The 254,170-nt window shown below is 37.4% G+C and overlaps 2 protein-coding genes and 1 long non-coding RNA gene across 5 annotated transcripts; 2 read left to right on the top strand and 1 right to left on the bottom strand.

Annotated features, from left to right (window-relative positions):
- Positions 1–41,303: 41,303 nt before the first annotated feature.
- On the top strand, positions 41,304–185,797 carry epha3 (eph receptor A3). Of its 2 annotated transcripts, XM_065293082.2 has the most exons (18): positions 41,305–41,537; positions 49,754–49,818; positions 59,468–60,125; positions 111,401–111,556; positions 125,111–125,446; positions 135,476–135,600; positions 144,349–144,511; positions 145,158–145,260; positions 145,680–145,744; positions 146,967–147,092; positions 149,543–149,728; positions 157,303–157,364; positions 162,636–162,845; positions 165,116–165,265; positions 167,418–167,611; positions 173,507–173,659; positions 177,983–178,074; positions 181,744–185,797. In XM_065293082.2, exons 1-17 carry the CDS (start codon positions 41,453–41,455, stop codon positions 178,056–178,058), a joined length of 2,913 nt encoding a protein of 970 aa, XP_065149154.1. In that variant the 5' UTR covers positions 41,305–41,452; the 3' UTR covers positions 178,059–178,074; positions 181,744–185,797. The 2 variants fall into 2 exon arrangements, with proteins under 2 accessions (XP_065149152.1, XP_065149154.1); XM_065293080.2 differs by lacking the exon at positions 177,983–178,074 and having other exon boundaries at positions 41,304–41,537.
- Positions 185,798–228,480: 42,683 nt separating this feature from the next.
- Positions 228,481–230,094, bottom strand: LOC135782907 (paraneoplastic antigen Ma1 homolog). The gene has a single exon (XM_065293395.1). It carries the CDS (start codon positions 230,092–230,094, stop codon positions 228,481–228,483), a length of 1,614 nt encoding a protein of 537 aa, XP_065149467.1.
- An 18,906-nt stretch (positions 230,095–249,000) lies between these two features.
- Positions 249,001–251,052, top strand: LOC135782654 (uncharacterized). Of its 2 annotated transcripts, XR_010545452.2 has the most exons (4): positions 249,001–249,187; positions 249,972–250,020; positions 250,414–250,457; positions 250,880–251,052. It is a non-coding gene; the product is annotated as an uncharacterized lncRNA (long non-coding RNA). The 2 variants fall into 2 exon arrangements; XR_010545451.2 differs by lacking the exon at positions 250,414–250,457 and having other exon boundaries at positions 249,004–249,187.
- The last annotated feature ends 3,118 nt before the right edge of the window (positions 251,053–254,170 follow it).

Below are 254,170 nucleotides of genomic sequence, written 5' to 3'. Positions count from 1 at the left end.
GTCGTTCAAGACATTGTTCAGAAGAACAGCGTACTTTGATTAAAAAGTTGATTGGAGAGGGGAAAACCTATAAAGAGGTGCAAAAAATGATAGGCTGTTCAGCTAAAAAGATCACCAATGCCTTAAAATGGAGAGCAAAACCAGAGAGACGTGGAAGAAAACGGAAGACAACCATCAAAATGGATAGAAGAATAACCAGAATGGCAAAGGCTCATCAAAGACAAAGACAGTCTGGAGTTACCTGTAAGTACTGTGACAGTTAGAAGACGTCTGTGTGAAGCTAATCTATTTTCAAGAATACCCCGCAAAGTCCCTCTATTAAAAAAAGGCATGTGCAGAAGAGGTTACAATTTGCCAAGAACACATCAACTGGCCTAAAGAGAAATGGAGGAACATTTTGTGGACTGATAAGAGTAAAATGGTTCTTTTTGGGTCCAAGGGCCACAGGCAGTTTGTGAGATGACCCCCAAACTCTGAATTCAAGCCACAGTACACAGTGAAGACAGTGAAGCATGGAGCATGATATGGGCATGTTTCTCCTACTATGGTGTTGGGCCTATTTATCGCATACCAGGGATCATGGATCAGTTTGCATATGTTAAAATACTTGAAGAGGTCATGTTGCCCTATGCTGAAGAGGACATGCCCTTGAAATGGTTGTTTCAACAAGACAATGACCCAAAACACACTAGTAAACGGGCAAAGTCTTGGTTCCAAACCAACAAAATTAATGTTATGGAGTGGCCAGCCCAATCTCCAGACCTTAATCCAATTGAGAACTTGTGGGGTGATATTAAAAATGCTGTTTCTGAAGCAAAACCAAGAAATGTGAATGAATTGTTAAAGAATCATGGAGTGGAATAACAGCTGAGAGGTGCCACAAGTTGGTTGACTCCATGCCACACAGATGTCAAGCAATTTAAAAAAACTGTGGTCATACAACTAAATATTAGTTTAGTGATTCACAGGATTGCTAAATCCCAGAAAAAAAAATGTTTGTACAAAATAGTTTTGAGTTTGTACAGTCAAAGGTAGACACTGCTATTTTTTTGAACACACCCCTTTCAACTAATTGCCCAATTGCACAGCCTTAAGAGCGTGCATATCATGAATGCTGGGTCTTCTTTGTTTTCTGAGAATCTACTGAACCTACTGGTAACTTGTTTGCCACGTAGCAATAAAAAATATACTAAAAACCTTGATTATTCTGGTTAGTCACATTGTACTGCTATTATTTTGAACAAGACTGTACTTATAAATTATTTTTTGGTGATATTGGATAGCCGTACATTTAAAGCAATTAAAAGCCTGCTTTTTTACTTCCATGACTAAAAGAAAACGGGTTTTAAAAGTTTTTAATAAAAAATAACAATTTCAATACAAGTGAAAAACAACACAATTATTTAACATTAATCTTAAACTGGGGATCTTCTTCCTCCGCTTGTTTTTCAGTTTACAAAGTCCGTCATCTAAATAGGGATAAGAGATAGCGCCAGCGCAACTTGCCTTTAAAGGGGATGAGAGCTGAGTCTCTCATTGGTTTACTGCACCTACGTTACGCCCAAAATACTCCCATTACAACAGGACCAACCCTTTTCGACCATGCGCTCGGCGCACAAATCATTTTTCCCGTCGTTAAATTAGCAAAAGTGGATTCGGACACGCCCATTTAGACGTTGCGCTGTGCGCTTTAGACAATGCGTTTAGATCGTTAAAATAGGGCCCTTAGTTATGATCTTTCTTAAAATGAATGTAAAGAAATTTGGAGTCAAGAATTAATGATGGTATTCCAATATCATTGGGTTTCATTAGGTTGAAATGGGTAACATGTGTATAGCTGCTAAATTGTGTGGTTTCCCAGTGCTGTTCTTACAATTATGTATACAATTTCTGACCGCCCAGGGAGCGCAAGTTCATTCCCTAGTTTGCCGACGTGCGTCTGTGGAGGGAAAAACCCGCTGTGTGCCGGTGCAAAATACGAATGATACATGCGTCACTGACAAAGTCAATTGCGCTGGGTGCAAGATAGGGCCCCTCGTGTTCAGACCAGAACGTCCATGGGCGCAAAAGGGGGTGCTAATGCATTTGCTATTTAAACAACGTGGCGCTTAACGTGAAAATGATAATTGCGCCGGGTTGAAACTAGCAAAAGACACTTGCGTCGGGCATTGCGCTGCATTGCACCGGGTGTATGTTAGAGTCCTACATGTTCAAAGTGTGAAATTTTACACCAAAGCCTACCCAAGCCTAAATGTTTTGTGTGCTATATTGTACTGTATAGTGATGCATTTTATGTATCTATAATAAAATGTATCTATATAATTCACCTTAAGAAATGTGTTTATTATCAATCCTGAACCAGAACTATGCATTTTGTAAGTACTCTTTTAAACGATTACATTTTACCAAATAAAACCAAATTGTCATGAGATGTATTGTTTAAAATGGATTATACAAGTACGGCCGGAATTTAAAGCACCATACAGCTGCCATTTCCCTGCAAACCCAACTGTTCACGTCTGGATTGTTTCCAGTGAATGTTTTAATTACAGAGAGTGAATTAAACTGTGCTGTGTGTGCAAGATAAATAACAGGCATCACAGGCAGCATTTGAAACAATTAACCTAATCTATATATTTAATTAAAATAACACATCTGGGAATGATTGTTAGTAACAAGTACCCCACAAATCCAAGTGTCTAACACAATTACTTCAAAAAGCCTGTCTATAAAAGATTCCAATAGACAAATGAGACACTGTCTTGAGCCTGATTTAAACACATTACTTTACAAGGTTAAAGCACTTTTATTTAGAGCCAGCCATTCTCTACGAGAATTTATTGGTTTAGTTGCACACGATCACAAATGCTGGGATTTCACAGTGTTACAGTACTGACAGTGACTTCCCAAAAATATATATAAATACAGAGTTATAGAAAATGTACTTTGTGTTAATGTTGTGCATCTGTAGGGAGACACCAAACATAGACAGATTTCTGCAACAGCAATTCTCATCTCAATTGTTTTATCGTGACTGTCAAAACTCTATACCTTCATGTCATTTCACACCCTTAAAACCTTCATTCATCTTCGGAATACAAATCAGACCCCCTCCCTTTAAAAGCAATGCAACTACCATGTCTAAGGCCCAGAGAGACAGTAAAGGCATTGTTAAAATAGTCCATAGGAAACACAAATTTAATGCATAGACATTCTTATGATAAAATGACACTAACAGCAACGGCAGGCATACAATGGTTCATTTGTCTGCCATAAAGGAAGGACACTTGTGCCGTATTCCTATTACAACATCAATTTCTGCATAGACACCCACAGTTTTGTGCATATATGATTCCAGCAGTCAACCTTTCAAAGACCCAAAGTGAACAGGTCTCCTTACCACTAAGTGTCTGAGGGCAGACAAGGCCCTTAAACTATTATTGTAAAGACCGACTCTGACTGCAGTTTCTCAGGGAGCCGATGTCCACCAAATGAAAGACCATTTTGTGCCATCTGTGTTGACACATGTTTCCCATTCACTCCACCTGTTGAGTCTGTCGGAGACCACATTAACATAAAAGAGAAAGTATAACTGTTCTCAAATTTAGCCTGAAGGTGGACGGGAGAATTCAGGCTCTTTAATTGTCAAATTTATTATTATTCAAATCCTATTTACTTTCCGCTGAGTGCATTAGAATGAGGTAGTCCGCAGCAGCTCCCGGCCGTCTCCTAATCGTACCATGGGTCTCGTTGACCTTACGCCTGGATTTCACTAGAAGATTAGGCAGCCTCTGGTACAGTCTTTATCCTTGTTTTCTTAAACACACTCCCACAGAAACATACCACATTGTGTCGACCTAACGGTTCAGTTCATGACATAGCCATTTAGGTATCGATAAAGCAGGAAGTTCATAAAACGGCTCGTACGCTTTGGGGGCCCTGCAATGTGCCAAATGAAAGCATAGTCACACAAGAACAATCTTTCCTTTTCTCTCTACAGGCCTCCTTTAATTCTTTAGCATATGGTCACTGCACGTCCCTATGAAATGATATTGAAGGCAAAAGCAAATTTGCTTTGGCTGATGCTCAAGTTTTGAAGTAATTGATGTTACAGGAGTTTATTAGTGAACATATAAGAATACATAAAACAACTATTCTTTCTATCATGACAGGATATTGAGAAAACATCTGTTTTATTTACAGCCAGGTAAACTCTTTTCAGAGATTAAATAAATAGTAATCACAAAAAATCTGTCATTATTCATTTCTTTCAAACCACTGTGCTGTATATATATATAATGTTTTACATCCCATAAAATTATAAAATTGAACCTATCATAATATATATATGCATATACATATATAAGGCTCATCGTTCTGAAAGTCTTTGTGTCCCTGATTGGCTAGCTAATCTGTACCTTGTGATTGGCCTGAATACCTCTGACATCACCCGATATGTGACGCTCCTTACCATGTTTAAAAGATTCGCTCACAATGCAATGCCGACAGGAGTTAAAATCCTTCCTGCGGGATTCTGCAAAAGTTGGTCGCACTTATGGAGGACAAAGTTAAAGAAGCAACTGAAATGGGAATCACGGTGATGCAACTCGGCATGCACGATGACATGGATATAATTAGCGGTCGTTGCCAGCTTCTTTTCGGAAGCCCGGAATCGTGACTGCTGAATAAGTGGAGGGACATGCTAGGCTATGATATTTTTCAACCCAACGTAAAGGGTATCGTCATAGATGAAGTTCAACTAATGTACAAATGGTAAGAGATAGTCTGACTGTATGACTTAGTAAATACTTAATGTTGTGATATAAACGAAATGTTGTACACATAATAGGTGTTGATGTAAGTTCGCTAACTCAGACTTAGTATAATCAAAATGTTAGTGTCATTGTAGCGAAATAACTAGCAGTTCGGTCAGGCTGCAAAAGACGGCATTTCAACATACGTCACACACTCCGGTGCTCTGATTGGTCATAGGTCTATCCAATTGAGACACGCCTCATAATCATAGCCCAATGGAGCGGTATCAGACTCAAATTCTTACTAGAATTGAGACAACATCAGGCTATGAAACCCCCCCCCCCAAATCATTATTTGTTTGGCTTTATAGGGTTCTTTTTATTATTATGAGAGATCCGGGATCCCCAGCACCTAGCTTGTTGTTTACTAGTAAACTGCATTTTTGCAGCAGGTCTGAAATATTTGTCTCCAGTCTTTACTTTAGCCAAGTTTTGTCCTTAGCCAACCATATCCACATCCCATTAGTCTTCTTAACCAGATACACACAAACGTTTGTCATACTGTTTAACTTTTACATTTTATATAAATATGCTAAAATCAGCTATTTTTTTATGTCTTATCCCTGACACCTGAGACCTGTTTGGCTTACTGTTTATCCCAGCTCCAATTCAGCCAGACACTTAGCCTTGTGTCACCAACTGATGACAGCAGAAACCTGCGGCAATTAGAAAACGATGGGCAATGGCCATTATGATGGCCGGCACCTGTCTAAAAAGGTTTATAGAAATACATTTTAAATGAAAATGTAAAGAAAATTTAGGTGCTTTCTAGCCTGGCTCCGCCCTCCTACGTGCTTCCGCTTATTTTTCATTTCGCTTCAGCAGTACGTCTGGGATGGCTCTATAGAGTTTCGTTTTCTCCTGCAAAAATCTGCAGGACCAATCAGCGAACAGATGGGGGTGGCTAAGAACGATGACGTTGAGGTCGTGCGTTAGTTTGAGTTGTAGTTCAGTAATGGCAGCGGAGAAAGACGTGAGAAAAGCTATTCGGTCCGTTGTTGCAAAACTGCAGAATATACAGAAGTTAATGCCAGAGCAAGAACCAGGTTTGCTTACTTTTGTTTGTCTGATTATTCTGACTTGTTGTTTCCGGACGGTTTCGGTGCATGATATACGTCACGACCACATGTTAGCGATTGGCTTTGGCAGATGAGTGACTCTGGGCATATCCAATAGTTTTAAACTTCAACAATGGACCCCCCTTAACGGAAGTAACGCTTTGCAATGAAACATTCATTTCATTTGTACAGAGAGTCTGGTTATACCAGGCTAGGTGCTTTACGGGGTCATAGAAGAACCTTTTATGCTTTAATATACGAAGAACCTTCCTGTTTGACAAAAATGTCTTCATAGTGAAAAAGTTTTTCAGATTATAAAAATGTAAGAAAGAAATGGCTATTTAAAGAACCTTTGACTGAAAGTTCTTTGTGGAACCAAAAATTAAACAAAAATGAAGAACCTTTAAAGCACATTTATTCTAACTGAATGAGTGTACCGTATGAGCCTGATAGATGTGGATTTAGAAAAGAGATGCTTATGTGTGAAGAATTTGTTCTCTAAAAACAGCAGAACATGACATGATGGTGAGTAAATACCAACAAAGTTTCATATTTAGATTAACTTTTCCTTTAAGTTAATGAAAAAATTAATTATTTAAAGTCACGTTTATTATTATTATTATTAATATTATGTTTTTTTGCTTGCACAATACAATAAGATTTGACTTGAAAGAGCTCTGACTGAGGTGTGTGCATGGATGCCACTTATGGGGACTCAATGTGCCAGTCATTGTGCCCTCTCCTGGACAACCTTTGGCAGACAGGCAGCAGAACATCAAAACCTGAGCTGTACAAGACTAAACTGAGATCAGCTGATAGGGTGAACACTATCACTGTAGGAAGCAAATCAAGTCATCACCTACATTACTGGTCAAATCTTTTTTTATATAAAGCAACTCAAGGAAGCATTTCATAAAGCATTTATCCTATCCTAAAATACTAAATATATTTTGTTTTAACCACTCAACAGGTTACTATGCATTCACCACTAATCTATATTTTAAAATCCAAACATCTGCAGGTCAACTACAAATGTTTATCTCAAAGACTTATGAGAGAAGAGAACGAGAGGAAAAACAAAGTTTTGACATAATGTCAAAGATAAACAACCTTCACATCTCTGCATACTAAGTTTAGTCAGAATTTCACATTGGAAGTAACACTTAACACTATGCCTGCCAGCTACAAGACAGCACCGATAAATGAGTCTTTTGTCAGAGGGTAATGCATTAAGTCTGATTAAATAATAATGTCTTTTATAATGAATCTTCACCCCGATTCCATTATTCTGTGTGTTATCTGTTCTAAATATAGCTGTGTAATAGATTCAGTTTTCACCTGCTTTACAATGAGGTGAATATTATGCATTTTTCAGGTCTATTAGACCACACTTGAAAACTCATTCAAGTGCAACTAAAAGGTTTTCAGCTATACACTATAAACATAAGCTGCCTTTACATGCTATGGAAATTGCCTGCTTACCACTTCTGAAGTTGTTATTATGAGCTCAGCGTGTTTAAGTGCTTTGTCGTCACAAAGAATTAGAATTCATGGAGGACAAGTCAAGATGTATTCAAGATAAGGTTGCCTTTGGATTCTGACTATAATGTAGTGTCCTGTCTGTTGTCAGCCATACATCATCTGCTGTACTGCAGGCTTTCACCATGCTTTAGGGCAGATTGCTGGAACTCTATTTTTGCTGTGTATTGAACATACAATATGCATCAAAGGTTCATTAGTTGTATGGCTTTATCTACAAGACAAGGCAGAGTAGCTGCTGTGGACAAAAAAAAACCCTAATAAAAATATCAGTCATGTCAGCAAATAGTCTTTCATCTGCCATGTTTATTGTTTATGACCCGGCCATCTCGACCACTTGAGCATCAAATTTAGCTCAGATTTCCCCAGTGGTAAATATGTCTTGAGAGGCCGTTCACGTCAAATTCCCAACTATAAGACTTGTTTTTGAGATAATTTTGATAACGAGAAGGCAGCATTAGTCAGGGATGGGCAATTATTTTTCCCAAGGGGTTGCATGAGAAACTTCCCTGCTGTGAGAGGTCACGCCAATAGGCTGATTTTAATTTTGCTCAAAATATATATTTTATCGATTTTTCAAAATAATCAGAACATGGCACATCAGGGAAATGGGAAACAAGACACAAACATGCCAAGAAATAACATCAAAGAAAACATATAACAGGACCAACAAGAAAAAAAACCTTACATAATCCCCCCATTAAAGGCCTGCTCCAGATGCCCATCAAAACAGAAAGTTCATACAATATCCATAAGTTCATGAAGCAATTTAGGGCCTGAGGCCATAGAGCAGTGGTGGGCCTGCGCCGTGGAAATCTGGAGAACCTGAGCTGTGGAGCACTGGAGTGGACTTAGGCCATGGATAAACAAACTTAGACATGTTAGGGAGCTTATGATTCACAAAAAGGCCTCTGTGGCCATGACATGTGTTTTAGATGGGGCAAAAACTGAAGCAGCCTCAATGCCGTCATTCTCGGTCTCACTGGCAATGTCCTCAGTACTCTCAACCTGGCAGCGTCCCTAAAGGGACTCTTGACCTCGCTGGCGGCATCTTCTGACTCATTCCTTATAACCCTCCCCCAAAAAATATTTAAGGGGGTTGTTATGATGTTAAAGGGCTCTGTTTTAGCGGCAGACATGAAGTGAGAGAGACTGGCACGGTGCGGGTCATCTTGGCTATGGGCTCTTATGGATGAGTTCTGGCATGGTTGGCATGACGTGAACTTGCTCTGGCTAGGCAGACATGTAACGAACTGGCTCTGGCTTGGCAGACACGATGTGAGCAGACTCTGGATTGGCGGGCATGATGTAAACAGGTTCTGGATTGGCGAAAATGATGTGTGAAGGCTCTGCCTTGGCTGTGGGCATGACTTGGGCACTGGGGAGATGGCCGCTCTGGGACTACTTGGCTCCTGGTCCACAGCTCCCACAGTAAAAGAGAAACTACTTAAATACAAAGGCAATGTATTGCTTTAGGATACTCAACTCTCGACCTGCAGGCGTTAGATAGCACAAAGCATCGTTCAAAGTTAACAAAAATCCTCTACATAATCATCAACGGGCCAATTGCCCAGTCGTAAATTTTGCTGCTGGATTCATTGTTAAGTCTAGCTTGCTGTTTTAAAACTCCACTGAGAAGCGAGTTTACAGAACCCAAGTGCAGCATTTATTAAGTAAAATCATAAACATGGACATTAACTAACACTTAACATGGCATGACTTAATAAACTCACCCAACAGCAGAACATCGTAACAACATTATAGTCAGGGTGCATGATTTTTGAAAAACACTTTGGAAAAGGGAGTCGGCCCAACTACCAAAACACACTTGTAGCCAGTCAGCAGTGAGCGGCATGTCTACTAACCAACATCATTTGCCTGGTTTGCGTGTGAGGCAGGTCTATCAAAAGAAGGTCCAGATTCTATTAGGGCGTGTTTGTTTAGGTGATTTCAAATATCAACATTGGCTTTTAGAGATCATGCACCCCACATTTAAAGCTAGATAAAGGACAATGGGAACATGAGGGCTACATATAGAGACAATGGACCAATCGGAACATAACACATAAAACAAGAGAACCAATGAGAACATGACAAATAGGACATAATCAGAACATCAGGGAAATGGGGAACAAGAGACAAACTTGACAACATACAACTTCAAAATAAAAGACATGGCACGACCAACAAGAGAAAAACCCTTACAGCAGTTTATACTTTTGCGTAGGACCTACACCGTAGACTGTTTTTCATTGATACGTTGTTTACGCCAACATGCAATTACACATGCATGTTGTGTAGATCACTAGTCCACGGGCATGTTACTAGTCTAACATTTATGGCGCTTTTCCATTGCATAGTACCCCACGGTTTAGTTTGGGTCGGGTCAGCTCACCCCACTTTGGTGTGGTTAGCTTTTCCATCGAGTTTAGTATCACTTCGGAGTGGAAGGGATTATAGGCGTGTCGTTATATTTACGCTGCATACTGCTGTGACATCATACACGTGAGAGCGTTGTTGTACATTCCCATACATTCATTTATTTCTGCCACAAAATTAAAATTGGCCACCACAAATAGATGTTTGCACATCGCGTTTATAACTACCTCTGTCTCACATGACAGTTTCTGTTCAAACACCCGACCCGTGGCGTCAGTCGACGGCGCTCCGCTGAGCCTCATTCAAGTTGCATTTAAGCATATATAATGCGGACGTGCACGTCGCGAATGTGCCGCCACAAACTGCAAGTCTGGAAAAAACTGTTATGGTGTCCCTGTGGATGTTTTTCATCGCTAAAAGGGTGTTTGGAAACTTATAGCAGAACACAGATACAACATGTTTGCTTACAGCGCAAGCTAGCAGTAAGCTAAAGCTAATATTTACATTATAGCGATGACGCTTCTCTCAGACCAATCAGTGATCTACAGTTTTTTCGCGTCACGTTTGGTATCAGCTCGGGTCGCTTGGAACCCCAACCGAGGTGGTACGAAAAAAAGTATCGGGTACTACGTACTGCACCCAATGGAAAAGCTCCCAAAAGTAAGCTGACCCGACCCAAACTAAACTAAACCGTGGGGTACTATGCAATGGAAAAGCACCAATATAGTATCAAGGCAAAAGGCAAAAAAGCAGCAGTTAGTTGTATACGTTGTTGGAGAAGCATCGGCAGTGATGAAGTTAAAAAGACAGCAACCTGAGTTGTTAAATATCACTCCTAAACTTGGTCCATCTTTGTTTATACCGTCGCAGGCAGAATGTGTATGAGGAAATGTGACACCGATTTTTTTGATCTGACGGGAGAGGATCTAGCAGACCAATCATAGCCCTTGAGGTCCGCATAGTAGGAATGCATTGTTAAATTTTTGGAGAGGTGCACGAAAGGCTTCGCAGAGCTATGCACAGCATGGCATTCACAGAAGGATAAATCACACTTTAAGCTATGAAACTTGCAGGATGTATAAATGATACCAAGGCCCATTGTATGTCAAAAGATTAAAAGAAATGAGATTCCTCATTTCATGACCCCTTTACATTTTTACCAAAAATTGCAGACCCTCCATGTAGTCCAGGGATACTCATTTCAACACTTGCAAATCAGAGCTTTTGAGCTTGGGGCAGCATACTTGTTTGAAAACATCATTACGTCATTATTTTTTTAAATTCTGCTTGGTTCCACTAGGGGTGCAGAATATAAAATGAAACTGGGCAGCTAGACACGGCCCTTCAATTTGTTTCTGTTATCACATGTTAGTCAGCACTACCTCGTCCTATTTCTCCCTCATCTCGCACCTTATGCCTTTCATCTGTTTTTCTCTCACCTCAAAATTACTCACTCTTCCATCTATCACTGCATATTTTTTACTGACTAATTCACTCTACTGTCTGGCAACCTTGAGCTGTGGCTTCTCACCTCACCCTGTCTCTACACCTCCCTCTGTTTATCTCTTTCTCTCTAACACCTCATCAACAACAACAGTGTCTGCTAATTAAGTCCTGAGGGGAGAGGACTTACTGTCAGACACTTGCTACATATGTTTGTCCTAGCAAAATCTATGCCTGCACATCAGGAAAAAACTGAAATTAATAATATATAAAGGTGCAAAAAAACCTCTCAGAAAGTAAAAATATTCTACCTGCGGGAACTTTCTAGAGGACACAAACACAGTTTTGGCCTAAGTCGTTGCCTAATGGTAAAGAGAAGTGATTGCTGGTTTAAATCTCACGACCTACAGGTTGAGCCTAAGGTTCCCTTAAGAAAGGCACGTTTCCTCCCTGGGTGCTGCAGTGATAACTAGACACTGCTCTCTCTCTCTCTCTCTCTCTCTCTCTCTCTCTCTCTCTCTCTCTCTCTCTCTCTCTCTCTCTCTCTCTCTCTCTCTCTCTCTCTCTCTCTCTCTCTCTCTCTCTCTCTCTCTCTCTATCTCTCTCTCTCTCTCTCTCTCTCTCTCTCTCTATCTCTCTCTCTATCTCTCTCTCTGTGTTCACTACTCACTGGTATGGGTTTAATAACAATCAAGGAATATTTAAAATAACCAGAGAATAATTCAGGCACCATTATTATTATTCAGTTTGGCATTTTAAAACCAGTCTTACCATGCCATTAGCCATGTTATTTGACTGTGTAATGTAAAAAACTGTGTAATGTTATTCTGATTTTTTTATGCATTTTGAATAACTCGATCCAGACCAAAATGAAAAATCAATTACATCATTGAACCTAATATATTTGGATTGCTGCCAGAATGTATTATGCAAATCTCATTGTCTAAACCCAAGACAGGGCAAACGCACTTATCCAAAGCAGACTTTTCTTGCTGAAGGCAACAAAGCAAATAGCATATAATGAATCTTCGATGTGACTATGGATGGCCACCTGCACATCGCTGGACAATCTCCATCTCCAGACTTCCTTTGACCCCTGAGGAAGAGAAGAATTGTACTTATCATAGGGCCTGACCCTGGTCTCTGTCACAGTCAGATAGGAGCTCCCCAGAGAAAAGCCTCCATGCTTCTGAGGAAACAAACATACTGCCTATCAGAACAGTTGGGCCAGATGATGGCCCCGGGACCCCCATCTTTTTTGGCCAAAGCCAAACTCTGTCCTATGTTAGGGTAATAACCTCAAGATGACCTTGAATTAGGATAACCCTGAAGGTTTGTGCAACAATCTTCCCCAGCATGCATCCATCTGGTCTTGATCTTGTAAATGTACACTCACCCTCAATATATCAACTTCAATATAAGAAGTACAATTCTTATATTTACTATTAGTTTGATTTATAATCATTTCAAACTTGAATTTAGATTTTTTAGGAATAATATTATTGTTGTTATCATCGTCTACATTGGGTAGACTCCTCCCCTCCAGCAATCCTGAACAGGACAAGCAGGTTTGGATAATGGATAAATTGATGTTAATATTGATGTTGTTTCTCATTATACCTCCATCTCTATTGGGAATCATTCCTGCAAAAAATACAAAAGCACACTCAGGGAAATAAATCTTCCACAGCCTGAGCCCAAATCAAGCTGTTGGTTATTTATATAGACATGGTAATTAACTAATATTTAATGCTTTGGACATCAATGAAAACAACGCTGGCTCGTCTCACGGTTTAATTGTTCTTTTGACATTAGTTTTATGCAGAGGCTGTGTGGCCAAATTTGTTGTTGTTTTTGAGGCTGATACAGATTGGGAGGGCCAGCTATCAAGGGAGACGACCCAGCCACACCAAGTCAGCACCTGCTCTGTTGCTGGGGAAACAGCAGGTGCAGGCTGCTAGGTGGAGGTGTGGGAGCTTGGTTGAAGTTCAGGGTCTCCAGAGAGGCTTTCGGAATGTGGAAGTGAAGGACGCGAGAAAACTACAAACATCCTGGCGGCATCACTGCCAAGTACCTCCACATAAGGCCCAGAGGGCTGTAGCACTAATTTTGAGTTATTAGATCTAAAGTGCTGGACAGGACTTTGTTTTCAAAGTCATTTTTTATTACGTTCTTAAAAAAGGTGCTAAAGGTGCTCAAGACGTTCTTCACAACGATATAGAAGAACCATTTTTGGCTCCTCAAAGAACCTCAAACCTTTTTAACAGAAACAGAAATGTTAAAGGTTCTTTATAGAACCATTTAAACAAAAAGCTTATTAAATAGCATTATAAAGCATCTTTATTTTGTTATGAGTGTACTGATTTCTGCATAAAATCATCCTACATATTGTAAAAAAAAATATTTGTGAAAATAAAGTCATATTGACTAAAGCCCTATTCGCACAGGATTAGTATTAACTGGTGACCTCTAGTGATTTGTAATAATTGGGGATGGTTTCTGTGGTCTTAATCCCGTGTGAACCGGCCATGTCTGTAATTTGTAAAGTAAAAAATCCCTGCAAATGACTTACCATCTTTCAAAGAACACCGAGGTCCTATGATAATATAAATCCTGTGTGAATCTGCAACTCTCTATTTTGACCAGGATTTGGTGGGGTTTTCCAATGCTTTTCTTACCTGTGCACCTTTTTACAGTATCTATCCTTTTGTTTTTCTCTGTTTGTGTGTGGAAAATGTCTTTCAGCTGAAGAGCGCACAAACAAACAAAAACGCATCCCTCCATTTTTTATTTCTTTATTTTGCAACTGGAAGGATTTGTTAAATATTTCAAACTTTAAACATCTAATCACTTTCTCCTTGTGCATGTTTCAGGATTAATATTCATTGGCGCACTTTATGTGGACTTACGGTCTCCGGGCCTTAAATTGGGCGTGCTCACTTAGTCTATGAGTCCGTAGGGTGTCCCATCTGTTATTTTTATGCTCCGAAGTGTGCTCATCAGCGCCCCCATTTGTAGCCTTGCATCAAGGGTCCCTAAGGTCTGCACTACAAGATGTCATCAAAGTGTAGACTCTGAGGAGGTTCACAAGTCTGTATAGGCAGAGCTGTCAGCCATGACATTGCAGAACTGTTTCTAAAATATAATTCGCCAATGATTGACCCAGGATGGTATCTCAATGAGACATTGCGACGCTACTGGTCATGACAAAAACTTAAAGCTCTCGTTCTTTCTATGTTTTTGAAGCTTTGATTGTGTTTACAGTGAGCTTTATTATTTTACAGGTATTATTTAAGCTATTATAGCAACATTACACACTAACTAGGGTTTAAAAAATGGGATCAGGAAGAACGTGACTTTTAATATACAAGTTTATTGATGGTTTCAGCAGCAGAAACATAAACAAATGGCTTTCGTGGCCCAAACTCCTGTAGATTTCCACAAAGAATCAATAGAGTAAATTATTCCTGATAAAAAGCAAAATGATAAAAAACATGATCTTAGTTTAAATTATAGCTATTGTGTATCAACCATCGGTGTCATTTACACTGGGGACGCTGGGGACATGTCCCCGCCACTTTTTGAAATGGCTGATTTTGACCCCACCACTTTTTGAAAGCATTTGGTTAAAATGTTCTGAAAAATTATGCGATACCTGTGCGACTTACACTGCAAAAAATGACTTTCTTACTTAGTATTTTTGTCTTATTTTCAGTATAAATATAAAAGAATTCTTAAATTCAGATGCTTTTTTTGATGAGCAAAATGACCTAAGAAAATAAGTCTAGTTTTTAGACAAAAAATATAAAATTTAGGTAAATTTGTGATTAAAACAAGCAAAAATATCTGCCAATGGGTTGAGAAAAAAAAATTAGATTTCTTTTTTCTTAAACACTTAATCTAAGAAAAATGTTCTCACCCCATTGGCAGATAATTTTGCTTGTTTTGATTGACTCGTTGATTTAAGAATTTTTAGATATTTCTACTGAAAACAAGACAAAATACTAAGTAAGAAAGTCATTTTTTGCAGTGTACGACTGGTTTTGTGGTCCAGGGTCACATAGGTTGCGTTGTATGCTTATGGTGTGTTTTCTTTTCCATATGTAATGAATTTCATTGTAATCATTGACTTAGTATGGTGCTTTGGCACTGTTCGGTTGAGCTGGTGTTGTAGGGACTGTTACATGTGCAGTCGACATTGTTGAGGGTTTTATGCTGAGTATTTTTGTGTTGTTGACTGGCCTTACGCTATGCCCATTTTTGATGCGCCGTTATTCAATATTTTTCCCATCCTGCTGTAATGTTTTATCATCTGAACTTTTGTCCCCATCACTTTTTATCACAAACTGACACCCCTGGTATCAACCATTAGCTACACTGAGCTAACGTTACTGTGTAAAATGAATGTATAAACTGCAGATCGGCTGCCAAACCTTTCTTCGCACAGCGGTGATCAATGCTTAGTTTATCCACTCGCTTGCTCAGTTTGCCCACTAGCCAGACCATTACACAAACACAGACTGGAAGTAAACTTTAGGCCAGGTGTGTGACCGCGACAACACGTGTTTCTATTGAGACCTTCATTATTATGATTGTGTTTTTCCCAGGTCAATATATTTGTTTATTGAGTTTAATTGAGTCTTGTATGGTGTTCTGATAACCATTCATTTTGATTTATTTTCCTTAGCTGGTGTCAAGGCTGAGTATGTGAAGGGGAGCACACTTTTTTGGCAGCACTTCTTCCTAGTGTTTGCTATGCATGTGTGTATGGTTGAGTGCACACCTTTTTACAGCTAGTCAGCCAAACATTTGTGAGATAAACCATTACTGTAAGGTAAAGTTTTTCCTCACAGCATACATTATTTAATTATTCACTGCAAGAGTCTACTAAATACACAAAAAACATTTTTTAACAATGATAAACTCCTTATACCCACAAGCACTTTCAGGCAATGTCTGAATTATTACAATTTTAATCACTCCGCCACATGAACAATGGTAAAATCATTAATAAAAAGGCAGGTTCCCACTGTTCACACTACCCCAAAACACTGGAGCGGCCCGGTAAGAGATTCTTTGAGCATACAATAAGTACAACATATCAAATGTTTTTTATTCTTATCTATGTACATAAAGTGGGCTCGAGAGTGGACCCATGTAAGGTGGCCAGGGGTAACCAAAACATGGATAAACATAATGACTAACCTCATTAGTCTTTTTTAACAAACAGGTAAAACAAAAACAGCAAATAACAGGATGGTTAAGATTTCTACATGCTTTAATTTTGGATCTGCTCGCATAAGTAGATATGAGCTCTGTTGGATAACTTAAAAGTCCTCATGGATTTCATGAAAGTTCACAAGACCATGTAGCATAAGTCAGTCTCCAAAAACAATAGTCCAGACTGCTTATATGGTTCTGTGCATAATGCACGTCTGAACTTAATTCATTGAAATCGTATGTAAATAATGGCATGGTAGTTTAAAGGCACATTTTAACTGCAACCAGAAACAAATGTCCATTTTCTTTTAAAGATATATTTAAATAATCAAGTAGAGTTCCCCTGAGGACAGGGTAAAGTTTCTCCAGTGTCAGGGGCAGCGTGTCCTCTGTTAAAATGTTAAAGTCAATTATCTTCAGTCAAGTTACATGAATAATGGATGACTGATCCCAAATAAGAAAACATCAGAGTGGTGCGGCAAATTCATGCAACATATGGATATCTACATACTGTATGTATATATATATATTTTATTTATATATATATATATATATATATATGAACATTAGATGGCAATTGAGCCAAGTTTGTGCAATTTATTTTTTTAGGCAAACACCTTCTAGTTTCAAATATGGCAGGATGCAAAAAAAAAGAATCTGCATTGATTGTTATATGTCTCTTGACTGTGTGTTTTATCACACTGAACCCTGGTCAATGCCATAAAGCAGGAGTGGGGAACCCTGGTCCTGGAGGGCCACAGTCCTGCAGAGTTTAGTTCCTACCCTAATCAAACACACCTGAATTTCATTTCCAAGTAATCCTGAAGACTTTGGCTGCGTCCGAAACCGCATACTGTATAGTAGGTACTGAATTAGATGAAGTACCTACTTACTTGGCGTTAAAACAGTAGGTACTGTATAGTATGAATCCGGGTAGTATGAATGAGATTCGGACGTACTACATTCCGCCATGTTGCTACATCACGTGACATACGTCGTCATCACGTCATGTCATTTCAGCGCGAAAACAGCCGCGTGCCTCTTCTTCTTCGTTGGATAACTCCTCGTCCGGGGCATCATGGGATAGTGAAGCGTCCATCGTATGCACACTGCAAAATCTAACCGGAAGTAGTAGGTCATCCGGGTACTTTTCGCATACTGTTTTTCGAATACTATGTATTCGAACATACTACTCGCCTCGCCTACTGCTTTTCGCGTACTATATAGTATGTAGTAGGCGGTTTCGGACGCAGCATTTAATTAGATTTTTCAGGTGTGTTTAATTAGGGTTGGAACTAAACTCTGCAGGACTGTGGCCCTCCAGGACCAGGGTTCCCCACCCCTGCCATAAAGTAAGGAAGAACGGGATATTATTAAATATAACTCAGTGTTATGGTGTGTTCAAATGAAGTAAGATATCTGGGATGGCACAATGGTAAATAATATATGATAGAACTTTCCTATTTGTATGATTCTTATATACTATAAGTGAGCTATACAGCAGATTCAAGAGGGAAAACTTTTTTTCTGCCTGAAGCTACTTCATTGCACCTGTGTGGTAATGCTCAATAGTCAAGACCACCTAAACTGAAACCATGTTAAGGCCAAGACCAGAGACTGTAAGGCGAAGGGTGCTTTCATATAAGGCACAGTTGCCTTGAACTGTGCCCCGAGCATGATTGTCCCCCTCCCCACAGGCTTTCACTCACACTGTATTTTGATCTGTGCTCTAGCTTGCTTTTGTCATTAGGATGCAATCAGCAAGAAGAAAATACGAAGTAAAGTGCTCTCTCAACACTGAAGCCCATCGCAGTGTCAAGTTTGTGGCTTCTATTTTTAATCATTTGGGATGAAATGACACACAGCCCTCTCAACATGACTATCATATTGGTTGGTCTATCTTTTGCTTGTGCCACTGACATGTTCACATACCTGTGCTCCACGCATCAGAAGGATTTTACGAAAGCAGATGAAGTTGAATGACTTTAGCGTAACTGACATCTCGCCTTTTGAATCGCGCTCTGGCGTGATTTACAATCATACTGTGCGTTCTGAGCCTAAGCCCAAGTGAATCATGCCTGAGCTCACCTCTGCAACCAGGCCAAGATATAATGAACCAAACCACACTCAGACATAGTACGAAGCGATCACACTACTCAATCAGGCTTTGGGTGTCAAGCACTCCAAGACCAGACCAAGATCAGCAGTAAAAAAAAATTAAGCCAGCCCAACAAAAACTTTGTACAAGTAGGAATTTCCGATATAGCTTTTCTTTGTTTATTTAACTAGTTTACTTGACTTAATTTACTGAGTAAATTTACTTTTTGTATTATTTCAGATATATTATATGCACTGTAATTTGGAGACCAAAACTATGGTCAAATACCTGCTTGATCAGTTTGCAATGAATGCATGTTCGAATGCAAGTCGCACCATAAGGAGACCTCGAAAACTGAACACAGAAACCTCAATCATAGTGTGACATTCAACAAACAACTCTAAATACAACAGATAACTAACAGACAACATCAACAGAATAAGTAAAACCAGTAAAAATTAAGCATTAATTAAAAATAATTAACTATCAAATTAAACATGATGAAATGCATGCGGGGAACTTATAAACCCTTGTTAACTTTAAAAATAAAGCTTGTTCGTATTACTCAATTTGGCAAGTAAACAAAGTTTAACAAATTTTGGACAAACACTGGAGAATTTAAGTATGTTGTTCAAAACCAATGAGTTTCATTTTTCTGCTGAACACAAAAGATGATATTTTGATAAATGATGGTAACCACACAGTTGCAATAGGAAATACAAATACTATGCAAGTCAATGAGTTCCAACAACAGAATAAACAGAATTTTTATTTTTTGGCTAAACTATCCCTTTAACAGCTTCAAGATTTTTCCTACAGGACATCAAAGGCCTATAGAGGTTTGTGATCAAATGCCCCTGGCACCTTCTTGTCTCCTGCCATGAAAAATAGGCTTTTCACTGACATCTCCACAGTCACTTCTCCTCTGTGAAATCTTTAAGCTTAAAGTGCAGTAGAAAGGTTAACTGAAATGCATAACTGAGCATCGCCATTATTTTCACTCTGGCATCTGATAAAACTAGTGAATAAAGGAGAAAAGTATGTCAGGTTCTCATAGTACATAGCCATGATAAAAGGTATAAGGTCTTCAAGACTGGAGTTTAACCCTGGCACAGGAAGAAACAGCCTGGGGTGCGTTTCCCGAACAACAACGCAACTCGCTGCCGAACCAACAAAGTACGATAGTTGGAGAAACGAACTACCTTGTCACGACTGTTTCCCGAAAGCATAGGAACTTTGTCGCACATTCGTCATTTGAACCTTGTTGGTTTAACAACATAGTTGATGATGTCACGTGGGAGGTGAAGTACTAATCTTATGCTGTAAATAACATATATTGGATCATAAATGTTACGTGCTAGATGTATTTGGTATGGGATGTTAGCGCAACATTTAATAGGAGATAATATTCACACAGTGTAACAATAAACAACCAGAGAGACAATGGATCAGTTGTAAGAAAAATCAGGTGTTTATTTTAGCACTCACACACGTGCTAAAGAATAAATGAAACGGGAAAAGGGAAAAAGATGAGTGACGCCAAATAAAAGAAATAATCAAAACAAACCCCAACTAACTAATACCCCCAAACTAAGCTCACTACCCAAAAGAAAATGTAGAAAAGAAACCGAATTCTTCGGCGTATGCGACGCCCAAACTAAAACTCCCTAATTAATAACAAAAATACAAAGAACGGCTGTCACCCCTAACTAAAGTCTAACAGAGGATACTAAAAAAACAACAAAGGCTTACCTACGCCTTTTCCCAAGGTATCTGCAATGATCAACGAACTACATAGCTCGGTTCACATAGGTATGTTTTCTGTCCATGTACGAGTTCGCTCAGCTTCCAGTATAAATTCAAAAGTTGTTTGGTATTTGGAACAATTATGGTTTGACACAAATGTTTACTCGTCCTTTTAACAGGTACACTCATGGGTAAGTTATACAGTGACTACGATTGAACTCGGGAGAGATTCACACAAGTAGACAGTAACACAAATAATCAAATCGAAAGGACAAAGCAAACACAAACAAAACTGGAACACGCTAAACTCAAACGCTTTCGTGCGAGTGGACAAATATCCACATGCGGGCGGGCGGACTGGCTGGCTGCAGGTGCTCTCGTGCGTGCTGATGACAACAGAATCCCGCCTCCTTTTAAAGCGGCAGACGCCATCAGATTGGTCGTAGGTAATGATGATTGACAGAAAGGCATTCCAATGAACAGAACCTATGATGTAGTAGAGTGACAGAAACAGAAAGACAAGGGGCGAAACAAAAACACACACACGGAACGTAACAGTAAGACTGATTTTGTTACCGTGATTTAGTTATCTTTTGTTTATTTTCAAGATATTTAATTAATGTGCAAGTTCCCTCTTAGGTCATTCCTCCCAGGGATTCCCCAGGGTCTTAAAGCTTGGAGACTGCGCACATGCACAGTTTTCAAATGCAGCACTTTAATTTTGTTTACAAACTTAAAGACGTAAAATAAAATTGTAATATATTTAAAATGATGGATATAGAATGTACTACATGTTTTTTGCTTATTTTTTTCAAAGGCATGATCAAAGCAAGTCTACATATTATAATATCAAGGAACGATGCTTCTAATGACAGGTGAAAGGCTGTCGTTCAAACCACACAAGTTTGCGATGCAGCTTGTGAATGTTCGTTTGAACTATGATTTCGGGAAACACCAAATCGTTGAACTTTGTCAGTAACGACGAAACTTACGACAGTAGTTGGCTAACGATGCTTTTGGGAAACGCACCCCTGATTGACAAGTAACCAACCAATCAACAAGTTTGTTTTGTTTGCATTTGCCATTTATGGCCGGGCTTATCTAAAACAGTTTATTTGTCTGACTGTAGTTATTGATTCACAAATGTGTACAGACTTTGTATATCCTGTCTTCGAATATCCTGTCTTTCCAAAAGTTTAATTCTTTTCATAGACATACTTCCTAAAAAAGTTCAAAGTATACATATTAATACACACTATATACTGTAGTAAACATTACTTTTAGGTTTTAATTCACCCTATAAGTTGACACATATCGCTTATTAATTATTAATCTCTACCCTGACTGCTAGAAATTGTGCAAAAGCCAGTTAATCAGATTGCTGAATTTAATTTAGTGTTTTGTGTACTATACCAGTCAACATTTGCAGTGGATCAAAATCTTCCCTAAAAGTTGTTTTAAAATCAATTCCCAAAAACCTGGACAACTTTGATGAACCTTTTTGATCCACTTCAAATGTTGACTAGTATAGATATCAGTGTATAAACTGTGGGCAGCCCGCAACAGAGCCATCTGTGTCAGGTCAATGGGTTAGCGTCATCACTTGTTCTAAGCAACATTCTTCCACACATGCAATGAAATATTAGACTTTAGATTGTTTGATACAGAAAGAGTGAAAATAATCAATCGATCGTCACTATCTCAATCTAAATGTAGCTTTGTATTAAATCATTCTAGTTTAGACTAGATGTTTGGTTTACATTTGTAACTGCACTCAGAGTGAGCACGATTACACAAATCTAAACAAGCTGAAAATATAAATACATATGTTGGACAGTACATTGTTTAACACGTTCCATATGTATACGAGTTATGTTGAGATGTCAATTTTGATGAATGCGCTAGGCCTGTGCTTGTAAACTCAGATTGTACCGTTCTGTGTGTCTTTTTTGGGTCTCCTTGATAAAGGAGTTATGTAGGCTGTTGGATTGTAAGCAGGACTTGACATTCGCCAACCGCCCGTGGATTTAGCAGTGGTGTGTAACACAATCATTTTTACAAGCCATTTTGACGGGTTGAATTTTATATACAGGAATATATGAAAACTTTGGTGCCCAAATGCAATAAATCCATTTTGACTGGGTTAAAATTAGGGATGCACCGATAGGGTTTTTTTGGACCGATACCGATACCGATTTAAACAGACAACTTCTGGCCGATACCGATGCCGATACCGATATTAAACACTTGTATACAATACTATACAGTTGGTCTATTAGCTAGTTTATTTCTGCATCAAATTATTTTTACTGAAAATGGATTTGATCTAATTAACATTCAACTGACCAACATAATAAGAGAGACACAAATTAAGCTAAAACAAATATAATAAGACAGCATGACAACCTTCAAAGGTGGTTTTTGCTATTCAGCATTTATTTTATTAACAACATTAACTCGTTTTTTTACATATAATGGATTTCTTTATGCAGTTAATTAATAGGCCGATACCGATTGTTTTTTTTCTCGTGCTATTGCCGATATGCCGATGGTTTCAAATTCATCAAAAATCGGCCGATAAATATCGGCGGCCGATACATCGGTGCATCACTAGTTAAAATGCATTTTCTACCAAGAAAGTGACAAGATGAAAACCACTATTTTCTGTTGCAAACTTTCACACAGCATCTTTAGGTTATAATAACATAAAACATTCAAAAATGTATTATAAAAATGATCTAGAAAATGCAATAAATCCATGAATAGTTTTGTTTTTCAAAATGCTATAAATCTACTGAATCAATATATAAATGTGCATTCATCTTTGCCATGTTATAGTCATTTAATGGACTAGTGGTGTACACTGATTAAAAAATAAACATTAATGGCATTAATCAAAACACTTACTTTGTCATATTAAGAACACTGTCATTGCTGCTGTCATCCTTGGGATGTTGTCGCTGAACTTTTTCAACAGCGATCAGCTGTAAAATGTTTTGGTCTCGCTCGATTTTCGTTGACTTTGAGTAAAATAATGAAATGTTTTTCATAAGATCTGCTGGGGTCAATGTGCATGACAGAAGCTTGAGAACAAGCAACAGCTGGCATTTTTCCTTCGCACTTTGTTCCTCTCATGTAAACAAGTTTATCAAAAGTCTTATTTTGTTTGTTTGTTGATCACGAAGTACAAAGTAGATGAGGGAAAACTAGGATTCTGTGTGTATTCAAAGCACCGACATTATTGTTTACAATGCATGGAATGGTGCGCTGTGATTTATTGAGCAGATTTATTGCATTCTGCAGAGAAGTAGGACTGGCATTTATCACATTTTGGAAAGAAAGGGAGAAAAGATGACAGAATAACATGGCAGATATTGGATTTTGCGTAAAATTAAGAATTTACTTTTTAATACTGACCAAATACAATACTGATATTGGTGGTAACCATTTATTTTAAATGCTGTTTATCGCGTTTTGTAACCAAACTTTTCAAATACTGTGCATATATACAGTACATCTTCTCAAAAGGTATTTGCATATTGGTCCATTCGTGAAGTCTACATTGTCAGAGAAATGGTAAAAAAATTGACCCAAGCTGTCACGGGGTCAGTATCCTTTATAATAGTCCTAAAATGCAGTCTGTGATACCAATATGTCCCTTTAAAAAACTGATATGAACTCTTTAGGTGAAAAGATATATATTTTGAAAGGGTACCACCCCATAGCACTTTTTAGTCTTGATCTGTGTACAGTGGTCACCTGCATTTAGAAGGGTTGTTAATCTAGATCAAGTTAGCTTTAGCAGACCATAGTCAAAATTTATTATATAAAACCTAAGGAAACCTTATCCGCGCATCGAAAATGCTAATGTTGGAAGGCAATGCAAAGCCCTGGTTGCAAAAGTAAACTACAACAAACTCAACATTATTAAAGGTGGAGTGCACAATGTTTGAAAAACGCTTTGGAGAGGGAAGTCGGGCCGACTACCAAAAAAATTTGTAGCCAATAAGCAATAAGGGGCGTGTCTACTAACCGACATCCTTGCCGGGGTTGTGTAAGTGTGGGGCGGGTCTATCAAAGAAGATCCAGATTCTATTGGGGTAGGGGTGTGTTTGTTTAGGTGATTGAAATATCAACATTGGTTTTCAAACATTGTGCACTCCGCCTTAAAGCTTTGAACTTGCATAGAGTAAGAATTTGACCTTGTGAGGTTCTGTCTGGGCTTTCTTGATGTCTTGTTCATCTTCATAAGTGAGAAGCTGTGTGGAGAGGTGTGGAGTGTCTGGTTCTGGCACAGGACTGATGTGCTTTTCATTAGAGGTGTTAAGAAGCAGTTGATAAATTCTGTCATAGATGGACACCAATGGAAAGGTCATGTGCCTTAATAGCTATTCTCTCAACAGAGTGAATAAATAGAGCTAGAAATAGCCCCTGACCTTATACATGGATATCAGCTGACGTCACTCACTTGTCTTCCGCCATTTTGAGGACTTGAAGTGGTCGCAAAAGAACTAGAAGCTATGCCTTCAATATGCTGTGAGCATAAAAAACGCTATTTTAACAACACTAAGAAGGCTCAACACAACATGATATTTTGCTCAAAGTATCACCTATGTCTCTACACGTGAACTCGAGCATTGAGAACATTGTTTGTGAACAGAGAGTTAACTAAAAAGAAGGTTTTTAACAACTGACTTTGGATGATTTGGCGTCCGCTCGCCGCCATCTTCCCAGTCAAGATGTATCAATCTCCAATTGCGACGTAAGGAGGGAGGATTGTAAAGATTGATATCTCCTAAAGCATAGTTCCATAAAAATGCACGGATAAGCCGTTGTTTTGTCGCAGGTGAAAAACAATATTGACCTTCTAGTTGAAAAAGGAGCCTCATATGTGATTCATTCATTCCCCTTCGGAAATCGATTATTTACGTCTGGCAGAGATGACAAGCGGACACCATAACAGCCAAAGTCAGTTGTACAAAACCTTTCTTTTTAGTAAACTCTGTGTACACAAACAATGTTCTCAATGCTCGCGTTCATGTGGAGCAAAGTTTAATGTTGTGTCGCGCTTTCTTATGTTGTAAAATAGTGGTAGTTCGGTAGCAGCGGATAGCGGCTGGAAGAACGCATCAGGGATCGCGAAGGCATCACACCCTAACCAAGATATATTTTTTTAAAGTAGCGTTTATTTTCATGACAGTCGAGATGCGACATGTTGTCTTTCGTAGCCCTTTACTGTATCCGTAAGAATCATTGGCAGTAAAAGATAAGAAATCCGTAAATCGTAGCAAGGTAGCCAATGCTTGTCAATAGCCTACTGGTACTCGGTAGGTCCTAAAGATGGCGGCATGACGTAAAAGGTCACGTGACTGAAATCCATCTATAGCCAACAACTTTGTGTGTCAGGTTTTTAGAGACAGACCCACCCAGTTCATGTTTTTATGACCTTCCCTCGCTAACTTCCCTCAGTCTCGTTCACTCGGATGCACGTCATTGCTTACGTTGTACGAGTGCCCACTACTGCTGGAACACTTGAAGTGGGTTCAAATGGATCGCCCTAAGCCCTTGATCACATGGAAAGTGCAGACCGCCCCCTCCATCATTTGAACTGTGCAAAGCGCGAGTTGCTGAAGTGAAGTCACAATCATGTTGCATTGTGGGATATTAAGCTGCATGATGAAGCAGACTTGCTCCTTCAGTCAAAATCGAGGGAGCGAGGGTCTGTCCATACAAACTTCCCTCGTTCACTTGATGAAGTGGAACGCACTTCAAAATGGCGACAGGGATTCCCCCGAGGGGAAGTGTTTAGGGAAGTTCGCTAGTGCTTGTCTAAAACTGGAGTGACCCGCAATGAACAACTCAGCTAGCTGGTTCAGGTGACTTTAAATGGGATTGCAGCTGAATTTTACAGTCCAGTAACTCTCCAACAACAAAAGACCCCTGCCATAAAACAAACCAGTACAAGACCGCAAACACAGGGGCATTAAACAGGGCAGCTACTGAAGAGGATAACAAGGGATACAGCTGAGAACAATGAAACAACAATTAGATAATTAATCAGATTATAATGGGGCGGGTCAAGACACAAGACAGGGGAGCACATGGAACACCGAAACAAACAATGGCCATGTGCTTCCAACACAGAAAACAGGACTACTACGACCATGTCACAATATGATAGAAAAACAGCTAAAGAAAGGATTGTGAGACCTGTCATATAGATATTACTTTGAATTCAAAGGCATCAAGACTTATTATAGATTAATAATTGTATTGGTAATTTAAAAGAAAAATGTTAAACAAATACATTTAACACTATGTATAATGTATGCATTTTATCAAAAAAGTGCTCAAAATTGGCTTGTTGTAAAAATTAATAATTTAACATACAGTAAACAGTTTTTTGTTTTATCAAGCTATTTTCATGATACCCAAAACCCGGGATTGGCACAAACCAGGGGCGGATTAGGACTAAAAAGTGGCCTGGACTTTCTCACCCAAAGTGGCCCAACACACCCTGCTGGCCTAACATAAATGCTGCTTATACTTTTAAAGAAATCTAATTTAACTTACAGTTAACTTACAGGCTGTGAGTCAAAGCAGGAGGAATAATGACCGTTGTGTCCAAGTCAACCCAGGAAGTAAACTGTTGTCCTACAATCCGTGTGTTTGTTGTAGTCCAAGAAAAAAGATTAACATTGGAAACGTCGAAGTCTGTTTCCCCCTATGTTTCCCTTTAGTAGTGTTTTTATATAGTGTTTTTATCACATTATACGTTTATTCTTTATATACATTGAAAGTTTTAATGGCTAGTGAGATGTATATGTGTGCATTTATGTAATGTATCTTTATTGTTCTTTATGGTAAGTCAATTATTTCTACAGTATGAATCATATTATATGTATAATATATATTTATTATGTATGCAAACATAACTTTTTAAAACGCAGTATAAAATGTTAAAAGACATACCCTTATATAAAACTGTCAAATGTATGAAATAATTAATAAATTGTATAATAGAATACATGATATTATTGCTTTTAAGTATAACCAATTAAAATCTTTAATCTTTCTAAAGAAATTATAAATGTAACGTGATGAAAACACTATAAACATATGAGGGAACAGACGTCGATAGGGAACAAACTTCGACACAACACCGGCTCCGTCTTTGATTCATTAGTTCTGATACCAAATAAAGTCAACTGCATAAATAGTCCTGTATCCAAGAAAAACATATTTTATTATAAGTCTTAAAATGTCCATAACATGAAATCATTGTCAACATACCATAGTTTGACTTGTACTGCGCTGCGCTGATTTCTAAAGACTGCTGTACAGTGGCGGCGATAGCGTTTTGCGCTCAAACAATGCTAAGAGAGGGCTTACGAATGGTCCAGACCAACGTACCTATAAACGTTTTGGGAATTGTGCCATAGAGTTAAGAAAGAGGTTAAGGAATAGGTTAAGAACTACTTAGCGATAAGAATGTTTTGGGGAACCGGGCCCAGGGCATTCTTTTGATAGCCCCATGCACCCCACAATGTTTTTTCTCTGTTCCACACAGAAGGTGACATACAACACACAGCAAACACTTGGAAAAACAGGAGACATAGAGCGCATGCACATGTTGCAGGCTTAAAGACTTGCAGTAGCGCAAGTAAAGGTAAGGCCCTGTCCACACTTACACTGGGATTTTCAAAACCATACCTTTTTCTATGCAATTTAGCCCTTCGTCCACATACAAACGCAGTATCAGGTGAGTGAAACCGTACTATTATAAAAACTCCTTCCAGGGTGAAGATTTTTAGACACTACTGTTGCAGCGTTGTCGTGTAGTCTGTGAAATCAGAGTTTATGGGCTGTGACGTGCTGAGGGGAAACTCTGCAATGGCTTCTGATTGGCCAACATGGCTTTATAGTTATGGATATATCGGCATCTGTTGGTTTGGCATGCTATTAACAGTGCTTTATATGGGGGTTTTACATGTTCGTGTGTAATTTATTTTTTACGAAGTAGGGAAAAAATACCCGTTTACACCCGTTTATTTATAGCTAAATTATGGGTCCATGACCTCACAAATAAATCACACTAATTCATTGCTGGATGGGTGTCATCCAAGGCATATAAGCCAAATTGTATTGTCACTGCACTGGCTGCCTATTAAATTTTATATACATTTTTAATTTTGCTAATAACTTATCATGCAAGGTAAAGTATTCAGCACCTTCACAAACTAACATTAGAATACAGTACATTGCATACATAGCAGTTATGGCGCAGTATGATCAGAACCAAACACACATCTATATAACTTTTTCTTTTTAGGCTATGTAAATACAGTGTACTGTGCTGTATTAAAAAACACTGGTTTATGAAACTTAAACTTGTAAGTCATGTCTAGAGGGTTATTCAGACAGGGGCAGCTCCACAGTTGGCATGGAGAGTCCCATTAAAGTGCTTTGTCAATGATTTTTGGATCTGGGAAATGGACTGGCACTGTGAGAACGCCCCAACACCCCAACACACAGCTCTAGACCAGCCAAAAAAACAGAGCAAGACAGCTGTAATTATGCTGTATTCAGTTAATTACCCCCTGAAACCCACAGCATAGGTCTCTTTGAATATGCAGATGCATCTCTATTGTAATTAACTGTGCTTTGTACGTTTTCAAGGCCTCATTTTTCCTGGCCTTTGATCGAGCAGGGCATACCCAGCTATATTAAGAGAGAACTCAAAAGCTTTTTCCAGAAAAAAATGTGCTGAGCATTGCTGTCATCATGAGAAGATTAAGGTATCTTCCGGATTTTTTGCGTTTCAGTCCACTGCCACACTCACCCACACGTCTAGTTTGATAAATGTAAATAGCTTCAAGCTGGCAACCCATAATCATGCACCTGACAGCCGCTTATTATTGGTTGATACGATTACTTTCAATTGAGCACAAAAATTATCTTTGCTTGGAAAATCATTTATCGTGTGAGTAGGTGTGAAAGATTACTATTTTTGCAAAAAATGTTTCAAATGTATTAAGTATATTTGCTACAACATTTTCACTATTCATACATGCATTTCAGGAGATTTTTTTACCTATCTCTGCATTGTGTTTATTCAAGGTGATTTAATGTTTAATGTCAGAAGTTGAAGTCAGTCTTTTTTTAGATTTAATTTTATTTTAAATCACCCTACATAATTCAAAGAACATTCTGTGACAATATAACGTCTCGGGTTACGAATGTAACCATTGTTCCCCGAGAAGGGAACGAGACGCTGCGTCGCCGAAGCTACGCTATGGGAACGCCCTCTGCGTGATTGCGTCTGAAGCACGTATGTCAAATCAGTCCAATGGTCAAGTGACACGTCATAGGCGGGTGACGTGGGAACCAGGAAGCTATAAAAAGAGCACCCAGCAAGCCAACTTCAGCTAAATTGTGCCGAAGCAAGGCGAGACAGGGATGCAGGGAGTATGGCAGGGAGACGCAGCGTCTCGTTCCCTTCTCGGGGAACAATGTTACATTCGTAACCCGAGACGTTCCCCTTCGAGGGAACTCGAGCTGCGTCGCCGAAGCTACGCTATGGGAACGATGTACCAAAACACCATACTACCAAATGCCTGTCTGTGTGTAAAAACGCGCACAGCTTAAGACATGAGCACCTGGGCTCCAGGCGTAGCACCAACATCTAACTCGTAAAACCGAACGAATGTGAGCGGAGAGGACCAGCCTGCCGCATCACAGACATCCTGCATTGAAGCCCCTAGCCACAAGGCCTTAGAGGCTGCCATACCCCGGGTAGAATGAGCCCTGACGGCGATAGGTGAAGGCCGTCCAGTGGTCTCATAAGCCAGAGAGATAGTCTCAACTATCCACTTACTGAGTGTCTGCTTGGTCGCCGGCAGGCCTTTCTTGGGCGAGCCAAAGCACACAAACAGTTGCTCAGACCTCCTCCACAAAGAAGATCTGTGAACATAGGCATCCAGTGCTCGCACTGGACACACCAAGTTAAGCTTTTCCTGATTCCTATCCCTAAATGGGGGAGGACAGAGGGCCTGAAGTACGACAGGTCGTGGCACATTAGTCGGTACCTTAGGCACATAGCTGGGCCTTGGGTACAAGAAAGCCTTAACCATCCCCGGTGCGAATTCAAGGCACGTAGGGGAAACCGACAGGGCCTGAAGGTCACCCACTCTCCTCAGAGAAGTGACTGCCAACAGAAGTACTGTCTTAAGTGCCACAAACTTGACTGGAACGGTCTCAATGGGCTCAAACGGAGCCATGGACAGACCTTCCAGCACAACGGCCAGGTCCCAAGCTGGGACCCTGGGTCGGACTACAGGCCTCAGCCTCCGAGTGCCACGAAGGAAGCGAACCACCAGCGGGTCTCTCCCAAGGGATTGCCCGACCAAAGGAACATGGTAAGCCGAGATGGCCGCCACATACACCTTCAGTGTAGAAGGAGATAACCCTGCGGTGAACTTTTCCTGCAGAAACTCCAAGACTGTACCAATTGGGCAGTTCACAGGGTCATGCAGGTGTTTGCTGCACCAGGAAGTAAAGACTCTCCATTTAAAGGCATAAAGCTTCCTCGTGGAGGGAGCTCTGGAGTGAAGAATGGTCTCAGCAGCCTCAGCTGAGAGACCAGATTCTATGAGTCTGGCCCCCTCAGTGGCCAGACCCACAGTTTCCATAACTCTGGGCGGGGGTGAAGAATCGAGCCACCCGCCAGAGAGAGGAGATCCCTCCTGACGGGTATTTCCCAAGGTGAGCCGTCGAGGAGGGACACCAGGTCCGAGAACCATATTCGGTTCGGCCAGAGTGGGGCAACCAACAACAAGCGGACGTTGTTGCGACGAACCCTTTCCAGAACTCCCGGGAGCAGAGCGATCGGGGGAAAAGCGTACAGCCGTAGCCTCGGCCATGGCTGAACCATGGCATCCAGTCCCAGCGGTGCTGGATGTGTGAGAGAAAACCATAGCGGACAGTGTGTCGTCTCTCTGGACGCAAACAGATCCACTTCCGCCTGGTAAAATCTCGTCCAGATGGACTCCACCACCTGAGGGTGGAGCCTCCACTCCCCGGGCCTCAGCCCCTGTCTCGACAGGACGTCTGCTCCCTGATTCAGACACCCGGGAATGTATACTGCTCTGAGGGACAGCAACTTCCCCTGTGTCCACAGAAGGATATGCCGCGCCAATTTGTACAAAGGGCGTGAACGCAAACCCCCCTGGTGGTTGATGTACGCGACTACCGACGTGTTGTCTGTCCGGACTAACACGTGATGGCCCCGCAGGTGAGGGATGAAACATCTCAGGGCGTAAAACACTGCCATCATCTCTAGGCAATTTAAGTGCCAGCTGAGCTGTCTGGCCCCCCATAATCCATGAGCCAGATGGCTCCCCATAGTTGCTCCCCAGCCTGTGAGGGAAGCATCCGTTGTCAGTGTAACTCGACGGTACTGAGCCCCCAACATCAGTCCTTGGGAGAGAAACCATGGTCTCTTCCAAAGATCTAAGGCACGAAGACATCTGCGCGTGACCTTGATCAGACGGAACGGGTTGCCCCTCGGGGAAAACCCTTTGGTTTTGAGCCACCACTGTAGCGGTCTCATGTGAAGCAGCCCAAGGGGTATCACATTGGACGCTGCTGCCATGAGCCCCAACAACCTCTGAAATTGTTTTACAGTGTGTGACTGGCCTAACTTCACTCTGCCTACAGCCAAAAGAATGGATTCCACACGAGCAGGGGACAGATGTGCCTGCATTGTCGTTGAATCCCATATAACGCCAAGAAAAGCTGTCCTCTGTACTGGAGAGAGCATGCTTTTCTTTGCATTTAGCCTTAACCCCAGTTCTCTCATGTGGGTCAGCACAGCATCTCGATGCTGCACTGCCATACTCTCTGATTGGGCTAAAATTAGCCAATCGTCTATGTAGTTTAAGACACGGATGCCCCGGAGTCGTAATGGAGCCAGCGCTGCATCCATGCACTTTGTAAATGTACGGGGTGACAGAGATAGACCGAAAGGGAGAACCCGATATTGGTAAGCCACGCACCCGAAGGCAAACCTCAGGAATCTCCTGTGTTGCGGGAGGATAGATATGTGAAAATACGCGTCTTTTAGATCTATCGTCACAAACCAGTCCTCGGATCTGATTTGTGTGACGATCTGCTTTATAGTTAACATCTTGAACTTTAGTTTTGCAACAGACCGGTTCAGATGACGTAGATCTAAAATCGGACGTAACCCCCCGTCTTTCTTTTGAACTATGAAATAGCGGCTGTAAAACCATGACTCCCTGTTGTGAGGAGGAACACATTCTATGGCTTCCTTGCACAAGAGAGTTTCTACTTCTTGTTCCATTGTTAGAGTCTGCCCAGCACCCACTATGGTAGATAACACGCCGTTGAATTGGGGTGGCTGGTTGCAAAACTGAATTTTGTAGCCCTTTTCTATTATTTGCAGAACCCACTGAGACACGTTTGGCAGGAGTTTCCACGCTGCCAAATTTTCTATAAAGGGGACCAGCCTCTCGAGACTGGCTTTTTGTGTACTGCTTAAACTTTTCCCGGTGCCCTGAACCAAACTGGCAGGGTTCAACCTGGGTGATATTAATGCCTCCCTCCTCGGAGAGAGGTGTTGCGTGCCCCGCGCACGAGGCACACAAGAATATGAAGCCGCTGTGCCCCGAAACACACACTGCGGCGGGGTTAACACACTGGCATCCCGAGGGCATCGAGGAGAGCCGGGCACCGTGTTGTGAGGTGACTGCCGGCTCTCCCCGATTGGGGGCTGCCCTCGGAAATATGACACTACGTCCCTCAGGACTTCTTTTTAGCCGACGCCTTCCTCGCCATAATAACAGCCCTCAGGTCTGTTTTCTGCTTGGATGATGTCTGAGCGCGACCGCCCGAACCCCAGTTTTTTTTTAGGGGGACCACGAGTGGCAACACTATGCTTTTGCGATGCTCTATATGATGTCGATGGCTGCTCCCGCCCAGCAGCCCTATAATCAAGAGCACGGTATCTAAATCTTTAAGCAGTTCTGCTTGGTACGCCTGTAAGACAGCTAGGGTATGCAGTGAAGCCCCAGCCTGCCCTGCAGATTTATAAGCTTTACCCACTAAAGATGAGGTTAACCTAACCGGTTTCGTGGGAAGCGAAGGCGATTTTAATGATGACGCCGCAGCGGGGGAGAGATAGCTCGCAAGCGTCTGCTCCACCCGGGGCATCGTTAAATATCCGTGCTCACCCATCCCCACAATGTTGGAATACATGGTGGCGTGAGGGGTATGAACACGGGCTGAATACGGAGCTTTCCATGATCTCGACAGCTCGTTGTGGAGATCAGGAAAGAAAGGCATGTTGCGCCGCGAAGGTTGAGGTTTCTGTTTTAAAAAGCGCTCATCTAACATACTCTGAGGACGCGCGCTCTGAGTCTCCGCCGGCCAGTCTAATTTTAAGCGAGCCACGGCATTAGTAACAACCTCCATCAAATCATCGAACGCGGGGGACGAATGAGAAGGCTCCTCAGCGTCCACCACGTCGACAGACATAATATCGACTTCCTCGGACGACGATAAATGCAAATCTGGGCTCCCACCCTGGGCGGAAGAAACCGCAGCGCGTGCTTCCGAATCCAGAGACGGGGCACTAGATCCCGCGGGTGAAGGCTGAGAAAGGGGGAGACCCGTCTCAAGCTCGTCCGCGAGATCTAGTTGTGATCCCCACGATCGCAGCTTCCGCTCTGCCTCGGCAGCAGCGGGGCCAGAACCGTGGGGAACACGCGGCTCACCACCCTCCTCGAAGAGTGCGAGCCGCGAGCGCAACGTACGGAGCGGCATCCTATCACAATGTGCACAACCACCCCTCTCAAGAGATGATCGTGCGTGTTGTGCCCCGAGGCACATAACACAGAGATGATGCGAGTCCTCGCTCGTAATGAAACGAGGACACGGGGAAGCACACTCCTTAAAACTTTGTTTGGACTTAGACATGATAATGACACACACTCGCTTGCTGAGGCACAAAGAGCTGAAGTTGGCTTGCTGGGTGCTCTTTTTATAGCTTCCTGGTTCCCACGTCACCCGCCTATGACGTGTCACTTGACCATTGGACTGATTTGACATACGTGCTTCAGACGCAATCACGCAGAGGGCGTTCCCATAGCGTAGCTTCGGCGACGCAGCTCGAGTTCCCTCGAAGGGGAACCTTGGTCTCTTTAATATTGATTCGTTAACATGGTTAATGCATTAGCTTACATGAACTAAATATGAGTAATATATTTTACAGCAGTTAGTCTTTGTTATAATTTGTGTTAGTTAAAGGCGTTCTAAGCAAATCTGCGAGACATTAGTTTTTGTTGACGTTTGAATTGTTTTCAAACAGATGGAGCGTAGTTAACTCCTCCCCCTCCCCCTCCCTTCCATGCTTTCATGAACGCGCCCAACCCCCACCCCAAAATCCTTTTTGTTGTTTATTGGCTGGAACACTTTGTTTTGTTTTGTGGTGCTAGGTTTGGCCACTATGTTGATATTGCCGTTTGTGAAGCCTGGGCTGTCTACAGAGATCGCGTTTTTTACAGTTAGATCAGCGGACAGGCAGCAAGCAGATAGTGATGATATGTTTGCTGTATGTAACAAAAAATGTTTTATGGTCCAAAACGCGTCAATTCGCTTAGAGCGCCTTTAATATAAATACAAATGTGTATTTTTTGTTTAGTCTATTACATAAATATTGATGTATCAAGGTTTTAATTATATAATATTTGTATTAATGCAATTTTAAATAAAAAATGAATGTTAACTTTACTATGAAATGTTTTGGCCTAAGAGTGTTTTTGTGCTATATTTATATTTTTGTAACAAAATGCAACCATAAATCTGAAAATGCAGACCAAACACATTTGGGTGATTGTCACGAAATTATACTTATAAAAAAGTAAATGCTATCAAAATAAGAAGCATACAGTACAGTTACAAACATCTCTTACTATTTTGCCAACACAGTCTCAAGGCAAGTCATGTTATAGTAACGAAAATTGTGATTAATTTATTTGTGTTTGAAGACACAAATTTCCGCTGTTTTTCATGTCTCTGGAGACGAACATCTTTTTCGTTTTTCCCAGCACGTATTTCTATCAATGGCTGTTAGTGTCTGTGGCACGACTTTCTTTATTGTGTCATTTTCTATTTTGTTTTCTCACCGTTTTTTTCTATTTATTTTCCATTGTCGCTTGGGGTTAGGGTTAGATTCCTGGTTTGCGTTAGGATGTTATTTTATGCATTGGTTTCTACTGTACATGTTTTTCGTCCGCTTTTAAAACTATTCTCGCCTGGAGTTGAGATTAGAGTTGGGGTTTGGGTTAGGAAGTTGCAGAAAGTGTTTCTAACCCAAACCCCAAGCGACAATTGTAAAAATATAGAAAACAACGATGAGAAAACACAATATAATATGACACGATAAAGAAAGTCGTGCCACAGACACGAACAGCCATTGATAGAAATTTGTGCTGGGAAGGACGAAAAAGACATTCGTCTCCAGAGACGCGAAAAACAGCGGAAATTCGTGTCATCAAACACGAATAAATTAATCAAAATTTTCGTTACTAAAACACAACTTGCCTTGAGACTGCACATGATTTCAAATGAAATCATACAAACCAGTTTTGTTGTTTTTTCCACATTTAAGTAGAAATTTTTCATTACCGCAACGTGTCGATTACTAGATTTAGGTTATTTGACATGGAAATATTTATAATAAAAAAATTTAAAAAATGTAACGCTTCAGTGCATGTTATACTATAAACATTTACAGTAAAGAAACATGTGGTATTTGGTGATCATTGGAAAATGTAGAGACAATAATAAGGAATATAAATGTGTCCAAAACCAATTTTCTCATCCTCCGCAACAATTTTCAATCTTTGTTTAAACCCTCGAGGAACTAACATTTAAAAAAAAAATAGTTGGAAGAGACATAATTGACTGTGACACTCAAGATGACTGCCAGGTAAGCAGTTCTTATTTTTCTCTCCAAATAAAAGTTAAAATTTAGTTTGTCATAGTACCTAGACAACTTTTTAGTTCTCATTACCGAAATATGCATATATTTATGTAATATCATGTTGCGGTAATGATAATTCTTGATAATGATAATCTAAAAAATGTAAATAATTCTTTAGGAAATATTTTTTAAATCCTCTAAAAATAATGGTTATAGTTAGTTCAGACCATCTTCAAAAAAAAAAAAAAAAAAAAAAAATGACTTCAAGTGCTTTTTAAAAATGTTGATGCTGGACACCTTCTAAATCTGGATTTAATGAGAATCACCCATTTGGGGCCAAAGTATATTGTTTTATTTATCTAAATTGTAACACAATGTATACGCTGTTTAGGTTATTCTTTAATTGTATCTGTGTGTGCATTACTAATCCATTCTTTTTTAAAGAATTAAGATGCTATGCATGGCAAAGTGTCCTCAAATGTGTGAATGTGCAAGCATGTGTGCATTTTTTGCGTCTGCTTCTTCTTTACAGCGTTAAGTGTAGAATGCTGCCAGCTGGTTTATAAATCCTGTAAGTTGCAGTCAGAATCATGCCAGATTACTCCTTGTGTTAGAACTTTAAGCCTAATTAAAGGAGCAATTACACTTGGCTCTAAATGTGAAGTAGACACAACTAATTGCTTCCGAAAGGTCTCTGTTTTCATAATAATTTGCCTCCAAAGTGGTCTGGCATTAGCCCATTTTATTTAAATTAAAATACATATTACAGAGTCAATGAGTCAACTGACTTTTCCTTTGAATTGGCACCCACACAAACTGAACTATACATAGACTGTGGGTCTGGATTGTAGCTAATAAGTGCAGTTGTCAAAAGAGTAATCATAGCAATGCTATAGTGCATAACCAAGACTATCATGTACAGAAGCTGGTTTTTATCCGTTTTGCCATCACTTTAAATGACACTGTAGCTGTATCATTTTTGTGCAATTAAATGCAGTGATTAATGAGCTCATAAAGTCTAATTCTCTGACGTTAAACAGAGGCAGATCATGTGCATCTGATATATGTAATGTTAACCTGACAAATTTGCATTATAGCAGCAATCTTGTACTATATTTTGTTGTTCTGGCCTGTGGTACATAGGACCACATACACAATATTATGTTCTCACTTAACAGTCCAGCAATGTCCCGTTAGAAAAAATGCTCAAATATTTGTGCTAGCACTGTTAAATTTGCATTTCCTAAGACTAACAACATGTATATATACTTATGTTTCTTGAAAGACATTGTGTATTGTTCAGTGGCCACTTTATTACAGATTGAACACGGTCACTAATTGTGGTTAGAGTGTAATAGTAAAGCGATGGATAATTTAGTCTAAAGTGTGCCTAAATTTTAAAGATGAAGGAAATGCATCTTTCATAAGTGATGACCCATTTCGGTGTACTTTTTGAACTATTTGTGCACTCATCTGAAGCAATTCAATGACCTAAATCCAAGCTGTTCACCAATGATGAATAATGTGTACTCAGCTACTTGCAGACTGTAGCTTACTGCATCTTGCCAATAGTATTTGTGGAAAGAATGCAAAACAAAGCATTACTATTCTGGGCATCATATAGCATAAATAATAAATCAATTTCAACACAAGATTTATAGATAGTTCCTATTCGCATAGCACACTTGCCAATATATCAACACAATAAATAAATGTGCACGAAAGACTGAGCCAGTGTCACTCGGGGAAGTTGTCACAATTAAGGGCTATGCCTCACTTTAAAAGCAAAACTTCAATTACACAAATATGTTTGCATCAACTGCATTCATCTTTTGAAGAAACTCCCAATCAAATTGTGTGAATACAATTATGTTGAGTAACCAACCTAACTACTAGTTCTTACCATGCATGTAGCCATAGATGCTGGAATGGTATGATATGGAATAGCAAACTGACTAAATAATAGGGAAATGAAATGAAAGAGGTGTGGCCTGAGGGAAAATTTACAGCAGACCGATTGCACCGCAACTGTTTGTTGGCAATGAATACGGAGGTGTCATTCCAAAGTCTGATTGGCATTATCCAGGACCAGATGGTGGAGGGGAAGCATCCAAAGACTGGCATCCAGAAAACAGCATGGCACTTCTACAAATAAAACAGTAAAATTGCAGAGACAAAAGAGAAAACGCTAAAATAGCAGAGGCTCAAAGTCACACCAGAATGCGTTAATGCTGATAATGAATTGCACTGAAAATGATCACAAAATCTTTCAAATTTTATAATATTAATGAATTTAAGGAATTGTATCATATTACCACAAAAATTATTACATTAACTATATTTGTTTTGGTTTTTATTGACTTATTTTCATATCCAGTGACTACAGTAATATTGTATGCATTGACTGTAGTCACTGCATATAATATTAGTTAAATCTTAAATGTGCTAGTTGGTTTTTCCCATTCTTTTAGCTGAGCTGGAATCAGGAAAAGTTAGACACATTAAATTTTCACATGCCATAGGACCACAGATGGCATCTTCTGGGAGTGTTTGCTTCTGACAACACTTTTATCAAGCATTTTGTTTTTTAAGATATGTTTAATTGTTTTACAAACATACTGTATTGTATAATTTGCATGTGATTTGCTCTGGTAGCACTTTTGGAGATGTAAGACGGATAAATTATTCTTGTTTGGGACCTCTTCTCCTAATGCAGTGTGAGCTTTGGACCATCTCTGATTCTTTGCTCTAACACCACACAAACATGGAAAACCAGAGCATTGCTTTGGCTGCGCAAAAGGTCATGGGTTCGAACCCAGGAAACCCACATATTGATAAAAAAGTACCGGTATGTGTTGTAATGCAATGTGAGTTGCTTTGGATAAAAGCATCTGCCAAATGTGTAAATGTAAATAAATGTAACATTGGAATGATAAATTAGTTCTATCAGTCTGATGCAGTCATTCTTAAAGTGTGGTCCGCGGACCACTAGTGGTCCGCCAAACCCCCCCAGTGGTCCGCCAAAAGATGACCTAAACTAGGCAAGTGTTTATACAATCGTCACTTATTTAAGTAAAATCCACATCCATCTATTAGTTTTGTTGTAATGTACTAGTTTTTGTTTCATGTGTAAAATCCCTGTAATTTCAGTGATTTTGGACATTGAGGGGAACATTTTTTTTTTTTGCATTTTATTGTTACCATAGATACAACCATAAACTTCATATACCCACCACCTCAGTTTTAAATTAATGGCTCTTTGGAATGACATTAAGTGGGACCTTGGCTGTTATGTTTAATTACAGTTTTTTTTTCACATGTGCAGTTTGTTGTTCATATTAAGCTGCAACTCATTTCACATTTACTTTTTCAAATGAAATAAAATTCATATAATAATTTCTGAACATAGCATTGCATTTGTGTTATAAAAATTAGTTTTTGACTTAAAACATTTGCATATTAAACTTAAAATTAGCTTATCCTTCCGATTTTGTTGTTTTTTGGAGGGCGTGGAGTCAAATTTTGCTAGGTGGTCCTCAGAAAAAAATTGGAAGATAAAGTGGTCCTTGGGCTGAAAAAGTTTGAGAAACACTGGTCTGATGTGATGTTTACCAAAAAATGTAATACCAAAAAAGTCTTAAATACGCTCTAAAAAAAGAAAATGCTAAATAGCACTAAAATTGGTTCACTGGCTCATAGTGAAACCATTTTAAGTGCCATATAGCAAAATAGAACCATATTGTGCTATATAGAAGCATATATGGTGCTACAGTGGTGCTATATCACCCCCAGAGGGTTCATAGGTGCTTTATAGGTGCTATATAGCATTAAAAATGGTTCCTCGATGATTACAAGCTTTTATTGCTATTTAGCACTCTTTTTTTTAAATCAAGCAAGGATTTTCTTGTTACTGTATAACAGCGCAAAAAACAACTTATATATTGCTATTTTGCAAATTTGTTAAGTTATAGCTATACTGGTGGCACTTTCCACTTTCTTATGCTAATAAACTTTAAAACAAACACAAAAGTTACTTACAATTCTTTAGATAAACATGTCTAGTTGCTATCCTATCTCAAGGCAAGTCGTGTTATTGTCATGAAAAGTTTGATTAATGTTTTTGTGCTATTTATGCAAGATATAATATATATATATATATATATATATATATATATATATAATTCAGTTGTAATAGTTACTAATAGTAAATAATTGTTATAACAATGTAATCAATGTATTGCTGAGAAACAGTAAACATTAAAAACTGCCAAATATATTTCTAAGAAACACATTTTGCTTTTAATTTTTTTTGCACTTCCAATATTTAGAAAGCATATTGCAACACCCCTGCCCCCCATTTATTGGGACTGTGATCTTAAAATTATATTTTCCTCATTTCTAAGCATCTCTTAAAAGTCATATAGTAATGTTCTCAGACTACCAGACTAGATCAGCCTTTATACTTAACTCTAACCAAACTGCTGCTTTTTTATATAACCTTAAATATTCTTTAACGTTAATGTATATGAGCTCTCTGGTCAAATTTGTATGTAATGCAGTGTTATTTTTTACATATTTTACATATATAGATACAAATATCCACATTAATTACATAATCAACATAACAAATTGTATATTTACCATGCATTCAGCTCTTTAAAATAGTTATAATACACAGCCTATATGCTATTCATTTGTAACACAAACAGTATACTTGGCCAAACAAAGACATGTGTTTATGCTTTGTTAAGCTATGCTCTTGATGTGACAAATTATGAAGAACTTAGTACTGTTTTCTCTTCAGATAAACTGCATATATTCCACAGGGTGACATACAAATTGGAATTTGATCAAATTTTGATGTGCTGTCTCGAGTGTTTTGTCTTCTGTTCAATTTCCAAGAAATGACCTCTATTGAACCTGCGCGGGGCTTTTAAACGGCGCTGTCTGGTCTGTAGGACCCAGCGAAAAAGGGAAGCTCTCGATGAGAACTGAGGATAGAGAGCGAGAGACTCCTCCTCGTCTCCTGTGTCAAACTTGACATCAGCCTGTGAGCCGAGAATGGTAACTTGTGTCGGAACAGAAGCCCTCACATGAGTGGCATGCTTCTTGGAGTTATGTACTTTGCTTTACCCCCTGAAATATTATCATGGATTGCAAACCCTTAATACTTTGCCTTTTTCTCTTCACGTGTATTTCGAGTGCAGAATTCATTATTCATCCGTCCAACGAAGGTAAGAGAACGTTATGGGGTGAGAGACGAGAATATACCGAATCATCCATGGTAGATATATTGTAGCCCAGGGTAGGTTTTGCACGATACTGTGTGTTAAATATTGCGTATTGACAGTTTATAGCTTTGACAGTTGAAATTGACAGATAATCATTACCTGCTTTCCTGTCGAAGCTCCGATCTGACCGCCTTGACGCCGAAGTCGGTTTTAATAATACTGGTTGGTACACTCGTTGATTGTCAGTTCAGATAGGCTACTTCACATAAACATGTTTATTCTACAAACCATATTGTCGTTTTGCGCGTGACACATGGGCATTATGGTTGAGCGAGTACACCATCGGAAATAGCTACATTAGAATTCGCTCCCACTAAAAGTTGTATTGTTTATTTTGTTTGAATGTATGGATAACCTGATCTTTCTTGATTTGATGACACTTAAAGATAAATAGAGATGCACGAATGCGCATCGCTTAAGCGCGCAATTCTGTTCAGCGGTTATAGCCTAGAATGTTTGAATATATATAGCCTATATTTAGAGACGCGTAAATATGTAACACATAATGCATGGTTTTATTTTAGTTTCCTCAGCTTTTTTTATTTTATCAAGGCAATTCTAGACTTCATCGAAGCTAACATCCACCTCTCGGGCACTCGAAGTTGTCCGAGCAGCCACAGCGGCGCACGCAGTTATTACAGTACTTTTTTATTCGACGTGCTTTGCTTTAAATGCACAATTTGAAACAAAGAAAACACAAACAGCTATACAAAATAATCATATAATCTGCTCACAGGCAAGTGGTCTTTAAGATTTCTCAAGTAACTGAGAGCATCCGTTGTGTCTAAAATAATTTGACATTTAACTAATGAAGTTATTAGTTATTAATATTATTAGCTTAAGGAAATGTATCGCTCGTTTTAAAACAAACAGTCGTTTGGGTAGCAAATAAATGCATTACATAACTGATAAATAAAGGGAGGACGAGTGACAAACTCCATCAAAACACTAAAATATGGGCAGTCTAAAATTTAACTTAAGCCCCATAACATTTGCAAATTGTCTACCATCTTTGTCTCATTGTATCGACATATTTTCTAACTATTATTTACTATTTATGAAACAAAATCTCGAAGAATCGGCCGAATAAACGAAAATCAAGCTTGACTGAATAAATGTGTATACAGGCCTAAGTAACTGACTTTTAATGCGCGTGCAACCTCTTTTTGTTTGTAATGCATAACCTTTACTTTTCTAGTAATTAACATTGATTTATTTAGATTAAAGTTGTTTTCTGTCTCTTTAAATATAAGACGCAAGACTTATCGACCCCCTAAGTAGGCTACTAAAGACCACATTTCCCGTTATTGTCACTTAATTGAATATGCATTTGGGTTTTCGAAAGCTTTGGGTATTCTTTGAATTGAAACAAATAAATATTAAACATTTCAAATATTATCAATATTATAGGCTATATAGCCTATATATTATTACCTTTCTAAAATTATAACGAATGATGAGATATCTCGGTGTATGACAATGTCTATGACAAAACAAGTGTTCATGCCTATGGGCTTAGGTTAAATTTATTAATGGCATGTTTTTATATTAGAGTGTGAAAAGTTTTGTTTGTGTCTAAAGATGGTGTTCATATGCTGTTAAGGCTACTGCTTTAACCTGCTCTGTGGTTATGTACAGTACGCTGTAGTTTCCGATGTTTTGTTTAGCGCAAATAAAACTTTTATTTAAAATAAATTGCCTTTTTTATAATGGTTTTTGTGCAAATTGCCTTTTATCCAAAATAGTCTATAATGGGCCGTGCTTTTCGCCAGAGAGTGTCAGTATAGAGCTGCACCCATCATTTTGAGCAAATGAGACTTTTTCAGATTTTAGTCGCATGATTAAAGGGTTTTCATCACAGGATTAGACTCAGGATTTCCATTTAAATAATAATATCCAATGAATTAATTTTTATTACATCACATTGAACCTGTATAGCGTCAAAGGTCAATTCAAAATGACCTATTGGTCACTGTGGGTCACATCTTCTGAATTTCCAGTATGCATATTGATAATACGTTTCTATTTATAGGTACCTAACCGTTGTAAACTATTTAAATGTAATAAAAAACCTCACAAGTTTCAAGTTCATATAGGCCTTAACGAAAACAATATTGTCTTAGCAATATAGTATGCGTAACGAGCATTAAGCGGATCCTTAAAAAAACATTACCGACAGCTTTCATGACAGAATAGATAGGCTATGTTAAATGTTAGATTCCAAAGCTTCACAGGAGAGACGTTAAATCTTAATAGTTTTATTAGTGATTTTATGTAGTGGAATCTAATCTAATTATTTGATTGAGTGCATTTTGTGACATTGCGTCTCTTTGTTAAACGATATAACTTTTAAAGACACGCAGTGCTTATTTATGGTCTTCAAACGTGTTTTGCTGCTTCTAAGGGACCTTTAATGGGCCGATTTATGTGAACAGTAGCCTACACTAACTCATAACAATAGGTCGTCAAATGCAAATAATAAAAACCGTAAAAGCTTTTGTTACATGTGATGAATTTTAATCACCGAAAGCTTACAGACGACGAGACCTTATTGAGACCTTAATCGTGGCACACGTTATTAGCATATTTTACTCAAAAGACTGAAGGCAACACCACTATTTCATTAGCTTTTACTTACTTTAAGAACCCTCAGTTGTCAACATCGACAACTCCAATAATACTTATGATAATAATAATAATTACGACAATAATGACCATAATAATGAAATTATTTTTATTTTAGATATAAAAATATAAATAGGCCTATAAAAAAGTGTAATACTTAAACAGCTATTTTTACTGCATTTGTCAAATGTATGTGTTTATGTGTTGTGAGACACCATGTAAGCTTAAATTAATTGTCCCAAGGGGATCAATAAAGCTCTTAACTAAACTGTTTTTAAACAAAAATGTCTTCTTAAACATTTCTGCATACAGACATGGAGGGTAAAATTTCACATTACTGCATTTGATATTCTTTGCTCAGGGCATATTTATCCATTTTCTCTCTCTGTTTTTGTATTAATCTAAGAAAATATATACATAGCATATTTTATATACACACATTCAGCTTTAAAAGTTTAAAGTTAAAAAACTTTAATTTTCTTAATTAGCAGGAATTGTTGGGTTTTATGCCATATTAAGGTTTTCCTTTTTAATTAACAACATATGGCAGGGAAAACGGGTCAGCTGATATATTTTTCGAGTCTGGGCACACTGCCTATTGAAACATATTCTGTTTTAAGAAGCAAATAAATATTTCTGCCATTTAGCTACGACTAGTTTGTTGTAGGTAAACTTTTGGGATTGGTTTTCTAGTGTAATCCATATTATGTATTCTATTGTCCGTACACTACACAGTGTTCGAGCATGCGGGGCAACCGATCAAAGAAAACATTTCCTGGCAAATCTGCTTCAAAAATACATTGATTCACTAAATAGCCTACATAAATACAGTATCTCTATAGTCAAAATAAGTAAGGGTTTCCATTTTCACATTTTTGGCCAAGATGGCGGCACGAAGCAATAGGCTACAGTACACAACCTGCAGTGCTCGGCTTATTTGGAGTTTGTGATGGCAACACAGCAGAAGCATGATATTATGATGCACTTAATCCTGGCTTGTATGGCGAAAGTTTAGTGTGTGACTGCTTGGAAAAATTTTCTAAAAAAAATAAATATACACCAACAGTAGTACTTTAAAAGCAGTGTACAGCATGGGTAATGTCTGCAGTATGAGGGTAATGTGCATGGTCATATTGATGGGTGGGTTATAGAGGGAGATGGTGGACAGAAGCTGCAAGTATATGTGGAGGGACTGGGTCAGCAGCGGCTGTATCGAACACGCTAAGACTTGCCTGGTTTATTCATCTTTAATCATATCAACACTTATATTAATATAAAGATGAATAAATCAGGCAAGTCTTAGGGTGTTTAATATACTTTATTGCCACTGATGTCAGTGAAACCTATAATCGAGTTGTAAGGACTTTAAGAGAATTGTTGTTCCATGTGGGTGTAGTTTTGGTTTTTCAGATTAATTAAGCATTTAAGCACCAGTACCATTAATTTGAACGAATGCCACATTCAGCGATTGTTCTTCCAAAAATCTGAAATTTGGCAGTTAAAGAAGCCATTAATTATCACAATGAAATCCCTTGTTGATATACCTTGGAAAGTTGTTTGTGGTACGTGTTTGTCGTTTGTTGCGACGGCTAGTGTGTGTGCAAAAGCAGACCAGCTGCAGAGATCTGATGTGGGTGAGAGAGGAGATCATTGCATCAGCAGTGGATATTTTGGACACATATATTGAGGCCTCTCGTGCTCACTTAGAAATCCTTTTGAAAATAATCCCTAAGTCCACCATGTGTCTTATACACTCACAGTCTGATTTTAATAAAGCTAGGCATCAACTCGCCTGCTCTCCGAGGATCCGGCAGTTCCGAAGTGTTCAGACACCAGATTCCCATTTTAATTCAATAACAGATTTAATTAAGTACCTGAAAGGTGAAGAGTACACCGAAGGCAGTGAGCAATTTACGAGCCATATGATTTTTTTACTCATGGAAATCTCATTCATGCTGTAATCGACAACCATGATCACAGCTATGTTTAAGGTTAGTAGCGATTTTCTGTGGGATCTTCAACTGAGAAACACAGTATCATTTGGCAATTTTGTTTTTATATTTTTTTTTATTTTACGCATTTTTAACGTATTTCCTGGGAATTTTTTTATATGACTGCAGTGTATGTTTAATGCTGTGGTCATTTTATGTTTTTAACTTTTTCTGATTTAATTTATGATTTCAATATTTCATTTTAAATAGTAATGAAGTGCAACAGAATAATTTTCAAAAAGGCTAATATTTCATGTCTTTAAATAATGTGAGGAAGCATAATAATTATAAAAGAAAAAGCTAAATATTCCACAAATAGTTTCATGTCACGTTCAGTATAATCTTCCAGATACAGTATTTTCTTAACCTAATGATATCTTTACTTATATTACTATTACTATCGGCACATATATTATGGCAGGTTGATTTGTATCCTTATAAATAAAAAATATTGCAGTTTTAAAAAAAATTCTATGCAAGTTGCTTTTCGTAAAAGCTCTTCAGCTAAATAATTAAACGACAGTAAAGGTACAGTAGCTGTAACATTTCTCATTGAACTCATCCTGGATATTTTGTGAATAAAACATTGACTTTCTTTTTATAACATTTGTTAATGTGTTCAATCAATGCAGCATGTGCTGATGTAAAGAAACGATTGGCTAGTGTGATGCATTCGAGAGACAGATACCCCTTGGCGGCTTGTGGTTGGAATCCTAGATTATTGTCTCTCTCCTGTATTGATTTACCTCTTGTGCCCCGTGTGGTTGGTTGGAAGAGGCATGCATGGGTCATCTGTTCATAATCAGTTCTTTGTTTTTGTACTTATGGGGGCTGCTCAGGGCTCCTTATGAAGATAGTGGGATTAACAATGCGATTCTCTTTCCTTGCTGCTGCAGGATTCGCCCGTGTAGCTATCTAATTTTATGGTCTAAAATTTCCCTGGTCGGCTCAATTTGAGATGCCAGCTTGGCTCATTGAGAAATTTAAATTGAAACCAATGGAGCTGAATGTTAGATGCCATTATCTGACATGAACAGATAGCTTTATTATAGTTAATAGGAATCATCCGTTGTATTGGAAGAGCAGGCAGTTTGGACAGCACTCAGGTGTAGCGAAAATAAAATCCTGCACAAAATCAAGACTTTCCTTTGGCTCCTGTACAGTTCCTGTCAACATTTACAATTCGTTTGATCATAAAAACCTTGTTATGTAAAGGCTTGTGCTTAAAAGTCTAAACTACCTGTAATTTAGCCAACAAATATACATTTTGCTTGTGAAATAGATTTGGATTGGACAGGGTCCAATATTTCTGGAAACTTATTTATATAGGTTTAAGCATCCTACAGAAAATAGTAACAATATAGAATTGTGTGTTTCCAGGTTTCAACGGTTAGTGTATGTAGAAAATTCATGGACTAGACTACAATGCTGCATGGACGGGACTGATTTCTTATATTTGGAATGCATACTGTTTTCAAACAGGACATTTTCTGCCACACTAAGTGATAAAATATAACAATGTTCAATGAAGTATATGTTCTTAAGCACTTTTATAAAACAGATGTTTATTCCATACATAAATGTAATGTTTGTCTGGTATGCTGGATGTTGTTGCAATAGCACTCGAATAGCTGCAGAGCTACAGTGTATTAGTAAGGGTCGTAGATGTCATGCTGAGTGCCCCACGTCAGATAAGATTATGTGTTTACTGTACGTTGATGGAGGCTTTTGTCCGCTCTATAGAAGCTTTTCTCAATCGAACAGTCATTGTTATGAGAGATAGAGACAGATGTCAAGAGTTTGTCAGGACCTTCTCATCTGTAGCACACCATAGTGCTCATTATTAAAACATTCACACAGAGGCAAGCAGCCATTTTTAGGAATACTATCATTGTCTTTCCACGGTTTTTGTCGTCTCGCTAAGAATTCTGTAAAAAAATAAATGTATGTAATGGCAGTAAAATATGTAAATGTAATATGTAAATATAATATAATATAATATAATATAATATAATATAATATAATATAATATAATATAATATAATATAATATAATATAATATAATATAATATATGTAAGAAATAATTGATGATGGGCCTTTGAATTATAAAAAAATAATACACACCCGAGGTGGTAATGCGGCACGAAGCAGAGTGTGCATTATTTTCAAATAATTCAAAAAACCGCAGGCAATTATTCCTCTTATACCACGTTTACCACAAACATTCACTGTAAAAAATAAATCAGTAAAAATTACTGTGTTACTGGCAGGTGGTTGCCGGTAACTTACCGTAGATTTAAATTTTTGTTATTTACCGGCACCATTTTGTTCAAAGTTAAATGAACATTAAACATTTACAAGTCTTTGTCTTTACAGAGTAAAACTAAAATAACAGCCTCGTGCAAAGCATTCTGGGAACCAGAAATCATCATCAACCTTTTTCTGTTTTTTATTTCCCAGAATGCTTTGCTTGATGCTGTTATTTTACTTTTATTCTGTAAAAACAAAGACTTTATGTAAAATGTTTAATGTTCATTTAGCTATGGACAAAATGTTGGCAGTAAATAACATAAATTTAAAATTACGGTAAATTACCGGCAACCAGCAGCAAGTAATACTGTAATTTCTACGGATTTTTTTACACTTTTGCACTGGCATCTATTTGAAGACATTTGACAGTTTAGATGTGCATTTTACAGAAAAATAATGCATAGCCTAACAGTGGAACATTTCTCAACCAATCAGAATAAAGCATTCAACTGTATATGATGGTATATGATATGAACACAATACAATATCATGTAAAATAACATTTTAATAAACATTGTATGAATAAAATAAAATCCACAATTAATTTTATTAATTAAATCTTTTAAACATTTTAAGATTTTTTTATGCAATTTATATGCATTTTTCCCACCACAGTACTTTTTAGTTCAATACAAACAATTCTCATTACTGTAATGTAAAAAACTAATATACAAATTGTAAAATATTGATACATAATGTGTACATTTGTTCAATAGTTTTCATTTATGCTGATTTTATGCTGATCACCCAAAACATTAATAAGGAAGATAAAACATACAGTAGTGGCCAAAAGTGATGTCGAAAGGGCATATTTTAACAATAATGTTTCAAAGCCCCCTTAGGTAGGTTAAACCATCAAAATATCAGGTGTATGATAAAACACTAACACAACACTAACACAACTTTTAAAGTATTAATTTGACAGAATTATATGGGAAAACAAACTACAGTATATTCTTTTCAAATCACTCGCTTACAAGAGAGAACTTTGCTCCGGCCAGCTAAAGCTAAAGAGGAACATGCAGATAAATCCTATTTTAGAGGTTACATGTGTAAACTCTTGCTTGTTTAATTGGATTGTTGAATAAGTGCAATGCAGCTGAGTAAATAAATCTGTTGATTAGGATGTTGTGCCTCCTGCTCCCATAGTCCGAGTGCGGGTGTGGTGGGGGAAGAAAGCGGAGTTAAAAAGGGATAAATTGTAATTTCTCTCTCTTTCTTCTGTTCTGCAGTTAACCTGCTGGACTCCAAAGCAAGCCAAGGGGAGCTGGGTTGGATATCATACCCATCCCATGGGGTGAGTGTCGCAAACCTTATCCAGATTTATTTTAGCAGAAAAGAGATTTCATGTCTGGGAGACAAAATAATTTAGGGAATTTGTTATTGTTATTGATGTAGTATTTATTTATTTATTCATTTAGCTGACGCTTTTATCCAAAGTGACTTACAATTGCTATATATGTTAGAGGTCGCACGCCTCTGGAGCAACTAGGGGTTAAGTGTCTTGCTTTTTGGGATAATGTTGAGCATTATTAAGTGTTTTCATTATAATTTCTATGTACACAAAAATTAAAGATAAAACTAAATGATTTAAACAGATTAAAGAGTATATGATTATACAGTATGAGTACCGTAACCCCAAAGGTTTTTTGGTAACGCTTTCTATGAAGACCATATTTATAATAAAGACATTATAATTTTAAGAGCATTCTTCATTCATTATGAGGCAGGAATAATGCCTTATAAAACTTTATAATATGTTGTATTACCTATTAAATAATAGTAACGACTATCACAATGCATTACAATATAATCCTATTTGTGGTTTTAACTTTATAGAGTATGATGATTTATTGCACATAGTTACTAAAGTTCTAGTGTATTATCAGTTATATTTTATCATTTTCATATCTTGACATTGAAAATCTTACTAAATCTTACGAGTGGTCTTTTGTTGCTGACAGTAAAGTGATAAATGCAGAGTCTTCTTATGAACATCCAAAATGCTTTATAATGTGGCTATATGTTGTTATATGGTTATATATGTGGTTATATGTGTATAACTGCCATAAGATATTATGTAGGAATTAACAGAAATTAAACTTAAGATGAAAGAAAGTTGAGTGAGTGAGTACAGGGGAAACAAAACATTCACGCTGGAAATTAGTTTTATTCAGAAAACTTAAAAAAGTTTTTGACTCGTCTTAAACCTACAGTAGTAATAGAGAAAAAGCTGAAATAGCCTTATATTTACTTAATCAAAACTTCAAAATCGAAATGTAGAGTCTCACACACACTGTACTTCCATCATGAAGTAATCCAACTCTTGTGGGTTAATAAATGAAAAGCAAAAGCATATATTGGCACTAACATGGTGGCAAGATTGTAACTTCAAATCTCATTGGTTCTGGCGTGTCTCATCATTAGTTGTTGTGGTATTTTAACCAGTTCTCATGAGGTGCGTGTAAAAAGCATGCAGTGTGAAAAGTTGTGCAATACATACTCCAATTTTGCATGCATATGATGCAGTACACCAGTCTTTCCCATTCATTTAATATATGTTCTTGTCGTTTTATATATTTTCAATTTTTTCAGTTTTTTAAACCATTGTCGATTGGGGCTAGATTTGGTATTTGCTTTAGGATGTCATTAAATATAGGTTTCTCCATGTTTTTGCCTATTTTTAAACCGTGGTCACTTGGAGTTGGGGTTAGAATTGGGGTCTTGGTTAGGATGTCATTTTACGTAACAAAAAATTGTTCTAACCCCAAACCCCAGCGAAAAAGGTGAAAAAATTAGAAACCAACATAAAACGACCCAAAAAGATGCACAGGAGGGATTGGTATATCATATGTACGCAAAATGGGAATTTGGTGTATGTATGACTTTTCACATGCAAATCAAAAGAATGGGCTGGATATTTCATCATCATGGGACTCACCAAACCAATAAGTGTGTTTGACTTGCACTGTGCAAACTGATCCATGTGTGATACATGGATCTACGAAAGCGAGTCTTGAAGTATTTTACAGACCTATGTCTCACAGACCTATCGTTTTGCATCAGAAGACATTTATTACCTACTGGATTTATTCAGATTACTTTATAATGGATGTGTGTGCTTTTGAACTTCCAGCAACTGTTAAAGAGTGTTTGTTAATATTAGTTAGACATTTTGATGTCTGGTTTCTTTGTTCTTATTACAAACATACTGAGCTGCTTGTTACATCTGCATGCTTTTTTTTTGTACATGGATTTTAGATTTGTTAAACCCTCTTTTTTTTCCCACAAATTAGTATTAATGCTTCCTTGTAAACTTTAATTTTTCCTCAGGTTTAATGTCTTTAATTACTAAATATTATTTTATGGCAGTTTAAAGGGATAGTTCACCCAAAAATGGAAATTCTGTCATCATTTACTCACCCTCATGTTGTGACAAACCTGTATACATTTTTTTTTTATGTTAGGATGAACATGAAGGAAGATATTTTGAGAAATGTTTGTAACCAAACCATCCGTGGACCTCATTCACTTCCATGGTAGAAAAAAGAATACTATGGAAGTAAATGGGGTCCAACAACAGTTTGGGTAAAAACATTTCTCAAAATATCTTCCTTCATGTTTATCAGAACAAAGATATTTATACAGGTTTGTAACAACATGAGAGTGAGTAAATGATGACAGAATTTTCATTTTTGGGTGAACTATCCCTTTAAGAGGAGACATGTTACTTTACTTGAAGCTGACAAATACTACTTGTAACCAGCTTATAAAGCCTTACACCCACATTATAAAGCCATTGTATGTTTAGAAGACTTTGCATTTGTCACCATAAGATAAAACTAATGATACACTATGACTATGGTGAATATATTGAGTTAATTTTCTGTTATAAATCATCATACTCTTTAAAGTTATAACAACAAATAGGAAAATATTATAATGAATTGTAACTCCTGTTATGATTATTTTTAGACAATATAGTATATTATAAGGTTTTCATCCATAATGCATGTGTTAAAATGCCATTAATGCATTACTGTATAAAAATACGTGTTTCATAGTAAGTCTTACCAGTTTTCTTTTCATTGTAGAATAAGTCAGTGCACTTTTTTTGCTGTCAAAACCTCAAGGTCACAACTCCCAATAATACCCATGTTTATTTGTCGAGCTGTACAGGTATTGGTCTCAAGGGCTTCTCGAACTGGAGCATTTTAAAAACTTTATTATGTGTTAAAATGGCTCGCTGGCAGTTGCTAAAGGTAATCCAGTAATCTGTTCCTTATTGCTGTCAAATCCAGTTTCCTCTTGTTCTTTTTACTTTTGGGACACTAAAATGTAGACATTTCTACATAAAAACAGAACAAATAAGAAAACATCAAAGATATGCACTGTATATAAAGTGCTTTTTAAAGAAAAGTGCATTTATAAAAAATTTGTTTTTGCTTAATCAATTTTCATAATTTAAATAGCGAAAGCTTTATTATTGCTAACAATAGTAATAAAGGTCTCTCAAAGATAGTGAATACTTTGTTGGTGTAGCTATTGTCAAAACTATTAGAATATTACAGCAAAGGTCAAGTTCTCAAGGGGAATTAACTTTAATTACTCACGACTTTTGTCTAATTTAAAGTGAGAAGCATTTTGCCCTGAAAGCTTCAGTATGCCTTCAAAAATGATTTCAATAAAATGCTGGCGCAGCGCTGACTTTGACGGATGGATTGCCCGTCTTCTGCCAGTGTAAGCACAAATCAGGCCGGTTAAAGCAAATTAAGAGCTAAGCCCATCGGATGCTCCCGTACTGCAGCCTGCTCAGATAAGGGCAGTAAATATAAATCGGCCCTGTGTAGACAGCTCTTTAAACACACAGCGCTGTTTACTATGACCTTTTCAGATTGCATCAGGTCTCAGTTTGGAATTCATTACATGGCAGTCACATTTTGTTTGCGCTACAACTTATATGAGCCCTTACTATCTTTTATATTGTTTATTACACAAATCTTTCCCGACTAAAAAGGTAAAAACCACGTCTGTTGCTTTCCCTGCAAAGGTGTAGATTAATAGATTGATTAGTAGTTGTAATGTAGTTTTACAAAGCTTATTGAGATGAGGCCCAGAAAAATGCCTTTATTATTTTTCTTGTTTTTTAACAAAAAGAAGAAATGATCAACAACATATTTATATATTTTCTATGCATTATTGAAATGGATATTAAATCATGCTGTAGTTTGCCAAAATAATTTTGTCAAATAATACCTAAACCAAGTTTAGGTTTTCCTTATATTTTGATTGGGGCAACATTGGGGGCTTTAAAACACATATTGTACAGATATGCCATCACTTTTTGCCACTAAGTATGTTAATATTGTAAAGCACTTCTTTCCACTGACAGCTGAAACATATACAGTATACAGTACATTAGTACAAAAACTCATATAAGCAGCCCTATTTACATAAAAAATAATAATAAAGTAGGCAGTAAACACCAACAATGGATTTTTGAAGTCACAATCTGGCAACACCCAGAGGTGAAAGACAATATTTTCAACACGCTAAAACTCATTTACTTCTTCCCCTTGAAAGAAAACCGTGAAAGGTCTCCAGCTGTACAAAGTGCAAAGAAAAGGTGGATTAGCACGTCATGTGGCCACAGAGGAGTGAACACAATGTGTTATAGTACCTCTTTGGTAAAATCTGTGATGAAAAGGTATTGACTGATAAGGTACAGTTGTCGCAATGACCTAGTGCAGGAAATCTTAGATGGTGTAGCACAAAGTAAGGGTTCCTCCAATGATATTCCTACAATATAAATGCTGTATGCTCATATGATTCAAGTAAAAATGTAAATCTTTCTCAAGGTTTTTGTTTGGAGTGACTTGTGTCTTTGTTTTTGCTAGCAATAAAAGAGTTAAAGAAACTTAAACAGTCTTGGGCAAGGTGCTTTAAAACTTTTTAAACTAAGCAACTATAGTAGCAGTGCAACTACTACGCTTTAAAAAAGTAACCCATATCTATAAAAATGTTTATTTTATTTGAGACTCAGCTTGTGGAACGCAGGCTGCAGTTTCATAATATAATTATAAGATTAGTAGTGACATCATCTTACTTAGTCAATGTTAAAGATATCAAGGTTATATTTTAACAGAATGTTGTTTATATTATGTAGGATGATTTTATGTAAATCACAAAAAAATGCTGGGTTACATTTTATGCAATCAGAGCTGTATCTACCAGATACACTAAAAAAAAAACTACTTTTTTTGGTGTAGTAAAATATATTAGTTTAACCCTCATAATTTCTACATGGTAATATTAACATTTATTGAGAAAAAGATTTTCAAGTAAAATTATGATAAATACACAATTAATTCAGGTACAAAATGAACTGTGTGGTAATAGTAAGTGGTATTAAATACTTTCTTGTATTATTTAACTGTAGTCACTTGCACATAGTCCTTAAATAATTAAGTAAATTTTAATCAAAAACTTTTGTGTGCCCAAGTCAAAAATCTGAGGTAATTTAACTTAAGCATATAAAATACATTAAACTAAAACAAGTCAAATTAACTTAATTTTATTTGCACATGTTGTTAGGAATACCCACAATCATTTGCGCGTGAATATTTTGATTGTTTTTAAGCTTTTTCACAGAATAAGAACTGATAAGAACGTTAACTACTTAAATATTTTTTAATAAAATGTCATAAAGGTTAAAGTGCTTATATTATTGATGTTGTTTTGTTGTAAATTATAATTTTGTGAAGTGACCGTTCATGTACAGCTGACTATCACTTAATTATTTAACAAATGTTTTTCATGCATTATTAAATAGATTTTATTTGATTTTAGTAGGTAAGTTGTACTTTTAAAGCAGTTCATTTGACTTAGAAAAAGTTTGTGCAAATTGTTACGAGGATTTTTTAAGTAAAGTTTTTTTTGTGTAGTACCGTATTTTTGCTTAACAGCAAGCAGCATTCTTCACCAGATACTCATTTTCTGTGACAAATCCTGAATAGTACAAGTACATCCTTTCTCTGCCTTCTTTGATATCATAGCAGTCAGAAAGTAATGCAGTTTTCACAGCAGAATCCTCTTTAATGTTGTACTCGCATGCATTATAATAAAAGAGCGCTGCATGTACCTATACAGGAAATGTTCATGCGACACTAGAAGAAACCAGCAGTAAATGTCAGTCTTCTCTAACTAACTAGCATTGTAATTTGAGCAAGAGGAGGATTATAATTTTATTACATATCTGTCTGAAACATAAGCTCTGCTCCAATTTGTCCAGGAGTGCCAGGGAATCTATTAGTTTAAGTAGCAGTTGGCCTACACACACACAGAGGGGAGTTGAGCCGCAGACCTGACAAATGTACCAACTGCTGGATTATTATTTTTTTTCTACTGCTTCCCTTGTTTGAGAGGGATTGCTCTTGTAGAATGACATTCGGACAATTAATAAAGTCTTAGAAACAGAAGTCAAACATCAATTAATACAGATTGGTGTCTAACCATTGCCCAGTGTTGTCTCTTAACGCGTCTGTCTGTTGAAAACATCCAGATGCGGCTTTTAAAAAGTTTGTGTGCAGTTGTGTGAGGAAGATTAGCCTATGGTATCATGGTGTCATTTATTACATGTAATATCCTCACAAACACTTGGACTCTGAGGGCTTTACACACTGCGCTTAACCCTGAGTCATCTTTGCTCGAAACCCCGCTTTTAACCCTAAAGGAATATTTTACACTTCTGATTTAGAAGCAGGATTATCATAGCATTTGGTTACCACAAGAGCGCATGCCTCATATCACAAGTTGGGCGTATAGGGACAGAAACTCTGCACATTGTGCAAAATCTTTCATTGTTTGAGGAAAAAAAATACTGTACTATCAATGGTCACCGAAAAACAACTAATCTGGTGTAAAAAAAAAAACACGTCCCAGAAGGCTTTAAAGGCTAGTTCACCCAAAAATAAACATCATTGTCATCATTTACCCTTATGTTGTTCGAAATCTATATGCATTTCTTTATTCTGTTGAGATATTTTAATAAATAATGATAACCACGCAGTTGACGGTACCCAATGAATTACGCATTATTTTTTATTCCTACGAAAGTCAATGGGTACCGCCAACCATATGCTTACCACCATTGATAGCAGTTTTTATCCAGTGACACTGCAGATATGCAAATAAAATGTTAACACAATGTGTTTAATTAAGGAATTAATCATAACCCTTGGTAAAGTATGAGTGGTTAAAGGAAACGATTTTAAAATAATTCGGTTAACTTTTCTAGTGTGAAAAGCCCTTTGGAGCATCAACTATGATGGTATATGCAGGCAATTTAGTGAACAACCGAATAAATATTTCATTTTGCATAATATTTGTTCACTTGTTACACGTTTGCTCATGAACACATGTTATATGAAGCAGATTCCTTGATTAGATCATGCTTGCCCTATAACCACTGGAAAATCTGTGGACGACTTCTGGATGGATATATATATATATATATATATATATATATTATATTTCTTAAAGAGAACTAAGTTAAAAATCCCATGAAATCATTTAATGAGTGGTGTTATGAATCTGGTGTCAACATATTTCCCATTGAAACTGGCACTTTATGTAGGACACCGATTGGCTAAATTATTTTTGTAGTCAACTTTGGTTAACATCACAGGTGGTATCAGTGGCGAGGCATCGCCCACTCAGATTGACGGCTGGCCCACTCAAAAAAATGATTCATTGGATTAACTCAATAAAATTGTGGGCAGGATTTCCATCCAATATGAATGTGTACCCCTAACTCATAAAAAAACTGCTTTACACAATAAAAATATATTGAGTTGGTCCAACTCACTTTAAAGTAAATTGCAATACTCAAATTAGTTGCCTCAACTCAATTTAGTGTAGTCTGAATAATTCAAATTTAACATAGTTTGAATAACTCAATGTAGTGTAGTCTGAAGAACTCAATTCTGTTATTTTATATAAAACGTTTTTATATCATACTAATTAACATAACCACATGTTAGCATGCTAATAATAATATCATATGATACTTTGGATGAGCACAGGCATTAACACAGTCAGTGCTCTTTGAGAGAAATATGTCACATCCACAACCTAACCACAAGCGCCACTCTTCTGCACGATGGTAACCAAACAATTTGAAAAAATATAACACAAACGCTTCTAAATCAATAAGATAAATGGACATTAAACACTATTAAGTCTTTCTCTTTACCTAAAAATGCATAAAATAACACTTAATTAAAAAAATTACTCTCCAAAAGCAGTTGCATGCAAAGCATGCTGGGATATTCTTTTTCCAGAACTCAAGCTAATTGTGTTAACGCAATTAAAAAGAAATCAATAAATTATAGTACATATTTATTTTGTGTTATACTAATTAAAAATATATATACTTATTGCTCTTAATGAGGTATTTTACATTTATTGAACACAATTTTAACGTGTCATTTCTAAGAAGGGCTTGAATATTTTTTTTGACCCAGTCAGAACATAAAAGCAAAAGAAATCACGGCATAAATGATAATAATTTTTTTATAAAAATCGCTCAAATGCGCATAATTTTAGAAATAAATAACTATTAAAATAGTAAGTTTATTATTTGCATGTGTTTCTAAACCTTACAAATGTTAACATTCAAGCCATTTTAAACAATTTGAGCGCAATATGTTAAAAGTGAGCTGTTTTCTGTTCGCAAAGACGCACACACATACTCAAATGTGCACACACTCATACGCGCATGCACGTAAAGAACTCAAATGTGTGTCAGAAATGTACCCGTGCTTATCTGGTCTTAAAGGAACAGTTACCCTCAAAAAATCTGCTTATGTCATCATGTTCATCAAACAACAGACGACAAAAGGAAAATCACTTCTGTAGCTTTAAAAATATTTATTATATTTATTTATACAATGTAATATTGTAAAATGATGTAGTTTGAGAGTAGACATTGAAGTCCACCCTTTTTCACAGAGGTCCGCTCATTTTAAAATTTCTGGCCTCGCCCCTGGGTGTTGTTACAAGAAAATATATTTATTTGAAACATATTGTATCAGAATCTGAGTCATCAATTTATTTTGGTCCGAATTAATAAAGTTTTAGGAAAGTGTGTTGCTTTATAGATAAAAGACATGGACAAAAAGCCATTAAATTCCAACTTTAATTTCAATCATTATTTAAATTGTCTGGAAGTAAGTTGTATAAAAAATAACAAAGCAAGGCTTGTTTTAATTTAAATAATGTAATGTAAATAGATTCTGGCCCTTGCCATTTTTCACTATGTTGATTGCTGAGTTCAGTCAATTTGTTACACTTCTAAAAGAAATGCTGTGATGGCAAATCGTGGTCCAAACTAATGAATAAAATTCTTCGGGATGAAAAAGAAAAACTCCTTTAGGTGTTTCATTAATAAGAGCCATCACAAGCCGTTCTTCAGTCTGAGGGCACACTTGTTTTGCGGGCTAATGAACAGCTCTTAGCCACTCCAGAGGCCTTGTTTCACTCAGCCAAAGGCTTTTATAAACTTTAGCTTGAAGGAGAGTCATACACTACTCCATTATTGTAAAAGAAAACAGCCTTCCAGATCATCATTTATTCTGCTTTGTGTACATTAAGCATCAATATTTCTGTCAGCGTTGCTAGACACCCCGTGTGACCAAACAAAACGATACATCAGACTAGCTTTACAAGGGAGACTCCTATGAATGCAGGGCCTCATTAATTACGTCCCACATAAATTATCCCAACAGATGATTTATTAATTTAAAGCAATTAATTATTCTGAATGTGTCAGAGGAATAAATAACGTGTTTGGTTAAGCTGAAACATTTGCATGTGAACACCCCGTCTCACTTTTTTATTCACTTGAATGGATATAATTCCCTTCTTCTTCATTTGTTGTTTTGCAGTGGGAGGAAATTAGCGGGGTGGATGAGCACTACACGCCCATCCGGACCTTCCAGGTGTGCAATGTAATGGAGTACGGCCAGAACAACTGGCTGAGAACCAACTGGATTCCGAGGAATTCTGCCCAGAAGATCTATGTGGAGCTCAAGTTTACCCTTAGGGACTGCAACAGTATTCCCATGGTCCTGACCTGCAAAGAGACATTCAACTTGCACTACCTAGAGACAGATGAGGACCAGGGTAGTAATTTCCGCGAGCATCAGTTCTCAAAAATAGACACGATTGCCGCGGACGAGAGCTTTACTCAGATGGACCTGGGTGACCGTATCCTCAAGTTGAACACGGAGGTGCGCGAGGTGGGACCGATGACTAAAAAGGGCTTTTACCTGGCTTTCCAGGATGTAGGAGCCTGCGTAGCACTGGTTTCCGTTCGAGTGTACTTTAAAAAATGTCCTTTGACGGTGAGGAACCTGGCTATGTTTCCTGACACAGTACCCACTGAAACTCAGTCACTGGTGGAGGTTAAAGGCTCCTGCGTCAACAATTCCAAGGAAGAGGAAGCACCTAAAATGTACTGCAGTGCCGAGGGAGAGTGGCTGGTGCCTATCGGAAAATGCCTGTGCAACGTAGGTTACGAAGAGAGAGGAGTCGTCTGCCAAGGTAGGGTTTCTCTCTCACACGCTCCTTTCTTTTCATTTCACGGCCCATTTTCCTCCTTTCATCAGCGTAATGTACTCGCGCCCACTCTGTAGACAACTGCTCTAAATGGGACAAAGGAATCCCATTCATTTGTTTATGCTGTTCATTGTCGGTAATGGCAAAGTGTTTGGCTCACAATGGAAATGTTTCTAAACTCCATGGTAAGTTAAGCATTTGTCCTGTGCTCAGAGCGCAAATGGATATTTCCCAGACACAGACACACCTCTGATCTGTCAGGCGTGCTCTGGAGAGAGGAATATGAGAGTTTTGTCTAACCAAGGACAGGAGAAATCTGTGGTGCAGGCTGCCTCAAAGGACAGATTGAAGCAGTTAGGCCCGTGAAACACTTCTCTGCATCACCTCATCAGAGAATAGATTGTTCGAATGTGTTAGCCATTGAAAATAGCAATGTTTCTGTGATTTAAAGCATGTGCGACTAAGATGCAGATGCTGTAATTGCAGTTTTATTTAAGCATTTTTTTTTTATTGTGCAAATGGTCGTGCAATTATTCATGAAATGATTAGAACATATTGGGATTGACTAGGCAAATGCAAAAATGCAAAGTAAACATCATCTATACATTAGCAAATCTGGAGTTTTGCTAGAGAAATTCTTTACTGCTGCCTACAGATGTATGGGTGTTTGGAAGGATGTTTTCTGTCCAGTTCTTGATGTGAGAGCTTTAGTGATTACTGGTTTGCTTTCAGCAGCTATGAGTGTGTTTGTGTATGTATTTCAGTGTCTGTTATGGAACACTATATGTGGAACAGCCGCAAAATGGGTCATTTGAGTGTTACATCAAGATGCATCTGTCTGAAACTTGCATGGCATAGATAAACAAGACCACACTACACTTTCATTGCCATTCCTGCAAGAGTGTGTTGTTGTTCCATATGTTTTACTACTGCACTCTTCTTCTTTAGTGGTTAAATCATAAAGTTTAGGGATGTCATGTTGTTGTTTTATATTTCATTGCTGATTATCATCACCCTATTCTTGTTATTCTTACAGATTTCAGACATCGACCCAGTAACTTAGTTTTTGTAAACCATTCTCTGCAAGCATGTGAAAAAAATAAGTTATTGGAATTTGGCTCCCCTTGTGATGTCAGAAGGGGATAATACCGCACTATCCAACCACAGCACTGACATTTAGTACAGAGATCAAATCATTTGCATTTAACTCTTTCCCTGCTTCCCTGCTAATGACAAATTTTTCTGGCAATCCGTATTTCCGCTATTATCCCCCAGGTGGCACTCTTTCCCAACTTATAAAACCCGGAAGCAACCTCAAACAGTAAGAACTCTGTGTATGTTTTGATCATCGCTCTGAATCTGATCTCTATTAAAAGTCTTTCACAAAAATGTAATTATTTCAGGTTTTTCTTCAATTTTTTTTTGAAAGACCTACTCATATTTGAGAGGTGATAAAAGAGAACAAATGAAGGTGGGATGAAACCTTTTTGTTATTGTTGTTGTTTGAAAGCAGAGGATCTGTTCTTTCATTTGATATATTGTATGTTTATTTATTCAAAGAAGATAATATATATAAACATTTTCTGGAAGACGTTAAACTTTTGTAAAAATCATAAAAAATCCTAGCGCTGGCAACTTTTTTTTTAAACGCTGGCGGGGAAGGAATTTAAAGGACACACAAAAAAATGCAGCCCAGACTCACAAAATGTAATTATATAGGCACGTAAAAAAAAATCCTGATATTATCACAAATTTTTGTGTTTTTTCATGATCGTATAACTAATTCCTGTTTTCGTGTGATTATCACGTATTGGTTACTCAACTATTCTGTCCTATTTTCTTACCATTTTCACTTCGGTTTAGGGTTAGATTTACATAAAATGACATCCCTACCCAAACCCAACTCTAACCCTAACGCCAGGCGACATATAAAAAAAATCAGAAAAAATTGTTAAAATCAATACATAAAGTGACATTCTAATGCAAGCACCAAATCTAACCCTAAATCAAAGCGACAATGGTTTAAAAATAGGAAAAAGCAGTTGAGTAACCAACACGTGATAATCACATAAAAACAGGAATTCGTTATACGATCATACGATTTTTGCTCACCCCTACAAAGTGGCAATTTTAACATGTTATAATAAATGATCTATATGATATTTTGAGCTAAAACGTCATATGTTCTCTGGGGACACCAAAGATTTATCTTATAAAAGTCTTGTGAAATGTTCCCTTTAAGAAAGTTAAAGGCTCTCTAAGCGAATCTGCGAGACGTTAGTTATTGTTGACGTTTGAAACTGTTTTCAAAGAGACGGAGCGTAGCTAACTCCTCCCCCTCCCCCTCCCTTCCGTGCTTTCATGAACGCGCCCAACCCCCACCCCCAAATCCTTTTTGTCGTTTATTGGCTGGAATACTTTGTTTTGTTTTGTGATGCTAGGTTTGGCCATTTGTTGATATTGCCGTTTGTGAAGCCTGGGCTGTCTACAGAGATCGCGTTTTTTTACAGTTTGATCAGCGGACAGGCAGCAAGCAGATAGTGAGGAGATGTTTCCGGTATGTAACAAAAAAAATTTTATGCTCTAAAACGCTTCAATTCGCTTAGAGCACCTTTAATACTATATGTATTACGTACTATAAATAAATAAATACCTACAGTAAATGGTCGGCTACCTAAATGATGGCTTCGCTTAAAGTACTAACATGCTAATAATTTAAATATTATGTATAACAGTTTAATAGATTTCAGAATTGCAAAGTTCCTCATTAATACGCTTTAGCAGACACTATTCCTCTCCCAATCATCATATGTCATTTATACGAAACACACAGAGCGTTTATGGAATGAATCGTAGAATCAGCCAAAACATGCTGAAACTCAATATAACTGCTGATGTCGGAGGCCTGACCATACATTTCAAATAGTTGTGCGTGGTCATGCATTTTTGCTGGCTAGTTTTCTAGCCTGTGGTTTGGCAGAGCAATGTAGGACTGATACAATACCTCTGGTGACTGCTCTATACCACTTATCAATCCAAACACTCATATGAAATGTGCAGAACCAGACGCCTGTCAAGAGATCAGTATGCCTTTGTGATATAGATGATTATGACAGGCTAATGAGGGTTTTCATAAGTACATAAATAATAAGTGAACGAAATAGTTAGTGAATGAACGAAATGAGCGCGTGAGTAAAAGGAGAATAAGTGGGTGAAGAATTAAGCAAATCAATTAGTATTTAAGTACATGAATGAGAAAGTAAATGAATGAATTAAAGAGCGCATGAATAAACTAATGAGCGATCAAGTAATTCGAAGCTAGTTGTCTCATCAATAGATCTCCACTCTTCCTGCTCCCGATCACACATCACAAAGCTTTACACGAAGGCCGTGATTTGCCAAGTACTTGTACTTTGTGAGGAGTTGTGTGAATGTTTGGATGTATTTGACAATCTCTTATTAGTTTCAGTGCAGCCTAATGGACACTAATAAGGGCTTATATTACCAGAGTGTGACAGCTGCGCCGCCACACACTCATGTGTCTAACTCACAAATCTCTCGGCAGGCCCGCTGTGCTAACGGATTGATTACGCCAGGGAGCCCGAGTGAGCCTCCGACAGCGATATTTTGAGGTGTACAGACCTTCGTTTCAACACTTCAAGTCTGGATGAGTCATACACAGGGTTTTGATGCTTAACCCGCTGAGGAAGCGCCTCTTAAATAATTAATGGCCTTTTGTCTCTGCTCGGTACAATTGCTGCATGCGGTTGCCTGAATAATGCCTGCCTTCGTAAATGTTTGGATTGTAATATCTGATCAGGAGAAAATCAGGATTCATAAGAATGAATAGTATTGGTATTAAAGGTCATGTGGAATGCAACCTTCATCATTTGTGGAAGATTGTGCATAAGAAAGCAGGGCTGGAATTTGAATAGAATATCATTAAATGGCTTTTTTCAGCTTTATCGGTAGTCCTATGAATGCGTGAAGCCCTTAATGTGCATGTGTTATTCATGTTCTAAATGCAAATGAACTATTTCTCTAATGAATGTGCACGTGTGTATGTGTTCCTGTGTGTGAATTTGTGTTTTAATATGTGTGAACTTATGTTTCCCACAGATATAGTGTTATAAGGTGACTATAATTATCATTGTCAGTAGAGATGTAAACCTATAGGGGCTTCTGCTGAAACCTTACATTTTTTATCCGCTATCAAGGATAACTTCACTGTAAATGATACTAAATTATAACCCTTGCATTGTTATTGGCACAGTTTTGCTTTTTTAATTTTTGGCAATTGCATCCCATTATGAGAATGAAATGGAGCGAATGATCTAAAATCTGTGTGAAATTCTTCTAACCATCTAATTCGATCGTGAAACACCAAACAAGATGAGCATTTGAGCCGGATGTCTGTCTGTTTGCGCAGATTCCCATGTTCACAGCTGCTTCGAGTCTGCCTTTGAGAGTGTCAGTGGTTTACATTCCGGCTGGATTTAACAAGATATACAATCCCTGAGCTCACGATCCCTGATTAGTTATCAGATCTTATTAATGCTGTGGCAAAAAGTGCAATGGTTTTTTTTAACAAGCCCTTAAAGCCGGATGAAAACCACGGAGCCAAAAGCTAGATTTAAAAGAACCTTAAGGACTCTATTCTTGGTTTGGTGGCAGATTCGGGGACTGATGTGGTTTAGTGATGCAGTTTTAAAGCGGCTGTACTTTTGCAATGTTGTTGTGCATAGACCTTTTACATTTGCATATTCCTATACAAAAAACATGCTTTTTTACAGTGTTGTTTTCGTCAACGATGACGATAAAGAAATTTTTTTGTTGACGCACCTTTTTTTATGATGATAACGCGACGATGAATAGCTACAAATGGCTAAAACATGACAAGATGCTTTCGAGTGTTCATTGACGAGACGGAACGAAAATGATTATAAGTCTGACGTTCACAATGCATGTCATTTCTGCCAATTTTGCGTGAAATCTGTCTGTTTTTAGCTAAAAAGTATCAGCAATGCTGCCGCTTCCTATCCTTGTTTTGGGTACTCCCACCACCCGGCTGCCGCCATGCCGCGCACCAGATTTCACACAACAACAACACTGTGGAGAGTTCAAAGGACCGTTGGCGGTGACGCCAATAAATGGAAACGACGAGATGATTTATGGACATAGCCTACTTTCAGTATAATCCATCAGAAAGAAAAACGGGATGCATATTGGGGGATGACGCAACACATCCTCACCCCATGTCGTCAATATTTGACGACACTTGACCATTCGTCAATATGTGACGGGGAGGGTATACCTTTCGCGTCATTTTTTGACGAACTGGGGACTTCAATACTATTACGTCCGTTGCATTCTCTTTCCTATTTTATTACCATTTTCGCGTCGGTTTAGGGTTAGATTACGCAAAATTAAACAGTGTACGCGAAATTAAACAGTGTACGCGAAATTAAACAGTTGTCACCTGGCGTTGGGGTTAGAAACAGTTGTCACCTGGCGTTGGGGTTAGAGTTATGTTTGGGTAGGGATGTCATTATGTAAATCTAACCCTAAACCGACGCGAAAATGGTAAGAAAATAGGAAAGAGAATGCAACGGACGTAATAGTATTGAAGTCCCCAGTTCGTCAAAAAATGACGCGAAAGGTATACCCTCCCCGTCACATATTGACGAATGGTCAAGTGTCGTCAAATATTGACGACATGGGGTGAGGATGGGTTGGATGACGGTAAATGTGGCCACAAACTAGGTGGGACTGGGAAGAATACCACCAACCTCAAGCAGCACTTGAAGGCTCATCACGCAAAATTTTTTTTAAAGATAACTACCCAACCACGCTGTTAACATATCATATACATTCATTTTTACTCAACAATTGGCTTGTGACACATTTCATGGTAAGCTTAAGGTTTTACATGTATCTACTTGTCAAACCTAAGCCCATTTCCAATACTTTTAACCTATATTAATTTGTTAAAGAATACTTTTTTTTACTAAAATTGACTTAAACTTGACTAAAACCTTTTTGCATTTTCATCGACTAAAACTTGACTAAAACCTTTTTGTGTTTTCGTTGACTAAAACTTGACTAAAACTATCAAGTTTATAAGTGACTAAAACTAAAAAGCATTTTCGTCCAAAAGACTAAGGGCTTTATCATACACCCGGCACAATGCGTGACACAAGTGTCTTTTGCTAGTTTCAACCCAGCGCAATGACCATTTTCACGTGTAGCGCCACGTTGTTTAACCCTCGTGTGGTGTTTATATTTCTGTTACTTAGACAATGTTTGTGGGTCTAGTGGACCCACTGCATTATTTGTATCTTAAAACAATGCAGTCATACAAATTTATGTATAATTGTTTACAGATGTTTACTAGCCTAATTGCAAGTAAAATAAACAGAATATATGGTTAATATTTGTCATTTACCACTAGTAGAGGACTATTTTTAGATTCAAGTGCTATTCGTTTTTGTGATAATATGAAATAAGAGAAGAAAATTCTATTCTCCCCCAGATATTGGGGAAAAACATGTTTATCTTAAATAAGTATTTATCACTTTTTCATCTCAAATACGTTTTTCATCACTTTGATGTTTAATTCTTTGAACTAAGTTTGAAATTGTACACATTTGTGTCAGTTTATATAGCACAATCCCCATCTGGAAAGATAATGTATCAGAACATATCATCCACATTGAACACATAACCTGTTCATGCCAGCCTACACAACACATAAGAAGCAAATTTTTACCATGTAGCTGTGTTGCATATGCATTTCTTGTTTTTTATAGACATATACTGTGTGTTCCTCTCCATCTTATGTCCACACACACTGCAGTACAATGTGTTGCTATTGGCTACAACCTAAAATGATAAAAATGCTTGGATATAATTTTTACTTTCTCTATTTCTACTTCTCTATTTACTTTCTCTCTCTCCGCACTCATACGCACACACACACGTGCACGCACACACCATAGGTTTTGTGGTAAACCCATGGTTTTACAAATGGTAATCAATACACCAATTTACCATGATTACTACACTTTTACTATAATACAGCCATGGTTATTTTTTGTAAGGGAGATAATGGTAAAATGTAGAATGGTTCCTGTTAGACAGAAGGTAAAGTGTTTGGGACAGTGGGGGCAGAAAAGTGTTCATGCTTGATATATAACATGTTGTATCCTTGCGCTGCTACAGCAAGTGCAGAAGGACAAAACTCTGACATGCATCCATCACATAATGTACAGACATATATAAAAACACACTCATGCACTCACATCAGTCCCAGATAGAAGAAAAACAGAGTGAAGTTACATAGCACATTCAATTTTTACACTCTTATTAACCCCGGGTCCAGTGGACCCGAACACTACATATGTAATATAAATGTGTAGGGGGGGTGTACAGTGTACAGTCATTATAAAGCTGTTTATTTCTATGTTCTTTATAGAAAATGAGCCAAGGCCAATGAATCTGAGGTTGAAACAATAATTGATTGCATAATTTTTCTTTTAGTAAACATTAAAAACGGGTCCCACAGACCAGAACACCATACAAGGGTTAAATAGCAAATGCATTTGCGCCCATTTTTGCACCCATTGGCGTTCTGATCTAAAAAAGAGGTGTGTTCAGGCGCATTGTTGGCGCGTTGCTATTTTGAGGCAACTAAAATAGACTATGCCATGACCAACAAAAACCTGCTCTAAAGTCTATAATTTAATAGTGTTTTTTTGTTATTTAAAGAGCGCATTAGTAATATGCGCCTATAAATGGGACAACAACGCGGGTTTGCTTATCACACATGGATGCGCAGCACAAGAAAGCTTTAAAATATAAAAAATTGAAGCATTCAAATGTAAAAGATTATTATTGAGTCTCTTGGACATAAATGAGGACCGATTATAAGACGTTAGAAGACGTAAAGAGCTGCTTCACCTGCAGCCTGGTAAGTAAATAAATGCTTTGCTTTGAACAAATTCGTCTGTTTTTAAATGTTTTTATAAATGCTTCCCCATGGATTTATTGTATATGATTACTCTGTACCTGTGGATATGGTGAGATGAGAAACATTTTTAAGTAATGCTTTAAAAAAAAAACTCATGGCACTGTCTGGGTGCTGAAACGGATTTCCGCACGTTTCTAAATTCTTTATCTCCTGTTTGTTACAAATAAAGTATTTTTAGAGTACAAACCTTTTCTTACATACTTGTAAATAATTTTTTTATGATATTGAATATACATTTACAGCAATTAAAAGTCTGCTATTTTTACTTCCATGACTAAAATAAAATGGGTTTTAAAGGTTTTAATTCAAAAATAACAATTTCAATACAATTTCAAAAATAAAAAAGTGAAAAACAACACAATTATTTAATCTTAAACTGGGGGTCTTCTTCCTCCGCTTAGTTTTTCAGTTTACAAAGTCTGTCATCTAGGGATTAGACATTAGGCTTTTTAAGGGGATGAAAGCTGAGACTCTCATTGTTTATTGCACGTTATGCCCAAAACACACCCATTACTCATTAGGAAAATGGGAACAACCCTTTTCGATCGTGCGCTTGGCACACAAACCATTTCTCCCGTTATTAAATTAACAAAATATCTTATTTGGTCTTGAGGAAAACCTGTGATAGATTTTTGATTGGTAGGTTGATTATTGATCAGACTTTGATCAGTTGTGTTTATTATGTACTGTTGGCACAGAATGTATTCCAATGCTAAAATATAGCTTGATATTATTCAATTGTGTGGTGCGATCACAAAATAGACTTTTTTGTTACCCTATTTTAAAAAACACTTGTGGCCTGAGACGCTGCTAAACAATGTAATTTGTCCAAAGATTATAGATTGTGACTATACATTTTTCACTTTTAAGACTTTGTTTATAGATAAAGTAGTCAATTGGTGAACAACTACAACCATCCTAACCCATCTCTACTTTTGTGTTCTCCATTTGAAGTAGTGTATCTTGCTGGAGTGTTTTGTGAGTTTTCTTTCTATAGTCTTTCTTTCTATGGTGATAATAATGCTGGGTTTTGCAATACCCAGAGGATCAGATGGGTAATGTGTTTTCTTGCTCTGCTTTGTTTTAAATCATAGCAACAGGGCAGCTCAATAATTTTCATGCACTGATTGCCCACACTGAAAGTCCCAGAGGAGCGCTCACTTGGGATAGTTTGTGCTCACCTCAATGGACACGATGTAAAACACTCAAGAATGAATGAAATACAGTGAGGCCTTTTCAAGTGGCAGTGCCCTGTCAATCAAGCACATTATGTGATTTTGATTTATCTTTATCCGCAGGGTGCGATTTGTGAAAAAAACAGAGGGGGGGATGTTTTCATAGGCGTCGATTTCGGCGACGGTGGGCACCCACCATATTTCGTCATGAGTTATTTTGTACCCACCACTAGTTTTTACTTTTTTGACTGTTTTCAGTGGTTAAGAAGAGCAATATGAGAGAGAAATTTGGTAATCATTGTCTGACCTAACAAAAATCCATTATAATATTATTATTATTTTTTTTATATATTTCTAATTAAAATATTTCTAATATTCAGAAATGCGCTCTCCGCTCACGAGCTCTGATCGGAACAAACCCGAACCTCACTGTCTGCTGAACTTGCGCAGAAACATCAAAATATAACCAGCTTTTTAAAATGGTTTTAAAACTTAACATTTAGACTATTTTAGCGCAAATTATGAGCTTATTGACGATTTTTTATAATTCTTGACATAATGCGTCTCTGTCCACAGCACATTTCAAAACATTTTAATTCATAAAAATAAATAATGAGAACATGAACTCATCACTGCATTTGCAGGAATTGTAAAATATTTTTTCTTATTAACTCATGAAGCAGCCTAACGCAATATTTTTATTCTAATAGCTTATCTTTCCCCACACATATGAACTGTGATCATGCACAACGAAAAACGCGTAAGAATTAAATCTTGAATGGCAAAACTGTATGGCACAATGTAGTGTCAACTTAAATATAAATATGAACAATGTCTTGATTGCAAAGTTAAACCATTACAGTAGAAACAGTTTTACTGCTGCTTTTAAAGTAATAATATTAACTTTACACCGCAATGCGGAGCTACAGTGAAATGATAGAAAAGACAGATGCATTATGTATAGTCACTTAGCCTCATTTGCGCAAACTGGACGCGCCCTCGCCTCGCTAAACGCCTCATCTGCGTGTAACTTCGGCCATTCTCAGTGGTGTGACTGGGACACTAACTCTGCTTGTCATCATAAACAGATAATCAGATTGTGATGTTTATTCCCGCTTTAATAATATGCGGATGAATATGCTGCCTTACACCGTTTCGACACACAGCTCCATAACCATCTCGCATGTGTTGATAGGCTACTCGTGAGGTGTAACCGGGTCTGTAACCAATCAGATAGCGCCGTGGGCGGGACATTGAGCAAGTCTGCATGCAGAGTGGTGAATACAGAGAGGCTGCGCGGCAGCTGTATCAGAGCCAGCCAAAGCAGCGCATTTTAAAACAAAATTGACTTTAATCAAACCACGGATCAGTGATAAGTTTTGTGATCCGTCTCGCCACAAGTGTAGTAGCACTGATCACTTTGAGGGGGGGATAAATTTATCCCCACCGGGGATAAAAATAATTAAGCAGAGGCAGGGATACATTGACCAGAAAGGGGGAAATCCCACGCATCCCCCCCGGCAAATCGCACCCTGTTTATCCGTACACTTCTCATTTTGTTACATAATTAGTACGTATGGAACATTCATTGACTGCTCTCGTATCGCAGCTTTTTATGCCTGGGATCTGACTCAACTGTTCAATGTAAGAGCAATTTTAGTGGTGGACTCAAGTCCCCGAGGACTCCTCAGTCTTAGTAGAGCAACCCCAAGGGTTTGAGTCCTATGAAGCACATGGACCGATTAAAAAATGAACCCCAAATGTGTCCCGTCACACTGTAACTTGCTTTAGATCAAATGTCCGTTAACGGCATGTAAGATAATTGTAATGTAATATAATGTAATGAAAGTGACAGCAATGTAAAATGGAAACTGTATCATTACGCCCACATACGGCTTTTCTCATTATCTTAATTCACTTTAATTTCAAGCTTTGACACGGCCTCACTCAGTCAATATTAAACATATCAAGGTCAAATTTTCACAGAATGTTTTTAAGTAGGATGACTTATGTAAAAATTGTTAATCTTTTAAAAAGACTTTAGCTGAGTTTTCACAGAAAGGATCACATACAGTATATGCCTAGTTATTGTATAATGTTTTTCTTTTATGATGAATTTACCCACAGTATATTTAATTGACCATGTATGTTAGAGGAACAGTAACAAGAAATACAATTTGTTATAAGATGTATATAATGAAATATAATTAATATACTGTATCGTTTATCTAGCCTGCTATGCAATTACATATAGAGCAAGAATATTCATTTTTTTTCTGTCCAACTATCTCACATAACATTAAGGTTTTAGATCACTTACTCACGCATTAATATTTTTCTACATATTACGATAATGCAGTAGTAAATTCATCAATACTTTGAAATAACACCAATGAAGCTGTGGAAATTATGTTGTGACTAAAAGATCCAAATTAAGTCGAAACATGATTTCTGACGGCTGGTAAGATATGGAATAGTGCATACAGTAAATGTATTAAAGGTGGGGTGCATGATCTCTAAAAGCCAATGTTGAAATTTGAAACCACCAAAACAAACACGCTCCTACCCCAATGGAATCTGGACCTTATTTTGATAGACCCGCCCCACACATACGCATCCCAGGCAACGATGTCGGTTAGTAGATTGGCAACAAGTGTGTTTTGGTATTCGACCCGACACCCTTTTCCAAAGTGATTTTCAAAAATCATGCACCACGCCTTTAAGGAATTGGATTTGTTAGTTTAGTGTTTTTTCAGATAATGTAAAGAAAAGATTAGTATTAACTGTAAAAAAGGTATGTTAAATTTGTTTACATTTGGTTAAGTATGAAAAAAATCTAAGTAATGGAAATTAAAATGTATATTTCCAGAAATATTGTGCTTTCTTGTACTTGAATGTTAATATGGTCCTATACTTTATATGCTGCCAATCTCAGCAATGGCCTCAAGCCAAGTTGACTTTGAGACCCCTGCATTACATGTTTATCATTCTGAATGCCCATTTTCATTCAATAGTTATAAGAGGACTGTCACACACCCTGCTGTCCATATCAGTGTTGGAAAACAATAGCAAAGCCCTGACTGGCCCAAGCAGTAATGAGAAGTCCAAACGGGCCTTTAGACAAGGCCTGGATTTGCTCAGGCAGTAGAAAAACCACTACACAGTGTCAGCTTAGTCTCTGGTGCTCTGAAATAATTAAAGTACAGAAATAAATCACATATTAATCAAGTCTCTTGTTCATAGGGATTGGAGAAAGAGGTTAAAGGTTCATAAAAATTTAATATATGAGAACACATGTACAGTAATACACACTGTACACATGAAACAGTTTTAACTTCAGTTTAACTTCAGTGACTTTATAAAGTTATGTGCACAAAGCACATTGGGTCTAGTTAGTTCCCAGAACACTGGTTTACTATTGTAGTAAATCTTGACAGGAAATCCTCATCTGACTGAATGATTACAGAGGACTTGGCTTGGAAAGACTTACCAGAAATTATGTTTCAAGTACAGCTACAAATGTAGATAAAGTTTTAGTTTCTTGAGAATATTTGATTATATTTTAGGTAATTAAATATTTGCTTTGAAATGGAAAACTCAGTGCTTGTGCCCAAACAAGTTGCATCCAAAGTGCTAGTTCATAAATACTTGTGCTGGATTTGAAAAAATAAGAAGAAACATTAAACACAGGCCCCTGACGATGACTCAGGGCCATCATCAGCCCTTTAAATCAGATATGTTTAAAACACCAGTTTTAAGCTTATGAGAAAATAAAAATGCATTAAAAATAAAATTTCCAGCCATATGATGCTTTATGTGACTACAAGATCCTTTTGTCTGGAGCTATTCATTTGATTTTGCCATTGATGTCCCTTTTGGAACAAAAAGGTGGCGTTTCATTTAATAAATTTACAATGACAGAACATGTCAGACTCACTTAACTCATTCCCCGCCAGCCTTTTTTGAAAAGTTGCCCGAAAGCAAGAAAATTTTCTTCTAAAAATATATAAACATACAAATATATCAAAAGAAAGAACAGACCCTCTGCTTTTAAACAAACAAAACAAAGCGGGGGGAAAAACATTTCATCCTATCTATATTTTTCTCTGCTTATAAACTCTTAAATGTGGGTATTTTTCTTTAAAAAAAAAATTGTCAATGGCAGGGAAAGAGTTAAGCCCGATTTATAGTTGTGTGTAAGCTCTACGCCGTAGGTTATCCGTAGCCTGTGCATAGCCTGACGTGCACCGCGGATCGCAAGCACTGTGATTGGTCCGCCAGAACCCCTCCCGTCAGGTAAGAAAACTGCGTCATAGGTATTTCCGTTTGTGACGGTGAAAACAAAGAAGAGCCAAGTTGAGGAGTGATTTAATTTAAACTGCAACAAAAGTCGCTGTTTATTTACTTCCATCATTGCTGGTCTTCTCAAATTATACACAACAAGTTGCTGTTTCTTCTTATTTTGTGGGTTAACTTGCAAGCTTCTTCTTCTTTGATTGTGGCGCTGCTACTGTGGTTAAACGCGTGGATACTGCCTACCAGCAGTCTGCGCGTGCGTTTGTACGTCGACCCGGACAATGACGCAAAAGTATAAATGAAAACCGATGCAGAACCTACACCGTCGCGGCTATGCCGTAGGACCTACGCACAACTATAACGAGCCCTGTCCAGATTGGCCTCTCTATCGCCATCTCTGTTTGAACTATAAAATTGCAGTTATGTGTGCTTCGCCCCGCTACTCTTCGGAGATGAATCTGAAGTCTGTGATCACCACATCAAAGCGGATCTGTTATTATGAATAAACATAACTGTTAGAAGTACAATACATCCGAAAACTTGTATATCAAAAAAAAAAAAAATGGCGTCTGAATAAGTCATATTTCTGCTTTGTTTGTGTCATTTGCAGTCAGAGATAAAAAAGTTAGAGGGCCATTCTGTATATAAAGTTGTATATAAAACATAAATTACCTTCAGAAGCCTTTATTTACCCCCTAGAACTGTGTGGATTACTTTTGTAAAGGATGGATGGAAATATTTTTGGGATTGAAAGTACTGGACCCCATTTCAACTTTAATAAAGCTTGGAAGAGCTTGGACATTTTCAAAAATAATTGAAATTGTTTGTCTGAAAGATGATGGACATGATGTATCCCGGATGGCTTGAGGGTACTCATTTTTGTCTGAACTGTTCCTTTAACCCTGTGGACCTGAGTGGTATTAGCCAGGGTCTGACTCATGTATTTACACTGGTGGGCAGGTAATTTGTGATTTCATCTGGTATGGTAATTGTTTGACACCTTACCAGGACAGACTGCCTACTCACACATCAGGACTGGCGCTTTGTTCTCAAACACTGTCATTTTCAAGTTTGCTTTGGGGCTTTCATGGTGGAATTATCCTTCATAAACGAGGGTCAAGTCCCAGATGGAAACCATTATTGTACCTCTGACTCACTGCATTTGGTTTTTCTATCAATTTAAAGCAAGGGGACACTCACTCCTTGAGAATTTCTCGAGCTGTTTTTCCAACGAATATCTGACCCCAAAGCATTTTCCACCGTAAACTCTGTGTCTTGACATTTTCCATGGGCAAACGATATGAGATTATTTCAGGATGTGCTTGCAAGATAATAACCATGGAAGGTTAGTGGTCCAAATGGTGGAAACGTGAAAAAGAGCAGTGATACTGACAACTTGTCCTTGTTGACAGATGTACAACAGTATGATGCCAATAAAATTTATTCTTAATTGAAATCGATGTGGTTACTAGTGCACAAGAGTACAAATTAATTTCACAAAAGCAAATCAATTAAGTGGTGAGTTGCTTGTTTTGTGTTGACCTCCTTCTGCATTTTCCAAATGTTTCCCCATGAACATCATTATCATTATTTATTTTTTTGCATTTAATTATCCCATCATTCAATGGCAGTGGTTCAGTGGTTCATGTAGGTTGTCTACAACTCGGAAGGTTGGTGGTTCAATCCCCGGCTCCACCGGACCAAGTGTCGAGGTGTCCTTGAGCGAGACACCTAACCCCAGCTGCTCCCGATGAGCTGGATGGCGCCTTGCATGGCTGGGTGAATGTAAAGCTCTTTGGATGGTCATTGGTCTATGAAAGCACTATATAAATGCAGTCCATTTTACCATTTTTTACCACATAACAAAAACTAATTAAATATAAAAAACCCTGTATCAAAAATACTGTTTCAACATCCGCTTCATTGGATTATTGTGGGAAAAGTAGCTGTCTAAATAACCTGCAAGGCTTTATAGAAGCCATTCTGAAGTCCTGACCCAAGAATTAATCAATGTGAATAAAGCCACACATCACATGCCCAACGATCATCACTCTGTTGTCCTAGTGCCGTTTCAGTGCTCCATGTGGAAGTGTTATGACCTAACCTTCACCAGCACTGTAGAGCGAGAAGTACAGGACTAGTCTCAGAAAGAAAGAGGAAGCTCGGAGACGGCTCTTTCTAAAGCATGGAGACCCTGTGCGTTTCACATCAAAGATGGTAACCACAGGCACAGGAATGCAGACCCCAGGTGGCAGATGTGAGCGGTGGATAGGGCTGTTTATGCGGCATGGACCCCCGATGGTGGATGGGGCGCTGGCTGGAAGGGGGTGTCACTGTGATCGATGAGCGTGGTGCTGGCCTGACAGCAGGACAAGGCACTTCTGACAGTCAGTGTTCCGGGCCTGCTTCAGGCTGAGCCGCCCCCTCTCCCACCCTGCGCAGGAAGACGCAGAGCATTCACAAGGACAAAACACAATGGATCTCTCTTTCAAAGCTGTATGTCTGTTTTTCTAAAATCATATTTCAGTTTTGACAGCACTATTATTAATGAACTTTTCAATAGGCCGCTGTGCTTTTCCGTTGCTCTCGCATGTCCTGGTAACTGTAAAAGTGGATTTGACAAAATAACCAGGGAGGTCTATAAAACCTGGAGAAAGCTGTCTCATAGCACTCCAGTTTATCTCAATAGCATTTATAGAGCTGTCATGTGACCCCCTCAGAGATATATGACATAAAATCTACAGTCTCTATCGATGGGAACTCTGGCTGTGTTTGGATTGGTCTACTAACTAAAGGTACATTAACATTTTACGCAACTTTGTCGCTGTGTGTCTCTCGTCTGTGAGGCGTTTCTAAATCTGGTTGTCGTAAACAAATGAGTAACGTCCACTCCAGTAACTGACGAGAGACGGATTACGTGAACTCCTCTGCTTTGTTATCATTGGTTGTCGCTCCCGAAAGTCACTTATAATTTGCATAAAGTTGAACATTTCTCAACATTGTCACTGTCGCTCATGTCGCCGTAAGTCGCCAAGCTTCCATTGAAATCAGTTGCGTCGCTACTTCTAGTCGCTGCTAGTCTGAATGCAGCTTTAGTGCTTAGTGCACTCTACAATTTATACATATTGCAATTGAAATAGGAGACTGTGTTTCAAACCCTGAAGCGGTAATGACTTTCAGTGGCCTATTCGACTCCTTATCCAATCAGATTACAAGAAGTGGCAGTACAGTGAGAAATGCAAATGGGTCATTCTCTGAAATCTTACACTGTCACATTCACTGACATTGAGACACATCCTGTTTTAAAACAATATGAAGCTATGGTGGAGTTTTCAAAGTCAGATCTTGGACAGTAATGTCATCTGAGCTCCCACTCCGTGGCTTTCTGACAAGCGCAGTGGAGTCCTTGACCCATCTATGAAGCCAGATTTATGTTTGTCTAAAATTTTTCATTTTAATCGCAGCTCTAGGCAGTGACCCTAGCATGTCTGCTGGTAATTCATTTGTGTGGCATCTCAACAAGATTGTTTATTCAATCAGATTGTTGTGGTTAAACAGAAAAATGAGGGCAGATGTAATGCATATGGCAGCATAACATTTGTCTCTCATTAGCCCTTAAAATGCACTTTAATTTACACCACAGACATTTATGGTACTATTACGATTTTAATATCCGGACCCCACTTTATAATGAACAGTTTCTGGCAATTATCCTGCACTGTAATAACTTTACATTTGTTTATGCTTAGATGGTAAATTCTATAGCTACATTGTCCTGTACATGTTTTTTTCCTATTGTAAATTAAGTAGGCAGCATGCTGTGTGCAATTGCCTTATCATATTATTTTTTTAAGATGCTTCTCTGCAAGGCTCCTGGCAATGGTACAGAAATATTACAAATCTATTAATTTGAGAGTTTTCTGGTTTTCATAAAAGTTGTCGTCTTTAAAGGTGCCGTTTTTCCTGTTTTCGAAGCTTTAACTGTGTTTTTTGTGTGCAATATAACATGTGTTCATGTTTCCTGTGTATAAAAATTACTTTTAAAAAGTATTTTTCCCTTCATCAGAAATACGTAACAAGTTCTGATTGTGTAGCTGGTCCAGGGTATTGTGATCCGACAGCAGCTTAAGCGCACGTTGTCCGGAAAGGTCACGCCGGATAGCGAAAGCTGTCCTCAGCAAAGGCCAAACAAAGTAATTTGACTCTGGGATTAAACTAACAGCTTCTCGATGGCATAGTGACAAAAACACTCTGCTAACGCAGCTCTTCCCCTTCTACATTGAAGTACAACAAGTTCACGCCCTTTTTTGGCATATTCCTTAGTCAGAAATTCAAAATATTGTCATCATATACCTGGGATGTAGAGGGCTGTGGTCCAAACCAGCCATTCTCTGTAGTCCTTGAAAAGTGAATTCTATTGAAAATATATTGCTTGTCCTCGAACTTAGAGCTTTATCATTTTGCTGGTAATATTTATGCTCTAACAGCAACATTACACACCAACTAAACTAACTAACTAAATGGCACCTTTAAAGTTTTGGTCGATTTCCGTTGCTCTGCGACCCAGCAAAACAAAACTCTTAAAATATATGGATTATCTACAAAAACGTGGGGGATATGTCACCTTCAGTTATAATAGTTGCGGCAATCCAGGTCTTGAGATAGCTCCAGGTGTCCAGGTGATGAAGTAGATATGCTGCGCTCTGCCCTAACAGGAACATCCAACAAACATACTTTTTTCAAAATATTTTCCTCAGCAGTAAAGCTATACTTACAAATTCCCAGAATGCTCTTTCTTTTTTAAAAGAATAAAATTCTGTTTTATTGCTTTCAGGAGAACAGTGACGACGTTATGCGCTATGCGTTTGGGTGGTTGTTAACTAACCGAAGAAAGCCCACACACAATTTTCTATGGTATATGGTGTATGACTTTATTTCACCAATTCTGTCACTTGCCAGGTAAAAATTATTTGAAAATAAATATTTGAATCACGCTTCAGCAAAAGTGAATTTTTTAGGTCAAACATGGAAGAGATGGGGGAAGTACTGTTTTAAAGAATGTAGGAGGAATTAAGATCCAAAGATCACAGAGGACGTTTTTGCTGCATCCCCACTATAGCTGGAGAAGTAGACAGGCAGACACACATACACTTGCTTTACACTAAAGTGTGGATCAGTCCAATGAGTCCATGCATCATTCTAGCGTGACCACCGTTTCTGCACCCCCAGCTTATTAAAGCATTTCAAGGCCCAATGCACTTGTACCGCTCTCCAACCTTTAAGTACGCTCTCCACCTTGAATGCCAAGCATAACAGTGGATATTCCTGAGCAACAGTGCGTGGATGCTACAATAGCTGCCCGGAAAATGCTGAGCTCTCATGCTCGGACTGATGAAAGACAGGCGTCCTGAATCCCAGACCAGATGAGACTCAACAACTTTTTATTTGTTTACACTTGAAATGTTTTACAGAACTGCTATCACTAGATAAAGCTGTAAAGCACTGGCCCAAAGGCGTCATTTTGCAACTTAATCTGTCCTGCACATCTTAACTTGTAATTCATCTGTTGCAAGAAGCCCCAAACAGTGGACAGAGTCTTTGATGTGTCTACCACTTAAAGAGGGGACAAAAGAGAAGACCTTTAAAGGTTGTGGGATGTTTTGAGATGTGCAGTGACCTTTCAGTAAGCCACTGTCTGTGAGATGTGAGTGTCTTTAAACATATGGCCAGGGCAGGGAGTGTGATGAGAGACTCAAAATGCCACAGAGAGCAGTTCAGAAAGATTAATATACCGATTACAGATAATCGACCAGCGTAAATCTTTATACATGCTACCTTTAAATCTTCCAACACTTCTCTGTTAAGAATCCACCACTGAGGAAAATGTTTTAGGGATTAGTTTGGAGTCAGTGTGAAACCCCCGTTTTTATACAGATTGAACATGTTTAGTTGTTATTGGAGTCTGTGGGGTCAGTGTGAAACCCCTGTTGGCAGTTGTTGGATCAAAGTAAATGAGACTTTAGTATGAAGGGGTTTGTTGGAGTTGGTTGTTGCTGGACCAGTGTGAATTGGCCTTTAGAGTAATAATTGATCTGTTTAAGATTGAATTAATGTCAGAGTATTGCTGTAAATAATGAACATATGGCACGTAATGACTACTTATCCTTTTTTGTTCTCCTTTGTTTTGCTTTTTTCACAATGTTTTGTTCAATCGCAGTTCCTTCTTACTGTACATCACTTTGTGTTACCGTCTGCATACTAGAACATGCACACTTAATTCTCTTGACAAATTAAAATACATAAACTTGTATAGTGCTATATTTGGAATGATGTTAAATCTAGTGCACGATGCATGCTTATTTAAGAGCGTAATCTGTGTATGTCTACATGTCATACTAAGCTTCTATGAAACTATGCTTCTTACCACAGCTGTAGTTCCAACCACACAAGTTTGCAATACAGTTTGCGAATGATATTTGATCATATGTTATTTAATCTTTGAACTATGCTGTTGGCTAACAGTGCTTTGGGGGAATTCACCCCTGGTTAAATGCTCAATGGATGAATATCCTGCCACAGTTTTTTGAGATTTGCACCCTGTATGTTTGATTCGTGAGATTTTTAATGAGTGGTGACGTTTAATTCATTCCCCGCCAGCCATTTTTTTGTGATTTTCACGAAAGTTTCACAAAACGCCTTCCAGGAACATTTTCTTCTAAAAATACATAAACATACAAATATATCAAATGAAAAAACAGACCCTCTGCTCTCAAACAAACAAACAAACAAAACAGGAAAAAAACTTTTCATCCTATCTGAATTTTTTCTTTGCTTATTAACTCTTAAATATATATATTTTTCTTTAAAAAAAAAAATTTTAGCAAAAGCTGAAATAATTGCATTTTTGTGAAGGAATTTCATCAGAGATCAGATTCAAAACGACTATCAAAACATACACATTAGTAAAAAAATTTAAATTTAAATTGGGTAAATGCGCTATCGATTGGATATTCGCAGAATTACAGATTAATATAAAACCTCATTAGAAACAAGTTTTTATGCAAATGTTTTCTCTTTATTGACGAGAAAACTTGTCAATGGCTGAAAAAGAGTTAATATACCAAACAACGTCTATAGTCCCGTTAAGAAACTTAACAATTGTCTTTCTTTTAAGACCAACATGATCTCACAAAGTTCTGTGGGATAGTTACGGACTTTTTGCGAATTTTCCGTGGCATTCTCACCGATCTCTGCATTTTTCCATTGATTGTCTTTTTCCGTGGCATTCTCACGGATTGGTTACTCAACTGCTTTTTCCTATTTTCAAACCATTGTCGCTTCGGTTTAGGGTTAGATTTGGTGTTTGCTTTAGTATGTGACTTAAAGTATTGGTTTATACTATTTTTCTGCTTTATTCTTTTATATTTTCTAAACTTTAAACAATTGTCGCCTGGCGTTGGGGTTAGAATTGGGTTTGGGTAAGGATGTAATTTTAAAAAGTTTCAAAAACATTGTGTGTGTATTATCCATAGAATAAAACATGAATATATGCAAAAGAGTTTTTATTCATGAGGACATTTCACAAGATTTTTTAAGATGTCAAATGAATCTTTGGTGTTCCCAGACTACGTATGTGAAGTTTTAGCTTAAAATACCCAGCCCAGTCTCACGAAATTTCGTTATATAGTCACGTATTTTTTTGATTCTTTTTTCGTGCTATTATCACGAAATTTCGTGTTTTTTCGTGATCGTATAACGAATTCCTGTTTTTGTGTGATTATCACGTATTGGTTACTCAACTGTTTTGTCCTATTTTCTTACCATTGTCGCTTCGGTTTAGGGTTAGATTTACATAAAATGACATCCCTAACCAAACCCAACTCTAACCCCAACGCCAGGCGACATATAAAAAAATAAATCAGAAAAAATAGTATAAACCAATATATAAAGTGACATTCTAATGCAAGCACCAAATCTAACCCTAAACCGAAGCGAGAATGGTTTAAAAATAGGAAAAAGCAGTTGAGTAACCAATACGTGATAATCACACGAAAACAGAAATTCGTTATACGATCACGAAAAAACACGAAATTTCGTGATAATAGCACGAAAAAAGAATCAAAAAAATAAGTGACTATATCACGAAACTTTCTGAGACTGGGTAGCAGCAATACCATATAGATTATTTATTATAGCATGTTAAAATTGACACTTTGTAGGAGTGAGCAAAGGTGTGTCCTTTAAAATGCAAATGAGCTGATCTTTGCACTAAATGTGGTTGGATAGTGCAGATTAAGGGGCGGTATTATCCCCTTCTGACATCACAAGGGGAGCCAAATTTCAATGACTTATTTTTTCACATTCTTGCAGAGAAAGGTTTACCAAAACTAAGTTACTCGTTTAATCTTTTTCACATTTTCTAGGTTGATAGAAATCATAGGGACCCAATTATAGCACTTAAACATATAAATTTCAGATTTTCATGATATGTCTCCTTTAAGCACAGACCTTATCTTAGGCATTAACCAAAAACCCTTCCTACTTTCGAACGATGGAACCGGAGCTCAATTCCAGGTTTTGCCTGGAAAATATGTCATCCTGCAGCACTTTATTATACATGCTTGTTGTCTCACGTGTTTCGCAGTGCGGTTGTTGATGCAGCTTGAACCCGACAGTTGTGGTTTCCAACATTTGAAATCCAACAGCCAGTTTATAATGTTTGTGTTTGTCAGATCAATGTGAATTAGTGTAGCCTGAAGAGGGAATGATACCAAATTAATTGAATTGACAGTTTGAATGCAAAACTGGAATATGTCATTATCCCAAAATGTTAACTGTGTAAAATCAGTCAAATAGATAAACAAACAAACAAACAAAAATTCTGCTTTCAATTTTGTAATAAGCAATATGTATCAGATGGTCTGCCAATGGTTTATGGGAACGTTATCTGTATATGAGACTAAAATGAAAGTAACAGAGTAAGCAAGGTTTGCAGTATTCACACCCTACAACTAAAGGCAGCTAAACAAAACCCACCCAAACATTTGCCGATAATATAAGTGGTGTTCTTAAGGTTCAATCTTGGTTTTGATTAACTGGATGGATCTCACAAAAAATTGTTGAATTGATTAAAACAAATATGCAATTTTGATCCATCTACAACTGCTCTTCATTCTCTCTTGCCAATAGAATGTCAGCATCTTTGCCAAAGGCCGTTTACTGAGACAGTTACACACAATTAAAGCATGAAGATTTTCTTCATGTATTGTTCTCCTCTTATATTTTAATGCCAAAGAAAAGACTCACTCCTAGAGGAGAGCAGTAAAACCATGACATCAGATCCTCGTCATTTCCCAGTAAAACGCCTTGTAGCATTTACACAGCTGAAACTGACTCTATGGACTTTATGGAGAGTCATGCCTATTAAACAAGTAATAGTCATGTTTAATTGCACATTATATTGATGTTTCTTTTGACACTCACCATGAAAGACTTTAACAGTGCTCCATATTGTCAGATGAGTGTCTGGAAACCTGGATCTGGAAACATCAAAGCACAAAGGCTTTAATGGAAAATAGATTATTAGTGTATGTCTGGCATAGAGCACTATTCAAATATTTCAGACACTACGGTGCTGTTGCTGTCTTGCATTATCACCGTTTTGAAAGTAATATAAATTCTGTGATGGAAGACGTACCCAGAGAAAAAATTTATTTCTCTTTGAGAGCTCAAGAGACCTACAGTAATTGAGTTCTCAGTTGTGTCATTTACAGTAAATCAACTTTGTCTCAGCTGTCCATTTGGGGGTCCATTGTATTAAAGTCCATTGGGGGTGATTAACAGTTTAAGACGTTGTTCATAGTTGTCAAGTTATTAAGGATAATTTTAAGGGAAAGAAAATACTTTGTACATCAAGGTTCCTTGCATCACTATTTTAAATGTTATGATTTCTTACCATGTTTTTGGATTTTTTATTTTATTTAAAATATCTTAGATTGCATATAGTTCCCTAAGATAGGGAATAAGATGCTGCATCATGTCTGTTGGCACAATAGGAAAATCATACATATACAAGCAAGGTCAAAGTCAGGTGATGTACCAATGAATTCCACAAAGCACCCCCAGTTGTCACGCCAACTTGTTTAACCTTACTTATTATTTTTTTTATATATACCTTGCCAATGAGCGTGGATATTTCTTTACTCTTACAAAAATAAACCATGGTTTTGCTACAGTAAAAAAAACTATAGTTAAACCATGGTTTTGCTAAAGAAACTACCCAACAGGCATATGACCGACCTTCAACGTTGAAATATGGTTGAAATAATGTAGTTCTTTTTTCTATGTTGAAATAATGTTGAAACAACAGTTAATCAACATTGAAATTTGGTTAAAATCTGTGTTGGGGTAACGCATTACAAGTAACGTGCATTACGTAATAATATTACTTTTCTAAAGTAATGAGTAAAGTAACACATTACTTTATAAATGTACACATTAATATTTTAGTTACTTTTTTTACCAAGCGTTACTTTTAAGGTGACATTGGAGTAAAAAAATCAATGTAGTTTCATGTGGTAACGTTAAACTTTCACGTGCCCATGTGAAACTTTCATGTGCTCACGCGAAACCTTCACGTGTAGAATAAAAAAAAAAATTAGTTTTGCGTGCGCGCATGATAGTTTCACGTGTGCATGCGAAACTAGGCGCGATAGTGTCACGTGCGCACGAGAAACTAAAAGCGATTAACAGTTTGAGACAGAAAACGGAGATGGCAGGCCAGAGCTTGACATTTTGTGATGGATATATGCAATTTCTGAATGCAGAATTTCTAAGTCATTAAACTGAAAAAGATCAACCCTAAGACAAGTAAGAAAAAGTAACGCAAAAGTAACTTAAAAGTAACGCATGTATTACTTTCCATGAAACGTAACCAAGTAACGCATTTAGTTACTTTTTTGGGGAGTAACTTAAAGGATAATTCCGGTATTTAACACTTTGAGTCTCATTTCTGGTTTGTTTTGGATGAACTACAGTGATGGACACTGAAATTTTGACAATGGGTCGTGTCTTGACTTTTTGACTCGTTTAGAAGCGTCTCTTGACTGCTTCAGAATGGAAGTCAATGGCCATGCACAAACATGTCATTAAAACAACACTTAACGTTAATTTTCAAAACTGTGCTACTCACCGAGTGGTTTGTGGTGTTCGTTGATGATTAAAAACAAGTAGTGTAGCGAAATACAACGTTTCTGTCGTGTTTTATTTGGCATTTTGTAAAATTCAATTGACTTCTCTTGGAAGATTCATTGCTCGCTGATATATCACTCCGCCGCCGGAAACGGAAAAGTGGTCTGTTTACATGTGGTTGCAGTTTTTTTGCTCGGTTTCTTTCAGAAGAAATATTTCCCATATTTGATAGTTCAGTGACCAGCCTTAGGCCTGAAGTTGAGCTCGATTGTGACTCTCTATACGCTAGTTCCGTTCGGGTCCTTGTACGGCAAAGTGGTTGTCGCCATCAAGTGGTCGGGAGTGTGCTAACGCTTCAGACTCAAATATAGAGCGGAAGTATATACGCGGTTGTGAGGTTTCTGAAAAAATTGTTCCACTATAGCAAATAACACGGATTGAAATCATACATTGCGCCAATATATTTGTTTTTAATCCTCAACGAACACCACGAACCACAGTTTTGAAAATGAACGTTAATAAGTGTTGTTTAAATGACATGTTTGTGCATGGGCCTTGACTTCCATTCTGAAGCAGTCAAGAGACGCTTCTAAACCAGTCAAAAAGTCAAGACACGACCCATTGTCAAAATTTCAGTGTCCATCACTGTATGTCATCCAAAACAAACCAGAAATGAAACTCAAAGTGTTAAATACCGGAATTATCCTTTAATATTGTAATGCATTACTTTTAAAAGTAATTTCTCCAAAACTGGTTGAAATATTTTCAGTTGTTTATTCAACGTTGATTTAATTTTCAAAATCAAAGGTAATGCAACGTTGATTTAACTTTGTTCTTGACGTTGATTCAACGGTGAAATGCCTGCTGGGTATGGATAAACATGGTTACTGTAGTAAAATCATGGTTTTGCCAATGGCAATCAATACACCAGAAATGCATGGATACTAGAAAATACGGGGAAGGGTATGACAATGCAGAGGAAGGGGAGATCACTGGCAAATGCTTCTTCTACCATGGATACTGTGCTTGAGAAACCTAACATGGTGGTGTAATTTAGTTGATACAAGTTGTGTGTGGATTCTTTCATGATTTTGACACCTCAGTGTGGCTAAAATGTCCTGGTTGAACAAAAGATTCAATCTTCTTACCATTATTAAACATGATGCAGCGTTGAGTTCCCTTGAAAGGAACTCACTAGACATCCGTAGAACTCACAGTCCCATGTGGCACCCCTCCCAGGATGATTTAGATCTTTCCTTTTGTGAAACACCTGATTCAGCTCATCAGCTTCCTCCAAGAATGTTGAAGATGTCTCCCTAATTAACACACTAAGAAGTTGATGCGCTAAATCAGGTGTTTTATATAGGGAGATGTCTAAAACATCCTGGCAGGGGTGCCAGGTAGGACTGGATTGGGAAGTGCTGCCATAGACACAAAGAATAAATTCATGTGGCAATGGTTGCTAAGATAGGATTGGTCAGTAGCATTTTTAAGGCGGGCCTTAGCAAAGGAACAGTTGACATATTAATAAGATCTTATTGTGATTTTTCTTTCCTCAGGGTATTAAAGTCAGAGTTAACACCCTGCCATGTTTAATGAGGACAGGCCCATGAATATATTGATTTACATTTAAATAGATGTGACTGCTTGTTAAGCATAATTTGCATTTAGATATTATGCAAATGTGGGTAATCTATGCAAATGGGAAATCTTGTAATGTTATTTGATCATACCGTGATTGGGGAATATTTTGTGTTAATGGCAAGAGTAAAAATGCAGCAGGATATTTCACGCAAATCTTTCCGCAAATCTAGCTTTAGCTAAAACTGTTTTGTCCATAGATCCCCATTCTGGCCTTGTAAATACTCTTCTAAAACACATTGGCTCTGTGCTGCCATCACCAAAGGAACACTAATCTTGTATAATTGTTTGCTCAGTGTAAACTACAGCTGAGATTTGTAGAACAATGCGCATTTGAAAATTGCATGCTTTGGATCAATGGTAATTAATGCACCATAGTGTATGGAGCATCGGAAAATTGTCTCCAGGTGTATGAAGAATTGGCATGGTTATTACTCATCACTTTAATTGGGCTAATTATGATTGCTGCTGTATTTAGGATAAATCAATGCCAGAGGAGGTCTCAAAATGCATTAATGTAACCAAGGGAGGTTCATCCAAAGCCAATATTTTGCCAAGTGTGATGCATGCCAATAAATGGTTGCCATTTATCATCATTGGCCACTCTCACGCCATTTGAAGCATCGGGTCAGTAAATTCACTTCAGGCTTGATTGATTACGCTGTAAATCCCAAATACTGTACACGCATGTGCATTATTCATGTTAAATATAATCATTGGTTGGCAGAAAAGCAGTCCATATTGAGCACACAATGTTTTCCAGTCAAGGGTAGTGTCTGGAGGCCTGCATGGCATAAAGTCTCTCCAGGGAGAGTTATGGGGCCCTGTGCCCCCCGACATGGTTTCACAAACTTACACCATTGAAAATCATCATGGGCATTGCCGGACTCATTGTCTGAGCCACGGGTGTGAGCGAGGAGATGTGCAACAGAGTGAAATACCATGTGTGCACCCAGTAGGGGGACATTCCTGCAACACTCCGATTTCCTCACCACATTTGTCCTTTTTCTGGGGCTTAGCATCCTAGAAAACTCCACTTACCAACAGCATGTCAGCTCCACCACCCATGTCCTGTTTGTGAAATGGTGTTGAAGTGTAACCTTAATCAGTAGTAATTTTATTTAGATACTAAAGACTGTTTATATTGTATGGGCAGTGTTTAGATATTAACGCCCAGTCTTAAACGATATTGGGAAGAAACACACAAGACAGTTTGCAGTTGCTGAGCACGCTGTTTGAACAAGATGCCTAGTTCTTACTAATAACAACTCTTACTGATTCTTACTTTCGGTTTTTGCCATCTAACTATATCTTATCTGTTTGAAAGACATCAACATCTCAGTGGCTTTTCTCATAAGCCACTGGGCTGTTTAAAAAAATAGTTTTGAGAACTTTCCATGACAGAATCAAGGTTGGTTTGAAAAGGGCACAACTTTTTAAGAACTGAACGGTGCTTACTAGGACATTTAAACACTTTAGGGCTACTTACACCAATAACGATAAAAATATCAAATATATAATATTAATTAATTAATATAATAGCAGAGTACACCACAATTATCAGTGATGGATGGTCAGTACAATCTTACAAGTAAAGGTTCTTGAAAGGTTTTTCACAGCGATGCCATAGAACCGTTTTTTGTTCTTTAAAGAACCCTTTTGTCAAAGGTTCTTTAATGAATTGTATGTATTTTATGTATTTTATACATTTTTATAATCTATGGCATTGTGAAGCACCATAATCTGTGGCATCAGGCACGTGCAGAGGGGGGGGCGGCGGGTGCCCAAGCACCTGCCCCTTTACCCCTGGATGACCAAAGTGCCCTTTTTGACAAGGCATTTTTTTGTAATTAAATGCCCTTTTGTGAAGGCCTGCCCAATCTAACTATTAGTAAAATTAATAAAAAATAATTTAGACGCAAATAAAATTAGTCACATGATGACGTATTGACCTTTCATTGGACAATCTCTTTAGGGACGATCATCACTAGCTAGCTCACAGCGCTAGTAGCAGGCAGCGCCCACACGAGCACGACACGGTGCGCAGTACAGGGAGGATCCCCCTCGAGCCGGCATTGAACCGAAGCGATATGCTTGTTATATTATTATTATTTTACAAGAACAACGTGAGGAGAGCATGCACAGCTTTTGTTTATTGCTGTCTGTGTGTATTAACATCTCTACAACGTTAGATGCAAACAAGTCTCACGCTTTCGGCGGGAGACACACGCATTTCAGCCAGTTTACACGCCAGTGACGCCACACCTTGCATTTCTCACGCTGAAAATAAAACATTCTTCCCATATAAAAACAATAGATGAGGCAAAGGCAGGGACGTTCTCTGCCGGGAGTTCATACAGGTAGCTGTCTCGAGTTTTTAGGTGTGCTCAACTTCACGCAGCAATGCAAGAACCGAAACGCATATGACATCAAAGTACCGCGAGAAATATTCGGGAAATCATACGGAGGAGTTTGATTTCAAATCGCTCTCGCGCTGTTCTAATGTCATCCACCTGTCACGCGGAGTTTGTTGGAGGAGCTGGAGCAAGATCCGATGAATACGGTAAAAAAAAAAAAACTCGTTTAATTTTTGTATCATATTGAATTTACGATTCCTGGACTCGCCTTTGATAAAAGACAATGTGAGCTGATGTTGGGTAATATAGCCATACTCGTGCTAAATTATTAACTCAGTTAAAAACTCTCCAGCTTTGCAACCAGTTTTAGTTTACCTGAAAATAAAGAAAGTACTAGAGGCTTCATAAAATGAATGAAAGGAGAGATGAATGTCATTATTTTATTACCGTGTCATCAAGGCATCAAAGTGTGCAAAAACACAACACAAACACGATTCAAAACTATAGGCTACTCTCTTTGTATACAAATTTCGAACAGGATTAGAATAGAATAGAATTATATTTTAAATATGACAACAAAAACACAAGACTGTAAACGTAATAATATCTTAATGTCACAATGCAATAATATCATATAATTTCAAAACTGCATATACTGTTGACACACACAAACACAAAATGAAATGCACTGTAAGTCGTTTTGGATAAAAGTGGCTGCCAAATGCATAAATATATAGATATAAAACTCAGTCTATATAGATTTTTCTCTCTCACTCTATTTGCAAGGAAAATAAAGGAAAACGTTAGACTTAAAATCATCTTTCTATTCTGTATTACTTTATTATTTGTTTCAGTTGTGTGCTTGCGTGTCAGCGAGCAAAGTGCCCTTTTTATTTTTTGAGCACCTGCCTCTCCAATTGTCTCTGCACGGCACTGTGTGGCATCAAGATATTCAGAAAAGGTAAAAACAAGTTAATCATAAGGCAACTGTATATTACAAAATATAGGCTATATACAGGGTGCTGGCCAAATGAGTTTCCATTTCCAGAAACATTTGGAAAGCAGATGACCTGAGGTTGCTCTCTGATTGGCTTGTGTCAGATTATCCAATACAATGTGCAGAGTTTATACTCCTTCATTAATTCCCTGTTTGATATCTTAAAGGGATAGTTCGCCCAAAAATGATATTAAACCCATGATTTACTCACCCCCAAGCTGTCCGAGTTGCATATGTCCATCGTTTTTCAGACAAACACATTTTCGGATATTTTAGAAAATATTTTAGATCTTTCTGTTGATTAAATGTAATGTTACGGGGTCCACCCATAGTCCACGACCTTCAAGTCCAAAAAAAGTGCGTCCATCCTTCACAAATTAAATCCAAACGGCTCCAGGATGATAAACAAAGGTCTTCTGAGGGTAATCCGTGCGGTGTTGTTGTAGAAATATCCATATTTAAAACTTTATTAACGAAAATAAATACTTTCCGATAGCGCCGCCATCTTAGTCGCGTCCGCATTCAGGATGAGAGCTTACGCAGCCTACGGAGGCTACTCTGCTGCTGCTCTGTGCCCCCGCCCTCCGAATTTGTCATACGTCACTAAGAAAAGTGCGTACACTACGCTAATACTCTCTCCTGAATACAGAGGAGTATTGAATACTGAAACTGAACCGAACCTTGACCTAAAAAAACAAGTTACGCACTGAACCTGGAATTTTGTGTATACATTACACCCCTAGTCTAGCATGGCTCCGCCCTCCTACGTGGTTCCGCTTAATTTCATTTCGCTTCAGTACTACGTCTGGGACTGCTGTGTAGAGTTTCGTTTTCTACGGCAAAAATCTGCAGGTCCAATCAGCAAACAGATGGGGGTGGCTAAGAACGATGACATTGAGGTCGTGCGTCAGTTTGAGTTGTAGTTCAGTAATGGCAGCGGAGAAAGACGTGAGAAAAGCTATTCGGTCTGTTGTTGCAAAACTGCCGAATATACAGAAGTTAAAGCCGAAGCAAGAACAATGTTTGCTAAGTTTTGTAGGACTGATCATACGTACTTGTTGTTTCCGTCCGGTTTCGGCGCATGATATACGTCACGACCACACGTTAGCGATTGGCTATGGTAAACGGAAGTAACGCTTTGCAATGTAGTGTGGCCAGACTCTCTGTACAAATGAAATGAATGTTCGAGAGTCTGGTTGGACCAGGCTACCCCTAGTCGCCACTACTGTAACTATAAAACTCTAACAACAGCAATCCAGTTGAATTATATTGTTGGGATCACTTTTAAAATGTTTTATTTTCCAGCTAATGAGCAAAACAAATCAAAATATAGCATGCTGAGAAGTGCATCTCTTAACAGACTGATGTCTTCTTTCTTTTGCTTTCTTCACGAAAAACTTTCTATCTACATCCTTCTTCGTGACTGTGAAACTGCGGTGCACTGGTGTGGATGCTAATTGTAATCGTTACAGTTATCGTTGAATTAGCCTAATAAACCAGTAAAATACCGCCAAATACAAACATTTGTTCTTTTCATTAATTTTTAAAGCTCATAATAATTCCTTAACTGTAAATGTTATTTTATATAAGTGTAAGTTAGCAGAGACCATTTTTCTCATCTGGGCAATTGACCCTATGCACAATAGACTCTTCTGTTATTGCATCTAATTTTGTACTTCCCATAACACATGAGAATGTAAGCATGAGTTTGTGTAAGCGAACATGTGTTGGCATATACGTGTCATGTCATGTGTGACATGCTGTGTGCTCGTCACAGTGGCCGCTTAGCGCTGGAGGACAGACAGCATCTGTGTGAGCAAAGCAGCAAGACTTTAAGAAGATCGATGGGTGGCGTATAGAAAGGGTCACTTTCAGATTGTCTACTGTCTGTTCCCCCTGTGCCGGCCGATCAAACCGGCCCAGTCCTGACAAGCCCTGTTTGAGTGTGCATCGATCAGCCTATTGTAGAGGGGCCCACTGAAGGGCTTGTTTTTCAGAGCCAAGTGTGTTCTAATCTCTACCCTGATGTCTTGAGATTTCTTTTAGTGTAACTAATAGTGAATTGGTAATGACCAAGGACCAAGGCTATCCATCTACTTTATAACATCTCACTTGAATTTGACGTCACAAACCTTGTATTCTTCCATAAGATGATTATATCTGTAAGTTGAATCTGTGTTTTGGAATGTTGAAATGCAGGATGGGCTCTGGCAACAGCAAAATACTTACTGGAAAAATGTTTTCTGTTTTAATGTGAAGGACGCAATTATTTGCCCATTTACCACAAGAGTAATAAACCATCTTCAAGAAAACATTCAAGTGTTTGCTCATCCAAAAATGAAAACTTAACCTTGTGTTGTTCATAGTCCTACTGAATGTTATATTCTCCCATTCCAAATTTTTTTTTTACATTGGCCATGGACATAGTATCAATATAAAGATTTTGAGCTTTTTTGAGAAAAGGTTGGCCACAATTACTGATCTGCAATGAAATAATGGATTGTGTATGATGTCATAATATTTAAGCCACCACACCGCCATATTGTTATGTCCAAACATTTAATTAAATTTAATAGGAACATATTAATAGAGCACAGAAAAGACACTTCGTATTACAAATGTCATGTGTGCTTATTCTGTAATCTAATTATATTTTACAAAATTGTTTTTATTTGTACACTAACTATAAATTAAGAGTTTGGTTCCAAAATGCAATAAAAATGGATGAAAATGTGTTTTCTATACCAAGAAAGTGACAAGATGAAAACACTATTTTCTTTTACGAACTTTCACATAGCATCTTTAGGTTATAAAATAAAAAAATAAAATCCAAAATTTGATTTTCAAAGATTTATTATAAAAACTGATTATATAAAAATGATATGCAATGATATACAAATGATATACAAATTCTTAATCTATTGAACACTTTTTCATATTAGTAACACTGTCATTGCTGCTGTCATCCTTGGGACGTCATCGCTGAACTTTTTTGACAGCGATCAGCTGTAAAATGTTTTGGTCCTGCTCGATTTTTGTTGACTTCGAGTAAAATAATGGAAAGTTTATGATAAGATCGCCTGGGGTCAATGTGTTAGCATGACAGAAGCTTGATGCTCTCGTGTCAGAACAGGCAACAGCCTAAATTTTTCCTTCACCTGAGTGCCTCTTACAAAAATGGTTTACATTTCTTCCCTGCCACAGAAAACCACCACAGTTAGGTTTATCAATGCCATCAAAAGTATTATTTTGTTTGTTTGTTGATAATCACAAAGTAGACGAGGAAACTAGGATTCTGTGTGTATTCAAAGCACCACCCTTATTGTTTACAATGCGTGGAATGGTGCGCTGTGATTGGTTGAGCGGAGGAGGACTTGCGTTTGTCGCCGTTTGGAAAAAATTGAGAAAAGATGACAAAATACCACGGCAGATATTGGATTTTGCGTAAAATTAAGAATTTACTTTTTAATACTGACTGATACAATACTGATTATGGTGGTAACAATTCTTTAAAAATATGGCGTTTATCGCGTTTCGAAACCAAACTTTTCAAATGTTTCAACAAACTTGTTAATGGCATAGATTGTAAAAAATTGTTGTAGTAATGCAGCTGTTTGCCATTAATTTACTGTAGATTAATATAATGTTATTACTGGCAAACAGTTTTTTCAAAGTGTAATGAACATTAAACCTTTATCTTTACAGAATAATACTATAACAGCCTCATGCAAAGCATTCTGGGAAACAAAATCTGAAGGATAAAAGAGAAAATGGTTGATGAGAATTTTTGGTTCCCAGAATGCTTTGCATGAGGATGTTATTTTATAGTTTTATTCTGTAAAGATAAAGATTTGTTAATATTTAATATTTATTTAACTTTAAACAAACTGTTACCAGTAAATAACATAAATGTAAATCTACAGTAAGTTACTGGCAAACAGCTGCAAGTAATACTGTCATTTATACACACTGTAAAAAAATTCCGTAGAAATTTCAATGTTATTGCAGCTGGGTTGCCGGTAATTTACCGTAGATATACATTTATGTTATTTACTGGCAAGAGTTTGTTCAAAGTTAAATAAATTTCAAATATTAACAAGTCTTTATCTTTACAGAATAAAACTATACAATAACAGCCTCATGCAAAGCATTCTGGGAACCAGAAATCATCATCAACCTTTTTCTGTTTTTTGGTCCAGATTTTGTTTCCCAGAATGTTTTGCTTGATGCTGTTTTTTAGTTTTACTCTGTAAAGATAAAGACTTGTAAATGTTTAATTTTCATTTAACTTTGAACAAAATGTTGCCAGTAAAAAACATAAATGTAAATCTACGGTAAATTACCGGCAACCCAGCTGCAATTTCTACGGAATTTTTTTACAGTGCAGACATTTTTTTACAGTGTATATTTTGAAGCAGATAAATTAACAATTTCAATGTTGATCAAATAATGTAATTTAACAATACAAATAACATTTTTATGCAAACTCATTTCATAAAATACTGTGCATGCAGATTGATTTTGGGTGAAGATAAGCCTTCATGTCAGCTGGGCATAACTGCTCCAACATTTATAAAAATATAAATTTTAGTAGGTGTAAACTGAAAAGATAGGATTGCTTTACTCTCCCATGATTTCTATTAACATTACGAAATGTTACCAGGTGAAAGTTAAACTGAACTAAACAATAAAATGTAATGTAAAATATTCTAAGAAATCAAAACACCTAAACTTCTGCCTGGATAGGTTGGAGAACTGAAAAAAAGATCAGTGAGACATAAGAAAGTGAATCCGGTAAAGCCATGTGTTTAAGTTGCAATGATCAGCCTGGCTGAGCCAGAGAAACATAAGAGCAGACCACAGTTTCTGACCTTTTCTCTAAGGTAATTACCCCCCTCCCGACTGGCGCGATACTGTGATAATTGCCCCTCTCTTTGTATAAAAAGGTGGTTTTATGTAAAATGTCAGCCGTCCTGAAGCATTTCTTTTCACACAGTGCTCAAGATATCTAAGGAAGCCCCAAAGGAGCTCACTCATCTCCTAGACATTACCTTGGCATTTACCTCATTTCAGAACCACGGCATTTTTCGCTTTTCTCAAAGCACAGGCATCAAGAACCCCACTGAATTCACATTTATTTTCTGACAAAGCCTGAGGTTGTTTGCAAGAATGTGTGCCTTTCAGAAAAGGTTTATTCTAGTGTTATGAATTCTCCCGCTCCGCTGTATCATCAGAAAATCTCTCCGACTAAGAAACCGAGCCCATTTTATGTAACACACTGTTAACAAACAGATAAGCAAGGTGTAGACTGTCTGCGAGTGCGGGTATTTATGAAGAAAGCGAGGGACGTGCTCAGCAGCTGTCTGTGGGTTAGGTAAGAAGAGACTCTTGATGTTTTGGTGGTTCCCTGCCACAGTGTCTTTGAATCACCTGTAGTGGCGTGTCTGCTTTGGTCTTGACAGTCTTGTGCTGTGGCTCTGTGCAAGCGCCCTCTGATTTATGGTGCCGCTGCTCCCTGTACCCAGCCTGCACGGCGCGGCCCCTGGTGAGACAGCCTTTCCCCCAGAGCGGCCCCCTCGGGGAGACGAATGAGGACTGGCTGGCAGGCAAGCCTTAACAAATGTGCAGACACCCTGCAGAGTGGCTCGACACAGAAGATTGATTTGCAGTGCCCTCTGCCCAGGCTGGAACGGGGCACCTGCTGGAGGAATCTAAATAGCATCCTCGCTCTGCTAGCTGCCCGTAACAGTGTGAGCGTCAGACCCCTTCCTGACCCGGGCAGGAGCTGCTAATAGTTGAAGAACCTGATCTTTGCTACAGTAAGAGCATTTTTATTCAGGCAACCCAAGGCCTCCTAAGGAATCTTCATGTTAACAGCTTGATTATTAGCAAGTGACAAATCTTAAATGTCACATACAGGGTCTGAATTGAATCTGTAATTTAAGTCATCAATATGCATAATGAATTCCAATCAATCTTACATGAAATGCATACTGAATTGTAATTGGTCTTCGTTGTTAGTTGTTGCTCCAGCAAATGAGTAATTGGTTAGGTGATGATTTGAAGGCCTTCATTTTCTACAATTGCAGGTGTGAGGTAACCAAGGGGAGTGGCCAGCATATGGTTGCAATGAAAAGCTGTGGTTTGGCAATGACTTTTCAGAAATCCAACAGATTCTAGAACAGTGGTTTAAATCCTCTTGTGGAGCATTCCTTGATAAAGTTACTGAACATACACTGCCCAGACTTTTCTAAATAAATTCAGAAAAAAATCATGTCACCCTTTATAAGAACGGGTATTAATCAAGACAAGGCCACAATGTATAAAACTGGGATCACACGTAAACCTTGGGTATACATGGGTAACATTATATGCATTTTTTTTCTACAAGAATTGTTCACACAAAAATGAAAGTTCTGTCTTCATTTACTTACCCTAATGTTATTCCAACCCCGTGTTACTTTATCAGGAAAATATTTCAAATAACATCTTGGCTGATCTTTTCCATATTAAAAGTAATGTTGACAGGTGCTGTCAAGTTCCAAAAAACTGTATTATTTATGTGTTTGAGTGTGCGTCCTTTTTGGGTTCCTTATGAAAGCAAGCATTTAAAGATATATTTAGATGATTTGTTTTTGTTTTAACCTGGTAATTATGGGCAAAATACTAATATATTTTGGTCTAAAGGTGGTGAAAGACAAAGTTTGTTAGTTTAAGGGTTTGAGTGACCTATTTGAGCTGTTTTAAAGGAGGACTTGATGGTCATTTGTGCATTTTTCAGAATTATCCTCCTTCATTGCTTAGCACAATTATGGAAACAACAGCATATGTTCCCAGAATGCATTTGCATTGCAGTAAAAAGTAAACCCCAAATGGCTGATTTTGAAACTGCGGATCAAAATATTGATTGTTGAATATCCAGCGTCCCGGTTACGCGTCTGGTTGGAACTTTACTTCAGGTTTCTGTTTGTTTAATGGTCTGGCTAGTGGCTAAAGGACTATGCAACAAATACCTCATCAAAAATAACAAATATTTTGGTTTCCTAAAGGCGAGGGGAGACAGCGATCATGAATCACCGCTATGTGAAGGGAGGGTTGGCAGGCGGTTTGTAGTTAACAGTGTATACATTATATAATACACATTTTACACAGCAACGTTAGCTAAGTAGGGATGCAACGGATCACAAAACTCACGGTTCGGATCACATTACACAAACGGCAAAAAAAGGATGGAAAAAATATAATAACAAATCAAGAAATGAAAAACATTTATAAAAAATAACAAAGTTGCACATTAAGTAAGGTCTAAAATTATCATTAGGTACAGAAATCGAATCTATTAAATAATAACACTGTATTAATTGTATTAATTAAATGTAATTTTTATTTTTTAGAGCTTCAGATGTGATTTTCTCTTTGTCTTGGGTTGTTTGATTAACATTAATGACATAGACTTAAGTAGGTTAATTTAGGTGACTGTCTCTTTAAGACCAAATAACCACAGACTAGTTTCTGCTTCTAATCTATACACACACTTTAGATATAAAAAAGGGTTTTTATTAGAAAAAGAATACCATTGAGATCATTTTGTTTGTATGTACCCTGTCAAGAACAAAAAGATTTTATGTTCGCTTGCTCTATGAAACGCGTCTCTCCGTGTGCGCAGTATTTAGTGCCCTTACGCACGCGCGCACACACACAGACAGAGGGCGAATTACAAACGGCGCAGCATAAACAGTCGTCCCACATAAAAACATTACGTTGTTTTTCATTGCTTTATAAGCCAAATGTATTTTAATACACTACAGTATGAGATACAGTGACGCAACTCTCTAAAGTTTACACATCAAGAGTTCTGAATCTGCTGATCTTTGAAGGATGATCACGTCTGACTGAAGCTGGACCAGACACATTCAACCGGAAGTGCGTTTGTGCGTAAAGTAAACTGCTCACTTTAGCGCATTTTTGCTGTCAAATTGTTTAAAATCACTTGAATGTTAACATTTGCAAACCTTTGAAACACGTGGAAATGATAAACTTTCCCCATTTAAATTTGCGTATTAATCTACAAATCACATGCAAGCCGAACTGTGGGTCGTGATCCATACGGATCAGAGATCAACTGCGATCCGTTGCAGCACTATAGCTCAGTGTCATTTTTTATACACTTTAGCTAAGAAATATTAACTAAGGTTATCTTCTTGTTGTTTATTTAGCTTGTTATCAGAAATAAACTACTCTAAAATGACTTTGTTGTTATTGATACTTTGCGGCGTTTACCGGAAGTTATGTTTGTTCAATGAAAGCCATTTGTTTATGTTGATACTGCTGAAACTGTCTATACATTAGGTACTGTTTATTTTATTAAGCTTGTACAACATTTGGGCATGTTATATGTTAATTGTAGTGTTAATTGTTAGCAACAGGATAACAAGAAATTTTATTTGATTCAGTCTCAAGTGTCTCAAGCCTTGTTTATGATGAGCGCTACATAAGATTAGGACCTCAGCACAGAATATATATAGTGTTTTAAATCATTTACTATTGTGGTGGTTACAGTTTATTTTCATCAATCTAGTGCATATTTACAGTACATGGTACATATTTAAGTTTATTTCAAATTAAATAATTTATTTTGCCCTTTGCACTTTTTATCACATCCAGGAAAGAGCAATCTACACATAAGAGATAGCAATTCTGCCGCCTGAATTTTTATGTCCTGTCAGTGTGGCGCAGGTGGGCATATGAAACACCTTCTTGATGGTGTTGGCAGCTAGTCCTCTCACATGGAGACACAATAGAGGAATAGACAGTAATTCTTTAGCGGAAAGATCCTTTCTCTCTCCGCGGCTGTGTTGGCCACGGTTATCGCACTTGAGCGCGTCCTCGCCACAATAGCCAGGGGGAGGTCATTTGGATTAGAATAGGAGGTTTTATGGCTGGTGTTGGGCAGCGCTCCTCTGTGAAAATAATACCTCTGTTATCAGTCATGCCTGTGGCTGACAGTCAGCGTACATTAAAAGTGGCCGGCACAATCCCTGAACCCTTGGCTGACCTGAAATCTCTTTGTCTGCGCTGAAGATTTATCAGTAGCAGCCGATTCCGTGTGGTCCGGCAGCTCCAGAGGAACGGAGGGGTCCTGAGGGGCCCCCCAAAGAGGCAGCCATAAACCTGCCACAATAGGGGATTAGGTGGTGGCTGATGCCGGGCACCTATTGTGCTGCTTCTGTAGCGGGGCAGTACATTCAGTACAATGGCACAGAGGAAGAGGGATGACTCGGGCAGAAGGAATCACATTATGAGAGGCTTTGAAAATTGTGCTAATAGGCTTAGTTGTTTCAAAGCTACTTTCTCTCTTTTTCTTTCTTCTTTCTTCTTCGTCTGCACTCAATTTGCTATAGGCATCGTGGTGGCTTATTGAGACATGCCAGGGGATTTCAGTGGAATTATGTCCTGAAATTACTGAGTGACCCAGTAGCATCTTGCGTCGTAGCTAGAAGGATGTAGAAAAATTATTACATCCTTTTAGCTCCGCTTCAGATCTCTGGGTGTATTTGTTTTAGCATCCATGCACTATTTTAAGAAAGTCCAATTATTTTACTATTGGTAAAGGGTGTTCTCTAGAATATAAGTCAAAAAAGTAAAACAATGTATTTTTGTATAATAAAAAATATTATTTGTCACAATATTACTGTACATTATTGTAGCCGCTCCCTTCCCAGTCTTTCCAAAGCACATTTTTACAAAGCTCGTCGTTCTAAAAAGTGCAGTGTTCTCTGATTGGCCAGCCGACCTAGTGGGTGTTAACTGGACGATGTGTACTTCAGGCGTGTGGCGGAAATGTTACGTCCCCTACTGTAATCGTGACCTTCTGGACTCTCGCAGCTTCACTAGGCTATATAGAAAGACTCTCTCTCTCTCTCTCTCATTCAAATTAATACACCCTATCGCCAACAGCCTCAGCTTGTTTTAAACTTTGTAAACAACCATGGTATAATTGGGATAATCCCTTATTTTTTTGTCTTTTCGACCCCAATTATAAGGGGAGAACAGAGGATGTGCGGGGTGAGTAAACACTGATGTCCGCTGGTGTGTCTGGGTCTCTGGGCCCGAAGCAAATTTTCAATACCTATAGGCGCTATTTTTACTAATTGACTGCAGATTTGGATATAATACATATACACTCACCTAAAGGATTATTAGGAACACCTGTTCAATTTCTCATTAATGCAATTATCTAATCAACCAATCACATGGCAGTTCCTTCAATGCATTTAGGGGTGTGGTCCTGGTCAAGACAATCTCCTGAACTCCAAACTGAATGTCAGAATTGGAAAGAAAGGTGATTTAAGCAATTTTGAGCGTGGTATGGTTGTTGGTGCCAGACGGGCCGGTCTGAGTATTTTACAATCTGCTCAGTTACTGGGTTTTTTACTCACAACCATTTCTAGGGTTTACAAAGATTGGTGTGAAAAGGGAAAAACATCCAGTATACGGCAGTCCTGTGGGCGAAAATGCCTTGTTGATGCTAGGGATCAGAAGAGAATGGGCCGACTGATTCAAGCTGATAGAAGAGCAACTTTGACTGAAATAACCACTTGTTACAACCGAGCTATGCAGCAAAGCATTTGTGAAGCTACAACACGCACAACCTTGAGCCGGATGGGCTACAACAGCAGAAGACCCCACCGTGTACCACTCATCTCCACTACAAATAGGAAAAAGAGGCTACAATTTGCACGAGCTCACCAAAATTAGACAGTTAAAGACTAGATTTCTGTTGAGACATTCAGATGTAGAGTCAGAATTTGGCATAAATAGAATGAGAACATGGATCCATCATGCCTTATTACCACTGTGCAGGCTGGTGGTGTAATGGTGTAATGGTGGGGGGATGTTTTCATGGCACACTTTAGGCCCCTTAGTGCCAATTGGGCATTGTTTAAATGCCACGGCCTACCTGAGCATTGTTTCTGACCATGTCCATCCCTTTATGACCACCATGTACTCATCCTCTGATGGTTACTTCCAGTAGGATAATGCACCATGGCCAGCATTTCTAAAGAATGCTTTCAGCACCTTGTTGAATCAATGCCACGTAGAATTAAGGCAGTTCTGAAGGCGAAAGGGGGTCCAACACAGTATTAGTATGGTGTTCCTAATAATCCTTTAGGTAAGTGTATATTCTCGACTGAACTACACTTTGTGACAAAGAAACGGTAATATTAAGAAACGACTATTCCGTCTTTTGAGTTATTATGACATTCAAAACAGCCGAAAGTGTTAACGGCCTACTCCTTGACGATATAGATCTATATCACACTACTATTCAAGTGATATTACTTAAGTGTCCTCTTTTGGAATGCCAAATAAAGTACTGTTGGAAAATGAAATAGTATCACATGCCACCTTTAACAGAATCAACAATTCCTCTGCCAGTTAATAGTGTACATTACCTAACTGTGGGTTGTTCACAGTTGCCAAACAGAGATATAGAATTAGGCCTTGGTTAAGAACAGTGCTATCATTCTGTGACAATATAAAATCTCAAGGTTCAAAGTTTACTAAATAACTCCTACGGTATTATTTCAATTGTGTAACAGTTTTGATTCAATGAATCCTCCAAAATAATAATGAATAGACATGTTTTTAATCGACTTGTAATGTAGTAAGAGACTTTCCAGCCCTGTGAGTTGGGCAGCGGTGTTCTGCTGGTTAAAACATTTTACCCATTTAGGGCACAACCAAGTAACCCACTTGCCACATATTCTAATTATCCTTTGATGGCTAGTCTCATTCTCAAAGGTGCCATCAGCCTCACAATGAGGTCTAAGATGAGGCAGCTTAAGAGGTTGCATAAGATGGTCCATTAATGCAGATGAGTATGTGTGTTTGTGGGTTTGTGTGTCTATCCTGCAGCAGGGCCACTGGCTGCCGCAGCGTTGTGTAAATAAGAATTCTTGCCTAACAAAGATGTCAGAGAGAAAAAGACATAATGAGTGCTGTCCTTAGTAACAAGGTTATGTCATTAAACAGCTTTTAATGAGGTGGAGTTGCATCTCTACACCACTAAACAAACAAGATGCTTTGAAATCCTTTTTTTTTTCAGTCTTTAATTATGAAATATGCATCCAAGACCCTCACAATGAGTGATCTAGTTGTATATGCTAGCATCTGATTCATTACTGAATCATAATTAGAATGCTTTTAGCCTAGATACAATATTATGACTCTCTCCGACGGATTAACAAAGAGGAATAGACCTCAGAGGTCTGTAATTCATTTAAAAGGATCTTTAAAGGCAAATACATTACAGAATGCGGTCGTTCACTGTGTAATAATTGTATTTAAATGGCGTCAATGTTCCTCATTCTTAACAGAGTGACAGCGAAATCTAGTCATTAGCTTCGGTGAGCGCGTTTGTAACTTCTCACGGTGCAACAATGCTGTCTGGAACCCAGCACTGGGGATCTTGTAAGCATCCTCAAAATGCAGTATTTATTTATTTATTTGCATTTTATGCAAAACATTTATCACAGCCAGAATGAAACAAACTTGCTATTTGCCAGCACATGCATGAGAACGATGGCGGGCTGAAGCTTTCAGATGCATATCAGCTCTTTCAGGCCTATGTTTGCACTAGTAAGTACTAGGTAATGTTTCTGAAGTGGAGGCTCATTCATTTCAAAAGGCTCCTAAAGAGGCTTCCCGCATTGAGTTTCATTTCTGGAAATTGGTGTTACGCGTTGGTGTGCAGCCTAATTAGACAATCTGATCTTGAGCTGATTTAAATGAGAAAGGCTGCTGATGAGAAGATCACAAAGGTGTCTGCACATTTAGCTTTGCACTGAAAACGGAGATACACATGTTCTGTAAACAGTATCAGAAGTGCAGTACACATTACAATAATAATATCCATCTCCTACCTGTAATGTTTCGAACAAGGCTGCCTCATAAAAATCTAATTTTACTTAAGGCTAGATGGGAGACTGAAAGGAGACATGGAGAAGAGAGGTGGGAGGGATATCAACAAGGTCTCTCTGACCTTGTGGATTGTAAGGGAAGAGCGCTGGTAGAAGCAGGAAATCATTTATTTAGTCAACCCTGTCGACTACTTGCTCTGCTTAAAGGAGGCACTATCGAAGTGGAGAAAAACCTTTTCTGACCTTTCCTTTTAATATTTGGTTCTGGTTATCAGAATGTTAATTGAAGCCAAGATTCGTTCCTATCAGCAATAACGCAAAATGTTAAAGATCACCCATTATCCAATTCACGATTTTACATTTCCTTTGGTGTTTAAGTGTGTGTTAGTACATGTTAATGATATGGACAGGAACAAATTGATGTTAACTCACTGAGGTCTAAGGGGTTTTAGGCCCCTGGAGAAGTTTTGCCCTGCACTGACATTTGTGCTTTTTTCAGTTGCTTAAAACATAATAATGGCAAAAGTCTCATAACACTGTGTTCAGCACAAACTGGGCTACAATATTATATGAGCTACATGTATGTACATGTTTGTATTTTTGAGAGAATAATGTGTATGCATGGTTTTTGAAAAAGCAAACATTTAAAGTCACTAATTTAAGTCCACAAAACTCATTCTTAACAAGTTTTCCCAGTACTCTAGAGTTTTTCTTTAAAATGATGTGAAAATCACTCTGCCTACTCATTCACATAAAACAATATATTGATTTACAGTTTCTAAGACACTTTTTGGTTAGGAAGGCAATATGCGAGGAGGCATGAAAGCTCCTGAATAATCTGTGATTGACACCTGAGGAAACAAAAGACTTGCATAATGAGCCAAATAATGAGGAATGTAACAGGAATGTAACTTTCTCTGTAGTAAAACAATATATATATATGGTTTTACTACAGAGAATATATTATATATATTATATTTAAATATTTTGTTATCATTTCACAAGTCTACCTTTTAAAAACCATTGTTTTACTTCAGAAAAAGTGCAATCGTGTTTTTGGGTACAAATTACTAAATCATTGTAACGTAGACTAACTGTGTTCCATACAGAACGATGTTCCGTACAGACGACCTTTAACTGCCAATAACTCAATAAATAATTTGAGATCACACACAAAATTTATATCTGTGTCATCCTCATTTCCCCATCTTTCATCCACGACCAGGAAAGAGAACCTCATCCAAACTGTTTCAGTGATTATTCAGTAAGTCTGCAGGATGCGCCTCTTGTGTTTGAAAACAGCTGGTGGGCAGGCTTAAGCTAACAGACTGCAGCTTCGGGGGGGGGGAGATAAGTGGGACAGCAAAAATTTGGATTTCGGTTTAATTTATGCTTCGCACTGTATTTACGTCTTTATAAAATGAATGCTATTTATCACAAACTGTTAAATATATTATCTTTTGTTAAAAAAAAAATGAAATTGGAATATTTAATGTTTAAAGTCGGTGCGTCCGATGACTGTATAGAGCCAGTCGGATAGAACGTCTGTCAGCACCATCTTGTATGCAGTGAGTATGTTTAACTTAACTTTCATCATGATTTAACAAATTAAAAAACATCACAATCAAGTAAAATAAAACATTAGTTCATCTTTAATGTCCATTTTCGCAGCTGAAATCAAGTTTTGCGCTCTGTACGGAACATCATTTTCCTTTATCATCTTTAGTACACAGGCGGAGGAGGTACTTTTCCTCACTTTTCTCAAAAACTATTGGTCCAAAAGACATCAATCAAAGTGTGCCTCATACAACAGGCCTTCTCCCAGAGAATGCGCACACAAACATGCTTATTTTGAGCAAGTTGCTTCGAGGAGTAGACGAAAGCTTTCAGAAAAGCCCGAAAGTGTACGGAACACAGTTAGTCTACGTTACATTTACAGTAGTAAGGGATGCAGTGTATTTAGTTTTTATTGAAGTCTGGTAAAAGTACTGTTTGGCTATCGTAAAAATGAACACAGGGTTAGTTTTTGGTTGGCCAGCGAGATTTTTATTTTTGCACAGGAAAAAGCACAAAAAAGAACTGCCCGTCGTTGTGCGTGGTCAACTTATCAATGTTTACAGATGCAATTAATCCATCACGTGTTGATTGTGAAAGCAGCACAATGGAACGTGTGGACATGTGTGTGATCCTGTGTTTAATAAACTTGCTGTGCAGAGACAGACGCATAGACGCGAGTAAACAAGGTTTTAGATGTGCTGTTTGCAATCGCGTCTTTTATAAGAATACCAAAAAGCGCGTCAAATTTCATGACACGTGTGTTTGTGTATGCGTGTGCCCGTCGTGTGTACTGTTTGACAGAAGGACAAAGACATTACTCGCGTCTGGAGATAACTTTTTGACACATACGCGAGTAAATAAAGATTTAGATGTCATGTTTGGTGCACTCGGATGAAACAACTCAGCATATCAAGGAATGTAGAGACTGGATCAGAGAGTGTGTCTATTGACTGCAGAAGGCGAGAGTTATGCATATGAATGTCTCTGCTCGTTCAATTCAATGGCACGGGGGTGTGGCGATCTCAGCTCATTACAGATAATGAGGTAACAGAAGAAAGACGGTACCTCTCCTCCTTCTCATACAGTTTACACCGAATGAGAATATTTTTTTTTATTTCCCTTACATCATTTAAAAGCAGACATTCCAAGCATGTAGACATTTATGTAGAAAACATAATAATGTAGACATTTATCTTTTGTTTCTATGACAAGTATTCGTTAAGTTGAAGTATTTTTCTGACGTACTGAGGGAGAGAGAAGAAAACGCGCATCATGTTTATTTTCTTAATTTTGGAAAAACACAACATTCTGGTTTTACTGGGAGTGGACAGCAAACAACTAGACACTTTAATGTTTTAAATGATGTATAAATCATATCTTTATGTCCAAAATCAGCAGAGCAATCCATGTCTCTTTGTGGAGTGATTGAAAAATACGCGACCCCAGTAAGTTAATCGAAATTCACATTGTACAAAACAATGAGCTTTGTACAAAATCAATGCATGTCAAGGAGGCAGGGCAGAGAGGAGCAACAATAATGTGCGGTATGAAAAATAACGTGTTTTTGAACCATAAACCATGCGAACATTCAATTACACCAAATACACACAATAATGTTGTTTTAGCAACGCATTAGGTGCTCTTTAAATGATAGCTTTTGAGAATACAAAAAAGCACCCAACAAACATACTGTATATTTAATGATGTGAAGTTGATTTCCTAATCCACATTTAGGCTTTGCATTTAAAAAACGGCACATGAAATATGTTAGATTAGTGCCATTTTGTGTTACAGTTTTTTGTGTGTATTGATTCAGAGAGATGGCCTCATTTCCCTCTAACAGCACCATTGTGCAGGCTTCAGGACAAACAGAGCAACAGGGAAGCGCTGATCATATTTCAGGCCTCTCACAGGGTTACAGCTGAGCTCTGCTAAGTGCCCATAGTTACAAATAGACAACCGAGTGAGAATGGTGCTTATGCATAAGCCATTTAGAAACATATGCAAATCTGTGATGTATGGGCACGTATTTAATGTGTGCAGAGGAATTTGTTTGTGTATTTGTCAATATATGATCACATGCCATTTATTACCATGTGGGCGAACAATAAAAAATTTCAGATTGCATTTTATGCATTTTAAATATGCCCAGAGAGGGACTAACAACTCTCTGGCTGTGTCAGAAGACTAACTGATGATCAAAATAATCTGTCAGTTTATCAAAATGATTTCTTGAAGGATTACTTGGTAGTTACACCACTTAAATTTAAGCCATTAAAAATGAACTATTTCTTTTTTTGTCAGTATCTCAGACATCCTTATTTTTATCATTGACACAACAGACATTTTAGGAGTGGTAAATGAGATTCTGATCCTCTCCCCAGAGGAGGAACATCAGCTGTGAGCTTTCTTTTGAGACCTGGCTAGTCAGATACAGTTTCACAGGCAATTAGTTTAAACAGGAGGTGCTGAATGAATGCATTTGTTCTCTGTATCTTCTCCATCACTGCCCGCTACTGTATACAGACACTACCGTAAATGAGTCTAGCCAGCACTTACCGTCATGTCTTCACATTATGCATATATTGATTGATCTGATGCTGTTTCGTCACAGGGAGGTCTCATATTGTATCAGCGTTTACTGAAAACAAGGGTCTTGCTTTGCATCCTGCAGCCCAGAGGAATCAATTCTCGCCTTTTACAGAAACTTAATGGGATTCTTAATTCAGTGCCAACTTTGTTTCTTTTTTAAATATCTTCAAAAAGATCAAAATAGACACAAATGAGACAGTAGTTGACAGAGGTGCTTCAGTTTTTGATGGGCCTCCAATAGGAACCTGTGAGGCCAACAACTCCCTATTACATTCTCATCTCTCCATCTTCTCCTACACCTAAGTGAAAGGCTATGATTGACATTAGCCAAAGCTTTGCCTGTTCTTCCTCCCGAAACACAAATAGCTCAGATGTTCAGGGGAGTGTTGTGTTGTTCTGTCCAAGGCCACAGATGGTTGATGATACGTGTAAGTTTGTGTGTGTAACGGTGGAAGTGCTTTTGTGTGAGGGAGAGTTTGGGGGCTGTTATTGATTACACATGTGCTGTGAAGAGATGTGGGCTAACAAGCACGGGGAAGGAAGTTAAAGCCTACAGATGGGTGCAGAGGTTGGATGATTTCCCATTCAAGCCTCCCAGCACACACTCCATACACGTTCATCCTTAACAGGAATACACATAGGATCGATCCCCTAATCAGGACATTTTTTATAGAAAAAATGGCTATATGTGATATGGCTATATGTTCTTCAAGATTTTCCTCAATGGTTCTGCAATATGTCTTCTAACCACACAGAGGTGTGTTTAACACATTTGGGACTTGCGCACTTCCTGAGAGAGCCTCTAAGGACAACCAGGTTAATGTAAACCTGCATTCCCATGAATCACAGTGACCCTTTATGCAATGTTCTTCATATACTATGGTTAAGAGAAAGTGTCAAAAGAAACAACTGAGCAACTCTATTATAGAGGTCAGAATGCCATGCTGATATAATGTGGATTTAATACACATTGCATAATAGTCTTCCTGTCAGGAGTGCGTGCGGATAACACAGGAGACTCTGAGAGTAACTCAAAATGATGGTTTAAAAAGAACAACAACAAAAGAAACAGCTAACTGGCAGGAAAACACAAATTACATAAGACTAAGAACGGAGAAACGATGAGGGGAACATAAGCATATAAATGGAGATAACGAGGATGATGGCTGGCAGGTGAGGATAATGACACACACGAAACAAGTGAGGGAGCGATTGGAAATGGAGTCCGGAGGGAGATGAATGGAGGGAACAGGAAACAGGCAGGGGTGCGTTTCCCAAAAGCATCGTTAGGTAACTATGGTCGTTGTTACCACTGAACTCTATTGGTAACGACAGAACTTGGACAAAACCATCATGTTTTACTGTTGGTATGATGTTCTTTTTCTGAAATACGGCGTTATACTTACGCCAAAAGTAATGGGACACTCACCTTCCAAAAAGTTTAACTTTTGTCTCGTCAGTCCACAGAGTATTTTCCCAAAAGTCTTGGGGATCATCAAGATGTTTTCTGGCAAAACTGAGACAAGCCTTTATGTTCTTTTAACTAAGGAGCGGTTTTCATCTTTGAACTCTGCCATGCAGGCCATGTTTTGCCTGCATGGCAGACTCTTGACTGTCTCTTTCTTATTGGTGGAGTCATGAAGGGCGCACTCACACTATCCAAACCAAACCGCGCTCGGGCGCGTTTGACCCCCAAAGTCTGGTTTGTTTGACTAGTGTGATCGCTCTGTTCCGTGCCCAGGCGCGGATTGGTTAATCGCGCCGCGGCCGGGTTGCAGAGGTGTGCCGGAGCGCGGTTCAAAAGGTGAAGACGTCAGTTGCGCGACCACTCACTTTCATCTGCCTCCGTAAAAACCTTTTGATGCGAGCAGCGGGGTTACGTGAATGTCCGAGCTGCGCACGTGACAGATCAACTAAGCAATATGATGACATGTGAGAGGGCTGTCTGTAATCGCGCACCAAACGACTCCGAATAAAAAACACAGACTTATCATTACGATGGGTTCCAGTGTTAAGAGAAAGCATTACTTCCTGCTTTTTTCAAAACAATCGCATATTAATGACGAAAGCGCGCCCGGACTCGGATCGATAAAAAGTACAGTGTGAGTGCGTGCATCTGGGGGAGTAGGGAGGGGTGACAATCGCGCTGGGGCATGGTTTGGTTTGAATAATGTGAGTGCGCCCGAACACTGACCTTAACTGAGGCAAGTTAGGCTTGCAGTTCACTGCATTTTGTTGTGGTGTCTTTTGTGACCTCTTGGATAAGTCGTTGCTGTGCTCTTGGGGTAATTTTGATCAGTTGGCCAATCATGGAAAGGTTCCAAAAGTCCCAAAGGTTTAGAAATGGTTTTATAACCTTTTCTAGACAAATAGATCTCAATTACTTTCTTTCTCACTTGTTCCTAAATTTCTGTGGATCTCAACATGATAAGTAGCTTTTAAGGATCTTTTGGTCTACTTCACTTTCTCAGGCAAATCCTATTTAAGTGATATCTTGATTGCAAACACGTGTGGCAGTAATCAGGCCTGGGTGTGGCTAGAAAAACTGAAATGAGGCATAATAAACCACATGGTGGGGGGGGGAAATGAATGAACGAAAAACTGAAAACCTGCATGTTGTGTTTACTTGTGTTATTAATATTTAAATTTGTTTGATGATCTGAAACATTAAAGTGTGACAAACATGCAAAAAAAAAAAAATCAGGAAGGGGGATAACAATTTTCACACAACTGTATGTTTTTGTAAGATTGAACAGTCCTGAAATCCTACTTCTGGCAGACTCGAAACACAAAGTATTTAAATCAGTGAATGATATGTTAGGATGTTTTCACACATACACTGTTAAGGTCGGCCCAAATGATGTGTCGGTCCGAGTACGGTTCGTTTGGGTCAGTGTGAACACAACAGCCGCACTCTGGTGCGCACTAAACGGCTGGCTCCGAGACCGCTCTAAACAGGTGGTCTCGGAGCGGCTGCCGCCGAACTCTGGTGCTATAGTGTGGGTTAACAACAAACAAGGCAATCTTGGTCCGTTGCAGAGATTCACTGTCTCCTGCACATTTGAGCTGATGATTTTATAAATGCACAGCTGTCCTCCACACACAAAAATTAGTGCTGGCTCCATGAGAATGGCTTTTAATAGAACAGTTGCGCAATTTCGCTAAAGCAAAGAAACTTCGCAAAGACGTGCATCGTTTATCTCCATATCTTGCTAGCCTCGCTCTTCCTGTGAGGCTGATTTTCGTGGAAACATGGGGGGTGGTCATGAGATGGTAAGAGCTGTCAGAGCCCAATGACAGCGCTGACAGTTGTCACATGGTGTACAGTGCTGCGTTTTGAGTACAGTAAAAACAACATATGTGAACAAGGACCGCACTAACTGAAAAATGATACAATGTACAGTGCGCACCAACATATGTGAAAACGCCCTCAGTCTAATGCAGTATTCACCGGTTTGCTGAAGTGCCTCTGCTATTGCTCGCCAGTATTTATTTTTTCCTTCACTCTGTCGTGGTAATCCCTCTAAAAAACAGCAGGATTGCTGTTGTTATTTCTTCACAAACCTTTCCTCTGTTACATAATTCCACCTAGCAGCACCAATACCATTGTCTTTCTTTTTTCTTTTTTTTTTTTGCAGTGTTTATAAGCCGTGTATGGGGGAGCTTCAGGGCTTCTATTGCCAGTGTCATGCACAACCCCCCAAAAATGTTACATACTAGCCTTTCTATCATAGCATCATAAAGCATGACAGTCGCAGTGTCGGTTGTCATATCTATGACTTACTGAACACTCAGATTAAAGGTACAAAACCTTTCCAAAAAGTACACTGCAAATGATTTTATAAAGGTCCTAATTTGTACCTCGAAGGTGCTGGTACCTTAGAGGTACAAATTAGGACCTTTTTAAAATGTAACACCCCAGTGACAAAAAAGGACAACTTTTGTAAAAACTTTTCTGAAAGTGTATGAGATAGAGATTACATCTTGCATCCTGGTGCCTATTGTCGTATACAAACCACCACAATGCCCTAGGACCAACAAATTGTAAAAATTGGGCTAAAATCATGTACTCTACAAGGGGCATACGACATCATTCTCTTCTGGAACACTATGAACTCTTGTAAATGGAACAATGTGAGAGTTAAGCAAAAATCATTTAGTTTAAAATATAATGCTACTGCTATGTATGAAAAAAATGTGTTATTATAGATTATTTTCCCTTAATACTTGCTCATGTAACAAGCAAGCGTTCATTCCGTATTCAGCTCACGCGTGCATGTGGCTGACCAAACACATATCTCAGTGTTGTTGGTATAGCTATTAGTCTGCTTAAGTCAGTATAGGTGATTAACTGTCTTTCCATTGTGTCTGCCGATGCATACGGTCACGTGAAATGATTTGGTCCATTTAAAGTGGCAGCATAATAATGGGGTAATGAATTGCTCTGTTGGGTAGAGTCTTCCAGCGTCCTAATTTGTCTTCCTTCTCTTGATGTCTCCACAGCCTGTCGTCCTGGCTTTTATAAGTCCTCCTCTGGGAACGTCAAATGCTCCAAGTGTCCTCCACACAGCTACGCACACCAGGAAGGCTCCGTGCACTGTGGCTGTGAGAAGAACTATTTCCGTGCGGAAGATGACCCCATCTCGATGGCCTGTACCCGTATGTACCTACTTTTCAAATTATATTTACACTTGCATGCTTTTTTATCTTTAATGCAATGTAAGACACTTGAGATTAGATTAGAGTAGTTTTTGCAAAGTGTACATATATTTATGAAATTTATGGAACTTTAGTTGCAATTGCAATCTGTTTGTTTGAGGAACCTGTCACAGTCAGACCAACAACATGGCCATTTAGTTGCATAGAAATGCTTTTCCGGCTAATGGATAATCAGAGGCACTTAGAAATGATCATGATTTCATTGTACCTATAATTATTTAGATTACTTCAAACATAGGGCTCTTGCTCATAGCGCTGCCCTAAGAAGAGCCCGAGGTTTTGAAGAATGATGTTTGTTCAAGGATTGATGAATTTGTGTTGGCCCATTTCGACAAAGCCTCTGATCCTCCCCCAGCTCCCTTTACATCATCCCACTGAGAATCCTATGTTTGCTTATTTTTAACCATTTCAACGAACAGGCCTCCTCGGGTTTGCCTGGCAGTGCATGCTAACCTCTTCACTTTTAGAGAAACTACACAGATGGTAGACAGATGCAAGCACTGCCAAGCATTCCAAAACACATTATTCATAAATCATTGCGTTGCCATCAATGCTGATTCGTATTGCATCAAATCACCATGAGCTTACTGTACTGAATTCTGGGCCAGGTTTAATAGGGATATCTTATGTGATATGCTAGGACGCAAGTGCCAGAACACACATGCTTAAAGTGCAGCTTTGAGAGTGAGGCCGTGTGTCAACCAAAGCGTATAAATGCGCCTTGACAGCACTTTTAGCTGAGCTGCTTTGGCTGCTATGGTACGGATGATGTGGTAATATTAAATTCTGCTTTGTTTATCAGTCGTTGAATGATGCGCCAGTTGATTAGTGTGGTATTTGTCGTGACCCTTCTCCAGTGTGATTGGTGTAAAAGTTACATTGATGAGCGCAGCTGAAGATCTGTTCTGATGAGCACCAAGAAGATATTTTGAGGTATGTTTGTAACCAAACCGATCATGTGTCCCATTCACTAAAGAAGTGAATGGGGCTCATAATTAACAAACATTTCACAAAATATTAGAACAAAGAAATGTATACAGGTTTGTAACAACATTAGAGTGAGAAAATATCTGATGTGTAACATTATATTAGATCCTTGCATTACAGTAGATCTTAAAGCTATCTCTCTGTCTGTCTGTCTGTCTGTCTGTCTCTCTCTAATAATATATCTCTCTAAAATATATATCTATTGTTTTTGACTTTGTGTATGCCATTAGTTTTACCAGTGACTTTTAGGTATGTGTGTGTTGATTTTGTTTTTGAAATCTTTAACTCGAGTTTTCTTTGAAATTGACTTTGCTGACTCTGTCAACTTCAAACAGGTGTAGCTCTGTCATTTTTTGTTAGGTATCAACAAATCATACACTGTTTTAAAGTTATTTTTTAACAGAGAATTTCAAAATGTAAGTAACTATTTTTTTTGTACAGTAATGCGCTCATTCCGACTTAATTTGCCAGCACGGGTCACAAATGATTTGGTGGACATGCCCTCACTGCAAAAAAGTGACTTTCTTACTTAACCCTTTAACTGCCACACCAAGGCATTTGAATTTTTTGTTTGCATTTCTTATCTCCTTATTTCACCAGTTAATACACTCAATGTATTTTTTTCAACACATTTCATCATTTTTTAAATATGGGCCTCTACTAAATGGTTGATATGTCACTTAAAGAAATTCATACACTTACTATGGAAATCAGAAAATATGTTATAGCCAGTGTAGAACTATAATACTATAATAGAACTATAATACTAATTTTTTAGGTTTTTTATATTAAATCTTCTTTATTTATTAAATTTAAAATATTAAAATATTTCAGGTTTACATTTTAACATGTTTTCTTGTTTTTTTAACAATAAAAAATAACTAAAATAAAGATATTACATTCTTTCTGCATTCAAAACCTGAAATTATTATTTTTTCCCTTTTTTTGATAAATGAAAATTTCTTTGTAAACCAGCAATGCTGCGTAGAGTAAGCCAACATTAGAAACAATCCTTCAAACAATTTAAAACATTCATTTAAGAAGTAATTTTTGATTAATTAATCATATGATTTTTGAACATTAATTATATGAATTCATTATATTTATTTAAAAAATATATCCAGAAGTGGCTAAAATACATACTTAAAAGATAATCTCAATATATTAAATAAGAAATAACAATAGCTGTGTCATATTCATAGTTGTGAATGACCAGAAATTTATATTTTTTTTTCAGCAAATAGTACATTCTGACTGCAGAAATGGATGATCTGAAAACATTACCTTTGCTTTTCTACATTTACCTTAAAGTGACAAATCAACCGTTTGGTTGAGCGTGTTTTTGAAAAATTATAAAAAAAATACAAAAAAAATTTTTTTTAATGGTACCAATAACATAATTTTGTAAAGTTAGGGCTCTTACAGTGTAATATGTAAAAAATGCTTTCCTTGCTAAATTTCAACAAGAAAAGAAAAACAATTTCGTTCTCTCTGACATCCGTCTAAGAAGATGTGCTGTGACAAGTGCTGTTGATTGACACCCTGACATCTAGTGGATTTTTTTTTTTTTTTGGCATAACATAGCTCAACCAAATAGTAGAGATGACTCAATCAGCTTGAGTTAAGTTAGGTACTCCTCTCAACAAAATATAGGGACTCAAAATTAAAAAGTTAAAGGGTTAAGTATTTTTGTCTTGTTTTCAGTTAATATCAAAAAATTCTTAAATTAAGATGCATTTTCTTGATAAGCTAAATTACCTAAGAAAATAAGTCTAGTTTTTAGACAAAAAAAATATACAATTTACTGTAAGTACATTTGCGCTTAAAACAACCAAAAAAATCTACCAATGGAGTGAGTAAAAATCTTGAAATATCTTAACTTTAAAAAAAAAAAATCTGAAATTGTTTTTTCACCCCATTGGCAGATATTTTTGCATGTTTTCACCACAATTTCACTTAAATTGTAGATTTGAAAACACCTTAAAGGGTGCAGCTTGGACACATCTTCAGTGAAGGACCCAGGGTCATAGGGTGTTTCGGGTCTTTGATCTTCATACACCCTCACCTGGGCGACCCAACCAGGGTTGATCAGGCCCCGGTTTGTGTCCAAACAGCGTGCTACTCCATACTTCTCCCCTTTTGATCCACAACCACCTTGAGGCTTTTTCGGCAGCCTCACTGATGTTTTTGGTGGCTCTTCTTTCACACAACCCTCTAATGCCAAGGAGCCTGAATGCCCGATGCACAGATTGACAGAAAGCCCCTGCAGCCCACTTCTATTGGCTCACAAGAATTCTTATTTTTTGTTTAAAAACTAGACTTATTTTCTTGTATCATTTTGCTTATCAAGAAAATGCATCTTGATTTAAGAATTCTTAGATCTTTCTACTAAGAACAAGACAAAAATATCAAGTACGAAAGACAATTATCTGCAATATTCATTGTGCCTTCCTCAATGATGTTTTGATAGATGATAGATTTGCATCTTAACTGTTTTGCTTGTAACACAGCTTCCAATTTAAGTGTCATGGCTGCCTTGTATGTTCAGTTGTTTCATGAATTATTGCCTAGGAAAATTTACAGTTTATGTTGCATTCTATATTGTGTCAGTGAAGGTCAGGGTTTTATCACCATTGAGCATTTCAAAGGCATACATATTTATGCCTGTTATAGTGCGTATAAATCGACTTGTTTATTTCTGCCCGTCTTCATTTTATGACCTCATAAAGCCAATATTCCACGGTGTAAATCCTTAACATGAGGGAAATGCCAGCACCAGGCGTGTTATATAAGCGTACCACTTATCAATACCCTAATGCAAACATCTTACATACTGGATATCCCAGATTGAATTTCACGGCTGCAGGGTTTGTCGTGTTGTGATTGTTCAAGCCCGGCAATAATGACTAAAGCTGTAGTCCCACTTGTGTGAGTTGCGTGTCACGCTGTCTGTGTAATGAATGGCTTACTCTGGCATACCTCACATCCTCTCGCTAACAGCTGAGCCAGTCTGTTAACATTACCTGGAGCACTGTGATTTCTATTACATGTCAGGATCAATGAAAGTGCTGCTTTGGAAAAGATGTTACCTAGTGACGTACAACATCTTTTTCCATAATCCTTTTCATAAAGAGAGGGCAGAGATTTGTTCATGCTCACAGTGATACATTTTTATTTTTTTCTGACAATGGAAACATCCTTTTTGATAATGGAAAGATTGAGGATGTGTTGTATAATAGAAAAGCACTTTTCTAGACTTGAACAGTCACATGTACACATAATGATGTCAAAATGTGCATCGTGGCATAAGTATTTATGTAAATAAAGTTATGTCTAAAGTGAAGAAACAGGCACTAGACATACAGTTATTGGATTATTGGAATACAGTCATTACTTTAGGTCTGCTGTAGGTGATAGCGACCTTTAAAAAACATATAGGGCCCTATCTTGCACCCAGCGCAATTGACTTTGTCAGTGACGCATGTATCATTCGTATTTTGCACCGGTGCACAGCGGGTTTTTCCCTCCACAGACGCACGTCGGCAAACTAGGGAATGAACTTGCGCTCCCTGGGCGGTTCAGCGCAAAAAAGGAGGCGTGTTGCGGTGCAAACCATCCCTGATGCTATTTTGCAGTTTCAAAAAACAATTGCGCCACTGAACAATTGCGCCAATTGCGCCACTGACGCAGCGTTGCGCGTTGTTCATTATGCTATTTTAAGGGCGCATGCTTGACCATAATGTATAGCTTGCACAACACGCACACACTTTGCTTATCTAATCTACATAGATGCAACAGTTATTTTTTTCAAATCATAAATTGTTACAATTAAAAGTATTAATACACGAGATAAGGGGAATCATTGTGGTGAGCATTGTGCTGATAGTTTTTTATTTATTGTGTGTGGCTGCGTTAAAAAATTCTCATGCAAATAACGAATAAAATATTTTCATAAGTTTGTTGTGTGGCTGTATTACGTTTATTTTATGTAAATAATAATTAAAATGTTTTCATAAGAAACCTTAATGTATATGAACTTGATTTGTAAGTGTACATTGGGGTTGGACTGCTTGCGTTTCTCGGCTTTCAGCGGTGAGGGTGGACGCAGCGATGGCTATTTCCTCTCACGCCTGTTTAACCTACGCTGATATGGGCGGGTTTCTCCCATCCCCATACAAAACAACTTCTCTGCCTTTGACTGCTCTTACAAGAACGTGGGTCTCCTTGGCTGTGAACCGCTCCTGGCGTGCGCCTGGTAAATCCGTCATAATAATAGCAACCCGCCATGGAACTTGCGCCCTTGCGTTTAAAGGGAATGTTGGATAGCGTTCTGATTGGTTTATTTGACGTTACGCCCAAACCACACCTATGAATAATGAACCTACTTCAGACAAACCCCTTATTGATTTGCGCCTGGCGCAAGAGTTATTTCTCACGCCGGGAAAATAGCAACAGCGCCCAAGATCCGCCCACAAACTCACTTGCGCGTTGCGCTTCGCACTTGCGTTTCAGATCGTTAAAATAGGGCCCATAGTATCCTAACTTAACTTAAAACAATGTTTCTTGATGTTGTATTTATTATTAGTCCTTTGTTCCTATTTGATCACTGACTGTTTACTTAATTATTTAATTACTTAAAAACTATTTTACTTTTAACAAATGATGGAATTCTAATTAGGAAAAAAAGCACTTTTATTCACATACTTCTGGAAATTACCACCACTAAATAAGTCATTTTGATCAGAAAAATCACAAAAAAGTTTGAGAAAATATGTTCTTGTAAGAAAGATTTACAACAATTAGGACTGAAACAAGAAAAACATGACATGGTGGGGGACTAAATAAATAAGCAAATAGAAATGTTTTCAGTAAGATATATGTTAAGTTTTTGTGTAGGTTAATGCATGTGATTATGTGTGTGTGTCTGCGTGCGCACATGCTTGTGTGTAGTTGTTGTCAGTCCATTCAGAAGGTATTGAGGACTCTGATGGCTTGGGGGAAGAAGCTGTCACACAGTCTGACCAAGACTGACCAAATCCTTTTTTACCAGACAGCAGGAGGGTGGAAATTTTATGTAAGTGGTGTTTGGGGTAAGTGGTGTGCTGGCTAATGCAGAGAGATCTTCTCAGCTATCATTCACTGCAGGGTCTTTCAATCCAAGATGGTGCAATTCCAGAATCAGACAGTGACTGCCACAAACGTTCCTGATTTTGTCTATATTCAGTTAGCCGATCAACTCTATCCTCCTCTGCTGATAAGACGCACCTTGGTTGTGTGACTGACTGGTAAATGCAAGTCCCAAATATTCCCCATGCATATTTACTATGATTATATTATGAAAAAATGAAATGAAATGAAAAGATGTTTATGTAGTTCTTACTGTTTCATTAATGGGTAAAAAAACAACACATTGTTTCACATTCCTTTCAGCCTTTTAGCTGTATTATTGTCTAGTCTTGTGACAGGGTCGTGGCAGCCTCATGTCTTGTTTTTTTTAAGCCTGTCTCTTAAGTCTTGCCTTTGATGTGGGGATCTGGATTCATGCTCTGGTTCTTGTCTTCTTTGTAGCCATGTACTCATTGTCTTGTTCTGTTTTATATTGGAAATATAGTCTGGGTTTCACCACTTCTAGTTTGGCATTGTTTGCCATGTGGTTGGAATCCTGACTCCTGTGCTTATGTTATGTTCTTGATTCATCATTTGTCAGATAATGGCTCTTGGATCATGACTTGTTATAATCTTGGTTCTTGTTCATTTTCCCAAGATCTCAATTCATTATATGTGTTTGGAAGCACGTTGCTTGTTTTCTGTGTGCCCTGTGATCTCATGTCTGTTGTCTTGACCCCGCCCCCTTGTTTCCTGATTTATCATTCAATGCCTTGCACCTTATGTCCTGCACTTGTTTCAATTTCTTCTTCATTTCCTTGCCCTTTTTTATGCTGTTGTGTTTGCTGTCATGTGTGGTGATTTTAAGTCTTGGTGCTTTTGTCAGTGTTAAACCCCTGTTTAACCCTTATGTTGGTTATTGTTTGTGCCTTGTTGGTGGTTTATAGACATTTTTGCCCCACCCTTGTTTTTAATGTAAGTTTTCTACACTGCAAAAAATTGTGTAAGGTAGTGTGTATAATTTTGGTAAGGATTTAGACTTCCAGACATAAAACATATGGTTGGAGCATACAGTACCATGTAAAAATCCATCTTATATGGTTGTAAAATACAAACCCATATAAGAATTCATACATATACATAATTTGAATATATGTATTTAAATACATTTTAATATGAGTATTCCATATAGGTTTAAAACATATATCTTCATATATCAAGAGTATCTATATATGTGATATTAATATATGTATTTAAATACATTTTAATATGAGTATTTCTTATATGTTTAGAATATATATATTCAAATATCAAGAGTATATATATATATATATATATATATATATATATATATATATATATATATATATATATATATATATATATATATATATATATATATATATATATATATATATATATATAAAGTTAGAATGAATAGGTGCTTATAACTCTTTTTATTTTACTCTATTATTATTTTTATGCAGCTGTTTTATTCACCTAAATAACTTGGGTGGACTTAATCTTGGGCTTTCTTTTGTGGAGCCTCCTTTTTTTATTTTTTATTCATTTTTTTATTTTTTTTGAATTTCATGTTTTATGTCGTCTATTTGTGTACTGAGGCAATTGAGTATTGAGGTAAAGGTGATGTGTTTAATGTGATAGTTAAAACATGTCAGGGTTATGCTGTGTTATAGGTTCAGGGTGTTGGTGTAGGCTGCCTAGTAATTTATTTGAGCAATTGTGTTTTTGCTGTTGTTGTTGCTGTTGTTGTTGTTGTTTTATGTTATGTGTATTGGACCCTCTTGAAAATGAGATGTTGCATCTCAAGGGGCTATCCATAAATAAATAAATAAATTACAAATAAATTACAAATTACAAATATCAAGAGTAGCAGAATTTTGTACTTGTTTTAAGCATAAGTTCACTGGATTTTCATATTTAATTATTTCATAGATCATTTGGTCATTTTTGTATTCTTAATTTAAAAAATAATGATAATTATTATGATGAAAATCAAGACAGATAAAGTAAAACGGAGTAAAATAATTTTATGCTGTGTAATAGAGACTTATTATTCCACTGCTGTCTGTGTTTGCGTTCTGTCAATGCAAATCCTGATACTGTACATTACAGTAGGTTGATGCTGGTTTTCATGATAGATATTAGTTAAAAATGTTCATGTATACAGTAGCACATGTTAAGACAAATGTTTGGATCAAATGGTCATTCATTCATCAATTCAAACAACTAGCCATGTAGTCTAGCATAGCAAGTCAATACAAAAAAGTTAATGGGCCCCAAAGAACAAGTGCAAGAGCTCGAACACTGATGGATTTGACGAGTCTGAGCGCACACATACTTTGTGCAAGGGAAAAGATTTGCGATTGCATTAGAGACATTTTAAAAGTGTGCATGGTCAGGACTAAATTCTCGCACATTAGACATTGGGCAAAACTGCCTCAGACTAAAAGATATCAGTTGAAACAGACTCAGACAAAAAGGCATCAGGTCTCATTCAATCAGACATCGGGCAAACCGCATCAGACTAAACAGCTTTACACGAAACTACATCAGGTCTCGCACAACAAGGCATCAGACAATACGGACTCAGACAGAAAGGCACCATGATTTTACATGTGGCCCCATCCCAATGCTATTTTATTAATTGCTACAATCTACTACAGTGTAGAACATATTGCTTAAATTATTATCAAGTCGATTATTTAATCATTATATTTGCACAACTATAGGATAAAAGCATTTTATTTCATCTACTTTCATCAACTTCCTAACAGAAAACCATAGTATATACAGTAAGAAAGCATTATATACAAAGGGTATTTATAGTTGTAATAATGTTTTAGCCAGCTTAAAACGTTAATTTTGAGAGAGACAGAGAGAGACAGCCATCATTTACGTATGCATTCAGCGTTATAAATGAATCGTCATGCGACACGTTATAAAGAACTGTAACAATTCATACTTTAAAAAATAAATTATATCAAAGACTTTTTGGTGCTCAAAACGGTTTGTGATAGTGACGTCACACGAATGGGCATGATCAAAGTAAAACCGTCCGATGCCTTTTTGTCTGAGGCCGTTTCACCTGATGTCTTTTAGTCCAAGGCCTTGGAAAGGTGTGTGCTCGCACATTATATTAGCATTATATTAATATTATATTATTGCGCAACAATAATGCCCTCTCGACATTTGTTAGTAAAATAGCATCTTAAAAAAGTCAGTCTTAAATCATTTTGAACAGAAACCATGATCAAGCTTATAAAAAAGCCTACAATCTGCATGAACAAGTTGACAGTAAAATTCATGTGCATATCCTGACTGAGCAGTTTTTATTCAAATGTTATCTATGTGTTTCATGTTGCATGAATTTCCAATACATTTTATTTGTATTTTGTTATTTCCCTGCCTGTCAATCAACTCCTTTGTTCACGCTAGGGCTGGGCGGTATGACTGTATATTCCGTTACCGCAGAATAAAATGTCAGACGTAACAGATTTTTCTATTCCGTCTATTCCGCGGAATGCAAATAAGTGGGCGTGGCTAACTCTACCCTCCAGCATGTTAGACTGAGTGTGATGGAGAAACATGTAAAATAGTTCACTTATAAAAAATGAACGAGTTATTAGTGTAATTTTTATAATAAGAGCCAGTGAATCCACCGCGGGTCACGCAGCGAGACTCTTGTCTTGCTCGCTCTCGCGCGCTCTCTCTCTCCTCATGCAGCAGCCGGCCGGTCGGTCTCCCGGGTGCAGAGGTCTCTCTAGGCAAGCGCAAGGAGCTGCGATGCCAAATAAAGAGTTCTTCTCGCACATATTGCTAATAGTTGTAAAGTTTTCTGAACTTTAAGCAAGCCCAGACAAAACTTGCGTTTATATCAGTGACACGTGCGCTGCTGAAACGATGTAGATTGACGCGCCATTTACTTATACAAACATATTTGATCGAAAAGAAGAGAAAGAGATGCAAATCTTAAGGTTTAATAGAAAGTAAAGGGCGTCAAGACCTTAAAACAAACTTTATGATCATCACATCATAGCACCTGTCACATTTATAATATCTAGAGCTTCTTCTCTCATATACAGGTATTTATCCTGTCTGTAGGTTTTTGCATATATTTATACCTGTTCATTTTACATATTGCATATGTTTAATGTAATGTATGCATAAATACAAAATACAATGAAGTCTTAATATAGCTTCAATAGTCTATAAAATTAATAACTCAATTAAAAACAAGATTCTGTCTAATCAAGACCTATCTGTTGTTATCTTCTGGGCATTTTCACTTTAACATTATTAACTTTAAATTGCTCATATTTTAAAACTGTGGTGAGCATTTAGTTAAAAGTTATTGTGAGTGGTGTATTTCTGTACATTTTTATCATCAAAAAACAATATAAACTGAAAAACATGTATACCGTGAAATATTCCGTTCCGTGAAATAAAATGACTTATTCCGTGAAATAGATTTTTGGTCATTCCGCCCACCCCTAGTTCACGCATGTATATATCAGCACACCAGCTATATGATGTTTAACATGTGTACTTTTCAGAACATGCATGCTTAGTATAAGCTCATAATATTGGCTCGTTTTCAGTCGAAGTGACTGTTGAGCTGTGTGACTATTTTTTTCTTTTTACAGTAAACAAATGATTTCTGCTGGATTTGCTCTATTCATCCTACGTCAATTCAGAGCTCTAAAGCAAACCAGTTGAGCAGCACTGCTCTAAAATAGTCAGGGGTTCTGGCTTTAAATTAATGCTTAAAGTGCTTATGAAAAGTCCAGTGTTGTTAATCCTTTACTTGAACTTGAAGCTAAACTGTCTGATTTATTGTCATGTCAGAATCAAGGGAAAGAAACAGGGAGTGTTCCGGAATGTTCTGAAGTGTATTTGTGTGGGAGGTGCCTTGTAATTCCTGTGTAATTTTATTTTCCATAATGTAATCTCTCCCACGCTTTCGGACAAAATGTCTGTCAAAAGGATTCTTGAATAAAAAAAAGGAAACCCATTTCAGATTTTCAGGTTCCAGTGTATGAATTCATGTCAGACAAAGCCAAACCAACATTGCACCCTTGATTTCACTCAACTCCATCTTTTAAATAGATCTAGAAGCAATATGTGTGTGTGTGCGCTTGCGTGGGTGTGTGTGCGTGTGTATTGTTTTTCATAGATCTGATATTAAATTTCTCAAATATTCTTGAAAATATTTACAAGTAATATGTAAAACTACTTTTCGGGATAACTATTGAACCTGGTGCCATTTTCCTTTTATTGTGTATGGAATACAATGTCACATATTCAAATAACAGTTTGCTATTCTGTGCCTGCTATTTCAATCATCATATAGCTCACTGGCTGCACTTCATACCTCATTTTTATCGAGGCAGTCTTTTAAAGTTAAAAGAAGAATCCAGTGAGAACATTTTCTAACTGGAAATAATACTAGAGGCTTTGTGAACAATTTAACAAGGAAAATGACATGCCTGTCTAAATTCCCTATCCATCTGTATGGGATGACTTTGACAATAAAACTCATACTTTTAAAAGTAGTCATTCTTCCTCAGAGAAACATTTATTGTTCTGTGGTTGCTCTTTCATGGTTCAAAAGATATAATTTCTGCATCAGGATGTAGTGGTATTCAGTGATTTTAAATGGGTTTCCCAAACAGATAGTCCTTCCATAAAGAAACACACCAACTTTTTGGGACTTTAGCTTATTCAAAGTGTCCCCCAGAGTTAGATAAGTTCATACATAGCTTTTTCATCTCTGTGCGTGCTGTAACTCTGCCTGATGCACCCACCGCTAACCCAGCTTAGCCCAAAGACTGGAAGTAAATGGCTCCAGCTAGCATACTTTGCTCAGAGTTGCGCTAATCACTCCGCCCCATGCTTCGACTTTTAAGAATATAGTTCCCAGTATGTATACAGTTAAAAGATGGCTGTGTCTCAGATCAGCTTGTTATTTGTACCATAGACTGTAAAAAAAGATGGACGACGCGACGTCGCCTCCCACCATTGTATTGAATTGAAGCCAAAAATTTCCGACCACGGTTGCCGCCATGTTACGTAAAAACGTCAGTTTGGAGCCAAGGCATGCGCAGAAGGAATCGTCCGTGGAGCCAGAGGCGGAGCCGCGGTATCAAACTTCCGCCTAAACGCCCGCGCGACCAATTCAACCACGCCAATCATAACGTCACGCCCCGTTTCAATTGCATCAAATTACAGGCTAAAATGAAACTTACCACAATAATGAAGACTTGAACATATACCAGCGTGATAAAAACTACTTGAAAGGACCAAAACCATCTATCGGAAACTTTTATTGGAAGTGTAATTTTTTTTTATTTAGAGCAGAGTCCCATTCGTTTGAATGGAGAGGGCGGGGTTTATGACTTGTACTGCAGCCAGCCACCAGGGGGCGATCAAAGAGCCAGAGGCTTCACTTTTCAAGGCTTATGAGGCACACCCGATTTGTACATGCTGTGACTCAACCCTGTATCACGAAATTAAGTACCTACCTGTACTGTATAGTCACTTAAATTTTTTATTCTTTTCCGTGACACTGTCACGTTTTTCCGCGTTTATATGTGACCGTATCATGTATAAACTGAAGCGACAATGATAAGAAATTAGGACAAAACTGTTGAGTAACCAAGGGACACGTAAACAGAAATGTGTGATACGGTCACGTATAAATGCGGTAAAACATGACAGTATCACGAAAAAGAATCAAAAATTTACGTGAATATAGGTACATAATTTCGTGATACTGGGTTGTGTGACTAAACAAATCACAACATATAAATAGGAAAATGTTGGCGTTATTTTGTCACTTATTGGGAGCAGTATGCTAGCTGGAGCCATTTAATTCTAGTCTTTGTGCTAAGCTAGGCTAGTGGTGGGTGCTTCAGACAGAGTTACGGGACGCACAGAGATGAAAAGGGTAGACTTATCTAACTCTGGGGGATACGGTAAATAAGCTAAAGTCCCAAAAAGGTGGCGTGTTCCTTTAAACTAATGCCAATGGTTGAGCCGGTGTTACCATGTCGGATGCAGTACTGTTTGTATAATGTCACAGGACCATACTGGGGCACTTTTTGGTAAATCAGCTTGTAGCATAAACTATTTGTAGTTGTATTTGCATAATAAGCGTGAATAGCTGAAAGTGTTTTAGCATTGAGTAAATTACAAGCTTTTACTTTAATGCAGTCCTTTCTTACTGTACATTTATTTAAGTATCAAATTAGTTTCACATAGTTCTCCTGAAATCCCAGTCTAATAAGAAATTAACAGGATTGCTTTAAATTCAGCTCAAATGTTTATATGCAATTGGTTTTATGTGTAAATATTGTGTCTTATTTGTTCTTTCATCAGGACCTCCTTCTGCCCCAGGCAACGTGATTTCAGTAATCAATGAGACGTCAGTGATTCTAGATTGGAACTGGCCGGCCGACAACGGAGGCAGGAAGGACATGACATTTAACGTGGTGTGTAAGCGATGTTGGCCTGGTCCCAGGCGGTGCGAGCCATGCAGAGGGGCTGTGCGGTTCCTGCCCCGTGCCATTGGCCTCACTAACACAACGGTAACTGTGGCAGACCTCCTGGCACACACCAACTACACATTTGAGATCGAGGCACAAAATGCGGTGTCCTATCAGGCTCCTCTGCTCCGCCAATACGCTGCAGTCACTATTACGACCAACCAAGCAGGTGAGACTCCTCCATCCAAAAACTTATTCTTTTTCTTTTTTTTTTTGACTATCCTAGCTACTTTTCCATACCCAGCTTAGGAAATACACTTTGTTCAAAGACACAAAAAGCTCCCTGCCAATTTGAATGCTGCTCTAATGCTCTCCTAATATTGGTTGACACATTCATAAAGTTCAGTTTCATCTTAGTGATAGGCAACAAAGCTTATTCGGAAGAAGGAAAAGAACAGTTTAATGCCTTTGCAAGCCCATTCCTCATCCCCCACCCATGATCTACTGTGCGCTATCACAGCTGTCTGTGAACATCTAATCCTGCAGGTGCTGGGATCAAGTAAGCCTGACTGAAGGTCACAACTCCTCAGGTTACTAAAGCAGAGAAATACTGAACGTGGAGCCATCTGCCTCTCATTCCAAGTGGGCTTCCTCTGTGCAGACTTGTGTATCTGTACTATAGCCCACTGGGACTCAGACCTCAGCTCTGGGTTGTCTGTGGAGTGATAGGTGCATGACCTGATAAATGATTTAAAGTAGACTTTGGTCCACAGCTTACAGGCTGTGGGCTTCGGTGTCATGAAATAGTAGGGAAACTATCTGGACTACTTAAGGTTCAAAGGGTAAGGATTCATGGTTTTGCACCCTTTTACCACAGGGAGCAGTTGACTTGCTGGAGACCTCATAAAATCCTGGCATTGTAAGGCGACTGCAATTTAACTCTGCGAATGTTTTATCTTCTGTTGGAGAGCAGATGTTGATTTATTTGAGGAGAAATGGTCAAGGCTTCTTCCTTCAGAAAGATTTAACACTACAGGCTTTAATGTACTGAACATCAGTGTTGACATTTCCTGTAAGAGAGTGATGTTGTCATACTGATTTTTATTAAGGGGGGTGGAATATTGTAGTGTGAGATAAACCAACTAAAACCAACTCATTTAGCTAAACCAACTAATCCCACTAATAAGAAAGAATTTATGAAACCCATTGTTAATTTTCATTGATGTTTACACTTTTTTACCAAAACCAATGTTACAAAGTTATTGAAAACATACTATTTACAATATAGTAAATATATTCCACCTATGAGGTCATTAGTTTATTCAATATTTGAAGGCATATGATGGAAAATGAAATGCATAATAGCAAAGACACTGGTCATAACCATCTGCATTTTTGGGGGTTCATGCTTTGTTGATGTTTCCAAGTCAATAAAAGTGGATTATGGACCTAATGCTTCAATAATGACTAAAAAAAATCAAGTTTTATTCTTACTCGTGTTTTTATTGTTTTATAATGATTAAAATGATCAAAACCAAAATGCTTTTCTACATCCCCAAATCAGAAAAAGTTGGGACACTGTAGAAATTGTGAGTAAAAAAGGAATGGAATAATTTACTAATCTCATAAACTTATATTTTATTTACAATAGAATATAAATAACATATCAAATGTTGAAAGTGAGACATTTTGAAATGCCATGCCAAATATTGGCTCATTTTGGATTTCATGAGAGCTACACATTCCAAAAAAAGTTGGGACAGGTAGCAATAAGAGGCCAGAAAATTTAAATGTACATATAAGGAACAGTTGAAGGACTAATTTGCAACTTTTTAGGTCAACTGGCAACATGATTGAGTATAAAAAAGCCTGTCAGAGTGGCAGTGTCTGTCAGAAGTCAAGATGAATCACCAATTCTTCCAATCTGCAGCGAAAAAATAGTTTTCTGAGTTTTTCCGAGAAAAATTGCAAAGAGTTTGAAGTTATCATCATCTACAGTGCATAATATCATTCAAAGATTCAGAGAATCTGGAACAATCTCTGTGCGTAAGGGTCAATGGCGGAAAACCATACCGGATGCCTGTGATCTTCGGGCTCTTAGACGGCACTGCATCACATACAGGAATGCTACTGTAATGGAAATCACAACATGGACTCAGGAATACTTCCAGAAAACATTGTCAGTGAACACAATCCACCGTGTCATTCACCGTTGCCGGCTAAAACTCTATAGGTCAAAAAAGAAGCCATATCTAAACATGATCCAGAAGGACAGGCGTTTTTTCTGGGCCAAGGCTCATTTAAAATGAACTTTGGCAAAGTGGAAAACTGTTCTGTGGTCAGACGAATCAAAATTTGAAGTTCTTTTTGAAAAACTGGGACGCCGTTTCATCCGGACTAAAGAGGCGAGGACATCACAAGTTGTTATTAGCGCTCATTTCAGAAACCTGCATATCTGATGGTTTGGGGTTGCATGAGTGCGTGTGGCATGGGCAGCTTAAACATCTGGAAAGGCACCATCAATGCTGAAAGGTTCATCCAAGTTTTAGAGCAACATATGCTCCCGTTCAGACGTCGTCTCTTTCAGGGAAGACCTTGCATTTTCCAACATGACAATGCCAGACCACATACTGCATCAATTACAACGTCAAGACTGCTAGAAGAAGGATCTGAGAACTGAAATGGCCAGCCTGCAGTCCAGATCTGTCACCCACAGAAAACATTCAGTGCATCATAAAGAGGAAGATGCAACAAAGAAGACCTAAGACAGTTGAACAACCAGAAGCCTGTTTTAGACAAGAATGGGAAAACATTCTCATTTCTAAACATTGGTCCTACTCCAGCTGTTCCTTATATGTACATTTAATTTTTCTGGCCTCTTATTGCTACCTGTCCCAACTTTTTTTGGAATGTGTAGCTCTGATGAAATCCAAAATGAGTCAATATTTGGCATGACATTTCAAAATATATCACTTTTTTTACATTTGATATGTTATTTATATTATATTGTGAATAAAATATAAGTTTATGAGATTTGTAAATTATTCCATTTCTTTTTTACTCACAATTTCTACAGTGTCCCAACTTTTTCTGATTTGGGGTTGTATATCGCTTAATATACAACACCCTAAGACTAAATAAACATTTCTACTCACAGTTCTTATTTAAAGTGCACCTATTTCATTGCTAAAACAATGTTATTTTGTGTATTTGGTATAATACAATGTGTTCGCATGGTTTATTATTTTCCACATACTGTATATTTTTGTAGCTCCAAATTTCACTCTCTTCCTGAAACGCACAGATTTAAAAAGCTCTGTGTCCCTGATTGGCCAGCTAATCTGTACTTTGACATCACCCGGAAATTTGACACTCCTTACCATGTTTGAAAGATTCGGTTGCTAACAGGAGTTAATTTACAGGCTGTGAGTCCAAGCGGGAGGAATTATGATAATGTCGGTCTTGCCTACGACACCAATCCCAGGAAGTAAACTGTTGCCTACAATCCATGTGTTTGTTGTAGTCCAAAGATTTACTGTACATTGGAGACGATAACTTGCGTCATCGTTTACTTTGGGGTTTGTACCGTTTGCATATCGTTAACAAATACTGGAAATTTAAGGAAATTTTAAAACGGGAATCGGACAATAGGAGCTCTTTAATGTTTGAGTAAAGCATGTATGATTATCATATTTTGTCTATCTATATTATGTGCTTCCCAGTATAACAATGGGATTCATTTGAGAGCCTACAACACACCCATTTTGTGTTTTTTTTTAATCTAGAAATTCAGTTCAAGCAATTGCAGAAAACAAAATAGGAAATTTAATATCGTTCTATATATTTCTTTGATCCCTTACTCTCAGATAGAAGAACAAAAAAATGTGTGAACCGCCAATCCAGAAAGTTGGGGCTGCAGCGACCACGCATACACATTTACTTAGAAACTTTCTGGGTGCCTGAACAATCTTAAAATTGTTGCAATTGAGTTTCTCTTCTTTTCGTGCTGGGAAAGGAGGGCAGGGGAAAAGTAAAAGAGAGATTGGTTCAGGCATGGGACCCACATTAATGCTACACTGAAAGCCGCCGTGACCCACATCCTTAAAACCATGCAGTGGATATTTTAAGCCTGTGTTCTGTCGAGTGCCATTATATCCTCTGCACTTCACTAAGATTGTTTACAAATGTTTGTCTGCATCATGCTTTCTTGAGAGTTCTGGAGTATATCGGCAGCCACACCTGCAAATGCTGCTCTCTGAATTCAGTCCACTTTGAAGTTGTGGTAGAACTGTTAGGTTACAATGTACAGTATGTAACCGAAAATGTTCCCACATGATCTTGTGGGTTCTTTTTGCTGTTGATGTTTTTGGAAAGTTTGAGGGTTCTGGTCATCCTAAAAACTTAAATAAACAGAACACAGAACTATTTGTTTTATCTCTGTAGAGATCAGACCTTGGATTGGTTTTAGCTACAGTATTGAACAAGAGTCATCAGTGCGTGTGAGGGAATTATTTCTGTCTGAAATGAGATGGAAATCCACCAATTCCTTCCAGTGATCGGATAGTCAGCGACATGATGATGTTAGCTGGTCGGAGTCCTGGTGTGTTTGGGAAGCGATCTGTTAAACTTGGGCATGTCACACCCATGATCCTAGACTGATCATTCAAAGGATGATACCAATTCTGAGTAGGAAAACATTCCTTTTTTCTACCCATTGCCATATGTGCATTATAACAGTATGGTGGGCTAGCCGATTTGTGCAGTATTAACTAAAAGTGACGTGATGGAAAAGTATGGTAGCCCATACTTAAAATGTGACCTCTGCATTAAAAATGAATATAATGCAAGTTGTGGCTGCATACTATACATCATCATTCGGGAGATTAGAAGAGGGTCATTTTTGTTGATGATACATTTGTGATGCATTAAACAGTTGATTTATGCATAAACATAGAGATGTCGGTGTATCTGTAAGGGGGTTCTGGTCAGAACCATTCCTTTTTTGAAGCTGAGATTTGGTCTCTTACTCTCAGAAAAAAGGTACAGACATTGTCATTGGGATGGTACCTTTTAAAAAGGTCCTAATATGTACCATTTAGATACAGATATGTACCTTTGAAGTACCAGTATGTACCAATATGCACCTTCTAGGTACAAAAGTGTATTTGAAGAGTTTCGTTGCAAAACGAGATAAATCGGTTTTAACATTTTTGTCAAAACATATTTATTATTATGTTATTATGTTGTTTTATGGTGCTACTTAGCTGTATTTTTTAAGTTATGAAGGTTTAAATCAAACCAAACCAACTGCAGTTGAATTGATATTAATTGGAATGCACAACCAAAAACGAGATTTCTGAAAACTTAAAAAAAAAGGAGTTATCTCATTTTGCAATGAAACTCTTCATTTGTTGTAAAAAGGTTCCACCCCAGTGACAACTTTTATACCTTTTATGCACCTTGTTTTCTGGGAGTGTAGTAAAGGTTGGTTTGCGACCTGTGTGGCATGATCTGAAATTTTGTCACACCAAGCACAACAGCCTACAATGCCTTTTAATGCTGCCTATGAAGGCAGGACACAAGGATTTGGAACACAGTAATAATTGCGTGTTTCTTTGTGGCTGTTTGTTTTTCGAGGCTTGTGGGAACTGATGCTTTCCTTCTGGTTTTAAAATGTAGGTAATCTTTTTACACCATGTCAAATTGCCTGCTCTCCAGACATTTTAAATCATACCAACCTAAAAATGTGGCCACCATAAAACTTAAATATTACCTCACTTATCAGCGCGACTTAATGAAAGGAGGGTCGTTGAGGGGTGTGCAAACTCCAACAGCCTGCACCCATCTGGATTCATTAACAAAAGAGAAAATATGGAAGAGAAACGTACAGAGGGATAAGAAGCATTTCAAAACCATATAATCACAATTAAGAAAAGCTTGAACATTTCAAAGAACAACTTGCTTTCTCCTGTGGTCTAATAAAATTAAAATACAGGGAATTCAGATACCTTCGTGGCCTCAAAGCTGCCTTGCAATTAGAGAGCTGTAAAATTGAGTAAAGATCTCAAGAGCGGCAAGAAGGAGGAGAGAGAAAAAGAGACCAGGATCTCCCAGATTAAACCATGTGAAGTGTGAGAGCCGAGGGAGACATGGGGCCCTATTTTAACGATCTAAGCGCATTGTCTAAAGCGCACAGCGCAACGTCTAAATGGGCGTGTCCGAATGCACATTTGCTAATTTAACGACGGGAAAAATGGTTTGTGCGCCGAGCGCATGGTCGAAAAGGGTAGGTCCTATTATAGTGGGAGTATTTTGGGCGTAATGTGCAGTAAACCAATGAGAGACTCAGCTCTCATCCCCTTTAAAAGCAAGTTGCGCTGGCGCTATGTCTAATCCCTATTTAGATGACGGACTTTGTAAACTGAAAAACTAAGCGGAGGAAGAAGATCCCCAGTTTAAGATTAATGTTAAATAATTGTGTTGTTTTTCACTTGTATTGAAATTGTTTTTATTAAAACCTTTAAAACCCGTTTTCTTTTAGTCATGGAAGTAAAAAGCAGGCAATTGCTTTAAATGTATGACTATCCAATATCATCAAAAAATAATTTACAAGTAGGCTATGTAAGATAAGGTTTGTACTCTAAAAATACTTTATTTGTAACAAACAGGAGATAAAGAATTTACAAACGGCTCTCCCTCCCCTCACGTTTCAGCACTCTGGACAGCATTTTTTTAGCAAAGAGTTTTTTTAAGCATTACTTAAAAATGTTTCTCATCTTACCATATCCGCAGGTACAGAGTCATCCATAAATCCGTGAGGAGCATTAAAAAAAAACATTTAAAAACAGATGCATTTGTTTAAAGCAAAACATTTATTTACTTACCAGGCTGCAGGTGAAGCAGCTCTTTGTGCCTTCTAACGTCTCATAATTAGTCCTCATTTATGTCCAAGAGACTCAATAATAATCTTTTACATTCAATCCTTTAATCTTTCACAATTAAAAGCGTTTTTGTGCTGCTGCGCATTCATGTAATTTGTGATAAGCAAACCCGCGTTGTCCTCCCGTTTATAGGCGCATTTTACTAATGCGCTCTTTAAATAACATAAAACACATTGCGCCATTGACTTTAGACTTTAGACCAGGTTTTTGTTGGTCAATGGCGTAGTCTATTTTAGTTTCCTCAAAATAGCAACGCGCCAACAATGCGCCTGAACACACCTCGTTTTCAGACCAGAACGCCCATGGGCGCAAAAGGGGGCGCAAATGCATTTGCTATTTAAACAACGCGGCGCTAAACGTGAAAATTACAATTGCGCAGGGTGGAAACTAGCAAATGACACTTGCGTCGCGCATTGCGCTGCATTGCGCCGGGTGTAAGATAGAGCCCATGATCTTAAAGAAAATAAACCATTTTGGTTCTGATTGTAATTTAATTTATTGATTTCATTACTTTTCTTTTGGATCTTTTGAGGTTGATACATTTTTACTGAGAAATGAAAATCAAATTAATTTTATTTATTTATATTGAGGTAACCTACTGTTAGTTAATTAAAAAAATTACTTGATCTAATTAATTCTAATTCATAAAATTGCACTTTGTTTTACATTTCAGGCTCGGTGTGGCTGTATAGTAGACACAGTCAGTCAGTCAGTTCTTCTTATGGCTATTTGTAACTATATTATTAGGTGGCTAATATGTTCGATCTCATGCTTTTATTTGATCTACTTTCACTCCAGTGTCATTGGGTTGGGGGGTGGATCTTCATTCTTGCTTTTTATTGATTTTCATATAAACAAACCTACATTTTGATTAGTGGTGACAGTCAAATGTCATTTCTTGCCGTCACACAACATAACATTGTTGTTTAATACTGTATGCTCACTAGAGCTTGCTTAAAGGTAGGGTAACGCATTTGATCCTGAAACATTTTTAGTTATGCTGGTTAAAAGTCTCCTCACATCCTGACAGCAATCACTTAAATGTATTTTTAGAAATTTATGTCAACTGTGAAAGGCGTAGGACCAAAAAATGTTCAACCAATAGATTTCGGTCCGAACGGACGTTTCCTTTTTTTGTCCCTCGTACGTAAGCGTAATTTGAATGCCCACATATTTAAGCGAGTCCACACAGACACCATACATCATCGGCAAGTTCACGTGGGCTCACCTCCTGTCTGTAAAATGCTCAATTGACAAACAGGAGCCACAAAACTAAAGACAACAACAGCAAAAACTGCCTGGATCAGCAAATAGCAAAAACCCAAATTAACATCGGTAACTTTACCACGAGATGCAAACAGCTGTAGGAGGCAAAGGGTCTTTCAAGTTTTTTTTGGTAAGGTAGGTACGCGATATGTTTGTATTGAGATGGATTCAGATATTCTACTTTGATGAAACATTGTGTTGCTTAGGAAATTTGTGTTCGTTTACGGATTAGCATAACGATATAGTTACTACGTCTACACAACCGAAAGTGTGCTTTAACTAATTCTGATGTAAACCAGTTGTTTATGTTGGTTATTTTGGAAATGTTATTCACGTTGTACTGCAAAGTTTTCTCACTGGTGAATGAGACATAAGATGTAACCGTCTGATCTGTGCGTGTTCATATGGTTGAAAGAGGCGTGACTTTGGGTGGCGATTTGATTGGAGGGTGGGATCGTGATTTCATTGCTAAGCGGCTACCATTAGCATTTTTCAAAATGTGAAACCCTACCTTTAAATTTAAAATGAAACTATAGGACATAATAATCTATGCTGTTGTTTTTTACAGATAAGGACAGATTTTAGTTTGCCAAAAAATCCAAATGGGATTCATGACTTTCAGGCAACAGACACACTTTGTAACTCATTCCCCGCCAGCATTTAAAAAAAAAATTGCCAGCCAGCACCAGCATTTTTTATTATTTTCACAAAAGTTTTATGCCTTCCAGAAAATCTTCTTCTTTAGATATCTAAACATACAATATATCAAATTAAAGAACAGACCCTCTGCTTAAAAAAAAATCCTCCTACCTTGATTAATTCTCTTCTTATCACCTCTCAAATATTTTTGCTCAAAATTTCAAAATGTCTTCAAAAACACCAAATTTTGAGCAAAAAGCTGCGAACCATTTTTGAAAAGGACCTTTGATAGAGATCAGATTCGGAGCGGTCCTCAAAACATACACGAAGTTCTTACTCTTTCACATGAGGCGTTGCTTCCAGGTTGGATAAGTTGCGGATGATGGTGGATAATAGCGGTATTGCGGATTGCCGGAAATACTCGTCATTGGCAGGGATGTGCTTTCTCTTACTTGACAAGTTCAATGGCGAGGAAAGAGTTAAAGTTTCGAGAGTCACACTCACATTTAAATTCCGGAGTAAATCCTCTAAATGTTTGTACAGGGACAATAGTGATGATTGACACAGAGGTAACCATAGCAATGTTCTACCATCTTGCGTGGTTACCATTCACTGCTTTGACCAAAATAATATTACAGTGTTGTGTTGTTTAATAAACCTTCGTCTTGGCATTGTGGGTTGTCCGCATTTTGTAAGGCTGTTTCACAAAGTGTTCTCTGGCAGTCAATATCCATGTCTTTTTTGGGCTTACATAACGTTGTGGCACTTACTGTATGACTTATGAAATTTTTGGTGTTATTAAAGTGGAAAGGTGCCAGTCCCAATATTTTGGTCTTTGAGGTAAAAGCATTCGGATTTATTTCAGTTTATCATAGAATTTCTTGTTCGCTGTTTTTATGTTCAAGATCTGGCAACACATTTAACCCTCTTGTACCCTTTGTGATTTTATGCACCGTTCATACAGTATAGAAGACATTTTCCCCTTCTAGGATCTGTCATGTCCATGGTGCATGTTTCAATACTACTTGTTGTTCATTTATGTTCTGTACTTGAAAATGTGGTTGTCACTACCTGCATTTTGCTGGAGTTAATTTGGTAGTAGAATGCGGTTGTCTGTGTATGTGTACCAAACAAGATTAAGAATTAAAAAGTGTAGTGACAACCGAATTTAGCTGCAATGGGTATAACTGCCATTTTTCCCATAACTTTCCCAAATTTTGAACAAGTTCCAAGTGGAGAGGAAACTCAACTCTATTAGGTCAACAGGAACCAGTTGACAGTATGCAAATTGTTGAATGAATAAGTCTGCTGAACTTCTTGTAACCTCAAGCTTTATGTGCTTGAAATACCATCACAGTCAAAGTGGAAGCAGGTAATCGGCTTTTTCTGATTTGATGCTTTTCTCTCTCCAGCTCCATCTGCGGTGACTATAATCAGGAAGGACAAAACATCAAGAAACAGCATCTCATTGTCTTGGTTGGAGCCAGAGAGACCCAATGGGATCATATTGGACTATGAAGTCAAGTACTATGAGAAGGTAGGGACAGTTTAACTTTTACTGTCTGTATGCAATCACAGCATTAGCATTTAATTTTATATACTGTACCTGGGGCATTTTAAAGTCAAGCGGTGAAATGTGGAGTCTGTCTACTCTGCTGAAAAACAAACACGCTTGCTTGGAATCACCACTTACCATACAATTTCTGTTCTTACCACAAAATCTACCCTGCAGGGTCATTGGTTACTTGAACAGAATAACCTTACTGTATGTACTGATCTGGGGTATGCTCGCTCTAATATTTTTTGCTAAGAAATTTGGATCACTTCATTTTGTTTTACATTTAATAACATTTTTATGGTTTTATTATATATAGTAACTAAACACAAAATATCTTATAGTGTTAAAATAAGTTTTATGTTCGGACTGCAAGAAAAACAAGCCGTGGTCTTTATATAATACTAATTAACAATAATGTATTCCTTCTGTGGGCTTCCAGATGCTTGAAAGCAGTTCTCTAGTTACCAAATTAATCTGCACCATATATTTCCTTAACATCCTTGTACTGAAAACCAACAGACATGTGGAGAAGTTTGCACGTACCTTTGGGAATATTACTTTCTGACCAGGTCATCACCTTCTTAACAGTCTGTGAAAGTGGCAAATAATCTCGGTCTTGGTTTTGTAATAACAGCGCTTAGTGGATTCACTGATCTACACACCATCTGTCTATTAAGACGCAAAAGCCCTGCCCATTTAAAAAAATCTCCATAATTATTTCTCTTCAGCTACGACCTGTCCATTCTTTCTTGTGCAATGTTCTTAAAACTTTTACAGTAAGGGGGCGTGAACACCAATGCTTTTACGCTGGCGGTCAGCGTATGTTTTTAATTATTTCCAATGGAAGCGGCGCACTTTTCAAAAACGTCGGCACTGGCAGCACTCTGCATTTTTTCCGCGCTCAACCCTGAACGAAGAGAGTTGAAAAATGTTCAATTTTGGTTGAAATGTCATTTCTCACTCGGCCGTCCAATCACAGTGGTGGAGAGGTGGGACAAATATCACAATAACCAACCAGCGCATCTCATCGTTCAATGACTGCTAAAAAATATCAAAAGTATCAGGAACCAAAGCGCTCAGCTGAAAAAAGCTTACAAACGGCTACAGTTGGCGTCCGGCTGGTGTTTTCAGTGGCGTGCACAGCATGGCATTTACGCCGGCGGCTGATGTATGTTTTCAGTTGTTTCCAATGGAAGCACCGTGCTTTTCAAAAACAGCAGCAGCTGGCGGGTTTATCCACGCTGGGTGCTGGCACTCTGTGGTTTTCAGATGAAAAAAGCTGGCATCAGTCAGCGTCCACCTGCCGCTTTCATCCCTGTTTAAATGCTCTGGCATACACGCCCCTTTAAAGGGGACAATTCACAAGACTTTTTTAAGATGCCAAATTAATCTTTGGTGTCCCCAGAGTACATATGTGAAGTTTAAGCTCAAAATACCCCACAAATAATTTATTATAGCATGTTAAAATTGCCACTTTGTAGGTGTGAGCAAAAATTTTGTGGGTGTGTCATTTAAAATGCAAATGATCTGTTCTCTGCACTAAATGGTGGTGCCATGGTTGGATAGTGCAGATTAAGGGTCGGTATTATCCCCTTCTGACATCACAGGGGGAGCCAAATTTCAGTTACATATTTTTTCACATGCTTGCAGAGAATGGTTTACCAAAACTAAATTACTGGGTTGATCTTTGTCACATTTTTTAGGTTGAAAAAAGCACCGGGGACCCAATTATAGCACTTAAACATGAAAAAAGTCAGATTTTCATGATATGTCCCCTTTAATGCCTGTGACTATACATTGTCAGAAATAATGGTCTGTGGTACAATGCCCTTTTAAGAGGTAGGCTACTCCTATAAAATGTACATTTGAAATAAAATATATTTAAAGCTATAACTATTTATAAAATCATTTTTACTTTTACAGATGCAACACAGTAAATGTCTCTTGATGCATAAGGCAAACAACTGTAAGCATTGAAGTATACCCTGCAAAAGGGGTATCCAACCTTAATATCTGACAATTAAGTGGGGAGTGAGCTCTGTTTTGTTTTTGTTTTGTAGAAGAAAGGAATAATATTTAATTGTTTTTATTTTTCTGTATTAAAAATATCTGTCTTTATAGTTGCATAACAAGCAGCGAGCATGAAAAGGTCTTATAAAAATCTAAGGATCCAACAAACAAATTCAAATCATTGCACCATTTACAGTATTAATTATTCAGATAGTTTACTGCATTGTGAATGTTATTATTATTTTTCGCCCAGCCATACTGAACATTTCAAAGCTTTCCATAATTATTTACACTGAGCATTTGCTGTTAAATCATTTTGAAAGGACTCTTAGAATAACTTCTAAAGTGGGTATCGTTTGCTTCAGGATCTTTCCAGATACAAAGATCATACCATGGTTCTGTCGTCACAGGGTTTAGTACCGCAAGTGATTGTTCCTCAGATTTAAATAGCAACAAACATAAAAACTTTCTGAAATTGTTTAGCTGCGGTATGAGCTGAATATTTATTACCAAGTTAGCAGTTAAGACAGTTTTAATCACCCCAAGGAAGCTGGGAGCTTTTCATGTTTTGCTGAATTGTTTTTGCAGACTTTATGAGCTGACCTTCTGAGGAAAAACTTCCCTTCCCTTCCTGAATTTATTTCTTATAATGCAGGCATTGTCGTTGCATAAAAGTTTTGTCGTATAAGATTCAGTGCGGTACTGTGCTTTCCACAGAAGACCTTTGTGATATGATCAGTGAAGCCCAAATCTTATTTGAACCATGACCCTGGGTGCCACAAGGTTCCCCTTTAACAAAAAATCGAGTTCCTCTGTTCAGTGATTTCTGTTTACTAATCAACCATGTCAGTAGGGTGACCATACGTGCCATTCTTCCCGGACGCATCCTGGCAAGGATTTCGATGCGTCTACCGGAAGTCGTAATTGTTGACAGCATACGCCATTCAGTTAAAAACATAAGACATTGTAGTTTCATTCTTACCTTCAAATGTAACAGTTGCTTTTCTGTAATAATAATAATAATCCTCTATGACGTATGTGGTCGACAAATATGACTTCCGGAAGACGCACCCGAAATCCTGGCCAGGATTCTTCTGTGGGAAGAATTGCACGTATGGTCACCCTTTTGTTAGGTATTAATTCATCAAGCATAGCCAGGGTCACCCAAAATCTTATACAACTGGTGAAACAACCTTGGTGGGACAAACAGTGCCCCATTGATCTAATCTGGCAAAGAATAGCAAGTTACCTTCACTATCACAAAACACACTCATAAGCCTTAAGATCCTTACAAGTTTCAATCACACAAATTTCCCTCAGAGCTTCACGGTCATTCACCTCTTTAAGCCAAAAAATGAAATTGGAGTTAGTAAGTTGTTGGGCTGGCACACATTTGTAATTATTTTGTCTGTTTATCATATTGATCTAAGACCGTATTTGAGAATGTTTATTTCCCCGTAAGCTTCAACTGAAAGAATGTTTTGGGAAAGCCATTTCATATTTACAAAATTTCTTCTGTAGCGAAGAGAAGGCGGTAAGCCCAGATTGCAATATTTAGACTGTCAAAGCAGAACATGACAAGCATATTAAGTTCCACCAATAGCGTACTTGTCGAAAAGTAACAATTGCATGCCTTGTCAAACCCCTGAGCCACGAGGTTGCTGATGCTGTTCTGGGACATATGGTAGGAATATTTTTCCCTGGAAAACTTTAGACACACCTGTATGTGATTTCCAGCTGATCGCATGATGTTGTGTGCAGTGAACAGTGACAACTTGCAAAAAGATTTATGACTCAGACATAGACGCCTACAATGCGATGCAAGGTATTAGTTTCATCTTCCCAGACAGACATCAAGAATGAATTTAGACTCGAGGACTCCTTGAAACATAAAACCTGATGCCCTCCATTTGTGGCTTGTGCATTTCAAATCTTAGATTTTAAATGGTTTCGACTCTTTGTTCTGGACAGCAGCAGCAACGATTGTGATAAGACCCAGATAAAATGTGATGTTTGCATTAGTCACCGGGATTCACTTTATCATATGTATGTTTCTTTCCATGAAAGATTGTGTCAGTCAATGTCCAACTGCATTTACAAAACTGTGACAGACAAAATTTGAGTATTTTCCATGTATAGTTTTTTTCAGGCATGCTAGAAATGCATTTGTTGTGGATGAGTGTCTCATTTCTAATAAAAATGGCTAAGTTTTGTAATATTCTGGATTATATTTCCATTATTACGGTCTTACAAACCCTGTTCACATCTCATTTTAACTTCAAAGTGCAAACGAATGGCCCCCTGTGACATCATCAGTCCTCTGACAGGTCCCACCAATACTAATTTGACACTAACCCAACTCTTAAAATCAGTGCTTGAATAAAATCCAAGTAATTCCACATTAAGTTGTAGTCATCTGCACTTATCTCATAAATATAATTATTTTGACATTGCGTGACGGCAACATAATTTGGGAAAGTTTGTTGTTTGCCAAAAAGTCTATTACCGTAAAATATAATTGAACGATGGAATGTGCACTGTAGGGATCTGTATATGTTTTTGTAAAGCTTTGAAAAGAATCAGATGTTATATTTATATTATTAGAATACTGTATATATTATTTCTCTAGTGCACCTTTGTTCTTAAAGCAGCTGTGCCTTCATTGCTGTTTTATTTCAGTTTAATCTGTATATGTAACTGCACACCACCACTACACCTCTCTCATCTAAAAGCGTCTGATGATTATGGTACATTACAAATCCTATTAGTATGTGTAATCTTGACATGAAACCCAATAGAGCTTAATCTGTTACATTTTAGCCCACCCTCAAAAAGATGCTCTCAAATCTCATTTGCCATTAATTACTTGTGAAGTAATTCAATATGTAAAATACAGCGTGGACAAATTAGCTATACTTGGAGGTCAGTCATGGAGCAAAATACAAATTAAGTTTTGAATATACTCCAGAATGCGCAGAACATTGCTGGCAAATGGCTTATTCTGCTGTTTGTGGGAATCGGAGCGAACAACTGAAACCTCAACTTTCCCTCATTTCACTTCTGTCTTTTCTCCAGTCAGAAACACATCTGGAAACAATGCAAGGCAGAGGCTCATAAATCCACTGAGTTTTTTGGTAGAGAGGATCGAGGTACCACAGTAAGCCACAAAATGTGAAAAGAAGGTGGCAGTTTATTAAGATGAGTTGGCAGTGGCCCAGGCTCCCTTAGATGTTTTTAAAAAGTACGTCGTTGTCACACACTTACAGTACAGTAGTTAGTCATAGAGGGAGAGTTAAGTAAGGAATAATTGATGATGGGGCGTTGAATTATTCGAAAATAATTACACCCAAGGTGGTAATGCGGCCATGACGCAAAGCGCGGTTACATTATTTTTGCATTATTCAACAGACCGCACCGCAAAAAATGACTTTCTTACTTAGTATTTTTGTCTTGTTTTCAATAGAAATATCCAAAAATTCTTAAATTAAGATGTTTTTTCTTGATGAGCAAAACAACCTAAGTAAATAAGTCTAGTTTTAAGACAAATAATATACATTTTAAGTGAAATTGTCCTTAAAACAAGCTAAATTATCTGCCAATGGGGTGAGAAAAAAAACTGTGAAATAAGATTTTTTTTTTCTTAAACACTTAATTCAAGTAAAATTTTCTAGCCCCATTGGCAGATATTTTTGCTTGTTTTAAGCACAAATTCACTTAAATTGTATATTTTTGGTCTAAAAACTAGTATTATTTTCTTAGATCATTTTGCTCATCAAGAAAATACATTTTTGGTATATTTCTACAGAAAACAAGACAAAAATACTAAGTAAGAAAGTCATTTTTTGCAGTGCGGAGTCAATTATCCCGCCTATACCACACTATGAGACATTGTTCAGATGATTTTAAGACATTTGATAGGTTTTGTCCTTAAAATGCTAACTATTTTCTTATGCTTCTCATGCTTCTCATCTAAAGCCTTCATTTGTTGAAATTACATACATTTTATTTCAGCTAACTCTTTCCCCATGTTTGACAAGTCAACTCGTCATTTAAAAGAAAACACTTCTCTATCAAAAGTCCTTCACAAAAATTTAATTATCTCAACTTTTTGCCCAAAATTTGGTGTTTTTGAAGAAACCTACCCATATTTGAGAGATGATAAAAAGAGAAATATTTGTTTGTTTGTTTGAAAGCAGAGGGTCTGTTCTTTCATTTGATATATTGTATCAGTGTCGGCGCCACGAGCGGGCCCTAGGGGGCATGGCCCGGCCACTTGAGTCACTGTGCCCCCTTACTTCTCAAAATAATAATGAACTTAATAATTAAAAAAATTGTGCTGCAAATAAATATGGTTATACAATGGATACTGATTAAAATTAGGAGTATAATTAATAAAAAAATAATAATTAAAATACTAACCCACAATGTATATGCTAACATAGTCAGCCAGTTCATACACGCAGCCACTACATTTGAACAACACAAATTCTTAAAGCTATCCCCAGTGTTTGGTCTGCACTGAAAGTTAATGTCACGTTCGGGGTCTCAATCGCCATGCGTGCGAACTCATTCTCTATCTAAATAATGTACACTTGTAGGCTAAGTCTCGGCATTTGAGCAAGACAAAGAAATTTTAAAAGGACCCTCTTAAAAAGTTTTTAAAAGTCCTCATGTCGCCTGCAGCTCTTCTAAAGGTAAAATGCATAGTTCATTCTGGTGTTAGATATGTCAGTGACATTGTTTTCTTTTGCTGTTATTTGGTTATGTACTGGTCTTTATGATTTGCGTGAGTTTTTCAGTCTTGCACTTTAGCGTCATGATAAGTTATGGTTTTACTATAGTGAGGGATTTATTTGCGACAACAAATTGGCCGGCTGTAATAATCCCGCTTATTTCACGGCTAGTTGCTATACGAGTAAATATATAGACATAGCATTTAGATTTTATGTCTTTTATTAGCTTATTTTTAAGAAATACAAACCTTCTGGGACCACGTAATAATGGGTGAAAGCCAGACACGTTAAAACAAGTTAAAAGTCAAAAGATGAACATTCGGTTTAATCAATGTAAATACAATCTCATATACGTTATTAATTATGAATATTTATTCTGTATAATTTGAAGGTGTTAATCTCCCTGTTAACGTGACTAGCACGCAGCACCTGGGTGAGGCTGTGTTTCAGGCGGTTGTTCAAGGAATAAAATAACTTTGAATGTTGCGATCAGTACCAAGCATTTATACCAACATTACTACAGTGCCATGTAGTAATAATAATAATAACAATAATAATATACTACTACTAATAATAAAATAATAAGATGAACGAGGTGCCCCCCAAGTCAAACAGGAGGCCCCCTCATTCTGTATTCTCTGGTGCCGACCCTGTATTGTATGTTTATATATTTAAAGAAGAACATTTTCTGGAAGGCATTAAACTTTTGTGAAAATCATGAAAAATGCTGGCGCTGGCTGGCAAGTTTTTATAAAAACACTTGCGGGGAAAGAGTTAAACTTGGCGTAGTGATATGGAACTGTAAACGTGTGTTCACACCAGCCGCGTTTGAGGCGTCAAATTTGCGTCTACCGCGTCTAGTTTGCCGCTTGACCATTTTGAGTTTCCTCGTTTCATTCGTGCTTGAAATTCTAGTCATCGAGATATTCACGCGGAAATTCGTGTCATGGGAGGGGCTTCTGCGACTCCGCTCGCTTCCTGTAATCACGTCACTACTAGAACAAGTTCCTGATTGGTTAATGTGCCGCGTATTTTTGGCAAATTTCAAATTTTTCAACTTGCGCGTTTGCTGCGGCAACGCTTAATTTGCACCATTCCCGTTAATAGACAGGTGAATGAAGCGGAATCGCGTCTACCGCGCCGCGCTAAACACCTTATTCACGCCGCGAGACCGCCAGATGCGCGTCATTGTGTCTTTACATTGACTTAACATTAAAATCACTCACGCTTGACATCCCTGCCGCGTGTGGTCTGAACGCAGCATAATGCGGTCGTACAGACCTGGAACTACTTCATTGGTGTGCATTGACTGAACATATAGATTTATAGTATTTAAAGGTGACATATCATGAAAATCTGACTTTTTTCATGTTTAAGTGCTATAATTGGGTCCACGGTGCTTCTATCAAGCTATAAAATGTGAAAAAGATCAACCCAGTAACTTAGTTTTGATAAACAATTCTCTGCAAGCATGTGAAAAAATAGGTCATTGAAATTTGTCTCCCCTTGTGATGTCACAAGGGGATAAAATCGCCCCTTAATCTGCACTCTCCATCCGCCGCACTGCCCTTTAGTGAAGCGATCAGCTCATTTGCATTTTAAAGGACACATCCAAAACTGGCACATTTTTGCTCACACCTACAAAGTGGCAGTTGTAACATGTTATAGTAAATTATCTATATAATATTTTGAGCTAAAACTTCACATATGTACTCTGGGGACACCAAAGATTTATTTTACATCTTAAAAAAGTCTTGTGAAATGTCGCCTTTAACAGCCCTGTGGTATGAACAATTTTATTGCTCACCTTCAAGCCAATCAGAATCATGGATATAATTTCCATTACAATCCAAATATTATAAAATGAGGGTTTTTTTTGTATCTAAGGTGTTTTGCATTTTGCTAATATTGCGATTCAAGGTAATAACACAAACGTTACAGATATGCTGAAACTAACATCCATGTATCTTCTTTTATCCTAAAGCAGGAGCAAGAAACCAGCTACACCATTCTGAGGTCAAAGGGAACGAACGTAACACTGAATGGATTAAAACCTGACACCATGTACCTGCTGCAGATCAGAGCTCGCACCGCCGCTGGTTACGGCCATAGCAGTCGCAAATTTGAGTTTGAGACCAGCCCAGACTGTAAGAATACTTCAACATACTTTTCATCTGTCAAACGTATGCCAGCATTCTGCTTTTCATTTAAAATTACATTCTCCTTCACTCACCATACACGGCATTCATTCAGTTTACATCTGTGCTAAACAACGAACAACCTTTGCAGAAACAGTGAATATACTGTAGACACAGACATTTATTCGCACAGTATAAAACACTTGGTTAAAAAGACACAGACTTTATCTTTCATCGCGTGACGCCAGCTGTTGTCTGCAGCGCTGTGCAGAGTGAGCGTTTTATATACCGTAAACTGCAAAGTGTGGAGTGGCACTGCTGAAGGGCTTTTTATCTAATGAAACATTTATAGGAAATCAATGCACAGTCATGTAATGCAATGAAACCTTGAGTGGCTCTCCACAGGTGATCTGAGATCAGCAGTATACAGTCTGTGTCTCGACTGCATAGTTATTGTGAAATGAAAAACAAAGGGTTGTTTCTTCTGAGATGGTGTTTTTTTTATTGTGCACCACCCGCATAATTTATGCAATAAACTGAATGTGAAATTTTTAATCAATGAAAGAAATTAATTAACCCCCCCCTCTCTCTCTCTCTCTCTCTCTCTCTCTCTCTCTCTCTCTCTCTCTCTCTATCTCTCTCTCTCTCTGGCCAGCTTTTTCTATCTCCAGTGAGAACAGTCAGGTTTTGCTGATCGCTGTCTCGTCTGCTGTGGCCATCATCCTTCTCACTGTACTGATCTACATTGTGATAAGCAGGTCTGTCTGTCACTCAAGCAGCTGTAATGCAGTGGTTTAAGTCTGCTCTTCTTAGACCTGTCACTTTCCTGTCTCAAGTCTATTCATAGACTCTTGATCTCCAACCAGATGTATAAGTATGAAGTATGAAAATGTGTCCCCTTATGTCAGTAGTCTTTACACTTGGCAGAATCTGTATTGTATTTCCAGGCCTTATTTGCCGTATGTAACAGAAAATTGTTGTGTCATGCAAACCGGCTGATCTTGGCAGATTGCACGGCTTATATAAAGACCCCAGAATACTGTTATGCTTCACAGCAAAGCAAAACAGTTCTGTTGTTCCTGGCTCTGACTTGAGTCTGTTCAGGTTTTAGCCTCTTTGTACTTAATTTAAAGAAAACTGAGCTATAATTAAAGCTTCTCATTATTTAAATCGACAGGTTCTGTAGGTATAGCAAGTCTAAACATCCGGAAGAAAAGAGACTGCCCTTTGGCAATAGTCACTGTGAGTATTTATCTCAATAATAACTTAGTCTTGCAAGTATTTGTTATGCTAATATCCATCCCATATATAATAAAATCAAAAAGTGTTTCTGTGGTATTTGTTTTGAATCATGTGGAGAATATTTGAAGAGTTTAGTTCCAAAACGCAATAAACACCATTTTAAAAACAAATGAGTTACCACCAAAATCAGTATTGTATGTGGTAAGTATTAAAAAGCAAATTCTTTATTTTACGCAAAATCCGATATCCACCATGTTATTCTGTAATCTTTTCTCTCTTTTCCCCAAAACGCGATAAACGCCAGTCCTCCTTCTCTGCAGAATGCAATAAATCCGCTTAACCAATCACAGCGCACCATTCCAGGCATTGTAAACAACAATGGTGGTGCATTGAATACACAAAGAATCCTAGTTTTCCTCATCTACTTTGTACTCCGTGATCAACAAACAAAAACAAAATAATACTTTTGATGGCATTGATAAACCTGTGGTGGTTTTCTGTGGTGGGGAAGAAACGTAAGCCACTCAGGCGACAGAAAAATGCCGGCTGTTGCTTGTTCTCCCGAGAGCATCAAGCTTCTGTCATGCTAACACATTGACTCCAGGGGATCTTATGAAAAACTTTTCATTATTTTACTCCAAGCCAACGAAAATTGAGCACGACCAAAACATTTTACAGCTGATCGCTGTCAAAAAAGCATATACCACTAGTCAACTAAATAAATATAACATGGCAAAGATGAATGCACATTTATATATTGATTCAATAGAATATAGCATTTTGGAAAAAAAACTCGTCATGTATTTATTGCATTTTGCAGAAAAATAATCAGTTTTTATAATAAATCTTTGAAAATGTAATTATGGATTTGAATTTTTCATGTTTTTATAACCGAAAGATGCTATGTGAAAGTTTGTAACAGAAAATATTGTTTTTTGTCTTGTCACTTTTTTTTGGTCAAAATGGATTTATTGCATTTTGGAACTCTTCATTAACAACATGAATTGTTGTGAATGAACAATGAACATTTTCTTTCCATGTTTGAGCAATATGTCCAAACAGTAAACTACCATGTATCACAACAGGAAGGAATTTTAAAATGGAGTCCCCCACAATTGTACCAATTTAACAAAAACTGTACCACTATTCTTGTGTTCTTTGCGAGCTTTGTAGCCTTATCATTTAGAAAATGCTAATCTCATCTTTTTTTATGTATTGTCAGTAAGATTGCCTGGAATCAAACCCTACGTGGACCCACATACTTACGAAGATCCGTGCCAAGCCGTGCACGAATTCGCCAAAGAGCTGGAAGCATCTTCCATCGCTATCGACAAAGTAGTTGGGGCAGGTATGTGGCATCTTCCTTAGTTTTTGGTGCAATAAAACAAAGTTACCTGCATGGGCCGGAAATACGCTTGTAAGAAACATGGCAGGTGGTGTAAATGAGAATCATTTAGCACCGCAGCTGGAGATGTGGTGTGGCTTTGAGATGGGAAAAGGGTCCCTCCCAGCGCTCATCCTCACTGCCTCACTGCCTTTAATAGACTGCCTGCTGCTAGAGCAGAGAAGCAAGGGTAAGCAGAGTACACCTCTGGCTGGGATATTATATTTCACCACCCGCAGCTCGTTCTTCCCCTGCATCCCTGATGTCTTAACCAGCAGAGCACATATCAAGATAATGCCTTGTGATTCATAGCTCTGCAGACAACAGCAGCATACAGCGGGAAAAGTAACCGTTCAGTTTTGATATACCACCGCGAAGCCGTCATACAAACGTCAGGGCTTATGCACTCTACATAAGCACTGGTTTTTGGCTTAAATGTCACTTCTGTTGTATATCTGCATTTTCACTGCTGTCGGACACTTGGCAGGTATACAAAGAAGTATTTCTTTAAAAATCTATTCATTATAATTGTCTGCAAAGCTTATCAGAGCACTAATCAATGGAGGTTAAACCAGGTTGATATTTAAAATGGTCAACATCATGTGTGTGTGTGATGGCCAAGTCCAGCATGGAGGCTGTTTAGACAGCTTGCAATTATTTCAGCTAACTTTTTCCAGACATCAATCCTGGAATTCATTCAATTTTTTTAACTCGCTTGGGAAACAAAATAATTGCACATCTAATTATGCAAACAAAACACGGTCCTAGCCTGGACATGTACATGGTGACATCATCCTACAGTACATGTCCATCCAGTTTTCTGTCAACATCACACACAGAGGAACTCTGAGCACTTTGATTTTTGGCTGTGTGGCTATCTGCCCTTGAAATCAGTTTGAAACGACAATGTTTACATTTTTTAATGACCGATCTACAATATAATTTGCTGCAATCATAACTGTTTTATCAGATATGGCGTTAAAATTTTTTCTAATGCTCAAATCAAAATAAATGTTATTTCTACAGGACTTTTCACAATTTGTTTTCTACTGTAAATACTGTTGGATGAGGAATAAAGTCTACATTTAAAAATAATTAAATTGTTTAGTAAAGAAATATATTTGGTGGATTGTCTGCAACCAACACTTTTGTTCCTGAGGCCAATGTTTTTATAGTAAATTGTAGTACGGTATATCTGATAAGTCTAATCAAATCACAGTGGAAGAAGTTGCTGGTCTTAAATATGACTATCAATGTATCTATACCCCATGTTGACATTTTTAAATTCAGTAGGGGGGAACCGGGGCAAAAGTAACGCGGGATGAAATTAACAAAGCGATTTTCTCCGAGTCCTGATAACATTTGCATCCCAAACTGTGACAGCATCTTTAACACACAAACCCTTGACAGACCTGACAAATATCGCATTATTTATTCACCGTTTTCCACATGTAGATCCAGAAAGGTGTTTTCAACCATGATAAGTCCATTTTTTTCTTATAACGCTTTGTGTTTCTCGTTTCATGTGTTACAATACTGATCAGTCTACAGGTTATTTAGTGCTCTAACACATCCTGAAGTTTCACTTCTCAGAGTTTTTCAAAATAAAAGTCAATCGGGTTTAAATGTCAGGAGTTCCTGTCGGGACGGAAGTAACACTTGTGACTTTTGTCCCGCTGCTAATATTGTTGTATATGCTGAAAATTTATATTATTCTAATTTGATTTAATTATATTTTCATAGTGTTCAAACTGTTGAAATTTTTTTTATTCTCCACAATTTAAGTTTGTACTGTTGGTTGCTTTTGAAACATTAGATAAAACTGAAATTTTAAATAAAAATGTAATTTCATTATTTTTTACAAAGATAAATGACAAAAAAGTTTGCAGTTACATATTAACAAGGTCATTGTCATGTATATTTAATAAAAACAAGTGTAACACAAAAATCGATGTGTGTTACTTTTGTCCCTGCTGTCATGGTCAAAAGTAACAATTCACTACTCATGTTTAAAGTGAAATTATACAGAAGTTGTTTTAACATTTTTTCAAAATTCTACCTTGTATTGATAGATCACACTTCTGAGTTATTGACCACAGCAAAAATATATCTCTGTCTATAAGATTATCTTTTAAAAATAAGTTTTTCTGAAAAATGGTACTTTCACCCCTGCTGTCCCCTAATTGTTAATAAAACAAATTATCTGCAAAATCAAATAGTGGTAACACATTACACACGTTTTTGTGCCTTAGCACTCAAAGTTTGCTGAAAGCACTATCTTAATTATCATCTTTTCTTCTTAGATGATAAAACTTTAATATAGTTCTTTAATAAGAGAACTGCAATAAGATGAAGTATTTAACATGGTTTTAATATAGTTCAGAAGTCATAGTGCTTGAATTATCTCTTACCAGGGGAGTTTGGAGAGGTGTGCAGTGGCCGATTGAAGCTACCATCTAAGAAGGAGATATGTGTAGCCATCAAGACGCTTAAAGCCGGATACACGGAGAAACAAAGACGGGACTTCCTCAGTGAAGCAAGCATCATGGGACAGTTTGACCACCCCAACATCATCAGATTGGAGGGTGTGGTCACACGCAGTGAGTATTATTTCATTCAGATGTATTACATACACAAAGAGGGAAAAAACATGTGAAAAATAAGGGGAACACATTTTAAACCGTACCTGCTCGAGTTGCCGAATTTAAGTGTTGCTTTAATACACCAATAGCAATTCAAAGAAATTTCTTTCCTATATAAAGTATGAGTTTTGATCAAAAACTATTTTTTGACATTTTCTAATATTATTCCACGTGTTAGATGGTGAAAGATGAATAATTTTTTCTCACTGTGTCTGTATGAATAACATTCAACAACAGTATTAATTCCATGCTGTGCTGTACAGTATGTTTAATCCATGCTAGAGGGCTCATTTATCACATTTACATTTTTCAGCATAAGTTCAGAGCTGTTAGTTTTACGACTGGCCTTTTGGGTATATCTCATATTAAACATTAGCCGTTTCACCACATAGTATATTATGTCATAAGGTTGGCAAACCTCTTACACAGAAAAGCCACTACGTTATTGATCTCCTTCTTGTAATGTTGGGCCAATGTCCAGCACGAGACAATTCACACAGGACTTTAAATCACCCATGGTTGTAAAGCTCACTAAATCAATCTTTATTATATATCATGATCAAAATTATGTGCTTTTCTCGATACCACAATCCTTCTCATGGGGGCTTTTTAATACTGATTCACTATATCATATCAACTGTAACTTTAAATCACATTTTAACTTACCTTACTTAAAAAGGTTTATAGCATCACTCCAGCAGTACTATACTACATCCGAATTGAGCAATTTAGTCATACTTTTTGCGGTGTTATTTCTGCACCACAACTATTACAAACAAATTGCAATATAATGGATTGATTCAAACAGGTTATCAAATAAATGCAGTTTCCCAGATGGGGTTCAAGTCCCAGACTAAAATGCATGTCTTAACCAGAAAATTGAAATATATGTCAATGTTTTGTCTCATGATGCACCCCAGTAATGTTTTTGTAAGGTATGTTTTAAAAAAATATTTAAATGTCCTAATATTTATTTCTCCAAAACATATTTATTTACTAAACAATTCAATTTTATTTACAATTTTATTAAACAACGAGAATTTATTGTACAGTTGGATGAGTAAATAAAATGATAAATAAATAATATTAAATAAATATTAGGAACACATGAGGAATAAATATATGTCCTAATATAACTAATCCTGGCTTAATCTTAAACTGTGTTTTTTTATCATCACATTTAATTGGATAAAAATCAGTCTAAAAAAAATCTTCACATGCCTGGCAAGATTTCACATATTACGTCAGGATATGACAACTCTTAGCTTTAAAAAATAAAAGATGCTGTATTTTGACCATCCTTAGAATAACAAAGATATTTTTATTATAGTATTTGTTTTTCATTGAGGCAAACTATTTCATGCAAACAATTTATAAATGCTCAAATTCTGCTCTAAGTACACTAGTCAACATTTTTAATGGATCAAAACATTTGATAAAAGTTGTTTTAAAACTAATACCAATACCTGTTTTTGTCTAAGGACAACTTTGATAAACATTTTTGATCCGCACTTCAAATGTTGACTAGTATAGTTTGAAAGGATTGTAACAGTTCCCTATTATGTCTATAATTCCTTATAAACTGAACTGGATTGTTAGATGATAAATCACACTGCATTTATTCTTGAATGTAAATCATGTAAAATTTAATTAGAAATGTTTGCAAGTTGGGTCCAAACATGTTGGTGGGATAGAGCGGGGGACTGATTAAGGAGGAAGTGCACTTTGCGTGTGATTAAAAGTAGGTCTGGTGTGCAGAGTTTGGGCAGTAGGGGCCGGGGAAGGTTGGCATGTGCCTTTGACGTGATGTGATTTATTAACTCTGCCCTGTTAATTCTTAATAATCCAGAGACTGTCACACTCCATTTAGTCTGCTGATTTTGGCCCTGTGTAGACATAATATTTGTAGAGCTGCAATTGCTGCTTCACAATTCATGGAAACAAAATGACCACGGACACAAGATTATGAGCAGGATTTCAGGATCATATGTTTACAGGATAAATGTATGGGTTAAAGAAGAGGGATAAACTATAAAGCAACTAAACTGCAATAGAATGTATTTACAGTAATATTATTGTTTATTTTACTACACTGTAAAAATTAGCTGTAATTATGCAACTGGTTGCCAGTAACTTACTGTAGAAAATAAAGACTGAAAATGTTTAATGTTCATTTAACTTTGAACAAACTGCCAATAAATATCATAAATGTAAAATCTACAGTAAGTTACTGGTAACCAGCTGCCAGTAATACCCAGTAATACTGTAATTTCTACAGAATTTTTTACAGTGTATATGCAGTGAAAATAAGCAAAGCAAAGATTTTTTATAATCAAAACGTGTGTTTTCTTCTGCTTTTTTCATGCATCTGAAGACAAACATCTTTTTTATTTAAGAAGCAAAATTAAGACAATATAACTGGACATCAAAATTATATATAATTTGAAATGTTTTGAATGTTTTGTGTCAGATTGGCAAAAAATATATAGTTTTGAAAATGTATCTTATTTTACTGGATAAGATGAAAAACGTTTGTACTTAATATTATATTTATTATGTTTTTATTTATTTTGCAGTGTAGGCAGTATCAGTTTGACAAAAAAAAAACAAAGTGGACTCTTTATCTACTCGTGAGACAGCATTTTTGTTGTTCTCCACTAATTTGCATGTCAGAAATCGCATTAATTCGTACATGACTGGTATACTGTGTAAGCTTTCGGATGCTGAATAAAATGTAAAATCTAAAACATGCACATTAGGACAACATGTGCCTGATCATCAGGCATTTTGGTAAAGTCTAGTGAAGATTTGTTTCTGTACAGGCTTTGGAAAAAGTCAAACATAAAGTGCAGATGATAAAAACTGTGATTTACAAGCAGCAGGCAGAATGAAGCTGTCAGACAAAGACATGTGACCTTATGGTCCATCCAAGTTCAGCTCGAGACTCTTTTCATCTTGCAGGAAACTCTCGTTTACCTACAGTCGTAGTAAGTCATGGTTATGAGCACTGACCTCACTGTGTCGGAGGTGTCATGTGAAGAGTTGGCCCTCTGCACAAAGAGCCCTGCTCTTGCTATGGGTTTTAGACAATGTCTGTGATGTGTTGAAAGCGTGGTGTGTAGCCATCAACCTGATCTGTTGCCCCTTTAAAAACAGACTCTCAACCTGCAGCCTTTTATAGCAGCCATATGTGAACCGTACGAAAGCTATATCAGGACGGTTTAAATTTTATTTAACATAAATTAAAGTAAGCCTGTTTTTAGGACCTGGCCTTATTTTCATGAAAGTTATGCACATTCATCCCAGATTATTCTTAAAGTGCACCTATTTAATTTGGTAAAACACAATGTTATTTTGTGTATTTAGTATAATACAATGTGTTTCCGTGGTTTATGGTAAAAAAAACACATTATTTTCCACATACCGTACATTTTTGTAGCTTCAGATATCCTGCATTTCCCAAACGCGTTGATTTTGTACAAAACTAATCGATCGGAAAAGCGTTGTGTCCCTGATTGGCCAGCTAATCTTTACATTGTGATTGGCCTGAATACCCCTGACGTCAGCCGAAATGTTTGATGACCATGTTTGAAAGATTCGGTCACAATGCGATGCTGACAGGAGTTAACTTACAGGCTGTGAGTCAAAGCAGGAGGAATTATGATAATGACTGTCGTGTTCACGTCAACAGGCCCAGAAGTAAAGTGTTGCCTACAATCCGTGTGTTTGTTGTAGTACAAGAAAAGAGATTTACTTTGGAGACGACTCCGAAATAAGTCGCGTCATTGTTTATCGTTAACATGTACTAATACACACTTACACATCAAAGAAAATTTAAAATTGTGAAACATCGATAGTTGCTCTTTAATAGAGGTTCTCTCTAGATTCTTATAGTAATTAGAAAAAAACATGCATTAAATCTCATAAGCCTAAAGTAAAATAAATAAAAAAACTGCTGAGATTTAAAAATGCTTCAAACTTTATATTAGGGATGCTAAACAATTTATCGCGATTAATCATTAGCAGAATAAAAGTTTTTGTTTACATCACATATATGTGTAAACTGTGTATAATAAATATGTATATATATAAATATGAACACATTCATGTATAATTTTAAGAAAAAAAATGTATATATTTAAGTATTTATATTTATATATAATATAAATGATACATAAATATACAAATGTATATACACATGTAAACATTTCTAAAACATATACATGCATGTGTGTACATTTATTTATACAAAGTTATTATACACAGTTCACACACATATGTAAACAAAAACTTTTATTCTGCTAGCGATTAATCGCGATTAATTTTTTAGCATCCCTACTTTAAATAACATGTCTCTAGTTCAATATATAGTGTATAAGGTACATTATATTGTTACAAATTAGTACATTAGCAGTATCAAAAAGACTGTTATACACTGAAAAAAATGATTCATTCAATTTACTCAAATTTTTAAGGTAAGTGGTTGCAATCAATTTATTCAAGCTACATTAAAAAAAAATTAGAAAGGCCAAACAAAACAAAAAAACTTTTGTTTAAATGTAGCTTAAATAAATTGATTGCAACCACTTACCTTAAAAAAATTGAGTAAATTGAATGAATAATTTTTGTCAGTGTATTCAAAGCACTATCAAACAAACCCATCGACCAAATTTTCCATAAGATGTAAATATCAGCACTACTAACTGTACAAATACTTGTCATTAGATTTGTAAAACGAATGTTATATTAATAGTGCTATTACACAAATATGCATTTCAGATTTTCATGAGGTGCGTATTAGTGATACTAAATGCAAAAATAATTGTCTGTAAGACTGTAATTGGATTGTTGTATTACTGTAGTAGTGCTATCAAATATGCATATCATAAAATGCATATACAAAGATAACTAAATTGATAGCCTATTAAAAACAGGACAACTTGACGTACATTTAGCATTGTGTAAAGTGACAATAAAGTTGCAGCAAGACCTTTTACTGTATTGTGAAAATTGTAAAGATAAATGTTGTTAATTGTCTTTTAGAATAATTTTACAATCCAAAGTTGTTGGCAGGTTTAACAACCCATTCACCCATAAACCTTTTCTTTAAATCAGATGACACAAAATCTGCATTATTATTAAAATAATGCACATTATACCAGCCTGGTCTCACTGTTAATACGTAGTAAAGTAAAGAGAAGTATTAAAGTTATTAATCCAAGAGTTTGATTAGCGTTGATCCGGCTTCCCTCTGTCACGGCGCGCTTTTTTAATTTCAAACGTTCACCAACGGAAATGGAAATGACGCAAATATGTCACGTGGCACTCAAAGACCCAATGAGCTTTTGATATCACTGCCGTAAAGCAATATGTCGTAAAGCTTCTTGAGGCGGGATATTTAAATTCACATTAAGGAACGCGCAATCTGACTTTACGGTTGCTGATGAGAACTCGGATCAAGATCGCTGGATAAAGGGCTGAATTTGGATCTGTTCCTCGCAATCGTATGAATTTTAAAGATGTGGATTACAGCAAATGAATAAAAGTAACATCTTTTGTGAATTTATGTTGTATTTTGTTGTCATTATTGCTTAGTAATAATTAGTGCTGTGTTCAAAATATCGATACGACGATACATCGTCATGGACGCCTGACGATGCGCGCATCGATACAGCACCTTCCGTATCGATTCGGATGTACTTTTGAAAGTAACGTGAAGAATTGCTGTTGATCCGTGATCCATATGGAAAGGACGCATGTGTCCCGCGGAGTACGTAGAGTTAAAGGTGGCGGGGTATTTTTTTACTTTGCGTGTCTGTCTCGCTGGCGCACGTGTCAGCATAGTGAGCCGCGTACTCGCGCTCTCTCTCGCGCGCGCGCGCATTAAAGTCAATGAGTTCAGTATGAAAGCGCAGATATCTTAGCCTATCCTACTGCAAAGGGCTTTATTAGCCATGATCTTATAAAACAGTACTAACGCATTTGAGAAGAAACACGACAAAGATTTGCATGTGAAAAGTGTATGTCTAGAGAAGAGATACAGAGCTACTTAAACTATAGCTGTCACATTAATAATCTGATTTCTATTAAATAGTATTAAGTCTGACTGCATGTTTATAGATATATTCATAGATGTAGAATAATGAGAGACAAGAGTAAGGCACCATCTTTGTTAAACTGCTTTTAAAAAAACAGAAGTTAAGTACTAACTCTGGGATTTAAAATATTTCTAATAGCTAATAAATGAATGGCAAAAACACAACTGTTACAACACTGCTTATTCAATGTACAATAAACAAATAATAATAAAAATAATAATAATAATGTTACTAAATTCTGAACAAAAATGTAATTCAAAATAGTCTCGTATCGTGATGCGCATCGTATCGGGACCCTTGTATCGGGATACGCATCGTATCGGGGAATTGTTGGCGATACACAGCCCTAGTAATAATAGCGTATTGCATAGAAGACAGCAGGAGAAAACGCGTTTTTGTGTGTCATGGCAAACAAACTAAATATAAATACAGAAATGTTATTCATTTTAAAGTTTTAAAATGTTAAATATTGTGAAATTCTCTGAATATCATAATCATTTCATAAGGTAAATGGGTAAACTGTCTTAAATAAATAAGTCAGAAAATCTGACTGAAAACATGTCATTGTTATGAGTAAGAAACGCCAATGCCCATGATTTTAATATTTATGAATAGGAATAACTTACGTACAAATTTGTACGTTTGTAAAGCTGAAAATACATAAAGAATTTACGTAGTAGTCCTGTCAAAACGTCGATATTGTACGTTTCAGTGTGTTTTAAACGTAAGTAAATGTACGTATTGTACAACCACACTGAAACAAAAGAAATACACACATATTCTCATGAGATCACGTTGATTATACAGTACTGTGCAAAAGTCTTAAGCCCACCACCACCAGACTTGTTGTTTTGGAAGTTTTAATGTCCATCCATATTTATTTTTCAATCTAAAGGGACAAATGGAAAATACAGGAAATATGTAAAAAAAAAAAAAATCAGGACTAAATGTCTTCTTTAGTCTGAGCTCTCTTGCCACTAAACACATCTTGAGCGTTTTTGAGCAGAATGAAGTAAAAAGATTTTCAAAATTTGAAATTAGGATTTAATTTAATTTAGGTTTAAGAGATCCAGCAGTTTCCTGCTGTTGTTCAAGTGGAAGGGGAGTTTACCCTAAAAACTTGATACATTAGTTTATATTTTTATACAGTTTTTAATACTATATACACATTTCCTGAATGTCTGGATGTATTCTATTAAAGAGACTGATAAACAATTATACATGATCACTATAACATTGCAAAAACAACAAATCTTATTATGACATGGTGGCCTAAGACATTTGCACAGTACTGTATACTGTATAAATGTATCATGTACATTATTGCATCTAATCTGCCAATAGAAATTGTACAATTTCAAGAAAGCACAGCTCAATTTTAGCAAATCTTTTCTGGATTAGAGTAAGACGTGTGTGAATTTTCTCTCTCCTCAGGTAGACCTGTGATGATAGTGACAGAATACATGGAGAACGGCTCATTGGACGGCTTCTTACGAGTGAGTGTGACACACCGTGTGCATTTAATGAGGCTCCATTATGTATGTTCAAAGTAAAATCACAGAGGGCTCATCTTAAAATCATTTTATAACCCATCTTCCTTTAAGCTTTTCCTGCTCTCACACAGAGTACCTGCTTATCACAGCATGCCTTAAATTCTCCCAAGGTCTGTGAACATTTTAGTCTCATTTAAACAAATAGACATGAATTGCTCTCCCCTGGCTCATCTCTCTATTTGCCGCTAAGAGATTAGATGTTTTTTCGACGCTGCCTTTGTGTTTCTGAAATTGCTTAAATGTATCACATTTATATTCGTAACTAAGGAACTGGCCCCTTTAAATAGATTCTGACATTACTTGTGTTTTGATCACTTTGTAGTGTCACTGTTCCACTTGAGATTATCTGCACAGTGACCTCATTCTCCTACACAGAACAGACCAGGCTTGTGTTCAGAAGAAACGCTGATAGAGACAGCAAATCTAATGGAAGCAGGCTAAAACAGCACTGGTGAGATTGGCACGCTGCCTGCCAGCCTGGCCATGCCAGTTAAACAGACTGGACGTGCTCTGTCCTTCATGTGACTTCCTATCACGCGATTGCAAAATAAACAAGCAAACAACAGCGTGAGGGATGGCCCATCTGAAAAGTGCTGATAAATGCGCTAATGAGCTCATTAAATGGGTCAGCTTAACCTTTGGCTGCGACCGTCCTGTCTTGGCCCTAATATGCCTGACATATGAGTTTTTCAGCTTTGTGTCATTATTCAACAGCTTACCACCAGCAGGACATGCCAGGCAATCTGTTGTATTTCTAGAACGAAATAAACATGCCTACTTGATACATTGGTTGGACCTTGGAGTCACAACAAAAACAATAACTGAAAATCTTTTATTTTTTAGAGGTTATGTTGTCCATCAGTCTTTATAGAGGTGCGCAATAGGGATTCAGTATAGTTTTGATGAAGAGGTTTATTATAAAGACTAAAAAGTCCAAAGACTTTGCTGTATATTACATATTTCTTAATATTTCTCGGGATGGGTAGTTAATTAAATGTTTCCTTGTTCTGATATATTTCAGATTGTGTTGGTTTTATTAAAGAGTCAGATCTTCACTTAATAACTATTTTAAATCCTTGCATAGAAAATAAATGGAGAAACATTTCCGTACGGCTGCTGAAAAATAGATTGTCACATTTGCCTCAACTGAAATAAGCAAAAGCGTATTATTATAACAACCTGAACAAACAGGGCGTGAAGTTAGCAGAACCTATATGAACTGTATTCCACCAGCGTCTGCACAGGATCTCACTTTAAAATAATCTACAGAACAGTTGCAGTGTTCTGCTGCAATTTCCTGCACATATCGGCTTGGCCTGCACTTTATCAGAAAGACAGCCGTCCTCCCTCGAATGCGTTTCCTTGCCACAGCTCATGTCACTATTATTAGCAAGCCTTTGAACCTCTCTAAGCTCCTTTCTCTTCCAGGTGGTCTAGGATTTATTTTCCTCCAAACTTAGATTGGATGCAGTACATAAAAAGTCACGCATAAGAGAGTAAAAAATAGAAGTAAAAGGGGAAGTTTCAGAAAAAAAATTCATAATTAGAAGTAATTACAGATTATATACATTATACAATAGTTATATTAGTATATGAAGAGTTTGGTTTCAAAATGCGATAAACACTATTTAAAAAAAATGAGTTACCGCCAAAATCAGTATTGTTGGTCAGTATTAAAAAGTAAATTCTTCACTTTACGCAAAATTCGATATCCGCCATGTTATTCTGTCCTCTTTTCTCCATTTTTTTTGCCAAAACGCGATAAAGGAGTGTCTTTCTTCTCTGCAGAATGCAATAAATCTGCTTAACCAATCACAGCGCACCATTCCACACATTATAAACAATAATGGTGGCGCTTTGAATACACACAGAATTCTAGTTTTTCTCATCTCCTTTGTACTTCGTGATCAACAAACAAACAAAAACAAAATAATACTTTGATAAACCTGTGGTGGTTTTCTGTGATGGGAAGAAACGTAAGCCATCAAATAATTTAAGTGAGAAGCACTCGGGCAAAGGAAAAATGCTATGCTGTCATGCTAACACTTTGACTCCAGGGGATCCTATGAAAAACTTTCAATTATTTTACTCAAAGTCAACAAAAATGGAGCAGGACCAAAACATTTTACAGCTGATCACTGTCAAAAAAGTTTACAGACGACGTCCAAAGGATAACATTAATATGACAAAGTGTTTTGATTAATGCCATTAATGTTTATTTTTTAATCAGTGTATACCACTAGTCAACTAAATTAATATAACATGACAAAGATGAATGCACATTTATATATTGAATTCATAGATTTAGTGGAAAAAAGTATAATTTTTTTAATTAATCTTTGAAAATCAAATTTTTTTATAACCTATGCAATGTGAAAGTTTGTCACAGAAAATAGTGGTTCACTTTCTTGGTATGAAAACAAATTATTACCCAAATTAGTCAAAATGGAGTTTTGGAACCAAACTCTTCATAGAGAGAACAAACGGATGCGATCAGCGCAAAAAATGAACAGAAAGTATGTATCTGTAAGGTGGCTTCCACACTGACAGTTTAGTTAAAAGCAGGGCACGGTGCAGACCGGGGAGCGCCCCGGTGGTCGAAATTTGTTTACCTTGGGACTGTGGCTCGATTTGTGTAAAAGCAGCTTGTACTTGGGTGCGCCCTCGTGCACGAAGTAAAGTAACGGCGCATTCAATTTAAACTGTCACTTAATTTGGGTAAATATTGGACAGAACACATGCTGGGTTAAAAATTACCCAATGTTGGGTTGTTGTTATGCAACCATGGGTATAATAACCAAGCAGTTGGGTTAAAACAACTCAGCATTGGGTCAATTTTAAACTTGCGGTGTTTGTCCAATATTAACCCATCTGTTAGTGTACTGTAGTTTATTGATATAAAACAGAGCTGCAGAGACAGAAATGTCACTCTTTTAAATAATTCGAACCATTCACAAAAGATCATAAACATTGCAGATAATCCCAAAAGAAATTCATTTCCATACATATATCCTAATATCAAATAATGCGTGACTGATACGCTGCAAGTTGTGTTTTTTGGGTCATGATTTTAACTGGCAAATCGATGTGAATTCCCCTTTATCTCGCGAGAATTTATACCTATTTTGCGAGTTAGCTAATTCGTATGAATTCTTACAAAGTGAATCGTTCAAAACCATACGATTATCATTTAAAAACAATAACGAAACTTTAAGCACTAAAAGATGAAGTAACAACCATATTTAGCAGCAGTGTGTATGGCCAGAATAACCATGACAAAATTTTGTTTCTTGAAAATAAAGAAAAGGCTTTGGAGGATAAGGGGGTGAACAATATCTTTCAGACAGTTTGCCTGTTTGTGTGATAGAAAACCATTTCTCCAGAGCTCCCTGACAAATCAGTGCTATCTCTCTCATCCGGCCGTCTCCCTCGCTCCCACTAAAATGCTTCCTCCCTGTCATTATTTTCCAAGTTCTGAGCATATCATATCATCTTTATATAAAAGGCCTATTCACATGCACTAGTGTAAACACTACAGGGCTGCCATTGGATTCGAGTGAAATGCACTTGCTGATCTGTTCCTGTGTATATCCTACTTATATTTTTTAAGAAGTCGCTGCAAACTGTGAGTTAAAACAAGAAAAACAGTCAGCAAGCCAGACTTCTTTGAAGGAAATTTTCAGATTTTAAGTTAAGCTCTCTGCGAGCAAAGATACATTTGCAGTGCACTGGTACATTTGTTTCCTTAAAAAAAAACAGTGAGCATCGATAGTCCCAATGTTCCCTTACCAGAAATCACGTGACCTTTTCTGAAGCTCTACAACTGAAATTGTGTGAGCCAACTCAAAAAACTTCATGAAAGGCAACAGAACTTTCGAAAAGACAAATGTTTCTTTTAATTTTAATATAAACACACATTGCTACACGAGGGGGCCACAATCTACTTAATTTTAATTTTTTTAATTTTTCTATTATGAAAACCGCTTTTATTATTCTCTAACCTATCTGTGCATACATTTGTAGGAATAATTTTAGATTTAAATATTAAGTCAGAGAGATGTTTGTTTTGGAGTTTTTTAATAAATAACAGCTGTGAATTATCACAACACGCTAAATCAGTTATGTCACAGGAATAAAAGTGAACCCAATGTGAAGTGAGCTAGGGTCTTTACCATTTCCGAACCTTTCTACACGATTGCTGATTTACGACCCCGGGAACTATGGAGTTGTTTGTGACACACCGGCCCTGTCCCAAAAGGCACACTCCTTACTTGTGGACTTCCTCAGAGTCCACACTTTGATGACATCAAGTAGTGCAGAGCCTAGGGACTCTTGAGGCGAGTCCACGAGGGTGCACCAGACTCATATTTTGGGACAGACTCGAGCGTCACGCAGGAAGTTGGACTTCTGGTTTGGTAAAGTGCGTGAACCCTGCAGCAGTGCGGGCTTCGCCGAAGACCGCATCAAGGGTGCAAAAGGGGCACTGGTGTAAAAATGACAGATGGGACACCCTACGGACTTGTAGACTAAGCAAGCATGCCCAATTCAAGGCCACGAGACCGAAAGTTCACATGGAGTGCGAGATTTGGGACAGGGCGACCCTCACTTGCATTATAGGGCAGTGGTTTTCAGTCTTCTTTCTGGTGAACCAATGCTTTGCAAATTTTTTATGGCTCCCTTATCTAACACACCTGACTCTGATCATCTGCTTATTAGGTGAGTGTTTCATGAACCGAGGCAAGGTTGTCAAGTAAGAAAGACAAACTAAATTTGCAAAGCAGTGGTATCTTGAGTAAACTCACAGGAGAACATGCAAACGACACACAGAAATGACTATAGGACTCCAGATATCTTTTTGCTGAGCAACTGTCCTGCCTAAATAAAGCTTCATGTACTTATGAAAACAAAGCATGTAAATAAATGATTCATATTTCTTGCTTGCAGTTCCCGCCATATAATCATCATCCCATAATTCCTGTCGATATAGCTTACCTCATTTTGAACCCAGCACTTTCCATAGCTCAGAAATCTGCTATTCTTAACAGATAATTTTTCTTAGGACCTGATGTGGTGTGAGCTCATGACACGTCTTTTGAAATGTCAGACTGAGTTTCCAGATATTAGTCAGCAATGTTCCATTTTGCATTTATTTCTTCTAGCATGACTTATGTGTTTACAGTACATGATTTGTGTTTTGTGTCCTGTGTCTGTCAGAAACATGATGCCCAGTTCACAGTGATTCAGCTGGTGGGCATGCTGCGTGGCATCGCATCGGGTATGAAGTATCTATCGGATATGGGTTACGTGCACAGAGACCTGGCCGCTCGCAACATTCTGGTCAACAGCAACCTAGTGTGTAAAGTGTCCGACTTCGGCTTGTCCAGAGTGCTGGAGGACGACCCAGAAGCTGCATATACGACACGAGTGAGTCAGAAAATGCTTTCTTTTAGTCATACTGAAGCTAATGTACACACTGACAGAAAAAATGTCAGTGTTTACTGGGGAAGTACACTTTCAAAACGGTACACATTTGCAACTCCCTGCTGGAAAAAACAGCATGGATCAGCATGGGAATTATGCTGGTCTATGCTGGTTTAGCTGGTGGTCACCAGCATACCAGCACCAAAACATAACGTATGCTGGTCTTGCTGGTATGACCAGCATGGGATGCTGTTGCTGTTGCTAATGCTGGTTTGGTGCTGGTTTAGCTGGTGCTTATGCTGGTTTGGTGCTGGTTTAGCTGGTGCTAATGCTGGTGCTGATGCTGGTTTAGATGGAGTTCACTAGCAACAGATGCTGCTTGGTATGCTGGTTTTTCAGCAGGGCTAAAGAATTCCTATTAGTACCTCAGAGGTAGACATTGGTACCAAAAAGTGCTATATTATGACCTCAAAGGTACATATTGGTACAAAATGCATAAATATCTGTAACTAAATGGTACATATTTGGACCTCTTTAAAGGGTACTGCCCCAGTGACAGCTTGGAACCATTTTTTCATTTTTTTTCTGTATGTGTCTGCTTGTCTTTATTTTATGAAGTATTCATTAAAACACACAAATTCATACATACTGTAACAAATTGTAGATAGATTGTTTTTACATTAATTAGACAGGCTATGATTTCATACAAGTACTTATATCGATAACTGTTATAGCCGTTCAAATTAAGGCATGTCTTACCAGTTTCTGTTTTTAATAATATGACATGACAGCCAATTCAATAAATGATAACCACTGTCCTACCTAATGGAGCAAAATTCATGTCAAAGTTTAAACCTGGCATCATACGCCATAATCATATGCCGATCTCATAGACAGCGTTAGCTCGAACTTGAATTTTTCTCCAGATGTTTAGGGCATGTGTCAGGTCAGTTTATTTCTGACAGTCATCTCGGTGCAGGCCAGTTTGCGGTATGATTCACAGTTTCGTCACGTATTGAATGTAGATGCGGTTGTAATTTAGTAAGAAACCTTTTACATACTTTAAAGAACCAATTCATTACGCTAAAAATCTGCAGAGCTTTCCACGTGACCCTGGCCAAGCTTGACCAATGCCATTGTAGCTCACTGTTTTAGCCAGCTTTCCTTATGGGATCTTCATTGTCTAAAATTAATGATAAGAGCAGCATTTTTCCTGCAGGAGAGATAACAAATGCATAAATACACTTAGTGCTTGCCATTAATCCACCGTGTTAGGAAGCTCGGAAAAACACTACTGCTTAAATGACCAATACAAGTGTCACCTTACATAAGTGTTACACTGATATATGGCATATGCTTGCGAGGAAATGTCCAATGTTATTAGGCAGATAAACCCAAATACATTGTCAATAATTTACTTGTGTCCACCCGCCAATATAAATATATGTCTACGCTGTTACAAAGAGACCTCCCACAATACCGCTCGCTAATGGTGCCTCATTGTGCGGCCATGAGTAGCTCAAACCCACAAAAATTCTGGCCACATGTACATACATTTCCCTTTAATTAAACCCAGCAGATACAACATGTCACGTTTTACATTCATTAGCGGTGATCTTTCTTAGACTGTTTGCATGCTCTCGATGTGGAGGCCCATGTATAAGCGGGTTTATTTTTCGAAGGCCCTGTGTTTGGAGAATGTGGGGTTGGAGTTGTGTGACTTGGCCAGGATGCTGGTTGGATTTGGCTCGACCCTGTTCTCTCTCACTTTACCTCCTTCATGAACGTTGAGTGTAGAGTTACTTCAGCAGCCGCGCTGGGTAAATACAGCATTGTTCCTCAGGGAGGACGTCTGTAGAAACAAGCCCGATATGCTTTGGGGGACAAGGATCAGTGCAGCCGTGTAACAGGGTCCCTTCCACAAGTAATGATGTCAAATTTATGTCTAAAACACTGTAGTGAGGCAGATATAACCATAATAAAAGTGACTTATATTGTGGGCTGTTACATATGCCACTGGGTTCAGCTCCTGTAGGGTTTGTGTCTAAATTACACTTGCATTCACTTCTATGTCACACAAGCTCGCCCTAATACCTCTACCGCTGCTAATTTCAAGCCGAAATTTTTATTCATTGGATGCATAACGCTCTAACGCTCTACACATGCAAATTTGGTAAATATGGTAAAAGAAATCTAATTTGAGCTTATTTTACACTGATAGTAAAGATGGCAACTTGTTTTAAAATGAATCCATTTTGTTTGTGATTTTACAGGGTGGCAAGATTCCAATTCGATGGACTGCGCCTGAGGCCATTGCTTATCGCAAGTTTACCTCAGCCAGTGATGTATGGAGCTATGGGATTGTGCTATGGGAAGTCATGTCTTATGGAGAAAGACCTTACTGGGAAATGTCCAATCAGGATGTGAGTAAAGCGAATTTCTGCAGAGCAAACTAAAATCCTTCCCGCTAAAAGGTTAAGCATACAGTATAGTTGGTCATCAGCATTAAAGGATGACTTCACCCCAAAATGAAAATGTGCTGATTGTTTACTAACCCCCATGTCATCCAATATGTTTATGCCTATCTTTCTTTAGCCGAACATAATCAGAGTTGCTTTAAATCAGGCGTCTCCAATGTGGTGCCCAATGTGGTGGCACCAGGTAGCCCGCACAGAGTCTGTGAGGTGCCCACCAAAGCACATTCTATCAATATTCTTAATCGTCATATTTATTTATTACCAGGGTTTCCCGCAGAAAATGTGTTAGTTAAGGTGGTGGGGTTGTGCCGGTGGGCGGGCCGGGGGCGTGGCAATCAAAGGGGCTGGTCGTACGCGTCATGATGAAAATATTTTTATTTAAAACACCCAAATTAAACTCAATTTTGAAGAAACTATGACAGAAAATGAACACATACTAGATTATTAATTAATTAAATGTTTTATCAACAGGCTGGCTAGTTATCCTCCAGACAGTGACGGACCATGTCTTTCTCTCATTGCGGCCATGTGGCGCGTGCCCGCTCGCGGCGTAAAGTGCGTCCACGCTATTCTCCGAGATGCACTTGACAGCCTTTTGTGCAGCGAATTGTTTTTTTTTTTTGGACGACCTAGTTAAGGTGGGAGGGTATCCCAGCTTAGGTGGGCCGCCCGAACTGAAAAGTGCTGTGGGAAACCCTGATTACATATTTTTCTTAAAGCTTGGCCTGGTTTATGTATGTTAACATTTTAAACAATGCAAAAACATATCAACAAGTAAAATAAAATCAAATAAAAAATTTTTTGAGTAGACTATATCAAAAAGCTGCCCTCCAGATTGTTTTATTCATTGTGGTAGCCCTTGCTCACGAAAAGGTTGGAGACTCCTGCTTTAAATAATATCCTGGCCACTATCCATGCTTTTTTAATGAGAGTAACGTTTCAAAGCTTCAAAAACCGTTATCTGTCCAAATTAATCCATATAACTCCAGTGGGTTATTAAATGTCTTCTGAAGCTAAATTTGGAAGCTTTTAGTGATAGTTATAATGTGTATGTAACGATTTTGTTTTTAACAAGTCAGAAGAAGGACAATATTTAATACTGTAATAATTTTTAAGTCCAATTGTGTTCGCTGAAGAAAGGTGATGTGGTTAATAATCAGTAAATGCTTATTTATATTTGAAAAATTCCCTTTGTTTTCACCTTGAATGATTTACCACGGGGTGAGTAAATCATGTTTGCAGATTCATTTTGAGTGAAAAATCCAAGATAGTCTTTGGTCAACCACAGACCGAGACACACTATTGTTCTTTAGGCAGACAGAAACAGACCTAAACCCATATGGATATGCTGTACATGCAGTGGCGGTTTGTTATGAAATGTTTTGGTAACATTACTAATAATGCTTTAGGAATGACAACCGACCCAGAGCAGTGACCTCATTGGTGTAGTAACTTCACCCTGAGCAAATAAAAGCCTGAAAGTTTATTTGAACTGGATTGGATGTTCAAGTGAAAATCCATGAATATAACCGTTTTGTAACTTACAGTATAACATCACATTTACATTAACATAACAGCACTTACAGTATAAGTCAAATGTTTATATGCAGGAAATTTCTCTACAATTGGTATGCATAGAATGACTGTGTCCTGAGGGGTTAAATCCGACTAAATATATTAGAAATAAGAAAATATAGTTTCTGTGAATTACAAAAGATGTTATGCAGGATGTCCATGTTTAATACAAGAAAGGTGGATAATAATTAATACTATTAAGCTTCAAAAAGAAACAAAAACTATATTCCAAATAAGCCATAAAATAACTTTGTGTGAGAAATAGAGCTAAAATTTGCCAGTGAACCAATTCAGTTAAATCATTTTCTGTTTTATATTTTGAACTTGCCGATCATGGTCAGTCACATGACACATGGGAACCAATGGTAATTTTGAATTTAAACCATCTAAAGAAATGTGAGTTTTGATATTTATGGAATAAATGACATAGGAAGAAAAAATGCTAGCAATAATTTTAATTCGGATGAACTGTTCCTTTAGGCCGGCCAGATCCCTGATTGTTAGTCTTTGTTATGTACTTCAGGTTATAAAAGCGGTGGATGAAGGCTATCGTCTCCCACCACCCATGGAGTGTCCAGCCACCCTTTACCAGCTGATGCTGGACTGCTGGCAGAAAGACCGGAACAATCGGCCAAAATTTGAGCATATAGTCAGCATCCTCGACAAGCTCATTCGCAACCCCAGTAGTCTCAAAATCACAGCCAGCACGACTTCCAGGTAAGTGACCATTAATTTGTGTCATGACCTCTTGTCTAGATTCATCACAAAGTCCAGATATTGGACATATAAGCCTATGGGACAGAATAAACCTCTTTATGGTTCTGGTTATTTTAATTACCATATTTTTCGGACTATAAGTCACTTTTTTATATAAGTCCTGCGACTTATAGTCAGGTGCGACTTTTATGTCAAAATTAATTTACAGTATGTGAACCAAGAGAAACTATTACCATCTACAGCCGTGAGAGTCCGCTCTATGCTGCTTCTTTATTTATGTAATTCAATGGATTCAGTGATGTGGAATGACTTCTGGAGCTTGTTGAACTTGATTTGGCTTGTCGTGTTAACTTAGCCTGTCCAGCCTCTCAGGTATGTCTGTATAAGTGGCGGCCGGAGACTTCTTTTTTCAAGGTCGCATGATGCAAAGTTCGTCACAACATGTATGTAGCCCGCCAGGTGCGTAGTTCTTCATTTCAAAATATGTGTTCGGAAAGTATCTTGTACAAATAAGTGCCTGCTGCAGACGCATCTAAAAGGTTTATGATAAAAGAGACGCTCGCGTTTGCCAGATACTCGCATAATCTCATGAGTAATCAGAGTTTACTGTTAAGGGAGTGTCTTGGGTGTATTTTGCAAACGTGAGCGTCTCTATTATCATAAACGGTTTTGACGCGTGTGCGGCAGGCACTTATTTTGACAAAACACGTGATGCAACAAACACATATTTTGAAAACACGAGCAACACACATGATACTCCGTACACATATTTTGAATTGGCACCCCTCGAAAGAGCAGTCACGAGCCGCCACTGTTCTGTATGCTATTGTGTAAGCTGAATAAATGGTAATGTTACGTTAACATGTACAGACACCTATTCAGCCTGCTGTTCTGTGTGCAATTGTTTAGTTGAATGACTTGCCTTTCCAGATTAAATGTTTGTTCTTTGGCTTGGATTTTGTGAATTTTTTTAAAAAATGCGACGTATAGTCCAGTGTGACTTATATATGTTTTTTCCTCTTCGAAATGCATTTTTGACTGATGCGACTTATAGTCCGGAACGACTTGTAGTCCGGACAATACGGTAATGATTTTTATTTTATTTTGAGGAATGCAGACATTAAAGAATTGTTTACAGAACAGCAGAAAAAAACATTTGGTTTTGGGTATTTTATACAGCTGGTTTTTGATTCCCTAACTAGAAAACAGATGACTTCATGCTAATTATTTTTATTAGGACAAAATATGTGCTTTTTTTGGTGATGCAAGTAATTAGTGAAAGTCTCTTAGACAGACATTGTTTGTGATAAACATTTGGTGACATCCAGTTTCTTTAGTATCAAGAAAGCAGGATAGATGGTCATAAAAAACATGTGAATCTACATTCCCAACTTTGATTCTCCACTTTCCTCGATTCCACCCTGCTTTCCTGTCTTTGTTACAGTAAAGCTCAGCCCCGCAGTATAACGTGAGCAGTATAACCGGGAGCTTTTATTATTATGAAGTGCACAACATTGACTAATGATTTTTTAAGAAAGTGAAAATGGGTCCCAGGGAGTTTCCATCTAATTCTGCTGATTGGCTTTTAACATGATCGACCGGGAAACCGGCATAAGACCTGGGTGATTTATGGCTTTTCGGGGCGAGACACGCTCCAAGGTGCCTCTGCCTGTGCCGGACTGCAACCACAGCTGTGTCTGAGCCCTCGCACCTCATTTATCTGCATGCCCTACATGCTAATGGAGCCGCACTCTAGTTGTTCTTATGGATAGACCCGTAGGCCCAAAAATGCTGGACCCCTCTAGGTTGCAGATGTTTAAAAGTAAAAGACATGCACTCCCAGAGCGAGACTAGCAAGAGATACATTCTTGTTCGTGACAAAGCTGCCCAGATGTCTCCCCGTGTGGAAGGTACGCCCTCCTCTCCCATCCCAAGAGAACTTTAAAAACGTGATGCTATGCAGCCTCGATTATTTAGAGGTCATTACACCAAAGGGAAGACAAGAAAGAATAAGACAGCGGAAAGCGTCTTGAGTGTTTAGCTATCTTCTTCCTCTCCATACACTGGAGAGGAATGAATCAGATGTGTGAACCTAGCAGCTGATGCAGTAAAATGCAATGTGTATACACCAAGGTGTAACAAATTATTGTTTACCCTACAACAAAGAATTTTCCTAACGTCACCGCCCTGAGAGTTTTGTTGATAAGTCATTGCAACATAAAGAAAAAATTATTATGTATCAAAACAAGGGCTGGACATTTCGATGAGTACTAGTATGGTGCATCAGAGATTTAAGTGTTTAACTAAATATAATAATCTGACTGGATCATACTGTCAGATTCAGTATACTATCAAACATAGCTTGCACTGCTGCATCATCCTTTAAGAAGAGCTTCTTTACTTCATTGTAACAGATTTACAAATCTAATGTGCCACTCAGCTGTTAATAGAAGCCTGTGAACATGTGGTTCTGAGCGCACTTCCTAGTATTATGATTTGTTTATTTGCATGACTGCAAAATCGCAGCCCCCACACAGATAATGTAATCTGATTTCCGTGGGTTTCTCTGGTTTTGATAAGGTGGTTCTCAGTCTTGAATTGTTTTAGATATTGTCTGAAATCTTATTTAAGATTTTTATCTATCATTACAGTATACACGGTTTCAGCAGTAACAACATAAACAAGTGGCTTTCGTGGTCAACACGTAACTTCCGGTAAACTCCGCTAAGAATAAATCAGAACAAAGTCCTTTTAAAGTAGTTTATTTATATAACAAGCTAAATAAACAACACGTAGGTTACCTAGGAATTATTATTTTCGACGAGGTATTTGTTTAAGAGTTCAGTTTCAGCAACTAGTCAGACCATTAAACAAACAGAAACCGGAAGTGAAGTTCAGACCAGACGGGTAATCGCGTCACCGTATGTGCGTCCGATGAAACGGCCTATACTGTATATCATGCAAACCCATTAAGGTACGTCAATAACAACCTAAAACATACTGTGTTACTTAAAAAGTATGTTTGATTTGCTTGATATATAGTTTTAACAATTACAGATTTGTTGTTAGTGTAATTATTATCATTACATCATTATGAAAATGTGCACAACCTGAATCCACATTGTACAAATTAGTTTTGAGTGGTGTATAAAATAAAATGCTGTCTCTGCACTTCCACCATTCATTTTAATATTGTTTTCAGAATATAGTTTTGCATAAATATTTACTTGCATTAGAGGGAACATTTCACAAGATTTTTTTAATATGTAAAACAAATCTTTGGTGTCCCCAGAGTACAAATGTGAATTTTTAGCTTAAAATATAATATAGATAATTTATTATAAGACGTTAAAATTGCCACTTTACTGTAGGTGTGAGCAAAAATGTGCTGTTTTTAGGTGTGTCCTTTTAAATGCAAATGAGCTGGGCTGCGTTCCCCGAAACCTTCTTAGCTCTACGTCGTTCTTAAGTTGTACCTTAAGCTGTACCTTATCGTTAATACGTGTTTCCCGAAACGTTCTTAGTTACGTATCCCGTCTGTAAGTCATTCGTTCGTAAGGTTGGTCTGGAGCACTCTTAGCTATACCTTATCCCACTTGACTCCACTAGGGGCCATGACTGTGATAAAAGTTTGTGTAGATTGCAGTCTATATAACTAAATATCTGTAAAAAAAGTTGAAGTACACTCCGTGTTAAATTATTTTTAAATTTAAAGAATAAAACATTCACATAATAAGACATCATTAAACTGATGGTTGTTAGATTTTTAATTATTTTTTTCCAACTAAACATCAGCTGCGAACTATTATTACAGGCTTAAGAAACTATATATATAGGCTATATATATAAAAAAAAGATTTTGGGTGGAGGAGTTGGTGAAACTATGGCAGGCAGCAATACAACGAATCTTACCATTTCATTTGTGCATTACATATCCGTTAAATCTTTACTTTACCGGCTATTTTAGCTGCAATAAAACAAATCAAGTAAAAATTGCATGCCACGGGAGCACATTCATCACGAAATCATAATTGTTGATTTTCCATAATATTATCATTGATGTTAAGTCGACTTTGCATCGAAGTTTTTTTTAATGTTTTCTAACTTTGAGGCAACTGCATGCCATATTCTTTATAAGAAACTGCTCCACTTGATTAGCTACTGCTTGTATAAGGTCAACAAATTTTCCACATTAAAACTAATCAAAGCTAAAATCTAAAGCAATCATAATATATATTTATATATCACATAATATATATTTTTATGTTATATTTAAGGTAAACAGACAGGCGCACCTCCAGAAATGCGTCCATTAACCTTTATCCGCATTGTAAACGCGCTGCTTGCGCATCCAGTGTCCAAGCACAATTAATGCGTGATCTAATGAACAACAGTTTGTTTTTAAAATATTTTAAGTGTAATGCACAGCCAACCCAGGTGACTTGCATGACCCACCTTTGCTCTGTGCAACGCATTTATTGGGAACCCCTAATATAAATTATCCTTTATTAAAGGAATAATGGATGCATTGGAGCAGTTTATGCATGATACTTTTGGACATGAAGTTGCGGGTTTTGCACGCGTTTGATATAAAATAAAATATACAAGGTTTATATTTAGTTGTTTGCAGTTTGAAATATTTTTACAAGATATTCCTAATAAATGTAACTATTTCTGAAATGTTTATTTAATAAAGAACAGCGCTATCTCATAACGCAGCGAAGTCTATTACATAAAGTGAATAATTGATTGTCGAGCAATCGATATCAACCTATTCAGCACCATCAACATGGACAGCACCTGGTAACGTTAACGTAAGAAAGAATCCCGCTAAGGTACAGTTCGGGAAACACGCCTAGAAAAGGTATACATGTAGTTAAGGTTTAACTTAAGAGTCTTCGTGGCGCGCTAAGAGACAACGTTATCGGGAAACGCAGCCCTGATCTATGCACTAAATGGCAGTGTCGTGGTTGGATAGTGCAGATTAAGGGGCAGTATTATCCCCTTCTGACATCACAAGGGGAGCCAAATTTCAATGACCTACTTTTTCACATGTTTGCAGAGAATGGTTTACCAAAACTAAGTTACTGGGTTGATCTTTTTCACATTTTCTAGGTTGATACGAGCTCTTGGGGAGCCAATCATAGCACTTAAACATAGAAAACGTCAGATTTTCATGATGCAGTATGTCCTCTTTATAAGATTTACATTTTTTACAATACACAAAGAAATACAAAACACTTTTAAAAAGACAACGATTCTGTTTATTTAATTAAGCAGTTAATTTTGTGTAGTTTTATCAAAGTTTGTATCGATTGTTTTGCCTTTTAACCAATAAACAATAGAAGCAAGCATCGGAACAACGGGAAGTCATCAAAACCGGAGATGTCTGTGTATTACAGTAAACATTCCTAAATGTATTGGTTTCATTCTGGGGAATGCTTACCATAACACAGATGGAGAGAATCAGGCCCACTTCTCTGCGGGTATTTCCTTATGAGGGATCTTGGAGACAGACTTGTGTATCTGATTTGCAAGCCTTTTGTGTTTGCCCTTTTCTGCATGCACCATTCAAAGCTTTTTCATGAGTGACATTTGTCATGTGATGAGAATTGCAGATGAACACATCTTCACATCTCTTCAGTCAACAAGTTCAAAAACAGTCAAGGAGTGCATGTGTGTTCTTGTTAAAAGTTTTTGTGAATCAGACCAACAAATAGTTTGTTTTCATTTTTTTTTTATTTTGTGATTGGATGAGCCATGTGTGTACACGTTAACAAACTAATAATTGCTGTTTCTTTGGCCACCAGTGGTGTTACATTACACAGTTCACTTTTTTAATATTCATAATACAGCCAATGTCACCTCCTCTTTTTATCGTTCATGTCTTCCCAGGCCTGTGAACCTGCTTTTGGACAACAGCACTGAATTCACTTCTTATCATACAATGGGTGATTGGCTGGAGAGTGCGAGAACGTTACCCTGTAAAGAAGCATTTAGTGGGGTCAGCTACAGCTCCTGTGATACACTGGCCAAAACCTCTGCAGAGTAAGATGATTCTCATATTCAAACATTTTAGTGTTGTATATACTGTATATTGGTTTTCAAAAAAGACAGGTGCTCCAAAATTACATAAAAATAACAAAAGTTTTATAAAAGTGGCTTATACTCTATGTGATAGACAAACCAGAATGTTAGTCATTGTTTAGTGAAAGTGTTGTGCTGTGGGTTAAATATGTATACATTTGGTAAGTAATGCATTGTTTATCTAAAGTACTTGCCTTGGACATCGTTCTATTGCAAGTGTTTGGCAGACAGTATTTAGGAGCAATTTTTAGTAGAGACAATACAGAATAGATTAGAGAATACTTAAATTTAGAATCTTAAAGGGACACTCCACTTTTTTTGAAAATATGCTCATTTTCTAGCTCCCCTAAAGTTAAACATTTGATTTTTACCATTTTGAAATCCATTCAGCTGATCTCCGGGTCTGTCAGTACCACTTTCAGCATAGCTTAGCATAATCCATTGAATCTGATTTGACCATTAGCATCGTGCTAAAAAAATTACCAAAGAGTTTCGATATTTAAAACTTGACTCTTCTGTAGTTACATCGTGTACTAAGATCGACAGAAAAATAAAAGTTGTGATTTTCTAGGCAGATATGGCTAAGAATTATACTCACATTCTGGCGTAATAATCAAGGACCTTGCTGGCGTAACATGGCTGCAGGCGGCACAATGATATTTAGGGCCCTATAAAATCCGTTTAATTTTTTCCCAAATTCCGTTTTATTTTTTCCCAAATTCAGTTTTCTCCGTTTTAATTTTTGCAAATTCCGTTTTATCCGTTTTAATTTTTGGCAATTATATTTTTTAACCTTTACTGTTATTTTAGTCATAAAAAGAGTGTGCCTTTAATGTTAATGATTAAAATGTAAATGCTTTTGACACATAAAAGTCATGTGAGACTTTTGCTCGGAACTAAGTGCTTAGCGTCGAATTTCTAAATTTTTTTGCTGACGAAAGCAGAGTCGTGGAGAGCCGCTTCACCATGGTTTCAGTGTTTTGGAGGGGGTCTGAAACGACGGGAGGGGGCGTGTCGCCCAGATTTACTTCCCCCAGTCTGCATTTCCCCAGACATACGTTCGTCTCCCACACAAAAACATAGTTTTATTCAAAATATGTAAAATTCAGCAAAATTCCACGTTAATACTAGATTCCGTGTTAATTTGCCAATTCCGCGATTCCGTCCTCGATTCCGTGATCGCGGAAATTATAGGGCCCTAGATATTACGCAGCAGCCAAAAATAGTCCCCTTGGTACCTTTTAATACCTGGGGACTATTTTTGAGTGCTGTGTAATATCTAGAGCTGGGGCCCGTTCTTCGTACGTCGCTAACTCAGTTAGCTGGATTCGATTGTTGATGATTTGGCATGATCTTGGATTATTTGGTTCTTCGAAGCTCATTCTAAACTTGCTGTCATAGCAACAGGTCCGTTAGCTCAAACCTGCTCGGGAGCAGGCTTATTTCATGTAAACACGATTAGTTTGTACCTTTTTAAGCGGATGTGATACGGAAAGTCTGACGCAGTCGCGTATTCTTTATTATACGAGCGCAATCTGCGTAAGATGCATGATTAATATAAAGAGCTTTTCAAATTCAACACGTAATAAAAAAAGAATATATTAATTAAATCTTTTAGCGATGTTATTTAAAAAATATATAATATAACAAATATATTTTTTCTGTACTTGTGCGACTTGTTTTTGTGTAACAGGTGTTTGATTATTATTCTTAAACGAATGACATGCTGATAACATTCATTTTAAATTTGTTTGAATTTTCCTTAATAAAAACAGCAATCAATCATACCCAGCACTAAAAGATTTTATGTACAATAAAGAATGTTACTCAGTGTGAAATAATTTTCATTTGAATAAACTAATCTCCTATTTTAGTTGTGTCTTTAGATTGTCAAGTAGCTGTCATGCATGAAAGGGTTTTCGTTTAGTAATTTCTATCTGTTCTATCTTTAAAACGTTGTCTACAAATATGTTACCCTGTCCCTGTTCTGTGACAAAAATGACCAAAATAACCAAATAAGTTTTTTGCACATATTTTCACATATCTTTATCTTCTTTACCACACTTTTCTGTGCAGACTCAGCAGATGCAGGACTTTCAGTTAACGTGGAATACTGCTAATATAGTCAGAAATCAGTTAAGAATAATGCAGTTGAAGTAAACTTATTTAACCACTTGCATATAGTTTCTCTAAAGGACTACCATCTGAGAGGATTTCTTTACTGTCATGTGCACATTATAAAATTTTAATGTAGAATAACATTACCATTCCCTTACTGCACATCATACTTTATTTACCACATTATTGGAAACTGCTAAAAGTGTTGGTGTATTATCTACAACTGCACAAAAGAGAGGAAAACACTATCTTATAATACACTACAATTAAAATTTTATTTATCAGGAATTAAATTGTTGCATTGGCTGTCGGTTTAAGAAAGAGCAACTGCTCCAGAGATTATCTGTACAATCAGCCAGTTTAGAGACATCACTCCTGCCAGCACATCACATGAAGATGGAGGGCCACCACCTGTGTTTTTTTATTCTGCTTTTTAAGTTGCTGTTACAAACAGACAAAATAGCATTTAACTGTTTTTAAAAGAGACTTAAAGTACTTTAGGAGCATCAAATTTTAATTACAATCATTAATTTCAATCTTTGACAAGCATAGCAAAGATATCAAGATTATATTTTTACAGAAAATTTTGAATTATTTATGGTGATTTATGTACTAAAGTAGCTTTAACTGGGTTTTTAAATTCAGTCACATAAAACGTTCACAACCTTCCATCAATAGCTCTCAGACTGCAGGGGTTAAAAATGGGCGTGTTCTTGGCCATTGTAACAACTGGCCAATCACAGCGTGGCTGATCAGTGTTTCTACTATCGATATGTATTGACTTTTCTTGCAGTGCACGAACGCGCAGTGATCTCAGATAATTCAATCCTGCCATAATAATCATCAACAGCAGTGGTGTTCAAAGAACCAAATAAGCGAGATTATAATTAGCCAGATCTAAACTTCTCGGATGTCTCATTTGATCTCGGATGTATTAAGCGACGTACGAAGAACGGGCCCCTGGGCATAGATTAATCTAGATTAATCTCATACAAAATAAAAGTAATTTTTTGCATAACATATGAGTTTGTGCTGTGTTTAATTATTATTATGTATATAAATAAATACACACACATTCATGTATGTATTTAAGAAACATTTCTATGTATATATTGTATATTTATATATTTATATTTATTTATTTATTTATATTTTTATATATTCTGAATTATATATAAATTAAAAAAACGACATTTAAATAAAAAATTTCTTAAATGTATATATATATCACAAACTCATAAATTATGCAAAAAAAATTACTTTGATTTTGTATGAAATTAATCTAGATCATTCAATGATTTATGCTAAACTATGCTAAAAGTGGTACCGTCAGACCCGGAGATCGACTGAACAGATTCCAAAACGGTAAAACTCAAATGTTTGACTGGTAAATAAGCCTATTTTCAAAAAAGTGGAGTGTCCCTTTACGTAGCTTTTTTGATACTAACCAAAAACAAGGACAAAGGTTTATATACACTAGGTTTCAGTAAATTAAGCTATGGTAAATCCTGTAAAGTTGTAGCTTTGTTATTAATCCCCAGTGGAGGTTGTCAAGTAATCCTCTGTTGTAGTTTGACAAATGCAAAGAAAAGCTTGGCCAAAAAAATAAACTGTTATGCTCCAGTAATCCTCGAGTTTGATTTGGAATCCGAAGGGTTGAAATGGGTACATTCATCTGGTTCAGCTCAATCAAACAAATTTCTAATAATAAAAACCCTGTTCTGTTTCTTCATGTGGATCTGTGTTTATGGGAAAGGCTTTGTAAATGTTGATAAGAAACCTTCCTCTGCCTGGTTAGCATCTCCCAAGACTCCTTATCCATTCAAATGATGAGGTATTTGACAATGTAAATAATTTGACATTCATAACTTCGGAATGATCAAAGGAACAGACTCGGAACAGTGATGATACTATGCTGTATGGTACCCACAGGACTAAACATCTAAACACTGAACAGTCCGTAATCAAGATTGCTTGTGGATTATGTTCAGATATCTGCATAAATAATTACGTGCACATAGCAGCCCTCACCCATGACCCATATTGAGTTATTTAAAATGCAGAATGTTTCCTCAGCACTTGCCTTTCTGTGGACATCAAAGATGTCCATAACTGATCAGAAACAGTCAGTATTACAGTTCATCTAAAGCTTTATTTTGCCTATAGAATCTGTATGACTGAAATCAGACCAGCAGCCACATGTCCTGAATGGGAGCCGTCCATGGGAATCACAACACTCTAATACTTGTAGATGGATGGTGGGTTTCGATCATAGTTGTTGTTTTTTGTTTTTGTTTTTTGGCTGCTTTCTAAAGCCCCCGCTTAAACTTTAGTGTTAAATTGTTGTTGCATATTACTGAAGTGTGTCTAACACTGCACTTGCCTGAGGTGTGCAGACTCTAACCTAAGTTGTACCATAACCTTGCTTGCACTAATACGCTAGAATGATGTTTTGGCATCCCTGCCGACTTTTTGTATTACCTGATCTGTCAAAATATGCTAAACAAATGTGATTGCCACTGATATGTGTAACCTGTTCTCATGGGAAAAAGGTCACTCTATGAATGTTTCTGGAAAACCCTGGAACTTTGTAAGACAAACCCCATATTTGTGATTGGCTAATGTTGTCTTGAATAGACACACTCTGTCCAGTCTTGTTTTATAGTCTAGTAGAATATTAAACCATAATGCTGCGTTTACACCAACCGCTGTAGAGGCGGCAAGCGCGAGTAATTTCAATGTTAAGTCAATGTGAAGACGCGTTGATGCACGTCTGGAGGTCCCGCGGCACGGATGAGGTGTGTAGTGTGGCGCGGTAGACGCGTTTCCGCCTCATTCGCGCGTCTAATTTGAACTTTGGCGGAATTTCGCACCGCGTTAACCAATCAGGAGCCTGCTTGCTGCTGTAGCCCCGCCCGGAGTCACTCATTCAGCTTGAAGGCTTGATATTGTCCGTGAGCAGTCACCCGAGCTATACGACACAAGTTCTTATTTCTATAGAGACAGGAATAAAAAGGACCTCGCTTGGAAGAGTGTCAGTGAGGACATTGGGTAACCTGGTAAGTTGTAAATACACATTTCACTTTTGAGTCATGTGACGTTTATCGACCCGCGCTGTTTAACGTTTAGAGTAAGATTACCAAATACAAACTGGTAACTCTCTTGATAAATGCACAATCAACATCAGTCATCTTGCAAACAGACAACGCATACCACTCGCCCCTCCCACAAGAAGCAGAGTTTGCCTCTGACGCGCAGTGTTGGTCAAGTTACTTGGAAATAGTAATTAGTTACTGATTACTGATTACTTCCCTAAGAAAGTAATCCCGTTACTTTACTGATTACTTATTTTCAAAAGTAATTAGTTACTTTACTAGTTACTTTACTAATTACTTTTCAAAAACATGATGCACGACCTGAATATGCTACAGTATGCAACAGGGCCCAGTTGCATAAAGCACCTTAAGTGTAATTTTCCCTTAAATTCACCCTTATGTTTCATTTAAACTTAAGGGTGTTGCAAAAAAAAAACCTTAAGCTTTTTCTGTTGCATCTCCATGGCAACAATAGTATTTTATAAATCTGGGTCGCTGTCGTGAAACATTTAACGATTACCCTTACCTAAGAGAACCATTTAAGGGATTATACTGTATGCAACACCCTTAAATTATTCTCTTACTGTAGGTAAGGGGAATTTACCCCTTAAGTGTCATACATAAGGGAAAAACTTAAGGTGCTTATTCTATTCTTTCTGCATATTCCATCATCTGAAATTGAATCAAATGAAACATTATCCGTTTTAACCTCTCGACGCGCACTAATTCGTGGGCTTGATTGCGTCGTTTTTTTCTAAGCCTGCAAACAATATCTATATAGCATACTGTCTACAAAGATTACTAATATTAATATCAACATTACTATACATCGTTTAAAAGGTCTACGGGTTTAGCATCATTGTATGGTGATTGTCTCTGTTTTGAGATACATGCTCTAGCATCAGAAATGTATTTTGTTACAGAAGTCCAGATGACTAGATGCAAAATATAAACGGGACTTCTTACCTTATAACGATCGCGAGTCGAATCCGGTCTGTTTCAGTTGTGTGAATAACCCATGAAATCAGTCTAATAAAATTCATCAAATGGCATTTTTTGTCCACAAATGCGTATAATCCATGAAATATAGTAGTCTGTTGTTTACATCAGATTTCGCGTGAACGTGAGATGGAGCCGCAGCGGTCACGTCAGCTTGTCCAATAATCCATGAAATACAGATATATAGTCTGTTGTTTTACATCAGATTTCGCGTGAACGTGTATGAGATGGAGCCGCAGCGGTCATGTCAGCTGGGGGTTCAGGGATTTTTTCAGTAAGTTTCACATTGCTGTGCCGGCTTGCTAGGTGTTTGCTTAGATCTGAGGTGGAATTTTTCGCTGTGGATAAAAGTTTTATTCCCACGCAGAGTGTACAGCGGACGCTGATGTTTTTGTCACCTTTAACTGGGTTAAACTCAAAGTAATGTCGGTACTTCCAAGCATTAAACGCTGCATAGTCTTGTTCTCTTCCGCGCTCCATGTTGTCTTCTCACCTTCAACAATACACTGACTGACGGCGCGGCGCTCATACGTCATTGTCACTCGACTCGCGTCACGACACGAGAGAGTCTCACGAAACAAAATCAAGATTTAAAAATAACGCAGTAACGCAGTCTGCTAACGGGGAAGTAACAGTAATCTAATTACTCGTTTTGCAATTGTAACTTCTAACGCGTTACTGCCCATCACTGCTGACGCGCGTCAAATGCTTGCTTTTTCTGCGAGTCTACTTCGCTCTTCACGCGCGAATGCATTCAAACGCCCCATTCAGACAGCCAACGACCAGCAGTAGCAGAGCGACGCGATCAAATTCATTTCAATGGAAACAAGGGGACTTTCGGCGACACGAGCGAAAGAGACCGTTGGCAACCGTATGGGCGTGTCCAGCAACCCGAGAAAGTTAAGAAAAGTTTAACTTTATGCAAATGTCGAGCGAATTTCGGGAGCGACTACCAATGAGAACAAAGCAGTGGAGTTCACGTCATCCTTCTCTCGTCGGTTATTGGCGTGGATGGTACTCATTTGTTTATGACAAGCAGATTTAGAAACGCCTCATTGAAAGAGTAACTGGATAACGTCGCTGGCTGTCTAAATGAGGGGAAACTGTTCAAGCGGCAAACTAGGTGCGGTAGACGCGATTTTGACGCCTGAAATGAGGTTGGTGTAAACGCAGCATAAGAGTCAAAGATGTTAGAAGAGCAAAGAATGGCCATCTCCATGTTAATGCTTATGGTTTTGAACTGAGATGTTCATGAAAGATACAATACATGATTTTAGCCCCACTATTGTGGTCATTTTAGTGACTTTCAGAAACTCCAGCAACCCGTGGCACCTGTGGGCATTATGCATCAGCATACTCTATGTAGATACAAGTTTTTCCCATGAGGCCAGGTAGGATATGTGAGCATGGGATGAACTCATCCATATGGAAAGTCTGGAGAGTCTATTCATGATCGTAAATAATGCAAGCTTCTGTCAGCTGTTGCATGGATCTCATTAAATGAAATATGTCATCTTTTTCCCTGCGGTGTGACTCTGACTGTGCTGTTTCCTCCCTATTACAGTAGAAATAACCAACTTAATAGACCTACTCGACTACCTACTTCTATTCCTCATCACAGGAAGCTGTAAATCAGCTTTTTGCGTTATAACACAATGTCTGTCGTGAGCTTCTTGTATGTCTTTGGTCCTCCTGGAATACTCTCTCCTGCATGACTGACACATGAAGACTGAGACAGAAAAGTGCTGTGAGCTTGTCCTTAACATCACCATATGTCAAACTGCGAGTGCTGTGTTACTCATCATGCCTCTCTGTCTCTATTCTGACACTCAGGGACTTCAGGAAAGTTGGTGTGACGATCGTTGGACCTCAAAAGAACATTGTGAGCAGCCTAACAACACTTGAAACCCACAAAAAGAACGCTCCAGTTCCTGTTTAAAGAAATGGGAGAGATACTTATATGAGATTGATGCTGCTTTGGCTTTAATGGACAGGAAATAGATTCAGGAAAAGAGGAAGGGGAATGTTTGAAGATGTGGACAGCAGAACAACCTTCCAGGAGAATGATCATTTCTTCCTCTGCGTACAAGGTGCAAAACGACAAGCATGTCCCCCAGTTAATGACATGTTGCCTTATCCTGAGACATAAAATGGACAGTGGGCCTTGTGTTTAGGAATCTATGATCCTGTCCGATCTCCATGCTCCAGTAGTAGGTGGAAGCCGGTCTGATCCAAATGGATTTAACAAAGAATGCTTCTTAACGTGTCAATGGAGCATCAAAATGCCTTTAGGACAAACTTTGTAAAATAATCAGTCTTCCTTTTGGAAGGTAGCACTTCAGAGGCAATAGCTTGAGCCCTAGAGTATTAGCAGTGTCGGGGCAAATGAAGAAAAGCATATAAATACTAATAAGAGCCTGCAGAATTCTCTAAGGATTTTCAGACTGCACTTGAGTTGGACGTCTCCGGGTGGACGTTTCACACTTCTAATTTAGAAGCGGGGTTAGCACCGCATTTTACCTGGGTTAATAAAACCCTACTCTGAAGCAGGGTTAGCACCGCTTTTGCTGGGGTAACCCCGCAATGCGGTGCCAAACATGTGCAGTATGAAATAAACATTCTAACCAGAATATTACTACCAGATGCTTGCACTAAAGAAAATGCTGGGTTATTTTCAACTCGGCATTGGGTCAAAAGGTTAATTTAACCTATGCTGGGATGTTTTAACCCATTGTTGGGTCAAATATAAAAATTTTCTATACAAGTTAATTTAAAGTGCACCTATTTTATTGCTAAAAAACAACTTATTTTGTGTATTTGGTATAGTACAATGTGTTTGCATGGTTTATGGTTAAAAACACATTATTTTCAACATTCAACATTTTTGTAGCTCCAGATTTCACCCTCTTCCTGAAATGCACGGATTTGAAAAGCACTGTGTCCCTGATTGGCCAGCTAATCTTTACATTGTGATTGGCCTGAATACCTCTGACGTCAGCCGGAAATGTGACGCTTCTTACCATGTTTGAAAGATTCGGACACAATGCAATGCTATGGAGTTAACTCTTTCACCGCCAGCGTTTTAAAAAAAAAGTTGCCAGCCAGCGCCAGCGTTTTTCATGATTTTCACAAAAGTTTAATGTCTTCCAGAAAATGTTCTTCTTCAAATACATAAACATACAATATACCAAATGAAAGAACAGACCCTCTGCTTTCAAACAAAAAAATGTTTCATCCTACCTTCAGTGGTTCTTTTGTAATCAGCTTTTGAATATGGGTAGGTTTCTGCAAAAACACCACATTTTGAGCAAAAAGCAGAGATAATTCCATTTTTGTGACGGATTTTTCATAGAGATCCCATTCAGAGCGATCTTTAAAACAGACACGGACATGCAGCAGCTTGCCATAGGGCAATACTTCCGGGTTTAAAAAGTTGCGGAAGTGGATAAAGTTACCTAGTGGATAATAGCGGTATTGCGGAAAGACGGAAAAACTCGTCATTGGTGGGGAAGTGTTTTCTCTTGATTGACGAGATATCATGTCAATGGCGGGGAAAGAGTTAATTTACAGGCTGTGAGTCTAAAGCGGGAGGAATTATGATAATGTCGGTCTTGTCTATGTCAGCAATGTCAGGAAGTAAACTGTACCTTTTGCATATCGTGAACGTACTAATACACACTTACACACCAAAGGAAATGTAAAATCGTGAATCAGACAATAGGTGCCCTTTAATTTAACCCAAATTTGTCCCTTTTTGACCCAAGCTGGGATAAAAATAACCCAGCATTTTTTTTTAAGTATAGCAACAGATACTAAAAAACTGAACAGTGCATACCTCATATCATGTGTCAGTGTTTGAGGGAATAGCAAAAAAATTATGTGACTGAAACAGTGACAGAAATCAGCTGAATTGTACTATAAAACGGTCTCAGGAGGGATGTCCCGAGTATAACTTCAGTTATATAAAGTGATCACACACTGTATTCATCCAATCATGACTGTTGACACCTAAAATATGCAAATTAGAATGTTGATCAAGGGTATATATAGTTCATATACTGTGTGAAACATCAGATTATGAATACCCCTGGTTATCTCTTAACCCATGGTAAAGAACTGTATGAACAGTGTGAAATATGAATCGGATAATCTGGGCTACTGTGGGGTTTAGAATAACCTAAGGGTCAACTATTTTAAGTGTGAAATGCCCTTCTGAGGAAGAGCAGGAGAATTTATTTTTGTGGACGTACAGCTGATTACTGTTAAAGCAATCTGGCAATGCTTCAATACAGAGAGACATTCTCTAGAATCAGGGACAGGAAGATACTGTAGGTAATCCCTATTTAAAAGTTTTTTTTAAATGCATCCCATAACATATGTTTGTTTGTTTGTACCATTGTGTTTAAATAATATATAAATCCATTATCAAAGAAAACACCAATCATTTGAAAGAATGTTTACTACAATCTGTAGCTCTCAGTATCATAATGTATTGAACATAGTGGTAGCATCACATTATTATAATACACTTCACTTGGATTAGCAGCGGTGTGCTGATCTCTGAAATAAAGTCTCACATACGGCAAATAGCATTGAAGGACATGGACTATGATCTAAAATGAAATACTGCACCAATGAATTATGCAATGATAAACCTTTAAAATGGTGTTCAATTATTGTCACATCTTCTCACTGCGTTTGTCTTGTGCACTGCAGAAACTTTAATTTACGTCTAATTTGATGTTTGTTTGACATTTAGAAAATGGCAAATTTACTTGAGAAGAAAAGTTGTAACTTTTTATTTTTTCTTACCCCATTTGCCCCTTTTCTATACTAAATTTGATAAGGTTTTTGCAATGTGACATCATCATCCAAGTGGCATTGCAGTTACGACCTTGGAAATGATCTTTTTTTGTATTTTTAATCTGTGTGCACAAATAATGAGTCAAAAATCATGGCTAATTATTTCAGACTCATTCTGAAACTCAAATAGAAATAATTAAATTAAGCAGATTGGATACAATATATTATTCAGTGAAACTGCACATGTTAGGAAATGTCATCTGGTGTCCCATGTAGGAAATATGCATACTGCAGAAAGAGTTTAGTATGCTAGTATGCAGTTTCAAACATTGCTATATTCTCTGTCATTTCAGGCGGTCCATTTTAAGATCAAAGCATACTATGTGGTGTGGAGGGTCAGTTGATTTAATATCATGGTAGATATTCAGGGCACACACCCATCATTACTCAAAAAGCTGTAGATCATTTATTTATATAGGACTGATTATTGTTACTCAATTATTACACTACGCAACATTAGCGAATTACTCCATAGTCCACTTCCACTTAACCCGCCTGTAAATGTTGCTTTTCCCCTGCTGTTAACATGTACATACTGTATGTGCACCAAGGTACGGTGAAAGCAATGCTCTTTAAAGGTACTATCATTTACTTGGCCATCCCTTTGTACAAATGTCTGTATGTATGTATAAAAGAATGAACAAAATATTTGTGCAACTTTTATGAACCTCTCCTTTGTATTATATTTTGTTATTTTGTATTATATTTGTTTTACATAAAGCAATTATAATAACTTATTTATTTCCTAACAGACCATACGCAGTGCAGATGTTTTTTTTTTCTAGTGTTTAGTAAGTTATGACATGGTTATGTTCCAACCTTATCAGTGTTTTTTTTTTTTTCTAAATATGGTGTTTTGAAGAGCAATACAGTTTTGCGCCCTGTTTGTCTTGTTTAGACTGATGTGTGTGTATGTGTATGAGTGTGTAGAAGCCTTGTCTACTAATATAAAATGATTTGTAGTGGAAACATTTATATTTTTATAATAAACATTCTCAAAATATTTTCTAAAGAATGAATGCTATAAAAACAATGTCTCACTTTGTTTTTTTGTGTGCACCCACATACATCTTCTCTGATTTAATTATTCTAAGGTAAAAACAAATGCATAACCACACAAACACTGGCCTTAATAAACCCCTTTGTATTCAGTTAAATTTAAATTAATTTATTTTTGCAATTTTGCATTGCTTCAAGCAAAAAAGCTCTATGGAAATGCTTCATAAAACAAACAGGAGTGACAAAAAATAAATTATATATGGAATACAAGGTATTTCCTTATTTTAATACACACTACAATTCAAAGGTTTAGGGTTACTTAACTGAAATGATTGTAAAAAACTTAAAGGCATGTGCCTAAATGTTATAAAAATATAATTCTGTCAACATATTTTCTTCATTACAATTTTTTTTTTCTTTTAAAATTGATTACTCAAATTGTAAAATGAAGATAAAGCAGAAATCAAGAGCTTTGGGAACTCTTTCAATACTATTCAAATGTAAGGTTTTTAATGATTTTTTTATTTTTGGCCTGTTTGTGACATCACAAGGTTTTATGTCAAATGGCATAACCCCAAGTAAACTCCATATGTGACCTGTGCTGGCAAAATGAGTTGGAATGAGCAAATTTTCAAAAATTATTTTGACATTCTCTATTTAAAAAAAAAACAAATCTTAACTATGTATGAAAATCGTTTTTTGAGGGTTCAAAAGCAAAATCACAGCAACCATATCTCAAAATCACTGGTTAAACTAATAGATTTAGCACACAAAGTCAAAACCAATATTTATAGGAAAAATATATGTTCAACTTTTTTCTTCTTTTATTGTGTGATTGACATTGAGACAGACAGCTTTAAGATAAGTTTTACATCAGATATTTTTCCCCAACATTGAACTAAACATTCACTTAAGACATAACAGATTAAAGGTCCTACCTACCTTTTTTTAATGAAAACCTCAATTTCAGCCAAAGTCGACATTTATACTTTCTTTTGCCTCTAGCTCAAAATTAGACGGTGCTCATTCTGACTCATTTTACCAGCATGGGTCACATATTAATTTAAATACATTTTAAATATATAATTCTGACAGAAACGCAGATTACTTTTTTAGAACCTGAAACATGCATTTGATTATTTATTTTTTAATGATTTTATCTTTTCATTATTTTATTATCCCTTTTTATCATTGACTTTAAGATGTCTGTGGTAGGTGGTGCTTCAGCATGTGTTTATTCTCGGGCCATGGACTACAGAGCTGCCCTTAATAAATCTATTAGCCACCCACTGTAGAGTGCATGTGGCCAGACCTTTAAGTGCAGAGCATCATCTTAAGAGAAGCCAATTTTATGTTCCCTAGGCCCACATACTGTATAATAGCGTGTTTCATTCTTATCTAAGCTTAGCAGAATCTGTGACCCAGATCCAACCGCCTGCAAGCTCTATGCTTAACACCTGGCATTCTAACACCTGACTGTTGGGAGATGTATCGCCCAAAACAGGACCCGGTGTTAATGTTCACACTTTTATTATTGCAAGCTCTTTATCAACACCTTAAATGTATTTATGCTTAGCAGCATGGCTAAACATTTAGCTAGAATCAAGTGTACTTCTCTTATACCAGTTGCAAAGTGTTTTTTGTTTTTTAACATAACTCTTATTTTGTTATTTATGCTTAAAAGAAGAAGAGCAGTGGTGGCTGGTGACTTCTTTTTCGGGGGGTGCACAATGCAAAGCTCGTCACAACATCTCGCATCTGAAACTAGCCCGCCTGAACATTTGTGAAAACCTCAATTGGTAAAACTGTCTTGTTCAGGCAGGCATTTTAAAATTTTCCTTAGGACTTGTTTTCATTTTAATTAGTTTAATATGGTCTCTGTAGCACTTTGAGATTCTTTTATGAAAAGTGCTTTATAAATAAAATGTATTATTATTATGTATGTAATAAAAAAAAAAAACTTTTAAAAGTTTCACGTGAGCACCTGAAACTAAATTTTCAATTTTTTTTCTCCAATGTCACCTTAGGGGCTCCGTAGTAGTACCTATTGATTTCACAGTATTTGTTTTTCCAACTATGGAAGTCAATGAGTACCATCAACTGTGTGATGGTCAAAATGAAGAAACAGAAGAAAGAAACTCACAAATTAAGAACAAAGTGAGGGTGAGTAAGTGATGACAGAATTTTCATTTTTGGGTCCCTTCAGGTAGCAATAATCACAATGTGGGGTGGCTAAGAATTCAGCTGAGACAAACAGACCAGAGGAAATCCCCCGCATCCTCAGAGCAAACTGCACCCTGATAGTAACAAAGAAAGACAGTATTTAATTTGTAAGCTCCGACAGCCATCAAAGTTCACAAATAATCTTACCACTGTTTCTTTCCAAACAACTGGCAAAATCATCACCAAGATTTTTGGAGCGCACTGTATCCACTGACAGCCACAAAGAACGGATTTAATTAGAGGATGTCATTTTTGCCATCCATCAGCAGTAAAGCGAAGTTAGCTGTAGCTTTTAGTGTTTCATTTAAAAAATCCTCCGCTTTCCTTCACTTTCCATTAACATAACAGAAACTCAATAGCTGTTTTGGCAGAATGCAGGCCTGTTTGAACAAGGCCGGCATTGTTTTGACTACAATGTTTCTGAGAGTAGGCATGTGGCGAAAATATTAAACTAATTAAAACACCAGAATGGTGTGATCTGGAGACAAACAACTTGAAATGCATATTAAAAAATACAGAAATTATTTTAAAGCTTAATATAAACATTTGGGAACAGATGAAGATGAATTAAATAAATGACAAAGAAATTAGAAAACTAAAGTGGCAGGAGCACACATACACAAAGATCAGGTACAATCATGGGTTATTGAAATGTATATGTTGATTTTACAGATGTATGCTAAAGGTTCATTAAATGTTGTTTTTCCACTGTGTAGCAGCTCCTAACTCATTTAATTTGCAAGGCTTCTGTTCAAGTTATAAAGAGTTTAAACTTACTCCAATAATACATATCATATTCTTACATGTGTAGTTACGGTAGGCTTACGTATTTGATTAATAGTGTGATTTTAATGTAACCTATCTTTAGAAATCCAAAGCAGTCAAACAGTGCTGTGACCGAGATAAATAATGAAAGCTTTCCTCTACCTAGACAGTTTGACATGGACCAGATGTGCCTGATGTTCACAGGAAGAGCGGGGGAGATCTGGCCATTGCTCCTTGGTTCAAAAGCAATGAATTTTTTATGTGGGATGCTGCTCAATTTGTTCAGCAGGTGATCGAATGCAGCTCGTACTCAAGTGGGCTGATAATAATAAAATGAAATGTAAAGCATAGGGATTTAGGCACTGTCTAGCTTTCCAAATAGTGCCACAATCGCCCATACTGTATTGCAATCTCATTGATTTTGGACAATCCAGTTAAATACTTTTGGATCTATACAGCACCAATGAGTGAGAGAGTGATTTTCACTCTTTCGTAAAGATATCATTAGCATAATTCATTCGCAGCTAGGGTAATGATTGGGCTGTAGATTAGCCAAAGGGATTGAAAGTATACCGGCACAGAGCCAGTGGCTGCCTGCTTTGCAAACTTGCTGCAACGACTTGAACTTGAAGCGGGTAGCACCAGTTGTGGGACATGCTGGAAGACCAGTCGAGCTGATGCACTTTAAATAATTTAGAGTCTTTGATTGCCTGTGCAGGAAAACCAGGTAGCTGGGCATTACAGTAGTCCAGTTCAGAAATGTTCAAGGCCTTGACAAGGAGTTACTCCTCTTCCTGATTTAGATAAGGCCTTATTTGATATATGCCTGCCTGGTGAAGATTTTCTTTCTTTATCATTTGATCGTCATTTAAGCGAATTATTGCTGCCATTATCATTTTATCATTATCAGAAAATATAAAAGTACAAGTACAAAATTAATTTTTTAAGGTCATATCTTTTAAACACAATTAAATATATATTTTCTCACAACATTGTGTCTCTAATAGTGCTGAAACTTTGTAAGTTGAAATAACATTGTACTGTATAGTACAGTACTTCTTATGGTAAAGGGATAGTTCACCCAAAAAAATGAAAATTGTGTCATCATGTACTCATCTACATGTTTTTTTAAACCTTAATGAGTTGCATTGTTTTGCTGAATACCAAAGAGATATTTTGATAAATGATGGTAGGAACACAGTTGACTGTACCCACTGACTTCCATAGTATGAAAAACAAATACTATGGAACAATTTTAAAAAAAATTGGTGAACTATCCCTTTACCATAAGACGTACTGTACTATACAATGTTATTTCATCTTACAAAGTGTTTTACAAAATAAAGAAACTCATTCAGGTTTACAAAAAAACATGACATAATTTTATTTTTTTGGATGAACAATCATTTTAATGCTTTCTTATATCAGTGCTGTTTTTCTCACTTGTGTAAGCCATTTTGGATAAATATTGAAATGGTAATTAAAGCTAATTAAGTTGACATCTTAAAGGAAAACACCACATTTTTTCAATATTTGACTATGTTCTTACCTTAACTTAGATGAATGAATACATACCTATTTTTTTTTTAAATGCGTGCACTTAATCTTTGTACAGCGTGTCGTGAATGTGTTTGCATTTAGCCTAGCCCCATTCATTCCTTAGGATCCAAACAGGGATGAATTTAGAAGCCACCAAACACTTCTATGTTCTACCTTTCTAAAGACTGTTACACGAGTAAGTATTATGGCACAAAATAAAATGTAGCAATCTTTTTAAGCAGATAAAAATGAGAAAATGGAAAAACATGGAAGTGTTTGGTGGCTTCAGTTCTAAATTCATCCCTGTTTGGATCCTAAGGAGCTGGACACACCAAAACTTTTAAACGCGGCTGAAAACGCCTTGAGGACGCAGAATGCCAGCTGTTTTTCAGCTGAGTGCCAGCTTTCTTCAGCTGAGCGCTTTGGTAGCTGTGATACTTCAGCTGCGAGCCGGTTGGTTGCTGTGGTAATGTCCCGCCCCTCCTCCACTGTGATTGGGCGGCCCTGTGTGAACTGACATTGACGAGCGGAGCTTTTCTGCCAAAGTTGACTCTCAGCGCCGAGCGCGGAAAAACCGCCGAGCGCCGGTTTTCAGCGCGGAAAAAACCCGCTAGCTGCTGGCTTATTTGAAAAACGGCAAGCTTCCATTGGAAACAATTGAAAACATGCGCCGGCCGCGGGCGTAAAAGTTTTGGTGTACACAAAATGAATGGGGCTAGGCTAAATGTAGAGGCATCATGCCCATTCAAACCGAGGGGGGCACATGGATTTTGCATGCAATCTTATAATCAAAGAAGCGTTCATTAATCTGTTATTTGACTTTTAATATGTTTAATACGCACAATATTATCAATTCTGTGCTGCATCCTTGTCACTTATCTTAGATTTTTGCTGTTTTGATAGTGTTTTGATTGTGTTACATTACTACGTTGGCGGCAGGCGCTGCAGTCAGCGCAGTCGCAGACGTCATCAGCGTCTGAGCGCGCTCACGAGCTCTTTGCTGGTGCTGCTTCATTTTGCTATCTGAGGAATTAAAACGTGTAAGAAACACTCACAACATTTCCAAACCCCAATACGGTAATGTGCAGTTAACCTCCTCTGTGTAGAAAATGTATGGTTTAAAATGTGACAGTCTCGATGTTATATTAGTAGATTTCTAGAATTATCTTCTTGGTACAACGCCAAAGTTCGCCAGAGTTCATGTGGGCGCGGAATCACACATGCTCATGAGGTAACATTTGATGCAATAATGCGTTCCTATAATAATTTTATCTACAATTTTTTTATCATTATTGAACAATAAAATGAATCACGTGGCTATAGCTTATGTCATTTTCGTTGTTTATATACTTTATGAATTTTAAATTACATTAATTTTATAGGATAATGCAGTTGTTGTGCAAAATGCATTAATGATTAAACAAGTCATTTAAAAAAAAAAAAAAACTTTGTTTCATGTAAATATGATACCAATATAATTATTCCAATAGTATTTGATATGAAACTTAGTCAACAATTTTATTTTGGAGGTTTTTGCATAAAAGCAAGGGTGTTCAAATTGTTAGAAATGTAAGTGCCATAAGCTCTATAATATTTAGTTTGATGTCTGTGTATGCACAAATTTATGTGAGCTGTGCACACTGTGCCCCCTTAAAAAAAATTGGTGCATGACGCCCCTGGCTAAATGCTAACACATTCACGACGTGCTGTACAAAGATTAAGTGCACGCATTGAAAAAAGATTAATTTGTCTAAGTTGAAGAACATAGTAAAATCTTGAAAATCGGAGGTGAAAATTGAAAAAAAAAAATGTGAATAAACATTTTATGATGTTGAGTCTTAAGAAATACTCAAATACTACATTTAAATGTATCGATTATTTACTCACCCTCATGTCATCCAAGATGTCATGTTTTTCTTTCTTCATTATTGTCCTGGTTCTTCCTTGCTTTTCTAATGGCATGAGGATCAACTTTCCAAAGCTCTTCCAAAGTGCTTCCATCCATTATAAAAGTCATCCATATGATTTCAGTGGGTTAATAAATGTCTTTTGAAGTGAAAAAATAGGTTTGTAAGAAAAACTATTCATATTTTATTTTACGAGGCTTATGTAATGTAAGCTTTGGGATATCATCAAAATTATCTTTATTTGTGTTTAGAGCATAGACTGTAAAAAAAGATGGACGACGCCTGTTCGCTCTCTTCCATTGGTGAAAAGTGAAGCCGCCAGTGTCCCGATATGGCGCTGACATCTTGGGTCTTGAGTCTGCGCAATAGCGATTTCAGGACCAGTCATGCGCAGTAGTGAGCAGAAAGGGAAGCCGCGAAGTCAAAACCCCGCCCTCGCTCTCGTAGAATGCGCATATCACACGATATCACAGCTGTCAATCATGACGTGACACCACCGTTTTTATATCATTAAATAACTAACTAAACACAAAACTATTTTAAAAACAAACATTTGAATTTACATTAGCGTGATAAAAACTACAATAAATGACAGAAACCAGCTAATTAATTAATTTTTTTAGTTGGTCTCAAGTCCCATTGAATAACATGGGGAGGCGGGGTTTATGACCTATACTGGGACCAGTCACTGGGGGGCGATCGAGACGTTTTGGCTTCACTTTTCAGGGCTTGTGCGGCACGCTTGGTTTAGAGGATGAACAAAGGTCTCATGGGTGATAATTTATTATTACATGTCAAAATTGCCACTTTGTAGGCATGAGCAAAAATGTGCCATGTTTGGGTGTGTCCTTTAAAATGCAAATGAGCTGATCTGGTGATATTATCCCCTTCTGACATCACAAGGGGAGCCAAATTTCAATTACCTAATTTTTCACATCTGTGCAGAGAATGGTTTACCAAAACTAAGTTACTGGGTTGATCTTTTTCACATTTTCTAGGTTGATAGAAGCACTGGGGACCCAATTATAGCACTTAAACATGAAAAAAGTCAGAATTTCAAAATATGTCCCTTTAAATGACAGAACACCATATTTTCAATATGGTCGCAAACCTTTGTCCTCCAACGTACATGTCAGAGTTCAACCGTAATGATTACAGTCTGATTTCATCGTTGGCTTTGTTCCAGCGGGTTGGTGTAAGCCGGTCATATTATACCATGACACTACGCTAAGTTATAGTTCAAAGTGGTGAAATTGTATATGGTTTTGTGTAGTTTTGGTCATGAATTTCAAAACAAATTGCAAAAGGGTCCAGGGTCTTTAACAGTGCTTACAAGTAGGGGGATTAGGGGCATTTCTCCAAGGCAAGGTAGGTGGCAAGACTTTGAAGTCAAATTGTTCAAAACAACCCGTAAACTTTCATTCATGTGCAATGGATCAGATGACGAGAATGACAAACAAGGCAGCTGAATTTCTTGAAAAAACCCAAGCCCTTTTAGAGGTCTCCAGCTGTTAGCAGATGTAGCACATAGCAGAACAGCACCTTGCAAAGCCATAAGCAGTTTTCTTTTGGCCGTTTCAGGGCTTAGTGAGTGTCATCTGAACAGGTCACTTCCTGGAAAGGGTCTGGGGTCATTGGCATGGTATGTGTTTTATCATTTAGTGTTAGTTTTCAGTCCCATATGTCCTTGAAGACACTTGGGTTCAAAAAGCAATGTTGAGGTTACATTCTGTCATAAAATGTTCCTTGTCAAAGTCATGTACTCAACCCCACGTCATCAAGTGTAACAAACCTGAAAAATATATCTCACTTTCTCTTTCCTCAGTCAAAAAGAAATTAAGGTTTTTGAGGAAAATATTTCAGGATTTTTCTGCATATTGTAAAGAAAAGTAGTGCACTTCAATGGGGTATAACATTTAAAAATCCAAATTGCAGTTTCAGTGCAGCATCAAATGGGTCTACATGATCCCAGCCAAGAAATAAGTGAAGAAGAGTCTTATCTAGCAAAGCAATTAATCATTTTTAATACTTATCGTCTTTCACTGGCTCTGTGATGTGTGTCCACAACTTTGTGCATTGTGATGTTGGAAGGGTCAGGCTTGGCGTAGGCGGAAGTACAGATCCAATATTTATTGGAATTGTCAAAATCGTCCAACATCATTGTTTGTTTATTTATCTATTTATTTTTAAAGGGCGTTTGACTTTGTCTTTGCATGTTTGACTTGTAAACAGTGGATTTGACAATATGCAGGTCCAGTCGTCTGTTTCGTGTATTTAAAAACACACTGCATTGGTCGTAGAAGACGTGGTGTGTGGATTATGGCTTATAAAGCATTGAGACTGTGGTCTCTATAGTGCTGTATCTGGACTGCCTCATCAATCTCATAGTGAACATGGGATTGATCAAGGGATAAAACCATTTCTCTGTTCTCTGTAAAGATCTGTTAGATGCGCAGGGGAAATTATCTACGTTTTTTCTACCCACTGCAAAGGAAATCTGTGTTTCATAATCTTTAGATAATAAAACTCTTGTGACAGTTTGTGCAATAGAAATTTTTAGAAAGAATAAAAATTAGGGCTGTAATAATTAATCCTGCAAATGCGCGTTTTCTCAATGAATACATTTCGGTGAAATGCCAGCACACCCAAAAGCCAGAGGGCGCTCTCGTGCAGAAACTCCAATTTGGCCACAGAAGAAGTAACATTACAAACACTATTCCAGGATATGTCTATATGAAATCGCTGTTCTTCAGATTGTTTCAGGTATTTTCATGATAATAAAGAATATTTTGAATAATTTTGTTTAGCAAGTGTTGCTTTTTTAAATGCACGTTATAAACGACTCAGACTCATAATGATTTTAGATTGATAAGGACTTCCTACTGACCAAATGCCGTAGTACACGCACAAGTTGTCCATGAAACACTGAATCGCAGCCTTGCGATTCAGAATCGATTTTTCACAGGTATTTTTAATGGGACACACGATTTCTTGTTACAGCCCTAATATAAATCATTTGGGTGGACTTTTTTCTTGCACCACAAATTTACTTTTGAGTATTTTAAAATACCCAAAAGACCCAAAAGGGATCACTCACATCACTGTAATTCAAAATGATTGTTTATCAAGGTTTGGACAGTTAGCCATTGCTGGTACTATACAATGTGTGCCATTCTCAGTATAATGCATATTTTTTCTTTAAAACCCAATCAAAAGTAGCCATGTGTTCCAACAATATATTTTTTATTTAAATTTTTTGCAAGTCACATATAAAGTTGTTTTGTTATTATTATTATTTGATAACACTTAAAAATAAGGTTCCATTTGTTACAGTAAAATTAGCTACATTTGTTAATTGAAAAATATTACTATAACATTTATTCATCTTAGTATGATACAGTACATGCTTATTTCAACATTTCCCAAAACATTTTTAAAGCCAACATTGTATTCAGTATGTCACAGTATGCATACAGCTGATTATTATCTCATAATAATCCCAGGAGTAAAGCGGGTGGTCTTCTATCACCCTGACGGGGTATATTTTGCGAAAACAACTGGCTGGGTGTACAGTACATTTCTGGCTTATGATATGGATACTTGCCATATGAGTGAATAATTGGACACAAAACATGGATCTGAAATATCGTTTTAGTTCATTGAAAAGAAATTCAAACTCGGCGTGAGAAAATCGACAGGTGAGTGATACATTAAACATACAGTATTAGTACTTGTCAAGATGACTCACAGCACCCTGAACATTTTTGTTTGTTTTTTTCACAAGCTGTGATGTTTTTATGGCATTGGTGCAAGTTCTTCTAGTTTATATTTTCCTGTCTTTGTATCTTGTCTTTTCTGACAAATGTTGATGGCATGTCTGGTTTTGACTAACAGTGTAATGGTTTTACAATCAACTACAGTACATTCCTATACAGGTAAGTAGTCTTGATAGATGATCCTTGCATAAAGCATTGACTTCAGATGGAATGACAGGTGTTTTTGCTTTCTATCATTTATTTTTCCATATACACTGTAAAAAAATTGGGATATTTTCAACCCAGCATTGAGTCAAAAACCCAGCAATTTGGTTAAATAAACAAAAAAAAATTATATTTAACCTAACAATGGGTTAAAACAACCCACCAATTGGGTTGAAGCAACCCTGCATAGGTTAAATTGCAACCCAGTGGGTTGGGTTCGTTCCTTTATGACCCAACGCTGGATTGAAAATAACCCAGCATTTTTATTTTTTTTTTTTTTTGATTGTACTGTTTATTTTTATGGCCCTCTCTGCATGGATAATGGTATTAATAATTTAGATGTTTTGTCAATTGCCAAATTTTAAGGGCGGATACAGGGATTTAGTCACTTGTTATTTACTATTCAGATTTTTCCTCACCAACATTTTCTTTAGATAGCTCAATGTTTTAGGCAGATGTTATTTTCTTTTTTCTCTTGAAGATGTACCAAAAAATGCAGTGATTGATTTTGCTAAAACATCAAGTGGGACATATGAAAATCAGTCAAGCAAACTCATTTTTTAAACATTTGCCATGGAGACAGAGAACAAATGTCTTTATTTCTTTGGTCCGGAGCAAGCATCCTTATCTGGCTTAGAGAATTAGCTTGGGTCCTTTACATTACTGCTCTTTTGCGATGTGTACGTCAACAGGAACTCATTCTGAAACCCTAATCTGGACCCCCGATACCTCATTGCAATTGTGCGACAGCTATTAAATAAATATATCATATTCTTCCTAATTTTACAGATTATTTTCTAACATCCATTACCTCCATCTTTAATTGTTTTTTGATAAAAGATGAGTGATCTGAAGAAGTTGCTCATCGCACAATTGCAGACCACGGCTTATCTCCAGGTGTAATATTCCTGATTATGACATTTTGTTGCCACCACAAAAGCTACTGCGTTCTTTACAACTAGCTCCTCATCCAAAGCAGGAACTCTCTGATCTCATATTGGAGATATATTTCATATAGTGCTGCCACAGATCAAAAGCAGTTAACTGAACCCTATAGATGATTTACAGACCTCTAACAATCATCATCTTTCCTCTTTGACTTTTATGGTATGGACTTGAGGCCGGTGATAAAGTGCCCTTTTACTGACTGATCTCCCAAAATTTCCCCACTGACCCTGAGCGTGGCACTTGAAGGGACAACCACGGTGATCCATAGCTTCTGACTGCTTCTTGCACTTCGGGACATTTTTCAGCTGTGTAAAAACTAGTAAATAGCTTAGGAAATTAGTTAAAAAAGCAATGAATTAGTTTCTTATTGGTCTTATAGTAGTTACATAATTGTTTTCAAAAACAATCATCATTCAAAAAAGTTGGCAATCTATACAGTAGTAAACTCTTTTTCAGAAAACACATGTCAGCACATGAATATTGACACCTGGTATGAATAATACGATTCATAGAATTGGCTTAACAAATTATTATTGACATGATTCTGCATTTGAGAAGAAGGCAGACAGCTTTCTGTTCTTAATATACTAGAATGTATTGGATTTCAATGAGTTAGTACACTGTAGGTCACGCTAATGCATTGGCGGCCAGTTGACTAGACAACATCTGGACAACAGGGTAACGTGATGGACGAGTGTCCCTGTGGACAACACTGGACAGCAGACAAAGCAGCACAGAGCTGCCGGGAAGCTGCATGCTGGGAGGAGAGCGCACAAGACAAGAGCCATTAACCAGACTGAAAAGAGAAGGAGGAATCGGACATAACTCACTTGTACAACAACACATGGCTGCTCTGACCTAAGGGCGGCACGGTTCTAGCATCTTTATTGTCTGCTTTGAGCCGTCCAAATCTACAAATCTTTAAGAATTCAGTTGTTTTTGTGTATTTAATTCAATTCATTAGTTTGTTTTGCCTCCCTCTGCATTCGGAGTGTTTCCATGCTCCTTAGACATGACCAATCCTTTCTGCTGTTCACCATGAAATCCAGCCCAGCCTCAAACATACTAATAATTCCTTGGGAATTCTGAAATCCAAATCTCATCGGTTGAGTTGTTTCAAGTCAAGTTTTTTATATTTAGTTAGAAAGTTACCTTCCATGATATATATATATTATTGATATCAAGAATCTGCCTTATTTACTGTATATAAATAGTTTGGTTCCAAAACATGATAAATGCCATTTAAAAAAACACCAAAATCAGTATTATATCAGGTCAGTATTAAAAAGTAAATTCTTAATTTTACGCAAAATTCGATATCCGCCGTGTTGTTCTGTCATATTTTTTTCTTTTTTCCCAAAAAGCGATAAACGCCAGTCCTCCTTCTCTGCAGAATGCAATAAATCCGCTCAACAAATCACAGCGAACCATTCCACACACTGAAAACAACAATGGCGGCACGCTGAATAAACATAGAATCCTAGTTTTCCTTATTTACTTTGTACTACGTGATCAACAAACAAACAAACACAAAATAAAATATAATGACGGGGGGAAAACGTAATTCACTCAGGCGAAGGAAAATGCTGACTGTTGCTTGTTCTCAAACGACTGCATCAAGCTTCTGTCATGCTAACACATGAATCTTATAAAAACTTTCCATTATTTTACTCGAAGACAACAAAAATCGAGCAGGACCAAAACATTTTACAGCTGATCGCTTTCAAAAAAGTTCACCGACGATGTCCGAGCATCAATGACAGTGTTCTTAATGTGACAAAGTAAGTGTTTTGATTTATGCCATTAATGTTTATTTTTTTAATCACTAGTCAACTAAATAAATATAACATGACAAAGATAAATGCACATTTATATATTAATTCAATAGATTTATAGCATTTTGAAAAAAAACTTTATTGCAAAAAATATCAGTTTCTATAATAAATCTTTGAAGATCAAATTATGGATTGGAATTTTTAATGTTATTATAACCTAAAGATGCTTTGTGAAAGTTTGTAACAGAAAAAAGTGGTTTTCATCTTGTCACTTTCTTGGTATAAAAACACATTTTTACAGAAATTTGTCAAAATAAATTTATTGTGTTTTGGAAAAAAACTATTCATTTTATATGTATTAAAGTGTCTGTTTATATTGTACATTGTGCATTGTAAAGTTATCTCTTATTCTTGTGTGTCCATTCATTACACTATGTGCCAGTGCAAAATGTTTGTAAGTCAATAATGACAAAAATGCGTTTAATTATTTTTAATGCAATCAGGGTTTACCCATGGGGTTATGGGACTCTAGGCGAGACCATGAAATGGGCCCCACTGGTGTAAAAATTTTCATAGCACTGCAATTTGAAAAGTGAAATTAAAACACACAAAAATATCAATTTATATATTTAAGTGTAGAAGTTTTTATTAAGCAATGTTGTTATAGTGCAACAGAATTAAAGTACTGTATGTATCAATATCATGAATAATTAATTACTATAGGGTGATACAGTATTCTGTATACTGTTTTTGAATCTTACTATAGTATATTTTAAGTATTTTACCACAGATTACTATAGTAAATGATATAGTATAATAGTCTTTTTTTCATGTGTGTTAATTTAGAAAGGGTGATGGACATTTTTCTTATGTTTTTAAATGCATTAAACAATGTAAAGAAGATACCTTACTTTGTCATTGCTTTTCTTCCTCTGCTTTTACCTTTTTTCTCTTGTCAGCTCTTAAAAGGTATTGTTTTAATGCCATAATTTGCCTAAGCCTACTACCGCAACCTCACTCAAATATTTCTTGTTTTATCTTTATTTTCAAGATTTACATTGTTATATGATACTACATTACCCATAATCCCAAACGTTTTATTTCCAAGCAGGCGTAATGAGACACACCTCTGCAAGCGCGTCATTAACATTATGCAAATTAGACAATTTTATGTCTTTATTTATAATAATGTTTTGTAGTTATTATCAATTTACTGTTGATTGTTGTGTGGAGAGTTTATCCTGTTATTAAATCCCTTTGGGGATTTTTCACCTACCGTTTTTTGTGATACCTTTGTTAATCAGTAGGTCCCTGTACATGCAGTGAGTATTGCTTGCTGACCGCGTCCAAAATAATTTTTGTGCTTTAAGGGATCTCATCTTGTCAAATGTAATAAATGTTATACTTTCTTCTTTGTTAAGACAACTAGGACTCAGTCATTCATAAGGAGGATTCGGATCAGTGGTGTAGTGCAGGGTATACGCAGGTATATGGATTATACCCACCTCTTTATTTGATGGCATGGGGTATACCCACTTCTACTGGGGGCATAAATTAAGAGTATACCCACTTCTCCAGACACCACTACACCACTGATTCGGATCCTGATTTAAGGCCTTGTGACACTACAACCTGGGTTCAATTCTACGAGTTCGGGGTAATTTGAAAAATTTGATATTTGAAAAAGCTATTGCATTTTGTGCTTTTGTTTGTGATGCTACTGGCATAGAATTCTACAATATACATTTCTGCTTTAAATACAATGTTTACAAAAAGTATACTTACTGTACATTTAACACAGATGTGGTTGCTACATTTATCTCATGGGAAATTATTTTCTGGATGAAACAGATGTTGTGGCAGTAACAAACTCTTTCATGAATCACAAACCACTTATTATGCTATTGTTCATTAAGTGTAACATGTTTCTCCAATTAGGCACTGTCACAACAGGGTTTGTTCACTCAGCGCACACAGCCACACAAAAGTCTCCCGTTGGGAAGAGTGGGCGTGTTTTTCATGGATTCTGCATTGTTGATCCCGGCACAAAGGTAAAGCTATTTATTCCCCTCTTAATTATGCCTGACATTTACAATTACTGACCATTTGGTTCTGGCAGGGACTGGTGCTTCGAACTGTCAAACACTGTTAGAAGTGTTTAGATCACAGAGGGTATTATTGCGACAGTGTGCAAAGACCAGAGGCTTTTACAAGCATTTTGTGCAGTTTGAACAGGAAATGCTTAAGCTTCTTAATGCTTTACTGATGTCATGAGCAGATAAAATCAAGCTTGGATAAGTCTATCCTGGATTCCGAGGTTTTTCCTTTTTGGTGTTTTGTTTTCAGCACCCCTTAAATAATTCACCAAAAATGTCAATACATATAATTCTTAAAGGTTTACTATAGCCCCCTAAAAGGAGGTATTTCCATAGCATACTTAAAGTACTCTATTTTTGCACACTATTTTTGTATTTAATATACTAATTTCACTTAAGATAATATTATGAACATCTAAAGGTACTTATTTGTGCTATTTTGAGACACCATGAATATGAACTAAAATGTGCTAAAAATGTATATATTACTTAGTAATTTAGATAATCTTAAGAATATCTTAAAAAATAAGATTTTTTGTATATTAAAGACACAAATGAGTGTGTAAAAACAGAGCAATTGTACTACTTTTACATTTACTTTCATCCGTTTAGCCCAAAATAATTTTTATGACTGTTGCAATTTTCATAAGCATAAGGATGCAAGAGCAATACAACAATATCATAAAATACAGTGTGCTATATTCAAAGTCCTCTGAAACTATACAATAACTATTAACAACATGATCTCACGGAAAATCATGCTATAATCATATTTATTTATTTGTGTCTATGGCACAAAATTCAGCTTTTTTTCAGGCCTTGAGCCCAAATGTCTTTTTTGTGTCACCCTCACAAATTTCTATAAAGTTTTTTGTGTCCGTGGCACGACTTTCTTTTTTGTTTGATTGTATCTATTGTTTTCTCATTTTCCCCCTATTTTTAAATCATTGGGGTTGGGGTTAGATTTGGGGTTTGGGTTAGGATGTACTTTTATGTATTGGTTTCTACATGTTTTTCTTCTGCTTTTGAAACTATTCTCGTCTGGAGTTGGGGTTAGAGTTGGGGTATGGGTTAGGATGTCTAAAAATGTAACAGAGGGCCCTATCTTGCACCCAGCACAATTGACTTTGTCAGTGACGCATGTATCATTCGTATTTTGCACCGGTGCACAGCGGGTTTTTCCCTCCACAGACGCACGTTGGCAAACTAGGGAATGAACTTGCGCTCCCTGGGTGGTTCAGCGCACAAAAAGAGGCGTGTTGTGGCGCAAACCATCCCTGATGCTATTTTGCAGTTTCAAAAAACAATTGCGCCACTGACCAGAAAAAAAAAGTTTAATGTCAGTGGCGCGTTGTGCGTTGTTCATTATGCTATTTTAAGGGCGCATGCTTGACCATAATGTATAGCGTGCACAACGCGCATACACTTTGCATCTAATCTACACAGATGCAACAGTTATTTTTAGGGATGCACCGAATCCAGATTTTTTAGGTTCGGCCGAATCCCGAATCCACCGTTTAAGATTCGGCCGAATCCGAAACCGAATACCGAATCCTACTCGCATCCTTATTCCATTAACACAGTAAAACACATTAATGAAGTAAACAACGTCCACAGCAGTGTATTTTTCATTTTATTTAATTTTAACTGTACATTATGCCAGGATGACAAGTTGGAAAAACTATTTTGACAAATACTATAAGCCTATGCATAATGAAAGCGATGCGTTGCGACACGCTCGTTTTTAAAATAAGCAAGCAGCTCCGCGCTGAAAACTATATTTAACTTTGAGTGAGAAGCTCCGCTCGTCAATGTCAGGTTTCACACGGCCGTCCAATTACAGTGGAGGAGGGGCGGGAGATTACCACAGCAACCAACCGGCTCACAGCTGAAGCATCACAGCTACCAAGCGCTCGGCTGAAAAACAGCTGGAATTTGGCGTCCTCAAGGCGTTTTCAGCTGTTTTTAAAAGTTTTGGTGTGTCCAGCCCCTAAGGCTCACCAAAAGAAAAAGCTCATCTCCACGTCAGCACCTGATGTGTGTAATCAACGGCCGCGTTACGTCGACCAGCGTAGCGCAAGCCTAGGGTTCGGTTCGGTGGAAAAAAAATCTAGGATTCGGCCGAATCCGAACCCCGTCAAAAAGCCCAGTATTCGGCCGAATCCGAATCCGAATCCTGGATTCGGTGCATCCCTAGTTATTTTTGCAAATCATAAATTGTGGTGATAGTTTTTATTTATCTTGTGTGGCTGCATTAAAAAATTATCATGAAAATAACGATTAATATATTTTCATAAGTTTGTTGTGTGGCTGTATTTCGTTTATTTTATGTAAATAATAATTAAAATGTTTTCATAAGAAACCTTAATGTATGTGAACTTGAGTAAGTGTACTTTGGGGTTGGACTGCCTGCGTTTCTTGGCTTTCAGCGGTGAGGGTGGACGCAGCGATGTCCTCTGCTGGCGTCTGTGTAGAGGCAGATCCACCTCCCGTTACACGGCATGGCCGATTTATGCTGGTGGCAAGCTTGCATCTCCTGACATCATTGTAGTGCTTGGCGCAACGTCCTGGGGATGCCAGCTGATGAGACAATTGTGGCTATTTCCTCTCACGCCTGTTTAACCGACGCTGATTTGGGCGGATTTCTCCCATCCCCATACAAAACAACTTCTTTGTCTTTGACTGCTCTTACAAGAACGTTGTCTCCTCGGCTGTGAACTGCTCCTGGCGTGCGCCTGGTAAATCCGTCATAATAATAGCAACCCGCCATGGAACTTGCGCCCTTGCGTTTAAAGGGAATGTTGGATAGCGTTCTGATTGGTTTATTTGACGTTACGCCCAAACCACACCTATGAATAATGAACCTACTTCAGACCAACCCCTTATTGATTTGCGCCTGCACAAGGGTTATTTCTCCCGCCGGGAAAATAGCAACAGCGCCCAAGATCCGCCCACAAACTCACTTGCGCTTTGCACTTCGCACTTGTGTTTCAGATCGTTAAAATAGGGCCCAGAAAGTGATTCTAACCCCAACCCCAAGCAACAATGGTAAGAAAATAGGAAAACCTATGAGAAAACAATACATTAAATTACACGAAAAGAAAGTTGTGCAACACACACGAAAAACTAATTATAGAAATTCGTGCAAGTTACACAAAAAAGACATTCTTGCTCAAGGCACAAAAAAAGCTGAATTTCGTGCCATAGACACAAATAAATTAATACAATTTTGCGTGACCATAACATAGCTTTCCGTGACCTCAGTCTGACTATTAACTAGGAAGTAAGAAACCAAACAACATTTGTAGTAATATAACAAAGTCACTGTAAATACGGATATCTTTACTAAGCTCTAAGATTTTCAGCAGCAAGAACAAATGGGAGGGAAAATGAGTTGGCGAAGACATGGAAACTAGGGATGGGCACGAGTACTCGATTGCTCGAGTACTCGAACGTGGCATCGATGATCGATCACGAAAACGATGATCATGTGGGTTTATTAATTTATTTATTGTGGATATGGCGGCATTTGGATGTCTGGTTAGCATTACGAGCGCATATGGTAGTAAAGACTGGGTCTGGAGATGCGTGTTTGACGTCGTGTCAAGCTACGCAGACCGACGTATGACATCAGTAACATTACCATGCGTGATTCAAAAACAAACAGATAATTCCGCGCGACCGCACCGCAGAAACCCGCCGATCCGCGCAGCCCGCGAGCCCGCGAAGCCGGTCACACCTCACATCACTGAGGCACTATGGTTTAAAAGGATGTCGTGATTTTCGGAAATACAGTCAGTCAGGTGCAAAATGGACAGCGCCGTCAAAAGTTCAATGGATTATCATCTCATATTTAAACATCAAATGTCAAGAGATACCAGAGAGCCATACTAGCATTACCATTACATCTTGACTGAGGTAAGAGGACGACACGACACAGCTAAACGCTAAAATGATAGCAAAACACTTAAAGCTGCATAATGTTATGAAGCTTGAGCTTTGACTGGACGTGTTTAAAAGTGCGCCGTTTATGATGCACATCCACAAAGGGAGTTAAACTTTCCTTTCTTTTTTTTTAGATAACTTGGTTGAAACCTTAGTTGAAGTCTTGCATTTTATGCAGATAGATGCACGTTGTACATTTATGTTGTATAAAGGCTTAATATTATGCAGAGTGCGTCAAATAGAAAGGGCTTCGGTTTGTGTTTATTAACCCTTTAGTTTCACTTCATCACGCAGCTTTTCTGTTAGAGGTTTCTGTTAAAAACATTTGATTAATTAGGAATCTAGTATGTGTTCATTGTTCTGTCAAAGTTTCTTCAAAATTAAGTTTTATTTGAGTGTTTTAATGAAAATATTTTCATTTTCACCATGACGTGTACGCCCCGCCCCTTTGATTGCCCCGCCCCCAGTTAATCGAGTACTCGTTCTTCAGACCTATGGATTAATCGAAATGAAAAAATGACATAAATGCACATCCCTAATGGAAACAGTGTTCAATGGAAACAGAATTTGTTTTGGGGTCAGAAACTTCAGCAATTAGATTACCTGTCTCAGCATAAAGAGACAACTCAAGTGTGATACTGTATTTGTCTCGGATCCCGGCTACAGATGAATCCAGGAATCCTTGTGGCAGGCCCTTTCAAACAAACAGGCCATGATTATTTTCCTTAAATGGAGAAATATCTCTCATAGTTATAATGATGTGATGGTCCACTAACACTTGTTCAACAGAGTTAACTGCCGATAACCTACCCAGTCAGCAAAAATATACAGATTCATGTCTTTGAATGGAAGGAAAGATCTACTGTATTGCAGGATGTGTCATTTTTACTGTATACAACAGATGCTCCACTGATATTTTGCCATGTTCAGACACACCACTGCAGCTTACCAAAAATGATATTTTTTTAAATCAACATGGGATTTTATTTTTTTGCAGTCATTTGAGTTCACCGACAATATAAGAAATTTTGCAACTACGATCATGCCAGTGAAGAGTTTTACAACCATACTGCCGAATTAAGTGTTAATAACATTCACAACAGTGTTCATTTGAGTTTATTTAGATATCCGTATTGCATTGTTGTAAAGGGACGTTCCATTAAACACTACAGTAAAGATACAATAAAAAGCAGAAAATAAAGTATATATAATGCAAAGTATGAAAATTTGTAGGGATGTGCATTTATGTCATTTTTTCATTTCGATTAATCCATAGGTCTGAAGAACGAGTACTCGATTAACTGGGGGCGGGGCAATCAAAGGGGCGGGGCGTACACGTCATGGTGAAAATGAAAATATTTTCATTAAAACACTCAAATAAAACTTAATTTTGAAGAAACTTTGACAGAACAATGAACACATACTAGATTCCTAATTAATCAAATGTTTTTAACAGAAACCTCTAACAGAAAAGCTGCGTGATGAAGTGAAACTAAAGGGTTAATAAACACAAACCGAAGCCCTTTCTATTTGACGCACTCTGCATAATATTAAGCCTTTATACAACATAAATGTACAACGTGCATCTATCTGCATAAAATGCAAGACTTCAACTAAGGTTTCAACCAAGTTATCTAAAAAAAAAGAAAGGAAAGTTTAACTCCCTTTGTGGATGTGCATCATAAACGGCGCACTTTTAAACACGTCCAGTCAAAGCTCAAGCTTCATAACATTATGCAGCTTTAAGTGTTTTGCTATCATTTTAGCGTTTAGCTGTGTCGTGTCGTCCTCTTACCTCAGTCAAGATGTAATGGTAATGCTAGTATGGCTCTCTGGTATCTCTTGACATTTGATGTTTAAATATGAGATGATAATCCATTGAACTTTTGACGGCGCTGTCCATTTTGCACCTGACTGACTGTATTTCCGAAAATCACGACATCCTTTTAAACCATAGTGCCTCAGTGATGTGAGGTGTGACCGGCTTCGCGGGCTCGCGGGCTGCGCGGATCGGCGGGTTTCTGCGGTGCGGTTGCGCGGAATTATCTGTTTGTTTTTGAATCACGCATGGTAATGTTACTGATGTCATACGTCGGTCTGCGTAGCTTGACACGACGTCAAACACGCATCTCCAGACCCAGTCTTTACTACCATATGCGCTCGTAATGCTAACCAGACATCCAAATGCCGCCATATCCACAATAAATAAATTAATAAACCCACATGATCATCGTTTTCGTGATCGATCATCGATGCCACGTTCGAGTACTCGAGCAATCGAGTACTCGTGCCCATCCCTAAAAATTTGATAATTGTCAGGATTTTTCTACGGTTTGATTATGTTTATGGGGTACACAGTGACATGTTTATGCTTCGTTTAAATAAAAAGCATTATTTTTCATATCCATCCTCAATAAAACAGGCTGTTAAGTTCCTGGGTCTATGAAGCCCCTCCCTCAGAAATATTCAATATACTTAGTTTGGTTACCAGTGTGTTGTTATCAACATGATCTCACAAAGTTCCGTGGGATAGTCACTATTTCTCATGCATTATTTCGGCATTCTAGTGGATTGGTTACTCAAATGCTTTTCCTATTTTCAAACCATTGTTGCTTCGGTTTAGGGGTTAGATTTGGTGTTTGCGTTAGTATGCGCCTATAAACGGGACGACAACGCGCATCTGCTTATCACATGGATGCTCAGCAGCACACAAACGTTTAAAATATAAAAAATCAAAGGATTAAAATGTAAAAGATTATTATTGAGTGTCTTGGACATAAATGAGGACCGATTATTAGACGTCAGAAGGCGTAAAGAGCTGCTTGACCTGTAGCCTGGTAAGTAATTAAATGTTTTGCTTTAAACAAATCCAAATATTGCATTTATTTAGAATTTTTTTAATGCTACCCCACATATTTATTAAATATGATGACTTTGTACCTGTGGATATGATGAGATGAGAACCGTTTTTATGTTATGCTTAAATTTCTAAACACCCACAGCGCTGTTCTAGTGCTGAAATGGCACGTTTGTAAATTATTTATCTCCTGTTTGTTACAAATAAACTATTTTTAAAGTACAAACCTTTTCTTGCATATTTGTAAATTATTCTTTGAGATTACACAGATCATGTAGGCTTTTCATACCTTTACAGCAATTAAAAGCCTGCTATTTTTATTTCCATGACTGAAAGAAAACAACTTTTAAAGGTTTTAACTCCAAAAAATAACAATTTCATTACAAATAAAAACAAAGCAATTTTTTAATATCAATCTTAAACTGGTCATCTTCTTCCTCCGCTTAGTTTTTTACTTTACAAATTCTGCCAAAATATGGAATCGGGATGGCCCAGCTCAACTGGTTTTTATAGGGGATGAGAGATGAGACTCTGGTTTATTGCACATTGCACTTAGATTGTTAAACTAGGGCCCATATATGCTTTTGTTCTTATTAAATGGTGATATATTGAAGCTGGTGTAGTTGTGTGTTTGTATATTTTGATAAAAGATGCATTTTCGGCTAGGCCCACCTGATTTTCTCTGGGCCCACCCACATTGTGAATCCTGGCTACGCTAGTGGTTTATACTTTTTTTTCTGATTTATTCTTTTATATTTTCTAAACTTTAAACAATTGTCGCCTGGGGTTGGGGTTAGATGAAGGTAAGAGAAAGGGATTATCTTTTAAAAAACTGATTAAATAATGATGTTTTGACACTGGCACATGTTCTATTTTCTCTAAACCTCTAAGGTCCACGTCACCTGGCGTTAGGATTAGAGTTGGGTTTGGGTGTCATTTTATGAAAATCTAACCCTAAACCGAAGCGACAATGGTAAGAAAATATTAACCAATCCGTGAGAATGCAACGGAAAAGAAAGTCTGTGGCAGGGCCACGGAAAAATGCGGAGATCCGTGAAAAAGTTTTAAAAGGAGGCAGGGTTTATGTAAATTTTAAGGTTTGTGATGTCACAAAACCAGAAAGGAGCTTGGTTCACTGTAGTTTTTTTCAAGGATTTCTCCCGTTGCATTGAACTTTAAGCGTTGTAACTTTGCAGAGGTTGTTTATGCACAAACAGCAATGTTACACACTATCTGCAGTTTAAAAAATGGATTCAGAATCAACTTCAGCATTTATATGCATTTAAAATGTGTCATAAGCACATTAGTATTACTAACTGTACAAATTGTCTGTATTGGTAAATGGAACATTATATTTATACTGCCATTAAGCACAAATGCATAAAAATGTTTAAACAATGTATATTAATGGGCAGTCATGGCTTAGCGGTTAGAGAGTCGGGCTTGTAACCTGAGTGTTGCTAGTTTGAGTCACGGCCGGTAGGTTGCGACTGAGGTGCCCTTGAGCAAGTCACCAGTCCCCAATTGCTCCCCGGGTGCTCCAGTGATAGATGCCCACTGCTCTGTGTGCATGCGTGCGTTAAATGCAGAGGTCACATTCCAAGTATGGGTTACCATGGACATTACATCACTTTCACTTTTAGCAATACTAAATGTATATTTGTCTATAATTTATCCCACTTGAGACTGTGCCGACACCAGGTCACTGTGACGTATGGCATCAAATTTCACAAAAAGTGATTCGAGAGTAGGTGGCTGGTACAATGTGAAGCTGGTACATTCCAGCATCTACGGCTATATTCATGGGGAGAACAAGTTCATCCATACACACGTTTTTTGTTCAGACAAGTTGATCCATACACATGTTTTTGGCCTGTGGGAGGAAACCGGAGTACCCGGAGTAAAAAAGTTAATTTCAGAAGAAAACAATTACAATTGTTTAGACCATTGAACATTCCCATATATGCAAAAAAAATATGTGTTTAAATATATATTTTAAATATATATACATACAAAATGGCCAAAAATATATTTGCTAAAATATTTTGGAATATTTAAAAAGATATATTTTTTTAACCAATATATATTTTGGCGATTTTTTTGTTTATTTACTTTTTTTTTAAATAAATGGATTTTAAAGCAAGGAAATATATTCACATCGAATTAACTTTATGTTTATGTTACAAACATAAGTTCAGCTTTGTTTTTGTGTTACAAACCTGTAAACAAACCTATAAACATAACAGGTTTGAAAAGGTTAAAATTAAATATATTTTCAACTTCAAAAATATACTTTATAAAATTTGATTGCTTGCCATATGTTATACAATTTGAAATGTATTTGCTTGCCTATTTCAAGGGCAAGTAAATACATTACATTTAAGGGCAAGCAAATACATTTCAAATTTTACAAATACATTTTGAAAAATATTTAGTTTTAACCTTAACATCAACATATCATTTAAAAAAAATGTTTTGCTCTGTGACAAGATGGAGCTTAAATTACCTTGTTTTCTCAGTTTACTATTTTACTTAATATAATGCTAGATTTTATTATATTTATTAGAAATATTAACTTATTATTTTTATTTAACCACTTCTGTGAAATATTACTGTAAAATGCACCAACTAATTCATGCTTTTTCATTGAGTGGTATGCTTTGTTTGGGAGATTTGTTTCATTCAGAAAAAAACAATTATTCATATTTTTGTGTCAGTTTTAATGAACATGATCTCAGAAGAATGAACAGGGATGATCATGCACACACATTGATTTCACACCTTATGTCTAATTCAAGACTTCGACACGGCATCCTGACAAATAAAGATTTCTGCAATTTTAGAGTGTTGAGTGGGGCTTGCGATCTGTGTAGAGGTGTAGTCACAGGGACTGGAGCTCCTGTAAAGATATCAAATCCCTCACACATATGGTGGAGGTGTCTGCTGATGTTATGGCTCACACCTCTTACAGAAGACATCATCACACTTACTGTAAATGTGAGTGCAAAGCTTGTGCACCCGCTTGCAAGAAACACTCATTTATTTGTGACTGTCATGTGCTGACAAAATCAACAGTTAGAATTTTGTGTGACAAAAAGGATTAGACAGGTTTTTTAAATTAGACAGATTGTGTTAACACCAATGTAAATTATAACATCATTTATTTGTCTAATAATATAGCATACTGTAATAAGAAATATAAAGTGCATTGTACAGATTTCTTAATAAAATAGTATATATAATATAATTATATTATATAGTATGTGATGTAATACCAACACATACTGGATGTGTTGGTATTACTTTTGGACATTGAGGTATATATTGTTGGAGCACAACTAAACTGGAAAGCGCAGTTTTGTTTGTGCTCCATAAGCAGATGGATCCTCTCATTTTTATGCGATCAGTCTTCAGATGACTTTTCAATTTGGACTAAGCTGACTTTGATGTAGATGTTACCTTCAATACAAGCCATTTACTCTGAGCCCAAAGATTGATTGCAGTGTGGTAAGTCGCTTTGCTTGGGAAAAAAGGGGAATGCTTTTATAGTTGGAAGTTTATTATTATTATTTTTTAATAAATGCACTTTAAGAATAAGAAAGAAAACAAAGAAAAAAAGGCAACCTGATGCAGTGAGATTCTCTTGAAAAGCACCCCCATTCTGGCCCGAAACCATGACTTTTTTACTTTCACTAAAAGGGCTGTTTTTACTAAACCATTTATAGTATAAGCATAACTGTGGTATCATTAGATAGAAGACACTTTGAGCTTCGTTTTCCATGTTTCAAAATTATTTTAAGATAACAATTTAAAAAGTTAGAGAGGCTGAAGTACATTGTAATAAACATTTTTTTGCATAACATCTTTTTTAACGCTAAAAATCTTAATGATAAATATATGTGTGAAACCTAGAAATGCAATGAGGCCAAAGCCACAAGTCTAAAGAAGTTATATTTCACGTTTGAAGTCAATAGACCCAAAAATGAGGTTCTTGCAAGAGTTTTTGTAAGACTAGTGCCTTTTCTAAGTGCCAGTCAGCCACAAAATAAAAGTCTTTTGTTTACATGCATACACGTTCGTTCTTTTTATTGTTTATCCTTATATAAGCGTATAAAATGCCGTATCCACACCAGGAAATAAAGCTTCACACAAAGATCGCTGAATTCGTTATCTAATTGGCTACACGTTCTGTCTATCAATATTTTCCATGAAGTCATTGGAGGAACGCGCGAGTCAGATGACGTCACGATATTTGATTGCGCTGTTTGAAAGATACTTTTCTATCTCCAATAATTTCAAAACATTTTTAATTACAGACCAGTGAAACTATTCTCCAGGCATCTTTTATTGTTTCAAAGGAGTATAAATATTAAGTAATGCCAAAATCTCTAAATCATCCATTAAAATGGGTAAAACCAAAGTTCTGATGTACTTCTAAAATTCCCATTTTTCAAGTCAAGTTCATTTCTATACTGCCTTTACTATACATGGATATCAGCTGACGTCACTCACTTGTCTTCCGCCATTTTGAGGACCTGAAGTGGTCACAAAAGAACTAGAAGCTATGCCTTCAATATGCTTTGAGCATCAAAATCACTATTTTAACAACACGAAGAAGGCTCAACACAACATTATATTTTGCTCGAAGTATCGTCTGTGTCTCTACACGTAAACTCGAGCATTGAGAACATTGTTTATGTACACAGAGATTACTAAAAAGAAGGTTTTGAACAACTGACTTTGGATGATTTGGCGTCCGCTCGCCGCCTTCTTCCCAGTCAAGATGTTTCGATCTCCAATTGCTACGTAAGGAGGGAGGAGAGTAAAGATTGATATCTCCTAAAGCATAGTTCCATAAAAATGCACGGATAATTCGTTGTTTTGTCGCAAGTGAAAAACAATATTGACCTTCTAGTTGAAAAAGGAGCCTCATATGAGATTCATTCATTCACATTCGGAAATCGATTATTTACGTCTGGCAGAGATGACGAGCGGACATCATTACAGCCAAAGTCAGTTGAACAAAACCTTTATTTTTAGTAAACTCTGTGTACACAAACAATGTGTTCATGTGTAGAGATCCAGGTGATACTTCGAGCAAAGTTTCATGTTGTGTCGCTCCGCCTTATGTTGTAAAATAGTGGTAGTTCAGTAGTATACAGTATACAGGAAAATACGCTGAAAAGAAATAATGGTAATTTTTGTTTTATCAAATAAATATATAAACATCCAGTAAAATAAAAAATAAAACTCCATCTAGAATGACAATATACTCATCAAAACTATGCATGTAAACACACATGTTGCTGTTCTATCTCACCTCAAGTAGTGTTATAGTCACAATATATTTGATTAATTTATTTGCGTTATTGACACGATTTTCTGCTTTTTTGTGACATTGAGCACGAATGTCTTTTTCGTGTCACTCAATTCGAATTTCTATAAATAGTTTTTCATGTCGTCGGCACAACTTTCTTTATCATGTCATTTTATATTTAGTTTTCTCACTATTTTCTCCTATTTTAAATCATTGTTAAAATCATTGTTGGGTTGGGGTAAGGTTTGGGTTAGGATGTACTTTTATGTGTTGGTTTCTACATGTTTTTCTTCCGCTTTTAAAACTATTTTCGCTATTTAGTTGGAGTTAGAGTTGGGGTTTGGGTTAGGATGTCTGAAATATAACAGAAAGTCATTCTAACCTCAAGCGACAATGGTAAAAAATGAGAAAACAATACATAAAATGACACAATAAAGAAAGTTTTGCAATGAACACGGAAACTATTTATAGAAATTTGTGCTGAGTGACAGGAAAAAGACATTCGTGCTCAATGGCATGAAAAAGCAGAAAATCATGTCAATAACGCAAATAAATGAATCAAATATTTAGTGAAATATTTAGGGTTTCATGTAAATCCAAATCAAATGTTATGTTAACATCCACAAACCCTTTGCATAGAATTTGTACTCTTGGCATTTTATCAACACATTTCTTCTCCCCTTGTAATGCTTTATAAACAATATTGACTGAGTTCTTTCCTGGGCTCTTGTTGGCTGCTTTGTCTTCATTATTCAGTTCAAATAACCAATTCATTTTAGTTTTGTAATGAAAGATTAATATGTTGGCACAATTATATTTTGTCTGTAAAACTAAAATACAGATTAAAGAGCAACTAAGGTCCGATTCACGATTTCACATTTTGGTACAAACCTCAAAATAAAAGATGACACAAGTTATCATCTCCAACATAAATCTCTTTTCTTGGACTACAACAAACACACAGATTGTAGGCAACGGTTTACTTCCTGGGATTTGGTGATGTAGACAAGACCGACATTATCATAATTCCTCCCGCTTCGGACTCAGCCTGTAAGTTAACTCCTGTTAGCATTGCATTATGAGCGAATCTTTCAAACATGGTAAGGAGCGTCACATTTCCGGCTGCCTTCAGAGGTATTCAGGCCAATCACAGCGTACAGATTAGCTGGCCAATCAGGGACACAGCGCTTTTCAGATCGATGAGTTTTGTACAAAATCAATGCAGTATATCTGGACCTACAAAAATGTACAGTTTGTGTAAAATAAATTTTTTTTTAACCATAAACCACCCAAACACATAGTATTATCCTTTTTAGAAATTAAATAGGTGCACTTTAGAACAGAATTAATGATAGTGTCATCCTCATTATAAATGTGTTGCATAAAGAAACTCTTAGTACTCTGAATTTAGTGTGTTCGGCACATTGGCTGTTTTTGTATAACAGAATCTTCTTTCAGAAATGACCATCAGGACACAATGTAACAGGGCTTTGATATCATACTTTCACAAAAAGAAAGAGTGACCTCTTCGCCAGCTGCTACTCATGTTCATCTGACCTCTGTGTCGGTCAGAACAATAGCACGCTGCACCTGAAACTGAGAGCTCAAGCAGAGCTTACCATCACCAGCATTAGAGGGAGCAGGTGTTTTTGAAAGGATTGGCATTGTTGTTTGATGAACACTTTTATGAACAAACAAAAGCAAGTGTATAGAAACACTTTAAAAAGAAAGTTTACACCATAGCGCTGCACAATGTGCATTAGCCATCTTTTAGCTAATAACATCAGAGGATTTTAGGCGCGGTTTACACCCATAACGTTTTTATGCTGTTTTGCAGTTTCATTTACATGACATGGGTCATTCTATATAAATGGTGGCTTTTTGAACAGACAACTTTTTAAAAAATGTATTTCTTTTTTATACCAAAACTTATAGTCAGATAATAGTTAACCTCTTAACATTATAAATCAACTTAAATGACAGCTTAATGTATTTTTATATTTTTACTACATTACATAAAAAAGTATGCTTTTTTGTCACTGGTCTTCCACTGTAAAAAAAATTCTGTAGAAATTGCAGCTGGGTTGCCGGTAATTTACCGTAGATTTAAATTTATGTTATTTACTGACAACATTTTGTTCAAAGTTAAATGAACATTTAACATTTACAAGTCTTTGTCTTTACAGAGTAAAACTAAAAAAACAGCATCAAGCAAAACATTCTGGGAAACAAAATCTGAAGCAAAAAACAGAAAAAGGTTAATGATGATTTCTGTTTCCCAGAATGCTTTGCATGAGGCTGTTATTGTATAGTTTTATTCTGTAAAGATAAAGACTTGTTAATATTTAAAATTTATTTAACTTTGAACAAACTCTTGCCAGTAAATAACATAATTTTAAATCTACGGTAAATTACCGGCAACCCAGCTGCAATAACATTGTAATTTCTACGGATTTTTTTTACAGTGTACCTATATTTTAGATGACAATTCAGGCTTCTCAGAATGCAATTTGACCATTTAATTTGCATACGTAATCAAAGGCAGAAAAAGTTAATGTAATATTAAGAAATTGTTTTGATTAGTAATAATTTACTTTAAACAGGCATGCGTAAAGTTCTATTGTGTGACCTTTTTCTATTTCTACCATTGTGTTTTTTGTTGTAACAACACTTGTACTACTTCCCTTTGTATTATGACATTTAAAGGGGGAGAATAATATATTTTTTAACTCAAAATATGTCACTAAACCACGACTCCTGACCCGAGGGACAAGCCAATTTCATGGTACTGACCGTGTTCCACAACATATATAAAAAATGGTTTGCAATATAGCTGTCTTACATATGTTTTTTTTTTATAATACAACACTTCAATTAAAACAAAAAAACATATATGTTGTGTCATTATCTTTTTGAAGATGGGTTTCAAAGTGATTTAAAAATAGATTTTTAATAAGAGATTAGGGTCTAAAAATGCTCTCAAGATGAAACTTTTGCAACAAGAATTCAATAAGGAATGAAGTCAAAAGTTTGTAAGATGCCATAACATTTTAGAAACAACTACAGTAGATTAGTTTATGAAGACAAAACAAGCATGCATAGCAGAAAGGAGATTATGATTAAGATGCTTTATGAAAATTCTCCATCTACTGCATCAGTCTATTTATTCTTTCCATCAGTCATCCACAACATTTTATCAGACAATCAGAATTTAAAGTTAATGTACTTGATGTTTGGGATGGCACATCTATTATTTTTTTATTTATCTTTCAAATGACTCAAACAAAAGTGTAATTCCTCTCTTTCTTTAGATACAGATGAAGCCTGACTTATTCGTTTTATTTTTCAGTGTTTTCTACAGTTTTGTTGTTATTTTAAGTCTCGGATCTCAGTGAAAAATGACGTTGCTATACTCTTAACACAATTCCACCCTTTACCCAATTCCATTTGCTCTTCTCTTTCTTTAAATTGACTAAGTATATCTTAAATTAGCGGCTAAGGTTTTTTCCAAACTTGACTCAGGTTTTTAAAAATACAGTTGTTGGCCTTCTCATCAGTCAGCAGGGACCGTTTTAAAGTCTAACATTTACACAGCGTCTGAGTGCTTCATCATTATGACAAAGCGCTGCTGTACTCCTGTAAACGATTGTTTCCCCTTAAGATACAAACAACTAGGGATTATGCATCACATTTTATGAATGCTTTCTGCATGCAACTGGCTACAGAATAAACCGCTCTTAACTTGGCTCCTCACTAAATAACCCACAATGCAATGTGGCTCTGCTTACTTAAGTAAGAAAGAAATGAACGAATGAAAACAGTCATTCTGCTGAATTAGCAACTGTAATTGTTTGACTCAATTAAAAAGCAATTTGTTATTTCATGCTAAATCAGAAATCCATTATTTCAAAACCACAGGGGTCAGACAATGCGTAATATGGGAACGAAAAACCACATGGACCGTTGCACTCGGGGCACTGGATCCACTTTAGTTAGTCCGAGCACTTCATCAACATGATCCCAAGGCGTTCACACGCTCCAGGGCAGCCCTCGTCCGACTGGCGTTCTCACACAACACATTGATTCAGAATGTTGACAGAACACCCCGGTTCCCTGACACAAATTGGTTTAATTGGGTAAAAGTCAATTGGTGGTAAAGGGTCAGCTCAGCAGTGCCGGCTTATATGCGTGTAGAGGGCTGGAATGTTGTGGGTAAACAAAAGAGCGGACTGCCACTGAGAGGTCAATTGGTTTCTGGATCCCTCCACCACAGGTCAATGCTTGCACATAGATAGAGCTCCTGTCAGGCTTTTCAAGAAAAATGCTTATTTTTGCATACTAGCTTTACCATCAAATACCAATTAGTTACTTGGACAAACTCTGGGAAAAGTACTCGAAACATTAAGTTAAATGAAACAAAATTTTGACCGTTTGGACTATAAGTTCATATTGTTTTGGTCTAGCTGATTTCAGAAAGCATAAGCCGACAAACGTAGCTGAAGCTATAAATTCAGACTGCTCCGAGAGGAAATGCATGGTGGGTGATATTTCATGCTGGACTACACATTTCAATGTCATGCCAAATTGTAGTAGACTTTGACCACTGTGGCATTTAGCAGAGTCGTTCTAGCTGTAAATGTATTCCATAAATTGAGGTTAGCTCCTTCCCGTGTTACGCTCAAATTCTGCCCGTGACCAAATGTGACAGGTGAGATAGTTTAAGAAAAGTCTTAAAGGCATACTGCAGATTCACTACAAGCATCTACCGACAGCATTACAAAGCATTTTGAACACATCCCATCTAGATTGTACCGTATATTAAGCTACTGTATTTAAATGGAGGAATCTGCCCGATTTACTATTTAATAACAGAATGGCATGCAATGGAAGTTTTGCAGTCCAAGGATCCAAAATCATGAATTGGACTGAAAGTTGGATAATGAAAACAGGATGTAATGTAAGAAGAAATTAAAGCTGAAAGAAGAATAGATTTCCATTGCATATACTAAGACATGGGTTGACAATCATATACTAGGAGACTGCCGATGGGACATGGATAATGTGGGCCTTTGTAAAACCTTTATTAATTTAAATGTTATAGACCAATTTAGAGTAGACGTCACAGTTACGTCACTGCAAGCTGCGCGCGCAATGCGGTTGCAGAAAAACAGTGGAAATGAATTAGACACGAGTGAAAAGAGCAAGATAACTCACTGGAAAATGTCCGGTTGTGCTGTTAAGTGTCAGAATAAGAATGCTAAAAAAGATGGCTTTCATTTTTATAGAATACCATCGTCAAAGACATCATTTGAAGATAAACATAGGTGTTTATGATTAAAATAAGCCCTTAAACGGACAGAATGGAGCGAGGAAATCATCTGGAAATCTTTTAATAATTAGAATAGAAAATAAGTAGAGAAGATGTCCGGTGTTCTGTCGAAGTTTGTTCCCTCCATGTGTTTCTTATAGCGTTTTTATCATGTTACAATTATAATTTATTAAGGAAGAAATAATAAAAAACAGGAAAATTATGAAATATTTAATAAACGCTATTATATATAATACATGATAGTATTGCTTTTATATGTACTTTAGCTATTCAGACTGTAAAAATAATTGATTTAGCAAAAAAGAACAATACATATACATTACATGCATATCAGTAGCCAAGCCATTTAAACTTTATATCTATCTAAAAAAATAAACGTAACGTGATTAAAACGCTATAAGAAACATCACACTAAAGGGAAACATAAAGGAATCAGACTTCGACAGAACACCGGATCCATAAAAATCACGGTTTAATGCTAAAACACTTCACAACCCTACTGCGGAGCAGTCACTTTCTGCAACCAGTTTGGCTCCGCCCACAAAAAACAACATCATCTCTGTTTGCAAACACGAAATTGGTCTATTGTTGTATCAGTCCAACTTCAGACCTATGCATCTCTCTCTCAGTGGGCACATGAGGCTAAAGCAAGCTGAGAGACAGATTTGGCGGCGTCTCATGACATAAAATAGTGTCTATCTGATGCACACATTTAGAAATCTCAGTGGAAGCATGATGGTAAAATGATTGTGATCAGTAATTTTTACATGGGGCAAATTTGAAATTAAATAAAATGTATATGAATACATTTTTATTTTGGTGTGCAGTTGTTGTAGCCCAATATATGAAGTTGAGAGCCAATTTTATCCAGTTCAGGCCTTTGACATAGGCTCTTTCTCAATTACAAGAATGCAAAGAACGTTCTCATGAAGATCAGTCTTGTCAGGCGACCTTGGAAGAACGAACTCAGAACGTCGCGAGAACACAGAACAAGAATTGAGATCTGTGCGATATTCCTGTTGGTCCTCAGATTCAACATCGCCACATTCATAAAGTGACAAACAGAGGCGTCACGCCTATTCAAACTGAAGGGGCACGTGTCCTCTTGGTTTTTTTAGCCAAATGGATTTTGCATGCAACCTCAAAATCAAAGAAGCGTCTCTTAATCTGTTATTTGTCTTTTAATCTGTTTAATATGCACAATATTATCAATTCTGTGCTGCATCCTTGTCACTTTTTGGAGATTTTCGCCGTTTTAATAGTGTTTTGATCGTGTTACATTATAAAACTACACTGACAACATTTCCAAACCCCAGTACGGTAATGTGCAGTTAACCTCCTCTGTGTTGAAAATGTATGGTTCAAAATGTGAAGTCTCCACGTTATATTAGTAGATTTCTAGATTCATCTTGGTACAACGCCAAAGGTCGCCAGAGTTCACGGGCGCACGGAATCACACATGCACATACGAGGTTAAATTTGATGCAATAATGTGTTCCTCTAAAAAATGTAATTTTTTAAAATCATTATTGTACATTAAAATCAATCACGTGGCTGTCATTTTCGTTGTTTATATTTTAAAATTACATGAATTTTATAGGATAATGCAGTTGTTGTGCAAAATGCATTAGTAAAACTTAAATAAATAAAACATGCAGATGTAAATAGGATACAAATATGTCATTAGTCCGATTAAATATTATTTGATATGAAAGTTAGTCAACACTTTTATTTTGGAGTTTTTTGCATTAAAGCAGGGTGTTCAGATTGTTAGAAATGTAAGTGTCATGGAAAAGACTGAAAGCTCTATAATATTTTTTTTTTTTTTATGTCTGTGTATGCACAAAGTTCTGTGAGCCGTGCACACTGTGCCCCCTTAAAAAAATTGGTGCATGAAGCCCCTGGTGACAGACATACCATTATCTGCATGTTTTTATTATGTCATTTTGTAATGGCAAATAAATACGTACATTTTTCAGATACCTTGTCAAGAAATAATAATATAATCTAAAATAAATGTAACACCTGGCTCTAAATTACATATTATTCAGAACCAGGAAAATGTACATACGGGTTCTTTTGTATGTGTCTCTCGACTGATTATGGGAACTCCTTCTCTATAGTTTTACGTTAACCTATCACAGCATTAACTGCTAAATAATTTACTGCAAGAAACTTAAACCCTTCACATGTAACTGTTTAGACCCAACATTAATATTAAACCAGATACCAAATGAGTAAATACTTCAGCGTTTATACATAAGAGTAACAAGTTTTATTTAAGAAAAAATAGGAATATTGAAATAGAGTAGAAAAAACTTAAATAACCCTTAACATAAGGCTTTCATCAAGATTTCAAATGTATATAAAAACAAATAATCACTACAAATAACCCTTAACCTCTTAAGGATGAAATTTAAATACTGAAACTTTACACTTTGTTAAATCACTTACAATAGTAAGCTAGGAATCACAGAAATTGTGGTGAGAAAAAAAAATAATAATAACAGGTCCCCTTTAACTGCGGTTTATGTGACTCTTTCAATGCGACACGTTTAACACATTATAATCACACAACAACCGATTACCCGATATAAATCAAGACTTTAGAGGTATCTTACTTAACTTATACCCATATCAGAGCATATTGAACAACTTTGAAATAAAAAACACAGTATTTGTGGGCCCACACACACACACACTTACACATAAACATTCACACCCCCTTGTTGTTGCAGGCCCGTGCCGTCGCTCGTGTGCGTTGTGGCCATTAAACGAAAACTTAAACTGGCCTCTTCACTCCTAAGAGCAAAAATAAAATGAAACCAAATACCTTAAGGTGCAGCTGTCCGCCGAATTGGTTATTGTGGTTTCTAGGGGTGTAACGGTACGCAAAAATCACGGTTCGGTGCGAACCCCGGTTTTGAAGCCACGGTTCGGTTCATTTTCGGTTCAGTAAGGGGAAAATGCAAACATTAAACTGCAGGTTGTTTATTACTATAAACTTTTTTTACAATTTGTTTACACTTTTTTAAACACTTTTTATTAAAATATAACATATAAAATATATATAAAATGAAAAATAATAAATAAAATACTACTGCAAAGTTCTTTTTTACATTATTTTATAACAGAAGGTAACTCTTTTCTTAACCTTTTCTTAAACTTTTTCTACTAAAACCTTGAACTAACAAATTCAATTCCTGAATACATTTATCAACAATTAGCCTACATTTTTGACACCAAAAATGTTCTGTTTTGATTTATTTTGGATTGTTTAACTCACAGTATTGAATTGGCTATGTACCATCTCTGTATAAAAATAATATTACTGCTCTATGTGTAACTGCATAGCAAGCAACATGATGATATACTTATTATACACTCATTTTGAGATTAGTGAGTTGCATACCTAGCCATCTTTGATCTTTTGCATGTTTCTCCTAATCTTTGCTTGTGTTGTCAATGTAAGCTGTGACTTTACTAACGAACCCCTCCGCAGCTGAGTAACAGCTGAGTAAGCCCGGGTTACAGCTCCTCCGTGTCCCGACCAGCTGATCGCATTGTGACAATGATATGATTGACATGAGGTGCAGATGAAAAATCTGATCACGTATTCCTTATTCTCGCTGTCACAGAAAGCGCGTCTCATGATTGCGTAGCAACGAAAGACGCGCAACCTCTCATGCACTTTTGAAAGAACAAAGCAGCGCGTTGACACGCGTTTAACATGCGCTTTTAGATACGACACGTAAACGTTTACATCAATAATCAAACGGATATACAACTAAGTAAATAAAAAATTTTCTGCGGGCCTAATTATGTTATATGTTTGACAGAAGACTTGCGCTGAACGAGGAGACTTCCGCCGCTTAATATGTTCGTGCGGAAACACACCTATTATGTTCCGCACAGGCGCACACAAAATGCATTCGGCCTTTCGGTGCACGTGTGCACCGTGCCGAAAGCCCTGAACCGAAACGGTCCGGTTCGAATACACGTACCGTTACACCCCTAGTGGTTTCCCTTCCTTTCTTTCTCCCTCGTGATAATCGTCTGCAGGTTCGCGTGTCCCGCGACTCCAAATGAACATCACCACTCACATCAATTCAAAGCGCTTTTCCGTCTCCGTCATTTTTATCATAATTGCAAATATGACTGTCTGGATACACAACTTATCACTCCAAAGACACTCGCATTCTGCTCTGTGTCCGACAGAAAGTTCTCTAATCACTCACATCTGTTCCGCCATCGCGATAGAAGTGTTAGATGTCCGTCAATCTCCTCTTTGCAACTTGAATAAAACAACTACCAGTCTTCTCTTAACAAGATGCTTAACAAATTATTACTAACTGTCAGTTAGTAAAACAAATTATAAAGTATAAGAGACAACTTAATCCGATCTGGATCAATGCATTCACCCGGTCGATCTGCCAGGTGTTTTTTCTTACTGACGCTGATTTCTCTTAAACAACCAATAGCTGTCCTAGTTGTTTGTACAGAGGGCGGAATCAACTTCTGATCATCCAATGATTAAACAGACAACCAAACATGCTGTCAAAAAACCACGTTTTGCACCATGTACATTTCAACCACACTTTACTTAAATAAATATATAAATAATACTCTTAAAGAGCCAAACCTCAATTTGTATCTGTTTCTGTAAATTAACAGGACTCACACCATACAAACAAAATACACTTCTTAAACCATATGCATTTGAAAATTCACATTCACATGAAAGTTTTACCCTAGGTTACACTCTCCCCCGTCTTAAATTCTCATGCCCTCATGAGATGCTATCAAAGTAGTAACTTAACTATGTACAGTAGCTTTTGAAGGTAAATGGTATTTTTTTTCTGCATTACCACAATAATTACATTGAGCCAATGGATGACACCAAACTGTGCTACAAGAGGCTTTCTTTCCAGTTAAAGGGATAGTTCGGCCAAAAACGATATTAAACCCATGATTTACTCACCCCCAAGCTGTCCGAGTTGCATATGTCCATCGTTTTTCAGACAAACACATTTTCGGATATTTTAGAAAATATTTTATATCTTTCAGTTGATTAAATGTAATGTTACGGGGTCCAGCAATAGTCCACGACCTTCAAGTCCAAAAAAAGTGCGTCCATCCTTCACAAATTAAATCCAAACGGCTCCAGGATGATAAACAAAGGTCTTCTGTGGGTAATCCGTGCGGTGTTGTTGTAGAAATATCCATATTTAAAATGTTATTAACGTTATAAACTACCTTCCGGTAGCGCCGCCATCTTGGAGTGATCCGCATTCAGGATGAGAGCTTACGCAGCGTACAGAGTTTCTCTGCTGCTGCTCTGTGCCCCCGCCCTCCGAATTTGTCATACGTCACTAAGAAAAGTGCGTACACTTACGCTAATACTCTCTCCTGAGTCTAAGATGGCGGCGCTACCGGAAGGTAGTTTATAACGTTAATAACATTTTAAATATGGATATTTCTACAACAACACCGCACGGATTACCCACAGAACACCTTTGTTTATCATCCTGGAGCCGTTTGGATTTAATTTGTGAAGGATGGACGCACTTTTTTTGGACTTGAAGGTCGTGGACTATTGCTGGACCCCGTAACATTACATTTAATCAACTGAAAGATATAAAATATTTTCTAAAATATCCGAAAATGTGTTTGTCTGAAAAACGATGGACATATGCAACTCGGACAGCTTGGGGGTGAGTAAATCATGGGTTTAATATCGTTTTTGGCCGAACTATCCCTTTAAACCATCAACTTGTATGAGCATACCCCTATAACTAATAGACAATGGCTGCTCAGATGGTTGTCCCAACTTATTATAGCTTAACTTTACAACAGGTTTCATTTGCCGCTTTGAACGTCTTTCGACAAGATCTGTCTGCATTACAGGAGATTGACTGTACTGATTATCTGTTCCTGTTGATATCAGGTGTTCTTCAGGTTCAGGAACTATTTGGGTTGTATCCTCACTCCTATTTTCTCTAGGATGTGTTTCTACCCATTCCTTAGGACAATTATCTGTCTGGTTTTGTTGCACAGCTTTCCTTGTTACTACAGGTTCAAAGACATCTTCAGGGTCAGTCCATCTACTAATCCTGTCAGGATAGTTATAATAGAACCCATCTTCATCATCCTCAGATGAAACATCCAAATTCAGAATCTCATTGTCCATTTCTCTTTCTCTCCGTAACTGCTCTTTCCTTGCAGTGGTTGCTCGGGTCACAGGAGGTTTTGTTTTTTCTTTTCCACCATCTTGGATAACTAATCTCACTTGATCTCCAATGGGCAGTAAGTGATCCCTATGAAGTGTTCTTATACCTCCTATTCCTGTTTCTGGTTTTACTTTGTATACAGGAAGCATACCCAATTGCTGTATCACAATATATGGTGAGGATTTCCATTTATCTTGCAATTTGTGTTTTCCTGTCAAGGCAAGATTTCTAACCAGAACTCTATCTCCTTTTTCCAAGATATGATGTTAGACTTTTTTGTCATAGTACTTTTTATTCCTCTGATGGCTTTTTAGAGATGTTTCGGCAGCCAACTGGTAAGCTGTTTGCAACTCACTTCTCATTTTGTTGACATACTGCAGGTGAGTTTTCTCTTCCTCATCTAATGGCAGGCCAAAATGTACATCTACAGGAAGTCTGGCTTCCCTGCCGAACATGAGATAATATGGGGAGTAACCTGTTGATTCATTTTTGGTGCAGTTGTACGCATGCACTAACTGACTAATATGCTGGCTCCATCTGTTCTTTTGCGCTGGATCCAGGGTACCTAACATAGACAGTAAGGTCCTGTTAAATCTCTCAGGTTGTGGATCTCCCTGTGGGTGGTACGGTGATGTACGGGATTTTCGAATACCCAGCATTGCAAGCAGTTCTTTGATTAAACGACTTTCGAAGTCTCTTCCTTGATCGGAATGTATTCTGGCTGGAAGACCATAATGCACAAAGAACTTTTCCCACAGATTTTTAGCAACTGTTACAGCCTTCTGATCCTTTGTAGGGAACGCTTGGGCATATCTGGTGAAATGGTCTGTTACTACCAGAACATTGGCAATTCCCTTTGAATCAGGCTCAATTGAGAGAAACTCAATACATACTAGATCTAAAGGCCCATTGCTAGTGATCTGATTTAAAGGAGAATGTCGTTGAGGTAAAGTCTTCCTTGCAATACACCTCCCACAATTCTTCACATACATCTCAATATCAGTTGACATTTTAGGCCAGTAAAACCTATCTTTTATGAGTTCTGTTGTTTTCTCCACACCAAGATGTCCCATATTGTCGTGTAAAGAGCTCATAATTTTGTGGTGGTATTTGTTAGGCAAGACCAACTGGGATTTTTCTTTATCATCTTCCCCTTTAGTCACTCGATAGAGGAGTTGATGTCTGACTACTAATTTCTTTGCTTGTCTTTGCAGCAATGCCACATTTGGATCTGAACTTTTTGACATGGAAAGGACATTTCCAGACTCTACATCTTTTTTCACAAGACCAATAACTATGTCTTGGTCCTGGGCATCCCTTAATTCTGCTCCAGTAACTCCCTCCATCTGCTCATTGATGAGTTGTACAGGACAGGCATATAAGGGTGGAATGACTTGTGGAGGGCTCCCTAGCTGATCAATTAGCCTGGAAGATCCATCCTCTTGAGAACAGTTTGCCAACTGACACATAGCTTTCACAGATGACTGTGGTATCTCTTCCCACTCATGTGTCGCATCTTCACCGGTTGGGTATCGGGATAACACATCAGCATCCAGGTTATACCTGCCAGGTTTATACTGTATACTGAAGTCATAGGTAGCAAGTGCAGCAAGCCATCTGTGTCCAGTTGCGTTCAATCTAGCGCTTGTCAGGACATAAGTGAGGGGATTATTGTCAGTCCTCACCAGAAACTTAGCACCATATAGGTAATCGTGGAATTTGTCCACTACAGCCCACTTCAGTGCTAAAAATTCCAATTGATGAACTGGATATCGTTGTTCCGCAACACTGAGTTTTCGACTGGCATAGGCCACAGGTCTGAGTCCTTCGGGGTATTCTTGATTCAGAACAGCTCCTAACCCCTTTAAGCTGGCATCTACATGAAGGACATAGGGCTTACCAGGATCAGCGAACGCCAATACCGGGGCATGAGTGAGACAGTAGACAATGTTGTTAAAGGCATTGGTACATTCTGGGTTCCAACGATCTCCAAAAGGTTCTGTTTCTTTGAAATAGATCTTCTCAGTTGTGGCTTTCTTTTTACCTTTTGCTGGCAAGTACCCTTTTGTCAGCTCAGTCAGGGGTCTCACAATGGCAGAATAGTTCTTAATGAATCTGCGGTAAAACCCACAAAACCCCAAAAATGAGCGCAAGGTTTTCAGGTCTTTTGGCACGTCCCAGCGGGCAACGGCTGCTATCTTTTCAGGGTCAGGGGATATGCCATCTCCAGAAACAATATGCCCCACATACTTAACTTGAGCTTGACAGAATTGACATTTATCAATGGAAACTTTCAATCCACTTTCTTCCAAACGATTTAACACTTTCATGAGTCGTTCCTCATGTTCTTCCAGAGTTCGACCAAAGACGATGATGTCATCCAAATATACAATTACCTCCAGAAGATGCATGTCCCCTACTGCTCTTTCCATTAACCGTTGGAAGGTGGCGGGGGCCCCAGTGATCCCTTGTGGCATACGTTCGAATTGATAGAATCCCAACGGACAAATGAACGCGGTTTTCTCTTTGCTCTCTTCTGCCATCTTGATTTGGTAGTACCCACTGCGAAGATCGAGAACAGAGAACCATCGACTACCTACAAGACAATCAAGAGCTTCATCAATTCTAGGGGTAGTATATTGGTCAGGGATAGTACGTTGATTCAGAGTTCTGTAATCAATACACATCCTCACAGCCCCATTCTTCTTTCGAGCTATGACAATCGGCGATGCGTAAGGGCTCCTGGACTCCGTAATGATACCTGCTGTCAATAGATCTTTTATATGCCTTCTTACATCCTCAATGTCGGCAGGTGCAAGACGACGAGATCTTTCTCTAAAAGGTCTGTGATCACTCAGTTTAATGTGATGTTCTACCCCTGTTGCTAGTCCTACATCCCATTCTCTTAACGAGAACACATTTCCTTTTCCTGCCAACTTTTGTCGCAACCTTTTCTTCCAGGTCTCAGAAATTGGGGAAGTTCCAAAATCAAACAATTCGGGGTCAATAGAGGTAGGAGTTTGTTTCCCTTTTTGAGTCACAGCAACGGTATCAGTGGCATACACTTGTGCAACTACAGTTCCTGGTGGAAGAGAGATGTCTCTAGTTGTCTCATTGTGTACTGGTACTTGTATGTGATTTAAATTTACCTCTGTTAAAGGTAACACCACAGGAGGAATGAAAAGACCGGAGGGCAACTGGTCCTCCAGAGAGGTTTCAACCAGGAAGATATCTTTTGGTAATGGTCTTTCACACTCTACTTGACATAGGATTTGGAGTTTACTCTGTGAGGGCACTGTCAAAATGCCTGGTCCCGCCCACTTAACTTTCCCCTCTGAACACTCAGCAATCTGTTTTGTTTGTGGTTTTGGTTGACAACACATTTGCTGGTAAGAAGAGTTAATTCTGAAACTGTGAGCTACATTGGAGGAACCAGTCTCATTATGTAGAGCAGCCAACCTTGTGAAAAAACTGGCATTTGTCCCAATTATCACAGGGACTGACTGGGGTCCTTGGGACTCTGGACAAACCAGGGCTAGAATGGAGATGGTTTCTTCCATTTTAGTGCCTGAGGCTGGAAAGGAGGCATCAACAACAATATATCCCTTGTATGGATAACTGGATGAAGCGAGTCCCCATATAGACAGTCCTTGAAGGGGTTGTATTGGCACATCTGACAAGTACTTAGAATACCAAGAGTCAAATACAATAGTGACTTGGGATCCGCTATCCAAGAGAGCTGTACAGGGATGTCCATTTAGTTTTAGTGTCACAGTAGAGGTAGGCCCCACTAATCCTTAAGGGAGACAAGCAGTTTCCAAAGCATCAATCTGGCTTTTCTTTGAGAAACAATCAGAGTTTTCAGTCTTTGCACTGTCATTTGACATTTCCTTTCTGTCACACTTAGCTTTCCTTAGTGACCTGACCAGCTTTTGGATCACTTTTGTCAAGTTCTCAGGAGCTTGGCACTTAGTGGCAATGTGCCCATCTTCTCCACATCTGTAACAGAAAAAGTCTTCCTGAGGGGGTCTAGCTCTATCTTTCCGTGTCCTTGGCATAAAACTGGATTGTCTTTGAGTCTGCTCACACAGCTGATTATGTGCTACACTCATAACGCTAATTTTCTGCTGTAATTGTTGGATTTGTTCTTTCAGAGAGTGTACCTCCAGATCACGAGACGTTTCCACATGTGCTTTTGTAGAAGTAGGCTCAGACTCCATCCTCATAGAAGCAGCTGACGTCTTTGAAGGTCCCTGTCCTATCCTGGTTGCCAGATCCTTAATCTCTGCTTTTAACTCTTTCACTATTGAAAAGCTTATTTTGTCATCCTCCTGACTGTGTACAGACTTTACAGTAGCTCTTATTTTCTTACGTACAGCTTCATTCTCCTCAGCTTCTCTAATCTCATTCAAGAGAGTCAAAAAGGTTGGTGGTTTAGTTTTTCTCTCTCTAAGCCTCAGTTGGAGAAGCATCAGATCTGACTCCACTGCACCTCTAATTAATTGCTCAACCCTGACACGATCCACCATTTGCAGAGACACTCCACCTTTTTGGACTACTTTGTTCAACGCTTTGTCCATCCTGCGCAGAAAATCTGATAAGGCTTCACCAGGACATTGTCTTAACAGGCGGAACGCAAAATACAGATCTTCTCCTGACTCAGAAGTACCAAAGGTACTTTCCAGTGCCTCTATGTATTGTAAAACACTAGCTTCAGGATTAGAAAATCGTACTGCTTTGATTATCTCAAGTGCTGACCCTTTTAAGCTCTCCACAACTCTACGCCTTTTTTCCTTCTCAGAGCATTCGCATTCTGCAATCATCATTCGGGCTTGATCAATCCAACCATCTAAGGTTTCTTCTCCTGGTGGTGTAGGAACAGTACCAGAAAAAATGCGCAGCCTTCTGTAAACATTATCAGTGTTGGATGGTTTACCTGTTTTCTCTAACAGATCCCCCACTGCACGAATGATAGCCTCTGGAGAACTAGCACTAGGACCTTGGGAAGACAGAAGAGCTTGCACATCAGTCAATGACTTTCCTTCACCTGCTAAAAACATGGCAAGTTTTTCAGCAAATTCAGTAGAGGAAGGTACCTTTTCCATGTATACTACTACTTTCCACGGTTCTTCCCCAGCAGCAGACAACAGTTCAACAGGCACAAGAGCAGGATTAACTACCTCTCGGGTCTCACACAATACGAGCTGTTTATGTGAATTTGGGTCTGTCTTAGTAGCTCTAACACGTACTCTTCCCCACACTTTTACTGACTCTGTGATTTCTTCAATATGTGCTACCTCCTCAGCTGCAGACACACCCACCAACACTAGGGCATGTGATTTGTCAATGAGAACCTCATCACACCACGCAGTGAGTATCTCTTGAAAATCTGAATGACTAAGTGACTCCATCTTAATTACAAAGCACCATCAGTTAAGGGTAAAATAGGTAACGTACTAACAAAGGGACTTTGAGTCTCCCCGTACGGGCCACCACTTGTGTAACACCTGGCTCTAAATTACATATTATTCAGAACCAGGAAAATGTACATACGGGTTCTTTTGTATGTGTCTCTCGACTGATTATGGGAACTCCTTCTCTATAGTTTTACGTTAACCTATCACAGCATTAACTGCTAAATAATTTACTGCAAGAAACTTAAACCCTTCACATGTAACTGTTTAGACCCAACATTAATATTAAACCAGATACCAAATGAGTAAATACTTCAGCGTTTATACATAAGAGTAACAAGTTTTATTTAAGAAAAAATAGGAATATTGAAATAGAGTAGAAAAAACTTAAATAACCCTTAACATAAGGCTTTCATCAAGATTTCAAATGTATATAAAAACAAATAATCACTACAAATAACCCTTAACCTCTTAAGGATGAAATTTAAATACTGAAACTTTACACTTTGTTAAATCACTTACAATAGTAAGCTAGGAATCACAGAAATTGTGGTGAGAAAAAAAAATAATAATAACAGGTCCCCTTTAACTGCGGTTTATGTGACTCTTTCAATGCGACACGTTTAACACATTATAATCACACAACAACCGATTACCCGATATAAATCAAGACTTTAGAGGTATCTTACTTAACTTATACCCATATCAGAGCATATTGAACAACTTTGAAATAAAAAACACAGTATTTGTGGGCCCACACACACACACTTACACATAAACATTCACACCCCCTTGTTGTTGCAGGCCCGTGCCCTCGCTCGTGTGCGTTGTGGCCATTAAACGAAAACTTAAACTGGCCTCTTCACTCCTAAGAGCAAAAATAAAATGAAACCAAATACCTTAAGGTGCAGCTGTCCGCCGAATTGGTTATTGTGGTTTCCCTTCCTTTCTTTCTCCCTCGTGATAATCGTCTGCAGGTTTGCGTGTCCCGCGACTCCAAATGAACATCACCACTAGGGATGTAACGATTCAACCGTGTGTCCCATTAAAAATGCCTGTCTAAAATCGATTCTGAATCGTAAGTCTGCGATTCTTTGTTTCATGCACAGCTTGTGCGTGTACTACGGCATGTGGTCAGTAGGAAGTCCTTTTCAATCTAAAATCATTACGAGTCGGAGTCGTTTATAACTTGCATTTAAAAAAGCAACACTCGTTAAACAAAATCATTTAAAATATTCTTTATTATCATGAAAATACCTGAAACAATTTGAAGAACAGTGATATAAATATTCCTGTAGACATTTCCTGGAATAGCATTCGTAATGCTACTTCTTCTGTGGCACAAAGGGAGTTTCTGCACGGGAGCGCCCCCTGGCGTTCGGATGTGCCTGGATTTCGCCGTAATTCATTCAAATTCATTCATTGAGAAAACGCGCATTTGCACGGTTAATCGTTACACCCCTAATCACCACTCACATCAATTCAAAGCGCTTTTCCGTCTCCGTCATTTTTATCATAATTGCAAATATGACTGTCTGGATACACAACTTATCACTCCAAAGACACTCGCATGCTGCTCTGTGTCCGACAGAAAGTTCTCTAATCACTCACATCTGTTCCGCCATAGATGTCCGTCAATCTCCTCTTTGCAACTTGAATAAAACAACTACCAGTCTTCTCTTAACAAGATGCTTAACAAATTATTACTAACTGTCAGTTAGTAAAACAAATTATAAAGTATAAGAGACAACTTAATCCGATCTGGATCAATGCATTCACCCGGTCGATCTGCCAGGTGTTTTTTCTTACTGACGCTGATTTCTCTTAAACAACCAATAGCTGTCCTAGTTGTTTGTACAGAGGGCGGAATCAACTTCTGATCATCCAATGATTAAACAGACAACCAAACATGCTGTCAAAAAACCACGTTTTGCACCATGTACATTTCAACCACACTTTACTTAAATAAATATATAAATAATACTCTTAAAGAGCCAAACCTCAATTTGTATCTGTTTCTGTAAATTAACAGGACTCACACCATACAAACAAAATACACTTCTTAAACCATATGCATTTGAAAATTCACATTCACATGAAAGTTTTACCCTAGGTTACATAAAAAACTCAATTAAGATTAGTTGTTCTATGCCAATAAAACATACATTTAATTATCAATTTATTTATATATTTAATACTTCAAATGTTTACAAACAAACGTTTACTTTAACCAGCATCTCAAGCTTTCTCAACTTATTGGGTATAGCCCTTTCTACCTCCACCATTGTTTTGCTTCAATGACTTCTGGGGCGTAAAGCGATTTCAGCACTCAAGTCTGCACTCGATGCATCCTCGATAACAAGAACTAATCCGGGGATTTTCATGCATCCTCTGTACATGTGTTCTTGAGAATTGGAACTGAACTTCGATGACGTTAATGATGACGTAGAGCGAGAACACAAGGGCGCAAGATTGCTGAAGAACGCATATTGAGAAACAACCATAGAGTTCTGTAGTTGTCATGATGTCACAAGCCAGGGGCTGGCTGCTAGTGGTTAAGCCACGCCCCTTATCAACTTCCACCTCGAGGAGGTCCCCAAAACCAACCCAATGACCAGACAACAACGAGGACAGGTAAGTATAAAAATATTCTTTATTTATTTAAATAGTTAAAATGTACGGGGACTTGGGGAAAGGGGAATTAAAACTAAAATCAGGCTCTGCCCTCCAGGGGGCCACGGCCGAATGAATGACAGAGGGTAGGGGGGGGTTTGCGTCGGGGAACTGGCTCCCGCCTCTGGTTCCCTCTGCCCGTGGCGCGCTCCTCTTCCTTCCTGGAGGCAGAATAAATCACAATCAGTGTTGGTATAGACTTTTCTTGTCCGTGTACCTGTATACAGCGCACGGCGGTTCGCCGCCTATTTCCCACAGCTCCTTGCTCGTTGACTCACTCTCCTTCCCTGTTTTCTCTCTCTCCACAGACTACAGCGGGGACACGGAGGCACGGTGGATCGGTCTCCACGGGCTCGCTCACCTCTTCACCGACTGCAGCTTCTTAGTACGTATGGTTCTCCTTCCGAGCTCGTTCCTTTAGCACTCACACTTGTTCTCTCTATTCCTTCGCAGGTGACAGCTGGGACACAAAAGGCACAGTGAATCGACTTTCAAGGGTTCTCTCACCTCGTCGCTGACTACAGCTTCTGGATAGGTATGACTCTCTTCACAGCTCAGTATCTTAGCGTTCACACTAGCTCTCTTTCTCTCCACAGACAACTGCTGGGACACAGGGACACAGTAAATCGGTTTCAAGGTTTTCTCTCACCTCTGCGCTGGTTACAGCTTCTGGGTAGGTATGGCTCTCTTCACAGCTCAGTATCTCGGCGTTCACGCTAGTTCTCTTTCTCTCCACAGACGGCTGCTGGGACACAGGGACACAGTGTATCGTTTTTCAAGGTTTTCGCTCACCTCTGCGCTGGTTACAGCTACTGGGTAGGTATGGCTCTCTTCACAGCTCAGTATCTCAGCGTACACGCTGGCTCTCTTTCTCTCCACAGACGACTGCTGGGACACAGGGACACAGTGAATCGTTTTCAAGGTTTTCTCTCACCTCTGCGCTGGTTACAGCTTCTGGGTAGGTATGGTTCTCTTCACAGCTCAGTATCTCAGCGTACACGCTGGCTCTCTTTCTCTTCACAGACGACTGCTGGGACACAGGGACACAGTGAATCGTTTTCAAGGTTTTCTCTCACCTCTGCGCTGGCCACAGCTTCTGGATAAGTATAACTCCCTCCGCAGCTCTCCTGACACACTCCTCTTCCCTGTCAATCAGCAGACATAACAATTCGTATGGTATTTTTACAGGGTGGCGGGCTTACGCTGGCTGGCTACACAATACGTCGACCGGACGGTGGTTTCAATGGGACGCCGGGGACCAAGACCCTCTCGGCGAGCTCGTTGGCTTACAGAGGGGCGAGAACGTCACGCCGGCACACCGGGTTGAGCGCTGCCCTTTCCTCGAGACCCGTTGGTCAATCGAAAACTGGACCGGGGCGCCCTTTCGTCGAGACCTCGGGGCGGCGGATCTCTCTCGCCTCTAACTCTGTGATGATGAAAAAGACACAGGTAAGGTAACAATATTATATGTGTTACTCACACACACCGCCAACCGCACAGTTCTTCGCCGCCACTCCAAAACACAGGTCCGCCAGGCGTTGGCTGCGAGAGGTACTTCGAGATACCACTCCGTAATTTAGAAGACTGAAACACACTACAGCATAATCACATACAGGTTTTATCTAGGGCCGCTTTCCTCTTCGTCGTCCCGGGACGAGTGACTGGAGGCGGGTTTACGTCACAAGACACAGCAATCTCACTGCAATACACAGCATTACACAGCACCACTTCAAGTGAAAATTTCTACATCCAAAGACTCACCCACCACGCTCAGTGCACACGATAGACACCCGTCTTCCTTCACTTCGCTCTGGGCGAGGATATGGAGATGGTAACACGGCCTAGTGTTTGGTTTTCACCACTGTAGCTACTTCACACAAGGACCCTTCGGCTCACCCACCACGCTGGTTCAGGGGTAGGGCCACTCACTCTCTCTTGAAAACACTCAAACGATCTGCAAGTCAATGTACATGCAACACACCTCCTTCACGGGATTTTGTTCCTCACATCTACTGTACTTCCTTCGTCCTAGGTTGACTTCACACTGCAATAGCTCCAGATGCATAGACAGGGCATTTTCCAGCCATCAACACCACTTTTCCACAGGTGTATTACTCACGATGGTAAGTTTCCTCTTCCTTCGTTTCTCTCGTCCAGCTTCAGTATCCATCTAAGGTTTAACCTATAAGGTCTTCGATATCCTTAGCAAGGTAGATCTACGATCCAAAACGAGAGAGAGAGCAAGTACAACAATCCAAATAGCGTATCCGGCGAGCCCAACTCGGCGCTACGATACACACCAACACAACAGGGATAACAACAGCCAAGACCGTGGTTTAAACTGTTCTTAAGTACTCTCCTGGGTGTTGCTCTCCTCCAATCACCCGGCGCTCCTCTTAATAACTCCCAGCTGTGTGTAGTTTGGCTGATTACAGCGTTCGCGATACCGGTCCGGACGGAAACATCCGGGCGGAACCAAAACTTTCCCAACTTTTGGTTCCGCCTAAAAGATCGTCACTCCTGTGACATCGACACCAACATGCAAAAAATATTGATTGAGTGAAATTTATACATTTTCTCCACAATTATTAATAATTTCAAGAATTTGTTCACCTAGACATTGACATTCTATCATAATTTTCCCATTCCCACACTGTAAACAAAAAATTTGTTGGTTCAACTTAATAAAGTAAGGGTGTTTTCACACTGACACTGTTTAGGTCGGGCCAAATGAGCTTTCGGTCGGTCGGTGTGAACACAACAGCCGCACTCTGGTGCGAACCATGGTGTGAACGCTGCTCGATCTCTGCCGAATCAATTTCATGAAGTTCTCGACATGTTTGACCCACTGGGCTTATGGCGTGACGTGAATCGGGTGTTATTATGTTGGGTAAACAACAAACAGGGCAATCTGTCTCCTGGAGGTTTGGGCTGATGATTTCATAAATGCATAGCTGTCATCCACTCACAAAAATTGTGACATTTACAGGGTTTTTAGCAAGCGGCTCCATGAGAAGGGCTTTAATAGATCAGTTGCGCAATTTCTCATTAAAGCAAAAAAACTTCGCAAAGACCTGCATCTTTTATCTCCATATCATGCTAGCTTCGCTCTTCCTGTCAGGGTGGTTGTCATGAAAACATGTGGGGGTTGGTCATGGGGCAAAAACTGTCAGAGACCAATGACAGGGCTGACAGTTGTCATATGGTGTATGGTGCGGCGTTTCAAGTATGCTAAAAACCACGTATGTGAACATGAACCGCACTAACAGAAAAATTATACAATGTAATCTGGTGCGCTCCCACATGTGTGAAAACACCCTAAATTGCCTGCCTTTGAGTTGAATTAACTCAAAATTTGAATGTAGAGAGGTAACTTAACTTTTCAAGTTAAACCAACTTTTTTACATCGTATTACTTCAAGGCCTGGTTTCACAGAAAATGCTTAGCTAAAGCCAGGACTAGGTAGTTAAATTAAGATGTTTAAGCATCTTTAATGAGCATGCCTTAGACAAAGATATTTCTGGTGTGTATCTTGAGACAAATCAATGGCACTGGCATATGTTAAGATCTGTCAGTGCAAATTATTTTCAGTTGAGAGAGCTCAAACATGTGTCTTAATCTAGGACTAGCCTTAAGCCTTGTCTGTGAAACCATTGGTATATAACATTTCTGCCTTACATCTCCTTTCACAGCAAACATAAAACAAAAATTAAAATATTGCTTGGTTAGAATGATATGAGGGATTGTAAATATTGACAAATCTCCTTTTTTGAGTAAACTGAATAGAGTTTTCTAACACCGGGATTAAACTGCAACAGCATTCAGCATTTTAATGAATGAGATTAACACAGCTAAATCGTGTAAATATATGATGCAAATGTTTTGGTGAATTGAAATGTTTACCCATTTAAAGCCCTTCAGAAATTCTATACTTTTGATTTAGTTTCAACATTCAGAGAAACGCATGTTAGACCAAAACAACTCTCAGTTCAGCCACAAGGGACACAGAAATACATGTCCCGCCTTGATCCGTGATAAATATCCCAGGAAGAGTCATAGAAGCTGTTTTGATGTACTATGGATGATGTCATCGACGGCAGACATTTCATCTAAACATATTCTGCTTTTACTTACTGTTGTCAGGCAAAATCCCTTAAATCCTATCTGAACTGTTATTCACAGTGATTTAGTTCACACATGATTTTCATTTGGGGATCAGATAAGACTCATAACAGTGCTGTATGTTTTAAGCAAGTAAAGGCTTTGGTAATGACTTGAGAGAAATATGAGACTCCATAGAGATGATTCAGTTTATGATGGATTGTCACCAGACCAAGAACACATCCTTATCTTAATAGGATTAAACATTAATTTCCCATTATTCCCTCAAAGACTGTGAATTTTAATTAATGCTGTCAGTTGTTAAAATCCAGGCTTCTGCTGTGTGTATTTTATTTATTTCATAGCTAAAGACTGGGAGCTCAGAACAGAAAATAGATCAAACCTTCAAAACACATTTTGCTTTCATATTAAAATAAAGTTTTTAATATTAGCTGTCAATATTTAAGTTATTATTATTTAAGTTATATAGCCCATGCATTGTGATTTTCTCCTTTGAGGATTTTATTTGCTAACCTACAAAACCATTTAAAATAAAAATAAAATAAAATGATTTGCACATGTGGCACTGTTTTGATTTTACTTTACTACTCCAGCCTAGTAACCGAGTCTGGTAACTGGGATTTTCTTCCAATTATTATTTTTGCAGTTCCAATTGGGAACATTAAAAATGATACACTTTACTTTAAGTTTTTATTTGGTTTGTTTAGTGTTTTTACTATAGCTTTTACAATGTAGGTTTTAGTTTTTACAATGTAGAGATATAGAACAGGATGGCTTTCACAGTCCCGCCATAAATGTGGCAGGAGAGAAAATCAAGTTCTCTGGATGTCTTAAAATGAAGGGTTCAATCTGTCTTTGTCATATATCACCAAACAAAGTCATTAGGGTGACTTTGTGGTAATATATCCTGTCAGACCAGCTGTCCAATTCATACACTATCTCCTTTATCAGTAACAGTACATTTACTGCTGCATTCACAGAGGTGCTCTTACAGTAAATTATTGAGCTTTGAAAAGAAGAGGTGAGCGGTCTTGGAGTGTAAGTCTGTACCCTCTCCTGAGTTCAGCTAATGCTTACACCAGTAAATCTGTCAGCTGATGGTTTTCCAAGATGACAGCGATGTCGTAGTGGTGGGAAAAGCGATTGTAGGACTGGTTGGGGCTTCAAGGACAGAAGCCTTAAAAATGCTGCACAAATGATGATAATAGATGGTAGACTAAAGAGCAGGATGCTTTGTACATTAACATCCTCTCTATAACACGACCGTTCGCACTACTTTACAGCTTTCTCTTTACACAGTTCATTTTATGACTGTGACGCACTTTTTGAAAGAATTTGCTAGTAACAAGCCGGCATGGATCTTGAATTAAGACACCACTTGCACATTTAGGTCATGTGTCCATCAAGTCTTTTTTATTGTTTGCTATGTGAGCACTACGTTTTAAACAAAGGTGGCGGCTGGCAAAAAGCTAAGCATTTATTTCACACTGAGCGTCAGTTGCTCTTTTTTATCGGTCGCATGAGCTCTTCAATTATATTTTTTATTATAACATCCAGTCAGTTGAAATTACAAAACAAACCACAACAGGGTCATCATCAATGCTTGGCTGTAACTGACTAACTGACTACATATACTGTAAGTACTAGCGGTTAAGATGACTTCAAGAACCCAGACAGGTGTTCTGTTATCAGTTTTAGTTGTTTACATTTTTTATAATGGCCGCCAAACTATATAAACTAACTGACTGCTGTGTAGGCAACGGATTTTATGATGTGTCATTCACGGGTTTTCACATTTTCTATTTATTTGGTGTTTTTTTGTAAACAGCCATGTGTTCAACCAATGCTATCTCTCAAGAATTTGTTCATATTTTACAAGTTGGCTAATTCGTATTAACTCATTCCCCGCCACCCATTTGTTGAAAAGTTGCCCCCCAGCATTTTTTAAAAGTTTTACAAAATGCCTTTCAGGAAATTTTTCTTCTAAAAATATATAAGCGTACAAATATATCAAATGACAGAACAGACCCTCTGCTTTCAAACACACAATAAACAAACAAACAAAACGTTTAATAATATCTTTATTTTTTCTCTGCTTATAAACTCTTAAATATGGGTATTTTTCTTTAAAAATAAATTTTTTTAGCAAAAAGCTGAAATAATTGCATTTTTGTGAAGGAATTTTTTAGAGATCAGATTCAGAATGATTATCAAAACATACACAGTATTTAAAATTAGTAAATAACATTTTGGCTTCAGTTATTTTCATAAATTGGGTAAGGGCAATATTGCATGTTAACATAAAAAATCATTAGGAACAAGTTTTTTTATGCAAATGTTTTCTCTTAATTGATGAGATAACCAGCCCAGTCTCACAAAATTTCGTTATATAGTCACATTTTATTTTTATATTTTTTTCGTGATATTATCATGAATTTCCGCGTTTTTCCGTGATCATATAACGAATTTCTGTTTTCGTGTGATTATCACGTATTGGTTACCTCAACTGTTTTTTCCTATTTTCTTACCATTGTCGCTTCGGTTTAGGGTTAGATTTACATAAAATGACATCCCTACCCAAACCCAACTCTAACCCCAACTCCAGGTGACATTTAAAAAATACAAATAAAAAAAAATAGTATAAACCAATGTATAAAGTGACATTCTAATGCAAGCACCAAATCTAACCCTAAACCGAAGCTACAATGGTTTAAAAATAGGAAAAGCAGTTAAGTAACCAATACCTGATAATTACACGAAAACAGGAATTTGTTATACGATCATGAAAACGCGGAAATTTGTGATAATATAACGAAAAAAAGAATCAAAAAAATACGTGACTATATCACGAAACTTTGTGAGACTGGGTAGAGTGTTTGTCTTGGGAAAAAATACTTTACTAAAAAATTTTCACTACATTCTAAAGCATAGAATCATACTGTGTATTCCTTTTATATTGCATATTAAAATTGATTTAATACCTAATTACATAAAAAATGTGTACTTTTACTTTTCTTGTATGGAGCACCTAATTGAAGCAAAAATTAGATAAAGTTTAGTTTTGTGTGAAAGTTTCACTTTATGCAATAGTTTATGTGATATTTTCATATGCGCTTGATAGTTTTATGTGCATGCACGATAGTTTCACGTGCATATGCGAAAGTTTCACGTGAGCACGCAAATTTAAACTTTTCAAAAAAAATTCTGCACCTGAAGGTATCGCATGAGCATGAAACTGAACTTAAGATTTTTTTTACTCCAATGTCACCTAAGGGGCTCTGTATTCTTGAGTAAAAGTACAAAAGTACTTTTTACTTAAGTAAAAGTAAAAAATACTAGATGTTTAATGTACTTAAATATTAAATATAAACAAAAAAACTTGAAATTATGAAATGTAGTGGAGTAAAAATTATGATAATATACTTTGGAATGTATGTTTTCCAAAGAAAAACACTGATGAAATGCAAATACTTAAAAAAATACTTTTATGTAGAAAGTAAAATACTTAGTGTCACCCAGTCTCACCCCATGGTGTCAATATTTGACGACACTTGACCATGCGTCAATATGTTGACGCGGAGGGTATACCTTTCGCGTCATTTTTTGACGAACTGGGGACTTCAATACTATTACGTCCGTTGCATTCTCTTTCCTATTTTATTACCATGTTCGCGTCGGTTTAGGGTTAAATTTACATAATGACATCCCTACCCAAACCTAACTCTAACCCCAACGCCAGGTGACAACTGTTTAATTTCACGTACCTAACTCTAACCCCAACGCCAGGTGACAACTGTTTAATTTCGCGTACACTGTTTAATTTTGCGTAATCTAACCCTAAACCGACGCGAAAATGGTAAGAAAATAGGAAAGAGAATGCAACGGACCTAATAGTATTGAAGTCCCCAGTTCGTCAAAAAATGACGCGAAAGGTATACCCTCCGCGTCAACATATTGACGCATGGTCAAGTGTCGTCAAATATTGACGCCATGGGGTGAGACTGTGTTAGATTAGATGTTGGGTTTGGTTATAGTTTTTTATGAGAATCATTTGTTTTTGCACAATTAACTTTCATATGAATTAGCCAACTTGTAAAATATGTATAAATTCTCCTTAGATCAGGCTGGTCAGACCCATTTATTTTAAAACAGGGCATTTCTGTGTTGTGCCAGAACCTTGGTCACCTTGTTTTTGATGTTGTTGTTTTTGATTCCTTTACTTTATTCCATACAAACATGTGCAAGTCTCACTGCATCAGAAGTTATAAATTGAAATCAAATGTGTAAACTAGGGCCTGGTTTCATAGACAAGGCTTAAGCAGCTTAGTCTAAAATTTAACTAAGCAGTAAAACTGGACCTTGGTCTATTGGTGCACTAAAGGCACCCCCTTGTACCCTTTATTCACACTTTTGCTCGTTAAGTACCACCATGCCATGCTGTAATATCAGCTTCCAAATACAACACAGTTTATCCCCCGGGTGTGAATGTGAAGGGACAGCATTAATTGGACAGTGTTTTATGATTTCAGAGCCCTTGGAAAATAAAGGCAGGTGAAAACTGTCCAGCTGAGCAGCGAAGATCAGAAGCGTCTAGAACTGGCACTTCTGCATGGTGTGGTAAGTGAAAATAGCTTTTCTTCTCATCAGAGGTTTCATTCAAGGTCGGTCAAGCGAGAACAAGCTGAGAGAGCCTGTGCTATGCCTTTTGATTTTAACTCACTCCTTTCTTAACACGATATATAGCTCCTTCTTAATACTATCATCAGATTTTTATTATATTTTTATGATTGATATATATATATATATATATATTATTGCCACATATATGAAATGTACATCAGTTTTGTTTCCAGGTACACGCTGACTTAGAAACTTGAAAATCAGGAATTGTATTAAAGGCCAACTGCTTCCTGAGATATAACTGTGTGACAACTAGCCCCAGTCTCCCCAATAAAGTTGCAATCTCCATCGTTGCTTTATCCAAAAAACACTACTGAGACAATCAGAGGCACACCAGCAGGTTCAAAGAGGAACCTTGTGAACCTTCAAGAGAAAACCGGTTTTGCTCCGCACACAACACTCCTCCTCCCCAGCGAAACCTCAAGCAGTATTGACATCGTCACAGTCTTTTCACATAACAAATCTGGTATTCTTGATGGCATCACCCTTTCATCTGCCATCCTCTAAACAGGTTATGTGTATGTGAGCTCTAGCAGAAGGCCTAATGAATATTAATTGGCCGTACGGCAGATGGTTCTCAATGGGGAGCAGGGTCTGCCCTGTGCCTGTCAGACCTCCAGGACCCATACATGCATGTAAAACAAACAGCCTAATTGCATGTGAAAGGCTATGGAACAGAGCTATATACCTCAGGAGGGCACAGGAACAGAACTACAGGCCTGTCAGATCATTGATTCCTAATATGTATCGCATGCGAGCCTGTGATTTGTTTTGGGGGCTAATCTGCACCCTGTTAAATGAAGGCATAAAAATAATTGCACACCATACGAGGTGCAGGTAAAAGATAACTGATATATAAGAAAAAAAGGCATAACCGTACATTTTTTTACTCTTTCATCATTCAGTAAGACTGACCAAGATATATATATTGTGTTGATCACATACTGGGGTGCATACAGTGCACAGTATAAAATGTACAATTAATATAGTCAATTTGGAAAAGCCTGCCGTACACTTTTAAAAAATTAAGGTCCTTAAAAGGTTCTTCAAAGCAATGCCATTTTTGGTTCCAAAAAGAACCATTTCCCAAAAGTCAAAGGTTTCTTTCATACCTTTTTATAAAAGGTTTTTTGGAAGTTAAAGGCGCAAAAGAGGATGCGTAAGAACAGCCTCCCTCCCTCACAGCTCATTTCTAGGGAACGCCTTCCAAAACTCTTGCACGAATATTTGAACACGAGTGTTTGTTTACCACCAGCATATGCTTTGTCACGTGACTCGTGTCAGTGGATTCATTATGTGAAATGATGATAATAAACAAATAAGACGTTAAAACGTTAAATCAACTAGCATGTAGCAGACTGGTCACTGCCTTACAACTACAGTACAAGAACAACGTCAATATACCTGAATAACAGTACAACAATAATTACTCCACAAAGAAAGAATAATCACTGTTACCTGTCGGGAAGAATTTTGCGAACTGCGCGTCTGTCTTGACACCTCTCTGTTCCTTCATTGCTCTCCAGCGTTGAAATGTTTCTCCAATAACGACTCTGTTTACATTACGTTCTTCTGACAATTTTCTCCTATTCCCAGCGGCTTAAAAAAGTCTTTCTTTTGTGTCCTTCTTCGAGTTTCTTCTCTACCGTGGTGCAAATTCAAGGAGGAAAGCAGGATCGACAATGAAAACAAACCGAAACTTAAGACGGAGTTTCATGCGCTATGCGCATGCGTCGCCTGTGTTTAGTTACTGGAGCGCGCACGTATCTCACAAGAATCGTAATGGCAGTGATTGACAAGCCAGAGGGCCAATCGCTGATGCGATGACTGCATGAGCAATTGGCTGATGTTTTTAAGGCCCTATCTTGTGCACAGATGACGTATATTAATATTATTACTTTCAGTGCAGCTAATAAAAAAAAGGTTCTTTATTAAACGATTCATCCAAAGTTTTCTTATATAATTTACACAATGTATTCACTACAATGAACAAACCAAATTATTCTGGCAATTATTTGCCTTGCATCTTATAAAATCGCAATCATTGATGTTGTTTACAAGAATATGTTTTTGTGACTAGGGAAGGATATAGTTGACAGTAATAAATTGTAACATCTATCAGACACCTGAAATCTCTGTTTATTTTGCATGGAGAAAGCTTTCCTTTATGAAAGCGAGTTCAGTGTGATTTCTGAAATAAGGTATATGATCCAATCTTCTGCTAGTGTATAATAACCCTACAAAATGTTTCAATCTAATGGAGAGAAACAGATGGGAACAAAACTATAAAAACAGCATATTAGATCTGAGCCATGGTACCTCTGTCTGTGCATATACAGCAGGTGTTCGTTTCGATGGGTCCCAAAGATCCCTGCTAGCTTTTACACATTGGATTTATTTTACCAACACATTTTCACTTGCCTGTTCAAGCTTGTGTTTTCTTCTCGTTATTCATAGGATAATGAAATACACACATAAAGAGTGCTTTGGAAAAAATTAAAGCAAAATCAGCCCCTGGGGAACAATAGGCTATTTTCTCATCAGCCATCTGAGAAACAACACCTACAGCCTATTTACACCTCAGCAGGATGCCTGTCGTCCTGTCTGTGTGGGAAAGGATAGGAGATTTTTACAGATTTTCTGTGGTTCGTTGGTCATGTCTCTGCTGAAAACAAAGGAAGAGATTCACAGCACAGTGAATGTGTACAGTCAATTACCTCATTCACACAGCACATTGGTCCCAGATTTCCAGAAAATTGGAGGCTTCTGTGTGAACACAAACACATCCCATAATGATGTGGGATAGCTCCTGTAAAGAGGACCTAGTAACATTGCTGTAACATTCATGGAAAGCATTCTGTGTGAATAAGAGGCAGAAACAATGTCGTAAAGGGCATGTTGTAGTTAGGATGCGCGTGGCATTGCAACAAGAAGATATGGTTCAGTACCCGGTTGCATGAAAGTCCTTAAAGGGACATTAAGTAGGATTTACCCCCATCTAGTGGTGAAATTGTATTTGGCTTTCAAACGAACAGTGCTCTCTAGCGCCTCGCTTTTCCAAATGCGTGTTGCAACTACGGTAGCCGTTATGTAATCGCTGATCTCCTTGTCCGTTGCAGCTGGTTCACGTGTTCTGAATGAAAACGCGTTGTGGAAATGCGTTGGTTGGCTAGTGCTTTTTGTCCCTCTCTGCTATTATAGTTTATCAATACGGCGGACTTACCCGTTCAATGTAAGTAAAGAGAAGAAATTCTAACCTTACAAAGAAAAGTCAGATCACTGGCAGAGGTCATTTGACACCAATGAGGACATTTTTATGAATAAAGACATTAATTTTGATTAATAAAACACTTAAAACCCTACTTACTGTCCCTTAAAGTAAAGAAATCCCTTAGATATAAGGTTAACGGTACCCTTAATAAAAGTGGGTTGCAAGAAAAAACCTTAAAGGATTAGTCAATTTTCTTAAAAAAAAATCCAGATAATTTACTCACCACCATGTCATCCAAAATGTTGATGTCTTTCTTTTAAACCACAACTTCTCGTCTTCCTCCGGTCCTTTGACGCGCCAGCGCGACCTCACGTAATTGCATAATGCCGTGGAAAGGTCACGTGTTACATATGTGAAACGCACATTGCGGACCATTTTAAACAATAAACTGACACAAAGACATTAATTAGTATCATTCGACATACAACAACGTCGGAACGCTCCTCTTTCTCCACACTTGTAAACACTGGGGCGTAGTTTTGCATACGTCATCCGTGACATCTTGACGTGAGGACGTATTACATGAGGTCAGGCTGGCGCGTCACATGAATGGAGGAAGACAAGAAGTTGTGCTTTAAAAGTGCATATTTTTATTTTTCTTGTCAAAAATGATCATCATTTCACTAGATATGACCCTTATGCCTCGTTTGGGATCATTTAGAGTCCTTTGAAACTGCAATTTTAAACTGGATTAAAACTGTTAAGTTTTGGGGTCCTTTAAAGTCAATTAAAATGAGAAAAATCCTGGAATGTTTTCCTCAAAAAGCACAATTTCTAGAAAGACATCAACATTTTGGATGAAATGGCGGTGAGTAAATTATCTGGATTTTTTTGTAAGAAAATTGACTAATCCTTTAAGAGAAAACGCTTTCCTGCCAATGACGAGTTTTTCTGGCTTTTTTTCTAGCTTTTTGAAGAAAAGGTAAGATACAGTAATTGAATACTACCCTTATTTGAGAGGTGATAATAGAGAACTAATAAAAGTAGGATGAGGATTTTTTTTTAAGCAGATGATCTGTTCTTTCATTTGATATATTGTATGTTTATATATTTAAAGAAGAACATTTTCTGGAAGACATTGAACTTTACAAACAAATGTGTATCTAATGTGATAGTTGTAGACAGAATAAGCAAAGAGCAGAAACTGCCAGGGTCCAGATGGCCACGGACAGGGTGTGAAGGATATAAATGAGAGAGAAAGAGAGAGAGAGTTGGGAACTTGACTTCCTGTTCACTTATACACAGCTCATTATTCACAAGTCCACTAATAATCTTCATTGTCCTATTCTAAACAGATAGTCCTCAATATTTCTCACCTCATCCTTCATGGTTATAGAGCGATAGTATCTTTTCTAAACATCTTAAACTGGTGACACTGTGTCCTCTTACAAATAACGGAGACCAGAAAGCCTTTATGCCTCTGAACTCTGATTTGTTTGATAAAGATAAGGTAAAGAGACTGTACAACCATTTAACAACATCCCATAACCATCACAATCACAGCATTATGGAGTATTATCACAACATTGAGGAGGTTAAATAGTCTGTTCACCTCACAGTGCGTGGGACAAAAAGGAAAAGCTCTCAGCTGCTGACCACTCTCTTAATAAGATTGTGTCAACTGCCCGGCATGAACAGATTGTTTTGTTAAACAAGCTAATTTTTTTCGATATGGGCAAGGTGGCAAAGACCAGCATGTCCCTCGCTGCCCGTCTGCCGTGTCTTATGGCAAATAAAGAGCCAAAAATGTTAATCGAGATTCTCATGGGAAAATGTGTGTTTTGGGAAAGAAGAAGCATGAAATATCTTAATGGCTAAAACAATTTGGATTTAAAGATGTCTCAGCAGCAATTCATAAGCAGCAAAAATGTAGCTCCCCAAATTTTCATGTGGTTTTAACTTGATTTAAAGGCTATACATTCTTCAGATTTTCAGACACCTGATTTTCGTATTTATATATATTTTTTTATATATTTAAGAGAATCTTTGATACTCAAATTGCAAGTTTCATATGTTTTTCACAATATCAAATATCTTATTTTGCATTAAATGTAAATGCATGCTGAGCATTATAACATTTGCCTTAAAGTTTTTTGGGGGGATACCAAAAATGGTTTGTAAGTCATCACTGTTATTTCCCTTTATTTTTAAGACTGTAAGTTGAATTTGAGGATAAAAGGGTGCCATGTCCAGAGGTATGTGCTGTTGTTGGATAAATGGATGTCAGACTTATCAGTGGCATATATTCACCTCATCTTGATCTCTCTTGGTCTGTAGGGGTGGTCTGAGAACAGAGCAGGCAAAAAGATAAAGTCGCAGTTGAGGTAAGGTGAGGTTGTCTTCATCAAAGCAAAACAGTCTCATATCTCTGACACCATGACAAGGAAGATTCAACACACTTCATGGCACAGTTTAAACACACATCTGCATGCTTACATCCCCTGCTCATAAAACAACAATGACACATTTGTATAAGGATACTTGGAGTAGCATACTGAAGCACTTTTCATAGAGATGGTAAAAAGCAAGAGTGGGTTACGTTAAAATGATGGCCCCTTAAGCCGAAAGTATACTAGGGACGTCCGCGTATGCGCGCCGTCCGCATGACGTCATTTTCGTCATCAAGAGGGTCCGCGGCCGGCCGCGCGGACCGTCCGCGTGCAGCCCAAAATTTGAGACCGCGCGGACAGTGCGCGTACAGTCCGCGTACAACAGCGCATGCGCGTGAAAATATTTAGACAGTGCACTCCACTATAAACAATTATACAAAGAAAATAGACAGCATTTGCACACACAGTATGGTTTTTCTTCTTTAACTTTTACTTCTTCCAAGAACAGAAAGCTCTGGAGCATGTTTGTTTGATTCCTGTTCTTTGTTGTCTTGTTGTTTGTTCTAACTGTGTTTGCAATGGTGGAACAGTTACTTTTCTTCACCTATTCTAATGTTTTAATGTACTCTAAATGTCACCAAATCAGTGCTGCCCTGACAGCCTGTTAGACTAATAATTTGAATAAGAAATCATTTGTATTGCGTATAGTGTCGAACGCGGCCATCCGCGTGTAGCCGCGGAGAGTATACTCGAAAAGCTTCGCGGACGCGTGCGCGCGCGAGCCGGACGCGGACGCGGAAAAAAAGTATACCGCGGCCTTTAGGCTTCTGTGGGCTGCTGTGGGGGATGGAAGATTGATGTCAGTGCTGGTAATGAATCACCCATTATCTGTGAAACTGCGGTGTCCTTGAACTCCAAGGTTCGCCATATGTTGTAAAGGACAGAGGGGCTGCGGAGAGGTGAGCACCTTAATCACTGCTGTTTCCTTGGCACAAAAAAGGTCAGTGAGTCCTTGGTGGAAATGGGACAAGCTCTGAGGCTCCAGTGCCTGAATCAGTGTGGTGAAAATCCCATTAACAATCATTATTCATACATTATAACCACATTCATTAAATTATACCCTGGTGAAAAACAAATATACTTTATTGTATTTCAAGTATATTTAACTTTGCAATAGTACATTACAAATATACTTACAAAGGAATGTACTTTCTTTAAACATATTTAAAGTATGCTTACAACATATTTGCGGGTATTTTTTACAATTAAACTTTTAACATACTTCAAAATAAATATACTTTAGTATATTTTCTAAAAGTATACTTTAGAAAAATATACTTAAAGTTAAAGTTTTGTGCAATTTTTAAAGTATACTAAATTTAAACTTATTTTAAAATGTATTTTAGGTATACTTTATCGGTATGCTTAAAGTAATCATTATAATAATGCACTGACAGTATATTTCTAAAATACATTATTTAGTATTCTTTAGAAACAGTATATTTTAAGTACATTTTCAAAGTATATGGGGTGTACAAATGTATATTATTTTATGGAGAAATAACGTGGGCTTAAAATTACGAGAGAGCAGTAGGCCTATGTTCAGTTACATTTTATATTGTAGATACATTTGTAATATACTATTAACATAAGGTACACTTTAACTTCACTATAGTCAAGCATTGGATAAACCAATTAACTGTGTTTTACCACAAAATAACCGTGGTTTTGCTAATAATAATCAATACACCAAAAAAACATGGTTACTAAACTTTTACCACAAAAAAAAAACATTCATTTTCGTAAGGGGAATGAGTGTTTGTTTTTTTGTAGTTTTTCAGTCAATTGCATACCGCTTTTAGCTGTACAAAACTTAAACAGTTTTCGTAAATGCATTTCAGAGAAAAGTGAATTCTGAGATTTGAATAATGCATCTGACGTGTGTGTGATGACGTCACGACGCACGTATTTTGATTTTTACCAGTCGTTCAAGGCGGACGGATTCAGTCCCAAGGTACGTTAAAATACCTTAAAGTCGCAATGAAATTGAAATGAAAAACTATATATATATTTTTAATATTGTGGTATTATTAACAAATGACTTATCTGTGAGCTTCATTATTTTTAAAAAATTCGTGTGTGCTCATAATCTTTAATCAAAAATGCTAATCTCCTCCCCTCCTCAAAACGATCTCTCTTCACTTCCGGTCATAAGTATGGCAGGTGGGCGGGGTCCGGGAGAAGATCTCAGCGATTAGCAATTAGCAGCACGACCCAACTTCAAACGATCCAATCAGATCTCGATGGACAAATTCAAATCCAGCCCTGCTTTATTTCATCTCAAAAGCCGTTTCATTCGGATATACGTCACCACGGGGAAAATAAGGCGATCGATACTTCCGTTTCATGGCGACTTTAAAATTAATTATATTTGAATATCGTTTGACCATTCTGAAGTTTATCAGTAGACTATCATATTTCGAATGCGAAATGTTGTCAATAACGCGGTGTCTAACTCGCTATTACTGATAAGCTGCTGTGTAGCTTAGCTTAGCTTATAGCTAATGTTAAAGGTTTGAAAGATAGCACTGTCAGCCTGTTATATCGAATTAGTTCACCCGATTGTTTTGTTAAATATATGTATTGGTGTGTATGTATATGTTAATGAAAAAAGGTAGCATCAGAAAATCTGTTTTTTTAAATGTAGCGTGAAAGTTAACCATTTATTGACTGTTTAGAGGTTGTAAGGCTTTTACCTAACTGTATTTAGTATTAATGATGCTGCATTCTTTCCTCAGAAGCTAAAGTTTTTCAAAGACATTTGTAGGGAGGACTTTGCAGCTAATGGTAAGTCATTTTAAACTCTTAAGATATAATAATTCATTCGTAGTAGTAAATCAAGCTTCAGTTTAGATAACGTTATACATATTGAGGCGGTTTCCCGGACAGGGATTAGACTAGTCCTAGACTAAAATAAATGTAAGAGCTGTCCAAACTGAAAACAACTTGCACTGACATATCTTAAAATACACCAGTGTCCTTTGTTTTGCCTCAAAATGCACACAGGTAATGTTTTTATTAAGGCATGTTTTTTGAAACTGGTTATATTTCTTAATTAAACTAAGGCCTAGTCCTGTTTTAAAATAATCCCTTTCCAGGAAACACCCAATTGTCTGCTTGTTGCTTTTTCTTTCTGACAATTTTTACATTTAAATTTAATACAATAAAATCTTTCTTTAGGAGCTGAAGTATTTTATGTAAGGAGGATTTTGCAGCCCATATAGGCAAGTCATTATAATGAAAACTCTTAGGGGTGGTTTCCCGGACAGGGATTAGCTTTATCCAGGACTAGACCTTAGTTTAATTAGGATAGTTTTAACAAACATGCCTTACTAAAAACATTACTTATGTGCATAACGATGTAAAACAATGGGCACTGATGTATTTTAAGATATGTCAGAGCAAGTTGTTTTCAGTTTGGACAGCTCTTACATTTATTTTAGTCTAGGACTAGTCTAATTCCTGTCTGGGAAACCGCCCCTTAATATATATGATGACATTTAAGTCAAGCTCTAGTTTAGGTAAAAATATATCTGCTATACAATCTCTGCCAGTAAACTATAGATTTAATACAGTAAGTCTTAAATAAATGTAATGTTTTAATATTAAACACTTTTTAATTGAGCTTATTGTCTCTCTTTTTCAGATTTCCTTAGGCTGAACCAAAACCTGCCAGACTAAAGTTGATTTGGGAGAGAAAGACGTTGTAAACTCAATCATCTTGACATTCTTCAATGAGTAATTGTTCAATTTTTAGGCAAATACTGTACACTTTGAATGCTGTGAATAAAACTATATTTTAAATATATTTAAAATGAATTGTTTTTGACTGTTTTAATCAGCTTTTATTTATTTGGAAAAATTATTTTGGTTATGTTACCAGCTAAAGTAATCTATTCCCAAAATAGCACTCTTTAAGTTAACTAATTATTAACGCACTTGAAGTATACTCATTACTAATCTAGCTGCAGGTATGTAAAAGTATACAAAATGTAATGTACTTGGCATATTCATTTTTCACCAGGGCAGTTTTTAGAATTTTGGATTGGCCAAAAATATATAGAATGTACGCAAACAGTCTATTTAAGATATACTGATTGTATGTTTGCAAGACACTCATAATACATTTGTAATGTACTCCTAACATAAATAAAACACACTCTAAATCCACTTATCAAGCATGAATTTAGCACAAAAACAGTCATGTACTTAAATTGTACTAAATACACTTAAAGTTGTTCCACTTTAGCACACAAAAGTACACTAAATACACTTAAAGTTGTACTTTGTTACAATTAATATACAACTAAAATATATTAAGTACAAAATTAGTTGTTCCAAAATAGCACTCTTTAAATAAACTAATCAATAGCACACTTTAAGTATACTGGTCATTAGTGTGACTGCAAGTATACTTAAGTATATCAAAATTAAATATATTTAGCATACTATTTTTTCACCAGGGTATACATTATGCATTAATATCACATGTACATATCATAATTATGTACTTCTGCCTACATTTCAGTATAGCCTGAAATGCATTTCGTCTGGTATTGCTGTGTCTTTCTGTTGGAGTGTCTACTAGAGACACATCCCCGTTTTTTTCTCTGTTTGTTCATTTAAGGTTACAAAACTTTACATTAGATATTCTTCAGTTCATGCTTGTGTGATTGATAAACATCTGATATTGTTACTGTCAGGATTGATCAGATTCAAGGTATGTAAAGAACTTGTTTTGTACAAAGAATCATGGCGGTGACTACAAATGGAAATATAATGAATGATCAAAATAAATCTGTTTGTATCAGTCGGCTGTGTTTAATTCAAATTAAACTGCGAGGACACTGAAAGTCACTTAGGCATGTCGCACGTTTGACATATGACTATAAAAAGTATTAAGTGGCACAAATTTATTTAAGAAAGACGAGCAGGTTTTATTTTTATGTACGTGTCTGCTTCGTAACATTTAAAAATCATTTGTACCTGGAGGAACGTATTTTAGGTTTAGCAGAAATATAGGCAGTGGTACGTATGTATTTTACTGTATATCATTCATAAAAAAATTATTAAGATGTTTTATACTCACTTAAACACAGAGATGGATAACTCAGAGTAATTGGCAAATAAATACAGCAAAAAATATTTTTTCAGATACAATTTTAAATATATTTGCTGAAATATATTTTTAAATATTTTTACAAAAAAAAAATTTCACCAATATATTTTTTGTATATTTTGAAATATATTTAAAAAAAGAAATATTTTAAAGCATTTATATTCATATATACATCGAATTGGAAGAAAAACTTTATGTTACAACAGAAACATAATTTTCAAATGCAAAAATATACTTTATAAACTTTTATATTTTGATTTGTAAAGGTAGAAATTTATTTGTTGCTCCTGAAATACATTTTGACATATATATAAATAAAAAAAGAAATATATTTTAAAGCATTTATATTTATGTCAAATTGGAAGAAAAACTTTGTTTAACAGAAACATAATTTTCAAATGCAAAATTGTATTTTGCTGTATGGGTTGTAAAACTAGAAATGTATTGGTTGCTCTTGAAATACATTTTGAACTATATTTTGATATATGAAGATTTAAACATAAGATTTAAATATATTGAATTAAGCTTCACTTTCTACAAAATATATTTAGCATATATTTAAAACATATTTTTGTCCAGAGAAATGTATTTTGAATATCCCAAAAGATCCCATAAACAAGGAGTGTTTATGATTTCTAGTTTTAACATCCAACAGCTGTTTGTTCATCTGTCTGTCTATCTGCTTATGCAGCCTCTTTAGCTTTGACATATGTTCAAAGTTTATTTCAAAAACATTCATTGCATCATTTCATTGTGTACTATAAGGCTAAATCTGAAAACTCCTAAAGATAGACCAAATGAGTCCTCTTGGAGAGAAAATCAGCACTTATGGATCTGTCAGAATGAAGTGTGTGTTAATGCACTGCAATTCCAGCTAGCACATTTATCTGTTAACACTTCTACAGCAAGTGAATGTTTTACTTTGTAGTCAAAACACAAGTCTAGGATCACACTTCGGATTCTTCATCTAGCATGGAATTTCAACAAACAGGAATTAAATATCTCAGACGGTGCATTTAGGTTTTTGGCTGTATGGCGTCCGAGTAAAACAGCATGTGTATATCTGATGAAGTGTTCTGCCCAGATCCGATCCAGACGACGTTAACACCATAAACGAATCAGGGAACATCAAGTTCAATGGTTTTTGCTTTATTCTGTATATATTAAGTCTATTAATTCATACGGTATACACATATTTATAAAATACGCTGAGTAATAGCAGCTTTCACATGTTTATGGATTAGAGACAGAAAACAGTGTTTACATAAGAATTATACATGTTGGCTATGAGGATTGATAGATTGACAGAATTGAATTAAGCTGTGTTTTTACTTCTGACGGAGCCTGGATCTTTTCTGTTACCCATGAAGTCAAAAATTCTTTACTTACATTAATTGTCTGCATTATTTCATGGACACGCAAACACTTCCATGTGCTATCTGTCATTTAAAGGGGACATATCATAATCACTTTTTTCATGTTTAAGTGCTGTAATTGGGTCCCCATTTTATCAACCTAGAAAATATAAAAAGATCAACCCAGTAACTAAGTTTTGGTAAACCATTCTCTGCAAGCATATGAAAAATAGGTCATTGAAATCTGGTTCCCCTTGTGATGTCAGAAAGGGATAATACCACCCATTAATCTGCACTATCCAACCACGGCACTGCCATTTAGAGCAGAGATCAGCTCATTTGCATTTTAAAGGACACACCCAAAACGACACATTTGCTCGACACACTTACAAAGTGACAATCTTAACATGTATTCTGGAAACATCAAAGATTTATTTGAAATCTTAAAAAAGTCTTGTGAAAC

This window comes from Paramisgurnus dabryanus, chromosome 15 (genome assembly GCF_030506205.2).
Source record: "Paramisgurnus dabryanus chromosome 15, PD_genome_1.1, whole genome shotgun sequence".
Classification (NCBI taxonomy): domain Eukaryota; kingdom Metazoa; phylum Chordata; class Actinopteri; order Cypriniformes; family Cobitidae; genus Paramisgurnus; species Paramisgurnus dabryanus.
This window is presented reverse-complemented; position numbering and strand designations above follow the sequence as displayed.

Bases quoted from the DNA above. Each gene is read 5' to 3' on its own strand.
- epha3 (XM_065293080.2), top strand. From the start codon at position 41,453: ATGGATTGCAAACCCTTAATACTTTGCCTTTTTCTCTTCACGTGTATT. The intron at 41,538-49,753 runs GTAAGAGAACGT...TCTGTTCTGCAG, and splicing joins TATTCATCCGTCCAACGAAG to TTAACCTGCTGGACTCCAAA. The intron at 162,846-165,115 runs GTGAGTCAGAAA...GTGATTTTACAG, and splicing joins AAGCTGCATATACGACACGA to GGTGGCAAGATTCCAATTCG.
- LOC135782907 (XM_065293395.1), bottom strand. From the start codon at position 230,094: ATGGAGTCACTTAGTCATTCAGATTTTCAAGAGATACTCACTGCGTGG.